General features: G+C 37.3%; 1 protein-coding gene and 2 long non-coding RNA genes across 4 annotated transcripts in view; 2 read left to right on the forward strand and 1 right to left on the reverse strand.

Moving 5' to 3' along the window:
• Positions 1-27,961: 27,961 nt before the first annotated feature.
• On the reverse strand, positions 27,962-192,998 carry LOC126947679 (uncharacterized). 2 transcript variants are annotated; one of them, XR_007723166.1, is made up of 4 exons: positions 192,938-192,998; positions 178,550-178,638; positions 30,687-30,796; positions 27,962-28,180 (listed from the first exon to the last, which is right to left on the reverse strand). It is a non-coding gene; the product is annotated as an uncharacterized LOC126947679 (long non-coding RNA). The 2 variants fall into 2 exon arrangements; XR_007723165.1 differs by lacking the exons at positions 27,962-28,180; positions 30,687-30,796 and adding exons at positions 124,279-124,492; positions 129,824-129,916.
• LOC126947678 (uncharacterized) lies at positions 169,414-234,629 on the forward strand. The gene is made up of 3 exons (XR_007723164.1): positions 169,414-169,563; positions 234,303-234,363; positions 234,497-234,629. It is a non-coding gene; the product is annotated as an uncharacterized LOC126947678 (long non-coding RNA).
• Positions 234,630-250,384: 15,755 nt separating this feature from the next.
• Positions 250,385-288,358, forward strand: part of GRM7 (glutamate metabotropic receptor 7) — a 912,442-nt gene continuing 874,468 nt past the window's right edge. The window contains exon 1 of the mRNA XM_050778591.1: positions 250,385-251,187. Within this exon, the coding sequence (XP_050634548.1) occupies positions 250,669-251,187 (519 nt within the window). The 5' untranslated portion in view covers positions 250,385-250,668. The remainder of the gene's footprint in view (positions 251,188-288,358) is intronic.

A 288,358-nucleotide genomic window follows, 5' to 3' on the forward strand; every position in this document is an offset into this window, starting at 1 on the left:
TCACAAGGAACATGTATCCTTTTTACATATAATACTGAAACCAAAAAATGACATTTACAGTGAGTCTTTGTAAACTGTACAAGTATAAAATTTACATTCAAAGCCTCTCACAGTTTGGCCCCTGCCGATATCTCCACCCTTAAAACTCACTTTGTTAGGGTGAAAGTGAGGCAATACGACCCCCAGTGTTAATTGCAACTTGCTTTTATGATTCTCTAACTTTGTTTTGACCAAAGTGACTTCCTTTTCCTTGAAAATCAAGTTAATGTGTAGTGTTCTCTCTGAATCCTGGCCTCCTTTAAAGACCATCATGTGTATTTTATCTTTCATCATATTTTCACATATCCAAGAGTTCTGCCTATCATCACCAAGAGCAAGATTTACTGAGCTTCACGGAGAGTGTGGCACCATTATAGTTTTTGACAAACCCACATGTAACTTCTAATATTACATCATTCACTGCAATTGCCTCATTGTCTTCTAAATGTTTTTATAAGAACAACTTTGTGTAACTAAATCTGGTGGAACCATGGATATGATGAGTCAGTTTTAATGGCTATTAGAAAAAAACAAGAAATCTCTTATGTTAAGAGTGATATTTGTTCACTGCTCTGGGATAAATTATCTTTTTGCACAGATGAATTGTCTACTTTGGACATTCATCTAGCTTTATATAGAATAACTTTAAAATAGTAATCTCAAAACACTGATGTCCTCTTTACCCGATAGTAGTTCCTGAGTGTTTGAGATGGCACATTTTTAATATATAGGTCTGCTGACAAATTTTATCACCTGATTTAATCTTTCTATGCCTCGTTTCTTCATGTAGTTATAATAACAGTACCTACCTGGTAGAGTTGGGAGACTAAATGAGATCATTATAATTTAAATAAGCTTAGAATGCTGCCTGGAACAGATTAGTAATATCTCAATTAATTCTCACTGGGAACTCATCTTGAGAGTTTGGTAAAAATGATTCAGGTGTAGCACTTATGACAGCACCTGACACATAGTAAGTACTCAGATATCATCGATGATGAGGATGATCGTGATGATAACGGTAATGTGATGATGATGGTGATGATAATTATGTAATTGATGGAGATAATTATTACTAAAACTAAAAAGGGAACGTTGAAGGTTTAGACAAGCAAGCACAACTGGCAGATGAAATCCATCCCCCTTTTGATCACTGATGCATAAGCTTTTGGATGGGGTTGTGTCATCCATAAGAAAGGAACACCTTTTATTATTTTTCAACCCAGAAGTTGCCCCTTTTGGTTACTTCTCTATTCAAAGGTAAACTTTTCCATTAAACTTACAAGAAGGTGTCATGTAAGTTAGTGGTCTCCTTAGAAATCACAATATATATAACTCATGCACACATGTTTAAGGAATAACTTAGAGAAATATCTCTTCTTTCTTTCTTGTCCCCATTTCTAAATTCTCCCTTACAACATTTCACAAAAGTATAGCGGCACCTCTTCTTCTCTTTTGCCTCAGGGCAACCTTGTATTTCAATGCCAACTGTAGGAGTTTTCTGTAAGGTATTTTCCCCTCCTGAATTTTGTTTTTTAAAGACTGAATATTCTGAAAAGATGATACTGTTGAAATTCAGAAAGCAATATCCCCAACATGAAAGCCTTAGAAGCAAAAGTTTTTCTCTGAACCTCTCCTGCCCTCCTTTCTCTTAGTCCCATTCTCCTTCTAGGCTGGCCATAGAAACTAGAATCCCTCTTCCCCAAGGTGGGTCACAGAAACCAGAAACACCTTTCCCCAAAGCCAACCATAAAACCTAAAAATTACTACACTATTTCTGTGTAGTAACTTCCTGTGCAAAAAAACTGGCCATAAAGAAATTATCTGACCTATGTTGTAGGGTGTAAGATTCCCCCAGTCCAGACAGAGTCTGGCCCCACACACAGAAGGAAGAAATGCATGCTCAGAGAGGCCAAAAAGAATCCAGACAGACAGGCCTCTAATAGACATTTAGTCTATTAGAATTAGATTATATCCTTTTTGTCCAATCATATTTCTACACAGCTGGCCATACTTGTTGAACCTAAGCTTAAAAAAAAAAAAAAAAAGAACAATTATTCTTGTATCTTTGGGTCTTCATTCTGAAGGCTCCCATGTACACATTCACAAATTTTCTATATCTTTTCTCCTATGAATCTGCTTTTTGTCAGTGATTTTAGATAAACCTTCAGAGGTGAAAGGGAAGTCTTCCTTTGACCCCAACAAGGCCAAGTTGAGCACTGATATTTAGGAAGGTACACATTGAAGAGGTGAAAGGATTTTGGAGGGAATGAGTTGTTTGGAGGTAGCTTTTTTTTTTTTTTTTTTTTTGAGACAGAGCCTCGCTCTGTTGCCAGGCTGGAGTAGAGTGGCTCACTGCAACCTCTGCCTCCTGGGTTCAAGCGATTCTCCCGAGGAGCTGGGACTACAGGCGCACGTCACCACGCCCAGCTAATTTTTGTATTATTAGTAGAGACGGAGTTTCACCATATTGGCCAGGCTGGTCTTAATCTCTTCTTGACCTCATGGTCCGCCTGCTTTGGCCTCCTGAAGTGCTGGGATTATAGGCATGAGCCACCGCACCAGGCCTTGTAGGTAGACTTTTAAAGGCTTTCAGGCTCAGTCTTTAGGCTTCATAGCATAAAAGCAAATAGCTCTTCCATGATTGGCTTGTATAATGAGTACGTCAATGGTAGTCACACCAGATTACACTATGGAGCCCTTTCTCTGTAATTGTCCTAAATTAGGAAGGAACTCTGGAACACAATACATCCAGTAATGACAAACGTAATTTTCCATCAGCCCAATAGGTTTTTAAGAATGAGACTTGGATTTAGTTTTATCACCTGAAAGCAAAATCATTGATAATTCTTGTATACTCTAAAACTACATTCACAGAGCTTACCCAGAGAAATCAGGTCCTTTTATCAGCTTTGTCCCTGTCATACTGAGATATAAACCTTAATCATCCAAGAGAGTTTAGTACTTAATAATTTGAGCTCCAAGGCCTGCCCTCATCTTATAGCCATTCTTTGGAGGAGGTACAAAAGGTTTTTGTCTAATCTTTATTAAAGGATAAGTCATAAAAAGTTCTGGAGGCAAAAACAGTGTGAGCTTCCCGGGGGCGGAGCAAGATGGCCGAATAGGAACAGCTCCAGTCTCCAACTCCCAGCGCGAGCGACACAGAAGACCGGTGATTTCTGCATTTTCAACTGAGGTACTGGGTTCATCTCACTGGGGAGTGCTGGACGATCGGTGCTGGTCAGCTGCTGCAGCCCGACCAGCGAGAGCTGAAGCAGGGCGAGGCATTGCCTCACCTGGGAAGCGCAAGGGGGAAGGGAATCCCTTTTCCTAGCCAGGGGAACTGAGACACACAACACCTGGAAAATCGGGTAACTCCCACCCCAATACTGCGCTTTAAGCAAACAGGCACACCAGGAGATCATATCCCACACCTGGCCGGGAGGGTCCCACACCCACGTAGCCTTCCTCATTGCTAGGACAGCAGTCTGCGATCTCCCGGCAAGGCAGCAGCGAGGCTGGGGGAGGGGCGCCCACCATTGCTGAGGCTTAAGTAGGTAAACAAAGCTGCTGGGAAGCTCGAACTGGGTGGAGCTCACAGCAGCTCAAGGAAACCTGCCTGTCTCTGTAGACTCCACCTCTGGGGACAGGGCAATAACAAACACAGCCGAAACCTCTGCAGACGCAAACGACTCTGTCTGACAGCTTTGAAGAGAGCAGTGGATCTCCCAACAAGGAGGTTGAGATCTGAGGAGGGACAGACTGCCTGCTCAAGTGGGTCCCTGACCCCTGAGTAGCCTAACTGGGAGACATCCCCCACTAGGGGCAGTCTGACACCCCACACCTCACAGGGTGGAGTACACCCCTGAGAGGAAGCTTCCAAAGCAAGAATCAGACAGGTACACTCGCTGTTCAGAAATATTCTATCTTCTGCAACCTCTGGTGCGGGATACCCAGGCATACAGGGTCTGGAGTGGACCTCAAGCAATCTCCAACAGACCTACAGCTGAGGGTCCTGACAGTTAGAAGGAAAACTATCAAACAGGAAGGACAACTACACCAAAACCCCATCAGTACATCACCATCATCAAAGACCAGAGGCAGATAAAACCACAAAGATGGGGAAAAAGCAGGGCAGAAAAGCTGGAAATTCAAAAAATAAGAGCGCATCTCCCCCTGCAAAGGAGTGCAGCTCATCGCCAGCAACGGATCAAAGCTGGACGGAGAATGACTTTGACGACATGAGAGAAGAAGGCTTCAGTCCATCAAATTTCTCAGAGCTAAAGGAGGAATTACGTACCCAGCGCAAAGAAACTAAAAATCTTGAAAAAAAAGTGAAAGAATTGATGGCTAGAGTAATTAATGCAGAGAAGGTCATAAACGAAATGAAAGAGATGAAAACCATGACACGAGAAATACATGACAAATGCACAAGCTTCAGTAACCGACTCGATCAACTGGAAGAAAGAGTATCTGCGAATGAGGATCAAATGAATGAAATGAAGCGAGAAGAGAAACCAAAAGAAAAAAGAAGAAAAAGAAATGAACAAAGCCTGCAAGAAGTATGGGATTATGTAAAAAGACCAAATCTACATCTGATTGGGGTGCCTGAAAGTGAGGGGGAAAATGGAACCAAGATGGAAAACACTCTTCAGGATATCATCCAGGAGAACTTCCCCAACCTAGTAGGGCAGGCCAACATTCAAATCCAGGAAATACAGAGAACGCCACAAAGATACTCCTCGAGAAGAGCAACTCCAAGACACATAATTGCCAGATTCACCAAAGTTGAAATGAAGGAAAAAATCTTAAGGGCAGCCAGAGAGAAAGGTCGGGTTACCCACAAAGGGAAGCCCATCAGACTAACAGCAGATCTCTCGGCAGAAACTCTCCAAGCCAGAAGAGAGTGGGGGCCATATTCAACATTCTTAAAGAAAAGAATTTTAAACCCAGAATTTCATATCCAGCCAAACTAAGTTTCATAAGTGAAGGAGAAATAAAATCCTTTACAGATAAGCAAATGCTTAGAGATTTTGTCACCACTAGGCCTGCCTTACAAGAGACCCTGAAGGAAGCACTAAACATGGAAAGGAACAACCGGTACCAGCCATTGCAAAAACATGCCAAAATGTAAAGACCATCGAGGCTAGGAAGAAACTGCATCAACTAACGAGCAAAATAACCAGTTAATATCATAATGGCAGGATCAAGTTCACACATAACAATCTTAACCTTAAATGTAAATGGACTAAATGCTCCAATTAAAAGACACAGACTGGCAAACTGGATCAAGAGTCAAGACCCATCAGTCTGCTGTATTCAGGAGACCCATCTCACACGCAGAGACACATATAGGCTCAAAATAAAGGGATGGAGGAAGATTTACCAAGCAAATGGAGAACAAAAAAAAGCGGGGGTTGCAATCCTAGTCTCTGATAAAACAGACTTTAAACCATCAAAGATCAAAAGAGACAAAGAAGGCCATTACATAATGGTAAAGGGATCAATTCAACGGGAAGAGCTAACTATCCTAAATATATATACACCCAATACAGGAGCACCCAGACTCATAAAGCAAGTCCTTAGAGACTTACAAAGAGACTTAGACTCCCATACAATAATACTGGGAGACTTCAACACCCCACTGTCAACATTAGACAGATCAACGAGACAGAAAGTTAACAAGGATATCCAGGAATTGAACTCATCTCTGCAGCAAGCAGACATAATAGACATCTATAGAACTCTCCACCCCAAATCAACAGAATATACATTCTTCTCAGCACCACATCGTACTTACTCCAAAATTGACCACGTAATTGGAAGTAAAGCACTCCTCAGCAAATGTACAAGAACAGAAATTATAACAAACTGTCTCTCAGACCACAGTGCAATCAAACTAGAACTCAGGACTAAGAAACTCAATCAAAACTGCTCAACTACATGGAAACTGAACAACCTGCTCCTGAATGACTACTGGGTACATAACGAAATGAAGGCAGAAATAAAGATGTTCTTTGAAACCAATGAGAACAAAGATACAACATACCAGAATCTCTGGGACACATTTAAAGCAGTGTGTAGAGGGAAATTTATAGCACTAAATGCCCACAAGAGAAAGCAGGAAAGATCTAAAATTGACACTCTAACATCGCAATTAAAAGAACTAGAGAAGCAAGAGCAAACACATTCGAAAGCTAGCAGAAGGCAAGAAATAACTAAGATCAGAGCAGAACTGAAGGAGATAGAGACACAAAAAACTCTCCAAAAAATCAATGAATCCAGGAGTTGGTTTTTTGAAAAGATCAACAAAATTGACAGACCACTAGCAAGACTAATAAAGAAGAAAAGAGAGAAGAATCAAATCGACGCAATTAAAAATGATAAAGGGGATATCACCACCGACCCCACAGAAATACAAACTACCATCAGAGAATACTATAAACACCTCTACGCAAATAAACTAGAAAATCTAGAGAAATGGATAATTTCCTGGACGCTTACACTCTTCCAAGACTAAACCAGGAAGAAGTTGAATCCCTGAATAGACCAATAGCAGGCTCTGAAATTGAGGCAATAATTAATAGCCTACCAACCAAAAAAAGTCCAGGACCAGATGGATTCACAGCTGAATTCTACCAGAGGTACAAGGAGGAGTTGGTACCATTCCTTCTGAAACTATTCCAATCAATAGAAAAAGAGGGAATCCTCCCTAACTCATTTTATGAGGCCAACATCATCCTGATACCAAAGCCTGGCAGAGACACAACAAAAAAAGAGAATTTTAGACCAATATCCCTGATGAACATCAATGCAAAAATCCTCAATAAAATACTGGCAAACCGGATTCAGCAACACATCAAAAAGCTTATCCACCATGATCAAGTGGGCTTCATCCCTGGGATGCAAGGCTGGTTCAACATTCGCAAATCAATAAACATAATCCAGCATATAAATAGAACCAAAGACAAGAACCACATGATTATCTCAATAGATGCAGAAAAGGCTTTTGACAAAATTCAACAGCCCTTCATGCTAAAAACGCTCAATAAATTCGGTATTGATGGAACGTACCTCAAAATAATAAGAGCTATTTATGACAAAACCACAGCCAATATCATACTGAATGGGCAAAAACTGGAAACATTCCCTTTGAAAACTGGCACAAGACAGGGATGCCCTCTCTCACCACTCCTATTCAACATAGTGTTGGAAGTTCTGGCTAGGGCAATTAGGCAAGAGAAAGAAATCAAGGGTATTCAGTTAGGAAAAGAAGAAGTCAAATTGTCCCTGTTTGCAGATGACATGATTGTATATTTAGAAAACCCCATTGTCTCAGCCCAAAATCTCCTTAAGCTGATAAGCAACTTCAGCAAAGTCTCAAGATACAAAATTAATGTGCAAAAATCACAAGCATTCTTATACACCAGTAACAGACAAACAGAGAGCCAAATCAGGAATGAACTTCCATTCACAATTGCTTCAAAGAGAATAAAATACCTAGGAATCCAACTTACAAGGGATGTAAAGGACCTCTTCAAGGAGAACTACAAACCACTGCTCAGTGAAATCAAAGAGGACACAAACAAATGGAAGAACATACCATGCTCATGGATAGGAAGAATCAATATTGTGAAAATGGCCATACTGCCCAAGGTAATTTATAGATTCAATGCCATCCCCATCAAGCTACCAATGAGTTTCTTCACAGAATTGGAAAAAACTGCTTTAAAGTTCATATGGAACCAAAAAAGAGCCCGCATCTCCAAGACAATCCTAAGTCAAAAGAACAAAGCTGGAGGCATCACGCTACCTGACTTCAAACTATACTACAAGGCTACAGTAACCAAAACAGCATGGTACTGGTACCAAAACAGAGATATAGACCAATGGAACAGAACAGAGTCCTCAGAAATAATACCACACATCTACAGCCATCTGATCTTTGACAAACCTGAGAGAAACAAGAAATGGGGAAAGGATTCCCTATTTAATAAATGGTGCTGGGAAAATTGGCTAGCCATAAGTAGAAAGCTGAAACTGGATCCTTTCCTTACTCCTTATACGAAAATTAATTCAAGATGGATTAGAGACTTCAATGTTAGACCTAATACCATAAAAATCCTAGAGGAAAACCTAGGTAGTACCATTCAGGACATAGGCATGGGCAAAGACTTCATGTCTAAAACACCAAAAGCAACGGCAGCAAAAGCCAAAATTGACAAATGGGATCTCATTAAACTAAAGAGCTTCTGCACAGCAAAAGAAACTACCATCAGAGTGAACAGGCAACCTACAGAATGGGAGAAAATTTTTGCAATCTACTTATCTGACAAAGGGCTAATCTCCAGAACCTACAAAGAACTCAAACAAATTTACAAGAAAAAAACAAACCACCCCATCAAAAAGTGGGCAAAGGATATGAACAGACATTTCTCAAAAGAAGACATTCATACAGCCAACAGACACATGAAAAAATGCTCATCATCACTGGCCATCAGAGAAATGCAAATCAAAACCACAATGAGATACCATCTCACACCAGTTAGAATGGCGATCATTAAAAAGTCAGGAAACAACAGGTGCTGGAGAGGATGTGGAGAAATAGGAACACCTTTACACTGTTGGTGGGATTGTAAACTAGTTCAACCATTATGGAAAACAGTATGGCGATTCCTCAAGGATCTAGAACTAGATGTAGCATATGACCCAGCCATCCCATTACTGGGTATATACCCAAAGGATTATAAATTATGCTGCTATAAAGACACATGCACACGTATGTTTATTGCAGCACTATTCACAATAGCAAAGACTTGGAATCAACCCAAATGTCCATCAGTGACAGATTGGATTAAGAAAATGTGGCACATATACACCATGGAATACTATGCAGCCATCAAAAAGATGAGTTTGTGTCCTTTGTAGAGACATGGATACAGCTGGAAACCATCATTCTTAGCAAATTATCACAAGAACAGAAAACCAAACACGGCATGTTCTCACTCATAGGTGGGAACTGAACAATGAGATCACTTGGACTCAGAAAGGGGAACATCACACACCGGGGCCTATCATGGGGAGGGGGGTGGGGGGAGGGATTGCACTGGGAGTTATACCTGATGTAAATGACGAGTTGATGGGTGCAGCACACCAACATGGCACAAGTATACATATGTAACAAACCTGCACGTTATGCACATGTACCCTACAACTTAAAGTATAATAATAATAAATAAATAAATAAATAAATTAAAAAAAAAAAAAAAAAAAAAAACACAGTGTGAGCTTCCCTGAGAATAAAGCAGAACAAACACCCTAAGTGGTAACCGAGAAGTCATTCGAAAAAGTGAACTATGTTTATTTTAACTAAAAATTCCAAATCCGGGGTAGAGCAGCAAATGAAACATCATCTTGTTGCCAGAGACTCCCAAATGTAGTACAAACTTCAGCTTTGTTACAAGAATGAATGTAAAAATATTCTTCCTTAATGGGAGCAGCAAACCAGAGGTGTTTAATCACCTCTTCCAAGTGTAAAATCATTGATAGTAAAACACCTCATCATCCTTATGGAGGTGAGAATCAATTATGTAAACATAAAGTCACCCTTGACAAACAGGCTCTTTGTTGATTTCATCAAGTGCCAGATTTTGGTCACCCTGTTTGCCTCTGAGTACCCACACTTCATTTCCATGAGTGTTCTAGGAAGACAGCATATGTCATTTGCCAACACACCAGGCAACATCTGCATAATAAAATGCAACCGCCATTGAAACTGGGCTAAAAACCAATTCATCTGGTGTTTAATGAGTAACGTTAGCACACTCTTAAAATACACTAGTAACAAGTTTAATTACTGTTCATTTTATTGTTGATGGCAGGTATCCAGAACCTAATTTCTGACTAAATTCATTTTAGTAAAAGCAAAAAATAATGAATGAAATAAATGAATGTAATTTCAAGTTTTTGCCAGAAGTTACACTTTTATTTTATTAACATGGCATTAACTCAGAAGAGAAACATCTTTCTTTTCCCAAATTACAATTTTATTTTAGGGAACCCTTTTCCTCCTACCCTGAATTTCAATCTAATATTGTCTTCAGATTAGCTTTTATTGTTTTACTTTAAAGTAATACTATTATATGCTTTTAAAGTTTTACTCCAAAAGGAAGAAAAATAAAAAATATTTGCAGTTTTAAAAAATTTATAAAATTTAGAGAAATGACTAACAGCATATTTTAAAACAGTTCTAGTCAAAATTTGATTTGTAGAGAGCTGTTGGTCTGAGAGCTGTCTGTTACCTGTGACTAATAAGTATACAAACCAAGGGGCAGCATTAGGAATTTTTGTAGCAACGTGATATTTTCATAGTATTTTTACTGTATTTTCCAAATATCGTCAGTCTGCTATGGCCCAGAGAGGAAAAACATTCTTTAATATACAAACATTGAATTTTAAAACACATAGGTCTTACTTTCTTAAATGGAGCATATGATAACTAGAAACATTGTCTTAAATAGTTTGTTTTTATTACATGATTAACTTTTTTCAGATTTTTTCCCAAAAAGAAGTATATGCCTATTAAATAGTCCAGATATTTCAAGTATCTTAAATTGGCCTTTGATTCTTTAATGGTATTTGAACATAACCTTTCTTACAAACTCATATTTGTGTGCTGCTTTGAGATTGTTCCTACTCTGTGCCAAGCATTGGACTAAGCATTTTTCATGTGACTAGTTCTTTTAATTACCACAATGATAAAATGATAGTATCGTGTGTTATCTCATGCCTTATAATCAGGATGAGGGCACAGTTTTCTGGTGAATAGTTGATGCATAGAATGAAATATGAATGAACATTTGCACAATGTATTTCAAGGAGCTAAGGCAGAAAAAGCTGGAATTTAGGTCTGGAAGATGGTAGGTAAAGAAATCCGAAAAATTTCTGTGGTTTGCATGGGCCAATCAAAGGAACCAAGAGAAACATTTTGTTGTAGAGAAAAGACTGGATATTTGAGTCATATAAATCTACATTTGAATAACCATTTCACCTCACACAAGCTATGTGACTTAATTCTGGTCACTTGAACATTCTTTCCCACAATTTCTTGATTTAAATGAGGTAATAATTGTGGAGGGTCATTTGTATTGGCTTTGTAACGCTCTTTCTGATGATTCCATGCATGCCTTTGTTACTTTTGAGCCTTCGCAGCCTCTACAGTGCATTTCGTGGCTCACTTGCAGCTACAGTTTTGGATGTGATTTTAGTTTTGCAGATCACATGTATTCCTTGGAGTCTCAGATTTGCAATTTGGAGTTCCATTTTACTCACAGAGATCCTGGCAAAGGTGGATCAATGGCCGAGCAATTTCCTTCCCACACCAGACACAGAAGTTACCTGGGCAGCCCAGGTGTGGCCCCAGCCTGGGTATGGAGTCTATTCCTTTACTTTTGTATGATAATAAGCTTTTCTTATTTAGGTGTTTATAACAGAAGAAAAAATTTAGTCTCTACAGATGAACCCTAAACAAGACAGCATTCAACTCTGACTCATAAGTTGCATTATTTTGGTAATTAAATGAGATAGTTACATATAAAATGTTTAGTCCAATGTTTAGCACAGAGTAAGAGCTAAGTATTAGCTTCTCCTTTTCCGCTTATGATAGTTTACTTGCCTAATGAAGTTTGATGTGAACTTGCCTGAAGATAGAAAAATTAAATCATTTTGATATACTCTTTAATTATGCTGGTGGCTACATATGACTTAATACAGAAAGACATAGAGATAGTGTGTTATAATGATAGAAACATAGAAGAGTGAATCATTTTTAGAGCAAAATGATCTAAATTTATCTAAGTTTAACTCTCAGAACTACTTATCATTTGCCCTTGAGCAATGCTTCCTGGGATTTATTTGTTTCATCTGTAATGAGAGATGGATTAGGTTATATTTAATGTTCAACAAGTCTTTAAATAAAATTCTGAGACTCAAATTCCAGCTTCATTTACTCCCAATTTACAGTAGTGATTTGAAACATGAGGAATGTCCACTTTAGATGATTCATTGTTGAAGGAGTGTGATGGCAAACTATGAAGCGATTTTCTTTTAAAAACGTGCCTAACACTTGTAGTAAAGTCATGAAAGGTGAATGAAACAATGTGTATATATATATATGTGTGTGTGTGTGTGTATATATATATTTTATCTTCTGGTCTTGTAGAAGTTTAAGGTCTTGGTAGATAACAGGAAGGATGCAAAAAGTAGTGTTTGTGTATTCTCTCTCTCTGTCAATGCTTTAAAGTGAGAATGGTACAGGTTGAGCATCCCTTTTCCAAAATGATTGGGGCAAGAAGTGTCTTGGATTTTAGATTTTTCAGATTTTGGAATATTTGTTTACATAATGAGATATCTTAGGGATGAGACTCAAGTCTAAATACAACATTTATTTACGTTTTGTTTACACTTTATACATATAACCTAGAGGTCATTTTATATAATATTTCAGTAGCTGGGAGGCATTGTGAAGAGCTTGCTGTTGGTGAGACTGGTCTGGACACACGGCATTTTATTACACTCTAGATGTGCTTGCCTGGGGAGATATGGGTACATATGAAAAAGATATATCACAGCTGAAGGGGCCTGGGATGGTCTTCTCTCCCTTAGAGACGCTGAATAAACTGTGAATTGTTCATCTGTAATTTGACTGCAACCCATCATCGCATGAGGTCAGATGTGGAATTTTCTATTTGTGACATCATGTTGACATTCAAAAAGTTTCAAACTTCTGAACATCAGATTAGGGAGACTCAGTCTATACATTGTATAACTTTGGGGGGACCAGAGGAATTGAACTTAGTTTAGTTTGTCATATCAGTGGGATTTTCTGTGGTGACAAGTTGTTGTTATTCTAAGAATATAAACCTTGATACACCTCTTTGTTGTTTTTGTATTTTTATTTTTACAATTATAAATCTTGAGTATAGTTAAAATTTAGAAATTTTTTTTCAAAGTACTGTGTAGAATCGAAAGGTATCTAAGATAATAGTCTTTCAAAGGTGCAGAAAGTAGATGCAATCTCTCCTGAGAAAAGCGGATTTCACAAAACTATAACAGAAAAAAAAAAAAAAACAGTTGGCTGAACTTACTATAAATACATATAGCTAAAAGGGGAAAAAGCAGAGAAAAGACAGTTATCTTCTGGTCTTGTAGAAGTTTAAGGTCTTTGTAAATATCAGGAAGGATGCAAAAGGTAATGTTTGTGTATTCTCTCTGTCAATGCTTTAACAATCTCTAGGGATACATCAGGGCTATTTAAATTGAGTTTTAAAAATATGACATGGGTTCATATTTGGGTTGACACTATTGACAAGTCCGTTTTCTGTTAATACAAGTGATAGTGGTAGCAATGTTTGCATCTGATCTATTTGACTGCAAGGAGGAAGATTTGAATAAAATTAATCCAAGGAAAAAAACTGTTTTATTATTGTTATTATTGACATATAAACTTTGATTGGAACTGTAAGCCTAAGCCTAGAGATAAACATTTTTCTCTCTCCATCATTGTTTCTCTGTGACCAGCCACCCTGTTTCTTATTCCAACCAATGAAAGTTGTCTCCTTTCCCTTATTTTCTACGTCTTCATTATTCAGCTTGCCCATTTGTACATTTAATCTTTTCTAGATTATCTTTGTCCCCTTTCTACATCACACATTTTCTCTCTAACTGGTATTTTAATCTTATATATAAAATAGGAATCTTGTCTCTGTGGGAGAAAGAAGAGCATGCTTCTTTTCTCTTAGAACAGCTCCTTTATTTGGGAGGACATGACTAATAAAACTGAGGAACTTGAGTTAAGGACTGCTGAGCATCCATCACTCATTCATATTCCCTCTTTGTCTTGTTCTCTTGCTCTTCCTGTTTCTTAATCATTTCAGTTTATAGAGAAAGAAACCTTGATTTTTAACACCAAGTTATTCTGGTTTTACTAGAATGACAGATTGTTCAATCTTCTTTTTTGATTTATGTGTATGTTTATCTACTACTTTAAGATTCATGAGGTTGTTATTTTTCAACTGGGGATGATTTTGGCCCCCCAGAGACATTTAACAATGTCTTCAAACATTTTTTATTGTCAGCACAGGGACATGGGTGCTACTGGCATGTAGAGAGTAGAGTCCAGAAATGCTGCGAAACGTCCTACAATGCACACAACAACCTCCACATTAAAAAATAATAATAATAAAAGAATTATAAGGCTCTAAATGTCAGTAGTACCAAAGTTGAGAATCTTTGCCATAAGGGAAGTGAAGGGTTTGAGATGAATTATTTTCTTTATACCCAGTAAGGTTTTGAGTTTTTGTTTCCTTTTCAAACTGTCTAATCTCTCAAATACACCCTTCCAGGTTCCCAGAACAAGGCATAATGGTGAAGCTGATTTTGGGGTCAGTCTCCACAAAACATAGAATTTTGCCAATATTTGGATTCAAGTTCCTTAGCCTTGTCCAAACAGGTGAATGGGAGAAAAATCATTATCTTTTCCTTACCCATTGCAAGTGTCATGGGTGACACCCCTATAAGACAAGACTGATTAACAAGAGAAAAGCATAACAAATTAATTTAACAAAGTTTTAGATGGCATGGGACCCTTGAGAAATGAAGACCCAGAGACCCTGGGAAAACTGTGTATTTTTATGCTTAGGGTCAATGAAGCATGGACAGTCATTCAGAAATGTGATTGGACAAAGAAAGGGGTATGATTTAATGGTAATAAACTGGGAGGAACTCAGCAAATCTTGTTTGTTCAGATTCTTCTTGTCCTTTCTGAACAGCACTTATTCTCCGCTAGGTATGGAGCAGGAAGCCCCTGGAATGAGGGTCTTATAATCTACATTCAGCTGAGGTAGGTCAGGGAATTCCTTTATGACCGTGCTTCACACCAGACAGCCAGGGGAAGGTCACAGGAAACTTCTTGCTTCTGTGTCTTTCTCAATTGCCCGAGGTGTCATATTTTGGATTATCATGTTCTGAGCCCTAACACAGATATGGTCCAGTACAGCATCAGCTGTGATGCATACAACATGGGCATGTTAACAATCATCTTTTTAAAAGGTGGTGAGGGGAATCATTTTTTTTTTTTTTTAGAAAGGGTTATCATTAGACAGAAGTCATAAAATATCTGTAGAACAAAAAAATTAAAATTACCTCAATATTTACTACCTTTTTGTTGATGAAAAAACACAAATGGGTCTTGCATCATATTTTTTTTATGATGACATTAATACACAATGGCTGAGCTCCTGGCTAAACTCCACCCTCAAGCCTGGAACCTTGGTCCTGTGTGAAAAAAACTGACCCTGATACTGAAGGGCTAGGCTCCTGGCTAAACTCCACTCTTAATCCTGGAACCTTGGCTCTCAGTGAAATCAGCTGACCCCATTTTTCCTCCCAAATGATTGGTTTTTGTCCCATCCTGCCCCCTATCCTGTGCCCATAAAAACCAGACCAACTGGCAGAAAAAAAAGAAGAAAAGAGCAACACAAGCGGCTGATCCAAGTGGTTGGGGACACAAGCTGCTGAGCATTGGGAATATAGGCTGCTGAACACTGGGGATACATGTGGCTGAGCACTGGAGACTAGGAATAGTTGTGTTTAACTTCAGACAGTGTGACTTCAGGGAAGGATGGCTTTTCTTCCTGCACCATCCCCTTTCCAATTCTCCATCCCACTGAGAGCCACTTTTGTCACCCAATAAAAACCTCCTTTCTTTTTTTTTTTTTTACATGATATTTTAAATTTATTTTGAAAGTGGTTATCTAGGATTTACTCATTTATTTGGATAATATGCACTCTTTTCTTATTGCCATTCTGAAAGAAAATTTGCATAGATAAAACTGTGTTAAAATAGCACAAACCCGTGAAACAAAAGCATTTAAATATTATTTTCCATCCTTAGATATAATCTAGTTAAGTATCAGTTAAATTGGTGTCCTTTTGTGCATTTATCATTTTATCACTCTTAATGCCTTTAAACCTGTTTTTATTAAAGTAAGCAGTTCAACCGAGTCATTAGGAGGGATTATATGCAAATGTAGTTATGTAGTGTTGTGTAATGTTGCTTGATGTTTAGGATGAAATCAATACTCTAAATTTAAGAAATTAAAAAAGAATGAACAGTCAATTGTACAATAGAAACAATATAAAATGTGTTGTATTTAAAGTATAAAATCACAAAGTTGAATAGTAAAAGCTGCTATAACTCAAAATTATGAAATGGACAACTATTTGTTACAAATACTACTTACACAAAAGAAATTCTAAAGAGATCTAAATTAGCCTGTTATTTGTTTGCTTACTTATTATTGAATAAATAAGAGCACTCTCTGTTTTCTTTTTTAAGTCTGACAAATTTTAAGGAAAATGTGAGAACTGGAAATATACTGTAAGTTTCATTGATATTCTTATAAAAGTGAACTTCAGGGCAGTTTTTTTGGGGAAGTTTGGTGGTGCTTAGATTAGACTGAACAAACCAAAAATGTTTTTCTATTGATGTGTCACTTAGCTGTAGCTCCTTACGAACTAATATGAAATGCTTGTAGCAAGTATTTGATCACAACTTCCTGAATTAAAAACCTCCTTTCAAACACTACCCTTCTGTGTGACCTGATTCTTCCTGGATACTGAACAAGAACTCAGGTGTCAAAAAGAGCAGGTGCTGGAGGCTGTCACCCTGACCCTTCACTAAGCTGTTAACACCTAGCTGTCCACGGACTAAAGAATGAGTGAAACGAACCACTAGTTCCTGCTCACAAATGAATTGAAGGTCAAGGGAACAACCCCATCTCAATACAACTCAAATTATTTTAGATATTCATTTCTCACATTTCTAAGAACTGTTCATTTTTATTAGCTTTGAGAAAAAGGAAAGACAAACAATGTAGTAAATGAATTGGTGACTTTCCTGTTCCTCAGGCACCCTGGAGGGCCATGACCCTTATTTCTAGAAACCTTCCTAAGCTTTTTTACAGAACGAATCTCAGAACAAGAGTACAAAGGCAAGGCAAGACATTCAGCTTAGATCCTAATATTCACTCAAAGAGGAGCAGGGAACTATCTTCCAGAGAGTAAGAAGGAGCTTCCAGTTCCTTCCAGTCCTGTAATGACTTTAATAGAACTGGTGTGTGTTGTTCCCAGACAGTTTACTGCATACTTGCCCCTGAGAATATAGTGATTAAAATGAATGATGAGTTGGAATTAAAATACTCTGCTGTTTGGTACTATTTGTTTGTTGGGAAACACTTGCTGACTTTAGCCTTCATTTAAATTCTAGCACAATTTAAAGCCCATGAGGTATGTGCAAGAGCCCAGAACATGACTTTGGAAAGGATTACTTCAGGTCCTTGCTTTCTCCCAGTCTTGGACTATGAAAATAGGGCAAGTCACTTAAGCATTTTGGGCTCTAATCTCAATGTCTTTATTTTGAAGAAAATACCTACTTTTCAGCATTGTGCTAAGGGTTTTTTTTTGTTTTTTTTTGTTTTGTTTTTTTTTTTTTTGAGACGGAGTCTTGCTCTGTCCCCCAGGCTGGAGTGCAGTGGCCAGATCTCAGCTCACTGCAAGCTCTGCTTCCCAGGTTTATGCCATTCTCCTGCCTCAGCCTCCCGTGTAGCTGGGACTACAGGCGCCCGCCACCTCGTCCGGCTAGTTTTTTGTATTTTTTAGTAGAGACGGGGTTTCACCGGGTTAGCCAGGATGGTCTTGATCTCCTGACCTCGTGATCCGCCCGTCTCGGCCTCCCAAAGTGCTGGGATTACCGGCTTGAGCCACCGCCCCCGGCCTTGTGCTAAGGTTTTAACAGTTTTTAACTGAGCTTCAATACTTTCTAGTTCTGTGAATGCGGTTTTGTTCTGTAACATTATCTGTCTAGAGCAGATCAGTGTTATATCTACTTATATCTTTAAAAGGACTCTCCGTTTATAAGGATGTCTCCCTCTCTCTGTACCAGGAAAACACAGATGATTCTGCATCGCCAAAGACTCTTATCAATGGGAAAGCATCAACTTAAATCTGCATAACAAACTTTACCTTTGTTTACTCTGTGTTTTATGATCATCTCTCCATAACCAGCCCTTCCCACACCCTTTTTTATTTCAGTGGACAACAGTATTTAAACCTGAATTCAAAGTTACCTTGAGATTTACTTATTTCTTTGGGTATCTCTTTTATCTACATGAAGTATATATATTACTAAATTTCTGTTTCTTTTTCTCTTGTTAATCTTTCTTTTGTTACAGTAATCTATCCCATCTAAACACTATAAAATGTAGAGGAAAAATTATTTTTTCCCCTAACTGCCTCAATTTTCTCATTTGAAAATTGGGGAAGATTGTAACTGCCTCACAAAGTTTTCTTGAGATGTAAATGAGTTAATGTCTGCAAAGCACTTACAATGGTGCCTGTCACAAACATGAGCTATCATTATTAATGCATGTTGAGCTTTCATCACAGTGCTTGACACCTGGCAATCATTCAGTCAATAGTAACTATTTTTATACAGAGTCAGGTATTATTATTAATAGAAACAAAGAAATATATGGATTTATGGCAAGGGAGAATCAGAAAAATGAGCTAGGAAGGTTTGATGTTGCCTAAACAAGCATATGCTTAGTGGTAATGGCTAGGCTTAGTGGGAAGCCATCAGTTAAGCAGGAAAAGAATGAAGAAGCATTTTCAGTAAACATGAGAGTCATGCTAGTAAATTAGATGGAGTTTTGGCTGGAGACACAACTTGAAAATAATTGAGCACTCCGTGAATATTTGTAAAGTAGACTTACCTTAATACTGTAAATGGCTCATATACATTTTCTGGCACAAATTTACACTCTATAGGTTTTCTGCACATTTGTGAATCCCCTTGCAGGGTTAAACCAAATGAACAGAATCCTTCCATCATGCTCATTTCTAATGCAACCTATATTGCTACCATAAGCAGCAAAATAAAATTCTTTGCATGCATCTGTACCTTACAAAGCAAGGAGAGAAGCATTTTGAGACAGAATGTTTAAATGATGAAATGGAGATCTTGAGATTACATAGTGGTTTTAATGACAGTGATGCCTCATGTTGAAACAAGATTCCTTTTTTCAAAATGTATTCTTGTAAATAATCTCCTAGGATCTGTACAACAAAATAAAACATAAGCGGAGTTAAATAAAATTTGTAGGAGACCATTGATTTGGACAAAGCTCTTAGACTAGGCACAACAGACCAAACCAAAATGGAATTACTCGTGCTCAACTTCCAAGTTACCAAGCTGAAACTAAGTTGTTTATCTGACCTTCCAAGAAATCAAGAGAGGAAGAAATAATAACCAAATTATCAAACAGGTCAGTTTTTAGCCAGCATGATAAGGGAGTCTCTTCTGCTTTAACCTTTACAAGGGAAGTGACTTTGAAATTACTAATCTGCTTTTTGTTCTCAGTTGCTGCTTTCTTCAGCCCCTTTCTGCCTATAAAGCTAATCTCTGCTCAGCTCACTCATTCTGTTTTATAGGATGAGGTGTTGCCCGACTGATTCCAGAATTGCAGATAAAAGACAATTAAGATTTTTAGACCGAATTTATTTTAATTTTTGTCTTTTAAGGGAAGGAATACACAAAACTGTTACTTCCTTATTACAAACTGGAAAGCTGAGGCTTCTCCATCAGATATACACAAGAGATGTTTATTTAGCCTAACCTGTAGTCAGTGATTCCAGGCTTCATTGTCATGTGGAATATCTTCTCTTGCTATCCATGTTAGCCTAAAGAACTCTCCTCGTGTAGACTTTAATCTGACTCCTTTAAAATAAGTCCCTGCTAACTTTTCTTGAATCAGATGCTGGAAGATCTAAGTAAACTAATCTACTTATTCTTCCCAGCTACCCCTAAAGCTAGCAGTACCTGTAGGCCTGAATCCTCTTTTCTTTAAATTAAGCTTCCTTCAGTAGGTCTGAATTTATCACAAATCCTATAAATTTTACCTTCTCAGAAAAAAAAAATGTAGTTTATCTAACTCCTTGAGGAAAAAAATGGAATAATTGACTAATAAATTCAACCAATATTGACTGATGACCAATAGTATTAGAATCTTTTTCGTGTTCTTATATTCAACCATGAGCAGGAAATAGAAGATCACAGATCTTAGGTAATTTGCATATGAGGGCAGGGAAGATAGGTGATAACCAAAAAATTAAACAATTTTAAATTTTACTAAGCAGTAAGTTTCTCAGAGACTTTACAAAACAACAACAACAACAAAAAAAAACAAGAATGTTCTGGAGTGCTATGTAATAATGTATTGAATGAGGCAAGAAGTTCTGGAGGAAATTGCCTTTGAATGATGAAAAAGAAGTCAAGCATTCAAAAATCTGGGACCAAAAGGGGCTAAGTAAAGGAAAAAGCAGGGCAAAGGTAAGACCCAGGGTAGTATATACAAAAGACAAGGGAATTCAGTAAGCATAGACTAAGTAGAACACAGGATTAAATGAGAAGTATCAGCGTGTGAGACAGAGACAGAGACAGAGGCAGAGACAGACATTATAGGGTCTAGTGAGGGATTTAGATTTTATTCTAAAGCCCAGTGATGTCTAATGGCTTTAAGTATGAAAGTATTTGATCTAATATACAATTTTTAATAGATTTCATTGGCTGCTTTATGGAGAATAGATTATAAGGAGGCAAGAGTGGAGGTTGGTAATTTGTGAGGAGTTATTCGAGAGAGAGAGAGGAGAGAGAGAGAAAAAAAGAGAGATCATAATTTAAATTTGTGTTAGAATAGTGAAGACTGAAAATAAACCAAATTAGAATAAATTATTCAATTGCCAGTACTCGATGATAGATTTTTTGTGTTACAATTGGGATCGGTGATGATTGAAAGAGAGGACTAGATGCTTCCTAGTTTTAGGATTTGAATAACTGGGTAGACCCTATTGTTCTTATCAGAAATGAGAAAAATAAAGGGTGAGAGAGGAGGAGGTCTTGGGGCTGGGGTAAGAATGAATAGTACTGTTTTTAAAAATTCATACTTGTAATTCACATAATATTTTAGTGTGTTTTTACTTACATTCAGTGCAGGCTGACTATAGTCTCCCTTAAACTTGGGACTTTATTTCTATTAGATCAGTCTCAGGTTATGGTTGTTTATTTAGTAGTCGTATGTAGAAAAACATTGTATTAAATAGAAAACTATTCATCCTCCTTGTGTTAGCCCTCCTGGCTCTTAGAGTCTAGCTCCATTTACTGTATTTAAGCCATTTTGCAACTCTTTGTAAATAGGTAACTGATAGGTACATAAATTCATTCCTGTTTAATAGTGATTTTAGTTAATTTCCTCCTTCCTATGGAAAACCACTTCTATTCTCATTTGTAACATTTCCCATCCAAACCTTTTTTATTCTACGTAATTTTTGCTTTTTTGACTTTTCCTTTGAATCTGTTACAACATCTCCCTGGTTTCCTAATATCGTATGAGTAAAATAAAATCTTCAATACATGTTCATTTTTATATCTGTGTAAGAATCATGATTTGAACTTTATTTGAAAATTATCTCTTAATACATATCTCACCAATGACTCATATTGCTCTCATGGTCAAATGACCCCCCATGCCTTTATTGAATGGATTGCTGTCAACTTGTGTCTTCTAAGTCCTGTGTTTATATAATGTGACTTTGACACATTTATTTCATGTAATGGCAATTTCCCTGAAAAATGTTGGACTTTCATATGAATCAGTTAGACTCAATTCTACCAATACAATTATAAAATCAAGAGTCAAATGACCAGGAGGCTGAGGCAGGAGAATAGCTTGAACCCAAGAGGCAGAGCTTGTGGTGGGCTGAGATCGTGTCATTGCACTTCAGCCTGGGCAACAAGAGCAAAACTCAGTCTCAAAACAAAACAAAACAAAACAAAAGTCAAATGACTCAGATTATACCTCAGCACCAGGAACATTACATCTTCCAGTGGTAGGGGTAATTTCTTAGTTGTTTTAACCATCAATCTTTGAGGTTCTGCAAGCCTTTTATTAAAATTCCAAATACTGCTGAACAAAATAATTACCCTGTCAATAATGAAAGACATCAATGAGTGTTTCCAACCAAATTCACATTTTTTCTCTATTCTCAGAAGTGAATACTGTAGTGGCTAAGATTCTGAGAGATTGCAACTCATTATTTTTTAGAGAAAACCTACTTAAAGCTATATTCTAAAACTATCTTTTAAAAATGATTAGCTTCTGACTCATAAATTGGAGTGGTTCCTGTTTTATCTTGTCAAGGAAGAAGGAAACAGACTTCATTGACAAGGAAAACATAAACATGGCATCTTTGGCAAAAGTGCTGTTTAAATATTTAGAAAATTATGATTCATAACTCAAGGTAATGATCTTATATCATTCCCAGACCCGTATTTGGGCAAACACTTTTCCTACTCATGTAACATTAATTGATAGTAAAGCATTGTAGGTGAGGGCACATTTTTCCACTATTCCCTGAGGGGTCAATAATTGATATGCAATTGAGAGTAGGCAGATTAACAGGAGAAAGGTATACAGATGCTCCTTACCTTATGATGGGTTCACATCTTGATGAACTCATCATCAGTTGAAAATGCATCTTAAGCCCTGATAAGCCCATCATAAAGTCGAGAAATTGTCAGTTGAACTATAGTATGCTGAGGACTGTCTGTACAAATTTATTACATACGTGGGGACATCACACAAAAGAAAAGTGAACACCCCAAAACCCAGGAAGATCCAGAAGGTTATGTACTCTTGTTGGGGTTCAGAAAATAATATTCCAAAGTGAAGTCTTAAGAAACAGCCTCAGAAGCAAAGTGTCTCTCTGAACTCTTTTTGCTACCCTGTCTCTTGCCTCTCATTCTCTCCTAGGCAAGCCATAGAAACCAGAACCCCCTTTCCTCAAAGCCAGACATAAAACCTAAAGTAATACTCTAATCTTCCCCTCCCCCCCCCACCATTCTGTGTAACAGGTGGTCATAAAGAAATTAAGAACCTCAATCCAGAGGGTTCCTACCCCATACCCAGGAAAAAAGAATACTGCACAGAGAGACCAAAAAAAAAAAAAAAAAAAAGGAACAGATAAGCCTTATTGGGTTTCCCCTCTCAGTGTATTAGCATTAGGTCATATCTTTTTTTGTCCAATCACAATTTTCTACAGAGCTCTTTAGACTTCATTGAACCTAAACATAAAAATGTGTAGTTTTCCCTGTGTATTTGGATCTTCATTCTGAAGGCTCCTTGTCACATAAAGCTATGATCAAATAAATTTGTTATGCTCTTCTTCTTTTAATCTTAGTTATAGGGATGTTGGCCATGATCATCATGATGGCAAGAAAAGGGATCAACCCCTTTCTGCACCCTACAATCTCTTCATTAGAGAGGGGTAAGAAGGGGATGTAGGCGAACTTAGGGAAGTGTAAATGATTTGGGGGAAAGATCAATCAGCCCTCAGAAGAATAAGTATTAGACTACAGCAAAGTCTGTCTGGGCATGATGTCAACCTCCAGTGTCCTCTCCTGTGATACAAGTTTAACCAGGTTAATGAGACTCCCGGGAAGGAGATTCATGATAGCTGAGTTCCTTTCAGAAGATCTGCTTTTACACAGATAAAGAAAGTAGAGAAAGCTCCTTCCTTCATTTGCTGTTCCCCAGGTCCCCTCAGTTTGAAATAATCAGCGTACAAAAGCAGCGTATTTTGGGCTAGCATTTGCTAAACTCCTCCAGTATTATTTTGTTCTGTAAGTTAGTAACATTTAGAATATTATGTCCTGAACATTAAATAAGAACAATTATTTTACAAAAATGAATTGTCCATTTTTTGTTATAATATTTTGATTTTAGACAAAGCTTGTAAAATTTTAACTGTTATTTTAATGTATTATAAATCAATTTTTGAAGAGATCATTTTGGAGAAATAATAGGCAAAAACAAACTTTCATTGCAAAATGAGAATCTAAACAAAAAAAATCAAAGATTTAATAATATATCTAAGGTAGTTATGATCTCTATGAGTATCACAAACATAAGTAGACTTATGAGATAGATTAATGATCACCAATTTTGTTCTGACATTATAATAAAGCAAACTTAAATGTTACACAGAACTTCTCAGATGTAAAATGCTTTCTTACTTAAACCTGCTTTTTCCAGAATAAATTGACATTTTTGGTATATTTTGGGCAATTTTTAAATAAAATATTTCCTTTGTCATTGAGAGACTATAGATCACTAGACTTGAGGAGTTCTGGGGACTATGGGCTTTGTGTTTCCTTATCTGTAAAAGAGAAAACTTTAGGTTTAGTTTCTGGAAATGTGGGACTGCCTCCTCTCCTCCTTATATTAGAAAACAGATTGTATTGACTTTATATTCCTTCCAAATAAGCACAAAACAGCCAGGTGTGGTGGCTCATGCCTGTAATCACAGCACTTTGGGAGGCTGGAACTGGAAGGATTGCTTGAGTTTAGGAGTCCCAGACCAGCCTGGCAGCATAGTGAGACCACAGAAAAATTCCACAGAAAAATTTTGAAAATTACCTGAACATGTGGCACATGCCTGTAATCCCAACTAATTGGGAAGCTGAGATGGGAGGATCACTTGACCCAGGGAGGTTGAGGCTGCCATGAGCTCTGATTGTGCCGTTGCACTAAGTGACAGAGTAAGACACTGTCTCAGAAAACAAAAACCACAAAGCAATAAATGGCGTTTTTCACACTTCTATAAGTTCTCTACTTGAGGATGAGATTCCTACAAGTCTACAAGTATTATCCACTTTAGCTTTAAGACCTAAATTGTTCCGACGACTGTGAGAAGACACATAGGCATGTATTTGCCTTGCAGAGGAGTCTTTGTATGTTTTCTAGGGACCATAACAAGGTCAAAAATGAAGTAATTTGACACCATTTCTAGTTTTTCCAGGACCCATGGTGATAAAGAATTACAACTGTCTTACTATATTTGGCACCTTAGGAGGCATAAATGAAGCTAACATTATTTCTAATGAAAGACGGTTTTCAAAGGATGTCTGCAAAAATTGCATGTTCTTTTATTTTGGTACTATATGTAAGAATTATCTTCTGGGAAAGTACACCCAGATAAAATCATGTACTTCTTCTTTAAGGGGGAAAAAATAATGTCTGGTCAATACCATTTGCTTCCCATGGAAAAAAAGTTAAATAATTGTATGTGAGTGTCTAGAGAGTCTTGACTCCATAACAACTATTATATAGAGAAGTTCTCTTAAATCAAAGATTGAACCAGGCAATGTTTAGTTTATGATTCTATTTCAAAAATTTTTACTACTTTTTTCTTTTACCTGTCCTGCAAAGTGAGGGTGTTATAAGTTAACTAAGTAATGTAACACAGATTTTATATTTAAAAGATTTAGGAAAAGAGAGTAATGAGTTTTTTCACTCTCTTCTCTCTTAGTTTGAGCACTAATCTCAGATTTCAGGAAAGTGTGTGGATAGTGAAGAGGAGAAGAGATTAAAGTGTACTTTGTTTCCCTGAAGGTCTCAGAGCTCCTTTGGAAGAAAGGTAGCTTAGATAGCCTAACATTTCGAGACAGGTAACATGGAAGGCAACCGATGTAAAATAAACTCCTTGGTATTAATGTCAAAATAGGATAGATGCGTGGTCTACGATATTTGCTATTTAGTATGTTCTTCTGCCTTGTGAAAAGAAAGGCCAAATCCGTATCTTGTCCGGTTTCCAGCAGATGGCCATAGGTCAATTACTGCTCACCTGAATTACAAATTTTTTGAAGTAATTCTTTTTCACTGATGTTATTTAGGGCATAAGTGGTTAGTTTGACAATTAGAACAAAAATATACTTAAAGAGGGTTTATAAATTTAAAAAAAAGATTGAGACTCTATAACCTAAATATAGAAAATACTTAATGAATATATCCAAAAGTAATTTTAGTCTTCACAGCAGTGAAACGGTCCAGCATTAATTTTAGGTTTTTAAATTAGACAAAGAGTTATAGCCAAAGAGTACTGAAGAAATTGCTTAATATCAGCTTTTCCTTTAAGATTGGTGTAGGTTTAATGAATTTAAGTTAGCATATAAGACAGAGACAAAAAAATTAAATTCAAAGTATATATACATCATCTTAAAATATCAACTGAATTGAGAGAAACTATGTTCTTTTTAATAGTTTTCCAAATGACAACTTCAGGAGATGTTGGAATAAGACAATGTATGACAGGCACAACTATTCCAGAATAACTTCCATCTAGAGACCTGTGTTGATCAAACCCAGACTTTTCAGTTTTTGTAACCTAACAGTTTACTAATTTTTTGAAGAGAGGGAAGTAGAAAGGCTCTTGTACCAATATTTATGAGATTTTTTAGAATTTCCCCTCCAACTGAACAGATACTGATGTTGAAAGCAAATTTATGCATTGTAGAAGTTTTTTGTTGTTTGTTTCTGAGCTAGGGCCTCACTATGTTTCCCAGGTTAGTCTGGGAACTCCTGGGCTCAAGTGATCCTCCTGCATTACCTCAGCCTCCCAAGTAGCTGGGATTACAGGCACACCATTATGCCCAGCTCACGTTTTTTATTTTATTTTTTCATCTTTAAAGAGAAGTCACAGTAGAACTTCACAATTATCTGAAGAAAAAAATCAGTATAATTTTTGGCATCCTTTTCAAATTTGACTTTAAAAAGCTGGTTAGTATCATTCTGAAATAAATTCTTTCCTTCTCTAGATTTTTTGAAAAATATTATATTATTAACTGCTAGGACTCAGAACATTATACCCCAATATATGGTGTCTTGGCATGCAGAGTACTTTGAACTGAAGGGTATTGGAAGGGCCTCAGAAGGAAGGCCCCTCTGACCTTCTCTCACTCTCCTTTCTCCAGCTCTCCTCTCTCCCACGGCGGCTCATAGAAATTAGAATTCTTTTCCCTCACAGCAAGCCATAAAACCTAAAAGGGTCATTCTGACCTACCTCCCCTGAAAATAGGTCAGAATACCCTTTTCTGATAGTTGTTCTTCCCTATATGGGGGGAAGGTATGCTAGACAGAAAGGTTGAGAAGAATGTGAAGAGACAGGCGTTGCTAAATTCTCTTCAGTTTATTATATCATTAGGTCATACTCTTTTCGTCAAATCACATTTCTCCACAACTATTGACTTCTTTCTTCAGACTTAGCATACAAATGCAAAATTTTCTCTGGATTTGGGACTGCATTTCTGAAGGCTCCCACATCATTAAAACTTTGTTAAATAAACACATTATGCATTTTTCTTGTTCACCTGTGTTTTGTTATAGTGGTGTCAGCTGTGACCCTTGCAATGGGTGAGAAAAAGACATTACGTTTTGCCACTACATAATAAGCAAACTAAATATTATCAGCTGGATTTTGTCACTATAATTCTATAAATGGACAAATGGTTATCAGCTAACCATGGTTATCTACTCAGATTTGGGAAAACTTATCTCTTCTAATTTCCACTATTGTGACAGGAGCAATTAATATTTAGATACTCTTTTATTGGTGGTGTTATATTGCAGGATATGAGGGGAAAATAAAGTTCAAATGTATTTATATGCTATACATAAAGGATGTTTTCATTAATTGTACATTCATATGTATTTATAAATAATAACTAATAATAGTAAATAATAATAGGGCATTGGGGGTTAGAAAAGAGTGTGATAACCGTGGAGCGATCTCCAAGTAATTTTTTCGTAAATAATATCACCTGAAGTAAGAGGAATGCTTTGTGTTAAAACCTGAAGCTCTGTGAATGTTTATTGATGATGACAGCATTTCTTATAATTTAGTAATTTGCTTTGTAAATTATGTACTTTAAAGTATTCTATGAACCAAAAATATCAGCTGTGTATTGTATCACTATTTTTTAAAGTTTTTCCACTTGTTTTCCTTTGGGTTATCGTTTTTCCAGGGGCAGAAACTATGACAAATTATCCAATTCCATAAAACCCAAGCTAGTCCACCATCCTCTATTCAGTCGAAGGCACAATTCAGCTATAAAGTGTTCTCATTGTATGTTTCATGTGGAGAAAGGAACCAATGTCATAAACGTGCTGCAGTTATTTTCTATTTCTTGTTTCTGCAGCAATAAAAGAAGAAAGAGAGTTAAACATTTATTTACTTGTCAAACTGGACAAAATTCTTCAAAAAGAAAAATTATGTACCACCTTAACCACTTTAGCAATTTGAACTTTCTAAGAGGAAAAATTTTAAATAAGATGCATTTCTTGTTAACTACTTTAATTTTTATTCAGTGGGTAACACTTTTCTTCCCCCTAGACATTTACCTCTCTCAAAATTAGGAGTTATTTTAAAACCACTTCACTGTGTTTTTTGAAACCTAGGTTCTCTAGGAGACTGTCTATTCTGTACTTAAAATATACAAATACTGTATATGGTTGGAGGTATTGAAATGAAGAGTATATGCTGTTTAAGTGCTTTTTAGTAAGTTCATGTTAAACCTTTAAGATGCCTTTACAATGAACATGTAAATGGATAATTCACTCGATAAGCCAGAAAAATAAAAGAATTATCTTTTGTTACATTTAGAAGGTATAACATGTTCATTTGAAACAATATCTACTAATCACACATTATTTGGAGAATAATGTACTGATTTTATGGTTTTTTTGAGACGGAGGCTCGTTCTGTCGCCCAGGCTGGAATGCAGTGGCACGATCTCGTTCACTGCAACCTCTGACTCCCAGGTTCAAGCAATTCTCCTGCTTCAGCCTCCTGAGTAGCTGGGATTACAGGCGCATGCCATCATGCTCAATTTTTTGTATTTTTAGTAGAGGTGGGGTTTCATCATGTTGGCCAGGCTGGTCTCGAACTCCTGACCTCAGATGATCCGCCTGCCTCGGCCTCCCAAAGTGCTGGGATTACAGGCATGAGCCACCGTGCCTGGCCTATGTACTGATTTTATAGGCAGAACAAAGAACAGGCACATTGTCTCCCTTTAAAGTATTTCATTTTATGATGTGGAGAATAACTACACAAAAAGAAAAAAGAACATTTGGACATGGGGTACAGTATCTTTCATAGCTAGCAATAGTGATGAGACTTTACAAAAAGGATTCTTCCACTTTAATGAGGCTCCTCGTGCATATAGGAGATATCCTTTTCTGTACAGAACTTGCATTTTCAGATATTTGAGCATTCTATAGAATGTGGACTACTGTTGTTATTAAATGTCTGGCTTTATTAATGAGATCATTTATTACTCGTTGCCTGTGCCACCTGCAAACCCATCTGTAACTAGGTTCAATATTGTTCTGATTAATTTTTCTTGACTATTTTCCTTTTCTTCTTTCTTTTTCCTGTTTAAACATGGAATGTCTGGAGCCATAGTTGTGGGAGTATCTGAATTCTAAATCAACATTTTCCAAAACATCATTTCCAAATTGACTTCAAGGTTGAATTGGCCATTGGCTGTTTTTTTGTTTTGTTTTGTGAATGTAGAATTTTAAATGCAAAACATCATGTGACAGTTTTCTTCTTTGAGGCCAAAAAAACCAAATCACTAAAATTTTCACAACAATAACGTCAATCTTCTATGTCAGGAGTAGGGAAACTATGGTCTGTGAGCCAAATCAAGATGATCAAGATCACAGCCTACTTCTGTTTTAATCTGTGATGTAGCAATATTTTTTGTATTTTATAGGGTTGTTTTTTTTTTTTTTGAAAAATAAAGAAAAGAGAAGAATATGTAATGGAGACCTTATGGCCCACAGAACCTTAAATACTCACTATCTGGCTCCTTTAGAAAAGTCTGGTAGACACCTGCTGTACTATGAAAGTATTTATACATACAAGCATACAAAGTGCTCCTCTTGTAACTCTAATCTCCAGCTCTTACATTTTTGCCTTGGGCTTGCAATCTATTAGTTCTCTCTTGTTTTCTAGCCCTCCCTTTTGAGTTCTTATACATAATCACATTCTTCTACAGTATAAATTAAGAGGTCTCTAAAATGACATGTGCCATGGGCACAATAGAGGAGCATGTTGGTGCTTGTGTATGTAATCAAGTGAATTTAAATGAGATTAATACCTGCCCTTCATTTTTCACTTTTCTATATTTGTTAACCTAATGATCTTTGTGATTTATTTCATTCATTCTAACCTGCAAATATTAATAAACTCTGTGTACAGTAAATAAGATACAGCTCCTGCCCTTATGTGTTTACAGTTTGATGAAGAATACAGAAAGTTAAGTAGGCATTACAATACACTCTCGTAACTACTACATACTACTATACAACTCTGTAGGTCAGAGTAGGGAAACAAAATCAAACAGTGAGTATTATGGAAGGCATTTAGAAGAACTGCATTTTGCATTCAGCTGGCTATTAACATGCAAATTTCTAGCTTCATGGAGCTTTACATAGAAACATTGCAATTAGTATCCCAATATTTTCAAGAAAAATTAAATAACTTTCTAACAGTTGTAGCCTGTTACTGCTTAGAAAATGAAAAAGAAAAAAATATGATGGCAGAACATGTATTTTCATAACAGCAAATCTTTAGACCTTTTGAGAAATCCCTTTAACTAGAAAGCAATTGTTCCATTTTAAAGTAAAGCTCACTGGCAGTGTCATTTTGAACTTCAAAGTGATGTCAGTTTCATCTCTTAGGGAGCAAATGGTCAGTCATGCAGGTCTTGTCAGCAGTAACAAGACATTTCAAACTGGGGACCCTGGAAATCAAAAAGTAGAATTTTATTTTAGTTTTTCAATAGGTACAACTTCATTAACTTTAAAATTAAAGGTAAACATTTGATCTCAGTTTGCTTACTCTAGCTGTCCAGTTCAGTAGCCATTAGTCACAGAGAGCTATTCGATGTAAATAAATTTAAATTAAATTTAATTTAAAACTCAATTTCTTAATCACAGAAGCCATATTTCAAATGCTCGGTAGCTGGATGTGGCTAGTGGCTACTATATTGAACAATGAAGATAAAGGAAATTTCCAACATCACAGAAAGTTCTATTAGAAAGCACTGACTGTTCCATTGATCACAGGAAAGTCACATCTATTAAGTTCCCCAAATAGCAGTTGTTTGTCATATACCCATTCAGACAACTTCTTTTTATAATTGCACTTCAAAGAATAAATTTTTGAACTTGAGTCATTGCCTTAGCTAGATATAAACTCTTCCAGAGTTTTATTCTTCAAGTAAGATCTACACCTTGCAAAGGCCTTGTAACCCTATTTACTTTTCATTATGTATTCAGACTTTAAAGGTCTTTAGGAAGCTAATGTAAGTATAGAAAAGTGCATGTAGTTCAATAAATAATCTCAAAATGAACATTCTCATGTAACCCTCATAAAGTCAATAAATAGAACATCACTTATTATCATTTTACTTACTAATTTTTTTAAGAGATTTTAAGTTCTTACCATTTTGTGTAATTAAATTAAAAGTTTCATAGAGTAAATTTGGGTTATTCATGAAATACCCAGTTTATAAATTATCAATTTTCACTTTTCTTATTTTTCTCTTTCACAATGCTGATAATTTTAGCCTATTTTTTTAATTACAGAAATTCACTCCTTCCCCTATCCATAGTTTGGTCATGTGGATAGAGTCAAGGAGGAAATAGTCAAAGGCCAAATAATCAAAATTGAAGTAACTATATGCTGTCGTTTGGTGGTTTCACTGTCACTTTTTATTGGCATCCAATATGCTGAAAATCTGAACCACACATCTACTAAATGATATGGCCATCCATATATTTTCTTTATTTCAATTCTACATCTTTGCTATTTAAGAATGCAAAATTTGATCAATATAACTTTCAATTTTGTCATAGTAAAACATATAAAAGCTATATTGTGTGTGATATTTAAAAAGTACATTTCATAGAGTTGACACCTACGACTTAAAGGTTAAAATATCTCTCTCCACTTACTCAATTACATACGTGTTCTACAGTTATAGTTTTGGACTTAGCAAGTCCTCACTTAACAAGGTATTAAATATATGTCACATAGATGACCTCGTGCAAATTCATTTAGCTTTTTCATGCATCAGTTATGTGTTTTGTTTTGTGCCTTAGGAATTCCAAGCTTGTATGTACCTTGGGAAAATGAAATAATGAATCTTTTTTTTTTTTATAGGAAAAGCAGAATACTTTTATTTCCTAAGAAATCCTATCTAAAATAAAATTTTACTCAGTAGTTTGAGGAGTAGGCCATCTTAATTATTAAGTGCTTAAAAGCAATGCTAGTATAATAATTTCAACTGAAAACTAATTCCAACTAATTTCCATAGGCATTCATCACAGTTTTACTTATTGCAGACAAAGGAACCTTCAATGAGGATTAATGGACTATTAGGATGAGCTCTGAGATATTTGAACTCTCGAAAATTGTATCCTAAGCTGTGGATGTGTATATATTTGAAATGCCCATACCTTTAGATTAATGTAGATTAATTTAATTATTTTTTGGATTTATCCTTTCTGTTCTATCCATGCTACCACTGCCCTAATTTAGATTCTCTCTATCTTTTACATGAACTGGTCTATAGGATCATGGCTTGACCCACAAAAGGCTGTCTCTTATAAAGCCGTTACAGAGTTCCAGCAGCTGCTGAAAATAAAAGTGGAGATAAACAGAAGCATTTGCTTTGAGATTTTGTCAATTCTCTCCAGTGATTCAAGTCTGAATTTTTTCACAGGTGAACATGTTTCTCTCTTGTCTACTCCAACTGGCCAAACTCATGACTTGCCACTCTTCACTTTAAACTCAGAGTGTTCTTGTCTTTGGAATATTCTTTCTTATCCCTTTTTAGATAACTATTCATACTCTGTAATTTCACTAAGACATTCTCTTCTTGTTTCCAAAAATTCTTCACAGGCTGGATAGTTGTGTTAATATTTTGTTTGCCTCTCTAATACCTGGGCACATAACTATCATTATAATTACCACAGTATGTGTGTAGCTTTAATGTGTGTGTGTGTGTGCATGTGTGTGCGTGTGTGTGTGTGTGTGAGAGAGAGAGAGAGAGAGAGAGACAGAGGTTTCACTTGACAGTGAACTTCTTGAGAGTAGGACCTATGTTACTGATTTTTCTATCCCTAGTATCAAGCACAAGGTCTGAGACACCAAAGGTGCTCAATAAATTCATGGCAAGTGAATGAATAAATGACTGAAGGAAGCATTTTTAGATCTGCTCATTTATTTAAAAGAATTCATTTCAATTCAAACTTGTTTTCACATACATACACATTAAAGGCCTGATAGTTCTATTAACATAATTCGATTACCGTGTTAACTTACTTGACACACTTTTTCGTGGTGCAAATGTGAAAATCATACAAATATATCAGGCTGGACTTGGTCACATCAGTATTTGAAGAGCTCAGAAAGATCATCCTTTTACAATTGAGGAATCGGAGGATTAAATTCAGTAGGTAGGCAGGAAGAAGCATGACATGGCACCACCCAGGCTTAGTAGTTCTGTATTCCTTGGGCAAATCTGTTTAACATATTTAATTCTCAAATTTTAAATCTTTAAGGTGAAATAATAATGACCAATTAATTTACAGAAAACCGCTTTCACCATTTTGATTTTTTTTTGTAACCTAACTTCCTCCAATGTATCTTTCTGATGTTTGAGAGAGGAAATGGGGAAGAAAAGGGAAGAAGGATAAAAGGAGGAGAAAATGAGAATGTAGACTACAAAAAATTTTTAAGATCTTAGTATTTATTTGAAAATGCAAAAGATCCTGGATAGGTAAACAGTCTTGACAGAATGACCAAACCTAGAGGCATCACACTACTTGACATCAAAATATTCCACAAAGTAAACAAGACAGCATGATACTGGCACAGAAACAGACACCTAGACCAATGGAACATGATAGAGAGCTCAAAAATAAATCCATGCATATACAGATAATTGATTTTTTATAAAGGTGCCAAGAACACATATTGGGAACAGGACAGTCTCTTTAACAAATGGTGCCGGGAAAAATTGGATATCCACATGCAGACTGATGAAACTAGATCCCTACCTACCACCATATACAAAAATCAATTCTAAATGAATTAAGGACCTACATGAAAGACCTCAAACTATGAAACTAGAAGAAAACATAAGGGAAACACTTCATGAAATTGAACTTGGCAAGGATTTTAAAAATAAGACCTCAAAGCACAGGCAACAAAAAGCAAAAATTAAAAATGAGATTACATCAAATTAAAAAGATTCTGCACAGCCAAAGAAACAATCAACAGAATGGAGACAGAATCTACAAAATGGATGAAAGTATTTTCAAAGTATGCAATGACAAGGGGTTAAAATCCAGACTATATAAGGAACTCAAACAAATTAGTACCAAAAAATAATAATAACTTGATTAAAAATGGGCAAAAGACCAAAATAGGCAACTATCAAAACCAGACACACAAATAGCCAACAGATACATTTTAAAAGGCAAAATATCACTAATTATCAGGGAAATGCGAATCAAACCAGAGAAGATATCACCCCATACTTGTTAGAATGGTTATTATCAAAAGAACAAAAACATAACAAGTACTAGCAAGAATGTGGAGAAAAGGGAACTCTTATGCACTGTTGGTGAGAATGTAAATTAGTACAGCCATTATAGAAAACAATATAAAGATTTTTAAGAAAAATAGAACTGTCATATGATCCAGCAATCTCAGTACTGGGTACATATTCAAAGGAAATGAAATCAGTATGTCAAAGAGATATCTGCACTTCATATTTATTGCAGCACTATTTACAATATCCAAGATATGCATCAATGTAAATACCCATCTACAGATGAATGAATAAAGAAAATGTGATATATATATGTAGAGAGAGACAGATAGATATAGATATATCAGACACACACACACACACACACACACAATAGAATGCTACTCAGCCATAAAACAGAATGTGATCTCTCTCTCTCTGCTCCCTCTCTCTCTGTCTCTCTCTCTCTCTCTCTCTCTCTCTCTCTCTCTGTGTGTGTGTGTCACACACACATACACACACACACAATGGAATGCTATTCAGGCATAAAACAGAATGAAATTCTGTAATTTGCAATAACATGGATACACCTGAAGAACATTACGTTAAGTGAAATAAGTCAGGCATAGAAAGACAAATACTGCATGATCTCAGTCATATGTAGAATCCAAAAAAGTTTATTTCATAGAAATAGAGAGTAGAATACTGGTTACCAGAGGCTGAGGTGAGCAGATGGGAGGGAGGACCTGAAGAGGTTGGTCAACTGTACAAAATTAGGGTTGAACAAAAAGAGTAAGTGCTGATGTTTAATTACAGAGTAGGGTGACTATAGCAAATAGCAATGTAATGTATATTTCAAGGTAGTTAGAAGATTTTTAACGTTATCACCACAAAGAAATGATGAATGTTTAAAGTGATGGATTTGGTGACTATACTGATTTGGTCATTATACAATATATATATTCACTGAAACATCATACTATAGCCCAGAAACATGTTTAATAATTATGTGCCAATTATAAATAAAACACAATTTTTTCAAAAATTTGCAAAAATCATATTATATTTATAGTTTTCTATTCCCTGATTTTCACTTTTTAAGTGTGACATTTAGTTATTGCATAGTATTCCTTCACATGGATGCACCATATTTATTTAATAGCTTTTCCATTTTTGTTCAGCAAAGAAGTTTCTGCTTTCACACAACTACATGTCATGTGGCCTTCAGCATGAATTGTTTCCTGTATTGGGAATCATTTCTTAACTGCCAATTCCCCAGAATGAAAAGTTTCTGAGATACATCTCCAAGACTCTGTATCTATCTGTATTGGCTTCAACAATATATTGACTACCCTTTCACCAACATAGGAACAATTATTGCATTTTAGAATAGACATCTTTAATGACAATGGAAATGATATTACCCCTGTTTATACACTAGTTGGACCTTCTTCTTATACTCATGGGAGTTTTTGAGAACTTGAGCATATATTGTTTCCCTCTTGAAGGGGGTCCTGTCAACTGTGGTGGCATTTCTGACATCTGAGAGGGAAACAGCTGTAATTGAAACAATAAAGCTAGTGGCTGAGGCAGATGCTCTTTGGAAATGCCTCATCTTCTTTTAGAACTCGAGTTGTGACAAGCAGGTACAGCAGACAAGTTTATGTTTATATGTAAAGTGATATGTGATTATCTTTCCCATACACTCAAAGTCTTATTTATTTCGACTACATTATACAGATGCTGCTATCTGCAGGGTATAGAGAATATGCTAAGTAATATGTCAACCTCGACACCTCAATAGATAGAACTTATTTGCTCATCATGTTAACATATTGGGCCACATTTTTCCAGAGTGTGAATTACTCCCACACAGGAAATTTCCACCTGAGAAGCATCATTAACTCCTTCATGGTACCAGCAATCTGGTTATCAAATTGCCTCTTTACTGAACTAAAATTCTACATTCAGAAAGGTAAGGAAGAGGTCTGTATTCCTTCTCCTTATTTTTGTGTAGGACTATTTCAGTAAAGAATGGCTAAGGGTGTGAATTCTAAGGAAGGATTCCTGGATTCAAATCCTTTCTCCACAAAGTATATAACTCCTCTATTTTTCAGTTTCCTCAGAGGTAAATAATACCTACCACATAGGTTTGTTGTGAGAATTAAATAAATGTATACATATTAAGTACTTAGATAGAACTTTAATACTAAATGTAAGCACTCAATATGTGTTAGCCGTTATATTGTTATATGTCCTATTATTGTCACTATGATTTTAATAATCTTCAAGAAAAATTGCACGTCCTACTTCCATGTTGTTGAGACCTGAGTGTACATGTAACACCTGGTACTCTCTGAGACAGTAAATAACTCTGGGAAAATACAGTTAGTGGACTAAAATTAAAGCCATTGTCCATTTAAAAAAATTATAAGTGAGTTGTACAGATAATCACAGTTCACATCATTGTTATTGTGTCCTTCAGTATGAACTCTTAGGAACATAAAGATTTAGGTCTCCATGTCCTGAGGTAGTAAATTGTTTAGGAAGAAAATAGCTACATTGATAGGTTCTGGTTTGCTTATTGGCATTCGGTTTGTGGGTCCAACAGCGGCACAAAGATTTCGAAAATCTGTATTCAAGACCAGCTCTGCCTCTTAGTAGGATGACCTTGGACTGCTCAGTGTCTCTGTTTTTCAGATCTTTATCAATTTTTGTAGGACTTGGTAGTCTCTGAGATGTCTATGAGAGCTAACATCTTACAATTAAGTCCGCAAGGACATTTTTCTTATGCTTTAAAGAATGAGTTCTCCTTTCAGTTCCTCAAGTAGACAAACCTTTATGGTATAATAAATTGACAGTAAAGTTATTCTGATTATACTTGCCATTGCAGAAATAATCCAATGATGTGTTTCAGGTAAGGTATAAATTGTCTGGATAAGACCCCACACCCGACTAAGTTAGATTAAGTTTCTGATATAATAAGCTAATAAACAAAATTATATCAAAAGTGAGCTGGTCACACAGAGAATTGGCAGCTGCAGCCAGTACCTGAATAGCTTTGATTGGTCACCTGTTTCTAAAGGGATTACTCAGTAGTGCCGCTGTCTGAGCAAAGCAGTTCTCTCCAGCTTTGAGAAACTCACTTCTTTGTAGAGTCAAACTCTTTTAAATTTAGTGTGTCCCTTTCTGTGACTTTATAATGTTTGACACTACCTTAGTCAGTTTGGGCTGCCATAACAGAATACTAAAGACTGGGAGGCTTTAGCAACACAATTGATTTTTCACAGTTTTGGCAGCTGAAAGCCCAAGATCAAGGGGCTATCTTGGTCATGTTCTTGGTAAAGATCCCTTTCCTGTTTACAGAGTGTATCTTCGTATGGTAGAGACAGGGAAAGGGGCAAGCTTTGTGTGTCTCTCCTTTAAAGGGTACTAATTCCCTCATGAGGGCTCTACCCACATGACCTAATTACCTGCCAAAGGTGGTGGGAGTCTTATTACATCAGGGGTTAGTTTTTTAACATATGAATGTGGGAGGTACACGAACACTCAGTCCATTGCAGGTACTTCATGGTTCTTGAAATGAACACAGTGTCAACAGGTCATATTTTCATCCAGGAGGAAAAGGCCAAACTGTTGCCCAGATGTCGCTGGTAAACAGTGCTTCCAGATTTGTAGTGTCCTGGTATGCCTATGTTTACCTTGAGAACCAAGACATGCTGATCTAATGGCAGACCCTTGCATCTCCCCATTCACCACTGCTTGTGAGGAAATACTAAAAGCTGTTTTATTTGTATCTGTACCTCTTGTTCAAGATAAAGCAGTATTTTGGTGGTCCATTGACACATTGATTATAGTGGAGCCATGTTTGACTCAGAAATTAGGATTTAAAGTCAGTAGTTACGGTGAAAACCATGTCTAGTAAAATTGCCCTTAGAAATCCATTAAGCTGGACATAAAGTGCATTGTAAATAGATTTGTGTATGCAATCTTCTGCAGTAAAATAGTATTTAAAAATAGTACAGTAGGCCAGGTGCGGTGGCTCATGCCTGTAATCCCAGAACTTTGGGAGGCCAAGGAGGGAGGATCACCTGAGGTCAGGAGTTTGAGCCAGCCTGGCCAACAAGGTGAAACCCATCTCCACTAAAAGTACAAAATTAGCTGGGTGTGGTGGTGCATGCCTGTGATCCTAGCTATTTGGGAGGCTGAGGCAGGAGAATCACTTGAACCTGGGAGGCGGAGGTTGTCCAGTATGGGCAACAAGAGTGAAACTCTGTCTCAAAAAATAAATAAAAAAAATAAAAAATAATAAAGATACTACAGTAGTGCCCTCATATTCTTGGCGGGATACATTCCGAGACCCCAAATGGATGCCTGAAACCATACATTTTACCAGACTGTACATATACTGTACCATGCTTTGTTTTTTTTTTTTTACCATGCATGCATACCTTACGATGAATTTCCAAATTAGGCACAGTGAGAGATTAACAACCACAATAATAAAGTAGAAAAATTAGAACAATCTACTGTAATACAAGTTATGTGAATGTGGTCTCTCTCTGTTTCTCTCTTTCTCAAAATATCTTAATATTTTTGGACTGCAGTTGACCACAGGTAAGTGATGCCATGAAAAAGCAAAACCACAATAAGAATGGACTACTGTATTTCTAAACTAGACTTAACACACTGCAAGATGCTCACACTGACAGAGTCTCCCAGAAACATACCCACTGTAGGCGCGGCTACTTCATGTCCCCCTGTTCACTGTTCATGACCCTTTGGGTTATATTCATTTCAGGAAAGGGAAGACAGAGTCACTCAAGACACTAATATTGTTTCTCTTCTTCTCTTTTTGATTCCCCAGATGTCTATATTTGGAATATTGTAAGCTAAATGCACAGTAATATGCCTCCTCTATAACTAAGGTTAGCAATATATCCATTGAGGGAAGAGATGAACTAAAAGACTTCTAAATGATAGGCTGCTGCAGGGAATCAGTTTAAATTACCTTTTCACGAGTCAAAGAACATTTATTAAATATCCATGTTATGGATTGAATGTTTGTGTCTCTCCCCACCGTTCATATAGTGGGAGCCCTAAACCCTAATGTGATGGGACTTAGAGGTGAGGCCTGAAGGGAATAATTAGGTTTAGATGAGGTAATGAGAGAGGTGTCTTCATAATGAGATTTGTGTCCTTACTAGAAGAGGAGGAGCTTGCTTTCTCTCTTCATGAGCACACCCTAGAAAAGTCATGTGAGGACACAGCCACCGCCAGAGGTAGCCATCTGCAAGCCAGGAAGCAGACACTCACCAGACACACAAGCTGCTGCCACCTTCATCTTGGACTTCAGAGCTTCCAGAACTGTGAGAAATAAATGTCTGTTGTTTAAGCTGCCCATAGTATTTTGTTATAGCAGCCTGAGCTGACTAAAATAACCTATTATCTGTTTGATCTAGATTTTTTAATCCAGGAAAAAAAATACCTTGCCTGTCTACATGCAAATGTAAATGGGATGCATAGTAGAGATGGCATTAGAAATCAGTGAATAAAAAATAGATGGGTAAATAAATAACCTGGAGTCCTTTGCTATGCATGTAGAACATATAAATAATTCTGTACATTTCAAGTACACAAAAATCAGTTCCATGTAGGTTAATACCTAATTATATAAAGCAAACATTAATTTCTAAAAAATAAAATATGTAACTTTTTATACACTCAGAATGGAGAATGGGTTTTTAAGTGAAAAATAAAATTACAGAACCTGAATAAAAGAGTTGATAAATTGGTCTACATTAACATTTTAAAATGTCATGTTCTACTGAGACCCTGTCTCTACCAAAACTTTAAAAGTTAGCCAGGAATCGTAGAACACATCTGTAGTCCTGGCTACTCAAAAGACTGAAAAGGGAAGGACTGCTTGAGCCAAGGCGTTTGAGGCTGCAGTGAGCTATGATCACATCACTGCACTCTGCCTGGGTGACAGAGAGAGTCTATCTCTAAAACAAACAAACAAATAAATAAATAAAAGTCCTGGTCAACCAAAAATACTATAAACAAAGGTAGTAAAGTTACTGACTGGGGGTAGATATTTGCGACATATATAAACAACCTAGGATCAGTATTTCAAATTTATAAAGAATTCCTACAAATTAACAGAGAAAATGACAATAACTAATAGAAACATAGACAAAAAATTCAAGCAGGCAATTTCCAGAAGAGAGCAGATTGGATTGACCAATCAAGAAGTTAACAAGATGCTCAACATTTCTAGAAATTGTTGAAATTTATGTAAAAACATTGAGATAATGTTTCACACCTATCAGACTGCTAAAACATTTTAAATTCTTAAAATAACATGTGTTGGCAAATATGCTTAGAAAGGGAAATTCTTAGACCCTATTGTCTGAATAGATTGCTAAAACCAATTTGCAGAGCAATTTTGTAGTATCTAGTAAATAAAAATATGCATATTTTCAACCTAGCCATTCTATTAACTATGATTCAAGAAAAACTCACTGGTATGTGAGCAAGGAAATACAAATAGACTTAATTATGGCGTTATTTGTATTAAAAATAATATACAAATATGCTTGTTAGAAGGTCTTTCTTTTACTTGTTCTTTCATATACTTACTTATTTGATTTACATAGTCTGCATACTTAATCACTTTAAGACCTCTAATATTATGTCTATTAAGTAGAACCAACAATTTTCTCCTATTACCACAGAAAAATATCACTTTACACCAACCCAGTACCTTATAAAACCAGTAGGCAGGCTGCAGGGGGTGGCAGTAGAGGAACAGCCTCTAGTTGATGGCTAGGTGTCAGCGGTCACTGCAGGAGAGAAATAAAAGGGCACTTTCAAGCTGGTACAATGGCTCACACCTGTAATCTCAGCTAGTCAGGAGGCTGAGGCAGGAGGATCACTTGAGCTCCGGAGTTTGAAACCAGTCTGGGCAACCTAGTGAGACCTAATCTCTACTAAAAAAAAAAAAAAAAAAAAAAAAAAAAAAAAAAAAAAAAATTAGCCAGGCGTAGTGTCACCTGTATTCCCAGCTACCTGGGAGGCTGAAGTGGGAAAAGCGCTTGAGCCTGGGAGTTTGAAGCTCCAGTGAGCCGTGATAGTATCCCTGCACTCCAGCCTGGATGACACAGTGAGACCCTGTCTCCCTGCCCCTAAAAATAAAGGAAAGAAATGGGAAAAAGAAAAGGGCACTTTCAGATAGGAAAGACTTGATTGGCTTTGTGGCATACTCACACAACAGAGCCCAAGAACACAGCTGAAGCAAATTATTTGGAACTACGTGTATCAACTTGGCTAAGTCTCAGATGCAACGTTAAGAGGAAATAAAGCATGTGGCATATCAAATAGAGTAACATTTATTGGGTCCTTATTCTGTGCTGAGCATAATGTAAATGTGGTGTATATATAAAGCTTAAAGAAACAGGCAAAATGTTGTTTTATATCCTTCAGAGAGAAATCATTTTGTAAAAGAATGAAACTATGCATAAGAATGATACACACAAAATTTAGGAGAGTAGGCCCTCAGGAAGGGAAGTTCAGTGGGGGAGAAATGTGATTGATTGTACAGTTCACAGAAAGCTTCAGCTCTATCTGTGAAGATCAAGTTCTTTAAGAAAAATTTGAAGCAAATATGGCAAACTGAAGCTATGTGGTGGGTATATGAATATACATTACTTTTTTCCCTAGATAACTTTTGGTATATTTGGAATATTCCAAATGGTTAGAAAATTTAAATTTGCCATTGCAGTTATTTTTGCAATGTATTAACTTAGCAGTTCTGTGCAATGTATAGCAACAACAGGATAGATATCCTATATTTAATATCTCCAATTACAACAACAGGTTATTGTAAAGTTTCACCTGGAATTCATTTCCATAAACTGTGCAGGAGCCACATAGCTAGGTTCGTGACTTTTATATTGATCAACCTTGCTTTGAATGTAATGCTAGAGGAAACACAATCAGAAAGGCTAAGTAAACTGAGAGGACTCAGATCATTTGTGGATTCACTGCATAGTTGCATTTTATATGTTTACAAGAAAAATAAAAACACTTAAGCTACACAATAGAAGTATTAAGAAATATGCTTAAACCTTCCCGTTCAATAAAAAGTTCTTTAAACAAACTTCATCAAGTTGCACACAGATTATAAAACCAATAAAGCTGAAGATACTGTCTTTATTTTCTTGAGTTTATTTAGGACAATTCAAACTCCTTGATACGATTTTCAAGTTTAAATGGATATAAGAAGAATCAATGAAGCATATGAAAAGAAATTTAATACATATCTTTTTAGGATTTCTGTTAATTAATTTTCTGCAATTCCATTTAGTTATCATTTTAATACTTAGAATGGGACACAAAGATTTTTTTCAAATGAGAAAACTTTCAGCTTTTATCAAATATTTATTCATCCAAACAACAGTACCTGCTCTGTGCCAGGCATAGTTCTAAGTGCTGAGGAAGAACAGTGAACAAAACAGACAAGAAAACTCTGCCCTCGAAGAATTTATAATCTAAAGGAAAGAGGAGGAGCTCACTTTCTTTAAATTTAGTCTCCATGTCCTTGGGAAAATGACCAAAAGGTAATTGGGAGTCTTTGTAGCTTTGGGAAGAAAGGGAAGAGCCATTGAATGGGCTCTCTTTATAATCTTAATGTAAGTCAAGAATTACAGAATGAAAACACAAACTGGCTTTTCCTGTTATACAAATGAAGATGTTTGTACTAAGTTTTTGCGTAATGACAGCCCCAAATGTTTGAAATGTAGGAGAAAAATAAAAAAGGTCGAGGCAGCTTTTCAGCTATACTAAGACTGCCTGTTTAACTCTTTCTCCTTGCCAAGTCTACTGAGCTTATGACTTGATTGACAGGTTCTCTTTTCCTCTTCTAAAAGGAATTCGAAGAAAATGTAAAGCACTCTTTTATTAAACTGACTCTTTAAGTTTTCATTAAGACCTTCTGTATCGAGCATTGTCCCAGGGTCTGTGTGTTCGCAAAGCACAGCCCCTGCCCTATGAAGGCTAGGGCTATCGGAGTTGACTGCCAATGCTAATTGTCACGCAGTGGGATAGGTGCTCTTACAGTGGTATAGACACAGTTCTGAGTAAGTGAGTCCTTTCTACCTGGGGTAGGTGAAGCTTTCTAGTGGAAGATATTTTTGTATTGGGCCTTCAAAATGAGTAGGAGGTGGCCAGATAATGAAATATGAGGTGACCAGTTCAAACAACCTGATGATTCCTATTAATCACCTAATGTATTCATTGCCACCATGTGCTATAACTTCTGCGTACCATTCATTCAGTTGTTCATTTGTTTATCCATTAATTTATACCATTAAGCTTCAAATCTCTATTACATAGTCGGCCATTTGCTAGGTATGGCATAAATGAGGAACCAAACTGATGACATGTTTACCTTCCTTTTGGATGTCAGCACCAACGGCTAGAATTAAAGTCTACATAAATATTCCAGTCCAAGCTTTTTAAATTACAAAATATTTGAGTTATTATATTTAAATAAAAAATGATTTGGCTTTGAACTAAAGTACTTATCATATTCTAAAGTGAACAAGAACAGTTGGAGGTTAGATGATGTATTGGATCATAGGACAGAAACTGATCAGAAAAACAAATAAAACAGAATTCTTTTGGTGCTTGATTTATCTACTTGCTTCCATGCTATCTAAATAATTAAATTAACAACAATTTGGGGGATATACAGGACACTTTTAGATATATTATCTTGTTTGGTGCTGACAGCATCCTGTGAAGTATGTAGAGTTTGTGTGTTTTCCAAAAACACGGGTAGAGTAGGTGACAGAACTCCACCTAGAGTCTAGCTTTCTTTCTACCATGCTTTAATGTACCTTAAGAAAGCTCTGTAATTCCTGGATGCCTCTCAACCTCTATTTTTTCTTATGATATATATTTTTATTACTTTTAAAATAACTTTTTCTTACTTAGCTTCCTTTAACTGACAGACAGGATTTTCCTTTTTCTCCAGTAAAATAAGTAAAACAGTGAGGTAGTGTAGCTACCAATATAAAAATGTTTATGCTTCCCAATATGGTCAATTTTGGCAACTCTGAATGCAGCCATTTTTTCCTAGAAACATAACTTCAATAAATTATGTTTAGTTGCAAATACAAAATTATATTTTCTTTATTAGGGCAAAAATATACTTGTTTGATATTTAAGAAAGTAAATACTGTAACAAAAGAAATAACTGATCATAAACTCAGACCTAATTGTAACTCCTGCAATCTCCTTGTCAGAACAACCATAAATTACAGAGAAGGGAGAGCAAAGATGCTAATCTTGTCAACATAAAAATGCCACAGATCTAAAAAACAATGATAGTAGCATATATCAGTATTTCAAGCAAAGCCTCTTGACTCTCTTACCAGCATAATCCAAGGATTGCCAGTGAGTTAATGTTAGATCTTTACCCTAAAGACAGCATCACACAAAGCACTTGTTTTCTTGTGATTGAAGAACAGTCAACTTATTGCAACTCACTTTTGTTGAGCATCTACTATATAAACCCACCAAACAAACAAACAGTATCACATCCATAAATCTCAGAGTTCTATGCAACCACCGTAGGGTATCGGTGTTTCCAATTTTGGGGGCAGTTGTCAGCAATCAACCCCCAACATACCAATTTTCAACATACCACTGAGGTAACAAGTCATTAGAAGCAAAAGAACTTAGATCAAAATAGATTATTAAAGGGCTTTGGAACTATTCATTTATTTATTTATTTTGAGACAGAGTCTCACTCTGTCGCCCAGGCTGGAGTGCAATGGTGCGATTTCAGCTCACTGCAACATCTGCCTCCTGGGTTCCAATGATTCTCCTGCCTCAGCCTCCCGAGTGGCTTGGATTACAGGCACCCGCCACCACACCCAGCTAATTTTTGCAGTTTTAGTAAAGATGGGTTTTCACCATATTGGCCAGGCTGGTCTTGAACTCCTGACCTCAGATGATCTGCGTGCCTCGGCCTCCCAAAGTGCTGGGATTACAGGCACGAGCCACTGCACTCAGCTGGAGATATTTTTAAAATTGATATATATTTGATATCTATTGAGATGCATAGGTCTTAGATATGTAGTTTATTCAATTTTGACAGATGCCAAAACACATGTAACCCACACCCCTATTGAGACACAGAACATCTCCATCCTCACAGAAAATTTCTTATGTCCCCTCACAGTCAATCCTACCCACCACAAGAGGACTCAGTTGTGGATCTGCTCTCTGTAACTATAGTTTTACTTTATTTTACTCTATTTATTTACTTTATTTAACTAGGATTTTACTTTATTTTATTTTTAATATCATAAATTTATAAGTAAACAACCTTCAATGCCTAGCCTCTTAGCATAGTGCTTTTCAGACTTCTCTGTGTCATTGCATGTGTAGATTCTTTTATTGCTGAGTTGTATTTCATTGTATAAATATCCGACAGTTTATCTACTCTCCTTTTGATGACCTGAGCTGTTTTCCTCTTGCATCAATTTTAGTCTGAAAATTTGTCTGCGAAATCTGCCATCCTTACATTCCCAGTTATGGTAGGCCAGCTAATGACAGTTCTTTGGGGCACCTCATTTTCCCACACTCCTTTTCGTAGAGCTGTTTACTTTCCTATGACCTATTCTCCGACACTCCCCATCCTCTCCATGGTATCCTCTTAATTGACCCTTCCTGAGAACTAACTCCCCGACTCAAAGCCCTGCTTTGTACTGACCAAATACTGGGTTTCCCTGGAGAACTATTTTTCCTTTGTAGCCCTTGCAATTGGGTATTTACTGTTCATTACACTACACTTGACATTCTTAGGGTTGGATGGTACAATTGGCATCTTCTTAACTCTTCAATGTCCCCTTTAGACTCATGCTAGATTATTTTCAGCCCTTATTTGTCACCTTATTTCCAAACACAATGGGACATCCTAACTTAGTTGTCAGCCAGCAACAGACGACTTCTGGGGCTTTCATTTTTTTTTTTTTTTTTTTTTTTTCCTGAAGTGTAAAATCTGTCTTCCTCTTTATTCAAAGGCCTGCCATCTTCTTTATAAACTCATGGTGCTTTCCTGTACAGGCTTCTCAGTTCCTTGACTAACGTAAGTGTTACCTTCTCTTTATTTTTAATACCCACTCACACCTCACTGCTATGATCGAACCATCAAGTAGAACAATCTCTAAGCCATGAATTCAGACAACTCACCATCTGTCCGCAGCGTTTTATTCTTCCAACTGTCTTTTGGTAGCTCCCCATAGCATACACAATCTCCCAAAGCTATCCAGCCCTTGACCACTGTGGCTTCTCTCTATTGCTCCCCTTCTGTTTTTTCTCTCTCCCTACCCAGCGTTCTCTCCAGGGCTCATCATTACCTTTGCCTATTCCTTTAGCCTCATTGGGATTCTGTTAAACTCAATTGGGTAAACCCTGGGCAGGGTCTAGTTTCCAGCTTTCTCTGGACCTTGCTCTGGAACCCTGAATGCTGCTGGAGAATATGATACAGCTGTGAAGATGATATTAGTAGTATTTTATCAGCTTCAGTGCAACTGACTTCTCACTACTGCCCTGCAAACTCTAGGTGCCTTCTTAGTTATTTGTTCCATTCTCTACAGTGGCTAATTAAAGCTCTCTCAAGTCTTCTCAGTTTTATCACCTATAAAAGGAGAATAATAAAGTACCTATTTCATGGAATTATTTGAGGCTATAATTAAGTAACTCAGATAAAGCTTCTAGAACAACATTACAAGATAGTATGGAACAACATTACAAGCATATATACTTCCTAATGACTTGATGCATTTACTTTATCATCAAATTTCAGTTCCTATGTCTTACCTATTTACCATCACAAGTGTCTTCACCTCTCATTTCACAACTAAATAGAAAGCAAAGCCTTCAAATTCTGACACCAACTTTGTAAATGTAGCCACAGGACCATGAATCTTTTTTTTTTTTTTTTTAAATAAAGGAAGTTTTGTCTCCTCTTTGACATAGCATTAGAACTTGGGTTTTGTTTGTTTGTTTGTTTGTTTTTTAAGAAATGCTGTTTATTCCCACTTCCTCAGAGGGAGGCCTATTCTGTTTTTCATGTTTTTTTCAACTTCATTTTCAACGTCTTTTTCAATCCTGACTGCATTTATCAGCATTTAAACACATTTAAACACTATTCTGTTTTAACTAAGCAACCAACTCACCAGCAGAGTTGCCCTGACATCGTAGCCCCTCCCACCAAATGATATTCTCTAATTTCCTTTCATTGTCACCTGCATTTTCCCACTTCCTTAGCAAATCTAGGCATTGAAATTTGACTTTGTATCTCTTTACCTCACTGAAATCTGTCTCACCAAGTAATTGTGTCTAAATCCTATTGCCATTTTCACTTTTTGTCTTAAAACTTTCAAAAGCCCTTGCATAGATGAGTCCTCTCCTCTTTATGAAGTACTTTTATTCCCCCATGAATTCCACAAAAAACACATTGCCCTATCCTTCTCCTACATCTCTGTCTATTTATCTTCTGTCTTCATTATGGGTACCTATTGCTTTGCTAAACATCAATGTTCCTATGTCATCTGTCCAGTAATTTCTTCCATTTTCAGGTTACATACACTCCTTCTGCTGTGTTGCTTTCAGTAACCATGTATATGTTCATTATCACCATGTCTACATATGCAAACTGCATTTCCCATCTGCCCTAAACTTACATTTTCCAAACACAATGGGACATCCTCACTTAGTGTTCCCATGAGAACTTCGAAATTGTCATATGCAAAACTGAATTTATGACCTCTCACTAAAACATGCTTTTAATCACATGTTCATCATTGGCACTAGTATACACTATTTAAAACAGTTTAACCAATTCAGCACTTTTGTTTGACAAGGGGTATGCCAAATATTGTAGTTTAGGTGACTTTGTTTTAGGGGAGCTAATAGTTTAGCTCCCTTAAAACAGTTTTTTCAAGCCAAACCTGGCCATTATTGTGGAATATTTCTTCTCCCTCTCTACACTTATTCACATCCTCCCAAATTCCATTGCCCCCCACATCATGTCTTCTTAATTCTTTCTTTGAAATCTCTCCAATCAGTCCATTTCTTCAATCGCTATTCTTGTTGCTATCCTTTTCAAAATCTTTGTCCTTCTTTCCAGGATCCTCACACAGAGTAGTGTCATTACAGACTCCTACTCAGCACTTGGGCAAAGAGAAATAATGGAGAGAGAAATTCTTGTTGGAGGACCTTAGAGTATTTATCAACCATATGTTAAGTCTTAGGCATAAAATAAATATTTTAAAATACCAGAACAGAAATATAATTGAACAATAAAGTAGTGCATTATTTCACTGTCACATTGTTATAAAGAACTACCTGAGACTGGGTAACTTATAAATAAAAGAGGTTTAATTGGCCCATGGTTCCCCAGCCTGTACAGGAAGCATGGCTAGGGGAAGCCTCAGGAAATTTACAATCATGGTGGAAGGTGAAGGAAAAGCCAGTGCAACTTCATATGGTGGAACAGGAGAAAGAGAGAGTGAAGGGGAAGTGCTACATACTTTTAAACAACCAGATCTCATGATAGCTTACTCAAGAGACAGCACTAAGGGGATGATGCTAAATTATTAGCGACTACCCCCATAATCCAATCACCTCCCATCAGGCCCCACCTCCAACACTCAGGATCACAATTCAACATGAGACTTGAATGAGGACACAGAGCCAAACTGTATCATTCCATCCCTCACCCCTCCCAAATTGCATGCCCTTCTCATGTTTCAAAACACAATCATGCCTTCCCAATAGTCTCCCAAAGTCTTAACTCATTCCAGCATTAACTGAAAAGTCCAAGTCCAAAGTCTCATCTGAGACAAGACAAGTCCCTTCTGCCTATAAGCCTGTAAAATAAAGCAAACAAGCTAGTTACTTCCAACATATGAGTAATGTACAGGGATTAGGTTAATAGACCCATTCCAAGAGAGAGAAATCTGCCAAAACCAAGGATCTATAGGCCCCATGCAAGTCCCAAAACTAGCAAGGTAGCCATTAAATCTTAAAGTTCCAAAATAATCTTCTTTGACTCCATGCTTCACATCCTGGCCACACTGATGCAAGGGGCGTGCTTCCAAGGCACTGGGCTGCTCTGCTCTTGTAGCCCTGCAGGGTATAGCCCCTACAGCTGCTTTCATAGGCTGGTATGGAGTGCAGCTTTTCCAGCCACACAGTGCAAGTTGCTGGTGGATCTACCATTGTGGGGTGTGGAGGATAGTGGCCCTTTTTTCACAGCTCCACTAGGAGGTGACCCAGTGGGGACTCTATGTGGCAGCTTCAACCCCACATTTTCCCTCCACACTGCCCTAGTAGAGGTTCTCCATGAAGGCTCCACCTGTGAAGCAGACTTCTCCCTAGACATGCAGGCAGTCCCATACATCCTCTGAAATCTAGGTGGAGGCTTTCAAGCCTCAACTCTTGCCTTTTTTGGACCCACAGGCCCAGCACCATGTGGAAGCCACCAAGGCTTAGGCTTGTACCTGCCAAAGAAATGGGCCGAACTGTACTTTTGTGTCTTTTAGCTACAGCTCAAGCTTGAGTGACTGGGATGCAGGGTGCCATGTCCCAAGGCTGCACAGAGCAGCAGGTCTCTAGGCCTAACCCACAAAACGACCTTTCCCTCTTAGATCTCTGATGTCTTGGGAAGGGCTGCTGCTTAGGTCTGAAATACCTTAGAGGCATTTTTTCCCATAGTCTTGGCTACTGACATTCGGCTCCTCTTTACTTATGCAAATTTCTGCAGCTGCATGAATTTCTCCCCAGAAAATGGAATTTTTTTTTTTCTACCACATGGTCAGCCTGCAAATTTTTCTAACTTTTATGCAGTGCTTCCCTTTTAAACATAAGTTCCAGTTTCAGGTAACCTTTTCATTCATTCATATGAGCATATGCTGTTAGAAGCAGCAAGGTCACATCTTTAATGTTTTGCTGCTTAGACATTTCTTCCACCAGATACCCCAGATCATCTCTCTCAAGTTCAAAGTTCCACAGGTCTCTATGGCAGGGGAAAAATGCTGCCAGTCTCTTTGCTAAAGCATAGCAAGAGTGGCCTTTACTCTAGTTCCCAATAAGTTCCTCATCTCCATCTGAAACCACCTCATCTTGAACTTCATTGTCCACATCACTATCTGCATTTTGGTCAAAACCACTTAACAAGTCTCTAGGAAGTTCCAGACCTTGGCTCTCATCTTCCTGTCTTCTTCTGAGCCCTCCAAACTGTTCCAACCTCTGCCCATTACCCAGTTCCAAAGTTGCTTTCACATTTTCAGATATTTTTGTAGCAGTGCCCCACTTCTCTAGTACTAATTTTCTGTATTATTTCATTTTCACTTTTTTATAAAAAACTACTTAAAACTGGGTAACTTGTAAATAAAAGAGATTTAATTAGCTCATGGTTCTGCAGGCTGTACAGGAAGCATGGCTGGGGGAAGCTTCAGGTAACTTACAGTCATGCTGAAAGGTGAAGAGGAAGCTGGCACATTTTCACATGGTCAAGCAGAAGGAAGAGAGAGAGAATGAAGGGGGAAATGCTACTCACTTTTAAACCACCAGATCCTGTGACAACTTCCTCGTGAGACAGCACTAAGGGGGTAGTGCTAAACCATTAGAAACTACCCCCATGATCCAATCACCTCCCACCAGGCCTCACCTCCAACACTCAGGATCAGAATTCAACATGAGATTTTGATGGGGACACAGAGCCAAACCATATCAATAACTTATTATGGAAAAAACTTCTCAGTAATACAATGTAATACATAAATTTTCCTTTTGCCAGCTAATTCTATACTAATCATCTAAACTGATTGCTATTTAATTACTCATTTCTGAATCATCTTGAATCCTGTCTCAGGCATCATCTCCCCTAAGAATATTATTTCACTGTTTGTAGGCTGTTTTGACAGAGATATATTTCTAGACTGTCTTTTCCAGCTACTGTTGTCTTATCTCTTTCTTTCTATCTTTCATTGTGTTGGCCTACCCACAAGCCCAAATTTGTACACTTAAAAATCTGCTTACCCTACTTAGTTTAAATTAAGGGGATTGCTTATTTGTCTTTTCAAGCCTACTGCATCAGATAATCTCATCTCTTTTCCTACTAATTGAGGCAGTGAAAATCTTTCAAGAGCCTTCAGACCTACTTCCCTAGAGAGGAACCCCAGCATTCTGGATTTGAAGATAAAGAAAAGTTAGCAAGGCCAACTGCAGTCATTGCTCTAAGGTGCATTCTCAATTCCAGCGTTACAAGTGTTCAAGTTTCTGTTTTTACCATAGGCCCCCTCTTCCTGTTACTCATTGTTTCATTTGGGTTTGGATTTGGGGATCCAAATCTAAATTAGATTTGATCCAATCTAAATATCACTCCTTCTACTCTCCATGTTCTTAACCAATTAGGGCTTGTGGGAAGGTAGGCAATGGGATAGAACTACAATGGAATTAGAGAGCAAGAGAGAGAGAGGGAGAATTCCCAGATGGGATTCATGGATGCCATATCTTCAATGGTTTACATCAATTTAATATACATTTGCCTGAACAATAACTGCATGTCGAGCACTGTACTATGTACTGGAGATACAATGAAGAAGAATTTAATAAAGAAGAACACAGGTATACATTCCTTAGTTTTATGGAGCTAATACACAGTATTTAACTCTAAAAGGAAGGGCAGATAAGTAGCATAAAATGAACTTTACAATCAGCTATATTCAAAATTGAATTCTGATTTCATAAATTATTGACTATGGTAAGATACATTTGGTTGCTTATTTTCTTAATTGTTTATAATGAGAGATAGCCAAATAACATTTTAAAGCATTTTTTTAGAGTCAGAACAGTATAGTAGGAAGAACATTTTTATGTATTGTCTCAATTTTAAATGATTATAATTTCTTATTTTATTTTTTTCAAAAAAAGCAATTAAAATGTTTTAATATAATGGGTCTACACTACATAATAAATATTTTAAAGACTTAAAATAAATTCAGAATGATGAAATTTTTCTGCATTAATGAAATATACACAATTTACACTTCAGGCAAAATTAGGATTACGAATCAAAAGACTTCAGTGCTAATTCAAGCCCAGGAACTACTTGTTTCTTGCTTCTAGGAAAGTTATTAATTTTCCACGGCTCTCTTTCCTTGTCTGCATTCTAGAAGAATTTATAGTACTTCGATGAAGATTACTCAAGATCATGAAGGTAGAGAACCAAGCCCTGATACACCCTAGCTATTTAGTAACTTTCAGTTTCTTCCTTCTTCTATCTTGTGACCCATTGCACTACTTAGTCCTCTCTACTCTTGTGACAATAAGCACTGGACTCCTTTGGATTTATAGGGAGGTTTGTTAGAGCATAGAGATGTGACACTTAGAAACCATGCTTCCAGGGGAAACAGAATCTCTTGACACCTTCTATTTACATTTGCATATGACTTATGTTTACATATCCACAGCTTCTTTGATCAGAAAATATAAGCTTTGCCTAGATTATCTGTAAATCATATTCAAAACCATTCATGCCAAGTCTTTGCAGAATGTGGAGAGTATGATTTCATAACCAAACTATTTGAAATTCTAAATCAAAGAAGATATTTCTAACATGCAAATTGCTGACATTTCCCAATATATTTGTAAGATACCAGTACAGCCAGAGGGAATTTGTCTATAAATGTTCCACATAATGTTCAAATAATGAATTCCTTGTATTAAGCTACTCTAAAACATAACTACTTTACTAGTTGTAGGATCCCAAGGTTTTGCCTAACAGTTTGGATCCTCAATATGGAGAGAGAAATGAATCAATTTCAGTTGGCATTATTCATGATGCTCACCTAGTTCATAATTCAAACTCCATTGAGAATGGAGCTTACAGTTTCAGATATAATAGAACTTTATCTTAAAGAATTTCACAGATTAAAAAATAAAGATACATGCTTGTTTATACTATCCCTACCAGTCTTTTAAAATGATAGTTATTGAATATTTTTATATTCCAGACATTGATCTAGAGTCAATTACATAATGAGTCCTCCCAATAATCCTGATTTTGAAGCTGGGGAAATTTTCACCTGACAAGTTGATTGGCCCAAGGTCAAATGTGTATAAAATTGCACAAAGAAGATAAAAATCCTAGATTCTAAGTTTTTTGCCCACCATATCATGTTAGTAAGTAATGATAACAGTATCCCCCTTAAGGTAAGTAAGCTCTAGAGGCCAGATGAAGTGTAAAAATTTCAGTTTAACAAAACTATGTAGAGCTTACAATAGTCTCCTCCCTCCCCTCTCCAGAAGTTCGTTCACTGATTAATGCTAAGAAATTCTTTCAACACCTCTTATGTGCCAGGCAGACAAAGCATGGACCTGAGACACAGGTAAGCAGCTCAACATCTGATCTTCAGTATTTTTATCTTTCTTGCCAAAATCAGCAATGTGTCTCACTGGTGAACAGAAAAGGTCCAATCATTAATCATGTAGTATTAGTAAAAATAAGAAGACTACCTCTTGCTCTTTTAAATAACATCTTTATTAACTTTAGAGGGTTACCTTAAGAATGTTTTCTCTTGTGGTAAAAAACATTTACAATTAGCAATTACTTCATCCTCTCTACACTATCTTAATTGTTAAATTTAAATTAAACTAAATTTACCATGAAACTTTCAAAATAATTTTACAGTGATCCCATTTTTATCTGATTATCTCTTTGTGTTTCTCTCTCATCACTTATTTATTTTATCTTTATTACTCTGTCTCCACCACCCATTCATTTTTTCATTCATTTCTCCATTGGAACTGCAATATACAAAAAGACTTATTTGCCTATTTGCATAAGCAAGATCTAAAATGATATAGACAAATGTTAATAAGCTGTCATGTGGTGAAATTTAGTTTTTGCCTTTCTCTAACTTTTTGGGATTGTTACATATTGCCTAAATTTTTAACCAATATGATTTTTTATTTTAGCATTTTTATCAAAAAAAAACCTCTTTTTAAAAATTGAGTGATTTCAAACTATATGGATAAATATTTTCAAGATTGAAAATATCAATTCAAAATTACGAACTTTCCTTAATTAATAAAATATACATTATATATATTTCATACATAATATGAAAAAATACCTCTGAAACCTGAGTGGATTATAAACTGGGTTAGATGTAGATAAAATAAGTAGAAAATTCACAATATAACTCACTCCAAATAATACAAGAGTTTTACAATTCTACAGCTGAGTTGATATATTGTAAGTTACAGTAAGCAAATGTATTCCAGTAGTGGACTGAAATAATATTTTACTAAATTAGAAACTGGACTAGTACTTTGTTAATAACCCAGACTTTTGCTTATGGGAGAAATACTAAAAAAATTCAGAACACATTTTTCTTCAATTCTGAGTAATGTTGATTGCATAGATATCAAAATAGCTCTTGTCAAGTTGAAAGTAATGTCTACATATTTCTTCTTTATTTTCACCATTATTGAGCATTTACTAAGGGCTATGCACTTTATTTCATACTTTATAAGAATTCTTCCATGTATTCTTTAATCAACTCTGTAAAATAAACAGTAGTATATTCTCATTTTCAGATGAGTACACACGTTTTCAAGGGTGGTAGGTAATCGTTTCAAGGTTATATAAACCTGCAAGTTGAAAAGAGTAGTTGGAAGTTAATGTTTGCCCCAGCTCCAAACTCTTCCCCTTTCAAAAAAACAAATGGTAATATTATCCTTAGACTCCATATTGCTTAAATCTTACATGTCAACTAGGCTAGGCTGTGGTGCCTAGTTGCTTAGTCAAACACTAGTTTAGATTTTGTTGTGAAGGTATTCTGTGTATGTGGTTAACGTATATAATTAGTTGTCTTTAAGTAAAACATTGTGACACAAGAGGAGTGCTGGCTAATTGCCTTTCATTGGCTGCCAGAAAGGATCCACTGGCCATAGGGACTGGTGCCCACTCCTGAAGCCAATCTTGCTCTGTCACTTCCCTATATGAATAAAATGTTGTTCTGTTCAGTGTTTGACTAAGTTGTGGCTTCCTTGGTGACTCTGATAACAAGATGCAGTGGGCAGAAGTGCTCAAACATCCACTCCTGGTAACAAGCAAGAGATGCCACTTACTTAATAACTACTACCTAAAAGTCTCACACTTTGGTAAAGAACAATTTAAATCAATCCTCTTCCCTGTTCTTTCACTTGGATGTACTCATTAAGTGGTTACCTGGTCTCTTCCTGATAACTCCAGAGACAAAGACTTCATGAGAAATTGCATTCCATTTTATTTATTGCTTTAATTGTGAGAATGCTCTTTCTTCGATTGAGCTAATGTCTATTTCTCTACCCATCAGTCTTAGATCAGCCATGTCTATTAAAACTGAAAAGTCTAATCTCTCATTCACAAAAGTTTCCTTTCAACACTTCTATCTTTTCGACCTCATCTTCTCATATGTTATGACATCTTTTTGAATTCCCGTGCACATGCACTACAGCCTTCATTATGAATAGATAAGAAACAAAGAAGAAAAGTAACTTCTTTATCAAAGAGAAATTATTTTAGAAGGTAAAGTTAAAGAATTTGTTTTTTGTTTTCTTTCTGGAAGAGACTCTCATTATTGCTTTAGGTAATGTAATTTTTAAGATTATTAAAGAGATTAAAAATTATTAAAGAGATTTAAGACTGTTGGAGAGATTAAAATAATAAATATAAAAGTATACTTATGTTAAGATTAGAGGTAACATGGACCAGCAGGAAGTATGATGCCATTTGTAACGCTGGAATAAATGTAATACCTTTGCTGTAATGAGTGAATATGGCAGAACTTAGTGCTCAGCTCTTGCCACATTGTCTAGTAAAGAGATGATACTCAGTAAACGTTCTGGATAAACACAGATGGCCCAAGAGACTCATCAGATGACTTTGATTTTATTTAGTGAAGAATTTTGTAGTTTCGTAATTTCCCTGCGTGAAATACTCTTAAACAAACTTATCTTCTTAAACAAAAAACAGGAAGCCTAAAGTAAACCCAACTTGATAATTAAATTACATATAAATATATATGATTTCGAGTACAGATTTTCTCATGGTGAATGAAAAAAATCAGTTGAAGTAATCATTACTTAAGAGTTCTTATAGTCTTGGTGGAAGGAAGGAAGAAAAGAATGAGGAAAGAAAAGAACAGAAGGAAGACAAGATTAAAAACAACCTCTTCTTGTTGCTCAGACCTACATCTACAAAAATTTTGAACTACAAAATAAATAACAGTTAAAATTCAAGAACATTCTTTCTCAAAATTTGAAATCAGAAGCTTCATATCAATGGAGGCTAGGAAGTGGATACAGATGAAGTTGCATGGTTTTAAGTTCTGATCAATATCTCATGGGGCCATTTTTTTATGATTCAGGTATAGTTTGGATATTTGCTCAGACAAAATCTCATGTTGAAATGTAATCCCCAGTGTTGGTGGTGGAGCCTTGTGGGAGGTGATTGGATCATGGAGGTGGGTTTCTCATAAATGATTTAGCACTATCCCCTTGATGATATCCTTGCCGTAGTGAGTGACTTCTCATAAGATCTGACTGTTTAAAAGTGTGTGACACCTCACCCTGTACCTTTCTCCTGCTTTTGTCATGTATGCCTGCTCCCTCTTTGCCTTCCACTGCAATTGGAAGCTTCCTGAGGTCTCCTCAGAAGCAGATGCTGCTATACTTTCTGTACAGCCTGCAGAACCATGAGTCCATTAAGCCTCTTATAGAATATCCAGTCTCAAGTATTTCTTTATAGCAATGCAAGAACAGCCTAATACAGAAAATTGGTGTCAAGGAGTGGGGCATTCCTATAAAGGTACCTGAAAATGTGGAGGCAGCTTTGGAACTCAGTAACAGGCAGAGGTTGGAAGAGTTTGGAGGGCTGAGAAGAAGACAGGAATATGAAGGAACGTTTGGAACTTCTTAGAGACTGGTTGAATGGTTGTGAACAAAATTTATTGAGAACTGGAGCAAAGGTCACACATGTGCCTTAGCAGAGTTTGGTTGCATTGTGCCCCTACTATAGGGACCTGTGGAGGTTTGAGCCTCAGAGTGACAAGTTAGGGCATCTGGTGAAAGACATTTATAAGCAGTAAAGCATTCAAGATGTGGGTTGCCTGCTTCTAGCAACCTATGCTCAGATATAGGAGCAAAGAAATGACTTAAAGTTGGAATTTATGTTTACAAGGAAAGCATAGCATAAATGTTTAGAAAATTTGCAGGCTGGCCATGTGGTAGAAATTAAAAGCCCATTTTTCAGAAGAAGTTAGGCAGGGTGCTGAGCAGCCATTTGCTAGAGAAATTTGTAGAACTAAAAGGAAGGCAAGTGCTGATAGCCAAGACAGTAGGAAAAAGGCCTCAAAGGCATTTCAGACATCTTCAAGGAAGCCTCTCCCATCACAGGCCAGGAGGCCTAGGAGGGAAGAATGATTTCATGGGCCATACCCAGGATACCATTGCCCTATGGATCCTTGGAACCCTGCTCCCCATCCGGCCACTCTGGCTCCAGTCTCAGCTTAAAGGGACCTGGGTACAACTTGGGCTGCCACTCTCGAGGGTGCAAGCCATAAGCCTTGGTGTCTTTCATGTGGTTTTAAGCCTGTGGGTGCAAGAGTTGAGGTTTGGGAGCCTCTGCCTAGATTTCAGAGGATGTATGGAAAAGTCTGGATGTCCAGGCAGAAGGGTGCTGCAGAGTTGGATCCCTGGCAGAGAAACTCTATTAGGGCCATGTGGGAAGGAAATGTGGGGTTGGAGCCCCACACAGTCTCTGCAAGGGCACTTCTTAGTGGAGCTGTGAGAAAGGGACGACAAACCTCCACATTCCAGAAAGGTAAAGCCACTGGCAACTTACAACCTGCACATGGAAAAGTCACAAGCATGCAACCCCAACCTGTGAGAGCAGCTATGGGGCCTGAACACTGCAAAACCACAGAGGTGGAGCTGCCCAAGGCCTCGGGAGTTTACCCTTCACAGCCGTGTTCTCTGGATATGGGACATGGAGTCAAAGGAGATCATTCTGGAGCTTTAAGATTTAATGACTGCCCTGCTGGGTTTCGAACTTGCATGAGACCTGTGGCCCATTTCCTTTGGCTGATTCCTGCCTTTTGGAATGGCAGTGTTTACCTAATGCCTATACTTCCATTGGATCTTGGAAATAAACAACTTGCTTTGATTTTACAGGCTCATAGGTAGGAGATGAGTCTCAGAAAAGACTTCGGTCTTGGACTCGAGACTTTTGAATTAATGCTGGAATGAATTAAGACTTTGTGGGGACTATCAGGCAGGGATGATTGTATTTTGAATATGAGAAGGACATGAGATTTGGGGGGAACCAGGGATGGAATAATATGGTTTAGTTACTTGCCACACCCAAATTTCATGTTGAAGCATAATCCTCAATGTTGGAGATGGATCCTGGTGGGAGGTAGTTGAATCATGGGGATAGATTTTTCATGAATGATTTCACATCATTCCCTTGGTGCTGTCCTCACCATAGTGAGTGACTTCTCACAAGATCTGACTGTTTAAGTGTGACACCTCGCTCCCCTCACTTCCTCCTGCTTTTGCTATGTAATGTGCCTGCTCCCTCTTCGCCTTCTGCCATGATTGGAAGCATCCTGAGACCTCCTCAAAAGCAGATGGCACTGCACTTCTTGCACAGCCTGCAGAACCATTAACCAATGACATCTCTTTTCTTATAAATTACCTAGTCTCAGGTATTTCTTTACAGCAATGCAATAATGGCCTAATATAAATTCCAAATGCCCTTGTTAAGATATGTGATTAAAAGAAATAGAGTTTTATAACTTGAACCACAACCTAATTTTTTTGTCTTGCTTTTACTCTAATTATCTGGGCCAAATGAAAACTTGCTTTGTTGATCTATTTGCTGACTAGTAAGATACAGATATTGACTTGATGCATAGCATTTTGCCAGAGGATAGAGGATGCTAATCATTTACCCTGCCTTCCCTTTGGGTCCTAACCAATTGTGATATCAACATAAGAGGACTTGAAAAATATAGCTGGTACCTGTGGCTAAAGCAAGGCTTTCTATACACACCTTCTGAGTTGAAAGCACTTAGAGCCTCAGAGAACAAGTCTCTGTACTATCTTGTACATTCACAGGTTGAGAGACTACACTTGTTTTTAAGGCCGTCTGTACCATGGACTCCCTACCTCCTATGGAGCACAAGTCTCTCCAAATTAAGGATGAGATTGGCTCTTTTGGTTTCGTTTAGGCACATTCACGTCTTGACACACCACTTGTTAAATTCTTATGCACATGTAATAAAGTCCTGGCTTAGAAGTGAAATGCAAACCCTCATCATAACTTTATTCTTAGAATTTGTCTATGTTGTAGACAGAGAAAAGATAGTATTCTTATTAGCAAAACCTGTTTCCACTGAAGATAGTTTTTCAAATCTGATCAATGTCAAAGGATTTTCAGAAAGGTTCTCATTTTGAGAGAAACTTAACGGGTCTTCCAAATGGGAAAGTCAGCAGAAGATTAGAAGGTTTTGATGTCACGGCTCAAGTAGCTTAAGGCAAGCATCTCAAAGTGAGAAACTAATTAGGATAGGACAAAGTAAATAGTATAATAATTTACAATTGGTGGTCCCAGCAAGGTGAGAGTCTTGAAGTGAGTTTGACAAATGAGATGTTTGCCTACATGAGCAATCTAATGTTCTCATAGGAGAACTGTTTGCCCAAATGAGAAAACTGTTTGTTCAGATATATTGGTTTGTAGGAATTTAGTGAAGCAAACAGGGAAGCTATGTATTGGTTTATAGTCTTATCTTTCTGAGAAAGATTTCCCTGGAAAAGGTGGTTAAGTCATGTTGACAGAGATGGCTTCAGTTCTCAGTCCTGTTAGTTAAGTTCTGTGGATACAGATGGTCCCAAATCTCACACCTCTGTAATTTCTCTCTTACTGCTCCCCAATCCAAACGAACATTTATTTTTCTACTGGGAGATGACTCTTTTATTTATAACAAGTTTCTTATCTTCCATTTTGTTGTTATACTTACTTTACTTACTTGTCAGATATAGCTTTACTTAGATTGTGTTGTCTTAGTGAATATGAATAATGATTTTTTGTTTAAATCCCCTTTGGTTTAGATGTCTAACCTATTGAGAGGGTTCCTCAGGATTTTCTACTTTATTTAAACTTGGCTATTTATTTTGCTTCTCTGTAAATGCCTTGTCTTGGGGCCATCCCAATATTTCTAATCTACACTTTATTACAACAAATGCTTCTTAAGCATCTATTTTATGACAAGTATTGTGTAAAGTCAGATGTTCTTAACCTTGAATTTCATTTGAATCACTTTGAGAGCTTTAAAATAAAATAATGGGGAGTTTTAAAAAGTACTGATACTCAGGCCAGCACTTAAACTTTTGTTTAATTGACCTGGGGCATGGTCTAGGAATTAGAAATCTTTTCAGTCTCTTCAGGCGATTTTAATTTTTCAACCGGGATTTTAGTGAAGTCAGTGATGAACAAGACACCTGTGGTTTCAGGGAGCTTAGTGGAGGGGAAAAAAACACATTACACCAATACAATAATACTTGTTAGAATAAAATTGTGGTTATGTGCTACAAAGTAAAATTTCAGCTTGCCGTGAGAGCTCATAGCATAGTTACCTAACCTCTGTGTTAGGGATGTCAGAGGAGGATGCCCTGGGAAAGAGACATGTAGGGTAAGACTTGAAGGATGAGCAGAAATTAACCAGAAAATACAAGAAAAGAAGAAACAAGGTGAACAGCATGCTTTGGGACTGGGAAGGTCTTGACGAGTTAAAGGGTGAGAGAGAAGACTAGTGTAAGTAGAGTTTCGTGAATAAGTAGCTGGTTGTAGTATAAAACTCATGGTGGAGTTAGCAGTGGCTAAATCATTCAGGGCTTCCAGGGAAGAGGAAGGTTTTTGTTTTGTTTTGTTGTTTTTTCTTCATCATAAGGGTAATGGGAAACTATGAGATAATTCATCCAAATGTATTTTATAAAGTTTACACTAGCAGGAAACCGCAGATGGGATTAATTTAAGGGAGGGGCAATGGACCAGGATGGGCTGTGGAAACTAGGATCAGAGGCTATTGCAGACCAGGTCGGAAATAAGTTTGGACAGGAGTGTAAAAGTGGTGATGGAAACAAATTGAAAGATATGAAATATTCTTTGGTGATATCCTCAACAGAACTTTTCAATTAGTTGAATATGGCTATCTGTTAATAATTGAACTGATAGGGCCAACACTGAATTCTACCAGCACTCTCATTCTTTAATTATATTATCTTAGTTTATTTAGAAACTCCTGAGCCAGCAGAATTTGTCACACACATTACAGCCTGGCCTAGGTTCATTTAAAGTTCTTGAGTATTCCAGATATTCCAGGGAGTTAGTTGTTAAGTCAATAAATATGTTTTCGGGGGAAAAATATTAAGAAATTTAAACTTCTTATAAATGTTCTGATAAAATTTAAAACGTGGACTTTTTTTTAATGACAGTACCTTGAAAGTGTTTCTTTTCCAACATCAAAAGTGAGCTGACCAATATGAGCTTGCTAGCATGCTCTGCCCAAGTTATCCAGCACAAGAGTGTTTAGGTTAATAAAGGCCATTTTACTCCAGATTACCCTCCGTAGTTGAATCATTTTATTTTTGAGAAGAAAGTATAGTTAAAATATCATTCTTATAAATTGGCAGTAAGTATAAAATTTGGTCTTTTTTTCCTGCTGTACTAAATGTTCATAGGTCTGTAGCGAACAAGATAATATTTACTAAAACACAAATTAATATTTAGCAGAGAAACAACTTAGACTCACTCTGGACTCCCATAAAGTTGATTACTTAGACATTTAAATATATTTATTTAATACTGTAATATTATATACTTTTCCTAAAGCAAATTTTAAGACATAATATTTGGAAATCTAGTAGAGGTTGTCAAAGCTACATCTGTTGGCCAATACCAATTACTTTTATAAAATTGTATTATTTCCTGCTTAAACATTTTATTAACTATATTATGGCCCAAGATTTCTGACAGCATGTCAAGGTGCTTTATCTTCTAAGAGAAATTTCAGTTAGACTTGCAATTGCTAACTCAGAAGCAGACTTTAAATGCAGGCAATAATAAGCATAATGATGGATACATGTCATTGTACATTTGACACAACCCATAGAATAGATACCACCAAGAATGAACCCTAATGAAAACTGTAGATTCTGGGTGATAATGACTTGCCAATGTATGTTCAAGAGCTGCATCTGATGTACCATTCTGGTAAGGGATGTTGATAGTAGGAAAGGATGTGCAAATGTGGGGTCTAGGAGTATATGGGAACCTTCTGTATACTCTGTTCAATTTTCCTGTGAACCTCAAACTGCTCTAAAAAATAAAGTCTATTAAAAATGCAAGAAAGAGTACAATTCTTAACTTTATTGAAAACTTTGCTAATGAGGTAGAAGCTAGGACTTGAAAAAACATAAAAAAATTGCAGTGTTCCCCTCAAGAACTCACAGGCCAACCCTGGCACTATCCTCTGGTTTTGAAACCCTGATGTACCTGGGTGGGAGTGATACTCATAGCCCATCTCAAATTGTTTATTTCTGTCCTGGTGCTAGATTTATGTTAAGAAGTCTACAAATTTTGTTTTGGCTCATTCACAGGTACATTATACAAATTATACAATAGAACTATTTATGCCCATGGAGAGGTTGGCATGGAGTGTGTGTGTGTACAAAAAGGGGGGAAGTGGGGAGAAAGAGAGAGATTTTTTAGATATTAAGAGAGAATGCACTGAAGATTCAGACAATTTTCATTTCACATCTTAGCTCTGCTGTTTTCTGTCCTTCTTCTTCAATAAAAATTAGTTAACTTCTCTCAGACCCTTTTTTATCTATAAAATTGTGTTAATATTAGGTGAGTGTAAAATTATTTGCAATTTTTGCATTGTTGGAATTTGCCTTTTGATATTGGAATACAACCTTAAATAAATGTGGTTATGTTATACATCATTTTAATGGGCATCTCTTACTTTATGTTGTTTTGCTAATGAGTTATTACTTGCTGTTAATTTTAGGCTATGGAAATGGTATTAGATAAAAAGCAAATTCTAGCAATTTTCTTATTCTAGCTCAAAATGGGTTGTAAAGCAGCAAAGACAACTTGCAACATCAACAATGCATTTGGCCCAGGAACTGCTAATGAACATACAGTGCAGTAGTGGTTCAAGAAGTTTTGCAAAGGAGACCAGAGCCTTGAAGATGAGGAGCGTAGTGACCGGCCACTGGAAGTTGACAACGACCAATTGAGAACAGTTGTCAAAGCTGATCCTCTCACAACTATGGGAGATGTTGCCGAAGAACTCAAAGGTGACCATTTTATGGTCATTCAGCATTTGAGGCAAATTGGAAAGGTGAAAAAGCTCGATAAGTGGGCTCCTCATGAGCTGAGTGAAAATCAAAAAAATCGTCGTTCTGAAGTATCATCTTCTCTTATTCTACGCAACAACAACAAACCATTTCTCTCTTGGATTGCGACGTGGGACAAAAATTGGATTTTATATGACCAGCTCAGTGGTCGGACTGAGAAGAAGCTCCAAAGCACTTCCCAAAGCCAAACTTGCACCAAAAGCAGGGCATGGTCACTGTTTGGTTGTCTGCTGCCAGTCTGATCCACTACAGCTTTCTGAATCCCGGGCAAACCATTACATCTGAGAAGTATGCTCAGGAAACTGATGAGATACACTGAAAACTGCAGTGCCTGCAGCCGGTATGGGTCAACAGAAAGGGCCCATATCTTCTCCATGACAATGCCTGACCACACATAACACAACCAGTGCTTCCAAAGTTGAATGAATTGGGCTACAAAGTTTGGCCTCATCCACCATAGTTACCTGACCCCTCACCAACCAACTACCACTCCTTCAAGCATCTCCATAACTTTTTGCAGAAAAAATGCTTCCACAACCAGCAAGATGCAGAAAATGTTTTCCAAGAGTTTGTCACATTCCAAAGCAAAAATTTTTACACTACGGCGATAAACATTTATTGTTGGCAAAAATGTGTGTTGATTGTAATGATCCCTATTTTGATTAATAGAGATGTGTTTGAGCCTAGTTATAATGATTTAAAATTCACAGCCTGAAAGCGCAATTACTTTTGCACCACCGTAACATTACTTATTCTCAGGCTGGCGGTGAAAATTAAATAACAAAATACTCATATTTGACCCAGTACAGTGGGTCACAGAATCAGTGCCACTTACCATTTGACCTTTGACAAGTCTCTCAACTGCTTGGGGACTCCAGTTCTTTATTTGAAAAGATGGGAGTTTCACAGAATTATGGTTTGATCCCTCCGAGCTGTAAAATGTCATGATTCTTTTAAGTGCTAACTGGACCTTAAGGGAAATAATCCACTGACCTCTTTTCTCATTAATACCATTTTGTGAACAACAAGACTAAATATTCACTGCACTGGAGAAATGAAAACATTATGATTTTACAGGCAGGGTTTTATTCTATCTCTCAAAATCTGGCAGATGGTGAAATACTTGGAACATAGAGAAAGCAGCTTCTATTACATTTCCTGTGTGCTCATAGAGGGAGAGCATATTCCACTGTTACCCAGATAATTGTGTAGGTGTGTAGCTGCCAAAATCCTAAAACCAGACATGGCCCATGACTAGGACTGCAGATAAATTTTACTATGCCACCGGATGCAGTGGCTCACGCCTGTAATCCTAGCACTTTGGGAGGCTAGGGTGGGCAGTTCACAAGGTCGGGAGATGGAGACCATCCTGGCCAACATGATAAAACCCCATCTCTACCAAAAATACAAAAATTAGCTGGGCATAGTGGCACACGCCTGTAGTACCAGCTACTCGGGAGGCTGAGGCAAGAGAATCACTTGAACCAGGGAGGTGGAGGTTGCAGTGAGCCAAGATCATGCCACTGCACTGCAGTCTGGCGACAGAGTGAGACTCCGTCTCAAAAAAAAAAAAAAAAATTACTATGCCCAGGTAAACTTCTAATCCATATAAACAACGATTTTTATTTAGTATAAATATTTTCTAAATATTACATTGGACCATGTACTAAAACATTATTCTTTGCTTATCAGAAATTCAAATATAACTGGGAATTCTATATTTTTATTTACTAAATATGTCAACCTTACAACAACAAAGTTCATATAGCTTTTTTTTTTTTTCATATAGCTGTTAAAAAATGTACAACTGGCCGGGCGCGGTGGCTCACGCCTGTAATCCCAGCACTTTGGGAGGCCTAGACGGGCGGATAACGAGGTCAGGAGATCAAGACCAGCCTGGCTAACACGGTGAAACCCCGTCTCTACCAAAAAAATACAAAAAACTAGCCTGGCGAGGTGGCGGGCGCCTGTAGTCCCAACTACTCAGGAGGCTGAGGCAGGAGAATGGCGTAGACCTGGGAGGCGGAGCTTGCAGTGAGCTGAGATCCGGCCACTGCACTCCAGCCTGGGCGACAGAGCGAGACTCCGTCTCAAAAAAAAAAAAAAAAAAAAAAGTACAACTACCCTCCAATCTACCCTCTCCTCTGTGTTTTCATTGCCACTTGGTTAAGGTGGGATCATCTCTAAGGCTCTTTCCACTATGCTGAAGAACATTAACTTCTAGTGTATTTTCTACTGATGAATGGGACTTCATATCCATTTATTCACTGCCATTCCTTTACACAAACTCTGGGTCTCCAAGTGATGCTGGTTGACCTACTTGGAGGGTAAAGCCCATGACCATGGCCAGAAAACTCAACTATCAAACTTAAATAAGACTCCAACTCACCATCAATATGGAGATTAGTTTCATCTTTGTATTATTCCAAGGTTAACACCAACCAGGTTAATGGGGTCAGAATTGCATTTGTTGGGCCAGAGCATGAAGTGGTGTTTAGATGAAAAGACAATTGTTAAAATCCACAAAGAGAGCTAATGATAATGAGATGCTTAGTGGTGTGATGGAGGAGAGACAGCTGTAACACTCTCTTAATGGAAGTTCAAATGATTTTTGGTGAACTTTCTCTAACTCTTTTGCTCTTGCATTATGTATGATTTATCACATCTAAAGCTCTGAGCCCAATGGATAAGCCTGGATTTTAAGATATACTTTCAGGCACTCTTTAATCAGTTCTGAGTTTTTGTTATATGTGAGCTCTCTTTCCTCTTGAAAGTAAACATAGGTAGTATTTAGAAAGTACACAGAGAAATGATAGTAGTGGAAGATAACAGTGAAACTGACAAATTCTAATTGTTGAGCAATTATCAGATTCTTTGTAAATTATTGTGTTGGTGAGAGGAAATACCCAAAGCCAAACAAGGTGATATTCTTTAGGACTTATGGAATTTACCTTATTGTGGCTGTCTTCTCCATAAAATGGTACAACTTGTCACTCATTCTCCTTCACCATTACCCCACCCTATATATGTCTTATTCTGACTGTGTGTCTTTCAGGAAACCAGCATCCCATGGTGTTTAAGTACTCCAGAATTAGAGGTGGACTGAACTCATGGCTCTGCGCACTGCTACTTATGATCTTCATGACCTTTAGAATTCACTTAAATTCTCTGACTCTCAATTTCTCCTTTGATACACACATGCATAGAATACATAAAGTCTGTACTTTAAAATTGTAATGAAGCCTAAGTCGGTTAGTTCATGTCCAGTTGTAAGCACACAGTAATTATCCAATATCTTGAAAGAAAATAATTCTTAGTATTGATTTTAATGGAAAATATAAACTCATACTGGTATTAGGGAAAGTGGGTAAATTTTGCTATAATCTTTTAGAGAGAAAAACTGCCCAATTATGACTCAAAACCACAAGCAATAACAGAAAAGACTGACAAGTTATACTACAAAACCACAATAACCTTTGCTTAGCAAAGGACAGAATTATCAAAGTAAAAATAAAAAAAAAATTAAAACCTGAAAAACTAGAAAAAATTATTCTGGTCATAGAATAGCTGTAGCCACAAACTGCTTTCTCCTACCCCTCAGGTGTTCTTCTCCTCCCCTTTCTGTCTGCCTGGTCCTGAGCATTGTATCCTTGTCCTTCTTGAAGTCACTTGAGTCTACCCCTGTTTCCATATTTGTCTAAATGTTACCAAGATTCGCTGTCCTTAGAAATAACCCCAAATTGGGAAGTACTTTATAAACAGCATACACTTCACACTTGGATTAATAATTTTCCATGAATATGACCAATCTACGTCAGCACTTCTAATTATCAGGGATTGTGAATCTTTAATTTTGACCCAACCTGGTCTAAAAATAAGAAAGCAGTGTGAAAGAGAGAGACAAACCTTTAATACTTCTTCCAAAAGCCATAAGAATCCTTATATCTCCAGAAGTAAAATTCCCTCAAACAAAAATCTTGACCCAATTATCTCTCAGGTTGGGTCCTAACAACTGTTTCCTTGATCTTGATGGTTTGTTCTCTCCCTGCCTCAGGGGATAACGTGGATTGAAGGGCTCAGCTTAAACGTAACTAAACAGCACTTGTAACCATCTCACTTTAACATTTTTTTCCTGTTTTTATTTGTGCTTCAGACCTTCACCTGCTTTCAAATTTCAGCATTCCTGTTTCTTAAAATAATCATATGCTGACTTTGTCCTCAAGACATAGCACATAATCTTCACCATATCATGTAGAATTATTGGTTGCCCAAACACTAAATGAAGATTCAGAGAATGAAGAATATGGTTTCTCAAGCACAGTATCAGCCTGTCAAATCTCTTACAATGTGCTTAGGGAAGGATACAGGGAAGATACAGTTATTAACCAACTATTTGGTCAACATAGTAGGCAAATAAAAATATTTTAACGTGTGAAAAACTTTGCGAGAATATGTTATATTGTCCAATTTTCCAATTTAATAAAATTCACAGAGATTAATATATTTAATTATGTAACTCAAACGTGCTTTGAGTTCTTACTATGCCAGACACTCTTCTAGGTGATGGGGTGACACCGGAGAATTAGATCAATCCCACCTTCTCCTACCTCTGCAGAGTTTATAACCTGGCAAAGAATGGTATAATAAACACAATGTTTACATATATATTAATATCACATAGGCTGTCCAAGACAATATGGACTAAGGAAAATAAAATTTAGAGCGATATGAGGGAGTTGCAGTACTAAACATGGTGGTCAGGGCTTCCTTCCACGAAACTGTGAGATGGAAGCAAATGCCCGAAGGTGAGGGAGTGAGCCCTGTAACTGTCTGAGGATGACTGTTACAGACAGTCCATTAGCACATTTTGGCATAGCTGGAGAGGCATAGGCAATGAGAAGGACATTGAGAAAAGACTTAAAGAAGGGAAATAGCAAAAGCAGGGGTAGCAGTTAGAAATCAATTAAGAAAATTCCCCATATTACATAACAAGAAGGTTGGAAAATTGGAATTCAAATTATGGTTTTTCTGACTCCAAAATTCCAGCTCTTGGCCCAAGCTTGCATCATAAATTCACTGTTGCTTTTTTGTGCTAAAGATTTTTTTGTGGCACAAGGTTTGTAGTGGATGAGCTGGGGGAAGGATAGAAATAACTTTGTTACTCACACTAAATCTGCCTCCCTTTTCCCATATTTGTCTGCTGCCCTCTCCTTTCTGAGGTTTGATTGGAAGAGGGAGCTATAGGAATCTCTTGAGTTGCTTTCAGAGGATATAAAATGATTCCACAAATAAAATATTGAATTCAATTATTGTGGTAGTTTTCCACTTCAATCTGTGTTTTAGACAGCCGTCAAAAATTTTCCCACCTTATTATGAAATAATTTAAGGAGAAATGTGAAGGCAGGTCAAAAGAGAAGCATGGGACCATTGACTTCAGCTGAACATCTCTAATTGTGACTTTAATTGTAATGGAGATTTGACTGAATTCTAATATTGCTTAGAGGTGGGAATTTCTAATATGATACATTCAATAGAGGAATTCTTATAATGCATTGGTGCTTAGGACAATGTGTGGTTTTAAAAATCTTTGTTATGTGCCCATAAACTATACATTGAGAATCAATTCTAAAAGATCAGTCCTGAAGACATAATAAATGACCTGTGAAGTTTGTCCATGAACTCTACGAAATTCTGTGTATGTGTATACTCACTATTTGGGGAATAAGACCTATAGATTCCTTTAGTTTATTTACCTCAAATAAAGTAAGACCAAGACCAGTGTGTTTCCTTAAGACTCACTACTCTGTGAAACAATGATATTTTAGATTTGTGAGTACTTCGCAGTTTACAACACACATACACACACACACATATCTATTTAACCTCAGTATTCAAAGAACCCTTAGCGTTGGTTGTCTAAACAACATCCCATGCTAAGTTTTTTGGAATGGAGTAAATTATAAATAATATTTTTAAAAATGTGTGAAAAGTTGGCTACTTAGAAAAACATTGTTGTGACCACAATGTTTATATTAGTCTACATGATTAGGTTTCCTGGTGTATAAATAGACACACTCAAACTTGTTTAAGCAATGAAGAGAACTGGTTCAGATAACTGAAAAGTACAGAGATAAAGTTGCTTTTAGGTGTGGTTTGATCCAGAAGTTAATTGTGGTTCCCAGGTGCCAGTTCTCTCAGCTCTGCCACCTCAGTGTGTCAGTTTTGTCCCAAGTTGGTGTCTCTTGTGGAAGCAAATGGTCATAACAATTGCATGTATCTTGTTCCTTGCAAAGTGAAGAGGAAGTGAAACTCTTGGATGCAGCATTGACTGGCCAGTCCTGGGACCATCCCACTGGGCTAGTGCATTGGTTCACATGTCAACTACTGAACCCAGTTTTTGAGAACAGAGGACACAGAGTGTGCTCATTGGCCTCAGCATGGTCACATACTCTTCTGGAAGAGCTGAGAGTAGAGTCGCATTCCCTGGGGCCACATGGACAGCAAAATGAAAAATTAGTGGTCTTAGAAAAGGGAAAAAATTATGAACACTGGGAAAGTGGAAAGATGACTTCTACACTGAGGCAGATGAAAAATACAGCGTCAATAGCAAACACTGGAGGAGAATATCTTGATATAAGCAGCATTAAGGCTATTTAAAAGGAGGAAACAGAAGCCCAGAGAGTTGGAATAGCAGCCTATAGGCACACAAGCAGTAAGTGGAGGAACTGGGACTCAAAGCCAGAACTTCTAACCACAAATCTATTGTTCTTTCTATCATACACTGTTATTTCCACAGAGAACCAAGTGCGTAGAGCTCATAAACTGCAAAACAAATTTGGCTGGGCCTGTGGGAATAAACTGCTGCGTAATATATGACTTAGACCAATGACAGCTGTGAATTTCAGTTTCATTTCCAGATACAGAGAGAGTTCGCAGAATGGTGTGGTTTTCACTTGCTGGGCACAGTAATGCTCTTCACTTCTCAGAGACTTTTCAGCTAAGACTGTCAAAGGTCTCTGTAAAGATGAAACATACTCTGCTCCATAATTGAGGAGCCAGAGGCAAAGGGTAGTGAATTAGCCAAGCTACCACTAGCGCAGTCTAGATGGCCTTGATCTCCACTGAGCAGTTGATGGTTGTTTTCTACTATAAATAAGTACATGCACACAGGATCCTGAGAGTCACAGACAAAGTCACCAAGGGTGACCCAGAGAACCTGTGATTATCTTTTCTGTGGCCAGAGAGAGAAAATGGAAAAGTTCAGTAGCAAAGTAAATTTTTGCTAGCATGGTAGTGTTGAAAAATGCCCATGACTCAAGTCAGCAGATTAAGTTCTGCTCCTGGCTCAGTAAGAATATAACCTTGGCCATATTAGTATTCCTCTCAGTTTAAGAGGAGGAATCTGGACTAGATCACCAGAGACTTCCCCGACCCCCAGCCCAGCTTTGAGAGTTTGTGTGCTTTGTTTTCGGTCTTTACTCTTTTTTTTCATTTTTTAATTTATTTTTATTTTTTGATATGGAGTGTCACTTTGTCGCCCAGGCTGGAGTGCAGAGGCGGGATCTCAGCTCACTGCAACCTCCGCCTCCTGGGTTCACGCCATTCTCCTGCCTCAGACTTCCGAGTAGCTGGGACTACAGGTGCCCGCCACCATACCTGGCTAATTTTTTATATTTTTAGTAGAGACGGGGTTCCTGCATGCTAGCCAGGATGGTCTCGATTTCCTGACCTCATGATCTGCCCGCCTCGGCCTCCCAAAGTGCTGCGATTAAAATGCAAAGTCTGGTTCAGCAGGCGAAAGGTGGAGCTTGAGGCTCTGCATTTCTAATAAACTCCTGATAGATACCAAAGCTGCCCATGCCTAGCCATATTTTAGACACTAGGAGTAGAAAGGGTTTAGAATTCAGCGTATGTTTCCAGCAAAATACAGCCAGAGGAAAAAGACAGGTGGAGAGAAAAAGGAATGGGGAAAGTGTGACTCTACTGATTTTTTAAAATATGGTATTTACAAATCAAGGTTAAGTTGAGACTTACAGATTTAAAAACAAAACTATCCTTTATAAAAGCATACATTCAAACAAAAACATCAATAGGATTTACTTAAATGAATTATTGATATCCTCACAGCAGTTTGTTGTTTTAGCTGATGAGGAGAAGCACAGTGGCTAGTTCTCCTTTGATTGGCACAACTCCTTTCGAGAAATATGAGAAAGGTTCTAAAGGCCCCCTGCACATGATACAGTAAAGCACAGGGTGGGGTGGGGGAGGGTTCAAGGATTTATTTCCTCAGTGGTCCAGGGCTGTCCTGCCAGCTAGAGATGTACTGGACTGTCTGCCAGGATCCCTGATTCCTAATTCAGGGCTGTTGCTATTAATGGCACTACTCATCAAACTAAGTCACCTCCTCTATGACCTACATCCTTTTTTGCCAACTTTTTGTGTTAATGGAATCACTCTATCTCTGCAATGAAATGCAAATCATTATTCTTCAAATAACAGTCATGGTGATCCTGAAGCTCTTTGTGTAGGCTTCCTTCATTTATCTTTCCCTATAATTTCAGTAATGAGCATAAAAGGATATAGGCAAAAACAGTATGTTCAGAAATGCCAACATAAAACCCAGCAGTGACTCATTTCACAAGCTATCTTTTATTTTCCCTGTTCTCATTCCCTGGGTCATTGATGAACAAAGTTGTCAGCCTTGCTTCATATGTTACCTCTTGCACGGATTCAGCAATAATAATTGGAACTCAAAATAAATGTGTGTCCAAGAATGAATGATCTACCCTTTATTCACCAGATGATTCAAGATTTCCAGTTTCTCCGTTGTCATTTTTATACTGCACATGCTCTTTTTTCTCTGCAATGCTTTCTTGACCTCTTTCAGGTTGAAAAGAAGCAGATAAAAGAGGCAGCCAATTAGGAGCTGGGAGGCATGTGCTGTGTGGGGCTCCTTCACTCTGGAGCAGCACAGGTGCGTTACGTTATGTATTGGTTGATAAACTCACCTTTGTCCCCCTGATTTGGAAGTGCCCTGGGAAGAAAATCATACTATTGGCCATTTTCAACTATACTATTCCAAGTCTATTGGATTCCTGGTGAATATTTTTTTGGTCATTAAAAACCATTACTTTTATAAGTTATAGGAAGATATTTTGGTAGTTCTCAAATCCAGCTGAACTCCTTAAGCACAGGTACATTGTTTAGCCCAACCTTTAACAATACATAATCATATCAGTAATGATAGCAACTAACATTTATTGAGACTTTATAATATTCAATTGCATGGTTATAAATATTTATTTCCACTAGTATTCTTGGGGAACCGATAAAGCAATATTCTTCTTCTTTTCCTCCTCCTCCTTCTTATTATTATTCCTTGTCTGTAGATTTTTTAAAAATGGTCTCAGGAAGATTACACACCATCTCAAGTCATGCATTTATCAGTTACAGAGCCAAGATTGAAACAGCTCCAGAATCTGTGCCTTACCTCCTTTATTTGGGCTTCTTTGATATAAGCCTAGTGCGGCTGTTCTATTCAACATCCCTCCTCATTACAAGGTGTCAACAAAAGTAGAGGTCCTGATTGTCCTGTTCCAAATCAGTCCTGTTCCCTGATTGTCCTGTTCCCTACCAATACTAAGAATAATGCCCACATCTGGCAAGGACTTACTTTCTAATTGGAGAGAGAGAGGAAAGCAGGGAGATGAAGAGAAGGGGAGGGGAAGGGAGGAAGAAGGGAAGTAAGAAAACATTGTGAAGCCTCTACTGGCATGTTAAATTATTTGCTAGTCTTGATGTGAACATTCCAGATCCCAGGAAGCCACAGAAGGGAGGACAGAAAAAAACATGATAATGATGTTTGTGGAAAAGTAAAATCAATCTGGTGATACTGTAGGCAAAACACCTTGCAATATTAGCTTTAATGCAAAATAACATTCTATGAAATATTTATTTAAAATCTGTTACCTTAATTGGGAAGGTATTTCAGAATGCTTCATAAGCTTCATATATATATATATATATATATATATATATATATATATAAAATAGTAGTAAGACATTTTAATTAATTGATTTTTAAAAACAGTAGGTAAATGAGTTTATATTCTCAGTTGCAATGCTTCTTTTAAAAATATAATTAAGTTGAAAACTAAATATATTTTCTGTGACATAATGACAATACATTTACTATATTATATTCTTTACAATTATTATTACATTCAACAAATTTATTATTTTATTTCTTTTTTCTGTTTTTATCTTCTTTCTTTCTCCTTCTCTCCCTCTTTCTCTTTCTTTCTTATTATAAGCACTTCCAATGTCAACACAAAAGAAACAGAAGAAAATATTACTGCACATGATACTCAACAATCCATATTATATTTGACTGTTAAAATCAATTCTCACCTCTCTCTTTCTCTTCCCCCTCATCTCTGAAATTCCAAAAACCTATCTGGGAAAAAAAATGATTTGAATTTATAGGCACCCAAAGTAAAGGTCAGAGAGCCTGCCTAAAATGATCCAGGGGCTTGGAGAGTAGAAACAAGATAAAAGATGAACACTGATATATGAAACCATTCCTTTCCTTATGCCATTACAATGTAATATTTTAGGGTCAGGCATGGAAGCTCACGCCTGTAATCCCAGCACTTTGAGAGGCCAAAGCAGGCCAATTGCTTGAGGTCAGGAGTTTGAGAGCAGCCTGACCAACATGGTGAAACCCTGTCTCTACTGAAAACATAAAAATTAGCCGAGCATGGTGGTGCATGCCTGTAGTCCCAGCTACGCAGGAGGCTGAAGCAGGAGAATTGCTTGAGCCTGGGAGGCAAAGGCTGCAGTGAGCCAAGATCACGCTATTGCATCTATTGCATGCCAGCCTGGGCGGCAGAGGGAGATTCTGTCTCAAAAAAAAAAAAAAAAAAAAAAAAAAAGTCTTTTATGCTTGTAAATTCACCAGAGAGGGTGACATTAGCTTAACTTCCTTCATCTGGGAATATGATTTCCAGCTATGTTTTCGTGACAAACTTGCATCACAGCAAACATACCAGATACCCCAAAGGTTTAGATGTAATGGCATTTCATTATATGATTAATGTGTTCCATCCTGAATTTTTAATTCCTCTCTCTCAAAAAAACATTGGGGTATACTCTACCCTACATGGCTCCCTTCTGAACCATTTTAACATAATTTTAGAGAATATTACTCATCACTTCTTCATTAACATGAATTTGTCATCTCTTTTGATTACCACAACTAAGCTAGAGTTGTCACCAATAAGCATACAACTGAATCAAAATTATAAAAGCCCCCAAAAACCATATGCATTAGACTATAAATCTGAGTTAAGCTTTTCAGTTGTAAGCCACACACAATGTCAGCATGAAATAGTTTTATATATATACACACACACACACACACACACACACACATAAAGAACTAGGTTTAGCTGGTGACTCTGAGCTTGGAAGACACCTAGTCCTGATAACTGAGGATAAACAGAGTACTAGTTTGTATTAGTATTCAACTGAATTTTTCATTGTTCAATAGACATTGACTGTTCTGGGTGCTGGAAATCCAGTAGTTAACAGAAAAAATTTTTTATCTACATCAAGTCATATTAATGTGGTAGCATACATTGTCTGAGAAGAATTTATACATAAATATGTAAATGATATATATATACATGTGTGCATATGCTGTGTATGTGTGATCAGAAAGAAACTTTTGCACTTACGTGCACACAAACACACCCAAACCATCTTCAGCTAAAAATTTTTGTGCCTTCGGAGGATTTTTGGAGTAAGAATCTTAGCAGAAGTACAGTTTCCAAAACAAAGTCCAGAACATAGTTTTTATTTCTCCCATTTATCATCTAGGCAAAAGAATAGTAAGGTTTTGGGCAAAGGGATGGAAAGGAAGATTTGATGATATTGTGCGAATGAACATGCTTCAAAGAAAACTAACTCGAAGGCTTTATTTGTTTCTTATTGCCACTGTAACTAATTACCACAAATGTAGTCACTTAAAAACTAAAAAATTTTATTCACTTATGGTTCTGGAGTTCAGGAGTTACAAAATCAACATGTCAACAGGGCTGCATTCTTTCTGGAGGCTCCAGGGGAAAATCTATTTCCTTGCCTTTCCAGCTTCTAGAAGCTGCTTGCATTTTTTGGCTTGTGGTCCCTCCCTTACGTAATACAGACCTCTGCTTCTTTGTCATCTCTCTCTGACTCTGACCCTCCTATAAAAACTCTTTTATAAGGCCCCTTGGAAATATGTTGATCCCAGACTTTAATCCAGGATAATCTTATCTCAAGGTCCTTACTTTAAGTACATATTTTGGGGGACTCATTATTCTGTCTAGCATAGAGACTGATGTATTGGATGAAATATTCAGGTTCTGACTTGCATATTTACTGCAAGTTTGTAGGACAAATTTGGATACTACCCCAGAAGTCTCAAGTACCCTAAAAGCTAAAAAAAAAAATCATTATTTGAATCACCCTTTGCTTGAGTAGCTGTGGATGACTTTGCAATCAGGGAATAAATTATTTGTTTCATCATGAGCAGAGAGGCCATCAACATTCATGAATTAAAGTCAACAGATGCATGGGGTTCCTTTGCATTTGTCAACAGGCATCTTATCTCCATTTATAAATAAACATATATATGTACATTGCATTAATATACATAAATATATATATACACACACACACATATTTTTCTTTCAAAAACTTCTTTATGCAGTCCTTTCAGGTAGTTCTCACAAATAAAATTAGGTTGCTTAGATGTGGCCATTTAAAACATATTGGAACTACCAGCAATATAGGAATTAGTTGTATAATTTATGTCACATTAAATTGTTACACAACTTCGTGTACTTTCTTCTTTTGTCTGAATTTATTGCCTCACTCATCTGGGAGAATAAAATGCATACAGAGTCGCACAGTGACAAAGGCAAACTGCTTTTTGTAAAGAACTTAAAGATTCTTCATTGTGGATTTAATTATAAGACTGCCTTTTTGTCTTGACATCTCTAAAATATGATGGAAGTGAGTGGGAAAAACTGATGCTATATGGTTTTTCCTATCCGACTTGAATGTTACGTTTACTGACATCTGATTTTAAATACTCAGAGGAGTTTTCAGACTAAAAAAGTGTTTTTGAATAACATATTATGGACTTTAGGTTAGGACAAGATGATATAGAGCCATTTTTTTCCTCCCACAAATTAAAATTTCTAAATTTCATAAATTAAGTTTCTAAATACAGCTATAAGCCCAGGAAATAGAACAAGAGGTCTATTTCAGTCCATTCAGGCTCTTATATCAAAAAATACCATAGACAAGATAGCTTATAAACAGTAAACCTTTCTTTTATCACAGTTCTGGAGGCTGGGAAGTCCAAGATCAAATCTACTGGCAGATTTTGTGCAGGCGAGTCCCACATCTATGTACATAGACAGCTGTCTTCTCCCTGTGAACTTACATGGGAGAAGGGGTGTGAGAACTCTCTGGAGCCTCTTCTATTAAAGCACTAACTCCATTTGTGAGAGCTCTGCCACCTAAAAAGCCCAACCTCCTAATATCATCACCTTGGGAATTAGGTTTCAGCATATGAATTTTTGGGTTACACGAACATTCAGACCATCGCAAGGCAATCAGGGAAATCTCTGAAAGGTGTTAAGACAGTGTACTGGTCAGGGACCCAGGACTGGAGGATCAGCACAGCCAAAGGGTGTCTTATGGTCCCCAACCAACAGAGAAAGGGGACTCAGAGCCAGCATTTCCTGATCCCCGACCTAACAATAAAAAGTAACCTCGTTAGGCCCATTCCTTCTCACGTAGACCCAGAACCCCACAGGAAACACAAAACTGGCAGAGCTGGCAAGGCAATCAACCTGGAAGCCCACAAACAATGGACAACCAAAGAAACACTCTTCCCACCACTGGGCCAGAGATGACTCCTCCACAGAGAGATAGTGAAGCTGCCAGTAACACTTGCAAGAGAGACCACAGCAAACAAATGGGTTTGAGAAGCCTCCTTGTCACCATGGTCTTGAGACTTCCCTTCCCAGAGACACCAGGAGGGGAAGGGGCACAGGTATAGGGATCCCACCTCTGCATGTGACAGTTCCCAGAATTGCTCTCCAGGTCCCCTCAGGCAGGGGAATCCTGCCACAGCAAGCTCCTCACAATGATGCCCCTTGTAGACTTAAGACTTTCTACCCACACTAGGATACCCCCATGTGGGAGACAGAACTGCAAGGAGGAACTCAGACATGGAAGCCGTCCTGACCCAGAAGGTCTTTTTGTGTACATATGGGCCTGATACTCCCTTCCTCTATGCAGAGCAGAGCACTAGGGCTGCCAGGGTTAGGGGCCAGCAATAAATGAGCATCCAGAGAGGGAACCTGGGTGTCCTTTCCTCCACCTGGAGACACCCAGCAGCCCCACCTGAGTAATCTTTTAGTTTCCTATTGAGGCAGCATCAGCAAGAACCAGTGAGAGCCCCACAAGCATCAGACCAAACAAACAAGCCAAAATAATAGCACAAAGGATGCAAAAATTAAACTACCAAGGAACTGCAGACCACAGAGTAGACTAAACCATGTCTAAGATACAACTGAAAATCACCTATCATACAAGGAACTAAGAAAATTACAATTTAAATGAGAAAGGACAGTCAACTGACAGCCACCGGCACTTGAATGAATCAGATGTTGAAATTATAGTTGAATAGATGAGGATTTTGAAACAGCTATCTCAAAACAATCAATTACGAATTCTTTTGAATAAATTTAAAAAATAGAAAATCTCACCAAAAACATAGAAATTATTAAAAAGGAATAAAATAAATATACTAAAGGGAAAAGAACAATATTTGAAATTAAAAAAAAAAAACTCATTGTAGGCTTAATAGTGTTGTTGAGATGACAGAGGATAGAATAAAAGAACATAGGACAAATCAATATAATTCACCCAATTTGAAAAGTGGAGAGAAATAGAAAAAAAGAGCAGCTGAAATGTAGATGGAAGAAGGAGGAAAAAGAAGAGGAAGAGAACAGATCCTCGGGACTTGAGGGAACATAACTAAAGGTTCAGCATTCATGTTACCACAGCCCCCCAAAAGAGAAAAATGACAAAGGGTCTGAAAGAGCACTCAAAGTAATAATAGCTGAAAACTTCTTGACTTTGGCAAAAAATACAAACCTTCATGAAAGAAATAACCCAAAGTGGTTAAATGCAGAGAAATTAATGCCAAACACATCATAAATAAACTTCTGAAAATCACACACAAGGAAAACCTTTTGAAAGCAGCAAGAGAGAAATGAAATATTATCTACAGGACAATACCAATTCTAATGTCAATGGGTTTTTCATCTGAAATCATGGAGAGAAGAAGAAAGTGGTACATTTTTCAAATACAAAATGAAAAGAACTCTCAACCATGAATTAGTTCCCTTTACCCTCCCTACTTTTAAATACAATGGTCTAGTGTAAGACGGTATTGTTATTTTTGCTTTGATTATCTTATATAATTACTAAAACTCATAAGTAAAATATAGTCTATTGTATATACCTACATTTATGCTCTGTTTTTCCTTTTTCCTTTCTGATGCCTCAAAATTCTTTGTTTTATCATTTATGTTCAAAGAATTATTATTTTTATTTATTTTTTAATCTAACCTTTAAAGCTCATTTATCTCAAATCAAGAATCTAAGCTGCTACTTCAAGAAAATTGTAAATGAAGAGCAAAATAAATCCCATGTAAGAAGATAGAAAATAAATATAGGAACAGGTTGTTTAGAAACTTAAAGTAAGAAAAAAATAGAAAAATATCAATGAAACAAAAAGCTAGTTCCAGAAAAATTAATAGAATTGACAAACCTGTAGCAAGACTGACAAAAATAAAAAGAGAGAAAAAATTGAATTGCCAATATCAGGAATGAAAAAGAGGATATTACTACAGATCCTACAGCAATTAAAATGATAAAGGAATAATACCAACAACTTTATGCCCCAAAATTTAATAACTTACAAGAAATGGACCAATTGCTGAAAAACCACAAACTGCCCAAACTCAACCAAGATAAAATAGATAATTTAAATAGTCATATGTCAATTAAAGAAATTTAAGTGCAACCAGACTACTACTGAAAAAGTAAACTCTGGGTCTAGATGCTTAGACTAGAGAATTCTGCCAAGGGTTTAAAGGATAAATAATAGCCAGTCTACATAATACTCCAGAAAATAGAAGAGGAGGGCACACACTCAGCTTATTTTATGAGGCTAGTTTTTCCTGATAGCAAGACAAAAGATAGCACAAACAAAACAGAACAAAAAAACTACAGACCAGTACCTCTTATAAATGTAGATGTGAACATCCACACCAAAATATTAGCAAACTGAGTCTGATGATGTATAAAAGGAATTCTATGCCATGATCAAATGAGATCTGTTTCAGGTATGGAATACTGGCTCACCATTCAAAAATCAATCAATATGTAGAGAGCTACTGGCATATGGCAAATAACTATTGTACCCTGTTGAAACTCCAGGAGGGAAGTCATGTATACTTTAAAAACGTTAAATATTGTAATTCAACTTGGTGGATAGGTACTTAATAGTCATTGCAACTCCAGACAATTAAGGTCATCTATATCAAAATAGAGATTACTTCTAATATCTTGCTGAAGTTGCATGTGGTTATGTTCAAAAACGAATGACAGATAATATCCAAAGATTTTACCAAGAGGCTTTTGATATAAATAAGAAAGGGGTGAAACTGTTACACTTAATCTGCCTGGGGCTGGCTTTTAACATTTCTGTATATCACTATGAGATCCTTAATAACTCAGAGCTTTCCCGCACCTTGACTAATATAACTTTTGATGAGCCCATCACAGAATTTGATACACTGAATAAAGGCTTATTTTTTGTTTTTGTTTTGTTTTGGTTTGGTTTGGTTTTTGAGACCGAACTTCGCTCTTGTTTCCCAGGCTGGAGTACAATGGTGCAATCTCGGCTCACTGCAACCTCCATCTCCCGGGTTCAAGTAATTCTCCTGCCTCAGCCTCCCGAGTACCTGGGATTACAGGCATGCGTCACCATCCCTGGCTAATTTGTTTTCAATTTTTTTTTTTTTTTTTTTTTTTTTAGTAGAGATGGGGTTTCTACATGTTGGTCAGACTGGTCTCAAACTCCCAACCTCAGGTGATCCACCCACCACGACCTCCCAAAGTGCTGGGATTACAGGCATGAGCTACTGCGCCCGGCCCTACACCGAATAAAGATTTATACAAAGACAGAATCCTTATCATGAAGTTGCTTAGAAACAACCTAAACTTATGGACATCAGACAGCGCAGGGAGGAACGTGATGTGGTGTAAGGGGCAGAAAACTAAATGCCTACAGGTGTCATCCTTCTCCTCCTAACACAACCCTTTTACACTCTCCATGCCTTATGTAACTTGGATTTCCTGTAGCAACAACAACAATAAATCCCATTCCATATGGAATCAATTGTTTATAGTCTTCTCACACTGTAGTTCTGGGAAAACTTTGTTGCTTCATTTGTGTTTGTTTTGGTTTGCCTGGAGTTCAAAGAAGAATTCAAATCTTCATTTCACATAAATAGAAGTAATTTCCAAATACTTATGTAGAAGTCTAAAATGTATGTAGTATTTAAACAATCTGAATCCTTTCTGCAAGTGGCGGTTTATTGTATTACTATGAAGATATGAATATATACTTAATTACAATTGAGTGTTCTTACATAACTTTTTAATTTCTACATTCCCTCCCTATTGTTTTACAGGAGTTTTCTTTCAATAAACAACACTTTCATGCTTTTAATGCATTTCTTTTTTAATAGGTAAACAGATGAATTAGGCTGAATGAAAAAGTATTTAATATTTCTAAACTATAGAAATATTATTTCTATAATAATATGTTTATATATTTATATAGGTCATCTATATTTGTGAGTACAGGAAGTTTCCCTATTCACTCTTCGTTTACTGTATATAAGTTGACAGCTTTCCTTCCTAATAAAAATTTATACTCTTGCCGCAAAAAGAAAGAAAAAGAAAGATCAGTCAATGTAAGTACACCATATAACAAATTAAGATTAAAAATCACATAATCCTATTAGTTGATGCAGAAAAAGCATTTAACCAAATTCAACACTAATTTATATTAAGGACACTCAGCCTGTTAGGAATAGAGGGGAACTACTTCAATTTAATAATGAACAACTATAAAACATCTACAGCTAACATCATACTTTAGTGGCAAAAGACTTAATGCTTTTCCCCTAAGATTGGGAACAACGCAATGATGTTCACTTTCTCTGCTCTTATTCCATATAGTACTGGAGATTTACCTATTGCAGTTAAGGCATACAGATTAGAAAGGGAAAAATAAAAATGTCTCTGTAGATATCATGATTATCTATATAGAAAATGTATTCCCCCTTAAATGTATACAAAGAAAAAAGAAAAAAAGCACAGTAAAATACTGTAAAATGTTATCCTGACACATAAACATTCACAATCATTAGATAATAAGCAATAATAAAATAAAATAAACCTTTAAAACTTAACCAATCTTGAGGGTCCTCTCTTTGGCTCTTCTCATTTGCTTGCTCTGATAAATCAAGTTGATGTGGTATCAGTTGCCTCATGGAGAGGGCAGAAGGCATAAGACTGAATTCTGCCATAAATTATGTAAAGGAGATTGGATGCAGGCCCTTCCCCACTGGAGCCTTGAGATGAGACCATAGCTCCAGCCAACTCCATGACTGTAGCCCTCTGACAGATCCTAGGTCAAAAGATCCTGCTGAACCACATCCGTACACTTGACCTACACAAGCCATGAGATAATAAATGTTGTGGGTTCAAGTCACCACTTTTTGGGATGATTTGTTATGCAGCAATAGGTATCTAATACAATCTCTATCTTTACATTATTCAAGAAGCCATTAAAGAAGCAATCCATGGCAAAACTAGTTATTTTCTTAAAATAGTAGGAAGAAGAAAAGCTTTTTGAATGAATCACCTCTCATCCTCTCTGGAAGCTGGAAGCATCAAGAGTCTCAATAAGCATTTATGATGAGTGGCATGAATATGTGAGCAAATACCCGATAAACTGGCCAGGAGTGTGTGTGTGTGTGTGTGTGTGTGTGTGTGTGTTTTAATGCGATTAATCTTTCTTTCATGGAATTTCAGTCAGATAGTGGGTGCAGCCCATGGAGCAAGGCAGGGCTTTGTCTCACCTGGGAAGCTCAAGGGGTTGGGGAATTCTCTTTCCTAGCAAAGGGAAGCCATGACAGATGGTACCTGGAAAATCAGGACACTCCCACCCTAATACTGCGCTTTTCCAATGGCCTTAGCAAATGGCACAGTGGGAGATTATATCACACACCTGGTTCAGGCAGTCCCATGCCCACAGAGCCTCACTCACTGCTAGCACAGCAGTCTGAGATCGAACTGAGGCAGCAAACAAGGCTGGAGGAGGGGCGTCCACCACTGCTGAGTCTTGAGTAGGTAAACAGAGCAGCTGGGAAGCTCGAACTGGGTGGAGCCCTCTGCAGCTCAAGGAGGCCTGCCTGCCTCTGTAGACCCACCTCTGAGGGCAGGGCATAGCTGAATAAAAGGCAGCAGAATCTTCTGCAGACTTAAATATCCCTGTCAGACAGCTTTGAAGAGAGTAGTGGTTCTCCCAGCATGGAGTTTGAGATATGAGAACAGACAGACTGCCTCCTCAAGTGGGTCCCTGACCCCCGTGTAGCCTAACTGGGCGACTGACACCTGGGCAACTGACACCTCATATGGCTGCGTGCCCCTCTGAGACAAAGCTTCCAGAGGAAGGATGAGGCAGCAACATTTGCCATTCTGCATCCTCTGCTGGTGATACCCAGGCAAACAGGGTCTGGAGTGGACCTCCAGCAAACTCCAACAGACCTGCAGCTGAGCGTCCTGACTGTTAGAAGGAAAACTAACAAACAAAAAGGACATCCACACCAAAACCCCATCTGAACATCACCATCAACAAAGACCGAAGGTAGATAAAACCACAAAGATGGGGAGAAACAAGAGCAGAAAAGCTGAAAATTCTGAAAATCAGAGCGTCTCTTCTCCTCCAAAGGGACGCAGCTCCTCTCCAGCAATGGAACAAAGTTGGATGGAGAATGACTGTGACAAGTTGACAGAAGTAGACTTCAGAAGGTCAGTAATAACAAACTTCTCTGAGCTAAAGGAGGATGTTCTAACCCATCTCAGGGAGGGTAAAAACCTTGAAGGAAGGTTAGATGAATGGATAATGAGAATAAACAGAGTAGAGAAGACCTTAAATGACCTGATGGAGCTGAAAACCATGGCACAAAAACTACATGATGCATGCACAAGCTTCAGTAGTCGATTTGATCAAGTGGAAGAAACAGTGTCAGTGATTGAAGATCAAATGAATGAAATGAAACGAGAAGAGAAGTTTACAGAAAAAAGAGTAAAAAGAAACGAACAAAACCTCCGAGAAATATGGGAGTATGTGAAAAGACCAAATCTACATCTTATGGGTGTACCTGAAAGTGATGGGGAGAATGGAACCAAATTGGAAAACACTCTTCAGGATATTATCCAGGAGAACTTACCCAATCTAGCTAGGCAGGCCAACATTCAAATTCAGGAAACACAGAGAATGCCACAAAGATACTCCTTGAGAAGAGCAACTCCAAGACACATAATTGTCAGATTCTCCAAAGTTGAAATAAGGAAAAAATGTTAAGGGCAGCCAGAGAGAAAGGTCAGGTTACCCACAAATGGAAGCCCATGAGACTAACAGCGAATCTCTTGGCAGAAACCCTACAAGCCAGTAGAGAGTGGGGACCAATAAGCAACATTCTTAAAGAAAAGAATTTCCAACCCAGAATTTCCTATCCAGCCAAACTAAGCTTCATAAGTGAAGGAGAAATAAAATCCTTTACAGACAAACAAATGCTGAGAAATTTTGTCACCACCTGGCCTGCCTTACAAGAGCTCCCGAAGGAAGCACTAAACATGGAAAGGAACAACTGGTACCAGCCACTGCAAAAACATGCCAAATTGTAAAGATCATCGATGCTAGGAAGAAACTGCATCAACTAATGAGCAAAATAACCAACTAACATCATAATGAGAGGATCAAATTCACACATAACAATATTAACCTTAAATGTAAATGGGCTAAATGCTCCAATTAAAAGACACAGACTGGCAAATTAGATAAAGAGACAAGACCCATCAGTCTGCTATATTCAGAAGTCCCATTTCATGTGCAGAGACACACATAGGCTCAAAATAATGGGATGGAAGAAGATATACCAAGCAAATGGAAAACAAAAAAAGCAGGGGTTGCAATCTTAGTCTCTGATAAAACAGACTTTAAACCATCAAAGATCAAAAGAGACAAAGAAGGCCATTACATAATGGTAAAGGGATCAATTCAACAAGTAGAACTAACTATCCTAAATATATATACGCCCAATACTGGAGTAACCAGAATCATAAAGCAAGTCCTTAGAGACCTACAAAGAGACTTAGACTCCCTCACAATAATAATGGGAGACTTTAATACCCCACTGTCAGCATTAGACAGATCAACAAGACAGAAAGTTCACAAGGATATCCAGGAATTGAACTCAGCTCTGCACCAAGCGGACCTAATAGACATCTACAGAACTCTCCACCCCATATCAACAGAATATATATTATTCTCAGCACCACATCACACTTATTCCAAAATTGACCATATGGTTGGAAGTAAAGCACTCCTCAGCAAATGTAAAAGAACAGAAATTATAACAAACTGTTTCTCAGACCACAGTGCAACCAACTAGAACTCAGGATTAAGAAACTCACTCAAAACCACTCAACTACATAGAAGCTGAACAACCTGCTCCTGAATGACTACTGGATACATAATGAAATGAAGGCAGAAATAAAGATGTTCTTTGAAACCAATGAGAACAAAGACACGCATACCAGAATCTCAGGGACACATTTAAAGCAGTGTGTAGAGGGAAATTTATAGCACTAAATGCCCACAAGAGAAAGCTGGAAAGATCTAAAATTGACACCCTAACATCACAATTAAAAGAACTAGAGAAGCAAGAGCAAACACTTTCAAAAGCTAGCAGAAGGCAAGAAATAACTAAGATCAGAGCAGAACTGCAGGAGATAGAGATGCAAAAAACCCTTCAAAAAAATCAGTGAATCCAGGAGCTGATTTTTTGAAAAGATCAACAAAATTGATAGACTGCTAGCAAGACCAATAAAGAAGAAAAAAGAGAAGAATCAAATAGACGCAATAAAAAATGATAAAGGGGATATAACCACCGATCCCACAGATACAAACTACCATCAGAGAATACTGTTAACATCTCTACGCAAATAAACTAGAAAATCTAGAAGAAATGGATAAATTCCTTTACACATACACCCTCCCAAGACTAAACCAAGAAGAAGTTGAATCCCTGAATAGACCAACAACAGGTTCTGAAATTGAGGCAATAATTAATAGTCTACCAACCAAAAAATGTCCAGGACCAGACAGATTCACAGATGAATTCTACCAGAGGTACAAAGAGGAGCTGGTAACATTCCTTCCAAAACTATTCCAATCAACAGAAAAAGAGGGAATCCTTCCTAATTCATTTTATGAGACCAACACCATCCTGATGAACATTGATGCAAAAATCCTCACTCAAATACTGGCAAACTGAATCCAGCCGCACATCAAAAAGCTTATCCACCACAATCAAGTTGGCTTCATCCCTGGGATGCAAGGTTGGTTCAAGATATGCAAATCAATGAACATAATCCATCACATAAACAGATCCAATGACAAAAAACACATGATAGATGCAGAAAAGGCCTTTGACAAAATTCAACAGCCCTTCACGCTAAAAACTCTCAACAAACTAGGTGTTGATGGAATGTATCTCAAAATAATAAGAGCTATTTATGACAAACCCACAGCCAAGATCATATGGAAAGGGAAAAACCTGGAAGCATTCCCTTTGAAAACTGGCACAAGACAGGGATGCCCTCTCTCACCACTCCTATTCAACATAGTGTTGGAAGTTCTGGCCAGGGTAGTCAGGCAAGAGAAAAAAAGTAAAGTGTATTCAGTTAGGAAAAGAGGAAGTCAAATTTTCCCTGTTTGCAGATGAGATGATTGTATATTGAGAAAACCCCGTCGTCTCAGCCCAAAATCTCCTTAAGCTGATAAGCAACTTCAGCAAAGTCTCAGGATACAAAATCAATGTGCAAAAATCACAAGCATCCCTATACATCAATAACAGACAAACAGAGAACCAAATCATGAGTGAACTCCCATTCACAATTGCTTCAAATAGAATAAAATATCTAAGAATCCAACTTACAAGGGATATGAAGGACCTCTTTAAGGAGAACTACAAACCACTGCTCAATGAAATAAAAGAGGACACAAACAAATGGAAGAACATTCCATGCTCATGGATATGAAGAATCAATATCGTGAAAATGGCCATACTGCCCAAGGTAATTTATAGATTCAATGCCATCCCCATCAAGCTACCAATTACTTTCTTCACAGAATTGGAAAAAACTACTTTAAAGTACATATGGAACCAAAAAAGAGCTCACATTGCCAAGACGATCCTAAGCCAAAAGACCAAAGCTGGAGGCATCACGCTACCTGACTTCAAACCATACTACAAGGCTACAGTAACCAAACAGCATGGTACTGGTACCAAAACAGAGATATAGACCAGTGGAACAGAACAGAGCCCTCAGAAATAATAGCACACATCTACGACCATCTGATCTTTGACAAACCTGACAAAAACATGAAATGGGGAAAGGATTCCCTGTTTAACAAATGGTGCTGGGAAAACTGGCTAGCCATATGCAGAAAGCTGAAACTGGATCTGCTCCTTACACCTTATGCAAAAATTAACTCAAGATGGATTAAAGACTTAAATGTTCGACTTAAAACCATATAAACCCTAGAAGAAAGCCTAGGCAATACCATTCAGGCCATCGGCATGGGCAAGGACTTCATGACTAAAACACCAAAAGCAATGGCAACAAAAGTTAAAACTGAAAAATGGGATCTAATTAAACTAAAGAGCTTCTGCACAGCAAAAGAATCTACCATCAGAGTGAACAGGCAGCCTACAGAATGGGAGAAAATTTTTACAATCTACCCATCTGACAAAGGGCTAATATCCGGAATCTACAAAGAACTCAAACAAATTTACAAGAAAAAATCAAACATCCCCATCAAAAAGTGGGCAAAGGATATGAACAGACACTTCTCAAAAGAAGACATTTATGCAGGCAACAGACACATGAAAAAAATGCTCATCATCACTGGCCATCAGAGAAATGTAAATCAAAACCACAATGAGATACCATCTCACACCAGTTAGAATGGCAATCACTAAAAAGTCAGGAAACAACAGATGCTGGAGAGGATGTGGAGAAATAGGAATGCTGTTACACTGTTGGTGGGACTGTAAACTAGTTCAGCCATTGTGGAAGACAGTGTGGTGATTCCTCAAGAATCTAGAACTAGAAATACCACTTGACCCAGCCATCCAATTACTGGGCATATACCCAAAGGATTATAAATCATGCTGCTATAAAGACACATGCACACATATGTTTATTGTGGTACTATTCACAATAGCAAAGACTTGGAACCAACCCGGATGTCCATCAGTGATAGACTGGATTAAGAAAATGTGGCACATATACACCATGGAATACTATGCAACCATGAAAAAGGATGAGTTCATGTCCTTTGTAGGGACACGGATGAAGCTGGAAACCATCATTCTGAGCAAACTATCACAAGGACAAAAAACCAAACACCACATGTTCTCACTCATAGGTGGGGATTGAGCAATGAGAACACTTGGACACAGGGTGGGGAACATCACACACTGGGGCCTGTCATCAGGTGGGGGGAGGGGGAAGGGATAGCATTAGAAGATACACCTAATGTAAGTGACGAGTTAACGGGTGCAGCACACCAATGTGGCACATGTATACATATGTAACAAAGCTGCACGTTGTGCACATGTACCATGTAACTTAAGGTATAATAATAAAAAAAAAGAAACAGTTACTATAGGTGTAATACCCTTTACCATCTTGAGGTACAAAATAAAATATCATTTTTAAATGTCTAAATTACCATGATTCTGAATGCTCATAGATCATTATTTCTTTCCCAGAAACCTCAAAGAAATAAGTCTGAGAGCTACAAGGGATCACTCTATTCAGTGGAGTCCATATTGGTATCTACTTTCTTCCTGAATTTTTTAAAAATAATAATATTCTTTAAAAATTCCCTGTTCTCTGTTGTTTCGGTAGCACTTAGACCAATTAGACCATCTGGTCTCCTTTGACAATAATAATGTCTGCTGCTTCAGCAAAAAAACCCAGATTGCAAATACAGAGATGGAGATTTTGAATCTGACTGAAATGCTAATCATAATTTGAGTATGCCAATGACAAGAAATATGCAAGCAATCCAAGAGGGCCATTGGTTGGTCTTCTTCCCTCATCTATTCTTTGAGTTTCTCTAAAACCCAAGGAAGTCCCCAGCCTCTCACATCTCCCATGTTTGGTGTAATACTTATGGCCTTATGTCACTAGATGCCATAATTAAAATTTGAAGCTGAAAGAAGAGTGCCTAAGGGGGACAACTTGTTTCTTAGACCATCTAAAGGCTATGCACACAAACAGTATGAAACAATTGCTAACTGGGTTTAGTAATACGAAGGATCCCCTATAGCTGAAGCTTAAACTTTGCCCACTAAACTTGGCCATTGGCCAAGTGGATCAAGGTTGAGAGCAATCTGAAGAGTGACTCTGGAGAACATAAGTTAAAACATACTTTTATCCAGACTTGATGGCTGGGTTCGCAAGAGTCTGAAATATTCACACAGTTGTATCAACTATTCAACTATTCACTGCCTACTTACAGGAAGCATAGAAAAATGAATAGAAAATTGACAATATTGGCCAAAATGACATTGAAATTATCTACCAATTTGTTTATACCTTGTCACAAATAAATAAGACTGTTGTCTCTCAACTCTGTTAGCAACCTAAAAAGTTTGAGAACATTTTCTAAGTTTACTAATTTACTTTCAGTGCATTGTCTCTACATCGTAGGACCCAAGGCCTTGTCTGAAGAAGCATTTCCATAAAAGGTGTTATGTCACACAAATAAAAATGGTGTATCAATGATATGAGATTCCCTGCAACTTAAAGCCAGTTAAATTAGTGTAGGCATTTTGTCAACGAAATTGAACTAATGAAAATGAAACCATACACAATGTAATTTAATTGAAAATTATTTTTAAAAACAGTTTATGTTAGTTTTCCCTAATGTAGTGTTACCATTTTCATCATATTTACCTTAATGGCATAATTATATATAAATTGTTTGGAGAATCCTGTGAGCTCTTAAAAATGTGTATTATGAGTCAGTAAAAGATATTCATCCTCAAACCAACGGTCTGGTGAATCATACTCAACTTCCTGGTCTATACAATATTTTCTAAATTGACTTTTGTCTCTATTTTAACACCAAATTACCATATTAATATTATATAATTACCATTAATACTGTAACATAATATTAAGGTATAATTTATGAGAAACTTTCTCTCACTATTACAAATCTACAGTTTAACCTTAGAACCATCCATTTCTTCCATTCCAGAGAGCCAGGATAAAATACAGGTACCTTTGAAATGATACTGAATGGTAAAATCACCATTCTAGTCATCATGGAGGGAGAAAGGAGATAGAAAAGTTACCTAATTTCCCTTTTAATTCTCTTCTTCATCGTGCCTATTTTATGAACTTGAACAAGGAAGTTGCCACAACATCTGTGAGCCAGAGAATTATGCCCGAATGTTATTTCCAGATTGCTTCCTGTATTCACAAAGTTATAAATCTTTAATTTTTGTATATTCTTCTCACACCCTTCTCTGCGAACATACTTATTTTCCCCATTTTTTAACTGGCTAAGTTCTATCTGCCCATCATTAAAAGCAAAGCCACCTATAACAACTTCCTTAGATTTAAGTAACTGTTAAATTCCTGTGTATTTTTGTGCCTTCTATTGATTAGGTTTTGTTAAAATAATGCTGCATAACAAACCTTTCCAATAATAATTTGATACAATAATTTATTACTGTTTATGTGCCTCCAGGTTGTTGGGGTGTCAGCTGGTCTAAATAACTCTCATCTTCCTACTGCAGGTCTATAGGTCAGCTGATAATGGCTTTGCTACTCTACCCCCACACCCTGAGGACTAATCTATTAATAGCATGTACTTCTTATAATGATGACTGAGGCACAAAAGAGCAGGTAGAAACTTACGAGACCTTCTAAAGCCTGTTCTCAGAACTGCCATACTGTTGTTGCTGCCTCTGGCCAAAGCAGGTCATGAGGTACAAAGTTAAGAGCCGAAAGCCACATGGCCCTAAGATGAAGAAAGGCTGTGGATTCAGGAACAGATGAATATTAGGAGCCAGCAACACGATCTACCACTTGGCTCTCTTAAGCAGTATCATTGTTTACCTATGTGATAATTACCTGTATACCTATTTTTCTCTGCTATGTTAGCACCCATTTACATTGACTGTTTTATTTCCATGGTACCTTTCACTTGGTAAGTTTTCAACACTGGAAAAATATGCAAGCTAACTAACTTTATTCCCTCTACACATTGCCAATTACATATAAGCTTATATGACCTGGTCTTTCTATAAAGGCAATTATGCAGGAGCCTGAATTCCATGCAAGTACTGTTCTTCTACCTCACTTTACTATTGGGAATCATTGTGTAGTTTTCACCACAATTAAAATGTAACAAGTCCCATGAAGGTATTTAGTCTGAATTAATGGGTTCTCGGCACTGGGCTTCTGGATTTCTTTTTTTAAAAAAATTTATTTAGTTATGACTAATGTTACATACACTTTAAGCCAGTTACTGTATATCCACGAGTTTTGGTGATGGGAGAATAATAAGACAGCTGCCACTCTAGAACCTACTCAAAGGAACTTGTATATAACAATACTCAAACTTTCTATCTCATCAACACTATCCAGTCTCAAGAACCAAGGTCAAAATGACTTTTCCATTTGCATACACCTGACCTTTAGCTCCCTTATGCCTTGATAAGTTGATTATGATTCTATGTCTACAGTAATTTATAATTACTTAAGTGAACCATTAGAGAAGTGTCTGGGTAAAATCTCCACTAATGAGATTTTCACTGGCTTTTTAAATACTTATCCAGCAAAAGAGGAAAAAGAATTATTTATGGATGTTCAGGTCAGGATTTTTTTTATTATATTTTTTAATAGAACATCATATTATCTTTCACTTGCCTAATATTTTATCTATAGAACACTTATAAATGTTGTCAAATTTGGATGACAATGCTAATGTGTTGGAAAATTTACAATTAACAAGGAAGTAAATAGAGCACTAAGTTTTAAGGAAAAAATAGACCATTCTCTGTACTAAATGATTTGATGTAACTGAGATAATTTTTAAAATTAAGCCGTTGTCTCAATCCACTAAAATCAGGGTCCCATCTCTACTGCTCTGTCTCTTTAGCTCTGGAAGTCTCAATGTGGCTCCATCACCACCTCTGTCACCCTATAACCTGCAAGTACTGGGAGATCTGCAGAAAGGATACTGGCATGACATAGAAGTCAGAAATGGCATTACATTAAAACTTCTGCAGTTTCCTTGAAATTCTACTCTCGTCAGGATACACACTCCCATAGCCATTCCACTACTATGCACTTGCCTATGACCTCTGTGCACTGCCCTGCCAGTGCATTCTCACCCATGGCCTCTACACTCCAGCACACTCTCCTGCGGCTCCCCATCACCTCACTGGAGCACTTTGACTGGCAATCCCCACCAAAATGTTGTTAGTAGTGTACTGAGGACACCTCAATCACCCCAGCGCAGCAGGAACTTGACCTGAAGGGGCCAGAGAACAAACCTGTGAACCTGGTCCCAAACCTCCAAGTTTAGACCATGAAGTCCAGGAATGCTGAGCTGAGCCCTGGCCCATGAAAGCACCCACAAATGAACTAAACCAACTAAACACAACTTTTGCCACAGTCAAACCCTCAAAAGTTTCAAAAAATGTAAAGGCAAAAAGCACCATCCAAAGGAGAACAACTTCAAAAATTAAAGGAACATCAGCTAACGCAGATGAGAAAAAACACAGCAAAAGAATTCTGACAACTGTGAAAGTAAAAGTGTCTACTTACCTCCAAATGATCACACTAGCTCCCCAGTAATGATTCTTAACCAAACTGAAATGACTGAAATGACAGACAAACTATTCAGAATAAGGATAGCAAGAAAACTCAGTGAGATGCAGAAGAAAGTTAAAACCTAATTCTAGGAAAACAGTAAAATGATCCATGAGTAGAAAGATAACATAGCAATTTTAAGAAAGAACAATACTGAAATTTTGTAAAAGAAAAATTTACTACATGAATTTTATAACACGACTGGAAGCATTAATAACAGAATAGACAAAGCTGAGGAAAGAATCTCAGAGCTCAAAGACCACTCCTTTGAATCAATGCAGGTAAACAAATACTATAAATACTAAAAAAAAAATTTAAAAATTGACAAAACCTCCAAGAAATATGGGATTAAATAAAGAGAACAAACTTATGATTCATTGGCATTCTTGAAAAAGACAGATAGCAAGAAACTTGGAAAATATATTTGAGGATATTGTCCATGAAAATTTCCCTAACCTTGCTAGAGAGGTTGACAGTAAATCCAGAAAATTAGAGAACCCCTGTGAGATATTATACAACATGACCGTTACTAAGAAACATAGACATCAGATTTTCCAAGGTCAGTGCAAAAGAAAACCTCTTAAAGGCAGCTAGAGAGAAGGGACAGGTCACTTACAAAGGGAAACCCATCAGGCTAACAGCAGACCTTTTACCAGAGACCTTATAAGGCAGAAGAGATTGGGGCCCTATAGTAAGTATCCATAAGGAACAGAAATTCTAACCAAGAATTTCATATCAGGCCAAACTAAGCTTCGTAAGTTAAGGAGAAATAAAATCCTTTTCAGACAAGCAAATGCTAAAGGAATTTGTTACTATCAGACCTGCCTTATAAGAGGCACTTAATGGAGTACTAAATGTGAAAATGAAAGATTGATACCTGCCACCACAAAACAACATGTAAGTACATAGCCCACTGACACTATAAAGCAACTATACAGTCAAGTCTACATAACAACCAGCTAACAACACAATGACAATCAAATTCTCCCATATCAATATTGATCTTGAATGTAAATGAGCTAAATGCCCCTCAAAAAACAAAGAGCAACAAGTTGGATAAAGAAGCAAAACGTAACCATATGCTGTCTTCAAGAGACCAGTCTCACATGCAACCACACCCATAGGCTCAAAGTAAGGGGATGGAGAAAGATCTATCAAGTAACCAGAAAACAAAAAAGAGCAGGGGTTGATGTTCTTATTTTAGATTAAAAAAAAATACTTTAAACCAATAGTGATCAAAAAGAACAAAGAAGGACATAATATAATGATAAAGGGTTCAATTATACAAAAAGACTGAACTATCATAAATACATATGTGCCCAACATTGGAGCAAAGAAATTCACAAAACAAGTTCTTAGAGACCTATGAAGAAACATACGTAACCATACAGTAATAGTGGGAGACATCAACATCCCACTGACAGTTTTAGAGAGATAAGGCAGAAAACTAACAAAGATATTTGGGACAAAAATGCAATACTTGACCAAAGGGATCTAACAGAGAGCTACAGAATACTCCACCCAAGAACAACACAATATGCATTATTTTCATCTACACATAGCACATACTCCAAGATGGAGCACGTGCTCAACTATAAAGCTATTCTCAACAAATTCAAAACAACTGAAATCATTAATCACACTGTCAGACTACAGTGCAATAAAAATTGAAATCAATATGAAGAAGATCTCTCTAAACCATACATTTACAAGAAAATGAAACAATTTTCTTGCTTCTGCTCCTGAATGACTTTTGGGTAAAAAATAAAATTAAGGCAAGAATAAAAAAGATTCTTTGAAACTAATGAAAACAAAGGTACAACATACCAGAATCTCTGGGACACAGCTAAAGCAGTATTAAAAGGAAAGTTTATTGCACTAAAAATCTACATCAAGAAGAAAGATCTCAAATTAAGAACTTATCACACCTAGAGGAACTAGAAAGGTAAGAACAAACTAATCCCAAAGGTAGCAGAAGAAAAGAAATAACAAAAATCTGAGCTGAACTGAATTACATGGAGAGACAATAGCCATAAAAAGGACAAATAAAAACAAAAGTTTGTTCTTCAAAACAATAATGAAGATTGATAGACCAGTAGCTAGGTTAATTAAAAAAAAAAAAAAAGAAGATCCAAATAGATACAATCAGAAATAACAAAGATGACATTACCATCAACCCCACAGAAAAACAACAACAACAAAAAAAACAAAAACAAAACTCGAGACTACTACAAACACCTCCATGCACACAAACAAGAAAACGTACAAGAACTGGATAAATTCTTGGAAAAATATAATCTCCCAAGATTAAATAAGGAAGAATTAAAATCTTGAACTGACTAATAACAAGTTTCAAAATTGAATCAGTAGTAAAGAAAAAAAACCTGCCAACCAGAAAAAGCCGTGTACCAGATCAATACACAACCAAATTCTATCAGACATACAAAAAACAGATGGTAGCAATCCTACTTAAATTGTTTCAACAAATCAAGAGACTTCTCCCTAACTCACTCTATGAGGCCAGCATCATTCTGATACCAAAACCAGGCACATACATAATAATAAAGAAAACTTCAGGCCAATATCCTTGATGAACATAGATGCAAAAATTCTCAAAATAATAGCAAACCAAATCCAGCAACACACCCAAAAGCTAATCCACCACAATCAAGTAGGCTTTATTCCTGGGATCCAAGGTTGGTTCAACATATGCAAATCAATAAATGTGATTCATCGCATAAGCAAAACTGAAAACTAAAACCAAATGATCATCTGAATAGATGCAGAAAGGCTTTTGATAAAATTCAACATCCCTTTATGTTAAAAACCCTCAACAACTAGGCATAGGAGGAACATACCTCAAAATAACAAGAGCCATCTGTGACAAACCCACAGCCAACACCAGACTGAATAAGCAAAAGCTAGAAGCTTTCCCCTTGAGAACCGGAACACGACAACGATGCTCATGCTTACCATTCCTGTTCAACATAGTACTGGAAGTCCTAGCTAAAGCAATCAGGCAAGAGAAAGGAACAAAAGGCATCCAAATGGGAAGAGAGAAAGTCAAACTATCTCTCTTTATAGACAACATAATTCTATGCCTAGAAATCCCCACAATCTCTACCCAAAAGCTGCTCGAATTGATAAACAATTTCAGTGAAGTTTTAGGATACAAAATTAACATTAAAAAATCAGCAGCATTTCTATACAGCAGTAACATCCAAGCTGACAGCCAAATCAAGAACATAATAGCATTCACAATAGCCACAAAAAGAATAAAATACCTAGGAATACAGCTTACCAGGGAGGTGAAAGATCTCTACAATGAGAATTACAAAACACTGCTGATAGAAATCAGAGACAACACAAACAAATGGCAAAACACTCCACGCTCATGTAGGAAGAATCAATATTGTTAAAATGGCCATACTGCCCAAAGCAATTTACAGATTCAATGCTATTTCTATCAATCTACCAAAATTATTTTTTACATAATTAGAGTAAACGATTCTAAAGTTAATAGACCAATAAAGAGCCTGAATAGCCAAAGTAATCCTAAGGAAAAAGAACAAAGCCAGAGACATCAATTGTCCAACTTTAAAGTATACTACAAGGCTATCGTAACCAAAACTACATGATACTGGTACAACACAGAAACACAGACCAATGGAACAAGTTAGAGAACCCAAAAATAAAGCTGTACGCCTGCAACCATCTGATCTTCATCAGAGTCACAAATAATAGGCAATGGGAAAAGGATTCCCTATTCAATAAATGGTGCTGGAATAACTGGCTAACCATGCAGAAGAATGAAACAGAACCCCTTTCTTTTACCATATACAAAAATCATCTCAAGATTGATTAAAGACTTAAATGAAAGACTTGAAACTATAAAAATCCTCAAGGAAAACTGGAAAATACCATTCTGGATACAGGCCTTGACAAAGATTACATGATGAAGGCTCAAAGAGCAAGTGCAACAAAAACGAAAAAGACAAGTGAGACTTAATTAAACTAAAGAATTCTTGTACAACAATAGAAACTATCAACAGTGTAAACAGATCATCTACAGAATGGAAGAAAATATTCACAAACTGTATCTGACCAAGGTCTAATATCCAGAATCTATAAGTAACTTAACAAGCAAAAAAACAAACAACCTCATTGAAAAATGGACCAAGGACAGGTTTCAAAAGAAGACGTGTCAGATGTGGTGACTCATGCCTGTAATCCCAGTACTTTGGGAGGCCGAGGTAGGTGGATCATGAAGTTAGGAGTTCAAGACCAGCCTGGTCAACATGGTGAAACCCCATCTCTACTAAAAATACAAAAATTAGCCAGGCATGGTGGGGCGCACCTATAATCCCAGCTACTCAGGAGGCTGAGGCAGGAGAATCACTTGCACCCGGGAGGCAGAGGTTTCAGTGGGGTAAGTTCACGCCATTGCACTGCAGCATGGGCAACAGAGCAAGACTCCATCTCAAAAAAAAAAAAAAAAAAAAAAAAAAAGAAGAAGACATGAAGACATGCATGTGGCCAAAATGATGAACATAGGAAAAAATGTTGAGCATCACTAATCATTAGAGAAATGCAAAGCAAAACCACAATGAGATAACATCTCACAGCAGTCAGAATGGCTATTACTAAGAAGTCAAAAAAACGAAAACTAAAGATGTTGGCAAGGTTGTAGAGAAAAGGAAATGCTTATACACTGCTAGAGGGAATGTACATTAATTCAGCCACTGTGGAAAGCAGTGTAGAGATTTCTCAAAGAACTTAAAACAGAACTATTATTTGACTCATTACTGTGTATATACCCAAAGGAATATAAATCGTTTTACCAAAAAGACCACATATATGCGTATGCTCATCGCAGCACTATTCACAATATCAAAGACAGTGAATATACCTAGATAACCATCAGCAGTGGACTGGTTAAAGAAAATGTAGTGTATATAAATCAAGGAATACTACACAGCCATAACAAAATAAAATAATGTGCTTTGCAACAACATGAATGTAGCTGAAAGCCATTATCCTAAGTGAATCAATGCAGGAACAGAAAACCAAATACGACATGTTCTCACTTATAAATAGGAGCTAAAGATTGAGTGCACACGCACACAAATATGGGAAATTTGACACCATGCCCAACTTGAGAAGAGAAGGTGGGAAGAGGGTGAGTTTCAAGAAAACTACCTATAAAGCACTGTGCTCACTACCTGGGTGATGAAATAATTCATACACCAAACCCCAGTGACACACAATCTACCCATGGAACAAACCTGCACATGTACCCAGTAAAACTAAAACAAAAGTTGAAAGAGAAATAAAATAAGATCATCAGAAAAAGGAAATAAAATAATAATATAAAATTAATTAAAATATATTAAAAATTAACTTTGTCAACAAAATGTTTGCTGGTCTAATGACCAAACAATGAGAATTGTATGAGGCTAAATAAATATAAACAACACAAAACATCTCTAGTGTTGAATTTTGATTTTTTTTAATTTTAGTGTTAGAATAGTCTATACCTGTGGATTCAGATATACATCTAAAAGTACTTGAGAAAAAAAAGCATAGTTCTTTAAATTATATTCTTTTTTATATTCTATAGTTGTTTATATTATATTCTTTTTTCTTTCTTATAAATCTACTTGCAAAAAATGTATTACTCTCCCCAACTTACCATATATTAGACCCAATGTCATTAAGACAAGTTGTTGAATTGAAATAAACTTTATAGACATTGCAGGTATAGTTCCTTAAGTAGAATGTCACTGTGTACACACACTATACGTAGAAAGGAATATGATCAATGATAAATTTTCTTGTGATTTTACTTTCTTCCAAATCAAAGATATCTAGATAAATTCTCTAAATATTTTAGGACTAGAAGGAAAGATTCATAAAGGATTGGTTAATTGGCTAAGATAATGTTCTCAAATAGAGTTTTGTACTATCTTTGAGGACACTTTTTCCTTTGGAAATTTGTTGCGGTGCAATCATCTTGATAAAATAAGCAGTTTGGACTTCTATTTGGTCTTCAGCACTAAGATTTTAGTGTAATACACTCTCCAAACCACTACAACTCAATGGCAGGAGCTGTGCCTTTCTCTTCTTTGTATTCCAGACGTGCAGCAGTGCTTGGAATAGGAAAGGAACCAAAATGACATCTAAGAGCGAGTCCAACAGCTTCTTGCTATTTTCCAATGTATTTGACGGCTGTTTGTCATTTCATCCTACTGCCCATTCTATCAGATGTTCTTGTTTTCTACCTAAAACCTTCCTTCGCTGCCAGGTAACTTTTAATCATGGTCCCAATTTAGTCAGGTCTGCTACAGCACATGCCCAGGAAAGATGATGGATCTTCATTAATTTAAGTGAATCGTAGGTAAAATTCATTTTGCTTATCATTGATTGGTTTGGGAATAAATATCTGACTATGCCTTGAACAATGAGCTGTGAAACAGATTGAACGTCGGCAGTGAGGGCATTGTGTCTGGGAAAGGTTTTCTGCGAAGAAAAAAAGCCACAAAAGTAAAACATTTTATTTTTCACTGAGCATTGCCATGTTTGTATGTTATACGTGGAACTGAGGCATCTAAAAGCCACAATCTCACATACTGAGGGTGGCACAGCAGAAATGTTGCAGAACTTTGAATCTTTGCCAATTTCAAGCCGTCTAAATAGTCACTTACACAGCTGAACTCTCTGAATTTTCTTAAAAATGCCTTATGATTTAATCTATTTAAATTTGAATTTTCTCTTTCTTACAGCCTAACTGAATCTAACTACAAAATAAAGGTATTTTAAAAATCTCTTTATTCTTCAGGCTTATATGACATTGGGCTTGCCTGTTTCTTGTAATTATTTAGCTGTAGTTTCCTTTTGTGTGTCTAATGGTTTGTTTCTGTGTATCTTAGGCTTTTCCTAAGGTTTTCTTCTTGGTCCCCTTTTTATCTGCCGGCTGTCTTAGCACTTCCACTCACCTTGCAGCTTGACTTACCAACTCTGTCTTCGTAACTACAAAATCTTTTCTAAAGTTTTGACTTCTCTACTTAGCTTCAGGCTCAAACTTCTTCTTTGTAAGACACTTTTACTCTGGATTCTTAATAGGTTTCCTCAAACTCATTAGTTCATGTAAAACCTCATAACCTTGCCAACCCCATGCTGTCTTCTCTTGTCTTAGAGTGTAGTCTCTTGAGTGCCTTGGTTCAAAAGCTTCCAGTCATCTTTGTTCTCTTCTTTCTCTGTCCAGGTAATGAGCCACCAAATCCTGATGTTTTATGTCTGAACTGTCTTCTTAATCTGCCTCTTTTCATTGAAGAAAATGGCTAGCACATCAAATGGGTTTGCAGATTTAGAAAGTATTTGGGGTAGAAGTGTGATGTAGCCTGAGACGTGTTTAATTTTCTTGCTTTTGAAATTCATCTCTAATTCTTCTGATTCCCTTTAAGACCCACTATAAGTATTCTGAAGTTTCTCTGTAAGGTGCCTAGATTTGAATTACCTTTGTTTTGTGTGTGTGTGTGCTTGGAATTTGTTGTACATCCTGAATCATAGAATGCATATATTTCTTCAAATTCACATTATTCTTTTCTTCCCACGTATTATTTATTTATTTATTTACTTATTTACTTATTTATTTTTATTTCAATAGCTTTAGGAGTACAAGTGATTTGGGGTTATATGGGTGAATTATATGGCGGTGAAGTTCATGGATGAATTGTGCGGTTGTGAAGTTCATGGATGAATCATACGGTGGTGAAGTTCATAGATGAATCGTACAGTGGTGAAGTTCATGGATGAATTGTATGGTGGTAAAGTCTGGGCTTTTAGTGTACCTGACACCCAAATAGCATACTTTGTAACCAATAGGTAATTTTTTATTCTTCCTCCCTCTTCCCCCTCTCAATTTTTGAGTCTGCAATGTCCATTTTTACCACTCCATATGCCTCTGTGTACCCATAGATTAGCTCCCACTTATAAGTGAGAACACTTGGTATTTGGGTTTTTGTTCCTGAATTACTTCACTCAGAGTAATGGCTTCCAGTTCCATTCAAGTTGCTGCAAAAGACATTATTTCATTCTTTTTATATGGCTGGGTAGAATTTCACGGTATAGGTATATACCACATTTTCTTTATCTACTCATCAGTTGATGGGCGCTTAGGTTGATTCTATATCTTCACAATTGTGAATTATGCTGTGATAAACATATGTTTGCTGATGTCTTTTTGATATAATGAGTTCTTTTCCTTTGGGTAAATACCGGGTAGTGGTATTGCTGAATTGAATGGTAGATCTACTTTTAGTTCTTTGAGAAATCTCCATACCGTTTTCCAAAGAGGTTGTACTAATTTACATGCCTACTAGCAGCATATAAGCACTCCCTTTTCACATCTGAACTAACATCTACTGTGTTTTGACTTTTTAATAATGGCCATTCTGGGTCAGTTAAAGTAGTATCTCATCTCTCACTATATACAAAAATTAACTCAAGATAGATTAAGATTTAAGTCCAAGGCCCTAAACCATAGAAATTCTAGAAGAAAACTTAGGAAAAACTCTTTTGGCCATTGGCCTAGGCAAAGAATTTATGAATAAGACCCCAAAAGCAAATGGAACATAAACAAAAACAAACGAATGGGACCTGTGTAAGCCAAAAAGCTTCTGTACAGCAAAAGAAATAATCAACAGAGTATACAGGTAACCTACAGGATGGGAGAAAAGATTTGCAAACTCTACTTCTGACAAAAGACTAATATCTAGGATCTACAAGTAACTCAAACAAATCAGCAAGAAAAAAAAAGAAAAACAAATAATCCCATTAAAACAATATGAACAGATATTTATCTCAAACTCCTGACCTCAGGTGATCCACTTGACTCAGCCTCCCAGAGTGTTGGGATTACAGGCATGAGCCACCACACCTGGCTAGAAAATATTTATCTAAAGAAGATGCACAAATGGCCATATTTAATATTTGCTCTTCAAATTCTGCCTACCCTTCATTCTTTCTGTTATTTCCTTTTGGGACAATACAGCATATGAATTGTTTTTTTCATTTCTACATACTACTGTATGAGTCTTCACTTAATTTTTTTTTCACAATTGTATTTTATCTAACTGAACTAAATTCATAAAAACCTACCACAAATGGAAATGTGGTGTCAGGAACCAAAATAGCAGTACTTGTACCAGTTTCTGATCAAAGTATTTATACATATTAACACAAATTTTGCCCTCAAAATAACCCTTTCTACTGTTATTATTATCATCCCTACTTTAGAAATAGAATACATGTGACACAGAGGAAAGAAATGGCTTGTTTTCAGTCATCCAGCTAGTAAGTGAATGAATGAGAAATTGAAAATAGGCTTCAGAATTATTCTGAAGCACCACATGCAACAGTAATACATTGCACTATCCCATGTGTTACCTTTTCAAAGTTTTCAGATAATTCTTTGTGAACTAAAAGAAGTAAGTTATTAACCAGAATCCAATTTTATTCAATTCAAAAAATATAAATTGAATGCAGGCAGCTAGCTAATGATCAGCTTTGAAGAGAGCTGACAGCTAGCTATGATCTTCCTTCTAATAAAAAAAATTAAAAGTCTGCATCTAAATGAGAAAAAGAAATATCCCTAGTGTACACACACACACACACACTCACACATACACATATATTTTTGACAGAGTTTTCTGAAGTTTTGTGCTGTAGTGTTATCAATAGCCAAGAACACAGAAAGACAGGTGCCTACTATCTACCAGTTGTATGATACAACTCAATCAAATAAATAATACATTTTAATCTTTGCATTTGAAATGCAAACATCATTGTGAAGTACAGCCTTAGTGTATTTTTGAATTTATTAAAAACCTAGGCATTCTGAATCTAGAGATCATAACATGATGCCACATTACACTTTGAAAATGCAAAATCATTTTCCTCCAGGTGGAAGATATAATGGGAGTTCTACTTGACCTTTATATAATTTTTAGAAGATGGAGCGCTTCAACTTCTTCCACTCATGATAAGAGAGGTGGTAAGCTGACAGAAACAATTTCCTTTTATTTACTGGCCATTGCAGTTGTAAAATACTGCAGACATGAGCCTAACGTAAATCAGTTCTCCTCGGATGAATATGCCTTAAGAGAGGCTTTCTGCCAAGGTTTCTTCACCTTGGCCATATCTCTCTGGAGTACTCTTGATCTCTCTCTGACAGCCCTTCTGAATTTATTTTGTGTTTAATTCCAAATAATCCTCAATCAGAAGACAAAAATGGAGGCTCGATGCTTTAGGGCTGAAAGGAACTTCAGAATTCATATCAGTTCTATCATCTGTATCAGAAGTCTTTCTGCTATAAGCAACAGAAAACATTGCTCAAACTTGCTTAAGCAGAAAAGAAATTGATTATCTCAGTAAAGTAATAGTTCAAATATATGTCATCCTTCAGGTGAGGCTTGATCTAGTGGTTCAAAAAGCTCATGAAAGCCAGCATCACTTTCCCTTAGTCTACTCTTTTGTTTATAGTATGTGCCTCATTTTTGAAGTCTTTATGGCTCCCGTCATGAGAAGATGGCATGCACTGATTAACTTTAGCCACACAGAATCCATTCTTTTATTGGGCAGTACAACCAATACTACCCAGACCATATGGTTTCTCTGCAAATGGAAATTCACAATGCTAAAAGAAGTGGGAAAATGGATGCTGGGGAAGAAGCCAAAAGATACCCAAATCATCAACCCCATTATTTTACAGATGAGAAAGATGTTTCAGAGCTACAAGATGGAAGGAGACCATCTGTTCTAAAACTACATTTATGTGACCAGAAGGAAATGTTAATTTTATTAAGCCAATGAGATGTCAAGGTTTATTTCTAACATTGGGAAAATGGAAAGTTTGCTCAGTCATCTTTTCAGTCTTCAGTTTGAGTTTCATTAACCTAGAATACACATCCCAGATCTTGCTCTCAGAGAACACATGCTTTAACTCTTAATCGCTTTGGTGTTTAGTCTCCTGAGTGATTGCTTGAGGTTTCTACTTAGCAAAACAGGGACAATGAGGAATGTGTACCGTGATGAAAGAAACCCTTCATTGATAAATTAGGTAGCACATGCACATGTAGAGTTACAGATGCATTTCTTACTGGCTTGGCCACATCACTTCTTACTCCTTGAAGTCATACAAGAAAAGCTTTTCTTTTCTTTTCTTTTCTTTTCTTTTTTTTTAAGTAGGGCATCAGTGGAATGGCATGCCTTTTGAGACAGGGAACACACCCTCATGGGAAGTGCTCAAGCAACATATGAAGCTGTTGACTGCTTTGTATAAGATTCATTTACACAATATTTATTGAGGTCCACTCTATGTCAGGCTATCTTCTGAGTATTTTATATATGTGAACAAAATGGACAGAAAGTCTTGCCCTCTTTGTATGTGTATTCTAATGATACAGAAAGAAAATAAACAAATAAGTAAAATATACATCAAATAGTATGTACCATGGGGCAAATAAAGCAGGAGAAGGAGATGAGGAACATGGTATGGGATGAATGTTTGCCTTGGCTAAGAGCCTGAATGAGATAAATTTTCAGATAAATGTCTGATTCAGTTGTACAATTATTTAATTCTAGGACATAGTCTTACTTGTAATGGAAATTTAGGCCAATAAAATGAAACGTTAAACACAGAATTGTCTCTAGGTAACCTGGCTTCTTATGAACACTCCTGAATAACTTTCTCCCTCTCACTCGTCAAGTTCTTGTTTGGGTGCCACTATCTGTATTAGGCCTATGTTGGCCAGTTCATTTGTAAACCTGACATTTGCTCACTCATTCTTCATTCCACTTCCCAGCTCCACTTTTATTCCATAGTTTCCACAGTGATTATTACTTCTTAGCACCTTATCTAATCTATCTATCTATAATATATACTTAATTACATATAATTATAATTACATGTATGATCTCATTATATTATATATAAATTACAGTATTATATATAATATATAATATAATAATGAGGATATATATAATATATACAATTATATCATATATAGATACATAATTATTATATGATTAATTATATATAATATAATTATGATATATAATTGGGTATTTTATTATATTATATATTTATATATTAATATAATATTAATATAATACAATATAATGTGTAATAAAATACCCATTATACATTATATATAGTATAATAAAATATATATTATATTATATATAGACAGAAAATACCCATTATACATTATATACATATAGTATAACAGGTATTTTATTACACATTAATAATATAATACATATATACATATGATGTATAATGGATATTTTATATATACATATATAATGTTTAATTGATATTTTCTGTCTGTTCATATAAGAATTTAAGTTTCATAAGACAGGCTATTTGCCCCCTTTTAATTGTATATCCCCAGCACCTAGAAGAATTCTTAACACGTACAAGGCAGTCAGTAAATATTTGTGGAAGGGAGACAGGCAGGGAGTGACAGAGAAGCAGTATAGTATACTAGGCAAGAGCACACATTTTGGAGATAAGACAGGCTTGGGTCAGGTCAACTCATAGTCAAGTAATACCTTTTTGAGCCTTAATTTATACACTATAAAATGAATGTCAGTAATATTGTTTTCTTGGGGAAAAAAGCATTGTAGGAATGACATAAAATAGTATAATATATAAAGGGCTTCTCCTATTCCTTAACCTAAATAAATAAGAGGTACTCCTGTTACTCTTGGTCATATTGTGTTAGTGCTATTATTTCTTCATCCAGCAGATATTATTAATTAGCTGTCTAATAATGTACCAGGCACATTGCAAGGCAAATGCTGAAATCAGCAAATTGCTGGATCTTCTCCTCTGGCCCTATAGTACCGGAGCTCCATTCTCTATTCCAGAGTTTTGTTTCCAGGCATAGAATCTTCCAAATAGTGAATCTTAAATCTAGTGATATATTTCAAGGCCTCAGAGGATTTTTAAATATACATAGATCCGTAGGGATGGAGAGGTTCACGTGGCAATTCTTATGGAGCGGGTCTGGAAGAGAGAAGTGTGAAGGTGCATTTTTAGCAGTTTAAGAATGACCATATTCCTTTTTACTAAAATAACTACATTTTATAATAAAGTTTTAGAAAACACTACTCTGAAATATTATGGTTGTTCAAAGATGGTACCAGTAAGATATATCTTCACTCCAGCAGTGAATTTTTTAGACCAAATGCATGTTTAAAAGAAGAAATCAGTCTTTAAGAAGATAAGTAGAGGTAGCTCAGGGAGATTTTTTAAAGTGATTATGGAGTGTGGAGAAACACTCTAAACCTCTCAAATAATATTTGATAAAAGATCACCTTCTTCTGTCTAGCTGGGAGTTAACTATTGATGCCCTTTTCTATTTTGAGGGTCTTTTCCTTTAGATTAAAAGGAAAGAATCTCCAGTCCCTGTGAACTTGTGCAAAGAGGTTGAAAAAGAGCAAGCCTCCCTGTTATGCCAAGTGGGAATCTTTCATCCTTAGGCAATTTGGCTCCAGGGCTGCAGAACCCTTCTGGCCCTTCTGGAAAGGTACTGAGAGCAGCAGAACTGAAAGGCACGTCTTTACTTTTCATTTCCTAGACTTGGCACAACTCAGCCTTGGGGCAAAACACATCATAGTCAACTCAGAGATTTTGGCCCTGCCTTTGGTGTCTTCTGAAATTCAGTGTCAGAAGAGATTGAACAGGACTGTTCTACCATTATCTAGGAAAACTACCTGGAAGGAAATATCAGCCGAGAATGTATTTTTTATTTTAAGAAAAAATTCTCTCTCTCTCTCTCTCTCTCTTTCACTCTCTCTCTCTCTCTTTCACTCTCTCTACCTATAGATGCAAATGTTAAAGATGGGTTTTATCTGATGAGGGGAGATAGTAGTTGGACATTCAGATTCCTCAAAAGCAGGAAGGAGGTAATTCATTGACAGAAGAAGCACCTATGTCTAGAAAACAAAAAATTATCTACCGATCCCCTGTGTGTAAAGGAGAATGGGAAGAAACACCAGAGACAAGTATTAAGTTCCCAAGGGGCTAAAGAGATAGAAGACTTTAAAAAGGTAAATGAAGACAATGTAGGTGATGAAGAAATTAGGGAGATTGACCTGAAATGAGATTATAAGTCTAGGAGAAATCCCATACTGATAGGCAAAAAAAAAAAAAAAGAGTTTCTGAAACCGAAATCTGGCTAACATTTAGAAGAGAAAAACCAAATGCGAAAAAGACAAAGAAAAATCTAATAATCATCATTGTGTGCAAAGAATTTAATAATGATAAAGAAACTAGATGCCAGATTGCAAAATGGCACATACTCTAGGAGGTTACCGTACTGTGGAGCTCCAATAATAGTGTCCTGCTCTATATCCAGAGACAAAATTACAGACCTACCATCTGTTTTAGCAGCCACAAGGATTCATTTGGACATTCCAATTTACACCCTACCACACATTTTCAAGACAAGAGCCTGTGGCTCTCATTTGTTCCTCTAGCCCACATCAAGTTTTTACATGAGAATGGAACTCAGTCTAAGGTCATTTGCACTGGCTGGGCTAACCAGTAGGAGATACTGCATCATGTCATAAAGATAATGGCATTTTAGAAGGGGCATGGCAAGTGATTATGCGTGATGGGTCTTGAACCATAAGGGCATTGCCTTTGAGAAGTAGATAAATGTCTAGAAAGGAAACTAAAAGCACTGAATTTGGCATTTTACTTGTTGCATGGGTTTAGACCAATGGTTCTCAACTGATGGGGTACTTTTGCTCCACAGAGAACATTTAACAATGTGTAGAGGTCTTTTCATTGTCACAGCTTGCGGGGGGAAAGAGGGTCACTACTGTCATGTGATGGTAGAGGCCAGGGATGCAGCTAAACATCCTACAGTGCACATGATGGCTCCTCAACAACAAAGACTTATGTGCCCCAAAATATCAACAGCGTCAAGGTGAAGAATCCTGCTTTAGACAAATAATTCCATTTCTTTGTCTTTTTTGTCCTCTCCTTATGAGAGAATAATATCTTACATGGTTGATGTAAAGAATCAATAAGATGAATCAATACATACAAGTGCCTGAAAAGTGGCAGGTAGTTACTGAATTTTGAATATGATATATATATGTGTGTGTGTGTGTGTGTGTGTGTGTATATATATATATATATATAGAGAGAGAGAGAGAGAGAGATAGGGTCTTACTCTATTGCCCAGGCCAGAGTGCAATGGCATGATTATGGCTTACTGCACCCTTGACCTCCCGGGCTCAAGTGATTCTCCTGCATCAGTCCCCCAAGTAGCTGGGACTACAGGCATGAGCCATCATACACAGCTAAGTCTTTTGAATTTTAGTAGAGATGAGGTCTCTACTAGGTTACCCAGGCTGGTCTCAAACTCCTGGGGTCAAGTGATCTGCCCACCTTGGTCTCCCAAATTGCCAGGATTACAGGCATGAGCCACCATGCCAGGCTTGAATATGAATACATGAATATTTAAAACTATGATTGTCAAATTTTAATGTGATTCTAAGTCTATGAAGCAGTTTGGAATAGGATTTTGAGTGTAAGGAGCTTCACATTTTAAATGACATCAAACTACATCAGGTAGAAAAAGGAGTAAACTTATGTATTTTATATAAGTAAATAAGTATTTCTTACTCTGTAGCAGCATGGACTAAAACTTTTTATATGAAATATTCATCTTTCTCTCACCACCTCCAAAAATATTCCTCAAAAAATGTGTATGGACAATTTAATGTAAATCAACTTACGTCATTAACAAACATCACCTTGTCTTTAACATGCTAATATGTGCTGCAGATGACAGAGGATACAGTATTTTCTAAAGGGTATTTGATTATGGTAGCCCTCTTTTTCAATATGTCTTTTAACATCTCACATTAAACTAAATTATTTGAACATAGTTTGGGAAATGCTGAGGAAAGGAGAGGAAGAAACGGAAGGAAAGAAAAGCAGAGGGAAAGAAATATATTCATATCATCCCCAGACAGGTGTGCAGGAAAGCAGCCTGTGGCATGGCAAGAGTGACGCTGTTTTGAAAAGAAACCATGATGACGACAGACATTTCACTTCTGCATATCAAGCTGTTCTTCAGCAGGGTCTTAAAACAATGCCTACAGCATAAATCACCCCTCAGAAAGATGCTGCTTATCCAACTTCCTCAGTAACAAGCAAGCCTGAGATGTGACCAGTTTTATAGGTTTTACCCTAAAAACTTCTACAGAAATGAAAATTTTCTGGAGGGCTGGAGCTGAGATCTACAATCTCCAGTCCACCCAAGACATTCCTTTGGTTTGTAAGCCCCTCTTGAATATTTTCTTTCTGAGAAACTGGATTTGTTAGCTTCTTTCTTTGGTCTCTCAGCTGCCTCTCAGTCTTCGGGGGTAGGTTTTTATATACCTGCTCACCATGAAACAAGGTGAAATGACCAGGTGCAAATGAAATGCTATACCTCCAATCATTAAGGCATAAACACATGCCATCAAGAGTGGGGAAAGCCACTATCTGGAATAGGAAACAACGAAGAAAGAGAGAGCAAGCCAGAAATTTGATCAGGAAGACCCGAGGGAGATAAACACACTTAAGTTGCCCTCACCTTGACTGTATTGAACTAATCAAATGAAATACAGTGCTGAGAATTGGATTTGGAAACACAACGAAAATTACTCATCACAGCTATGATACTCTTTTTCTAAGCTTCATGTACACATTCAACCAAGCTGCTCTTTCTGGTCATATTCTGGAGTCTTTTTCAAAGCCATGAGTCAGAGAATCTGGAGAAATTGTAGTAAAGGTACAACTTGTCTGCTCTGTTCAGTGGTTCTCAAACTTGGCTTCACATTTGCTATAGAATGGAAGTTTATGTCCTCCTCAAATTCATATGTTGATGTCTAATCACCACTATGATGGTATTTGAATGTGGGTCCTTAGGGAGGAGATTGGGTCGTGAGTAAAGCCCTCATGAATGGGATTAGTGCCCTCATAAAGAGAGAGAGAGAGCTCACTTCCTCTTTCTCTCCTCTCAGCCAGGTGAAGATAGAACAAGAAAACAAACCAAGAATCTCCCCTCCCCAGCTACCAGCTCTGCCAGCAACTTGATCTGAGACTTCCCAGCCTCCATAATGGTGAGAAATAAATGTTTAAGCCACCCAGTTTGTGATATATTTGTTTAAGCAGCCCAAACTATGACATCATTGAAATCACCTGGGGATCTTTTAAAAACTACTGAAGCTATTTTCTCTACCCCACCACCACCATCAGAAATTCTAACTTAATTATTCTGAGGGCAGACTGGACATTAGGACGGTTATATAACCGCAAATGATTCTATGGGGAAGCAACCTAGTAAATGTCTAATCTAGAATGCATGAAAGTCAGAAAGCAAAAGGAAAAGATCTCTCTCTCTCTCTCTCTCTCTCTCTCTGTCTCCCTCTCTCTCTCTGTTTCTCTCTGCTTTCTTGCCCTTGCTTTTTGAATTTTTTCTTTGCGAGTCATGTTAAGAAACTATGAGGACATCCAATAAAATAATGGCTAACATTAACTAAATACCTACTGTTTCTCAACACTTAAACTGTGCTTTATCTTTATCAGTCAATTTAATTCCTGTAACAACTCTTGAGGCAGGTGTTGTGAGACTCCATGTGAGGATACATTACCTGGGCAAAAAGGTTAACTAAGCCAGTTTACTCAGTAAGAAACACACCAGTCTTCTCGATCCTGCTCACACAAAAACTAAAGTTGGACACATCTGAACCTGAACTTGGCAGAAAAGTCTAGTGGTTCCTAATGCTAGATGAACACTAGAATATCATGGTAAGCTTCCAGAAAGCACCATTGCTACATTTTAGTGGTGTATACTTGATACTAAGCACTTGTCAAAACCCACATAATTTACAGCTCAAATGCTGAACTTTAATGTATGTAAATTTGAAAAATCAATTAAGGAGGTCAGAGGGTTGTAAGATGGAATGTAGACTGTGACTAGGGAATCTAACTGTATTACAAAAGTATGCATAACCCTACTGAAGGAGGCAGAGAAACAAGGTGCTAATCTAAGTTTTTTGGAATTGAGTACACTGAGACTGAAGGCAACAGGAAGTGTGCATAAGCACTGCATTCTAACTGGTGAAGTTACTTCCTACAAAAGCACAGTCTAACACTTCTGGAACCACTGTACTTGTATATAGAGTTGAACAAGTGTTTAAATAGATGCTGAACGGTGCCAGATTTCTCACTGTTGGAGTGGGAGGTTATAGATGGGCAAGGGGAAGAAAGTACAATGGTCCACGTAGTAATGGATCCAAGTAGGAAACATCAGTATGAATTCAGGTTAATTTTAATGTAGATATGTATGTGAGGTTAATAGTGCCAATGTATATTTTCTTTTTTAAAACTATTTTTAATTTTTAATTTTTTTTATTTTACTTTAAGTTCTGGGATACATGTGCAGAATGCGCAGGTTTGTTACATAAGTATACATGTGTCATGGTGGTTTGCTGCACCCATTAACCCATCATCTAGGTGTTAAGCCCTACATGCCTTAGGCATTTGTTCTAATGCTCTCCCTTCCCTTGTCCCCTACCCCCTGATAGGCCCCAGTGTGTGGTGTGCCCCTCCCTGTGTCCATGTGTTCTCATTGTTCAACTCCCACTTATGAGTGAGAATATGCAGTGTTTGTCTGTCTGTTCCTGTGTTAGTTTGCTGAGAATGACAGCTTCTAGCTTTTATCCATGTCCCTGCAAAGGACATGCACTCAATCTTTTTTATGGCTGCATAGTATTCCATGGTGTGTATATGCCACTTTTTTTTTTTTTAATCTAGTCTATCATTGATGGGCATTTGGGTTGGTTCCAAATCTTTTCTATCATAAATAGTGCTGCAATAAACATACAATATATTTTCTAGTTCTGTCTACTGACAAGTCTTAGAAGCACCACTAACACCCCAGAAGCAGTGAGCACACTAAGTGCCCAGATAGTGGTTTCCAGTTCCATTCTCCAATAAAAGGAACCTGGGCTTCTTGGAGAAACGGCTGCTTCTAAGGTTGGGGCAGGGAATACACAAGATGTGCCTGGCTGGTGTTTAAAAAACAAAATGATGGAAGCATATAGAGGGGACACAAAAGCCAACAAAAATAGTTCTCAATGGTCAAAGCTGAAACAATTTGAGCAGCAAAATAAATAGCTTAATACTGGAGTATAGTCCAAGGTATAAAGTCAATATTTTTGAGCCCATGTGGATATAAATCAATGATTGAATACGTACATAAATAAGTGGGGAGAATAGACAAGTCTCCCAATTAGAATAATTCCAAATAATTTATGTAAGTATTTCCCCCTCGAGGAGTTGGAATATCACTACTCTTCCCTTAATTGTGAGTTGCATATAATAACTTGCTTCTAGAAAGTGCTGGATACAAAAGAAGAAAGGGCACCTTACAGTGAAGAAATCTGACAAACACCACCTCAGCTAAGTAGGTGATCAAGGTCAACATCGACAATAATGTCATGTACATGTCATTTATTCCTGATGTGATGTGATAAGAATGGCACTTTTTCTCTGCAGTCTTCCTCCTAAAAACCTGTAACCTCAATCTAATCATGAGAAAGGACATCAGGCAAGTCCCAATTAAGGGATATTTTACATAGTACGTGAGCAACACTCCTCAAAACTGTCAAGGTCATCAAAAACAAAGAAGTATGAAAAACTGTTACGGCCAAGAGGAACTTAAGGAAACATAATAATTAAAGGTAATGTGGTATGTGGGATGAGATCCTAGAACAGAAAAAGGACATTAAAAAAAAACTAAAAACATCTGAATCAAGTATGGGCTTTAGTTAATAACAATATATGACTTTTGAATTATTAACTGTAAAAAACAAAAAACTATTAATATTAGATGGTAATAATAGGGGAAATTGGGTATGGGGTATATAAGAATTCTCCGAACTTTGAAACTTTTTGTAAAGGTATATAATTCTAAAATTAGAACTTCTGTGAAAAACAAGCAAAGAAAATAAAACAGAACACCTATCTACCGGAACACCTTCAGAGACTCAGATTTAATTTGTCTGGGGTGAGCAGAGCTTGAGTGCTTGGTAGGTTTTAAAAGAGCCCCAGGCATTTTTAATAAATATCTAATGAGAATTGATATCCATCCAGTTTGCTAATCCCATGGCACAACTTCTGTTTTATGTTTTTTTTTTTTTTTTTGAAAAAAAAATCCCTTTTCAGGCCAGAGAGCTGTACTCTTCCCTATAGCTTATTACTACCTATAATCAGCAAAACTATTTTCATTTTGTATGAAAGTTCTGGAGAAGCTGAGCTGAAGAGCATTGAGAAAACTCTTGGAAGACATTACTAAATTTAATAGAATGTCTTGATGTGAATTAAAAACCACAAAAAATCTTGCCCGGCCCGGTGGCTCACGCCCTTAATCCCAGCACTTTGGGAGGCCAAGGCGGGCGGTTAACAAGGTCAGGAGATTAAGACCATCCTGGCTAACACGGTAAAGCCGTGTCTCTACTAAAAATACAAAAAATAAACCAGACGTGGTAGTGGGCGCCTGTAGTCCTAGCTACTCAGGAGGCTGAGGCAGGAGACAGGAGAATGGCATGAACCAGGGAGGCGGAGCTTGCAGTGAGCCGATATCGTGCCTCTGCCCTCCAGCCTGGGCGACAGAACTAGATTCGGTCTCAAAACAAACAAACAAACAAAAAATCATGTAGTCCCGTTATCAACTGACCCTCAAAGGACCTCGCTTGACCCTGATGGTTTTTTTTTTTCCCACTGCCTGGTGCCTTTCACACTAATGTAAGGAGACCAGGTTTGGCAAAACAGTGCAGAAATTCCATTCATTGATCAAGTAATGGAGAAGGGGAGCTAATGCTCAAAGTACCTTCTCCCTGGAATTAAACGGGGATTTTTAAGGGCTTTTAGGCAGGTAGGTGGAGACAGGGGTGGGGATTCCTTGAAAAAAGTTTATTCTTCCAGGAGGGGTTAAGTATGTGCAGTCTTGCATTTTTCTTTTGCATTGGCACTTTTTGCACCCAGCAAGGTACATTTCTCTTCATTGGATGGAAATGCTGGTTATGAGAATGAGGCAAGAAATCAGGTCAGGTCTTGCACTGAGGCAGAAGTTCAGGTGAAGGCAGCATTTCTGGGCTTAGCTTGTCCTGTGGGTGGTTCCTGGTTATTGGCATCTGACTGTTGTTTCTGTAAGCAAGTATAGCTGCAAGCATAAATTAGTTTCAGGGGTTTTGTGCCTTCCTGAGAGAATTTAAGTTATGCTGTGGTAACAGGTGACAGTCCCTTAAATTTGAAAAACAAACAAAAAGACTTAAAAGTTATTAGCTGCAACTATGATTCAGAAGGATAATTCAATCCCCAAAGTTATGGTGCTTCAAAGGTGGCAACTGAAATAAAAATGACTGCCTGTTTTTTTACACAAGTTACTTGTGGCCAACAGTTTTTTCTATGCAGATGTGGGGTTCTCATTTCACAGCAGATCCATATTACAGGCAGCAACAAAAATGACAGAATCATAAACCTTTGAGGTTATCCAGTCTAGTGGTTTTCCTCTGTGCCATGTATTTCTTAGGAGGCTTCCTTAATGTTTAGGGGAAGATAGAGTGGGATGAGTTCCATGAATCCACTCTGCTTCAATCACAGATGCAATTTAACCAATTGTGTGCGTGTGTGTGTGTGTGTGTGTGTGTGTGTGTCTGTCTGTCTGTATGCATGTATTAGTCTGTTCTTACGCTGCTAATAAAGACATACCAGAGATTGGGTAATTTATAAAGAAAAAGTGGTTTAAATTAACTCAATCTACATGGCTTGGGAAGCCTCACAAGCATCATGGAAGGCAAAGGAAGAATAATGTCACATTTTACATGGCGGCAGGCAAGAGGGCTTGTGTAGGGAAACTCCAATTTATAAAGCCATCAGATCTCGTGACACTTGTTCACTACCAAGAGAACAGTGTGGGGGTAACCACCCCCACGATTCGGTTATCTCCACCTGGCCTCACCCTTGACACATGGGGATCATTACAACTCAAAGTGAGATTTGGGTGGGGACACAGTCAAACCATATCAATGCATGAGTGCGTGTGTGTTTCAACATAAGATTACATGTAAATAAAGATTTCTAATGCTAAGAAAAGCATTTAATCCACCAAACTAGTTCAGTTTCCTCAATTTACAGAGGAGATTCCTGAGGCTCCAAAGGGGAAGCGTGTGTCGTTCTGATGCCCAGTTCTGTGTACTATGTACAAGTAATGATATCTCACCTTGATCTCAAAATGAATGTCAATGATGGTAGCAAATTTAAACTTTTAAAGGTCTTGTATTTTTCTAATAAACAGGTGAAACCTGTTTATGAGCTAAAAACCATTCACATACTATCAATAAATTTTGTTATTTATGTCCTCCCTTCCACCTCAAATGTCAGATCATGTACCTTGGAATTTGTTTTGAAGAACAAGTTTTATTATTTTTCATTGGCTTTGGATGCCTGTTTCAATTAGATGTTGAACCCAATTGAAATAATACAAACCTACATGTCAATCTTCCATATCCAACTATGCTGATTCCGGCAGTGAAACATGCTCTGTTTTCCCAACGATGCTTAGTTTAGCAATTGGAATGTTTTGCCAAATGTGGGTTATGCTCTTCTCTATAAGGGTGTGAGTTATGTTCTTCTCTACTAGGGAAAGTCTTTTTACCCACACTCTTTTTTTAAAGATACTCAGACCAGGTCCAAACCAATTGGTTTTCTCTTTGGAGTAGCAAAATTGTCGGAATATATTGCAGAAAACTCTGAGCAAATGGCACGTTAGAAAGATTACCCATTCTACACAATAAAGCTTGAAGCAAATCAACTCCAATGAGATGAGTCAACTCCTTATACTCAAGGGTTCCCTTGGCAATAACTTTTGACAAACCTACCAATGTGCAAAGAGCTTTACCTGTCAGGTGGGTATGTGTTGAAAAGCTTTAGTGCTTGAAAAACCCTCAACTACACAAACACGACCGTGCTTTTTATTATTGCCAGTTTCTTTATATGGCTGAGGAGAGAAAACACTACTGTGTTTTTTTAAAACCTATAATAAGATAGAACTAGCAGATAGTTATGGCCCTCAGGTGACTTAACTATGTAACGCTTTCAAAAGTTCTCAAGACTAAATTACCTTTAGTCTTTGACTTAGCATTTTACGAGCTAATACTAGAACATCTACTTAGACATTATTAAAAACCCTTGAGAGAACCGAAATCATATTTCTGGAAATTTTTAAAAGAATTTAAAATGTCTACAAAGAGAAATACTGGGCACTGTAAGTACATTTTGTTGAATATAACATTTAATTTTACTCAACAGGAGTTGAATTTTAGCTTAGAAGTAAAAATTAGTGAGAGAGTGGAGAGAAATAGCAAGGCTTTACTGATTAGGAATTAAGTAGCCACATACATGGATTTTCTACTAACCGAAACACACATTTATACATTATATTTTGTAAACATGAATAATTTTAAGTACATATACATACTTTCCTGTACAATTACATCATTAGTATGATTAGCCATTTGCTTTTTGAGCCTTCACAGTGTCTGGGTTCAAATTCCAGCTCTGTAACATGCTAACTCTGTGACCTTGGGCAAGCTATTTAACATCTCTGAGCCTTGGAGTCCTCATATATAAAATGAAAATAATTATAGTATATATCCCATTAATTTGTTGCAAGGATTAGAATAAAATCGCCCATGCAAATCACTTAGGTCGTGGTATCGAATATAAAAGAAACACTTGGTAAATATTAGATATTTTTGGTGTTGCTGTTTTTTTGGTAATGATTTAGTATACAGCCCTCTCTTATCCTGGCCAAAGTGTCAGCAATTTCTTTTCTTGCATTTTTCATTATCCCCTGACTCACCTTCCTTCCCCAAATCCTTTCAGTCTCTGCTTATCATCTGTCATGGATTGGAAAACTAGATAAAACAGTTTACAGGGTATAACAAACTTTGGAGGGGTTAATCGACTCTAAGTAAAAGAGTTAAGCCTGTGGCTGTAACATAGGAATTAAGGGTAAGTCTTTTGGATAGGAGTCTATTTTTATATTTAGAGTTTGGGAATTTGTTATTATAGCAGTTTTTGGAAATCTAGTTTATTGGTAAATGTGGTAAAAGTATATGCCTACAACTATATTATTTATCATTATGTATAGCCTATAAATTTTGTTATGGCAATACCAAGGTTTTCATTTTCTTTTAAGATATAATTACTTAATTATAGCTTTAAGACAATGGAAATAAAAGAATTATCATTTTTATACGTCTAAAGAATATTACAAACAGAGTTTATTTTTCTTGACAAATCAATATTCCAACTGCTTTTAAAATGACTTGACAAAAGAGAAGAAAGGCTTTCCACTAATCTCACCATTTTAACACATACATTATTTCCAGTTTTGTGCATTCCCTTCTAATTCTTATGCATAAGCAAGCAAACTCATATCATTCTGATCAAAGAACACAATTTTTAAAAGACTAAGGACATTATGCTTTTCTCAGTATGGGTCTGAAACCCTTTAACCTGGACATAATAGATCTGAAAGTAAATAATTCCTCTCAACCATGAACTCAATACTTAACCAACAAGGAAACAAAAGACGTCTCATTTCCAGTAGATTTATTAGTCAGTTTCAGACAGTGAAAAAAGAGGAAGAAGTAAGAAAGACAAATAGTTCAAATGAAATCCTCTTCAGACTCTTTCCTTCTCAACCATTCTACTTAAGTACATTTTAATCAGATACTGGTGCCTACTATTGAATTAAAGACCACAAAATCATTTTTTCCTTGAAGTTTATTTGCATCACACAGTAGCCAAACAGGAAAATAAATTAAGATTCTGAAAAATGATAATAATCAATTAGCCCATATACACACGTGGATTGGAACACTAGAAATTTAAATTATGTCGATAATTTCTTTTTTAAATTTTAAGGCATTTTCCTATGGTCTGCTAACAAGTTTTTGGTTATTTTCATAGTTTTATTGTATCTTATTTATTTGTGATAATAGTTTATTTTCACTGAGTTGGGAATAGGTTTGGCTTGAGTGATTATGTTCAATAATGTTATTTCTAAAAACTGGGTGTTTTAGACTGACAAAATCCTGAACTAGAAATTCTCATATGTGTGTATAATGGAAAGACGATGGAGCATACTACCGTTTTCGTTTAGGTATGTGAGAAGACTCGTTTCTCTTTGAATCCTGGTGTTTTCCTAATTGTTCATTATCAAATGAAAAAGAGAGAAAATAACTACATTAAAACCATCAATAATTTAGAGAGTTCTTAAGAAAAGTGTCCATCCTTTTATAATCATTCATGTCTAAAAAGAAAACCATAAAAAATTTTACAAATTGTTTCATCTATTTTGGGATTTTCATTTGCTTTTGGTATACCCATATGGTTGTACTAGTTGAGTGGCTAATATAAATCAGTATGATCTGTATTTGAACAAATTGCTAACATTCCTACCATGAGAGTTCCATGAGCCCTATAGTGACCATGAAGGGTTTGGGCCTGAGAAATGCTTGCTTTTATGTTAGGGGTCTGGGAAACACATGTCAGCGTTTGCTCCTAGCCTTCCCTGTTAGTTTCTTGCATTCCCGTTTCTCCCCGTTGGCTTTAATTTTTCTGACTTTGGCGTTGCTACATGATCTTGACCATCTTAATTCTTGATGGGGCCTTTATTTGGTAGTTTTACCTTTCCATTTTTGACCCTGAATTGGTACCAAGTCAACCAGTAATCACTGTTCAGAGAAAAAAGCTGCAACCCCTCCCTCTAGCAGATTTCTTCTTTAAATTGTCCGTAAATCTATTTGCTTCATTGGATAATAAATGGTTTAAAATCTACTTGTATCCCTGAAGCTTGTATCAATGACTCTCTGGCCCAGCTAAAAATGACTCTCTGGTTCACCACAATAAATCCATTAAGCAGGCATATTTCAGGTCACAAGGTTCTGATAAAGTGAGTCCATGATGAAAATGTAATTAGACCTGAATTGTTCAGACTCCCGAACCATCCATAAATATGAAAGAGCTGCTTTTCACAGCTCCCTGTCCTCTACCTTTCCATATTGAAATTGACAACTGCTATACAATCTGCAAATGAAAGAACCTGTATTTGATAACATTTATTCTTTGGGGCTTTGAGAGAAAAAAAGGACTCCATGAAGCAGCACTTTTGGTTTGGCACTTACATAGGCTAGTTTGATTCTTATTTCCAGGTCACTCTGCATAATCTCATCTCAACCTTGACTTGGGAATTACTAAAGGAATCAAACTACAAGGCTGTTATTCTTCTCATATGTTATTGTGGAAATAGTGGTTGACAGTACTGATATCAGTCCAGCTAACTCATGATTTATTTGCCTCCTGTGGAAAGCAGTAATGCAATAAAACCTTAGTAATAAAGATACTGCTGCATTTTATTCTGTTGTAGCTATTTAGTCATTGCTTGTGTTTTCCCTCTAAGTTCTCTGCCTACACTTCCCTGTTTTCTTCATGACAAGACCATTTTACAACCATTTATTTATTGTATGTATGCCTCTACTAGTTAGATGACAGAGTCTCATCCAATGATAAGAAAGACAAAAGACATGGGTAAAATCCACAGAATAAATGAAATCACTGTTGCACAATATAAATGAATTGTGTTCATTGAGTGTTAGTGACCTGGTAGGTAGGAGGAACACAGAGGAAGTCGCAACGTGAAATAATCCAATGAAAAACTGACATCCCAGTCATTTTTGTGGCTGAGTAGTATTCCATTGTGTATATATACATTTTCTTTACTCATTTATCTGCTGATGGACATCCAGGCTATTTCCATATCTTAGCTGTTGTGAATAGGGATGCAATAAACATGGGGGTGCAAGTATCCCTTTGATATACTAATTTCCTTTTCTTTGGATAAATACCCAGTAAAGGGATTGCTGGATAGTATGATAGTTTCATTTATAGTTTTTAAAGAAACCTCCATACTGTTTTTCATCATGGCTGTACTAATTTACATGCCCATCAACCGTTATAAGGAATCATTTTCCTCTGCATCCTCACCAGCATTTGCTATTTTTTTGTCTTTTTGACAATAGCCATTCTCATTCAACATGGATGAGCCTGGAGGATATTATGTTAAACAAAGTTGAGTCAGAAACAGAAAGATAAATATTACATGTTCTCACTTATATACAAAAGTTAAGAAGGAAATTTTGAGCTCATGGAAGTAGAATTGTGGGTATTAGAGGCTGGGAAAGGCATGAAGAAAGGAAGACAGGGAGAGGTTGGTTCACAGATAGAAAGTTACCGCTTGGTTGGAGGAATGAGTTCTGGTGTTCTGCAGTACTGTAGCACAGATGTGGTTAACTATAATTTATTGTATATTTTCAAAAAGCTAGAAAAGGGGATTTTGAATGTTCACAATACGAATAAATGGTAATTGGTTGAGGTGATAAGTATGCTAATTACCCTGATTTGCTCATTATTCCTTATTTACATGTATCCAAATATTACTTCATATCCCCCAAATACGTATAATTATTACATGTCAACTGAAAATAAAAGGAAAAACAAAACTGACATAGCCAACTACCAGCACAGGTGGTAGGAAAGCAAACCATGGAGGCTGGCTTTGGAGAATGGACTTGTATTTAGATTGAGCCATGACAACATTGCAGGGGAACCTGGACTCTCAGAACACGGTGTCAAGATAGGATTTTAGGCATGAAATAAAATAAGAAAAAATGTCACGTAGAAGGCTGATTATAAAAATAGACACCATTATTTCTGCCTTCCTGTATCTATGCTGTGTTCAGTGCGAGTCTTCACTTCTCTCATTGAGAAATGGAGCATTTTTTTCCATCTATTAAGTCTGTGCTGGCCTCATGGCTTGTGGCTTGCTTCAGCCAACAGAGTATCACCGAAGTGATATTGGGCTGGTTCCAAGCCTAAACATCAAAAGAGCTTGCCTGCTTCCTCCTGCTCTGTTCAAGCCCTTCCTGCTGCCAGGTGAACAAGCTCAAGGAATTTTGCTGGAGAGCAAGGGACTCTGTGGGACAAGGGTAGTCATACTTTCTGAAGTTGTCCAGCCCATCCTTAGCTGATCACATATCCATGACTAAATCTAACCAAGACCAGCAGGACTTCTTATTCCAAATTGCCAATCGATAGAATTGTATACTTAATAAATGATACTGATTTGGGCCACTAAATGTGGAGAATGTTTATTACGTGTCAATAGCCAACAGCTACAACTCCATTTACTGGAATAGGGGTTGTTCAGAATTTAGATTCGGTGTTAGAAGGCTAGATCCTAACCACTGGAAGAAGAGTCCATTCAATGTCAGCTAGGAAACCAAATTAATACTGAACAATAAGATTTTAGTTCAGTAGTCCATTTATTTTTCCAGAGTATCAGGCTAGTCCAAGAACTTAGACTTAACAGCCATAGCTCTAGACTCCAGAGTGTGGAAGAAATTATGGAGATTGCTACTTTAAGAAGTATTTTGAGAAAACCAAGTCAAATTAAACTATCTTTATTTATTAAACACTATGTACTAATAAGGAAAGGTGATGAAAAAGAAGTGAAATGGTGGTTCTTTTCTTCAAGATTTTAAATACTAGGTAAGGATTTTGCTAATAAAAGATTGTTATAAAACAAAAGATAAAAAGTGTTGGCAAGAATATGAAAAAATTGGAATTCTTTTACATAGTTCTTGGGAATGTAAAATTGTTATAGCCACTGTGGAAAATGCTATGGAGGTTCCTAAAAAAAAAACTGAACAATAGAATTACCATAAGATCTAACAATCCAACTTTTGGATACATAATCAGAGTGAAATCAGGATCTCGAAGAGGTATCTATAATTCCCATATTTATTGAAGCATTATTCACAATAGCCAAAATGTAAAAACAACTTAAATGACCATTGACATACGAATGAATAAAGAGAATATTGTATGTACATACAATGGAATATTATTGAACCTTAAAAATAAGGAAATCCTGTCATATGCAGCAACATGCATGAACCTGAAGGACATTTTGCTAAGAAAATAAGCCAGGCACACAAAGATAAATATTGCATAATTTCAATTATATGAGATATCTAAAATAGTAAAACTCATAGAAACAGACAACAGAAGAAGAAGGATTACCAGGGCCTGGGGACAGGGTAAGTGGGAGGTTGCTGTTTGATGCATGTGTAGTTTCAGTTATGCAGGATGAGTAAATTGTAGCGATCCCTATAGTTGACAATGCTGTATTGTGAACTTAAAAATTTTGTTAAGAGGATGGATTTCCTGTTAAGTGCACTTACCAAAAAAAAAAAAAAAAAAAAAAAAAAAAAAAGCAAAAGATGATCAATGTAAACACATGGTTTTCAGCTCCTTTTCCCCACATTGACATAGATTTATAGCCAGCCCTTTTCATCCATTGGTTCTGCCTTTGTGGATTCAGCCAATTGGGGATCAAAAAATATTAGGAAAAAGGCAATAATAATAACATTACAACAATGAAAAAGAATGCAAATACAGTATAGCTATTTACATAACATTTATATTGTATTAGGTATTGTATTAATCTGTTCTCACACTGCTATAAAGAAATACCTGAGACTGGGTACTTTATGAAGAAAAGAGGTTTAATTGGCTCACCATTCTGCAGGCTGCACAGGAAACATGGCTGGGGAGGCCTCAGGAAACTTAAAATCATAGTGGAAGGTGAATGGGAGGCAAGCATGCCTTACATGGGCAGAACCGGAGGAAGAGAGAGGGGAGGGTCCACACACTTTCAAACAACCAGATCCTACGAAAACCCACTCACTATCATGAGAACAGCAACCGAGGGTAATCTGCCCCCATGATCTAATCACCTCCCACTAGGTCCCACCTCCAGCATTGGGGATTAAATTTCAACATGAGATTTGAGTGAGAGGACAAATCCAAATCATATTAGGTGTTATAAGTAATCTAGAGATAATTTAAAGTGTATAGGAAAGGTTATTTAACCTTTGCATAGTATTTGCATATAACCTTTGGATATAAGTTTATATCCATTTTATATCAGGAACTTGAGCATCCTTAGACTTTGATAACTTTGGAGATCCTAGAACCAATTCCCCATGGATACAAAGGGACAACTGTGTAAGAGTTAAAAGTTGGACCTAATTCAGCATAAAATTTCAGAACAGAAAATAATCATAAAGATTGTATAGTACAATTCTGTTATTTTGTAAATGTCAAAAACAGCTCTGCTGAAGTCCTATAAATATTACACGGCAGAATTTCCTCTAACATTTACTTATTTCTCTTCATCTGGTCTTTTGTCTACATAATCTAATGAGTTTTTTCAAAAGTTAAATTAGTAGAGAATATTTGCCTCTAGGCCAAAGTAAAAACAGATATGGATTTACAAAAATTACCTACTTTAAATTTTCTTGCCTTTCTTCCTCAGGCACTATCATTATTGCTATTCTGATAGCATATTCCATTGCTAAGATATTTTTCTCTTACAATATTTTTAAGATCCTCATTATTGCCTAATTAGTAAGGAAACCATGACTTAGGTTAGTCTTGGGAAGAATGAACTAGGTAGAAGTGGCATCACAATTTTTATTTTCAACCTAAAGAAGAGAAAGCTAATAGAGCAATTTATAATGTTCCTCCAGATCCTGAAGCGTTCACACATCAGCATTGGGAACCGTTGATTTCCTATTTTTTATGTGTGTACAGAAACACAGTCTTAGGCACAATGAGGACATGAGAAATAAAGGATTTACTCCATGCTCTCTGGTAACTTGCAAGTGAGTTAGCTATGAAATAAAGAAATAAACACAGGGAAAAGGTTATATTATGGCATGTGTATATGGAAAAAAAGTTGTAACACAGCATGCATATTTCTATATGGATAGTCTAAAATGCTTTATACAAACAAAAAAATGCAATAAAATTTCAAAGAACATGTGATTGATAACGCCTACAGTTCTGCTAGAAAAGAATAGAATTAAGCTTCAAGAACAGGGAAGAATTATGATGAAGGAATGAGAAATAGAATGCCTTTCCAGTTGAAGGGAAAAGTGCATGCAAAATTTCATCTGTCATTGCTGAATATTCAATGAGACAGTAGGGATATCTGCTTGATTTAAATAGCATAAGAAATTGAGTCAAATTAGCAATAACCAACAAGATTATGAGACTATTTCTATGCCAGCATGAAGATGAGAACATTAGTCTATAAACAAACCTAACTTGTAGTCAGTAAACAAACTTAACCTGACCAAATGAATACTTTAAATCAAATTAATGCAGTCATTGACAAACTAATCCTTTCTCACCGCTTTTAACACACCTCAAGCTTCACTGATAGTTCAGCCACTAACTCTGATAAATGATGGCATTGTTCGTACTACCCTCATCAAACCTAATCAGTCTAGGTATACTAACCCCATAGGAGAGTCATGATTCTAAAGGTAATGGGCATATAGTGTCTGTAGTCTAGCCATTGCATTGCCCAGGGTGGACCATTATACTTGCCACAAGAGGGAGACTATCCTTATTTCCAAAAGGCCCCTGGTAAAATAGCCTTAATTTGGCTAAATTCTCATCTTTGTCAGCCTAGCAAAGCAGGGATCTCATTGTAGACATTTTGAATCTTTCATTGGCACTTTTATATATTATACTAATCAGTTATTTTTTCTTTACGTTTTAGTATGTAGCATGGTTATGGAACAAAGGAGAGACTCACAAACTGTTGAAAGAATAAATTAATGAATGAATTCTGTTCATGAGTTTTCATAAAGTAGCTCTGAGTAGTAACAGTGGATCAAACTTGGGCTTCTTGGTGCAGGCATGATGTAGATTACTACTTCTGTATTGTCCTGGGAACTCAGCACATTCCTGCACAGATGATAGGAGCTCATCTGATACTTGTCAAGTAACTATGCTCAGTGATCACGGAATGTTAGAATGAAAGAAACATGCGATTCTGGTCTTTTCCTTAAAAGTTTCAAAAATAATATTACACACAGGAGCATTGTTCCACATCTAATTTATCTGAGTAAATCCCTATATACTACATCAATAGTGAAGACATTGTCTGGTTTATCACAGATATTTATCTTCTAACAATCTTTGTCTTGACTCTTAGAGACTCTCTGCATTAACTCATAAAAGCATAGACACAACTTGCTGGAAAAATGCAGTTTTTTATTATGGGAAAGCCAAAGAAGTCCAGTATTTTGTTTATTGTTGGCTATCTCCTCTAACAATCTCTTTACTCTGTGCTCTGCACTTCTTATTGCTCTCTCTAGAATCATGATTCAAATGTTCTAGGTGATTTAAAGTCACTAGTGACTCTCAGTCTCTGAGACTGCTTGGGGCAGCCATCATCGTGTGACATTATGTCTTAATATTATGTCCTACAAACCTGAAGCCCCAGCCTACAACAAGTAACAATGGCATGCTGGGTTCACTATTCACTTGGCTGTTAATATTGATTTGATCTGAGAAGAGCTTTCAAATGATACAAACAAAGCCTTTCCTGGGAACCCTTCATGTCTGAATTATCACCACTGCTTACTTTCTGTCAGATTTTTGAAGGCCACCTAGCAAGTATGATCTTAGACTGAGGGGCAGTACAGTAAATACAGTGGCTGGCTCAAGAGTTAGATTGTTGTTACAACTTGACTGCAAATTATACCAGTTGTGTGATCTTGAACAAATTCTTCAAACTTTCATTTATTTTTCTCGATAATAGGCACAATAATAACACCAGGCAAACAGAGTTCTGGTGAAGATCAAATCAAGTGTCTTATATATATTAAGCATTAACTAAATGTCAGCCACTTCTGTGTGTATAATCTAATCTTCAGTTAGAATTATTATGGCTTTAAAGTCAAAGAGGGCCAGATATGGTGGCTCACACCTGCATTCCCAGTAGGAGTTTTAGACTCCCAAAGGAGGCCAAAAAGGAATAGTTTGAGACAAGGAGTTTAAGACCAGCCTGGGCTCAACAAAGTGAGACCCCATCTCTACAAGAATTTTTAAAAGTAGCTGAGCACGGTGGCATATACTGTAGTCCCAGCTACTCAAGAGGCTGGGGTGGGAGTGTTCCTTGAGCCAAGAAGGTCAAGGCTGCAATGAGAAATGATGGCACCACTGCACTCTAGCCTGGGTGACAGAGCAAGACCCTGTCTCTAAAATGAATAAATAAATAAATTAATTAATAATAAAGTCAGAGAGATCCAGGTTAGAATCCTGTTGCTACTTTCAAACTTTATGAGCATCTGTTTTTGCCCTGATAAGCAAAGTCAGAGGTCAGTGCACACTGACTTTGCATAATGTTACCACCTCTGAATTAGTGTCACATACATTGCATGGTGCTAGTACAGTGAATGTTTTAGCTAGGCCACTGGGTGTGCAAGTAGTGGATATTTATATTCAGCATCTATTCAGGTTGATCACTGCCTATCTCGTACTGATTATTTCATAATTTGAATATCATACCAGGATATTAGTATCAAAGTACACGTTTGTTGCTTTTGTTGTCATATAGTTAGAAACAGATATTCAAGAAATTTTCGGGAAAGTAAAACAATATTCCCATCTACGGGAAACTTCAGAAGCTGCAACAATTCTAAGAACCAGCTTTTATCCCTCAAGACACACATGGATTCTGTCAAGGGAGTACCCATATCTCCTTGACACTACCTGCTTATCAGGCTGCCCCATATTTTTTCATTCTCTTTTAATTTCCTTTTCTGGCCAGGGGTATTTTCTGTTCCCTCTTCTTCCCTTGTGCTCTTTTCTTACTATTAATTGTTCTAATTTCTTTATGTTTTTGAGTTCAAATTCTTAAGAAGATCAGATCTGCCAACTTCATATTTTTAGACACTGCTACTCTGTAGATAGCTCATCTTTTATTATATGTTCACCACAGCTCTGTAGCCTAGACCAGGAAATGGCTGCATTACAAGGTACAAAACATGCTCCCCGCCCCCTGACCCCTGACCAGCTCCCCGACACGAGGAAGATGAGCAGCGCAGTTTCCTCTAAAATCTGCTTGGCTGGGGCAAGCATGATGATATCTGTAGGTAAAAGGTAAGGTGCAAGGATGCCACAACTCTCGTTTGTTTGACGTTTCACTATTTTATTTATGGAATCAGTTCTGTTGAATAGAATGATTGCTCATTATTTTTGAGGCTTGGATATTGGAACTTAGAAAATAAATTGAATTGGTCACTGTGTAAATGGTGCAGTCAAAGGAAGTGTCTGTTTAGGCCACTTCATTTAAAACATTGTTAAATTTAATTAAGGACAACATTGGTTCAAGAATGTACCTTCTAAGACGCAGCAGTATAGTATCAATTCTGTTCATGGTGTGTTGAACAAAGCAAAATAGATTAAATACACAAACAAATAATATAATATACAATTAGTTGCCACAGTTTTGAGCTGCATACGTATATTTCCTGATAAACAATGTTTTCAACTGTACAGAAAGAGTTAGCTGTAGTTTTGTAGCATGTTTACAAAATGATTTCTCTTTGACCATTGAAAAAAAAAGCTGCTATTGGCCAGGCACGGTGGCTCACACCTGTAATCCCAGCACTTTGGGAGGCCAAGGCGGGTGGATCACCTGAGGTCAGGAGTTCGAGACCAGCCTGGCCAACATGGTGAAACCCTGTCTCTACTAAAAATACAACAATTAGCTGGGTATGTGTCTTATGCTGTAGTTCCAGCTACTAGGGAAGCTGAGGCATGAGAATCGCTTGAATCCGGGAGGCGGAGGTTGCGGTGAACCGAAATTGTGCCATTGAACTCCAGCCTGGGTGACAGGGCAAGACTCTGTCAAAAAACAAAAAAAAGAAATAAAGAAGAAAAGAAGAAAAAAGAAATGCTCTTTACCATATGCTAAAACACTGTGAAAAAAATTAGTAGTTTTTAATACTTAAGAATGGATGCTAACAAAGAAATATTGCTTAAACCATGGAAAGGTTGAGAATAAATTATTTCATTCCTGTTTAGTTCTTTGGGCAAGGCATACTAATTTGTTAACAATTTACCTCTTCATCTTTCTTAGCTTTGAATAAACTCCAGTCCCCAAGAAAGAATGAGAATCACCAGAATATGAAACTTCCCTGTTTGACTTCCCAACATTCATCAATGCACCAAGATAGCCTCTTGCTGTGAGGTTAACAAATGAATAAATAACTCCATATTTTTCCAGTTTGTGAAGTTAACAACATGTAGATTTTTTTTGCATATTTAAAAATCTACAACTAAATCTTAATGCCCCTGAAGCAGATGGAAGAAAATAATAGGCTTCCATTAACTGTGTCAAATTGTATAGGTCTTGGCCATCACTGGTCCTGTTGTGATGAATTTATTTTGCCCTTGGATATAATTTAATTTTCAATTATTCTAATTATAGTACTTCAGAACATCAATATTTGAGATGAGCTTCTCTAGTGTCAAGGACTGATTCTAGTTGTGTAAACCCTGAATATCTGAGACAGATCTCAATTATTTTAGAAAGTTTATTTTGCTAAGGTTGAGGATGTGTGCCTGTAACACAGCCTCAGGAGGTCCTGATGACATGTGCTCAAGGTTGTCAGAGCACAGCTTGACTTTATACATTTTAGAGAGACATGAGATATCAACTGACATGTGTAAGATGAACATTGCTTCCATCTGGAAAGGCGGGACAACTTCAAACGAGAAGGGGGCTTCCAGGTCGTAGGTAGATAAGAGACAAATGGTTGCATTCTTTTGAGTTTCTGATTAGCCTTTCCAAAGGAGGCAATCAGAGTGAGCAGAGGGGTGACTCTGAACAAAACGGGAGGCTGGTTTTCCCTAAGCAGTTCCCAGCTTAACTTTTCCCTTTAGCTGAGGGATTTGGGGGCCCCAAGATTTATTTTTCTTTCACAGTTGTATCAGACTCCACAGGCAGCCTTGGAAACCATCACAGTTGAGGGTAGGTAACACCCATGTATTGCATAATTTTGTGCTCCACACTCTTATCTACAAAATTATGAATCTTATTACATATATTAATTTTGAGAAAAACTAAAAATGAAACAAAGTAGTTTCAAACTAGTATTGCTTTTACATCTTAAAAATAAAGTTTTATGTACTCTCCTTACCTCATCATAAATAGCTTGCCTTATTTAATATGCACTTGGCATTTTATCTGTTTTATTTCCATTTTGGGATATGTTAATTTTTTAATTTGTTACCTAAACAAAAAATAATACACAAATTATTCTTAGTCTTTACATATGTACTCGTTGAAAGATGAGATATATAAGTGCTGGTAAGTGCTTCAAGTAAGGAAGACATCTGGCCTATGTCGTGGGGATCGCATAATCACTGTGGTGACAGTTTCAGAGAGTAGCGTGTGTAGGGGTTTGAGGAGTTAGCAAAGACGAGAAGCATGAAGCACAGCCAAAAGGTTTTTTTCAGACACGAGATATATCTGAAGTTTGAAATAGAGTGAAGACCCATAAATGGGGAAGAAGTGAGGATTCTAAGTGTCTGAGCAGAAAACAGCATAAATTGTTGAGGATTTGGATAGTGTGCCAAAAGACAGATAAAGATTGCAGATAGCTGCAAGATCCCAGCCTCAGGGGATCTGAAGCCATAAGCATTAAGCATTTAGTCCTGCATCTATGTGTGTGTGTTACAGGACATGACAAATGATTAAAAAAAAAAGAAAAAAGAAAAAAAAAAAAACACCCTAGATAAATTCTTAGTTCTGTCCTGTCTGGTGTCTGGTGCTAGGAGATCAAAGGAGAAGATTGTGAGTTGAGCTTGACTTTGAAGCCAATAGGACTTGTACAGTGTGACAAATATACCATAAGGGGAGTCCCAGTTGAGTCATACTTGTTGGTGATCCCTATTCCTTGAGCATGAACAGAACCTGAGACTTGCTTCTAACCCATGGAATATGGCAAAAATGATGGAATATCACTCCCTTGAGGTATAAGTTATATATACATGTAGTAGATATAGATATATATAGATGATACAGATGCAAATATAGATTCAGATATAAATATCGACATAGATATAGATCTATGAATGTGGGCAGACAAGAATGATATGAGAGACCCTGCCTTGCTGGCCCTGAAGAAGTGAGCTGTCATGCTGTGAGGTGGGCTACAAAGGGGCCACATGATAGGGGACTATGGGAACCTGCAGGAGCTAAGAGTGGCTCCCAGCTAACAACCCGCAAGAAAGCAGAGCCTCAGCTCTGCAGCTGCAAGTAACTGAATTCTGCCATCTCTTATGTGAGCTTGGAACAGGACCCTGAGCTCCAAAAAGAAACACCACCCAGCTGACATCTTGATTATAGCCTTGTGAGACCTTTCAAAGGACTCAGCTAAGCCATGTCTGGACTTCTGACCCATGAAAACTGTGAGATCGTAAATGTGTGTTGTTGTAAGCCACTACATGTGTGGTAATTCACTATGTAGCAATAGAAAAATAATAAGATGGCTAGAGAAAAAGATGAGTATATTCTGGATACTCTAGATGTGTAGAACCACATGAGCTAAAGTACAGAGAATAAGACTGACATTCTTATTTGGACTTCTGCTCTGTGGTTCCATACATCTGTAGTATCCAGAATACGCTCATCTTTAATACTCCATATTGTATATTGATCCATATATTGAATGCTCTGTCACCCAGGCTGGAGTGCAGTGGCGCAATTTCGGTTCACTGCAACCTCCACCTCCCGGGTTCAAGCCATTCTCCTGTTTCAGACTCCCAAGTAGCTGTCATTACAGGCACCATGCCTGGCTGATTTTTGTATTTTTGGTAGAGACAGGGTTTTTCCAGGCTGATCTTGAACTCCTGACTTCAAGTGATTCACCCACCTCAGCCTCCCAAAGTGCTGGGATTACAAGCATGAGGCACCACGTCCGCCCTTTGAACAAGTATTTCCTGAGTGCCTACTATGTGTGAAAACTTGACCAGGAAACCAAAGGGGGAACTGAAATTAGGAGAGCTTAAGTAACGTGCGCAAGTTTAAAAAAAAAATTATGTAAGAAGACAAGAATGCTGTAGGGGAAAATGGAGTCATGTTTGTGTGACACCCCAACCAGTAGGGTCTCTGAGTAAGTACTTAATCTTTATCTTTGAATACATCTTGTTTTTCTTGTTTCCTTTGCACTATAGTTTAAATTGTGTGTTAAGTCATCCTGAAAGCACTTATTTTCCTTGTGTCCAGGGATGCTTTAGGATAATATAGGAGTAATTAACTTAAATTATCTTTCTAAAACAAAAGTATCCTTTTTCTCTACTGAGTTTCCCAGAGTGTATAAAAGAACACTGAACACGGAAAAAGAAAATGAATCCTGAAGAAAAATAGATGCAGGAGCTGAATCACTGTTTTGATTTATAATAGAAACATCTAAGTCTGTAAAATATTGAGAACTTTGAACTTTGATCTCACTAAATTTAAGCTGTTAAATTGTTATTCTTTTCTGGGAATTCCTAAAAACTTCCTTGTATTACAATTACTGCGTCTGAAATTTTGTTCACTTGTAATTTTTGATTTTTTTTCTATGGTGTTAGAAGTAGAAAAGATATTTGTTCAATGCAGTATTTTAACAAATGAAGGTATATTTCAAAATAAAATAAAACTTCTTCTGCAGTGGATCTTGCTGATGCTCTACTAAATCTCCTCCAATCCCCTTTTCTCCTTGGCTGCATCCTTCTCCTGGCTTGTGTTTGCTTTTGCTTCTCTGTTGCACCTGCATTTCTCTTAGGAAGCCTGCCTCAACTGCTGGAATCTCTTTACCACCTACTGCAGCATTCTTAGGAGTTTCCTTCCTGCCCAGGTTGGCCCCTTTCTCCAGCAGAGGCTCTTAGTCAAAGAATACTTGCGAGTCCAACTTCCTTGCATGGAGGTGAACAACTCTGAGATTAATTTATGCTCTCGAGGTCCCCTGCAGGAATAGACAGGAAAACTCTGGGAAGACATCGCCTGAAACCACACCCTTGTTGAGTTTCTTCCACTTTTCTCTTTTCTGCTTCCCTGTGTCTTACTGGTTCCCTTTGGGGCGCTTCTGGAATAAACAGTTTCTGTAATAAATCCCAATCTCAGTCTGCTTCTAGGGAATCAACCTAAGACAGACACCTTCTTACCTGTTTGCTGAAGTGTCATCTTGGTTATCAATCCAGAACTGCCAAAATATTTGATACAAAATGAGATATTTCAAAATGCACAGGTGTCCTAGATTTTTGTCATTTTAATGACTTTTTCTGGATAAAAAGTAGCTTGTATTAATTGTTGAGTTTAGAAAATGCACAAAAATGAAGTAAATTACATTATGTATAGTTTCTATTTATACCTTGGTAAATTTTTCCAAAAACTACCCCTACCCCTACCTCCAATCAAGACTACATCTTTGAGTATATATGCAAATTTTGTCTAATTAAAATTATAACTCTAATTAACATATAGAATTACATTCCGCTTTGTTGTACACAGGTGGTTTAGTTATTTAATTTTTTTTAATAAATGTCAAACCCTTTCACACTGTAAATTATTTTTAAAAGAACAAAAACAATGAAAGAAACAAAGTCAGGGTTAGAGCAGAAATTTCGCCTCTCCATTTTCTTTTCTCAAACATAACCACTTTTCAAGATTGGTGCAGATTATTCTAGATTTTATACACATACAAAAAGACATTTACACACACATACACACAGACATTCATAAAAATGTACATATACAATGCACATTTTTACTCTTATTTATAATGAAACTTTTTTATACTACATATGTATTTCTTACAATTAGCTTTCTTCAGTCTAGGAAATTGATGAACTCTTTCCACAGTAGAGCTTGGAGATTGGCCTCAATTTTTGTAAGTAATACATGAATGCTGTTTTTCCTGATAAACAAGACTTCGCTTTCTGTTCTTATGCATGTCTGTATGCATAGGTAGGGACATTTCTTCTATGTGCTGAAATCCTAGAAAGGCACCTAACGATTAGTAAGAAATGTTTAAATCAATACATACTGAGCACATTCAGAAAATATTAGCCTCTCCTGAATGTAAATCCTTAATTTCTCACAAATACCCCCTCCCCAATATCCCTCCTTCTTTCTCAAAATGTCTTGGTATAAATGGGTATGTGTGGCTTATCCATCCTCTATCAAAATGTTAGTAGTTAATACCAAATTGCCCCATATTAGTACAAGTTGTACTAATATATAGTCCAGTCAACATTTTATATGACCTTTTTATTATTATTATTATTATTAGCCTTTATACTTATAAATAATTCTCCTGTCTGTCTTTAATTTTAAGCTGTTTATTGTGTTACTTGCCATAGACAAATTTAACTTTTTTTCATTAAACAATTCCAATATTTAATTTCTTTATTACTTCTGATTTTTATTTTATTTCTGGAGAGGTACACGTTCTCCAAATTAACATTTATTTTCATCTAGTATTTTAAGATGTTTTTTCTACCTTCTGGTCATGTATTTATTTGGAATAAATGTGTGTCAAATGAATACATTATGTTAGGGAAGATATGCCAGGTAAGAATCAAATACTATTTTTCACCACAAATTAGTAACCTATTGTAGCTATCCACTCCAATGAATGGTCCATCCACTACCTGTTGATTTTGAAATGTAACTTTTTCACATAAGGATATTCATATGTGAATATAAATAGATGAATAGATAGATAGATAGATGTGATGACTATATGGATACCTAACTGTTTATATCCATCTATTCATGTATGTGCATTTTGGGGCTCTACTGCTTCACTGATCCATCATTTTCACTTCAGAACTATACTGATATAATTGCTGTAGCTTCATGGCACGTTTCCACATGTAGTAGAGCAAGATCTCAGTCATTATTCTGCTATTTCAAGGATGTTAAACTAACCTCATGCAAGAAAAACCTTCCTCTTTCTCTTGCTTTATGAAGATCTCTTGACAACATCTATATTTTCTACCTTGATAATTTCCTTCTAAAAGAAAAATACATTTGGATATGTTTTGTAAACTCTAGTAGTCATACAAATGTAAATTGTGCATGCCTTGTAGGTAGTAGTGTCTCTCCTATAATTCTCACTCATCTTAGGTACAGGAGGGAAAAATGTCACTTTTAACTATTGCCTGTACCTATTTGCCTTCTACAACCTCATTTTCAGGTTATTCACAGAACTTGGGGATAGGTAGTTAAAAAAATAAAACTTAACCCAATAACTAGTCAAGGACTTTTAAAAATGGTTTAGATTTTTTAAATATAATTTCCTACTCTCTCTCAGAGATTGCTCTACCTCAAATATCTCTGCTTATCTGCTAAAGATGGTATCTGGGTAGAAGGGGAGTAGGTGTTTATACTTCTTCTTGTGATTCCTCCCTTACCCTGACCTCCAAAGCAATGTCCTTTGACCACCTTGGGGCAGTTAGCCCTGCTGGCATTTAGGACTGTGGACAGCATTGTTTTTGTTTGTTTTTTTCTTTTTTTAGACAAGGTCTCACTATGCATCCCAGGCTGGCCTTGAACTCCTGTGCTCAAGCAATCCTCCTGCTTTGGCCTCCCAAAGTGCTGGGATTACAGGTTTGAGTCACTATGCCCAGCCATGGTCAGCATCTTTTGTCTGGGTGTAGTCAAGGCCATGTAATACTTTTTGACTTTCTCAGCTTTATTTGAGCTCTTGCTGATGCTATACACTCTCTGATTGTCTGACTGGGAATTTAGCTCATAGCCCTTGGAGCAGAACCCCTAAGGAAAGCCTCTCTGCCCACTATGCCAACCAAGTGTTTAGCTGCTTTGGATATGCCTTTGCCTCATCAGACCCAAGGGCAACCAAGGAAACTAAATCTCTGCCTGACCTCTGCTTTCATGTGACTGCCCTCCCTCTGAGTGTGAGTGCAACCTACACGGAAGTCTCCTTCCAGATGAATAAATGGGTGGCAAGGCAAGAGTCACTCTCCTCCATGATTTCGTAAACTGTCAAATGTGCTTCTCCAAGCAGGACAGCCATGTTTGTTTCCCTCATGAGCTTCTCTTCTCTGATCTTGTCTTCTTTGTACCACCCCAGTGGGTAGATAAAATTATTTGTTTTCTTTTTACTGCCCTCCTATCTTATGCTCCTTCTACTTTATCTCACCCATCTTTAATGGGTAACAGCAATATCTCCCTGAATATTATTTAAATTGTATATTACGTGAACAGCAACCCCTGGAGAAAACCATTGCACACAATGTAGATGATGCCTCCTGTGTCTGTGCAACTTGGAAATCTTGATCTCCTCAATACAATGAGGGGATTTAACAATGAGTCCAACTGCATCAGTTAAAAGAAAAGAAAGAGTAATTTAGCCAGCGTCTTAGAAGGACAATAGCCTGGTTTTCAAGACTACTGTCCTACTGAATTCTGAACGTCAATATCATAGTGTCTTCCTTCTGGCAAAAAAAAAAAAAAGAGAGAGAGAGAAAAGATGAGGAATAAGATGAAAGCCAGGTGCTATAAAATGTCTAAGAGGAAACATTAAGCTACATTTATGCTTTATCCTTTTATCTTTAGTCACCTTCTCCCCTTTCTGCATCCTTTCTCATAGCTGCTGATGTTAACCACAAATAAAGACAGTATCTGACTAATTAAGATCAATTCACATTTCTGCAGCCAGGAGAGGTTAAGGAGTGGCAGAAAAGGAAGTGAAGTTCTTTGAAAGTTACTGAATAACAGACATTGTGCTTATAACTTTCCATATTTTAGCTTGGTTAACATTTGTAAGATTCATCTCTGTTTCACAGATGAAGAAACTGAGGCTCAGAAGAGTTTAGAAATTCTTCCAGATCATACATACAAAGACAGACTTGAAACCCCACTATGAGGAAGTGCAAAGCTATTATTCCTCATTCTAAGAACTTTGTACTACCAAAACAGTTTTAAAAGGTGGCCCTTGACTTGTTAAAGGGTTATGTGAATTAATCAGAGGTGCCTATGGGATAAATGTCACGCTGCTCTATGGTGCAATGTCAGTAAGCTTTTGGCCATTTCAGCACCTGTGGGCTTTGCCATCATAATTTCAAGGTTAGGCATAAAAGTAAGTCACACTCTGTTTTACAAGAATACATTTCTGCTGGTTTCTTAACTGTATTTTACTGCTGCCAAATCACCATACCTTCTCCTCATCTCCTTCTCATCATATGTACATAATACCATTGTTGAAATTCCATGATGTTCATGCTCTCATTTTTGAAAAATTTAACCTTGGTCTAGACATTAGTTATTTCCAGGAAAAATGTGACATGCATTTTAGGAATACCTAGATAGATTTAGGGATGATGTATTGCACATTCACCCTCATTTACTATTCAGCTTTGCTTGCTATTTAATTCTCCTGTCACTACCAAATACTTTAGGGGACTAGGACTATGCTATCTTTGTGATCATTTCACATTTTATGTCAATCCTCCTGCCCTTATGTATCATGCCTCATGTTTTTATTACATCTTATCAGACCCGATCTTGTCATAGAATGTTTCATTTTCTGCTATAACTAAGATTTACTGTGCCTAAGGGTTCTCAAATTTTAGAGCCTATTTCATTTTAATTTTGTGTCATTTTTTGAAATGAATTCCATAATATATTTGTAGCTTTGACTTGCCTCAAATTGAGGTTTGCAATTAATTTGCTTTTGAAACTGAGCCCACCTTATCTAATACCAAGTAAACGGTTATTTGAACAGAAAATTGGAATATCTTATTTGTGTCCTAAAAGCAAAATCTTTGTTGTCAAAGGGAGAAATAAATCTCAAGTGCCAAAGGAAACAATGTTTTGATGTCAACTGGGGTCGTGTTCCTCAAACACAATAGAAACTCAACTTTTGTTTGAATTAATTCTTTCCAGTTTTCTATAGGACTAGCTTCCTTATTGGTCTCTAAATTCCTCTGAGTCAGAAGAGCGATTCCCCTGAAGTGAGGAACTGATAAAATGACACTATTTATTGATTTAATAGATATATATTTTAGGTATGTTTTTAAGGCCCTTGTGGAAATAATTGCCAGTGAAGGTGCTGTTTTTAACTAACATAAGGAGACATAAGAGTCTCCGGCTTTAAAACAGTGGTGAACTTTAAAAGGAGACAAACCTTGAGGAGAAACCATCATATTCACAATAGACCTTTTCCTTTTTGACCTCAAAACTATATTTCTAGGAATAATTAGAGAAACACCAAAACATGTACTAAAAAGTAGGATTATTGGGGTCTTATATAGCAAATATACTAGAAACAATGAAAATATCTAATGACAGCAAACTGGTAAAATATGGATTTCCCATAGAAAGCTCTGCAGTCCGTAAAAAATTATGAATTTGATGATAGGTAATAATCTGGAAAAAGGTACGCAAAATTCAAGTAAAAATATCCAACTTAAAAAAAAAAAAGTGAAACTATTAAAAATTTTTAGGCCGAAAGTGATGGCTCATGCCTGTAATCCCAGCACTTTGGGAGGCTAAGGCGGGTGGATCACTTGAGGTCAGGAATCCAAGACCAGTCTGACAAAAATGGTGAAATCTTGTCTCTAAAAATACAAAAATTAGCCAGGTGTGGCAGCGTATGCCTGTAGTCCCAGCTACTCAGGACGCTGAGGCAGGAGGATCACTTGAACCTGGGAGACAGAGGTTGCTGTGAAACCAGATTGCACCACTGCACTCCAGCCTGGGTGACAGAACAAGACTCAGTTTCAAAAAAAAAAAAAAACAAAAAAAACTTTGTTTAACTAAATTTACGATATCAGTTTAAAAATATATATATGTATGTAACCTCCTGACAGATTATTCCTACCCACTGCACAAATAAAAACCACAGCATTGCAGTAAAGAAAGAGTTCAATTGACATGAGGCTAGCCATGCCATGTGGGAGAAAGTTACTACTCAAATTAATCTCATTGAAGTCTTGTAGGGTAGAGGTTTTTCAAAGGCAGTTTTGGGGTAATGGTGGGGTGGCTAGGAAATGGGTGCTTGCTGCTGACTGGTTGGAGTAGAAATGAAATGATAAAGGGTCTAAGCTGTCCTTTTGTGCACAGTTGATTCCGGGTGAAGTTACAGGAGCAGTGAAACCATCAGTTGGTGGGTCTAGGTGGATCCATCGGTGTCAGACATACGAAAACCCTGAAAAGATATCTCAAAAGGCCAATCTACAATAGTGATGTTATCTGCAAGACTAACTAAGGAAGGTGCATATCTTGTGACCAGTCTACGTTTTATCAAATTCAGGCTCCTCTCCTCCTGCTACCCTAGTGGCCTCTCATTAATTAGCTTTACAAAGGTAAAGATGGTTGATTTTGGGGGAAGGGCTATTATCATTTAGCCTATAGCCTAAATGTCTTCCAAAGTTAGCTTGGCCTAAATCCAAGGATAATTAAGGCAGTTTGAAAGCTAAAGGCAAGGAGGGGGTTGGCTAGATCAGATCTCCCTAATGCCTAACTGCCATAATGTTTTTACTTACATAATTTTTGCAAAGGTGGTTTCATGTATTTTGATGCAGAGAAAAAAGACGAAAAAAATTACCCCATAATGACAGTAAGGGTGTACAATAGTTGGTGGAATTAAGGGAAAATTTTATATATATTTTATAACATCTTGGTCAATGTAATTTTTTTCTTCATCTTTTTTTAATGAGAAGAGATTTTACCAAAATTAAGGGTGACTCTTTTCACTAGAATAGACTTAATTCTTGGTTAACAACAAAGATAAAAGACAGAAAACAAAAGGTTGTGACCACCAAAGATTCATTATGTTGTACATTTGCTTTCTGTTTAAAATAATATTGGTTTCATCTCCCCGTGAGATCTCTTGGTTTATTTTATTTTATTTTTTCTCACACATCCAATCAGATCTGAACCTCCGTTTCCCCAGAGAGTCATGTTGTGTTGACCAATCATCTGTATCAGAGAGGAAAAGAATCTGGGACTTTTGAACAGTCATTGTGCAGGCTACAGATGGGTAGTAGCTACATGAAATTCTTAGTCTATTTATGGCAGCTGACACAGGCAGGTTCGTCTTTGTACCTTAGCCACACTACTAATAGTAAAGTGGCATCATCTGTGAACCTAGAGTTTTCAGAGAACTCTTGAAAGCATTATTCTTAATTGCATGTATCGCATCAAGTGAAATTGACATGAAGAAAAGTATGCACAATTATTGATGCAACTTCCCTCAGCAATGTTGTGTGTTGTAAGCTGTTAATATTACTTTTCAGATCCAATCTCCCACCCCATGGGGACTCTGCAGTGGCTCCACTGTACCTGCAAGGACTCACAGTCCATCACTGGCAAACCTTCCGTTAACCTCTGTTGAGTTTGGCCAGTAAGATACCAATCCTCACTACATTGGTAACTTTAAATGGCATCTGCCAGCCACATTGGCTTCTCAACTGTAGACACAAAGTAGGTAGACATTTAAATTTACACCCTCAGACCACAACTGGGTTGTTAGCTGGCTTCTTATATTTTTCTGATTGCTTCCTGCTTTCGGAGATAACAGATTTATATCTTCTCTGTTATCCTGCTTTGACTCACTTCAGTAGAGAAATAGTCATCTTATCTTACTTCCAACTTCAGTGTCACTTCCTCCACTTCTGCCTCATTGTCCCTTCACCAGATGTGCCAGGGCACCTGCCCACCCTCCTATAATGATGATGGACTTCGCCTTGCAGCTAGGTAAGGGCAACATTAAATACAGTACTCCTATTCCATTTTGCTCATTCATGGACTTTCCTGGTGTCTCATTCTTGTACAACCAATGATGCCTTTTAATCTAATCAACATGAAAAACAGTTCTTGTATTTAAAATTAAATTCCGTGCTAGGCCCCACAACCCCTTTCAACTAATATCTTATTTCATTCTTTTGTTTATAATAAAGTTTTTGAAAATGTCTGTACCTGCTTTCTCTATTTTCTCACCTCACCCCTCCTTTGCTTCCCAATCCCCTCCAGATAATTTTGGCCTTCCCCACTCTACTGAAACCATTTTGACATGGTTAAGGAGTGCAATATTTTAAGAGAATTGGAAAAAGTATGATGCGGAAACTTTAGTCTTAAATAGAAGTTTATCCGGTGGTCTAGTAGAGCAACCCTCTTCTTTTCTCATCACTGGGATAAGAAAGTCAAGATACTTTAAAATTTATATTTTATTTGACTTAATAAAGGCAAAATAAAAATGAGTAGCTGGTACTCATTTGTTTAATTCCTTGAGTTTGGTGGTAACAATTCAAAGAGGACTATAGTATATAAAGATTACCAGAATTTAAAGTGTCCTATCACATTGACAATTTATAAGCAGAGATTTCTAGTCTGAACCTTATTAATAATTTGTGCAATTTGTTTTTTAACTTTGGAATTGTTTAATTTTAAATTATAGTAATATTCTATTTTATAAAATTTATATATTGCAAATAAGGTGTTTTAATTTTATACAGATTAAGAGATTCTATAAGGTGAGAAATATTTCTTTGATCAAGAAATATTTTCATATACTGTTTTTAGAGTTTTTAGACTTGGTATTGTTTTAAAGTTTTTACTTTCTCCTAAATTTTGTGGATATATTTTTAATATTTTATTTAGCGTTAGTATAAAATTTACTACTTCAAGTGTTGAGTATGAGCTTTGTTTTTTCTTTTTCTTTCTTCCTCTTCTTCTTTCTCTTCATCTTCCTTCTCTTCTTTTTCTCCCCCTTCTCCTTCTCCTCCTTCTTTTATTAGTGGAGGCAGCCAGGCTTGGAACATCAGCTAGCCTTTGCAGCTTGAGTAGCAGAGGCTGTAGCCAGAGCATGATATGGGACTCCTGCAGTTATTACTCAAATTTACTGCTTTTACAGAGTAATGTGGTCCAGTATGACCTTTATCCAAATTTTACGTAACTCTCTATTCAAAATGTTTTAGAAATTAGCAGCACTGAAGCAATATCCTGAAGCAACCTGGGTGTGTTTGTGTGTGTATTCATACTGAAAGCTTATTTCCCTATTAAATTTTTTTAGATTTTCAAATCCACTTATTGATTTGATTTTTCCAGCAGTATCAAATTGCTTCTTTTAATAATTGACTTGATGCATAAAGATCACATATTGAGATACCTAGAATAAGTCTCAGAATTAAATTCACATTGTAATTCTTATTAGATATGCAGTCATGGACAAGTCACTGAACATTAATTTGTTTATTAATGTATCTGGGATAATTGTATATTCGTTATATGTTTAAACATGACAACATTCAGTCAGGTGCGTTGGCTCATGCCTGTAATCCCAGCACTTTGGGAGGCCGAGACAGGCGGATCATGAGGTCAGGAGATGGAGACCATCCTAGTTAACATGGCGAAACCCCATCTCTACTAAAAATACAAAAAATTAGCCGGGCGTGGTGGCGGGTCCCTGTAGTTCCAGCTACTCGGGAGACTGAGGCAGGAGAATGGCAAGGAGGTGGAGCTTACAGTGAGCTGAGATCGCACTACTGCACTCCAGCCTGGCGGCAGAACGAGACTCCGTCTCAAAAATAATTAATAAATAAAATAAAATAAAAATAAATAAATAAATAAATAAACAAGATAACATTCAATTAATGGGTTTGTTTTGGCTGTTAATAGTTTAAGAAGAAAGTGCTCTTAGAAGTTGTTTAAAGCTCCTCTGAATAAGTAATACAGTATGTGCTCACAGCTGTCCCTACTAATTTTGACATTTCATTTCCTACTCATTGATAGTTATCCATGTTTTTTTCTTAGTTTTAAGATGGCTCCATTTGTGAATGTATTACAAACAGAAATACATTTTTATTTGAAATATCAAGGGTTATAATTTAATAACACCTTTATTACATCACTAATAATTTATTTTTACCATCTATGATTGCCAACTTAAAGTTTGGCCAGAAATCTTGGGTGTAAAACTCATTTAAGTTGATTGCAATTTATGTGTGTATGAATATTATTAAAAACTTATGTATGAGACCAGGTGCGGTGGCTCATGCCTATAATCCCAGCACTTTTGGAGGCCGAGGCAGGCGGATCACCTGAGCTCAGGAGTTTGAGACCAGCTTGACCAATGTGGAAAAACCCCATCTCTACTAAAAATACAAAAAAAATTAGCCATGCTTGGTGGCGGAGCCTGTAATCCCAGCTACTCGGGAGGCTGAGGCAGGAGAATTGCTTGAACCTGGGAAGCAGAGGTTGCAGTGAGCCGTTATCACCCCATTGCACTCCAGCCTCAGCAACAAGAGCAAAACTCCATCTAAAAAAAAAAAAAATATATATGAGTTCCAATTAATACTGTTTTCCCCTTTGTGTAGTATCATGGAAGCTTCTTTTTTTTTTTTTCCCACCACTACACCCAGCTAATTTTGTTTGTATTTTCAGTAGAGACAGGGTTTCACCGTGTTAGCCAGGATGGTCTCGATCCCCTGACCTCGTGATCCATCTGTCTTGGCCTCCCAAATTGTTGGGTTTACAGGCATGAGCCACCGTGCCTGGCCCATGGAAGCTTTGACTTATTTCATTTATTTTTGGCACTGGTAATATTTGGAGAGTGAAGGCCTTTTTGAAATTGACACTTTGTCACATTACCACTATTTCCCTATATTTTTGAAGTCACTTATTTGATGACCACAAATTTTACAGGGTCCACCTTGAATTTCCTGCATTTTCAAAATTTCTTACAGCCCTAATTCTTTTTATTCCTTATTAGTATACAGATTTTGATTAAGTATTGGTTATTTCCATTGTATTATTTCCATTGTATAAGCTAGGTAACACACAAGCTTCTAACCAATTCAATAACACAATAGGAAAATTATATTTTCTTATTTGCTTTTGACAGCATGAGTACCTGCTGATATTTTTAAATTATTTGAATTTATTATTCTTTTATCCTTTTCTTCTCTCTTTTTATGAGCAATCACACTTCCTTGTTTTTGCTATGTATAATCTATTCACCTATGCTATACACTGTCACGTATACTATTCCACATAAAATCATAGTGTACCATAATACACACTAGGAGACGTGCGACAATTTTACTTCAATTTTAGAAACAATAATTTTCCATAATGCAACTGAATTTTACTTAAGCCAGGTATCACAGTGTAACTAATAAATAACTACTATACTATAACATTTCAGGAAAAAATTCATGTGTGTAAACATCCTCAGGTAGAATACACATGGGAGTGGTCTAATAGCTAAACCACATAGTCTTCTAAACATCGTCTCTGCTGTAATTACTAAGATTTACTTTTACACTATATATACCCAGACGATTTACTTTAAGCTATCATAAAAGAAGTCAATGACGACAGGTATAAGGGAAAAAGAGAGCCTTCAGACAGTGTTTGCAGCAGTGTACATTGGTAAAATATTTTTTACAAACAATTAGGAAAGACATAACAGATCCTTAAACCTTTTCAACATTTTGGCTTAGTGATTTTACTTCTGGAAAAATAGATATAATTACATTTACATTTTTTTCATGTAAAAAAAATTAAACGGCAGGTTCTCCTCAAGTCTGGTAGTTACGGGAGGTAACAACTGTAGCATATTATCTCCTGGCTTCAAGAGTGGGCCCGTGTCATACCAGACATGAAACTCCACCTTCGTTGACTATGCCAGTTGGTCCAGGGGCTGACCACACAACCCACCGCAAAGATCCAAAGGGTTTTTCATTCTGAAATCAGCACAGGAAATTTCTTTCTGCCCTTTGCAATTTCTGCCTTGTTCTTTAGATGGGAACCGACGGTTATAGCCACATGGGAATCATGAGAACTGACAGCCTGAGAGGCTAAATCTAAAAGCCAGCCAGAAGCAGGGAAAAAAGGGAACAGTGATGAGACAGAAACAACAAGACAAGGACAGAAACGGAAAGAGGCTGGATGGTGTTTTGTCTCTGAATCCAGCTCTACCGTGTTCTTTCCCTGGTGTATTATATTAACCAATACATTCTCATTTTTGTAAAAGCCAGTATAAGTTGGACTCAGGTTTTCTTGCAAGTATAGTATCTTGACAAATGTGAGCTTTATAAAGACCTACGTAATAATACTAAAATATTTTATTATAGAACACTAAGTACAAAAATCATGATACCACATTTTATGTAGAACACTATTGCAGATGACCTGAAAGAGAAAGCAAACCAAAAAGAAATGATATACATAATACGTAAAAAAGAAGAAAAACATGGAAATATAAAAATAGTTATTTTTGGATGGTAGGATTAAAGGAATTCATTTTTTAATTTTTTTCTGATTTTCTTTTGTTTCATATTTTAATATAAAAACTTATAAGTAGAAACAAAACAAAACTTTTTAAGTTATAATTTTCATTATAACAAGGAGATTTCTTTTTTCTAAAATAATGGTTCTGAAACTTGGTACAGAAAATAATCATCTAGAGCATACCAAATTCCTAGGCTCCATCCCAGCCTACAGAGTCAGAAATCCTAAAGTGGGGTCAAAGGATTTTCATTTCTTCCAAGGTTCTGAAGAACCTCTGGAACTAGAACCAAGATGGTACGATATGATGGGTGGGAGTGTTGGATTGGGTATTTAACAGACCTGGATTTGAACTCCAGTTCTGCCATTAGTAGCTGGATTATTTTCAAGGGTCTTTTGATTTCCTCTAAGCCTTGCCTTTCTTAACTCTAAAATGAGGCTAAATTGATTTGATCATGATACATTGTATACATGTATCAAAATATCACTGTGTACCCCATCAATATGTGCAATTACGTGTCTACTAAAAAAGGAAAAAATAAATAAAATGAGGCTAATTATTTTAATTGCAAGGGTGGATGAGACACTGTTTATACAGCCGGTAGTATGATGTCCAGGCACAGCGTAAACACTCAAGCATAATAATATGTTATTTAAAAATAAAAAATAGATGAAACAAATTTAAAAATAGTAAATGTCATCATCATTATTATTAACCTTCCATGATGATGATGAAAATGGATAGGAACAAGGTTTTAATTACCCCAAGTTGATTTATATACCATTTTGAGTTTCGTGCCATTGTTTGGGGGAAAATCGCCTGTCATCTTCTACACTACAGGGTATACTTCCAAATGTCATAATTATCTGTCATAAAATATTTCCAATTTTTCTTCAAATTTCAGTAGAAAGGGATTGAATTTTAAGAGTCATCACTGCAGTACTGCTCTCAGAAACAAAAGCAAGCAAACAAACAAAAATCACTATGAGTGTTTTGTAAAGGGAGAAAGGCACTAAGAGATTATTAAAGTTGAATTACCAGGGCCATTTACTCTCATTCCCAGTGCCTGTGTCACACATAACCCCTGAAGAAGGAAAATAGCAATACTTAGTGAGGTGGCTAAAGGGAATTTCCAGCCAGGGAGTTCAACAGACAACCTGAAATCTGGCTGACCTTTTAACTCAGAGGTAATTACAGTGGATTTGGGGGCCTAACCTTAGTTTGCAATATTTTTTTAACTGAAATTATATTTTATGCAGGCCAAGCCAAACACTTGAAGGGCAGAGGGCAAGACGTAATTAAACTACTACCTTATTTATGTTAACTATTCTTTCTTATTTCAAGGGGACAAAGATATGGGTCTGTTTTGCTTGTTGTTGTTTTTATTGTTGTTTTTGTTTCTTGATGCCGCTGTACTACCAGCAGCTAAAGCAGTAGAAGGCTTAGAGTAGGCTTGCACTAAATGTGCTGGACATTGGATAGAAGCATCAGTACCATCATGTATGCAATGGCAGATTTCAGATAATACCATCCTTATCTATCTACAACTGAGCAGAAAACAGAGACTAAAAAAACAAACCAACAGATACATACAATCCTCAATCACAAAAATCACAAATGGTGAAGATGGGGTGCTGTGTGAAGAAAGGATCTGCCTGGTGTGCAGGAAGGTACTAAAGAGAAACACTGCAGCAGCCAAGGGCAGCACAACCTGGCAAGGACCAAGCTCCAAAACTCAGGAGCATGCCAAGGGGCCACACCTTGTCTGTTACAAAAGATCAGTACACACAGCTAGGACAGAGCTTCCTGGTTTGGTACCACAGAACTCTAAAGACTGGAGGGGTGCAGCGAATGGAATTAGGTGACACATGACATTTTTGCCAGGAGTAAGTCATCTGTGAGTCAAGGTCTAGAAGAAAGATTCAGAGTTGTTAGATGACCTGCAGCCATAAATCTCTAAAAGTTAGGGATAAACAGAAGGCTAAATCAATCCCTTCCACACACATACACCTCCCTGTGTCGTGAAGAACTCTACTCTGAGGCAGAGAAACATTTTGCAGCTCTGTTCTCTCTCCATCATAAAGCCCAGAAAATAGCTGGTCCAGGAAGGGCTCACCTAATTCAAAGTGAACAATATTTCAAAAGGATGCACAATATAGGCATGCACAGCATAATCATGTTTCTTTCAGCTATGGGCCACATATACAACAGTGGTCCCATAACATTATAATACTGTATTATACTGTATTTTTATCATACATTTTCTATATTTATATATGCTTAGATACACAAATCCTTACCATTGTGTTACAGTTGACTACAGTATTTTTTACAGTAGCATGCTATACAAGTTTGCAACCTGGGAGCAATAGCCTGTCCCATACAGCCCAGGTGTATAATAAGCTCCACCATCTAGGTCTGTATAAGCACACTCTATGATGTTTGCACAATGACAAAATCACCTATCAATGCATTTCTCAGAATGTATCCCCGTCATTAAGCGATACATGACTGCATCTGTGTAAATATAAGAAAAGAGGAGGACTAGAACCAGAAAAACAAAAGTCAGAGACTACAGACTACACATCAGAAAAATATTACCAAGGGCCAAAGAATCTTGCATCCAAATGCATTTTAATGGATTTAAGTAATTTTAAAAAACAATCTTAAATTTTTAAAAAATAGTTTCTAAATTTAAAGAAATCAAAATTCTCAGAGATGTGGGCCAGGTAAGACATTAGAAATATGTTTCAGTGGAAACAAATGAAAATTAAATTGGCAGACAGAGCCCACTAAAGCAGTGAAAGACAAAAATACAATCATAGTATAAGTGAAGACAATATTAGAAAAAGCAAAAACAAGTAACTTCAGGGACTGTTTAAAACACAATAAAAATATGGAGCACAGGACATATTAAATAAAATTAAAACATACACTAGAAACTAATAATGAATTAAGTAGGATTAGAGGAAAAAAATGAATAGATACTGAAAATAGGCAAAGGAGTTTCAACATGCATCTAGCATCCTTGAATTACAAAAAAATTCCTACCAAGGCAAAGACTAAAAACATGTTAATAAAAAAATTCAAAAATACATTCTAAAAATAAGATTCAAAACCACAGTGTGCCTCATGAAAAGACAATAAGGTATGGTTAAAACTGAAATGCCAAAAAACTGTTGGAATAAACAAATTCAATAAAGTTGCAGGATACAAAATGCTATTTTCTATAAAGTTGTGTAAATTTGCAGGATACAAATTTCTATTAGTATTTTTATACACTAATAGCAACTACATAAAAAAGAAATCAATGAAACAATCTCATTTACAATAGCTACAGAATGTAAATACTTAGGAGTAAATTTAACCATGGAGGTGAAAGAAGTCTACACTGACGTCTGTAAAACATTGATCAAAGAAACTAAAGAAGACACAAGCAAATGGAAAGATATTCTATGCTCATGGGTTAAAATAACATTGTTTAAGTGTCCATACTATCAAAAGCTATCTACAGATTCAATGCAATCCTTATCAAAATACCAATGACATTCTTCACAGATATAGTAAAACAAATCCTAAAATTGACATGGAGTTATAAAAGACCCCAAATAGCCAAAGCAATCTTGAACATAAAGAACAAAGCTAGAAGCATCACATTATCTGAATTCAAAATATACATTAAAGCTATGGTAAACAAAACAGCATGGTACTGGCATAAAAGACAAATAGACCAAAGGAACAAAATAGAGAGCACAGAAACAAATCTAGAAGCCAACTGATTTTTGACAAAGTTGCCAAGAACACACATGGAAAGGACAGTCTCTTCAATAGAAAAGAGGATATCTACATGTAGAAGAACAAAGCTAGATTCCTATCTCTCACGGTATACAAAACTCAGCTCTAAATGGATTCAAGACGGAAATGTAAGCTTCAAAACAATGAAACTACCTGAAGTAAACCTAGGGTAGATGCTTCATCATATTGGCCTGGGCAATTTGGAAAGTACCTTGAAAGTATAAGCAACAAAAGCAAAAATAGACAGATGAGATTACATCAAACAACTTCTGCATAGCAAAGCAAACAGGCAACAGAGTAAAAAGACGACCACAGGATGGAAGAAAATATCTTCAAACTATGCGTCAAGAAGTTAATAACCAGAATAGATAGGGAACTAAAACAACCCAATAACAAAAGAAAAATAATTATATTTAAAAATGGGCAAAAGGCTTGAATAGCTTGGCTTGGTGGCTCATGCCTGTAATCCCAACACTTTAAGAGGCTGAGCTCGCTTGAGGTCAGGAGTTTGGGACCAGCCTGTCCAACACGATGAAACCCAGTACCTTCTAAAAATACAAATCAGCTGAGCACAGTGGTGCATGCTTGTAATCCCAGCTACTTGGAAGGCTGAGGCAGGAGAATCACTTAAACCCAGGAGGTGGAGGTTGCAGTGAGCCCAGATTGTGCCACTGAACTCCAGCTTGGGTGACAGACAGATTCTGTCAAAAAAAAAACAAAAAACAAAAACAAACAAGCAACCTGAATAGACGTTTCTCAAAAGAAGACATACAAATGGCCAATAAGTATGTGAAAAAATGTTCAATATCATAAATCATTAGCAAAAGCAAAACCAGAATGAGATACCACCTCACACTTGTTAGAATGGCTATTACTAAAAAGACAATAAACAATAACAAATGCTGGTGCAGATGTGAAGAAAGTGAAACTCTTATATGCTGTTAGTGGGAATGTAAATTAGTACAGCCACTAAGGAAAATAATATGGAGAGTCCTCAAAAAAATTAAAAATAGAACTATCATGTGATCCAGTAATCCTGTTACTAGGTATACAGCCAAAGAGAATAGAATCAGCATCTTAAAGAGATTATTTGTTTTCCCATGTTCATTGCAGCAGTATTCACAATGGTCAACAAATGGTATCAATCTAAGTGTTCATTAAAGGGTGAATGGATAAAATGAATGTGGCATATATACACAATGGATACTATAATATTTGGCCAATAAAAGTAATGAAATTCTCTCATTTGCAGTAACATGAATGAAACTGGACAACGTTATGCTAAGTGAAATAAGCCAGACACAGAAAGACAAATACCAAGTGATCTCACTTACGTGCAGAATCTAAAGAAGTAAGTCTCATAGTAGTAAAGAGTAGAATAATAGTTACCAAAGGCTGGGGAAGGGAGAGAGAAGGGGGAATAGGGAGAGAATGGTCAATGTGTACAAATTTATGGGTAGATAGTTGGAATATGTTCTGGTGTTCTATTGCACAGTACGATGACTATGATTAACAATATTGTGGCTGGGTGTGGTGGCTCACACCTGTAATCCCAGCACTTTGGGAGGGTGAGGCAAGTGGATCACCTGAGGTCAGGAGTTTGAGACCAGCCTGGCAAACATGGCGAAACCCCGTCTCTACTAAAAATACAAAAAAATTAGCTGGGCATGGTGGTGGGCGCCTGTAGTTTCAGCTACTTGGGAGTCAGAGGTTGCGGTGAGCTGAGATTACACCACTGCACTCCAGCTAGGCAACAGAGTGAGACTTTGTCTCGAAAAATAGATAGATAGATAGATAGATAGATAGATAGATAGATAGATAGACAGACAGACAGATTACTCTATATCTCTATATTTCAAAATAGGTAGAAGAGAGGATTTTGAATTCTCTCACCACAAAAAAATGACAAGGTATGAGGTGATGGGTATGCTAAATACCTTGATTTGAATTTTCCATAATATATACATCCCACTGTACCTCATACATATGTACAATTATTATCTGTCAATAAAAACACAATTTAAAAATTACCAAAATACAACCCAGTAAAGTTATGATTTTTAAAAATATAATTGAACATCCAGCCAGAAAGATCAAAAATCTATACGAGAAATATATCAGGCTGGCCTTAGCATTCACAACAATATACATCATCAGAAATCAGTGGAGAGATAAATGCACAGTCCTCCAGGAAATAAAGTGTGAGCAAAAATGTTTCACACACCTAGACAAATTGCTGAAATAGAAAGGCAACAGCAGGCATTTTTGATCATGCAAGCACTAGGAGAATATATTTCCTGTAAAGCCAACTTGAAGAAATTGTTAAAAAAAATAAATCTCAGTCAAACACCTGTTGAATAGAAACACTGTACCAAAAGGACAAAGGTGAACCTAAACTCCATTTGACTTTAAAAGTAACGAAAAAGGAACTCTTGGAATCACAGCTTCATTAGTACAATGTGAATGCAATGACAACAAACAAACAATATAACTAATAAAAGTTGGCAAGAAATTAGGCAGTTGTGTAAAAATACTGATTATTTCATCTTTTATAATCAGAAGTCTAAAAGCCTCACTTATAGCTGACAGTTCAAACAACTGAGGTTTGGGTATAACTTAAGGTGTGAAGTAAGTACAAGCAGAGCTAATAGTAGTATCTACTAAGCCATGTTGGAGAAAATGAGTTAGAGATGTATCAATACAAAATTGTTCTAGTGTCCACAAAATAGGAGATAAATACACTAAATCATGTTATAGATATAGAATCAAATACTAAAATGACCCAAAACAGAAACAAAAGTTTCCAGAATGGAAGTAAGTTACTCAACCCACACACAAAAAAGCAAACAAATATATACAACACAGAAAAAGTAAAGCAATAAAAGAGAAAACAGCATAAAATATGACATCAGAATGAATAGAAATACAATATTATAATGTTTCACTGAGGTTAGGAAGAAAACAAGAATGTTCACTATTACAAATATAAGTGTGGCATAAAAACGGGAAAGAGGGGAATAATGCTATCATTATTTGCCAAAGATATGACATACTTGAAAAATGCAAGAAAATCATCTTGACATCTTATAACAAGAGAATACAGTGACATGATTGGGAACAAAATTAATCAACAACAAAAATTAATGGCCTTGCTATAGACAAAAAACTAAATTTTCAAGTGACAGAAGAGACTCAATTTTAAATAGAAAGAGAAACATAGAATACCTATGAATGAACTAAAATATTTAAAGACATATTTATTGAAGAAACTGTAGAAGGTTATTAAGACAACTAAAAAGTGCTTGCATAGAAGGAAAATCATATTGATCTGGGATAGGTAAACTCTATACAATGAAGATTTCAACTCATCCTAAATTACTCTACGAACTTAATTCGATTCCGATAAAATAAGGAACAATTTTGAAAGGATAATTTTCTCTCTGGAATTAGGAATTTAGATTCTAAAGATATGGAAAACTAGTTATAGCCAGTATCTCCAAAAGAGGAGAACAAAGAGGTGAGAATATGCTCTCCAAATCATACTACAGATATTATCAAACTAATTAAATGGCAAATACAGTGTTGGAACAGAATAGAGTCCAGAAATAGACCCAAATTACACAGGGAATTCATTATATATCAAAAATGAAACATATCAAGGAAAAAAAGGATAGGTTATTTGATAAATCTCATGGAGAAAACTGGATAAAACATAAAAAGATATAAATGGAAATAATGAAAACACGAATGTTCTTGGGGAAAGCATGGAGGCTTTTTTTGAAGATGCAGACCTTTCTTAGTGTTGGTCAAATCGTAGAAACCATGCCAAGAATGTATAAGTTCAACTGCATAAGCATTTGGAATAGGAAAAAAAACAAACAGTGTCAAAAGACAACACAACAAACTAGAAAAAGATATTTCCAACCAGTACTTTAAGTGCGACCACTATTCATTTTTACTATATAAAGAACTTTTTATGTATCAGAAAACAAACCAACAGAAAAAAAATAGGCGTAGAATAAACAAAGCTTACAGACAAATAATAAACTAAAATTTGTCTTTTAAATATTTGAAAAGGTACTAAGCTCTGCTTATATATAGATACACAGACACACTCACACAAACACACACACATGTATAAACTACACTGAGACATCACTTTTTGTTTATCAATGAAGACATAGAGGGGAAAAAACTCTCTTTTATTGTTGTGACAGTTTAAATTGCAAAACTTCTGCAAAGGTCAGCTTGATTACAAATTTGATAACACGTCAAAATTTAAAATGTAGCTACGTTTTAATTTAGCAGATTTATTGTTAGGTGTTTTTTTCTTCAGGTATTCTAGAATTTAATAGGTATAAACAAAGACATATATACAAGAACAGTCACTGAAAAATTGTAATACTTAAAACACTTCAAATGTTCAATAATAGAAAACTGAATTCAATATTATAACACAGTTTGATTATGTAACTATTTGTGCATTGGTATTTGTTGGGACTATATCTGGAAGAATTCACACAAAATGGGTAATAGTGCTAGCCTATAGAGAAGGAAAGAGGAAAACAAACAAGTGGAAAGTCTTACTTTCCCTATATGTTCATTCATAATTTTTGATGGCATATCATGTACACATATTATCCATTTAAAAAAGAAGACAAAATAATAATGCAAATGAAAGGATTGTAGTAAGTACTTCCTAAATGCAGTTTATACTGACTTAAAGTTAGTATGAAATATTGGCTCAAAAGTGTCCTTTTCATTATTTTGTATGTTAGAATAGTTTAATTTTTTAGAGGCTGATATATATATTGAATTGTTTGACTGCAAAGAAGCTTCCACAATACTTAGATTAAATCCGAAAGTAATCAGTTCTTCTACCATTAACTTGCTGCTCTGTTTAAGCTAAGATACTGGATCAAGATGATTTTTTTTCCTAAACTGCAGTTATCAAATCCCATTTCCCCCCATAGACTTACCTATTTATATTTGAAGCACAACTGTTGAACTCTGTCCATTTGCATAGATCAGTTAATAAAACTTCCAAATATTTAATTTGTACCCAAGATGTATCTAACCCAGAAGCATTGGTCTAGTTTGATTTAATTGGATACTCTCTTTATTTTGAGAACAGTCTGAATATTTACTACAAAGATTGTAGTTTCCCTTAACATTTCATCATGGACATTTTCATTCACTCAACAAATATTGACCTAAGCTCTCTGGGTTTATGTGATGATGGGGATATTTGTATAAAAGATAGTGAGAATTATATATAAATATCATGTTCTGTAGTGCCTTGTAAGCCTCTGATATTTTGCTATAATGTAAGATATGTATTTACATTCACATTCAACTTGCATTTATTGGATAGCAGACTGGGATATAAAAACAAATCAGCCATGGCTGCTGATGATCCAGCAGGGTGAAGAGATATATGAACAGTTCATTACAGTTCGATGAGCCAAATAAATTTATAGAAAGACTCACATGAGCAAAGGAAGAACACATAACCCAACTCAGTCAGGAGAGTGGGAAGAGCGTACTGGAGACAGTGACTCTGTGTCTGAAGAGATGGTTGAATTTAACTAAGGCAAACACAGTGAATATGGCTTGGTGATGGAGTGCTATTTCAGAGTCCAGGAATCTAAAACTTACTAACTCCATGATGCTGGGCAAGTTACTTTACTTCTCTGTTTAAAATGGTGATAATAATGGTCCACACCTGTCAAAATTGATTGGGGATTACATGAAATGATTAGAGCAGTACCTAGAGTTTAGTAAGCAGTTTATAAAAACAAGTTGCTATTGGGTTTTTGTTTGTTTTTGTTGTTGCTGTTATTTTGTTGTTGTTTTTATTTTAAGTTCCAGGGTAGGTGTGCAGGATGCGCAGGTTTGTTACATGGGAAAATGTGTGCCATGGTGGTTTGCTGTACCTATCAACCTATCGCCTAGGTATAAAGTCCAGCGTGCATTAGCTAGTTTTCCTAATGCTCTCCCTCCTGACACTCCACCCCCTAACAGGCCCCAGTGTGTGTTGTTCCCCTCAATTGTCTATGTGCTCTCATTGTTCAGCTCTCAATTATAAGTGAGAACATGTCGTTTTTTGTTTTCTGTTCCTGTGTTAGTTTGCTAAGGATAATGGCTTCCAGCTCCATCCATGTCCATGCAAAGGACATGATGTCATTCCTTTATGTCACTGCATACTATTCCATGGTGTATATGTGCCACATTTTCTTTATCTAGTCTATCATTGATGGAAGATATGCTGTTGCTTTTATTATCAAGTACGGTAGAGTGGGAGAAGGGATGTAGAGTCCTACAAACAAGAGAGGGACATGAAGGACACAGAAGCAGAAGAAACAGCCTTGCACAGGGTGCAGTTCAAGCCGGAGAATGGCAAGAGATGAATGTGGAGAAGTATGCAGGGCCTAGAGCACAGTGGCTGCGAATGCCCTCCTTAGGCACTTGGCAGTCATCCTGACTTGAGGATATTCTCTTCAAGGGAAGGATATGCTCAGACTTGGCTGGCTGAGCTGTAACTCTGGAAGTTTGCAGTGGATAAGACTAGGGTCACAAAGTCATAGATCAGTTTAGCTGGAAACGATGAAGTTTGAACTAGAAGAACAATGCTGGAGAATAGGGTGGAAGCAAGCAAAGGAATATCTAGTGGGGAAATATTATCAAGTCAAAGTGGATAATTTGTTGTATTTTGTGGAAAGATGGGGGAAGCCATGGGTCACATGGAATCCAGCTTAAAAGGCGATTTTTACCATTATCCCCAAAGGAGAGAACAGGGATAGCAGGGAGAAAAGAAGATGAGCACGCAACAGCTTAGTGCCATTATTCACAGCCCCTTTCCCCAGTTTTTTAAATCCAGAACTTCTCCTTGAACAGCTAAGCCTTTCAACTTGCGAAAGTTTCAGCTCAGTTGAGCAGCCTGAAGAATAAGGAAGCAAGAGTCTCTACTGACAAATTATGCCTTCTCTCCGTCGATGTAAATGCTCCCTTAAATCACCTTTGAATTTCTCCTCTATTCCTGAGGAACTGGTTGGGAGTTGAAGCAGGCTATAATAATTTAATCTCTACATAAATTCATAGAATAGAAGTGACAGGACAAAGTTTCACACCACTATATTCTGAACGTTCACATCTCATTTCTGGATGCCACTGAATCTTTATCCATTAGAAGAACAGAACATTCTTAAAAATGCCGTAATTTTTTTCTTATTTGATTTGCTGTGGCATTCTGAAGAGATTTGGGACATTTTCCATCTCTGTTTTTACACATTTGTATTCCATATAGATGCTTTCAAGGTCTCAGTTGCTGAATCCGCATTGTTGAGATGAAATCATGAGCCTTTTGATTTAATGTAAGAGCTTCATTATTCTCAGCTGTGTCGTTTGGTATCTCTGCTGCCTAAAAATGCCATCAGGATTCATCAAAAAATAAACAAAACTCTTAAAATTTACCTCTGTAAACAATAGGAAGAGTAGCCGGAAGGGTACGAGGAAATCTAAATAGGATGCAAAATATATGCAGGGATTTTGATACACTTTATTCTTCTGAACACTTCGTCTCATGCCGCCATTTAAACATTTTCTAACCAATTCAAAGAACAACCCCCTTTTTCCTTCCCATAGAAAAAGAGTTTAGATTAAGGATATTAGCATCATTTTCTCTTTTAGTTTGTGTTTACTTTGTATTTTACAAAGTTGAAATGGATGCTTATTCTTACACTATTCCTGTTATTCTTTATGTACTCTCTACAGATAGATCCAATTTAGTATCTCACAGAAGGTGGGGCAAGCATCATGTACATAAAACTGTACCAGCGAAATCATGCTTTGCAGTAGAAAAATATTACCATTCTTATAACATGATTTTATCTACTAAAGTGCCTCAGTGCTAAAAAAAAAAAAAAAAAAAAAAAAAGTAGCCTGGGAGGTTACCTAAGACTTATGTTTTCCAAAAGGGGAACATGTAGCACTGCTGATAAATGAATATGGTTTTGAGTATAACACTAAGGTGGAATTAATTACCTAGAAACACATAATAATAAGAAAAATTTTCTTGTTTCAATTCTTTCAGTACTTCTAATTACTTAAAAGAGGAGGGAGAGGATCAGGAAAAATAACTAATGGGTACTAAGCTTAATACCTGGGTCATGAAATCATCTGTACAAGAAACCCCTATGACACAAGTTTGCCTGTGTAACAAACTTGCATGTGTACCCCTGAATTTAAAATAAAAGTTTTTTTTAAAAAAGGCAGTTGTGTGCTGGGTTGCCTCTTAGATGCTTACAAGAGCAGGCTGTTTGCATCTCCTCCCATCTGTATCCAGTGATGCTACCTCAATAGCTTGAAATTATCCATGGTGGAAAGATCTACACACAGAAATCAGAAATTTCTACAAGTCAGCCTCTTCGTCTCAGATAGCTGTTAAACGTGGACCAGCACATCATTGTTGGGAGGGGATAGTGTTGGTCTAGTCCTACCATTCAGGTCTTCAGCACTTCTGTAATTCACGCTCACCTCTTTTTAAATAATGAACCTGCAGTTTCCAGACTTTTGTGTGAGGTGGACTTTCCTAGTACCATTTTCCTTTCATTGACATCACTTTGGAAGTTATCTTTAATATGCCAGGTATATTGGTTTTGCTTTTATAGTAATGATATAGTGTCTTTCTTCAAATATATGAATTTAAATCAAGTAAGAAAGATGAGCTCAATTTTTTAAAAAGTGATTACGTAGACAATACATTAAAAAGGCAAAATAAAGGAAGTGTTACTGGTAAACTCAAAGATTAGGACACATTGTTCTGGGCCGTTTTCCAGTATTTATTGCTATACAGTTTAATGGGTCATAGTTCTCAGCCACAATTTCTACCCTCGTTATCTAGCCTCGGGGAGTAAGTCTGGGGTATCAAAGAAATATGCATGCTTTTCCTCTCCCTGTATCTTTCATTCTTTTTTACCTCAGTGCAACTTTCTGTGAAAACTAAAATGAGGATTTCCCTGTGGTTGAGTCTGGACCTCTCTTGAATGGTTCTGTTTCAACCTTTTCAGTGAATTCTATAGTTGTCTGCCTTAAATGTAAAACTCCTGCTGGTTCCTTTGTTAGGTGCCTGGATGTCTTCCCAGGGCTCCTACTGTGAGGGCTGGGGAAAGGATTGATGGCTGAGAAGGGAAGAAATGTGGGAGACTCTGTAACTTCAGAGCTTTTATTTGTGGTTTGTTTTCCTATTTGTTTTTGTGAAAAGGCAAGCACCTAGCATGAGGCTGGAGACGAGACTGTGCAAGTATATTATCACTCTAATGCTGACTTTGATTGCCTCCTTTTGACCACTTTATTGATATCTAAGATATATAAACAAGACCAACTCCTTCCCATAACTCAAATCAACAACTGATTTATATTGCACTGTATAGTCTCTTACTCACAGAAGCATCAGTCGTCTGAAGGAAATGTGCCACTTAATCCCTTTTCTGACTGTCATTCTCTTCAAAGGCCGTACTTCTGGGAAGATATAAAGGTGAAAATATAAGAAGATGTGGGATATAGTTTGAAAATTTGTCAGCGTTCAATATTTAGAAGTCAGAAATTAGTTATCTCTCCTTTCTGGAGACTCTTTGCTTCGGCATTCAATCTACTAGACAAGCTGAGAATGGAGACATAAAATAATTTTAGAGCAGTTGAAATAGAGGATAAGATTAAACCATTGTTTGAGTGATTTCTAGAGAGCAATAAGTTTTGCTCAAACATTTCATCTTGATTTCCATTTGCTCTTTCTATAAAAATAAATCTAGATCGACAGGAGCTGAGTCACCACTCAGACATGACATTTTACATTGTCTTTCAAATACAATCCTATTATGGTGACAATTACGCACATGAAAAATGTGCCTATTGCCTTTTGTCTATGTTTAGCAGCCAGTTGTGGTGTGCGTGCATGTGAATAAGCGTCGATGTGTGCATGTGCATATGCGTTACAATAAGATAAACTCCATTTGCTATTCTATTCTAATACCTCTGCTGAGCCTCTGTTTTGAACAAGAAAAAGTTAGATTAAGAAATAAGTATTTTACGATAGACACTTTATAAAATTAATACAGTATAGAAAAATTCTAAGTAGTCCTAATATTCAGATACCCAATATTTTTTCTGATACCTTATTAAAAATATATATGCTTGGATGAGGATTTGATTTGAAAATAAAAGGAATGGGGACAGAGAGAGGAAGAGAGAGAAAGAGAGAGAGAGAACAAGAATTAACTCTTTGTATGTTTCTGGGATCTTTAAATGTTATGTCTAATTCTATATAATTGGAATTGTCTTGTATAATAAAGCATATGAGAGAATGTTAATAAGTTATTAATTCCTTCTTTCATAAAAGGGAACGATGCGACCCAGAAGAGGAAGTGACTGGCTCAAGGTCACTCAGTTCTTTAGAGGCATCAGACTAGAATCGAGTTTCCTTCTTTCCTTGTCCTGTGGACATTTTGCTACTCTTTTATGTAAAACAAATATTTAAAGTGATTGTAAACCTCAGATCATATATGTTACTTAGTTGTGAACAGAACATATTCACTACGAATATTTATTTACTAAGGTGAAAATTTATTCTTTTTCACTTTACAAACCTTTACACAAATGAATGCAAACTCAGAACATATTTTGAAAGTTGCTTGTGCTGACTTAGAGACATTCAAATGAATTTATACACTAGGGTCACCAGTCTTGCCTTTTAATTTATGAAATTTGTGACAAGTATGGACTTGAAGGGGAAATTGGGGATTTTAGGCCCACATCTTGCATCTGTACATCTTTGAGAAGTACACAGAGAAGGACTGAAGATGAGTAGGTCTGAATGGGATCCCAGCCCACACACCGCTTCTTCATGCAGGTAGCTCTTTCTTAAGTTCAGGAATAACTCCCTTGGAACACCTATTCCGACCAGACCAACATGTTCAGGGAGGTTTGATGATCATTTCCTGGGTTCCCATAGTATCTATCCTTTGTCTAAATCTGACATATTGTGTTGAGCCAGACTATAAATTCCTTGAGGATACCTCTGTATCTACTATACCTCCACACCTCTGGACACAAGCCGAAGCTCAAGCAGTGTTAAAGAAATGACCGTATCTAAGCAACTTACCCCAGTATAAAACGTCCCCATTCCCTACTATCATTTTGGCATTACCAAGTAGTGACATATATACATCCTAACCTGAATGCATAAAGTCCATTCCTTAATTGAAGGGTAGACTTTTAAACGGCCTTAGTTTCAAATCTTTGTTTAAATTTGTATGATGGATATTACTTGTGCCTGGCTCCATGGGGTAAAAGTCAAAACCTCAAACCAGCAAGAGACCCAGGTTCTAGTCTCACAAACATGTGTTTGGTCATCCAGGATCAGTTGCTGATACTCTCAGAGCTTCAGCGCCTTCACAGGTCAATAATAGGAACATTTGTTATTTGCCTAATGGCACTGGTGCAAAATATAATATGAGTATTTTATTAATAGCAGTTCACATATATTAAGCTTTTCCTATGTTCCAGGCACTGTGTTAGTTCCTTTACAAGTATCAGTTTATTTGATCCTCATCACAAATCATATTCCCAAGTTCAATAGGCCCAGGATTCATATCCAGGCTAAATCTGATTTTGAATCCAGGTCTCACACTCCTAAATTATTGTCTCATACTATTTGTCCTCAAATGAGATAAAATATGCAAGTATTTTGAGACATAGCAAAATGACTTAGAATTATAAGGCAATGATGGTATAGAATGGATCCATAGACTGAATCTTTAATTAAACAAGAAAAAATTGACATAGATAAATTCACAAAAGACATTGTCCCCATGGAAGGAGGGGAAAACGTGGTCCAGGGATATATTTGAAGGAGGTGGAGTGGGGAGGTGTGATTGGCTAACAGAGTTGGAATCACATCTGTTATTACTTCCCTTGCTTTATTTACAGCAGGTAGTCTTCTCAACCTAGAATTCCAATCTCAACTTCCCATTCTTCCACTCTCCCTACACCCACCTTCCACTACCTTCTCTAATCTGGTCAGAAATCTTCTAGTCCTTTCGTGTACAGCCAGATCACCACCTCCTTGCGATTTCTTTTTAGGTTTTTGCCTTACTCCCTTAGAAATGAATCACTTCTTTTCTGCTCTCACAACCTCTTTTACTTCTATTTCAGGGTTTCTTAAATTTGGTAATCTTGTCATTTTGGTCCAGATAATTCTTTTGTGTTTGGGAGCTGTCTTGTACATTGTAGGATGTCTGGCAGCATCTCTGGCCTCTGCTTTTTAAATGCATGACTTACTCCCCCAGTCATGACAATCAAAAATGTCTCTGGACATTGCCAAAAGTCCCCTCCAGGGCAAAATCACCTCAGTTGAAAGCTTTTGATTTTTTAGCCATTGTAACTACATGATCCAGTTTTTAAAGGGCGCCCCATACCTGAGCAAACTGTTCCAGTGTTCACTTTGAAAAATATTCTTACTATTAATATATAACGCAGTGTTTCTCAAACTTTTATGAGCTTTAGAGAAACCTGGGAGCTTATTAAACATAGATAGCTGGCTCCCAAGCCACTTTTCCCCAAGTCTCTGATTCCACTACTCTGGGTGGGGGTGTAATAGTGCCTTGCTAACACATTTTTTTTCTTTGTTTTTTTTTTTTCCCAGCTTCACAAACTTTGTTTAATAAACGTCATAATCTCACAAAGTAAAATGCTATTGAATATAACTAATGTTTGCATCATATAAGTAACATGTATCTGGTATAACTACCACATGTATTCACTTATTTATTTAGATATATCAATATGTATAATGCTATAATGCAGCGTTACTATCTATGTAGATTCATCAGTGATTTTTTGTTTGTTTTGTTTTGTTTTTGTTTTTTGAGACGGAATCTCGCTCTGTAGCCCAGGCTGGAGTGCAGTGGCGCGATCTCGGCTCACTGCAAGCTCCGCCTCCTGGGTTCATGCCATTCTCCTGCCTCAGCCTCCCGAGTAGCTGGGACTACAGGCGTGAGCCACCGCTAACACTACGACGGGCTAATTTTTTGTATTTTTAGTAGAGATGGGGTTTCACCATGTTAGAGGATGGTCTCCATCTCCTGGCCTCGTAACCCACCTGCCTCGGCCTCCCAAAGTGCTGGGATTACAGGCGTGAGCCTCCGCCCGGCCCATCAGTGACTTTTCTATTTCCCCCACAAGTTCTTGTCCGCTCTGTTGATTAGTACGTAATCACGATGAAATATCTGCAAGTGCAAGTTTCCCCTCATCTATCTTCATCAACGCTTTTTTTCTGATGGGGAACAACTTGCATATATACAGAAATTTAGCTTGGTTTAATATTACCAATGCTGAATATTCTCATCCACGCATGTGAGATACCCATGCAACTTTCCAAAATTATTTTATATGCTTCTGTGTTTTTTCTAGAATTTATGTTTTCATTTTTAACTTTTATAATTTCAACTTCTACTTTAGATTCAGGGGGTATATGTACAGGTTTGTTACATGGATGTATGGCATGATGCTGTGGTTTGGGATACAAATGATCCCATCACCCAAGTGGTGAACATAGCACCCAATAGGTAGTTTTTCAGCCCTTGTCCTGCTCCCCCTCTACCTTCTTTAGTAGTCCCCAGTGTCTATTGTTACCATCTTTATGTTCATGAAACATATTTCTTAAAATGTTGATGCTGCTGATCTGGGAGCACACTTGGAGAATCGTGGTCAATACCACAGTTCAGCAGTTCTGCCCCCAGCTTTAGCTGGTTAGATGCCTGTTAGGCTGGACCGTACTTTCCTATTTCTTCTGTCCCCAATTCTGTGTTTAGCATGTCATATGATCTCATTGAGTTGAACGAATATATAAATAAATCTGAAAGTGCTTTGAAAAGGCTAAAAAGATTTACAGATATAAAATGCCATTAGTAAGGTAATGGGATTTGCAAAATTTGGGTGTCGGGTAGAGACAGTTCTGTTTCCGAGGCATTTTGACAAGAGCTCTAAATGAAATGCCTGCAGTGAATTTGAATACACTGTGATTCAACTAAAGGGTTACTGTAAATTTTTCTGTTGTCATGGCATATCAAAGAAGTTGATGGATAAAGGGACATACTAATGAGAGTCTAAGTGACAATACGAAATGAAATCTATGGTCTCTAAGCGAGTTCTTTTCGAAAACATTGGGAAGGCATTTATTCCTATCATTGCTGATTATCAGGACCACTAAGCTTTTTTAAGAGGTGGATGAACTTGTACAGATCCTGCCTTTTTGACCATTTATGTATGTAAATATCGGGAAGAAAGGTGATGAGAGATCATTGTAAAATGATATTTTCTCAGTGTAAAAAGTGAGAAAATACGTATCTTGATTCTTGTAATAAAGTATAAAGTAATCTTTGATAAGTCTGTGCTGAAAAGGATGATGCGTGATTCCACACATGCTAAGCATGCCTTCATTTAAACAGACTCAGAATGTTCCCCAGAGGGCTCCACCAGCCAGGGGAAAATAAATAAAATAAACAGCCACATCCCAAATAGGAGTTATATGTATGTCGTAAATTCTGCCTTAGCAACAATAGCATTTGGCTCAAAGGATTACACTAGAATCTCTCAGCATCTCAGCTGTACAGGGAGGAAATGCACGTAGAAACTCAATACCTGAGCATAAAGCAATTGGAAGTTTAAAGAAAAAGCACACCATGAAGACTGGTTACTGCAAGCTCTTATAGTCCCATATAAGCAAGAAACTATTCCATTTGAACAGCCCTTTTATAAAAAAACAGCAAAACTCTTTTTCTATTACTTTACTTTTTAATGCATCACTTCTATCATGTGAGAATGTTTGGCAGCTCTAAACTCAAGAGCTCTAGAAAAAGATAATACTAGTAATAATAATTTAGGTTATAAAAAGCAGTAACATTGCACTTGAAATGTATAACTTCACATTAAAAAGAAAATAAGTTTTCTAACCTTAATTTTGCACATAAAATATCTGTCTATGGTTAAATGTTCCTCAAAACCTTTTCCAGATTGTTAAAGAAGTCATCACGCTATAACTTGAGCTATTTAATCTCATTTTCTCTTTATGTGGCAGCCACTAGCTGTTCCTACTTTCTCATTACCAGACCTTTCACAATCATTGCCAGAAAGCATATCCATTTCACTGCTCTGTTGTAATTTTGTTACTTCTTCCTTTATTATACTGCTTGATCTCATTCTTATTCTTGTAGAATTCAGATAGTTAATCTGTATCTTTTAGGTAGCCTGTTAACCTACAGATGACATTTTTCTCCCAACTCCATCTATACTTCAATGCCTATGCATTTAGGCCCCCAAATGCCATGTCTTGCTCACTAAAAATCCTATACTTGTCACTTCTACAATAATTTAATCCTAAAGTATCCTAATTAATGGATTTTCTATATTTTCTCACATATTTTTCAAAAGCCAAGTCTCAAATTGTAAGTTCCTGGCATGAAAAGATATTAAAAACCTAGCATTAACTGAATTTAAAAAGTCCATAAGCCGTTAAAGGATTATGGAGCATGTTACCTTATTTTTATTAAAAGAAAAGAAAGGAATACGTGCACAGAAACACAACACTAAAGAAATATATCGGCCAGGCGCGATGGCTCACACCTGTAATCCCAGCACTTTCGGAGGCAGAGACAGGCGGATAACCTGAGGTCAGGAGGTCGAGACCAACCTGGCCATCATGGGGAAACCCCGTCTCTACTAAAAATATAAAAATTAGCCAGGCGTATGGCAAACACCTGTTGTCCCAGCTACTCAGGAGACTGAGACAGAAGAACTTGAACCCTAGGAGGCAGAGGTTGCAGTGAGCCGAGATAATGCCACTACACTCTGACCTGGACGACAGAGCAAGACTCTGCCTCAAAAAAAAAAAAAAAAAAAAAAAATTCATTCACTGATTATCTCTTAGAAGTGAGATTTTAGAGAATTTTCAATTTTTATGTACCTTATTGCTATACTTTTTCTCTACTTGTCAGTGCGCACTAGTTTTATTATAAGACTTCCTTCTATTGACAAAAAAAAGTGCTTTAACAGTAAATCCATATATGTCATATGTATTTAATGGTTGTAAACATTTAGCACAGATCATGTGTAAGACAGAGTAACAGAAGAAAATGAAATACACGATTCAAAACTTAAGGTGCTTGGGATTAATCTAGACAATGCAATAAATAATTCAAAACGACATTAAACCCTACTTGTTTGTTTACTTTAAAAAATCAAGTGTTTTATACTCAGTATCAGGAACTCTTCTTGGCATGGAGACCTCGCGTGAACCCCATCAACTATTTTTCAGCCAACATCCTAGTGGAAGAGAAAAACTGCCTGCCAACAAATAAGCAAGTAACCCAGCAATGATAAGTGCAATGGAGGAACATGATGAAGAGTAAGAGGAGAGACGGTGACAGACAAGTGATATTCAAGTTAGGGTTTTCATGGTGTGTCCAGAATTGGTGGGTTCTTGGTCTCGCTGACTTCAAGAATGAAGCCGCTGACCCTGGCAGTGTGTGTCACAGTTCAACAAGGCAGCAGAGATGCAAAGAGTTAGCAGTAGCAAGACTAATTGTAAAACAGCAAAACAACAAAGCTTCCACAGCACAGACAGGAACCTGACTGGTTGCGCAGTCCGCTTTTATTCTCTTATCTGGCCCCACCCACATCCTGTTGATTGGTCTATTTTACAGAGAGCTGATTGGTCCGTTTTACAGAGAGCTGATTGGTCCATTTTGACAGAGCGCTGATCCAATCCCTGAGCTAGACACAGAGTGCTGATTGGTGCATTTACAATCCTCTAGCTAGACATAAAAGTTCTCTAAGTCCCCACTAGATTAGCTAGACACAGAGCACTGAGTGGTGCCTTTACATTCCTTTAGCTAGACACAGAGTGCTAGACAGAAAAGTTCTCCAAGTCCCCACTAAGTTACCTAGATACAGATTACTGATTGGTGTATTTACAAAGCTTGAGCTAGACACAGAATGTTGATTGGTGCATTTACAATCCTTTAGCTAGACTCAGTGTGCTAGACAGAAAAGTTCTCCAAGTCCCCACTAGGTTAGCTAGATACAGAGTACTGATTGGTGTATTTACAAACCTTAAGCTAAACACAGAGTACTGACTGGTGTATTTACAAACCCTGAGCTACACACAGAATGCTGATTGGTGCGTTTACAATCCTTTAGCGAGACACAGTGTGCTAGACAGAAAAGTTCTCCAAGTCCCCAGGAGACCAGCTGGCTTCACCTAGTAGATCCCACACAGGGGATGTAGGAGTGCACCTGCACTCCTCAGCCCTTGGGCAGTCGATAGGATCAGGCGCCACGGAGCAGGGGGCGGCACCTGTCCGGAATGCTCAGGCCCCGCGGGAGCCCACCACGGAGGGGGACTCAGACAGCGGGGGCTCGGACGTGGTGGGCTGCAGGTCCCGAGCCCTGCCCCGCCGGGAGGCAGCTGAGGCCCGGCAAGAATTCGAGCGCAGCTCTGCCAGGCCAGCACTGCTGGGGGACGTGGCGCAACCTGGCCCGGGTGCTGGCCCCGGTGCTAAGCCCCTCACTGCCCCGGGGCGGCGGTACCGGCCAGGGCTGCTCAGAGTGCAGAGCCCGCCCAGCCCACGCCCACCCGGAACTCGCGCTGGTGCGCTAGCGCCCCGGTTGCCGCCCGCACCTCTTCCTCCGCACCTCCCCGCAAGCAGAGGGAGCCAGCTCCGGCCTCAGCCAGCCCAGAGACGGGCTCCCACAGTGCCGTGGCTGGCTGAAGGGCCCTTCAAGCGCTGCCAGAGTGGACGCTGAGGCCGAGGAGGCACCGAGAGCGAGGGCTACTAGCACGTTGTCACCTCTCAATGGGAGGATTCTCCAAGAAGGTGAGATTTTTGCAGAGGGGTATGTGACGTGAGAGAGCAGCCAGGTGGTGCGTCAGGGAACAGCAGAGGAAGACACCAGTGCAAAGGCCCTGAGGCTGAACATGTGAGTGGCATTCAAAGTACCCCAGAACCCGTGTGGCTGCAGGACAGACAAAAATCAAGAGGTGATGTGGTGGGAAATGATGTCAGAGAGATGAAGTGAAGTGGGAGACACATCATGTAGGGCCATATGGGTCCAGGGAAGAATTTTGAATCTTATAACAATTATTACCAGACTCTATAGGAAGGTTTAGGGAAACAGAATGAAATGAAATCTTATTATAAAAGAATCATTATTCTGGCTCTCCTACAAAGAGTATTGTTGGAGAATAAGAAGTGAGAAAGGTTACCCGATTGTTGAGAGATGATAGTTTAGGTAAGTATTTGGTAAACTGTGGCACGTGAGCAAAATCTAGCTCATTACTTGAGAGCTTAGAATGATTTTTTACATTTTGTAATGGTTCCCCTATAAATGGTTATAGAAGTACCTACATATTAGTTTTGATGTAGCCTCTTGGCTGGCAAAGCTTAAACTGTTTACTGTCTAACTTTTAAAGAAAAATTCTGTCAACCTCTGGCCTAGGCAATGATGTTAGACCTTAGGCCCCTGCTGTTTAATCATTTATTATTCCTTCATGCAACTTTTTATTCTGGAGAAGAAAGAGAGAGAAATGATGATTGCCAGTCGGAGTGAAGGACAAAACAAGAAAAAGAAACATATAGTTGGATTCAGGATATATTTTAAAGGCCAAGTGACAAGATTTGCTTAGGGATCAGACACAGTATGTGAAAAAGAGGAGTCAAAAATGACTCCAGGAGTTTTTGTCTGAGCAACTGAGTGGATGATGGAGCCCATTACTGAGCTGGTGATGAATGGGAAGGAAAAAGTTGGGCCAGGGTAGGGGGAAATGAGGTATATGTTATTTTGGACATGTTAATTTCAGGATTCCTAGTAGATTTCCAAATAGAGATGTCTAACGAATGTGAAAAATGTGTTGTCGATAACATGTAATAAAGAATTTGAGAAGATGGCTATGGGTTTAGGGTCTGGTATAGGGTGAGGTTTTCATATGAATTATACTAGTAATCATAACAAAGATGATAATATTAATTATCATAATAATGTCCCAATCTATTTTAAGCACTGTGTGAGGTAGCTGTCAGACACCAGCAAGCACCCAGCAGACCTCCACCACAAGGAGCATAACTGAGGAAGGGCCCCAGCTGCCTCGCTCTGCGATCTGTTACCCTCTTTGCACTAGGGCCAGGTCTCTCACGGACAACTCCCAGTGGAGGTGGGATCATGGCAGGGATTCCAAGGCAGGAAGGACTCCTCTGATGGTTGATTATTGCTCCAGGACTCCCCTTCTGCCTTGCTGAAACTTCTTTATATTGCATGGCAATTCAGGACACTTGTATCCAATCTTCCTTTCCTCCTCGCTTTCCTTGGAGTCAGGCTTGCTTCCTGATAGCTCTGCTCTTCTAGACTTCCGTAAGTCCCTTCCATTGTCCTTCACATGGACATTTCCCCTAGGTAAACTCTTGCAAGTTTAATCCCATTTTCATATCCACTTCAGATACCCAAATGAAACACAGCAGCTGAACTACAAGGTCTCACTAAATCCCACTTAAGACCATTAAAGCATCTCTCTAAAAATAGGCGTTTTGTTGTTCCTATATCACAAATCAGGAAACTAAGGATTGGAAATGTTAAGTGGTTATCATAGTTTTCAGCCTTTATTTAACAAGTTATTTTTAAATGCCTACTATTGTCAAAATCAGGTGATAGGACTGAATCAAGACTTAAACTATGTGACTTTCTAACTCTAAAGTGTGTGTGTCAACCAATACATTACAGTAGTGGTTCTCAACCTGAGTGGTTCTCAATTTTTTCAGAGAATATTTACTTAATAATGTCTGGAGACAATGCCGGATGTTATAACGGGTTGGAGCATGCTACTGGCATCTACTGGGTAGAGATGAAGGATGCTGCTAAATATCCTGCAAAGCAAAACAAAACCCCAACAACCAGGGAGTATCCAGCATCAAGTATCAGTAGTGCAGAGGCCAGGAAACACCGCATTACAGCAATAGAATTTCACTGAACTAGAAAAGGAGGCAGATTCCCAGATATAAATAAGTAACAGAAGAATCAGGACCATCAGGTATAAAAGTAAAAATAAATAAATATGGTCTCCAAGGGAGAGGAAGGGAAGATTCAGATATTCCTAAATAAGAAAAGAGTCAAAATCATTGCAATACATATTTATTAAATGCCTACTGTGGGGAAAAAAAAAAAAAAAAAAAAAAAAAAAAAAAAAAAAAAAAAAAGCTCTCAAAATCTGAAAGGCCAAGGAGAATGGAAGCCAGGAAAAAGAGCTGGTTTGTACTAATGTTACAAAAAACTGACTTTTTCTGAACAAATACAATTTCAGCATTACCTAAAAAATTGAAAACAGAAATAAAAGGCATGCATGTATGCAATATACACAGACACACATGCACATGTACACACATATATTGTATGTGCTTAGTTATATTCCAGGCATCTATGCCTAGCAGTTTTGCCACATCTATGTTATTTCTGCCCTCACTTTAAATTTCAGAAAACTGAGGCTTAGATCTAAAAAGTAGTTGAATTCCATTAGAACCTAGAGCCAGAACCCAGAACCCTGTGCTCTAAAGCTCTATTCTAGAATGCCTGTGAGCAATGGAAATAAGTGAATTGTTTAGTAAAAACAGTCTTCAAATTTTAAGAGAGTTGATACCAATAATTTGGTACACAATCCTAGGAAGCTTTTGTATGTGAATGCAGAGTTGAATGAACACAAACAAACAGAAAACTCCCAGCAATTTTACTTCTTTTGGCAGGTATGTGTGTTGTATTGTATATGTATATTACATATAAATAATAATATGCTATGATTTGAGACATGGTGCGAAGTATGGGAAAAGTAACATTATGCCAACAAAATTTACTTTGTGGTGACCCGAAGAGATCTGTACTGGGGAGTACAGATTGACAATTATTCTCATTTCCATTTGCAGATATCAATTGGTTAACAATTTCACATTTAGTCTATTACTTTTGCAAATAGATGCTTTTTTTTTATTGAATCAATGCTAAAAGTTTTCATGAACATCACTTTCTACAGAAGATAGTTTCCCTAGAGGGTTCTAAAACTCTACTTTTTAGAACAATAAACAATGGCTTTGTCATTTCTTATAGTAGTGTTGATATAGTATTTCCATTGGAGAGTGAACATCATAGTCACCAATACAAAAATTTGCAAGAAGTTTCCTAGAGAACTCATAAACCATTTGACAAAAATCAGTGTCAAGTCAGGAGAGAAATATTCTGGTCATTTCTTTTTAGGTGTGTTTCCTTTATTATACTAGATACTTAATTCCCTTGCATGAGTTTTTTTGGATGGTATGCAATTGGATTCCCATCCACATCCCTTGGAAGATATATTGCTTAGGACGATGCAGTTTAGACATATGTTATAATATTTTTTCAGATTACATTTTTTGTTCCAGAGAAGTAAAGAAATGAAGACCAGCAGGCTACATACAAGACAGAAAAGATCTGATGAAAATTCTACTATGGACTATTTATTTAGAAATAGATTGGCTGGATAATGCTAATACTTATCACCGTGGCTAAAATTTATTAAACCCTCTCTCTGCTATGCATTTCAACATACATCCCTAAGAGATTGGTACTAAATTTTCCATTTTAAATATACAGAAAAAGATAATGATAAGGTTAAGTAACCTGTTCAGCTAGTAAGTGGCAGAGCTAGATTACAAACCCAGGTGATCTTATTCCAGATCGGAAGATCTGGACGAAAAGAATTGGAAACGAGTCTGTCCTTTGTCTACTGCAACTCTCACTGAATATCATATGGGGATGATAAGTTAATAAACAAGTAGGCGAAATTATACTTATGTTGTGAACCATGTGTAATTAAGGATTCAGTAGACTGGACTGTCGCTTACATGATTAGAAATTTGAGGGGACAATTAGGTTTACTCCCTTGGGACTAAGGATCTTCCATTATAAAACAGAATGGACTAGATTATGTAATCTCTAAAGTACTTTGTCACTTGCTCAAAACTACTCCAAAGGACTCTGGAGGCCAAGGTGGGAGGATTACTTGAGGCCAGGAGTTGGAAACCATGTCTCTAAAAACATTAGCTGGGCATGGTGGCTCGTGCATGTAGCCCCAGATTATGTAAACTCCAAAGTTCTTTCTTGCTAGCTCACAAAATATTTTAAAGGACTCAGGAGGCTGAGGCAGAAGGATTGCCTGAGCCCAGGGTTCAAGGCTTCAGTGAGCTATGATTGTGCCACTGCATTCCAGCCTAGGCATCAGAGCAAGGCCCTATCTCTGGAAAAAACAAACAAACAAAACATGCCAGAGCAAAATGTCTTAGTGTTCAATCATTCTTTACACCTGTTTTATTTATTTTTAATTTTTATTTTTTGTGGGTACATCGTAAGTTTTTATGCTTATGGGGTATATGGGATATTTCAATAAAGGCATATGATGTGTAATAATCACATCAGGGTAAATGGGGTATCTGTTACCTCAAGCATTTATCATTTGTGTTTCAAACAATCCAGTTATACTCTTGTAGTTATTTTTAAATGTACAATTACATTATTCTTTATGCCTGTTTAAGATGCATTCTGAATGCATAGGACTAAAGTCATTCTTTGATACAGCAGTGTGAAACAGGAACTATAAAGAGTTGCTCTGATAGATGGAATGTCCTTCTGTGTTCTCTGTTTAGAAGCACAGGAATAAAAATTTGGAATCTCTTCTGTTTGGATCTCACATGGTAGACCCAATGCCAAAAGGATAAGTTAAATATTACTTAGTAAGGGGCAAAGACAATATAGAAAATTTATTCTAGTACAAACAGTCTTTACTTCTCTTTCATGAAGTGGGCAAAGAGATGAGCGTCACAGAACATGAATGGGTACAGCTACAGCAAAAGGTCAGATTTATCTGTGAGAGAATCTTCCATGTGTTGGGCACCAGTGGAGCCACATTTTTATAAATGGAACCATGCAAATTTAAAATAGTGAGCAACTTAAATATATCAAAATACTCTCACTTTATATATACCATTTGAATTTTAAAAATTCTCTCAAGCAAAAATATAGTTAGAATTTTAGAATTTTATCGTTTGAAAACTGGTGAGTCATGTCCACTGGAAGCGAGCTGGCTTTACCTTTCACGTGGTGAACCCACTATAGCCGGTCAAAAGAAATAAGCAGCAAAATTATGGAGATGGCAAAAAGATCAGTGGTTGCCAAGGGTTTGGGGGAGGAAGGGATGAATAGGTGGAGCACTGAGGATTTTTAGGGCAATGAAATTACTCAGTATAATACTACAACAGTGAATTTATGTCATTATACATTTGTCCAAACTCATAGAATGAATAACGCCAAGGGTGAACCCTAATATAAACTATGGACTCTGGTGATAATGATGTTATCAACGTAGGTTTATTAATTGTAACAAAGGCACCACTCTGGGCGGTGGGTGGGGGAGGGGGTGTTGATAGTGGGGGAGAGTATGCATGTGTACCAGCAGAGTATATATGGGAAATCTCTGTACCTTTATCTCAATTTTACTCTGAACCTAAAATTGTTCTAAAAAATAGTCTTAAAAAATACCCATCTTGTTGCCCCATGATTGGTTCTGATTTGTTTGACATTGCCCGACCACATCCCCCTTTCATAAAGTAACAGTCTTATGTCTCATTTAATCAACAGGAGCCTCTGACCATGTCTAGGCATTTAATCTCCTTTAAACAACAGGAGCCTCTGACCATGTCTAGGCATTTTGCTATAAATATAACATGACATTGTTTCCATGTAACAGTAAAAATATTAGAGTCTGTAAAGAAAAATGTGTTTGAACTTGTATATGATGTCATGAAGTTTAAGTGTGTGGATACTAACAGGCAGAACTGTTTCTTTTGAGGCTTCAATGAAATCTTATTTAGCTTTCAAATAAGTACCTCAAAAGCCAAAAATCTTGCAGATGAAAAATGAGCTACGATGTGGATTATTTTTTAGTCATAATAGTGAAGAAGCGTGTTCATGATCACATAAAAGTGTTGGTAAGAAAGAAATTCTGTAACAAAATTAATATATAGTTCAGTCTATCAGAAACTATTCTTTGAAGGATGTCATTTATCAAAGTACAGATGCTGCTCTAAAAACTACATTGGCCTTTAAACATCACTAATTAAAAAGGAAGTAGAGCTTTAATTTGCCATTTTTTTATCTTCAATACTATTGACATCAAAAAAATCATTCAGAATGCTCATAAAAATTGCTTTCCATGTTTCTTATGACTAAAAAGATTTTTTTTTCAGAAATGAATTAATCCTCATTCCCTGACACATTTGCCAGCGTTCTGAGATGAAAAGGAAAAAACATTATTATGCACCCTTCCTGAGAGAGCAGTAGAGGCAAGAGCTGAGTCCAAAATTATTCATTTCTGCTTCAAATCTTTCTTGAAATCTTTTCTGTGGCTGTGATGTGCAAGAAATAGGTGGAGAATTTTTATCTCCACCCCCTCAAGTAACATAAATCATCTGCTCCCCCTTTTACAAACATGAAAGAGGAAAACTGTCCATGATGATTTGCAGAGAGTAGGTGTGTGTGAGATCTGCTATTTCCATGGCTGGTTCAGAAGCTGATGTCACGATTACTTCCTACACAGCAATATGGGAAACCACATTAGCAGCAGGAATCCCAGTTGGCGGAATTGCCAATTGTACCTGATAAATAGACAGTTATTTGGAGGAGGAATCCTCTGGACACCTTAGAGAAGTCAATGTTTCACTTAGAAATTAGAAGCTCCTGGAATGGGATGATGTATTTCAAAATCTTTAAGTACAGTGTGGTACAACAATAAATGTTGATTTTTATAATGTTTGTCATCATCATTATTACATTACTATAGCTGTATGCAAGTCTTTCAATAGACACATATATGTTTGTCCAAAAGCAAGGGTTTTGGTGATCAGGAATGAAACTTAATATAAAAATTAAATTTAATTGAACTTTTTAGAAATTGCCCTGAGAAAACCTGGGGTGGGAAATAAGGAGTTGAAACTAGACTGGAAGATAATCTTGGATTCCGAGGGGATCCAAGGTGATTGGGAGCATGACTTTGGCAGGAAGTCATTTTAACATTATGGCATTGAGACATAAATGCCCACCTGAAATAGCTGATAATATGGGGACTGAAGTACTCGTGTTAGTGTGACAGCAGCAGGGTCACTGGATTGAACAACTCCAGGGGGCACCATTCATCCATTCCTTTATTCCAGGAAGTGTTTTGGAATACAGAGTATTACACAGAAGCAGCAATTTGGAAAGACCATCGTGAGAGATTCTTTATACAAACAGAACCCTGGTCTATAAAGACACACATTGAGGTCAGTGTCACCCTGTCCATGCTCTCATCACACTTCTGTGTAGATGTCTTCTCCCTTTTTGTATTGTGTTAAGACATCAGAATGCATCTTCCAAGGTGCTAAGCTCTCTCTACCCCTGCAGAGGCTTATTGTTTCTCCTGAGAAACTTGGCTGGTTATTGTGATGCAGCCAATTGATCTGTTGTAATAATAAATGCCCACTAAATTCAATTGCCAGGTTATCATTTATGTGTTTCAGTTCCTGCTCCGTGGTTCTGTTGGAGGTCCAGAACTGAGCAAGACCTGAACTTGGTAGTTACCCATGTTCCAAATCTAGTGTCTTTCAAACTTTGTCTTGACTGAACATTCCTTTGTTCAAAGAAATACTTACAGAGATGTCCAGTAAATGAAATAGAGAAGCTGTGAATGCTGACTTTGGAAGGCTTTCCTGCTCATTGTCAACACCCACCTGTTGACTTCACTTGTTCCATAGCAGCCACTGTGGGAATTCCATTGACTGTCTAGAGCTCTTCCATACCCAGTGCTAATAACACTACTTAAAATCTGTTTCATTGTCTTTAACTGAATTTCTGGGGGTCTATTATCAACATTACTTGGAAATGTTCCCTTCTCCACTCTAGAAATTAGCTGTGTTTCTAACTGGTAATTTAAAACTAGCACTCCATCTCCATCAACTTGGAAAATTAAATAAATTATATAAAAAAATAAAACTAGCACTGCAATATTTATCTGTACTTATAGAACTGTATTATTCAGGAGTGGAGTCCTTTGGTTGCAGAAAACCCAACTCATTCTGACCTAAAGGCATTCTGTTGACTTACAGGTAGCTGTACATTGAAAGGCTTAGAGGTAGTACTGGATTCAAGCACGGTTTCCCTTCAGAGGGAAGAGAATATGCAAGATTCGATTTCTGTTTCTCACTCTTTTCCTGTTATTCACCCTCAATTTATCTTTATTTATGGGCAGGCTTTCTTCATGTGATAGTCCCTGAGAAGTCTTTCCTGTGATTTTCTTTCCAAGTAACACCAACAGAATTTTTGGAACTATGATTCATTCAACCAGTTGTTTTTTAATTAATAGACTTTATTTTTAGAGCCCTTTTAGGTTTTTTGAAAAATTGAGCAGTGAATACTGACAGCTCCCAAAGATTCTCAACCCCTCCATACACAGTTTTCCCTATTAACATCTTGCACTGATGTGGTACATTTGTTACAACTGATGAACCAGTATTGATATAGCATGATAAACTAAAGTCCATAGTTTATATTAGAGCTCACCTTCTGTGTTGTAGAGTTTGTATGTGTTTTGACAAATATGTAATATCATTTATTCACCATTACAGTATCATACAGAATATTGTTCCAAAATTTCTGTGCTCCACCTGTTCAGCATTTCCTCCCTCCTGCCAAAGTCCTGGCCACTAGTGATGTTTTTACTGTCTCTCGAGTTTTCCTTTTCCCTGAATGTCATATAGTTGGAATCATGCAGTGTGTCATCTTCACAGATTGGCTTCTTTCACCTAGCAATAGGTACTTAAAGTTCCTTTCCGTATGGCTTGAGGGCTTGCTTGCTTGTTTTTATCACTGTTATTACACTGGTATTATTTTATTGCATGGATATACCAGTTTGTTTTTTCATTCACCTATTGAAGGATATCCTGAATGCTTCCAAGTTTGGGCAATTATGAATAAAGTCACTGGAAATGCGTGTGTGCAGGTTTGTGTGGACATACGTTTTCAAATCGTTTGGAGAAGTACCAACAAGAGTAATTGTTGGATCATATGGTAATTCTATGTTTAGCTTCTTAAGGATCTGCAAGACTGTCGCCAAAAATGGCCATACCTTTTTTCATTTCTATGTAAATGAATGAGTTGCTGTTACTTCACATCCTGGCCAGCACTTGTCCTTGTCAGTGTTTGGGATTGTACCGTTCTAATAAGTGTGTAGTGGCATCTCATTGTTGTTTTAATTTGCAATACCCTATTGAGACTGGACTAGTTTTAGTTGGTGTCCATTCTTGAATCAAGCTCTGTAGTCTAGGGGATGGAATATAGTGATCAGTCAGGTATGCATCTTGGGCTTTTTATTTAAGCCCAGGCAACAAGGATAGTTTGTGATTTACAGATAACAAATTCACAACTGAAAAGTGATTCACAGTTAAAAAAGACAATTGGATGCCATACTGATAATACATCAGCAATTCACAAGATAAATACATAAACAAAACCTTCTGACAAAATGTAAATATCAGAGTGTTCATAATTTACATCATTCTCAGGTGAAAAACACATGATATCTTTCAAGGGTCAAGGAAAGAGGTGGTGTACGTATGAAGTATGGAAGTTGCAACAAGTGGCAGGGGGAAGGCTGGGCTCAATTTCAACAGTTTTTAAAAAAGTAGAATAAAACCCATTTGTTTTCAATATTCTTCATTGTACATATTGATTCATGAGTATGTATAACTTCTTTCTGTATAAAACATATCACACAGTGTAAATGAAATAAACAATCCACTAGAGGTCTTTTACAATTTAAATTAAGCTATTATTTAATGTAATTACTAGTCTGAACGTTTTGAAGTTTTTCAAAATAAGAACTATCGAGGTTGTTTATTCTACAAGATAGTTCATTGCACAATTATGAATAATCAGCAACAACTCTGTGAGTTGATGATCATAGGGTATATTTTAGTTGAGAACATATTTTTGGCAAGGAATACACAATGCCTATTAATTAAATCAAAGAGATTTTATATATGCTGATTCAATAAATGTTCTTTTCAAATGAATACGTTGGCCAAGTAATAGGTGGTCACTCTAAATGCAATTGGTAAATTTGAATCTTACAGCAGGAAAGGAGGTATGGGTTAAATGTTCGTAAATATAGGCACAAATTAGTGATGTTACTTGGGGAGAGAAGAAGAGAGTTGGCGTAAACATTTCACAGTTTTATAACAGTATTTGTCCAATGATTGATTTAATCTTGTGATTGATCATTAGCAAAAGTGTAAACCATATGGCAACTGACATTTATAAATGTGCTTTTATCAGTCAGTTTTATCCATTGAGAACAGCAATTTAAAGATTCAACACTTTGTAAGTATATTAACACAGTATTCTGGAGAATGTATTGAGTAATAGTGTTGGAAAGATTCTGTGTAGAATCTTTATAGAATCATTAAAGAATAGTATTGGAAAAGAATTTTAACTGGTGATAGACAATATTTACTTCATTCAAAAGCCTGTGTTTATTTCATCCAAAGTTCTGATAATGTCAGAAGTTAGTGATTTCTGGAAATGCACTGGAAATATGTAGAAAATAAGAATAATTTACTTCATTCTTAGAGGATATGAGTTTTAAATACCATGTGAAAAAATAGATCTGAGCTAAATCGAATGGCCACGAAGTGAATGGGTTTGCTAAAGAGAGGAAAATCCTAAATATTTATACAAATTTCATCAATCTCTGCCTTTGTTTTCTAATTTCTATACATTAGAAAACAAAGGCAGAGATTGATGAGATTTGTATATATATTTAGTTTTCTAATGTATTACATTTATAGAATTTTAGAAAGTAACTTATTTAGCCACCAATCCCACTAAAACTAGCAATAGTAGCTATAGGTTTAATCAGTCGGCCTTTGTGTTTAAAATGAGGCAAATTATTTTTGCCACCAAAGCGGCAAATATGAGACAAAGCACGACGTTCTCTGATTATAAATTGGAGAACTTGGTTAGAAGTTAATTCCTATTTATCAGATGACTTAGGATATCATTTAACTATGATTTAAGCTATCATTTAACTGTCAACCTTTAATAATGTGATGACAAAGTGCACTTTCACTTTGATAACAATTGCTGTTGTCATAATCATCTTCATCATCCACATTTGATTTCCATGATGCTTTAAAATAGTCAAGTGTCACACTACCCAAGAGAAGTGTATCAAATATGGTGCCATATTTTGGTCAAAAATTGTTTCTGGGTCTGAATTTACAGAAGGAGAAATAAGAGAAGAATTTGGATTGAAATAAATAGTTTTATAGAGGTAATCTATTAAACATGTATTAATATACCAGAATAGTTCATGTGGATCATTATGTTTTCTGGTAGATAGAGCACTTGAATGAAGGTATAAAAATATGGCTTAGTCATTAAATAATTTCCCAAAACCTACTTAATCACTCTGGGACTTGTCTCAGCCATAGAACTAAGAGAACAAAGTCAGACTTAAGTCAACACAAGATACTTAACTTACGTAGCTACCGTCTTTAAAAACATCTTTGAACTGTCTTAATGGAATATCACTTCACATTTTTCTGACATCTTTAACACTGTTTTGGTTTCCAAAACAGTTGCCCACTCTCTACCCAACTCTTTCCACTCAACCTTGGGTTATGTAGCTTCCTGGCTTTTCATTCTTTATCTAGAATAAGATCAGAATTTTTTCCCGGGTGACTTATTTTAGTGGATTCCAACTGTGAAAACAACCAAACACATATGAAAGGACGTAGCAGATTTCATCTGAATATTCCTTTAGAATTTTGCCAATCATAAATGTTTGTAGAAAAGAGTGCTCTTAAAACTCTCTGTTAATATTTGCCCAAATTTGTTTATTCAGTTTTGTCCAGAAAGGAGGGAGTTGGTTATTTGAAGTGCAAATATAGGACTCAATATTTCATTTATTCAGAAGGGGGCACACTTGTGCTTTTAATAGCAGATGTATTCAGATTTGCTGGTATACAAAATTTATACATAAACTTGCCACAGATGACAGAACTACTTCTCATTACCATGGTTTTTTAAAAGGCTTAATGCTTCTTAAACAAGAAGAGTGACAGAATTCAATATGCAGGTTTCTTTTTAAAGAAGGTTTTGTTTTGTTTTGTTTTGTTTTGTTTTGTTTTGTTTTGTTTTTTTAAAGTTCCAGAGTCCTTTTAGGTTAAAAACTCTGCAATTTGTTCTAATAATTTTTCAGTGTGTTTGAAACATGTCTATGATCATGGAAATAACATGTTTTTGACAGCTTCTAATACATTTTAGTTTGACCTCTGACGTTCAGCAATTTGATAGCCTTAAAAACATTTTCTCTGCTGGTTTTCATTAATAATGTGACATAATTTGTATGCCAAGATAACACTGACCCATTTGGAGAATAAAGACTTATGCAATAAGGTATCTTTCTACCAGTGGACTTAATTGTTCTTAGCCATAATTGTTTCTCCCAGGGACACAAGATTGTCTTTGCATGTTTGTCTAAGGAATTTACTCTAAAACCTTTGAAAATCATAGCCAGCTTCTACTACTTTGGCCTCAGTGCTATCATGCTCTAGACAATTCAAGTATTTGGTCAAAAATGATAAAACCCAAATGATTTAAAATATACGGTAATAACTGTGATAAATACAGAGGATACGAGAAGATAGAATACATATACAATTAAATTTGCTTTGAGGTATTGTTAAAAGCTTATATGGGTTGTAACCTGTCTGAAAATATATAGACAATGGGGGATATCTTTACTATATAAAGCACTTTTACAAATGATAACAAATATTTAAGATAATTCAGTAGAAAATATGCAAAGGTAAAAGATGGTCATTTGACAATTTCCAATATGGATGAATGGGAAATTACCATTATACTATATTCAGTGTATACAGGAAAACAATCCTAGTCTATATGGTTGAAGTAGTTCATATTTTTGTCCCTGTTCAACACTCATGTTGAATTGTAATTCCCAATTTTGGAGATGGAGCCTGGTGGGAGGTGGTTGGATCATAGGGGTGGATTTCTCATGAAGAGTTTAGCACCATCCCCTTGGTGCTGTTCTCATGATGATTAGTTCTCCTAAGACCTGTTTGTTTAAAAGTGTGTGGCACTGCCCCCGCCATTCTCTCTCACTCTGGCTCCCATTCTCACCATGTGATGAGCCTGCTCCCCATTTGCGTTCTGCCATGATTAGAAACTTCCTGAGATCTCCCCAGAAGCAGATGCTGCTATGCTTCTGATACATCCTGCAAAACTGTGAGCCAATTAAACTTCTTCACTTATAATTTACCCAGTGTCTTACAGTTTCTTTAGAGCAATGCAAGGAAGTCCTAATACATATTTTCAGTCTTCTGCCTTCACAATGTTTTCAAGAGAGCAATGTTGATACAGATGTTAATTGATATTTCATTTTCAGATGATAATCATGCAATATGTATCACTGATTTCAGTATACCCTTTGACTAAACATTCAACATCTTTCTTAAGGAAACGATCTGAGAAAGAGATAACTGTACAAAGATGTTTCTTGCCATGATGCTTAACGTAGTGAGCAGTTGGTAACCACATAAGCATCAAGGAAAAATAATTAGTTAAATGTTTTAAATGTGCTGTGGTAAAATCCTTTAAATGAGTACTTCATAACTATTAATACCACAAAGAGAGCCTACACCTATTGATTTTTTAAGTCTAAGTATGTTGGTAAATTGAAAAAGTAGGTTAACAGGGAGATTATGGAGTAATTCCAATTTTGTGAGGGAACCATCCTTCTACCCTCTACATCCATGAGATAAATTATTTAGCGTGCACATATAAATAAGAACATGAAATATTTGTCTCTCTTTGCCTTGCTAATTTCACTTAACATAATGTCCTCCAGTTCCACCCATGTTCTTGCAAATGACAGGATTTTATTATTTACGGCAGAATAATATTACAATGTGTATATAGACCACATTTTCGTTATCCATTCATCCACTGATGAACACTTAGGTTGATTCCATGTCTTCACTATTGTGACTAGTGCTACAGTGAACATGGGAGTGCTGATATTTCTTTGATGTACTGATTTTTCTTTCTTTTGGGTATATATCTCCTTTATTTGGGATCATATGATAGTTTTATTTTTAGTTTTTTGAGAAACCTCTATATTCTTTTCCATAGTGACTATACTAAGTTATATTCCCATCCACAGTGTGCAAGCATTCCTCTTTCTCTGCACCCTTACTGGAATCCATTATTTTTTGTCTTGTTGATAAAAGACATTTTAACTGGGGTGAGATGATACCTCATTGTGGTTTTGAATTGCAATTTTTAGATGATTATTGATGTTGGCAATTTGTATGTCTTCTTTTGAGAAATGTCTATTGAGATCTTTAGCCCATCTTTAAATCAGATTATTTGTTGACTTTTTTTTTTTTTTCTATTGAGATGTTTGAATTTTTTATATATTCTGGCTATTAACCCCTTCTCAGTTGAATAGTTTGCAAATATTTTCTCCCACCCTGTTGGTTGCATCTTTGCTTTGCTATGTGCTAACTAGCTTTTGTTGCATTACATTGGCCAAGCAAGTCACAAAACTAGTCCAAATACAACAGTCACGATGGCTCACACCTGTTATCCCAGCACTTTGGGAGGCCAAGGCAGGTGGACCACCTGAGGTCAGGAGTTGGAGACCAGCCTGGCCAACATGGGGAATACTAAAATATCCACCTCTACTAAAAATACAAAAAAGTATCCAGGCATGGTGGCAGGCGCCTGTAATCCCGGCTTCTCTGGAGGCTGAGGCAGGAGAATCGCTTGAACCCGGGAGGCGGAGGATGTAGTAAGCCAAGATCACGCCACTGCACTCCAGCCTGGGCAAAAAGAGTGAGACTGTGTCTCAAAAACAAAACAAAAAGCTGTCAACAAAGGGATCTCACTTCTTGATGGAAGAAACTGCAATGTTACATTGCAGAGGGCAAAGGAAGGAGTAAAGAATAGGGGTCCTTTTTGTAGTCTGCTCCTCTAGTAAAAAGCTAAATTCTGAGAAAACAGACTAAATATAGAAACACAAATTGTGAATCCAATGCAAAGAAAAAGTTGATTAAGTCATGAGTGAGTATCAAAAAAAAAGACTAAGGTTTTCAAGTTCTTGAGGCATACATGTGAGATTCCTATCTGAAGTCCTTCATTTTCTAACTACGGAAACTTAAATAATGCATCAATATGAATAAAAATACCTTGTGTCCTTTAAAATGTGGGTAATGCCTATGATTCCCTTCTTTGTTGTTGTGAGAATAAAGCAGGATTACTTTTTTAAAAGTTCTTTACAGAGGCTTCCCATTGCAGGTACTTCATGAGTGTCTAGAGTAATTCACTAACTTTATTAGGTAAACCCTGCTGTAGTTATTAGTGAATCACATTGTACAAACTAATGAACTAGAAAATAGAATCAAATAATCAATACAGTGGAAATAAGACTGAAGTTGAAGATATCTAGCCGGGATCATGGATTCTAGGTCTGTGTAACCTTAGGCAAGTCACAGTATTTCTCTAGACCTGTGTCGTTTCTAAGAAAATGATGCTTCTTCTTGGAGCTGAAATGTCATTCTGCTCTAAGAAAATTACAACCAAGAATGTTCCTTTCTCATTTTCATTTTCCAAATTGTATTTCTGCTTGCAAAATATTGTATTCTTGTATCAGAGAGTTTTAGGGCAAACGAAGATGATCAAGTGAATATTTGAGTGTTTGGGAAAGGAGTGGACCAGGGTGAGGAGACCCGAAATTATCACCCCAGTTGTTAAGTAGCTGAGAAGGACTCCAACATTATGAATATTTCTGGTTATCAGGCCTGTCTGAAGTTATTCCAAATAATTTTTGTTTTCAGTTACAGCGATGTGTGACTAATTGTTAGTGTGCATTCTTAATGAGCATATATCACATTTAAAAATAAAATATTACTTAAAAATGCTACAAATAAAATTACACAACTTTGAAGCTGAGTTCTATTAAGTAGCTGATTGTGTGAGTTATATAAGAATATGAGATATAACCTAATGTACTAATGCACCTTCTAGTATCTATCCTGCTCTGCTCTGGTTAGCACCAGTGGCTCCAAATGACAAGAAAGTGTCATGACATCAAACAGTAGGGCAGAATTCCACCAAAGAATACTGAACACTTTTATTAGGAAAATAGGAAAAGGAAGAAAAAAAGAAAATAGTGGCAGTTTCTTTGGACAAAATCTGGGTAAAAATTACTACCCTCAGGGTAGAAATTTTCTTAAATTGGGAAATCATACCTCGAGCTGAGAGCTTGGCGTATTTGTTCACAAACCTATTAACTTCTCTATAGCTTCCCATTAAACATCACAAGTAGTTTATTCCCATATCATCTGGGCAGTGGGCCAGATTTTGCCTTGAATTTCTCATTCCTATATTTTCTTTGACTGTTTTACTGATCTTCATGAACTTTCTTTTTTCTTGTTTTTTTTTTTTTGAGATGGAGTCTCACTCTGTCGCCAATGCTGGAGTGCAGTGGTGCGATCTCAGCTCACTGCAACCTCCATCTCCCAGGTTGAAGTGATTCTCCTGCCTCAACCTCCCAAGTAGCTGAGATTACAGGTGCATACCACTGTGCCCAGCTAATTTTTGTATTTTCAGTAGAGACACCTTGAAACTATAAGTGAAGAGGTCACCTCAAAATATACAGAGTCAAAAACAGGCTTCTGAGGAGGTAAATGTGTTTTAAATAAGGAAATCTGCATTGTAACTTCAAAAATGTCATTCATTCAGAAGGTAAATCAACAGGAAAATAGACCTTGAACAAGACTCTTTTTCATGTCTATTTGAATAAGAATGCTATTGAATTTGCGGTGCTAATAAAATAGTTTAAAACTTATAGCATTATTTTCTGTATCCAAATAAGTGAAAATATTTTTTTAATATAATTTGGTATGGTTTATACTGAGTTAGCTTTGAGGATGCTAACACTCTCTAATACTTTTCCCCCAAATGTTGATATATTTGTATTTATTCTATATGAAACATTCAAATAGTGTTTTAAAATGATATCCATAGTGTCATCCAAAAACCTACCACAAAATGTTTTAGTCTTTATTATAATTTCAATTATGTGGAAGTTAAACATATGTGACTATAACACTTTTTTTAGATTGTGGTTTACAAAAAAAAAAAAAATCATTCCCCTGTTGAATAATTCAATAGGTTTATATTGGCAAAATCCATGTTCTGGTCACTTGGGTCCAGCCCCCATTAAGCCTGTAGTCCAGTAGAAGAAGAGTTCAGTAAACTCTTAAAACTGAAAACTTAACATGCAGTGTAATAGTCCTATGCTGGGGTCAACATAGTGTATTACAATTGCATATTGCAGAGTCCTCTTATTTGAACTCAGAGGGTCGGAGAATTTCCAGGGAAGGTAACATGGAAGGTAATATCTGACAAATCAGTAAAAATCAGCCAAAGAGGTGGAACAGAATACTTCATCTCAGTAAGCATTATATACAAATGTATAGAGGTAATAACAAGAGTTGGCATTCTTTAAAGAAGTAAGAGTTCAATGAAACTAGAAGTTAGAATTCCTGAAAAGATGACACGGAGATTGGGAATAATAAATCTGGAGTGGTAAGCCGGGGTGTCATCATGGAAGTTCCTTTTTATCAAGTTAAAGAATTTGACCTTTCTTCTAAGAAGATTGGAATTCTACAGAAATGTTTTAAATAAGAAAGCAGCCTAGTTAGGTTCACATTTCAAAAAAATCATTTCAGTACAAATAGAGGATGATAGACAAATGAGAGCAGCAAAGACAGAGGCTGAGAAACTCATTTGGAGTCAGCTATAGTGGTTCCAGGTGACAGATACTATTGGCCTCAACTAGAATACCTGTAAGCGGGGATGGAGACAAGTAGCTGGAATCATCATATTTTTAGAAGATTAAATTGAGAGTGCTTCAGATTGGATGTAAAGGAGGGTGAGGATCAAGGGTTAAGGAAGCTAACTAGATTCGTGAGATCTGTAACAGTGATGGTTGATTCCTCAACTGAACTAGGAAACATACACTAAATATGGCAAGTGAAAGTAATGAGATCATTTGGTGGCATAGTAAGGTTTTCCTTCTGTAAGACTTCAAGTGAGATGGCTAGCAGAAATTTATGCATATGGATTATGAACAAAGTCCTTTTCAGGAACAAGATCTGAGCTAGAGATACAAACTTTGAGGTTGTCAGCAAGCAGATGGTAATTAAACATATGGGAGTAGATAATCTTACTCAGGGATGATATATAAAGGAATGATTCTCAAACTTTGGGGTCAGATTAATTACCCAGGAAACCCAATAAAATTCAAAATTCTGGGTACCAACTCCAGAGTGTTTCATTGAGTAGGTGTAGAATGTAGTTCCCAAATCTGCCTTGTTGAAAACCAGAGCCTCACCCAATGGTTCTGGTAGAGATGATGTTGTGACACCACTCTGAAATATAATGAGAAGAGGATCTTGCATAGTGTCCTGAGTAGTATCGGAACATAAGCGATGGACAAAGAAAAAGGAACCCAGAAAGAAGACTGCAAAAAAGCAAGCAGAGGTATTGAAGGAAAACCAGGAGAATAAAACATTACAAATTCTGTAAGAAAATAGTGGGTACAAGAGTGGTGAACAGGGTCAGAGTGCTGAGAGAGAAAGTAAAGATAAAGGCTAAAAACACCCACTGGATGTAACAAAAAGGAGGTCATCACAAAGTTGGCAAGAACAATTTTGGTAGAATTATGTGGGCTGAAGCCAGATTGCAGTGGGCTGAGGGTTGAATATGAGATGAGGATAAAGAGACAAGAAGCAGAGGCAAAATGTTATAAAAGAAGTTGGGACTAGAAGGGCAGGAAGTCACTGCAGCAGAATGTGGACTGAAGGGTGAGATGTTTTTAGTAGAGAAACGACTCGAGTGAATGTGCTATCTCATACCTGAAGCGCTCCATCCTTAATTTCATTTTAAAGTTTTTGTAAACAGATTCATTGAAGTATAATCTACATATTATAAAATTCATCTGTTTAAAGTATACAATTCAATTTTTTTTTTTTTTTTTTTTTTTTGAGACGGAGTCTCACTTTGTCACCCAGGCTGGAGGGCAGTGGTGCCGTCTTGGCTCACTGCAACCTCCGTCTCCCGAGTTCAAGCAATTCTCCTGCCTCAGCCTCCCAAGTAGCTGGGATTACAGGCATGTGCCACCACGTCTGGCTAATTTTTTGGTATTTGTAGTAGAGATGGGGTTTCACTATATTGACCAGGCTGGTCTCAAACTCCTGAGTTTGTGGTCCACCCACCTTGACCTCCCAAAGTGCTGGGATTACAGTGCCACGCCTGGCAATTCGATGATTTTTAATAAAATTACAGAGCATACAAGCATTGCCACAATGTAGTATTAAAGCATTTTCATTGCTCCATATTCCATACACCCATTTACTGTTAATCCACATTCCTACATTCTGCCCCAGGCAAATACACATGCATTGTGTGTCTCTACAGATTTACCTATTCTATACATTTCATAGAAGCCATACAACATGTGGGTTCTTTTGTGTCAGAGTTCGTTTGCTTAGTGTATTGTTGGAGAGGTTCCCTCCTGTTGTAACATATATCAGTGCTTTATTACTTTTATATTGCTGCCTTATATTCCATTTTATGGATAGAGCACATTTTATATATCCATACTTCAATAGATGGACATCTGGATAACTTCCCCTTTTTGACCATCATTCGTGAATGATACTGCTATGAATAGTCACATGAAAATCTTTAAGCATAGGTTTTCATTGCTCCAGGATAGTTATCTAGGAGTCTGATTGCTGGGTTGTATGTTAAGTTTGGGTTGAACTTTCTCAGAAATGGTCCAACTTCTTTCCAACGTGGCTGCAACATTTTACATTCACGCTCTTTCATCTCTGCCCTAATAAGCACATATTCACTTGCCTTTATAACTGCATTCATTTAATTATCCTGAAGGAAACAGAACTGTGCCCTTTTGGATATTGGGGAGCAAAGTAAGGTGCTGCTTTGGGTTCTGTACATTATGGTTAGGCCAGAAATGATGGAAATATGAATTAGCACCAGTCTGCCCCCTAGTGGTGGTCTAGACTGCTGTGCTGTCAACCTAAATCCATGGGGCCAAACTTCCGAGCAATCTACTCTTTCCTTCACACCCTCTGTCACCCTACCTCCATCTTTTCTTGCAAAGACTAAACAGTGGATATGCTCAAACAAATTTAGAAAGTGTATAGTGTGGTGCAGTGGTTCACAAGTATCAGTCTACTAGTCATATCTACCAGAGATATGGACACCTACTCTCATGTGTTTAAGCATCACCTGCTGGGGGACTTGAGCAAAGTTACTGAACTTCATGTAGTAAGCTCAGTTGTTTCTGTAACTCTACAATGAGGATTATGATAACACCAGGCTTAGTTATACTGCAATGATTCAATGAAATTTCATAGGTAAAACACCTAACACAGTTAAACCTAGAGTTAGCATTCAAGAAAAAGTAAGTGTTCCTATTTTACGATAGTAAAAGTGGTCACAAGAGTAGTCAAATGCTACAATGACATTCTATTTATAAAATCGTTTTTTTTTTACCTGTTCTCATTTGCTTATATCTTGTGTTTATGCTCTCTATTTAAAAGTAAAACATCTTTGAATTTAGAACTACTGTTGACTGAATTTATTTGACAGTCTACAGTGTACTGTAGACAATTTATTTGATATTGATAAAAATCACAAAATAACAATGATACTGCCCTTCATTATTTTATAGTAACAATATATCAAGAGATTTGCTAAAGTCTTCTTGTATGTAAAATTTAATGCAGAAAACATTTTTATAAGGTAGGTAAAGATCTCAGATAGTCTGTGTTGGAGAAAATATTTCAGCCACATCTTTCTCGCTGCACCCATGTTCACTACCTGTTGTGCGGCCAGTGCCCATGGAAATGACAATATCAATTACAGCTGGTTGATAATTGAGACGTATATAGGCTAGAATGAGCTTTTGTTGCTCTTTTGTCAAAGAGAAAAAGTAAGACCAGAAATGGCCTGAATTTGATGATTACTGCAGTCTGCAATTCAGCGATTCAAGATAGTTGCCCTCTCCTTCCCAATCCACCCTAACACCTGCTTACTTTTCCCCATTGATAGCTAAAGTTTGCTCCCCGAAATAGCCAAAGGTTAATTGGAAATTTTATCCTTGTAAAGTAAGTGCATAGGCCTTCTTTTGTTTTTCTCTTAACAGTGCTGCAGACTGTTTAGAATTTATTCTCTGATGGCAGTTGTTAAGTTACCTCTTTTAATGGCTGTTTTATAACTTTAAAAGGAAAATTGTTTCCAGGGAAGAGAGCATGCCTCCAATACAGAAATCAGGTATTTAGGGGGATGAACCATCTAATAAAACACTTTGGACAGCCCATCATAGTGTTCAGACACACAGTTCTAGAAGAGAAATAAGAAAGCATTTCTTTGGCCAAATGTGATCTGAACCATCCTGGGTTTTGCCTCACATGCTGTGAGAGACATTTATTCTCTTGACTATTCAATTATTTTGCCAGGGAGATGTGGGAATTAAAGTAGCAGCAATCATGATAACATGTATGTTAAGCCTCAAAATACTTGCACTGAACAGACAGAGTTGCCAGTTGTATTTTCAACTTGGGTTTACATATGGAAAATATTATTACTATTTCCTTCAATGTCATCCATTTTTAATGGCTCCTATTCCATCCAAATTTTAAGCTGTAAATATAGTCTAGTATTTGAAAAGAAAATCTCAGTAGTCCTAATGCCAGAGGCTGTAAGTAGTTTGTTTGCCAGCAAAATTTGTCTTTAGTTTACATGTATCTAGATGCTTGATTATATGTCCCCAAATCCAGTCATAATTTAGCCCAGAATTTTCGACTAACAGAACCTAAGTGTAGATATATTTGTTTGTCTCATACATTTTAAAAAAAGGAATCTGTGAGCAAGCCTTTAAATATCAAGAGATTCCACAATCTGTATTTGGGATTCTCTTCATAAATAAAAGATTTTAAAATGCTTTCTTATCCCTGAGTAGGACACTGGACAAATAATGCATACTTACACTCTACTATTTGATATTTGTCCAAGACCTCCCAAACACCTTTGGTTTTTGCTTAATATTAGTCGATATTTAATCTACTGAAATATTTTAGTCCGTCTTTTTTTTCCCCCTGTAGAAAATTGACTCTAAATTTAAAGCAGCCTTTCTAATGCAATCTGAGCCAAAAGGTATAATTCACTTTAACGTAATCTGAGGGCAAGCTTAGAAGTGTGTAGGTAGTAGGGCAAACATTTATTTAATTTCCTATACTACTATAGAAACGATAATAACTAACAAACATTAAATACTTATTCTATGTCAGGTGCTGAGGTTTACGTACATTATCTCGTGTAATTCTCACAACAGGCCATAAAGTAGGTGCTAAATGCTATTATTAGTTTAACAGCAATAACAAAAAAAATTCTAAACCTCAGAGCAGTTATGTACATTGCCTATGGTAAGGGACTGAGCTAGGACTATCTTCTCTCTAAAACTCACTTCCTCATCACTCACTCTCTTACTCTGTCTTACCTTGACATTACATTCTAAAGTATTTTTAAAAATATATTTAGGTTCAGCACACGCCGGTTATTCCAGCACTTTGAGGGGCCAAGGCAGGTGGATCCCTTGAGGCCAGGAGTTCAAGACCAGTCTGGCCAACATGGCGAAACCCCATCTCAACTAAAAATGCAAGAATTAGCTGGGTGTGGTAGTGCACGCCTGTAATCTCAGCTACTCAGGAGACTGAGGCTGGAGAATCACTTGAACCCGGGAGGCAGAGGATACGGTGAGCTGAGATCGCACCATTGCTTTTCAGCCTGGGCGACAGAGGGAGACACTGTTTACAAATAAATAAATAAATAAATAAATAAATGTTTATTTTAAATATAAGTAATTAAAAACATAAAGCTACCTAAAAATGCATATTTATATAAATAAATATTCATCTTCATACTTAATAAAATGCTCACGGAACTCTGTGCTCCTCATCACACCTTTTGGGTCACAGAGGGTCCTCTTTTTATGAATGGCCCATCAAAGCGGTCAGTGTTAGGTAGCATTCTTTCCCAGTATTTTCCTTTTTTTTTTTTTTTTTGCTACTGTAAATGAATTATGTATGAACCCTCAAGTAATTAGCAAAGACGTTGTTGTTCAGCTGAATTTTAAACTAATTAATCTGACCTAATTCCTGTCAAAAATAATTAGGATAAAATATGTCCTCCCTAAGCAACTCTTTGAAGCTGAGACGCTAAAGCACAGTACCTCCTGTGTATGCACTGCTCTAAAATTGAGAGGGCCATTTATTTAAGTTTTAAAGGAAATGCTAAAATGCTACCTTGTGAATTGCCACCTGGGCATCATCTCCTCCTCCTTGGTTTCTATATTCAAATAAAGAAAAGAAGTTGAACTAGCAATGGGACTGTAACATGAGTGGTCTCAATGAGCCCTTCACATCACGTGGTTTGCAATTAAAACATCCAAACTGGTTAATTTCTCCTCTTCCAAAAGGCTTCCTGCTGAATATGTGTGCCGTGTGCCCCGTGCCCCGTTTCTCAGCCCCTTCACTCCTTTTTTTTTTTTTTTTTTTTTTTTTTGAGACACAGTCTTGCTCTTGTCCCTTAGGCCAGAGTGCAGTGGTATGATCTCAGCTCACTGCAACCTCCACCTCCCCAGTTCAAGCAATTCTCTTGTCTCAGCCTCCTGAGTATCTGGAACTACAGGTGCTTGCCACCATGCCAGGCTAATTTTTTTTTTTTTTTTTTTTTTTTTTTTGTATTTTTAGTAAGGACGGGGTTTCACCATATCAACCAGGCTGGTCTCGAACTCCTGACCTCAGGTGATCTGCCTGCTTCAACCTTCCAAAGTGCTGGGATTACTGGCAGGAGCCACCACACCTGGCCCACTTTTCTTAATATAAAATTGATTAAGCTGTCTTCTGTCTCCCCATCCCCTACCTGCCCCAAATAACATTTTAAAATATCCTTAGTGATATAATGAATTGGGAAAGTGTCTCATGTAATAACTAAGTCCTAAGCTATATATTTCTAGAAAAAATAATTTAGGAAAAGCAAATAAGCAAGCTTTACCCATAGCTGCAGCTGGTCAACAAGTTGAGATGATCATGGGTTGCAGCAACTGTGGAGGTTTGTATATGCTGGTGTTTGCCCAAAGCCTTCACTACTGCCCTGTCATTCTATAGCAGCCTCTTCTGCGTGCCCCCTAACCTTGCTCTCGAACATATTACGGAGCTCTTGGGAGAGGAGCGCATTGTGGAGTATATCTGTCACATCCCCAAGCAGTTCAGAGTTAATAATTTCCTTATTAAACCTATGAACCCTCCATGTTTTCTAGTCCTCCCTCCCCAACCCCCTTCCAAGTTAGTTTCTAGGCAACCAATAAGCGCTGAATTACATTAAGCTCTTTATTTCAAGGCTGCAGTTCAGAATTTTGCTGCATATTTGTTGGCTCATTTATAGAGACCGCAGCATAAAATTCATTAATTCTGTCTGATCTGCAGTACATTAGTGATTTGGTTAGAACCACATCACCTGTACCTGTTTATCATGTTTAAATCACTCAGTGCCATGATGTTCTTCTTTATGTAGCTTATGCCAAAGATATTGTGAGCTCTAATTTGAAATCACAGAAGCAAGAATTTCCACAATTCCCAGTTCTTGGTTATCTTTCAGCACCTTGAGATAGTCTTTTATGAAATTAGAAATTTCAAAATCTCCTTTTTTGAATGACCGAAATGTCTAACAGCTGACTATTAGTAAGAAAGATCAGAAATGTAAGGTTCAGGAATAGCCTGAAATGCAGTAAGCATTTGCAAAAGGGAGGATATTGTTTGCTTTAACAAACTGAAATTTTGGTGTGAAAGAGAAGCAAGCCCTTGGAAATATTCCTTTGTTGGTATGAGTCAAGGAATTGAGGTTGTAATTTCAAATTTTACCAAGGACAGTGTGAGAATGAAGATTAATCTTCCGGCAGAGCTGTTCTGTGTTTTGAATGTTGAATGGTTTGAGATATTCTCTCGAAAACTCTGAGCAAGCACTCTCTCTTTCTATGTGACATTTATAAACAGATCTGGTAAGTCTCTAAGTGTATAATATATTAAGGTCCTCACAATTGATCAAAAATATGAATTAAATATTTGTTCGCTCTGTAGTTTCTTAAAACACAAAGCAGTAATCTACACTGGCCACACTAAAATGGTGACTTTGAGAAGACAAAGTAAAATCCTTTTAAAACTCGAATCTAATCTCTTTCCTTTCACCTGCTTATAATGTAGCTGAGGCAGGTGTGTGTGGTGTATAGAGCTGTAGAAATAAACTAATTGAATAGTCTTGTGGCATAGAGAGCCAGCTGTCCACCAGAGTTGCATGGTAGAAAAACCTTCTAGGAGACCCTACTCTCAAGAAGAAGTGGCCCAGATTAGACAGGGACTGCATCTCCCAGAGGACTTTGCATCTAGAGTTGCCACTTACTGGATTTGCTTCATAAAATATGAGCAGAAGGGAGGTATGCCATTTCCAGGCGTGGCCTACAAGATCTTCTGTATGATCTCCCATGTGACTGCCTCTCTCTCTCTTTTTTTTTTTTTTATTTTACATTCTTTTATATCAATAGTTTTTGGAGTACAGTTTTTGGAGGCATGGAAAAGTTCTTTAGTGGTGATTTCTGAGATTTTAGTGCACCCATCCTCTGAGCAGTATACTCCCATATGTCTCTTTCTTCCCCCTCTGCCCATTGGATATCAGTAACCTCTCAAGCTGGGGAAAAGTGAGAAGTTTTGTCAAAGCCCCCATCACCAGCGACTGCATGGAGTATCACCTGTCTAGATCCCTGACAATAAAACTATTGTTTATCACTGAGAATTTGGGTATATCTGTTTCAACAGCTCGTTTTACCTTGACTTCTACACGTGCCATGCGTGAGTCACAAGACAGGATGACTTCAATCAGTAGAACCACAAATATTCTTGACTGCTTACTATGTGCCTTGCAATGCAGATTCCAAAGATTCTATGGTAACCAGACAAGAATGGCATCTTAAAGTAGCAGGAAAAAAATAGACACACTTCAAACTATTGCAATCAATCTGTTAATTATATACATGTAATGAAATGCAAAATAGAAATTTAGTACCTATAGAGCATATAATACAGTAAGATTTAAACTGCTCTGGGGTTGAAAAATATTTTCATTCATTAATACTTAATATTATTATTTCCGAATGTTAGTTTGGATGAAAATAAATCTGGATTTCATGTTAATAGAGAGCTGAGTCCAGAGTAGACTAGTAGAATCAGTAGGTTAAATTATTTCTTCCTTTCCTCCCCCAACACCCAGGAATCAGGATGCAACTATAAACCATTTCTTAAATAGTTTTTTTTTTTTTCCTTTGGAAAAAGGAGGCTGGGTGCAGTGGCTCACATCTGTAATCCCAGCACTTGGGGAGGCCGAGGCCGGTAAATCATTTGAGGTTAGGAGTTCGAGACTAGCCTGGCCAACATGGTGAAACCTCATCTCTATGAAAAATAGAAAACTTAGTTGGGCATGGTGGTGCATGCCTGTAATCCCAGCTAATCTGGAGGCTGAGGCAGGAGTCACTTGAACCCAGGAAGTGGAGGTTGCAGTGAGCCAAGATTGTGCCACTGCACTCCAGTCTGTGCAACAGAGTGAGACTCCATCTCAAAAAAAAAAAAAAAAAAGAAAAGAAAAGGAAAGCACTTAGGAAACATTTCACTTAATCCTTTCATAGAGGAGGAGGAGAAATGTATTTTCCGAGCTTATAATGCCTTCCATTTTAATATATGGAACATTTAGTGTGGGCCAGGAACTATGCTAGTTACTATTTTTTATTGTAAAATGTAATAGACATATAGATTAGTACACCATGAAATATAGGTCAGTGATTTGTCCCCTGAAAAACAGAACACTCATGTAATGTACCTAAATCAAAATCTGATAATCGCCTGCTCCTGAGAATCACTAAACAGCCTAGCCCAATTCCAGCTACCTTTCTCCCCACCTACTACCTTTCCTTTTATGGTCATGGCTACTATCTCCCTTTATAGTTTTACTACATTACCATGTATCCAAAAATACTGGGCTTTATTATTTTTTGAAGTTTAAATACATTGAATCTTAATACTATATATTCTTGTATGTCTGTCTTCCTTAACTCTACATTTGTGGTTTTCATTCATGCTCTTGTTTGTAGCATTCCTTGGGTCTTTCACATTCTATCCTATAAACATATCACAATGTATTTCATTGTATGGACATTATACAATGTATCTAGTTTAGTATGAAATATATATAGTTGTTTGTTATGAATAGCAGGATTCTACATAATCTTACACCAGCTTCTTGACACACAGGTGCATGCATGTACTTCCAGTTCCTAATTTTCAGACTTTGGTATTATGTTATAGCAGGCACCCATGCCTCTGTACCATTCTCCAAAGTTATTTTCTTATTTTAAAAAGTTGGGAATGGAGGGCTGGTATAAAGTAATAGTCAGATATACTACACTGGCCGTCTGGTTACAGTACCACAGACGTTTAGTTCAATATTTAATGGGCGAAGCTGAGTTCCATCCAGTATCATTGAAACAAATGACTGGAGAAAACAGATGATCGGTATCCTTTTTGGAATGCCATTACTCATTTTTTTATTTGTTTAACCATTTTTAACATGGGGAAGATGAGTGTGTTCTTGCTTTCAAGTTTGATTTTACTATTTTTAATGAATTTTTTTCTGACTTTTTGGTCAAGCCAAGTTTTTTCCACATCATAGCATAAGCTGTTCCCTTTGCCTGGAATGTTCTTATTTTAAAGCCTTGCATGATTAGCTAGTTTCTTATTATGATAGTTTTAACTTAACGCAGAAGTCTCTCTTGAGTATCTTACCTACCCCAAGTCACTCTTTATTACATTGCCCTTTATATTTGCTATTAGAGAATTTATCACTACATGTAGCTATCCTGTTTATGTTTTATTCCTTTTAAATGTTTCCTGGGATCTCCTTTTCTTGCCTTCCAGAAATATAAGGACCAGCAATCTCATCTCTCTTTTTTTTTTTTTTTTTTTTTTTTTTGAGCAAGCTCTCTCCAGTGTCTGGAACGAAACATGGTTCATAATAGGTGTTCAACAAATGACTAATGAAAATGGAAGAAACAAAGGAAGGAAGGAGGGAGGAAAGTAAGAATGGAAAAAGGGAGGAAGGAAGAACAGAAGGGATATTCACGTAGGCCAAGGAATAAAGAGGCTATCCACTTGATACAATAATTTTGTAATTCTGTACGACAGGTAATAAATGAAAGAAAATCTGTGCACTCAACTCTCATAAGGTGACTGCAAGCAATTCAAAATGTGCCAAACCATTAAAGGTTAGAAACAGGCAGGGGACCCAGTGTTTCCACACAGCGATGTAGACTGAAAGCAACAAGGGAAAGCAAGGAGCAGGGAGAATGTGCGACCATCATTCCAATTTTCTCTATATCTCCGTGCCAAGCTGTATATACATGAATTGCTAACTGCATGACTAATGTGAATCTCAAAGAAAGAATCTGAGTCAAAAGCAACCTCGGGGTTACTAGCCATGGAAACAGGAGGGAGAGTGTGGTTATTAAACACTGTTGTCAAAGAACAAAGAAGGGCCAAAAAAAGAAGAAACTCAGTAAGCAATGGTTCAGTATTCTGTCACATTCATTTGAAGGAAATTGGGTGACGTCCAAAGTTTTAATGTGTGAGCAAAGTGACTGAATAACCCTGGGAGAACTTGTCATCTTGGCAGGCTCTGCAAAATAGCTTATATGTATAACTATTGTAATAACAGACACAAAGCGTTGATATTTACAAGGGTCTGTAAGAATGTGTAGTAAGATATGTCTAGGAGTGGTCCCCAGAAAATCCCAGAGCGGTAAGAGTCATAAACTAGGTACAAATTCCAAGAGTTGACCAAAGCATTAGCAATAAAATAAATATATTTTTGACACACGAAGAGAAGAGAGGCAAGGACTCCTGCAGGTAGATTCAATAGGAATGTAATATAATACTTGTGGTTATGGACAGTGAAAATGTTTAAATATCTACAGCGTCAAATTGACATGTATTAACCCTTGAATTGATAATGGGTTCTACTCATTTAGGTTGTTTCCTTCACCCTCCAAAGATGGTAACTTTAAGTTTACTGTGTTAGCTGGAACAGAAAGTGACTCATTTTACAGACAACTTGACAAGAATATAAAGTTAGGAAAGGATGGTATGAACTGTGTCCTATAAATACCAAATTCCTTTTCTAAAGTCATTGCTGAGGAAATAGTAAAATAGAACAACCCAGGAAGTCCAGGAAAATTACATGGGAGAGTAGTCAATAGATTGCAAAGGGGGAAAATATGAGCATTTCTGAGCAAAACAACAACAACAACAAAGTGACTTTGATGTGATGACTATGACACCTAAATGGAGCATAGAATCTAGGACAGAGAGCCGCCTCTCATTTGTGAGAGCTCAGAGAGTGAGAGTTGTGCTGAGTAATTTTGCTTGGCAATGAACTTAATACCTTCTTCTTCTTCCCCCAATTAAAAAAACTGCAAAATTAGACGAGGTAACAGAGGTAGATTATCGCCCTTCTAAAGCCAACTTAACATTCCAAGCATTTATATACCAAATTGCAAGCACTCTGATATATGAGAAGTGGAGTCCATTTTGCTACCTTGCAAAAGGAGCTTCAGCTTCCCATTTCTCTTGCTTTATGGTTCATATGATGAGAACGACCCAGATGGGTTATCCCTGACAAACAAAGAGACCCAAAAGAGTGATACTGACAGCCCAACCCTGAACCACATCTGCCCTAAGAGCTGGCAAGTCCTGTGGGCCTTGAGGATGTTCCGTTTGCCCATTCATCTCGAAGAACAAAAGTGTGACTCTTTCAACTGGGTTCCTCTCAAGAATCCAGAGCGTATGATCTATTTAACTGAAGTAGCACAGGAAATCCCCAACGCTAAAAAAAGAAGAGCTAGTCTCAGTGCAACCCTATAAAACTTTTATTATTTTCTAGTCTAGGGATCAAGGCAACATTGAATGAAAATTCGCAGTTCCTGCTTCACTTAGAGGTAGTTCAAGTCAGGGAATCACAGAATTTCACAGCCAAAAGAGATATTCCTGTATATCTACTGCAACGTCCTCATGTTCCTGATGAGAATATCATGATCCAGGGAGGAGAGGTGACTTACACAATTTGTTGCTTCATGCATTTATGTAACAAGCATTTATTGAGCATCAACAATGTACTGCCATGCTGTGCATTTCATTAGGGAGTACAGATAAAATAGTGCCTGAGGCTTAACTCTTGCCCTTAGGAACTTGCCATCAATTTGACAGTTCAGATGAGTAAACTGAGAATGGCACTACTAGGCATTGCCAGAGCACAAAAGAGGACAGTTTGCACAGTGGTGAAGAATGCAGGCTGTGGATTGAGGTGCTGTGCGTTCAAACACAGCACCACTGTTTGCATGTTGTGTGACCTTGGGCAATTGATTTCACTTCACTATGCTCCAATTTCCTTTTTATAAAATGTTGAGAACATTAGCATCTATTCCATAGGGTTCTTTGATGAGAAAATACATACCTAGTAAAGTATTTAGGAATTTATAACTGATTAATAAATGCAGTAGTAGTGGCAGTGTTATTGTTACTATTATTACTAAAATCAATACTTGGAAGTAAAACAAAAAGCTTCCCAGCATTGGAATGAATAGGCCATGAATATGTTAAAGTTGAAGAAGTACGTTCTGGCAAAAGGAATTAGGTTATTTTCTGATGTTCTGGCCCTGGTTTTCTGGACCTAGTTTTCTGGACTGTATTTCTGACTTTTTGTGGCTTTTTGAATGCCCAGCTTTTATCTTGGGTCATAATTGCACTGTGCACACAACTCTAGAGGGTGCTTCTCATGGTCATAAGATTTGATCTCATGTGTAGTCCTAGATTTTTATCTCATGCGTTCCAGCAAATGGCTGTGAAGTTCATAAGGAAGGAGCTAATGCACACAAAGGTCTTGTTTCAGCGGAATGTCTGGCTTCCTGAGATATTTATTCCAACTAATTCACACATGATGAACTACGTGAAAACATGATGTCTTCCACTGTAGACTGTAGGTGCTGCACATTTTGGACTGCTCAGTTATCTGTTACTGAGTAGCCACTCCAAAATCTGGTGCCTGAAAAGACAATTATCATTGAGTCGGCAATTTGGGCAGGGCTCAGTAGTGACTTGTCTCTACTCTGTGCAACGTTGGCTAGGGCAGCTTGACTAGGACCTGGGGAGTCACTTTCGAGATGGTTCACTTACATGGCTGGAGCTGGCAAGTTGGAGATGGCTGTTGGTAGTGAACTAGTTAAAGATGTGAGGTCTCATTTCCTGCCAGCTCTTTATTTGGGCTTCCTTATAGCATGGCTACATTACGACAGTCAGGTAGCTTACACAGTAGCATAGGGCTCCTAAATGAGTGTCCCAAAAGAACCAAGCAAAAAACTCTGTGGTCTTTTTGACCTACTTTTAGGAATCGAACAGCATTGGCATTGTCATAGTGGTAAGCCATAGTCATAAGATTGAGGGGAAAATAACACAGACCCTCATCTGTCTATAGGAAAGTGTCAAAGTCACATTATGAGAAAAATACGTGAGTGTTTTTTGAAAAATATATCCTGCCAAAAATGCCATTTTTATCCTGCCCACCTATCCAGCACAGTGTTTAACACAGTATTGCTCCTTAATAAATATTTGCTCATTAAATACATATAGCATATGAAAATAAATAAATCAGTGTTACAGTATTATTGCTGTAGTTTCTATTTTTTTACATTGACATTGAGTTTTGGTATCAACCTCGCCCCCTGGTTTGAAATTTTACTCTTCAATATGAGGATTTAATTTTGTACGTCCACAGTTGATCCTGGAGTCTTAAGCTTCTTTGGCGACTAAAGAAAAGATTACAAAGAAAGATTGGTCGTGCCTTTGAGAGTAGTAATATTAATAAATGGAGGTGGGATTTGACTGTAAAGACTTATCAAGTCATCAAAGAATATTCTAAAAGAGAAAGATAGCTCTGAAAGAGGAAAATAATTGATAATGAACTTGGTTGGGATGAAGGGAATAAGATGATGACAAGCAATCTGGCAGCTTCTGGGGGAGCAGCAGCCAAAAGAAGCATCAGCAGAGCTATGTTTAATTAATGAACAGTAGCAGAAGAGGGTGCTCTAAAAAGATTAGAGATAGCAATTGAGGCTATGCCTCCTGGGAGGTATTGGATGACTGAAGTACTTCTGTGTGTGATGTGATTAAAATAATCAATGAGAATGTTGAACATCAAATCATGAATTTAAAAGATTTAGTGTTCCCATCAAAAGCTATAGCAAACATCAAACGATAATTTCTGATTAATCTTGGAGTATGTGGAAGACCACCAATATAATGGCCGCTTTCAAATGTCATGAAGTGTCTTATCCTTTGTCCACTGCAACCTGATGTATTATTGCCCATTGAGATTTTAGCTCTGTGTCCTTATTGTCAAACATATTCAGACCCGAAAATTGTAACTTGAACTTGTAATTTAGGATAAATTACAGATTGTAACTTTTTCCCCTATGTCATCCATAATTCTATTTATTTTTAATGGAAGCAAAGAAGACTGTTTGTCCAATCTTGTTAGTAAGTAGAAACTCCGCAGACTTCAGAAGAGCAACAGAAAAGAGTGCAGTTGTTCACACCACTCCTATTTCACTAATAGCATTTCTTGGACTTTTCCAGAAGAGCTTACATTTTGCTAATTTTGGTTGAAGTCAAGAAAAAAGAAATGTGCTTCTTTAAATCACTTCTTATCACCCTTCTATAAATTTTTGTTGTAGGAGAAAGAGTAATCACATATACCAGGATTTAGCTATCATGCTTCTGAGTGTCCCAAATTAACATGAGGGCAGTATCATTCCCATATCTTCTGACTAAACCATTCTGCCTGCCGTCACAATACTACAATGAAAACATCATGTACCTGAATGGGTTTGAGGAAAAACATGCTATTGTTATGTGATGAAATTTATGTTTACTAAATATTAATGGTATAGGGTTTGTACAGACACCACAGTTTTATCCCTGGATTTAAAAATGACTTCTGGCTCCATCACCCAGGCTGGAGTGCAGTGGCATGATCTTGGCTCACTGCAATCTCTGCCTTTCAGACTCAAGCCATCCTCCTACCTCAACCTCCCCAGTAGCTGGGACTACAGGTGTGCACAACCACACTCAGCTAATTTATGTGTTTTTTTTTTTGTAGAGACAAAGTTTCACCATGTTGCCCAGGCTTGTCCTAAACTCGTGAGCTTGGCCTCACAAAGTGCTGGGATCACAGGCGTAACCCACCACACTGGACTACATAGACAATTCTTCATTTAGCTTCAGATTTACCATGAGGGCTTTAAAATATTATATGCATATATTAAGAGGCTAAATGGTCAAAGACATTGTCTACTTTAAACCATGCTTCTTGAGCTGATGTTTTCTAAGTAGAAAGTTAATTTATGTTTTATTGTTTATAAGCTGGAATTAAAAAGTAAATATATACTTTCATTGGTATAACTCAACCTTTAGATTAACTTATCGGAAGCAAGCTGGACATGAGCCATTCGATATTGATACCATTGACGCAGTGGTGGTGATTCCAGATATGGCAAACTATTATAACAGACCAAAAGTATTGCATAAAGATATATCAACTACCTCTTCAGAGTGATGGCCATGATTTTGGGAATGACCACTAAGTATGTTGTTGGTTTGTGAAGGTGGGAGATAAAATTCAGATGCCGCTGCAGTTACACAGTGAGACACTGACCCAGAAACCTAAAGTAGTTTTTCTTTATGCCCACTAGCTCATCACTCTCCACTACCACCTTTTCATAGTCCCAATCAGCCTCCATAATTAGATATTTATATGTGTATTAATATTATTTTTTCCTTTTTGTGAGACAGATTCTTGCCATGTCGCCCAGGCTGGAGTGCAGTGGAGCAATCTCGGCTCACTGCAACCTCCACCTCCCGGGTTCAGGTGATTCTCCTGCCTCAGCCTCCCAAGTAGTTGGGATTACAGCATGCGCGACCACACCCAGCTAATTTTTTGTATCTTCAGTAGAGATGGGGTTTCACCATGTTGGCCAGGCTGGTCTTGAAGTTCTGACCTTGTGATCCGCCCACCTCGGCCTCCCAAAGTCCTGGGTTACAGTCATGAGCCACCGCAGTCCGGCCTGTGTGTTAATATTATTAAGTATGAGAGGTCCCTGATAGAAAGCCCATGAGTAATTTGTGTTCTCTCTGTATCACCAGGAAGTACTACAGGGTTTTGCTTATAGGTAGGTGCTTTGCTAGTTTTTACTGAAGGGTTAAAACCGCCATGTTGGGAAAAAGATTTCTCATTTAAACCCAATGAGAGCAATGCTGGGATCATTCCTGTCTTACTGCTATAAAAGAATACCCGAGGCTGGGTAATTAAGAAATAAAAGAGGTGTATTTGGTTCACAGTTCTGCAGGCTGTACAAGAAGCATGGCACCAGCTTCTGCATCTTGTGAGGGCCTCAAGCTGCTTCCACTCATGGTGGAAGGAGAAGGGGAGCTAGCATGCACAGAGATCACTTGGCCAGAGAGGGAGCAAGAGAACGAGAGGTGGGAGGTGCCAAGCTCTTTTTTAACAACCAGTTCTCACAGGAATTAATAGAACGAGAACTCACTCACTGCCCCTTCCCCACAAGGAGGGCATTAGTCTATTCATGACGGGCCTTCTACCCCCCGGCCCCAAACAGCTTCCATGAGGCCCCAACTCCAACATTAGGATCAAATTTTGCCAGGAGATGTGAAAGTGTCAGATACCCAAACCACAGCAGTTCCCAAGCATAGAATCGGGGCCTCCAGCTGATTCTCAGGTCACCAGCATTGTCTTCTCCCTGGCAACAGAGTCACAGGAGTTGAATTCGGAATGTCTTTTCTTTTTCACATTTTCTTTTCACGTGCTCCTTTAGGCATCCTTAATATCTCAAAGTGGCATCCATGCTCTAAAGCCCTCAAGAGAGTCAAGTCATGTAGAGGAAACATATGAGTGAAATCTAGCAAAAAATAATAATAAATATGATGTAGCAAACCATCTCATCTTTCAGTTAGTGGCATCTCCCTCCAGGGTGAAGAGTAAATGTTGACTAGACCATGTTGTCAGTCCAAAAGAAGGAAAATGGCTTTATCTGTTCAGAGGCTTTATTGTTTTCTCTTCGGAGGCTTCTGACTGAACAAGATTAGCTGCACCATTTCTTGGTTGTGAGTTTCTGTTTGTTCTCCTGTGCATGTCCTACAGCATCTGGCATGGCAGTTTGCCCACAGAAGACCCTCAGCAATATCTGTTGACTTGAACTGAGTCACTCTATTTAGCTATTTGGAGGCAAATGTGGTAGAAGTGGAAGAGAGAGAAAAAAAAAAGTAGTAATGTGGTTGGACCATTGCACTGTTCAAATTTGAGGATTTAGTATGGGCAGTGGCACTTCTGAGCTGTGTGATCTTAATTCAGTTGCTTATACTCTCAAAATTTTAGTTTCTCCCTTTATAAAATAATGTCATATTTAATAAAATGATATAATTTTTGCAAAGGTTTTGGCAGAATACCCATGGAGTGTGTGAGCATATATGCATACTCCCCTACAAATAATAAATGAATGTTTATTAACAAATGCAAAGTAAAACTTAACCCTCCACAATAATCTCCTAAACCCTCATAAAACCAACATAATCATAGTATACAAACTCCCCCATGATTGTAGCATAAAAAAGCAGAAGATGAGACTTGGTTTGTATCAAGTCACAGAAGGTTTACCAATGACATTAAGAGAAGGATCAAAATAAGAGGTTTTTGCTTCCTCTAATTTATTCTTTCTTTTCTGAAATAGCATTGTGGAAATACATTAGCATATTTGGTACCTCTTGGGACTTTTTAAAAGGGTGCTTTAAAAATATCTTCTTTGCAATATCCATAACATGAGGAAGGTGAGACTCTCACAAGCTTAACGGGAGAAATAGATCAGAAACTTTTTTTTTTCTAAATAAAGAACTTATTTTCATGGTGCCTGGTCTCTCTGACCTAAATTGCAGTAATTCAGTATGTGTGAAATTACCTTTTCTAGGACGAGAAGATCATAGCAAAAAAAAAAAAAAAAAAGGAGACAAAAAATGGTGAAAGAAAGAGAAAAGAATATACAATATAGGCAAGAGTTCAGGCTGTCTGATAAAGAGCTTGAGAATAATAAGAAACTAAGTAGTTATAACAAAGCAAACTCAGAAATGGAAACTGCTAATAAGAAGGACTAGCAATTATCTCCACTGAGCAGCCTTGTTTAGGGGAGGTCAGAAGGTCTTTCAAGAACTAAAATAAAAAGGTATTGAGGCCAAAGTGTGGCATCTGAGTTCTCTATTTCTAGGGCTTATTTTTATTAAACTTTGTATCACTTTCAAGTTCATGGTGATGGCAGAGCAGATTTATTTCTGTAATTAAATGGATTGTTATTTACCAGCAGATATGAAACTGGCATAAAAAGACACATGATCAGTAATGTAGTTCAGACTTTATGAATTATTAGTAAAGGCTGATGAATGAGATTGTTACTCCTCTCCATAGAAGTTTGCAAATTGTGTTTTAGGTCTGAACACTTGCAGCAGATCAGCAAAAGCCAGTTACCAGCAATTCGTGACCATCCATAGTTCTTTCTCCCCCACTCCTTTGCTTCAGGATCAGTCATAAAAATATCACAAAATAGAAGCTTTTCATAGTGCTGTGGTCTGCACTTGAACAATGTGAGTTACAGTCATAATATTATCGCTGGCAGGTGTTATATTGTGGGTTGGATTTTGTAAACTGGGATTTGATGTGTGGGAGCATCAGCTTGGGGCTGGAGCTTCACATGTTTTAAGGGTGGGTGGTGTATGCACAGACAGGTTCTACATGAGTCAGCCTGATACAGAGTTAGCATTTTTACATGGTTGAGGAAACTTCTGGAGGATAATAATGACTTAACTCTGAGTCTCAAGGACCTTGAAATTATTAAATCTTAAAGGATCTGTAATAGAGAGAAAGAATATTATAAAAAATGATGCAGTTTTTGTGGCAGGAAAGGGGGAACAAAGTAGGAATGTCTTGTCCGGTATCCACAATAAATCTCTGCTGAGCTTTTTCAATTCACGATAAACCTTTTAAGTTCATATGTTTAAATAATTCCACCCATAAAATCTACCTAAGTTGACCAAATTGAGTTTGTGGATGAATCATAAAAGAACATACAATTTTAAGTTTGAAAAGTTTAATGAACCTCTATCAGATTTTGCATAGAAGGAATATCAAATGTCTCTTTCCCTTTCTAGTGTTAGCCATAAACTAGTGGGAGTCAACCTTTTGAGCTTTGCAAAGAAGAGTGAAGACGGCCGGGCGCGGTGGCTCAAGCCTGTAATCCCAGCACTTTGGGAGGCCGAGACGGGCGGATCACGAGGTCAGCAGATCGAGACCATCCTGGCTAACACGGTGAAACCCCGTCTCTACTAAAAAATACAAAAAACTAGCCGGGCGCGGTGGCGGGCGCCTGTAGTCCCAGCTACTCGGGAGGCTGAGGCAGGAGAATGGCGTGAACCCGGGAGGCGGAGCTTGCAGTGAGCTGAGATCCGGCCACTGCATTCCAGCCTGGGTGACAGAGCGAGACTCCGTCTCAAAAAAAAAAAAAAAAAAAAGAAGAGTGAAGACAAGAACAGACCTACTGGTAACATAGTCCATTTGCTAATATAGTTCAGTCAAGATGGGTATGGTTCTGCTATGTTAAAAAATACCCCACTGGCTGATCATGGTGGTTCACACCTGTAATCCCAGCACTTTGGGAGGTTGTGGCAGGCAGATTGCTTGAGCTCGAGACCAGCCTGGGCAGTAGAGCGAGACCTCATCTCTACTAAAAAAAAAAAAAAAAAAAAAATCACCTGGGCATGGTGGCACACATCCATAGTCCCAGGGACTCAAGTCCCTGTATTTCCAGCTACCCCCAGCTGAGATGAGAGAATTGGTTGACCCCAGGAGATCGAGCCTGCAGTAGACCAAGACTGAGGCTCAATAAGCTGTGATCACACTACTGCACTCCAGCCTGGGTGACACAGCAAGACCCTGTCTCAAAAAGAAAAGATATCCCCCTCAGTGGTTCAAAGCAACAGTGGACTTTCTCCTTTTTTTTTTTTTTTTTTTTTTTGTTTTGTTTGTTTGTTTCCTTGAGATGGAGTCTCACTCTGTCACAAAGGTTGAAGTGCAGTGGCACGATCTCAGCTCACTGCAACCTCCACCTCCCAGGTTCAAGCAATTCTCCTGACTCAGCCTCCCAAATAGCTGGGACTACAGACCTGCACCACTACACCTGGCTAGTTTTTGTATTTTTATTAGAGACAGGGTTTAGCCATGTTGGCCAGGCTGGTCTTGAACTCCTGGCCTCAAGCGATCCACCTCGGCCTCCCAATGCGCATGGATTATAGATGTGAGCCATTGTGGCTGACTGACAATAGACTTTCTTATGCCATGTATCTATCTTGGGTCTGCAGGAGTCTCTTCTTTCCATTGCCTTCAGTCAGTGACACAAGTTGATGGACTTTCCACTATGTGGAATGTCTCTGTCACTTTTGGTAGATGTAAGAAAATGTGATGAATTGTGCCTCAGCTCGTGAAGACCACATCTCACATATTATAGGTCTAAGCAAGTCACCTGCAGGCCCAACTTCAAGTCCAATCCTACCATAGGATCAGAATGAGGAAAACCAGAAATACTTGATAAGTAGCCACAATAACTGCCACATCCTAAGAGCCATCTTTTCTTATGTGTTATTCTATTTTGCACTGCTGTAAAAGAACACCCGAGACTGGGTAACTTATAAAGAAAAGAGGTTTATTTGGCTCATAGTTCTGCAGGCTGTACAAGTATGGCAGCAACATCTGTTCAGCTTCTGGTGAGGGTTCAGGAATCTTTTACTCATGGTGGAAGTTGATGACAGGAGCAGGTGTGTTACATGGTGAGAAAGGAAGCAAGAGAGAGGAGGGAGGTCCCATACTCTTTTTTAATGACCACATCTTGTGTGAACTCATGACCATGGGGAGGACACAAACCCATTCATGGAGGTTCTGCCCCCGTGACCCCAACACCTCCCACCAGGCTCTGCCTTCAACACTGAGGATCACATTTCAGTATGAGATTTGGAGGAGGGGGCAAACCTCCAAACCACATCACCCTGATGAACACTGTTCTTCTAAAAATGTGCACTTTGCTCTTATACATCCCCCACCCCTCTTTCTCTCTCACAACTTAAAATTATCCCAACAAACATCTCTGGATTGGATGAAGGCTGTAGTTTCAGAAACACTGAGTTTGACTGCTAGAGGGATCTTAGAGAATATTTGATCCATCCTCTCACTTTACACATAAAATAGATTAGGGAAATGTGACCTGGCTATGTTAAATTACTTCCTAATTGCACAAACTGAGTTAACGTCAAAGGTGAACGCTGATTCTCAATCAGCATCTTTTCTGTTACATGATAGAGTGTCCTTTGGAATACTATAGCAATAATTGCAGTTTTTGAAGAACTTCGGTTGGAATTTCAATAATTTTCTACATACAAAGCAAAATACTTACAACTTTTGTTTTTGATAATGTGCTGGATATGTCTATATTCTTAACACTTACAAACCCTCTTTGATGTAAGTTCATAGGTTTGGGACACTTGAATTTCACTAACAATTATATTCCCAGTATCAAAACTAATATCTGGCACATAGAAGGTGTCAAATTAATATTTGTTAGGTTTCTTCACCTCTTCTTTGCATATTCATTTATCCACTTTTGCTAGTGAGTTTAAGAGAGTTCTGTTTTATTCATTTCTGCAGAATCAGTGTTTAGCAAAATGCCTAGGTGATAGCACTTAGTTAATTTTGGGGATGAGTGCATACATAAAAGGAATAGTAAGCTATCATTAGTTTTAACTAATTGTGAAGTCTACAAGGGAAATTTGAATTACTAGACAGGCTGAACTATAATACATTTTTCAAAGAAATCTGATTTCATTTAAATTCATATAAATGAAAGAAAGCTAGCAATGTCAGTCAAAGATTCTCCTTCTTGAAATGTATACCTTACATGTAGAAATTATAAATTAAGTGGCTCATTTGTGAAATGAAGTGAAATTCTCATAGATCATTCAATAAATCTGTTTTTTTTTCTTAGTATCATTAGGAAGTTTTAAAAGACCTGCCATCAGTCCCCTTTTAGATATGTTTAAACAATTTAGAACACTTAGCTAGGCTGACCATGAGCTAGCAAGTACGCAGGTGGACTTGATTTGATTTTATTGTAATTATCTTATTAACATTTATCTTTAAGCTGTTGATTTATATGTGCTTAAATGTGGTATAGTTAAATATCATGATTCTCTTTTCAGCATGTCTTATTTTCAAAGTGCATAAACTGCTCATTTCTTTTTCAGCAAAACATTCAACCTGCAAATCAAAGAGCTCAGGTATTGACCAATATACAAAAGATTAAAATATAGCAAAAGTGCAAACCCCAAGGCAAAAACTCCCTTCAGATGATTCTCCTCTAGCCCCCACCTCATTTTCCTTAGTGTTCTTTTGACATCCAGCAGATTAATGGAAAACCTCTGATTGTGTTCCCTGACCAGACTCATCCCTCTAGGGATGTGTTGGTTTACTTTTATAGCGTACTGTTATAGCGTACTGAGATTTGTGTGTATGTGGTGGGGCTGGGGAGAGGAACGGATTATTTTGTACTTTTTATTTCCCAGTTGAAGAAGGTTAAAAATCAAAAGAGGTGATCTAAAAGGCACAATGAGTTTGGCTTCCATGGGACTGCCTGGAGCAAATAGCACTGTTAGCATCAATAACCGAAATGTGACAAGCTCCTCATCCACTTCCTTCGGAGAAGCAGACCTCAGCGTTCTGACATATTCAGGAACAGCTGTCTCTACATTGTATTAAAGAGAAATGAATATTTTTACTAACTATTACATGACAATCCCTGAAAGACCATCTGTATTAGACACTACATGAACAAACTTCATGAAAGCATTTAAATGTTTTTTCTGTTTCCTCTATCTTATCTCTTGTCTCCATAAACAGTCCTTTTTCTCTTTCTCAGTGGACTTTGCAGTCAGTCAAGCTGATTTCTGCTTTTTTATCCTTTGATCTCTCTCCTCTTCCAAGACACACACACAAACACCAAGACACACACATATACATACAAGCACATACACACACACTTTGTCTGTACTTATTTTTAAAAAGTGTCTTTCTTGCTTTCTTCAGTAAGGATTCTCATCTATTCAGAAATGTAAAATGGTAAGTTCTTGTAGAGGGCAAGAGAGATTGTCTATAGCATAGCATGATATTTTTCTTGTTGCTCATATAGGAACTGGTACCCTGTCCTGTGTCAAATTTTGTCCCATGCTTGAATTAACATATTCAGTCATTTAGTCAACAAATATTTATTGAATGACTACAATGTGCCTGACATTTTGCAAAAGATGAGCCCAATATTTAATAATGATTCACAAAGTCATGATTTGTTTGACCAGAAAACACTCTTGTCATTATCAGTAAAGATTTCTTGCATGGTGATTGCCACGAAGCATTATCACAGGTAGTATTGGGAGGAGGAGGGAATGTTTATGACATTAAGAAAAGACAGCTAGCTCTCTTGGACCTCTGCAATTAATAGAAGAAATACTAGCATCATAAAAATAAAGCTTCAAGGTCTGCCTTTGTAACTGGGCACTTATATACTTATTCCCGGCCTGAGAGTAATATATTACAGATTCAAGGGTGTCTGAACAGTAAATAAACGAAAACATCACACTACAGAGAAGTAACAGCAAGTGAGAGTTGGAATGGATCTAGAAGTTATAAGGTTCAAAATTCTCATTTCATGTATGATAAAACTAAAGAGCACGCAGAGTAAAGACAATTTTCCAAATCTTGGTGGGTCTTTCCCACTTCAGAGCATGCAATCATGGCTTCTCTTTGTTGGTGTAAGAGTTGGTTTTGGTAGTGAGGGTTTGGTGAGTCAGGTCTTGCTGAGTTGGACATGACGTTTGAATACACAGTTAAAGAATTCATCTAATAATATGCAGCTGCAACTGCAAATGACTGTGGTGGGGATATATAAAAAAGTAGAATTAATGAACCAAGATAGAGTAATTCTGTCCCTCATTCAATAATTGATATACAAAAAGACATTTTCTTATGTGAAACTTAAAATAGTACGACCAAACGGCTCCCCTAGCTACCATTAAGTGAAAAAAATGGCTATCAGCAGAATCCAGAATATTTTCAGGTTAACTAGGCCCTCTAACTTCTCTTTTGAATTTGGTTTCCTCATTTTAATTATCTGATACTCAGACCTGAAAGCTGCTTTGGTCTGAATTACTTAAATAATTGAGGAAAAGGATGGGTTTCCTTAGCCTGAATTACCTAAATAATCTACATTGGCTGGAACCATCTGATAAATGCCAACCCCGAACTCCCCTTTCCCTGGTGCAGATGTGGCCTCAGAAAATTAATATGAACACTATTTTAAATTTTAGATGAAGAGCATCATGTCCATATGAATGTCCTTTAGATGCAGAAGAAAAGAATTCTGTGTATGAGTAAAATGAGATTATTCAAAGTAATCAATGGCTAATTTGAAGGGAAAGAGAAAAGGAGGCATAATTTCTGGGTTCTTTGTGCATTTGATCATTTTGTTAAGTATTCCAGTTGAGAATGGTACCTTCTCAAACTGCCTCAAGCTACAGAGAAGAAAATGTCATTGGCCCATATTTGGGCTGTACACAGAAGGGTCTCTCATGTGAATGACATTTTCTACTGAGGATCTTGTTTCATGTCTTAGCAGACATTGGTTCACTTTCCTCAGGGGAATAGATACATCTAGATCCTTCCCCTTAGAAGTTGGCTTTATATCTAAAGCCTATAGCTTTTTGTGGTCTCATACGGTATTGTCTCCACAAAATAAATACAAAGGCATAGATAGATGGATAGATTAGATAGATAGATGATGACAGACAGACAGACAGACAGATAGATAGATAGATAGATAGATAGATAGATAGATAGATAGATAGATAGTCTACAAATTTTTGTAGTAAAGAATGGAAAGCCTATGTACAAGCCATGGGAGATTGTTTGCAAATTCAAATTCAAAAAAGAAAAGAAAAAAGACTGCTTAGTTTGCCCTTTTCTACCACCTTGCCTTTAATGTGGTGGATAATATTTTTTTGAGACAGAGTTTCGCTCTGTTGCCCAGGCTGGAGTGCAGCAGTGCTATCTCAGCTCACTGCAATGTCCGCCTCCCGTGCTCAAGCTATTCTCCTGCCTCAGCCTGCTGAGTAGCTGGGATTACAGGTGCATGCCACCACGCCCAGCTAATTTTTTTTGTTTTTAGTAGAGACAGGATTTCACCATGTTGGCCAGGTTAGTCTAGAACTCCTAAGCTCAAGTATTCTGCCCGCCTCAGCTTCCCAAAGTGTTGGGATTACAGGCATGAGTCACCATACCTGGCCAGGTTAACTAATATTTCTAAAATGAAAAAGAGCACCTGCTTTCAACAAATATATATGTAATATAAATATATAATTACCAATATTATATATAGTTTGTACATTATATATACTTAAAGATATATCCCTCTTACAAAAAGAAAATTCCTATGAAATAAACTGTATAGGGCACTCATGTCACTTAGGGTCCATCATAAATTTGCTTCTCTGCTTCATAAAATATGACTTTGGTGTCTAAATAAGCAGGTTCCTAGGCTCCAGCCAGTCTTACCAAGTAGGAATTACTGGGGATAAGTCTTGGCAATTTGCATTCATAAAAACACAATGATTGTTAGGCACACTTAAGTATGAAATCTAAAGATATTTTTTTCTTATTTCTGCTCTGCCAAGTGTCTTAGACAAGTCATACAAACTTTCTGTGTCCTGTGATTTGATGAATAAAATAAGTTGCTCTTAGAAATGGAGACTCAGTCTGAATTTAAATCTGACAATTGCTAGCTGTGAGCCTTTGAGAAGAGCATGTGAACAAATTTAGCCATGTTTGCATCATTTATAAAATGGAAATATTAATGCCTGTTTAGCTTAACACACATATGTTACGAAGATAAAATTAGATAATAGAAGTGAGTAAAATTTGTAAACCCTAAGAACAATAGAATTGAGAACATTTTTGTTTGCTGAAAAATAGAAGATAAAGACTTCCCAGGTGTGATATGAAGGCAAATACAATTATTTAGAAAATGTTTTGAAATTTTTTTAAGTTACGTGTTTCTAAAAAGAGAATATGTCTTGGGTGAATTACTTTTAATCTTTTTAAGGTGTATTATTTTACATCTGAAAATGGTAATTTATAAAGAGGTTCAGAATGCTCAAATGACAAATATTATAAATATTCTATGTCTCCCTTATAATTGTATCCATAATTACTAAGGGCATAATAGAAAAAATAAACTAGTCATCTGTTAACAACACTGAGGTTTTTATGCAGAGTGAAATGAGGGACAACCTAATGTTATTATAATTAACATTATCGCCTGTGCCAGTTAAATGATGAATCTATTTGCACATTATTCTACCCTTTTCCTGCCTGAGCCTGGCACAGGGCTGTGGGATTATAGCTCCATTTTTCAGAATGAGATCCAAGCCAGCAACTAATTCTAATGTTCTCTGGAAATAAAAATGATTTTCCTTTTTACTGTCCTAGGGATAACACCTGATAAGGTAAATATTCCTCTAAGTGTATTGTTTATACCATGAACTTGAGTCTTGATTCACAAAAGATCTTTTCTCTCAAAGTTACTGCCTGTGCAACAGAATTCCAAAGATGAGCTGGGAAAGCTCAGAAGATACAAATTGACATGTTTGCTACCTTGACATTCTCCATAGGGCCTCTAATCCTGTACCTGTCACCGATGCAAATGGTGAAGGATCTCAGGGCAAGAAGAAAATTTAGGATAAGAGAAATCTCAGGTCGTAGCTCAGAATTCATATGAGATACTAACTGTGGTTGGGGAATGAAATGGCATTAGGAATGTAAAAGTTATTACTACACATTTGTCTCTTACTTTGTGTTCAAAAAATAATTAGTTTATTTATCTTTCCCTGAATTCCTTTTAATTTTGCTCTCAATCCCATGCCTTCTTTTTAAATTTTTCATTTATTTATTTATTTATTTTCTCAGCTTTATAGAAGTGTAGTTGACAAAAATTATATACATTCAAGATGTACAGCATAATTATGTGATATACATTGTGGTTATTTGATATATGTATACATTGCAAAATGATTATCACAATCAAATTGATTAGCACTTCCATCACCACACAGTCACTGTGTGTATGTCTGTTCATGTGTGTGTGTGTTTGTGTGTGTAGTGGTCATTTTAGATTTATTCTCTTCACAAACTTAAGTAAACAACACAGTATTATTAGTCATTGTTTACTTTTTACATTGTATTCCCTCTTAAATGCTCTGTGCCCTCCTTATAAAAAAAAAAAAATGTCCTGCATTGTTGCTACAAGGATGTATTTACTTGGGAAACTCAGTGACTTTCATTAGCTGTAGATGTAAATGACTTCTGGCAAATCCTCTTTGTAGGGAAGAACTTTCAGGGTATTTAGCAGGTGAAGGGACATGACAACCTTACTTAGAAAGATGACTTGAGAAGAAATACAAACAAAATCATCTAGGCAACTTTTCTGAAGAAAGAGACGATTTTGGAAGGTTATCCACAAGTGATTGTGAGGTCACTAACTCAAATGCAGTTGGATTTACATTTTTTGATCCAACACTGTCATTGCCTTTGGCTCACCCCATGCAGAAGTATCACCCCAATGATATTGTCCAAGTTAATTTATCCTATAAAAAATTAGGATAGCTGCCCATTTCTGGTGAACAGTGAGTTTTCCACTTCCTAATGGGAAACCATCCACAGAGAACTGGCTGCTCAATTCAACAAATGAAAGGGAACACACTAATTTCTTAGCTCATCCCAGGATATAAGACAAAATCATGAATCAAAGATCAGTGTAGTGCTTGATTCAGCCACCAAATGCCACTATATTCTCAGTGTCATACAGTGATGACACTTGGATTTCTGCCCATGAAACTCCAGCCAAGAGATAATTGCTCATACTCATGCCTAGGCATGAAGTACACACTGGTTTCCTGCTGGAAATCATACTCAGAAAGCGAGTTAACAGTTCTGATCTTCCCAATCTTGGGGTTCTGATGTAGCTTTGATTTTTATTTTCGTTTGACTGTGAACATTTTTCACTCCTTATGTCTTTGGAATTAGAATCTATGACATAATTTATTAGGAGCCATCTATAGAGATACCTATAGACTGTTTGGTAGACAAGAACAATGCATGCAAACGACAGGCACACCACTGGGCCGCAGTATGCTGTTTTCTCTGTTTCTTTTTAATTTATTGCTACTAGGACTTTTGAAAAATACACTATTAACTGCATGTCTGAAATAAAATTAACTTGGCTGGACTTGCCCTAACAACAATTTTGGAAAAGTTTATCTTATGTTGAAAAATAGTTTAAGCAAAACACACTTGAAGGAAAAGGGGGAGGGAGAAAATCTCTAAAAATTAAATGTCTTCATTAGTAGAAGTTACAGATAGCTCATTCATCTTTTAGTATGTTATAATCTGACTTTATAAAATGAAAAAAAAAATAGTCTAGTGAGAGGTTACCAAGCTCCAGTGGTTATTAAGTATAAACACAATTAATGCATGCAAAAGAATTTTAAAATACATTATGTTTTATAATTGTTTATAATAGTAACAAAATAAAGATGGCATAATACTTGGATGTTTCAACTTTTACTAATTGTAATATTTCATAGTGCTTGGAGTTATTCTGTTGCTGTTGCTGTTTTCCTAATAAAAGGTTGAAATCTCTAATTTATTTCCTTAAGTGCCAAATTTTGCAAAAAGGTCGATGAACCCATCATAGTTCCCCCATGAGAAACTTATGTATTCCTCAGAAATGAATTTCACTTAAAACTTTCTGGTTATAAACACAGTTATTTCTGACTGTTCTTGAAAATAATTTTATAAACGGAGCTTTACAAAAGTGAGATTTAGAAAAATGAAAACAGGCAGGGTGCAGTGGCTCACACCTGTAATCCCAGCACTTTGGGAGGCCGAGGCGGGCAGATCACAAGGTCAGGAGATCGAGACCATCTTGTACAACATGGTGAAACCCAGTCTCTACTAAAATACTAAAAGTTAGCTGGGTGTGGTGGCACGTGCCTGTAATCTCAGCTACTTGGGAGGCTGAGGCAGGAGAGTCGCTTGGACCCGGGAGGCGGAGGTTGCGGTGAGCTGAGATCATGCTACTGCACTCCACCCTGGTGACAGAGCAAGACTCCATCTAAAAACAAACAAACAAAAAACAACAACAAAAAACAGGGTAAAATTAACAGAACGTAAAATAGATTGGCTAATTTATCCATAAGAGAATGGGAGAGTGGGTCATCGATTTGAAAGTTATAACAAATGAGATAAATATGGAAATTATATTTAAAACTACAATGAGAAAACAGTTTCTAGAACCCATGGCCTGTGGCTATGATGGACCACAATTAGGAGGATAGCAGCATAGATCTGAGAGGTAGACTGGGTTCACTGTCCTGAAGTAATTCTGTTGAACTGTGTGTGCTCACAGTCTTGCACCTCAGAAAGATCTTGTTCCTACTGAAGAGAACAGAACTGGCTAGAAAAAAAATGCACTGTACATTTTACAACGTGTACGATGGGCATCTTCGCATTTTTATGAAGCTGATGATAAGAATGGCTTCAAGTGAGACATCAAGTGGAGATGGGTTTGTGATAGGCGAGATTTTTTGAGTTCAGAAGGCAATTATCATTACAGAATCCTACAAATGTAACAAAGAACCCATTACTTTTTGTCCTATCTGAACATTTCATATTTCAAAATGAACAGCTCTAACAGTTTTGCAATTACAGCAAGGCGTTATCATGACTCTTATGTCCTGGCTATTTACCAAGGCTCCAACTTCATCCAAGGTCACTTTCTGCCTTGCCTACAGTGCTGCGACTACCCTGGTCTTGTTTTAGTTCTTCTTTACTCCAAGCTCTTTTCCTACATCTAGTCTCACATTTTTCTTCAGATAAAAACATCAATTGCTCTCCTCTCCTCTCCTCTCCTCTCCCTCTCCTCTCTTCTCCTCTCCTCTTCCCTTTCCTTTTCCCTTTCCCTTTTCCTTTTCCCTTTCCTTTCCTTTCCTTTCCCCTCCCTCCCTCCCTCCCCCTTCCTTCCTTCCTTCCCTCCCTCCTTCCTTCCTTCCTTCCTTCCTTCCTTCCTTCCTTCCTTCCTTCCTTCCTTCCTTCCCTCTTACTCTCCTTTTCTTTTTTTCCTGCTTTCTTTCTTTTTTGCTCTCTTTCTTTCCCTCTTGCAATTAGTCCTTTCTCACCTCCAGGTCCCACCCATCATGTCACCTCCCTGCCTTCCTCATTGAAAATAGTTTTCCCATCATACCCTCTAGTATTATCTGCCTCAATATCCCGTTTTTTCCCTAAGTCCTGTTTAAATGAGAAGTTAGATTTGTATATATTTATTTTGTACTTTTCATCTCTTTCTTTCATTAGAATGTAGTTGCTATGAGAAGCAGAATTATAACCATTTGTTCAAGGTTGAATTATCAGTATATAGTAGAAATTGAATACTACTAATGATTTTTGGGGAAAGACAACCATTGAATTGAATGGCTGTAATGAGAACCAAGTCAATACAACATGCTACATCTCTGTGCTATTCTAGTGACCTCATAGGAGACCATGGCTACCTAGGAAGTGTAGTGCTAGTGAAAAAGCAAACCTTTATTTTCCCATTAGGTCAGGGAATAAAAAGCATTTGGAAAACAAAACAACCGAACTGCAACTAGAGAATGTTCTATTAACTACTAGAAAGTATAATAGAAGAAAGTTAGAAAGATTGATAATAATATAAAAGAGTGGAGGACATAAAAATAATTTAGCAAAATTAACTTCATTGAAAGAACTTTACTCCTCTTGGATTTTTCTGGAATTAATCTGTAATTCTTACGCCAAATAGGATGTAACTGACTCGGGGTTGCGTATCTTTTAGGAAACATCCATGTCTGATTGGCATGAAGGTTATGAGGAGAACGTGATCACAGCCAAGGTATTCTTCTTAACAAGGTGCATCTTCACAGATTCTAAGTTTGTTTTATATTCACTGCTACATTTCTCTGGCAATATAAGAGGATTTTTTCAAAAAAACAATGATCAATTTAAGGAAAAAAAAAAAACAAAAATTTGGGAGCTTGGACACGAAAGATTCTATTCCTCTAATATCAGAATATGAGAAAACAGTTTGCTTTCTTTGCTTGCAGATAATGAAAAAATAAATTTGGGGAGGAAAAAAAGTAAAATTGGTTTTTTGGTACTATGATGATAGAACTGTTGATTTGCTAAATATTTGATTCTTTAAAATATGCCTTAGTGCTCTCAAAAAGGTGGAGTCTGGTTTATTAGGGACATGTTATGCATTTCACAAGAAAACAGAACTTTTCAATAAAACATCTCTCTATATCAGATGGCATTGTTCTTATTAAATGTACTGGCCCAATGTATCAGCCATGAGCTTTAAAAAATGAGAAAATGAAGGCCGGGAGCGGTGACTCACACCTGTAATTCCAGCACTTTAGGAGGCTGAGACAGGCGGATCATTTGAGGTCAAGAGTTCAAGATCAGCCTGGCCAACATGGTGAAACCCAGCCTCTTCTGAAAATACAAAAATTAGCCAGGCGTGGTGGTGAACGCCTGTAGTCCCAGCTACTTGGAAGGCCGAGGCAGGATAATGGCTTGAACCTGGGAGACGGAGGTAGCAGTGAGCTGAGACCATGCCAGTGCACTCCAGCCTGGGCAACAGAGTAAGACTTTTGTCCTTAAATAAATAAATACATAAATAGAAAATAAAGACATTTTGAGGGTGCACATTAGAGAGTTTTTATTTTTCAGAACTGCCCATAGATAATTTTAATAGGTAAAACCAAGGCAAGTACTACACATATTTGTTCACTACAATTTCTACAGAATCAATGGAATGCATATTGCTTTCTCTATGAACAGGTCAACATGATTTTCCTCTCCAATACCTTCATTTCCTTTTCTTAGTTTGTATACGTATTTGAATGTGTGCGTATGTGTATGTGTAAAAAAATGATGTATACACTCCCACTCATACTGGAAACAATAGAATACAGATTCCTTATTTCTCTATCAGTGAATCTCAGAAAAACTTAAATTTCCTATAAACTTATTGTAGGGGAGAATGGATTTATAGGAACCCATCTCAAAGGGTGTTCCATCATTCCCCTTCCCAATGCAGGTCTACTTGAGGTGCATAGAGATACCTATCTATCTCTACTGATTTGGGAAAATGGCCCCCACTCTACCCGCTCTGCTCTTTCTTGTTTCAGATAAATTCCAGATGACTCACAACTCAACTGAACTCTGAGCTGTGGTTTCACATCTTGCCTTATATGTTGCTGAATCTTGAGGCTCGTGGATTTATCACTCATGGAGTATTCATAGTATAGAGGTTCTCTTTCCCCAGTAACTTGGCTCCATTGTTACTTCAGAACTTCTGAGTCTCAGAAATGCCACCCTTCAGGCCCTAACATAGACCATCCATGTTAAGGCATCCATACCAAGTCTACCTATTCCCTCACCATAATGGCTCCAGCCTCTCCACAAGTTTGGCCCTCATGCCTCAGCTCTTTCTCTGGAGGGATCTCAGTACTTCTGGACCCCTCTTCCACTCTGTGTGGGCTTGATGCTGTCTCATGTCTACTCTCTTCTGAGACATACCAATCTGATCTCTCTGTCCCCAGCTGGGAATGTTTGTTAGCAATTCCTTTTCAGAGGGAAGAACTTTCAGGGTATTTAGCAGATAAAAGGCAGCACAAGATGATTTTTAAAAGCAGACCTCAGAAACAACCAAATAAAACTTTCTAAGTACATTTTTAGCAAGGACGGAATTTTAAAAAAATTATCTATAAGTGATTGAAAGGCCACTAACTAAAGCATACCTGATATGTATTTTTTGATCCAACATTGGCATTTATCTTACTAGGTACAAAATTCTTTGGAATATTGAGATTCTGATATTGCTGTTGACATAGTCAGAATATGAAGATTGTTTTTGCCAGTGGGGAAAAACAAGTCACTTTGAAGTCAACTTGAAACTGAACAGTGATTGCATTATTCTGGGCTGAATGTACCGTATTTTTACCTGGGGTGATAAATTTCATGGCCAAGTTGTCATGGTAGAATGAGTAAAAAGAAAGAAATGGACTTACCAGGAAGAAGAGGTACCCGGGGGAAGTATTTTTAAAATAGATTTTTGGTATCATATATCACACTTAAATTGGATAGCATGGAAGTATTCTATTCAACATGATTAGTCTAATCAATTAATAAGAAAAATCATTTAAGTCATATAACTCATGAAATGTTTTATAAAGATACACTATCTAAGCTGTCATTCATTTTCCAATATTTTGAAGTAGGACTAAATTTATTTTAATGAGTTTGCTGATTAAAGAGCTATGTTCTTTTCTTTGCGTAAACTATACTCACAATGTGTTGTCATTTATTTCCCCATTTTTTTTTTAAGTGAAATGAGATCTCAGACATATTTGTGAAACAATGCAAGATTACAGTCCTCAGAGGTCTTATATTCTCACCCCCAGTCTTTTTTATTTTTCTCTTTCTGCACATAATTCAATAATATTTTTTGTAACTTGTCTTTATTAGTATATTTCGAAACCATTAAACATAGTTTTCATAGGAACTGCTCTCTTCCCATGCTCATATTCCATTAGATTATATAAATAATGAAGGAAGTAATAAAAAAGTACACTTGGAAAAAAACAGATCTGGGAAGAAAAACAATTCTTGGTAAGTATGGAGCTTATCTGGGGGTAGCATAAATGTGAGAATACTAGAATATAATTAAGTAGCCTTGGGCATTCTTCAGATGATGAACATAGTTTTATGTTTTGTAATGTAAATTATAATTCTTAGTTAATCCAATGGGTTATTTTAGTAGGGACCAGTTAAAAGAGATTCTACTGTATTTACACACTTATTTTTTGGCATGGTAATAACTATCATGAATATATCACATATTTCCTTCCTGTTTTCCTTCAGTTTAACTAGATTCAACAGCTTTTGGAGCACCTTCTCGTGGGCATGTACTCTACTACATATTGAGAATATGATGTTGAATAAGGTCTGGTCCCTGAATGCAAAAAGGGTCCAAAAAGGGATAACAAACACTTTTTTTCTATGTTTAGAATTCCATAAAGACAAAAATTTTAAATATATGGCTTCAACTATTAGAAATATTTCCCCATCTCACTTACTTTTATATCTTTTTTCCAGTATTTTATGTAATATTTTCTGCATAATTTAGACCAAGTTTTAAAAACATAAAAATTGCTGGAAAAAATGTGTGCCCTTATCACTGATTGTCAGTCTATATCAGTTACAATTTTTTCTTATTGTTCTTCACTCCAGTGTGAAGAGTTAAGTTGAAATCTCTCTCAATCCCCTGAGATTTCTGATTCATATACGTGGCTCTGAAATACCGTGATAACTTTACACCAGCAGGGCGTCCAATGCTATTACAGATGGTTTTCACTTATGAACTACTATATGCAACATGCCTTATTCATAAACTCTCCATTAACATGGATAATGAGTAGGTAGGTGACATTATTTGATCTTACAGCATTTCTGATCAATATTAGGCCAGTATTATTTTCTGACTTTCCTTAATTTTTTCAAAATATATGACAAACAAAAAATGAAATAATTATTTAGTGCTTAAAATGGTCCAAATATTTTTTTTAAACAAGACTGTATTCTTAAGTCTTTGCAACTAGGACAAATTTTATTTGAAGTTTCAAAATTATAAAATCTTTTAGTATTGTACATTTCTTCAGTGGTTCCTTTAACAATAAATTTATGATGTTTTTCAGTCACTTTTTAAGCTCTTTTTAGTTTCAATTAAGACTTGGTAGAACATATTTTTTAACTCATATATGGAGAATGTAAACTTTAAATAGAAATGTAAATCACTTTCTTTAGAATTTTTTTCTACTTTAGCATGTTTTATTCATCTTAAAATGTCTACCCCAATGCCTGACACTAATTTGGCACTCAAAACAATTTATTAAATGTATATATTTGTACTGAAATACCATAACTTCATAGGCAAAGCTTCTCTTGTTTTAAATAATTTTTAACATTTTTTCCATTTTTTAAAAAAGATAATGGAAAAATTTTTAAAAAGAAATGTAATGCTAATAGTGAGCACAGCAATTATCTAGTCCACCTTCTCCAATTTTCAGATGAAACTGAGAGCTGAATAAATTAAGTGATTTGACCAATGGCAAATTAATCTGACTTCAAACTCTTAGATGAATTACTAACCCATGTAGCTTATTTGGTTCTAAATTTTGATTTAACCAACAAGTATTAGAACTGTGCAATTATAAAGGCACTATAATAAGTGCTGCTCTAAAAAAAAAAAAAAAAAAAATAGAAGAGGCCAGGCACAGTTGCTCATGCCTATAATCCCACTATAATCCCAGCACTTCGGGAGGCCGACGCAGGTAGATTGCTTGAACCCAGGAGTTTGAGACCAGCCTGGGCAACATGGTGAAATCCTGGTTCTACAAAAAATACAAACAGAGTAGCCAGGCATGGTGGTGCGTGCCTGTAGTCCCAGCTACTCAAGAGGCAGAGAGGGGAGGATTGCTTAAGCCCAAGAGTTAACGCCTGCAGTGAGCAGTGATTATGGCACTACACTCCAGCCTGGGTGACAGAGAGAAGAAGGAGGAGGAGGAGGAGAAGGAGGATGAGAAGAGGGAGAGGGAGGGGAGGGGGAGAGGGAAGGGAGGAGGAGGGGAGGGGAAGGGAGGAGGAGGGGTGAGGGAGAGAAAGTTTCCTACCCAGGAAAAGTTTGTGAACTCTGAGTAGTATTTGGGAACTACTAAAATTTGATTTTCAAGATCAAGACTGGGGTCTGGGCTGGAAATACTGGTTTAAGAGTCATTAGCATCCAATCATTATAACTAAAAAGCATGTAGTGAATGAAATCACACAAGGAAAGGGGATAAAACAAAATAAATAATAGAACTAAGGAGAGAGTCCTGATGGAAACATGCTCTAGGTGGACACAGGTATAAGTTCACTGTCTTTCATAAAAGAATACTGAAAACTAGGTAATTTATAAAGAAAAGAGATTTATTCTTACAATTATGGAGGCTAAGCCCAGGTTGAAGGCTGGATCTGTGAAAGCCTTCTTACTGGTGGAGACTCTCTAAGGAGTCCTGGGATGATGCAGGCTATCAGGTGAGTGGACTTGGCAGGCTCACACACCAGCTCACATCTCTTCTTCTTCTTATAAAGCTACTAGTTCCCCTCCCATGACAACCCATTAAGCCATTACTATATGAAAGGATTAATCAATTCATGAGGGCAGAGTCCTCATGGTCCAGTTACTTTTCATAATCCCATCTCTCAATACTTGCACATGGGGATTAAGTTTCAACAGGTTTAAAGGGGACATTCAAATCATAGCAAGACATATAGGATGAAAATCAAGAAATATATATTTTTAAAATCTTGATGGGGGACACAAGATAATCAAGTAATGAGTAATGGATGGTTTTATATACACTACAGAGATCCAGTTAGAGTAGAGAATTAAAAGACATTATTTAAATAAAAAATTCAGAATCACTGGAGATTCTTGCAAAAGTGCTTTTGCTACTAAGGGAGTAGCATATTGAAGATTCAAAGTGCAGATTCAAAAGATATTGAAAAAAATAGAAGAGAAGGAAGATAAAAATCAATGATCAATATTTTCCAGTTTTTCCTGCTACCTTCACAGGTGTTAATAGCTATTACTTGAAAAAATATACAGAAAAAGGTTGGGACATAGCACCACGGTGAAATAACTTGGGAAGACAATTTAACGTTATTTTTACTGCAAGACTTCTCAGAAAATTTGTTTGGCAAATGGGAACAAAATATATCCACAAGAGTGTGTATTTGGTCATCTAGATTTTATTAAATGAACATATTTGGGGATTAATATTCTACAATAGTTACTTGGGAAATTTTGTTTTAAAAGTTTCAGAAACCCAAGGTATTTGACACTACACAGGAAGAAAGGAAAGGAAGGAAAAGAGAAGAGAAGGAGACCAGCACAGTGGCTAACACCTGTAATCCCAGCACTTTGGGAGGCCTCAGTGAGTGGATCTCTTAAGCTCTTGACGTCAGGAGATTGAGACTAGCCTGGTCAACATGGTGAAACCCCATCTTTGCTAAAAATGCAAAAATTAGCTGGGTGTGGTGGCAAATGTCTGTAATGCTGAGATTGCACCACTGCATTTCAGGTTAGGTGACAGAGCAAGACTCTGTCTCAAAACAGGAAAGACAGAGAGAAAGAAAGAGAAGAAAGAAAGAGAAAGAGAAGAAAGAGAAAGGAAAGAAAGAAAGAAAAGAAAGAAAGGAAAGAAACAAAGAAAAAGAAGGAAAAGAAAGAAAGAAAATTTGATAGCTTGAAGAAAAACTTTGTATGAGTTGAGGCATGAATTCTTTCTAGCACTGAATAGGTTTAACTAGATTTGAAGTATTAACATTTCAATTATTTTGTAGGGGAGGAAAACAAATATTTTCCTTATACACTTCTAGGATCTCAGTTGATGCCTATAAGGAAAGACAGATTAGCAAAAAACAAAAAACAAAAACAAAACAAAACAAAACAAAAAAACCACTGTTTTAAAAATTTTGAAATGGAGTCTCGTTCTGTGTCCCAGGCTGAAGTGCAGAAGTACAATCTCAGCTCATTGTAATCTTTGCCTCCCGCGCTCAAGCAATCCTCTTACCTCAGCCTCCCAAGTATCTGAGATAACAGATACGCACCACCACACCCAACTAATTTTTGTGTATTTTGTAGAGATGGGGTTTCACCATGTTGCTCAGTCTGGTCTCGAACTCCTGGGATCAAGTGACCACCCAGCTCGGCCTCCCAAAGTGCTGGAATTACAGGCGTGCAACACCATACCTGGTGCATTTGCTTACTGTAAGTTTAATGTGACATGGGCTACTCTATAATGAAATGAAGATCCCAAATTAAAAATGGTTAAACCCGACTCTCTTTATACTAGGTTTGATGAAGAGACAAAGTTATGAAAAAATATGGTAGGATTAGGGAGTGTGAGATAAGAGTAGTAAACTGGGGTTAACTTATCAAGGCTTGTTCATTTAGATACCTCTCAGCCTCTCTCTCTTCGTCTTCAGAGATAAGGATACTGCTTTCTCCCAGGTATAGGAAGGGCACCTCTCATACAAAAGTCTTATGATTTCTTCAGGGAAAAGTCAGAGTCATTCCTGAACTTACTCTTTCTCAAATTCTTTCGGCTTAAAACATTCAGTATATCAAGGTGCCATATTTTGGGGTGGTATGTTCTGAACCCTATGATTTCTCCATCTGCAACTTTTCCCCAAAAGTTTTACAGCCCAGAAACTGAGTTGGCAGATTGTCCCATATGTCACTGAACCAGCCTGTCAGTCCTGGGATTAGAATCCTCTGCTTAAAGAGTTGTGTCTTATTTCTGGACTCAGTAGTATTGGCGGAAGTAGGATGCCTACCTAAGTTAAACCTCTATGAGGTGTAAGCAATAAGGTATTTAAGTAGGGGTATTTCTATGAAAACACAAATTAAAAAAGGTTAATTGTTAAAACAAGCTATAAATTCAGTTTTTGAATCCAGAGTGCAATTAAAAATTTTCTAGATATTGAGTTGAAAGTATCCTGAGATGGTGGAGTGACAGTAACAGTGGACATCCAACACATTTCTTGGTTTGCAGTTTGAATGCCTCTAGTGATGGCACTGTGTCTTAGTCTGTTTGTGTTGCTATAAAAGAATACCTGAAGCTGGATAATTTATAAAGAAAGAAGGCTTATTTGGCTCACAGTTCTGTAGGCTGTAGAAGCAGCATGGCACCAGCATCTGCTTTTAGTGAAGGCTTCAGGGAACTTCCACCCATGGTGGAAGGCAAAGGTCAGCAGGCATGTCACGTGACAAAGGAGAAGAAAAAGAGGGGAAGAAGGTGCCATGCTCTTTTAAATCATCAGTTCTCATGGGAACAAATAGAACAAGGGTTCACTCATTACCACAAGAACAGCAGCAAACCATCCATGAGGGATCTGCCCACGTGATGCTAACACCTTCCATTAAGCCCCACCTCCAACACTGTGGATGAAATTTCAACGTGAGATTTGGAGGGTAGAAATCTCCAAACTGTACCGCACCAATATGTTTATTCTCAGAGCAAAGTATGGAAGTGCCCAGTTTCAGCTTGCAAGGCTTTTTTAGGTATTCCAAATAAGCATGTGAGCAATCAGGTTTTAGCTTTCTGTGGTGCCAAATCAGGGGGGGTAAAAGAATCATGTAAAATGTTACAGTTGTAACCACATTTTCAAGGAAGCTAAAATAATTGATCAGGCTCCATCCAGTTTACAGTGGATAACAAAACTTCAAATGCAATGAACAGTGGGAATGGAATTGTATAATTCAGATGATGTGATATAGTTTGCCATTGAAACATAATTTTTGTCTCTCTAGTCACCTCCATTTCTATCAAAGATAATCAAAGTAGGACCAATTTGTTTGCAAACTAAGTCTTCTCTCATTACACGTGGCCTGTTATTTACATATGTACAGAAAAAAACAGTAATTTACTATGTGAGTTTTTTTTAGCTTGCTTTGCTGTAATTTTTTATAAGAAATCTCAGATTGGACTTTTAAAAGCCTCTTGAGGCTATGAGGACAAGCCGGGAACAGGGCATTAGACTCTTCCTACAATACCTATTGGTTTGAGTGAATCCCTGTTTTCTTGAGGTTTCCAACATAATCTGAGATTCTTGGAACCGGCAGAAAGTGAGCTCCTTTACTCACCCATAAGGCTGTGAATCCTGTAACTAGGTATCATGCCAGTTTTTCCAAGGGATTTTATAAGCATTGGCTCAATAAAATCAGCCTTAGTTCCTTAAAACTCTCTGGTCATATCTGATTCTTCTGATCCTGTCCATAACATTCCAGTCAAAGCCTTGGTAATATAACCAATGTTGACAATTACGTCCTGTTACAAGGAGAACAGATTCTTATTAAACTTAACGCAAATAATTGTATTGCTACAAAAATAAGAATACTCAATAGTAGTTTTTTATTCATGAAGGGATCAGTATGGATAAAGGGAAAATATTTCATTTTTTTTATAAAGGCATAATTTATCAAATAGCTGTAAGCTGTAGATGGCTTAAGAGGAAAGGGAAGAAGAGTTCCTTAAATCTAGAAAACAAAACATTTGAGAACCACAATGTTTTTAACAAAAGGGCCGTAAAAATCATAAGCCCTTTTTTTCCAGTTAATTTAGTCCCATGTAACCCATAATTGCATTACCAAATAAGAAGTGATTATAAACCTTCATGTTATATTTACATAGACATGTTATTAATACACGGATCACAAATTGTATGAAAGTCCTAGAAATGTGTCAGTGTCCTCACTTTGTAATTTAAAATATCAAATAAATATAACTAAATATTTAGTAACTAATTATTAAACATATAGTAACTATATAATTTAACATATCTAATAAATCTACTTAAACATTTCTCTCTTTACAAGTTCAGAAATTATTTGATATTTTCTAGGGGCTCTCTGGAAAATCTCAAAGCTAGTTTGATGTCAAAAAGACTATATTTAGCATTTGATTTTGAGAAATTTGTCAAATATGTTTAAATATTTGAACACTTGATTTAGTAGAATCCCAGATTACTGTGAAACAATAGTTATCCATTTGACCAAAGTGTTAACTATTTTAAAGGCAAATACAGAAAGTAATATACTTGCCAAAAAACAAACAAAACCCCAACTCTTACTTTATTTTTTAATATTGAGACTGAGCTTTTTGAAGTAATCAAGGTCTGTTAAGCATAACATGAAGCATGGGAAAATTTTTTTTGATTAAACAGGATTTTTGTTTCTTAGGCACATTACTTAATAGGTAAACAAAAATATTTTTTAAATTATTCAAGAAATCTTTATCCTTTTAACAGAAAAAGTTAAACTTTACCTTTGCATAGGTATTCTATTGATTTAAAAGCTAATTTTAAAACTTTATACGAAATTCATTTAAGTCTTAGCCCGCTTAATTAACTACATGAGATAAGATATCTTTTATGCAAGCCTTTTACAACTTTCTATTCAGGATTTGTCTCTACTTAATTCTGGAAAAACTAGTCACCTTACTTTTGAATAAAATTACTCTATTTTTTTCTTAACAATAACTCATCTTTTATATCTTATATATGTTCTTGTATCCATATCTTGTATGTTTCTTTGTTAAAAATATATCCTGTGTTTGTTGCATACAAAGTTTTTCCTTTATTATTTTTAGTAGTTTTATTTTATATATTGATTATAATTTTTAGCCATTGGTATCCTTTTTTTAACTGAAAAAACCAGGAAGTAGACAACTGTGAATTGTCTCCCAAATACTAGCAATCTATAGCAGATATCAAATTTTATGAATATATTATCTCCTATTTCTTAGAGGAATATGCTTCCTCATAGTACAATTCCTCACATTTATTAACAGACCCAAATATATTTAACTTCTTTATACCATTTTAAACCAGGATGCCAAAAGTAATGTCTTAGTACTTTATTTGAGAACTGACTCAGACATTTAATTAATATCTATTATTTAATTTAGCTTAGTGTAACTTTAAGAATGCAGGTTACCAAAAAGATTTTGGACGCTATTTTTTTAGGCAGACTTATTATAACACCAACCAATGCTAGTCATCATCTCAAGTTCTTTTCTTGTTAACTATTTTAACCTTATTTGACTGGTAAACCCAAGTAGAATAAAAATGTATTATACTTAATGTTGATAACTCAGAAGACATAGCTGTTTTTATTACACTAACAATATTAAACTAACCTAATTTATTAAAGATTTGCTCAAGCCACATGAACCTGAAAAGCATTTGGGTTAGTTTTTATATTTCTGAGACTTTTAGGAATACTAGATGTGTAGTCCTGATAAGTAAGCAACAAGGAAGAGGTCCCAGATGGAGTTGAAAAATTGTTCTGAGAAATGGCTAATCACATGCAACCCACTGGTGTGACATCCTATTCCCAAATACCCCATTCTGCACACAGCCCCAGCAGCAAGACCTTATCCGCATACTTTATCTGCACAAAGCCCCTCCAGTACAACCTATCTAGTACTTCCTTACAGTCCCTGCCTCTTGGCAGACAGCCCTTTCTCTGCTGTGCTGCCCATTGCACCCTTACAATGTATCTCACGTCTTTTCTAATAAATCTGCCTTTCTTTACCCACGACTGTCTTGGTAAATTATTTTACTGCCCACGACACCAGTCCCTGCCAGATGCACCTGTGACAATTTATATAAGTGCATTTATCTCAAAGTCAATTTGAATATAATTTCTTTTGAGAATTTTATAAATTACTATGGTAGAAATTAATTTCTAAAATTAATTTTCAACCATTCAAGGGTAGAAAGTAGTATATATACATAACATACATACACACATAAATATACAAACAGATGCCAGTAGAGATTTTAAATATACAGACAGATGCCAATAGAGATTTTAAATATACAGACAGATGCCAATAGAGATTTTACAGCTTTCATTCTAAATTTTAGCTATTAATGAGGTAGAAATGCAGAAACACAAAATTTGCTTATTTATATAAGAGTTGATTCTCATCTTTGTATTATTACATTTCTAGCAGATGGAGCAAATAAGTCAAGATTACTTGCTCAATGGAAGCTAAAGCTTTTTTTTTTTTTTACCAATATTTGTGAAAAAGACTTTTAAGAATTTCATATGAATCTTACGGAAGCTGTGGACTACATTTGGGGTGAGGGACTTGAAACTGCTACTTGAAAACATCAAGTGGCAGTTTATTTCCAAAATGTCTCCCTTCTTTCTCCATTTGAGTTGAATGCAAGAGTTATCTTCTTGGAAGTTTGCATTTCCAAAGAGATGGTAAGATTTGTGTCTCCAAGTGAAACAGAAATGATGTAGGTTTTCTCCAAGAAGGAATTAAGAAACATGTTTGCTTATTATAGTGTCAGAAATCTAGGGTAATTATAAGATTTTTTCCCCCCATTGAGTAAATTTTTATGATTGAGGTCCAAAATACATTGGCAAAGTAATTTGAATGGGAAGGCCTAGAGCTGAAAAGGTTTGGTTATAGAGTCTCATGAAATAAGTGGACTTTATAAGGGACTGTAAAACAGCCTTGCTGGGTTCCTTGGGGCCTTTTTCAAAGCTATTTGCTGGCTATCCGTTGTAACCTATGTCTGAGCCTGTCTGAATGCCTTTTGCAATTCATAACTTTTGTTCTAAGTCTGAGCTCTACCTCCTAATCTTTTTAAGGGAGTTTTTTGGCGTTTTCGTGTGTTTTTCTTAGACCAGTCAAGAAATTGTTTCTTTTTCATTTTTCCTTTCTTTCAACTTGATGTTTCTATAGATACTTAAGGGACATTTGTTTAGAATGAGAGCCCTCAAGAAAGAAAAATCCTTTGGATGTAAAAGTCCAAATCTTCAAAGTATACCTATTCCAATTGTGAATCAAATTCAAGCCCAATAAACCCTTTAAAGAATGTTTACCTTTGACCAACTTTGTCAAAGTTCCAGACCTCTCCTCTTCTCTCTTCTCTTCTCCTCTCTTCTCTTCTCTTCTCTTCTCTTCTCTTCTCTTCTCTTCTCTTCTCTTCTCTTCTCTTCTCTTCTCTTCTCCTCTTCTCTTTTTTTGAATTTTGCTTTGTCTCGCCCAGACTGGAGTGCAGTGGTGTGATCTCTGCTCACTGCATCCTCTGCCTCCTGGGTTCAAGTGATTCTGTGTCAGCCTCCCAAGTAGCTTGGACCACAGGCATGTGCCCCCACACCCAGCTAATTTTGTGTTTTTAGTAGAGATAGGGTTTCACTATGTTGGCCAGGCTCTTCTTGAACTCCTGACCTCAGGTGATCCTCCTGCCTCCACCTCCCAAAGTGCTGGGATTATAGGCGTGAGCCACTGAACCTAGGCAAGTTTCCAGATTTCAGCTGCAGCTTCTGGACTGAGAAAGATGTCCTGGACAATGGTATCTTATCCTTATTACCAGAAACTGTAGGAAGAAAAATATTTTCCTTCAAACCTTCTTGGTTCTCCTCTGGGGACTGTAACAAAAGATGTATTAATGAAAAAAAGGCATACAAATTTATTTAATATAGGTTTTATGTAACACTGGAGCTTCAAAAAGAAATGATGACCCAAATAAACAGCTAAACCTGAGTGTTTTTATACTAGGTTTGAAAAGCAAAGTAGTAAAACGACCTTTTCACAAATTATATCAGTGAGAAAATTATGGCAGTGGGGGAGATCTGATCTGGTCAATCCTCATCTTGCCTTTGGTCTTCAAGATACCTTTAATTATTTCTGAGATTAAGCCAAGCAAACTAATGAGAGACATCTAGTTTGTAGTTTAAATGATAATAGCCCTTCCCCAAAACTTAACTGCCTTTGTAAAGCTAATGAGAGACCTCCAGGCTAGGTGAATAGAGGAGCCTCAATTCCACTGAGGGGTAGACATAAACAATTGCCAGTCATTATTTTGTAGGTCACAAGATAGGCAATTTCCCTAATTACTCAAGCAGATAACATTACTATTGTAGAACCTAAGATTGGCCTTTTGAAACATCTTTTCAGGTTTTTGTTTGTTTTTTGCAAATCCTTCTACCAGTGGCTCCACCTGGACCCTGGACCTGCCAACTGCTCCTGAGTGGCCCAATCCAGAAGCCACTCAATGCACAAGAAGACCACTTCCCACCTGCACCCCTGCCCCTTCCCCCCAGCTACCTTTGAAACCTAGCCTCCAAATGATTGGAGAGGCTGATTTGAGTAACAATAAAACTCCAGCCTTCCATTTGGTCTGCTCAATGTGTGTAAAATTCTTTCTCTGTTGGAATTCTCCTGCCTTGGTAAATTGGCTCTATCTGGGCAATGGGCAATGAAAAACTCTTTGGGCAGTTACAGTAGAAAGCCATGAAAAAATGTGGTTGGACAAAGTGGTGGAAGCCATGAGTAGTGAGTTAGGGCAACATCCTCTGTCTTAAGGAGGGCACTTCTCAAATGAGGGTCTTCCAACTTCCTCCATGGGAAGGTGTAAAGGTCCTTACTGCACCTCTTGTTTCTCAAATTCCTTCAGCTTAAAACATTCAATATGCCAAAGCACCATATTTTGGGTGTAGCATGTTGTGAACTCTATCACTTTTAATTCAGTCTAAATAAAGCACTTCTGAAGCCATACATACAGTCAAATGCTGCCAGGGCCATGCCACAGAATTTCTATTGATTTTCATTTTCCTCACCAAGACATCAAGGAAAGATGCAACAAAGGGAAAATCTAACAGGCACCCTTAAGTCAGATGTAATTGCTAAGGCTGATTAAGAGAAGAGAAAACATGGACAAAAAAAAACTTAGTAAATACTCTTGCTGGTCTTACACTGTTGCTCATTTTCTGGCATTCCAGAATCTCTGTTGCAGATTTTTGTGCAAACATTGTTAAAAGGATCCATTGGTTAACAAAGAAAATTTTGTTTTGTAATTTTAATTTTATTATTTTAGAATTTAGAAGGATTTTGTTTTATTTGCCAAATACATTTTTTCCTGTATCAAGTGATTACTGTTGGGAAATATCTTCCATCTCTTTTCCCTGTCTCTGGAACATGGTTTTCTCTGTGGCTTGGCATATTAGAACTGTCCCTTTTAGGCAAATCTTGAATAAGCCTTCTTCTCAAACAATTTGACAGAAGCAAAATGGTGCTCTCACCTAAAATCTCACTGTACTATATTGGCATTGTGCATGAGACTATAGGTCTTAGAATAATTTCTGAAGAAGCCCTTATGTATTTATCTCAGAAATGTAACCATATTATGGTATCTAAGACCATTTAGTTATTTTATTAGGTAAGACTTAGTTCTAAATAGAGAGCAAAGCATTATTGATAGAGACAGGAGGCAGGAAAATTCTGGGCAGAAGAGGGCAGGTCCCTGGTGAAGACCCCATGCTCAAGCCTGGAGCCACAGCCCAAAGGGAGAACAGGCATTCCTGTTTTCCTACTAGAACGTTGCCTTTTCTAAAACCGCCCATGCCCACCCCCCCCCCAAATCTTGTAACCATAAAATCTCCAGGCTCCGTCAGCAGAGAAAAAGAGGCAGAGAAGAGGAGAAGCAGCTAGACGTTAGAAACTACAGTTTGACGTCAGAGACAAGCAGCTTGATTTCAGAGGGATGGCTTGATGGTGTTGCTTTGGAGAGGAGTCCAGCCAAGGACAGCTGGATGCTAGGGGAAGATCACCTTGCTGCTTCATTCCCTCTCCAGCTACTCTTCCCGCTGAGAGTCACTTTCATCAGCAATAAAATCCTCCACATTAACAACCCTTCGTTTCTTTTGTGTGACCTTATTTTTCTTGGACACCCAATAAGAGCTCGGGTGTCACGGACATGGACACTAAAGGCTGTTATCCGGACCCTCTGTCCTCATTGGTGGAGAACCACCACCTCACTTGAAAAGCCAGAGGGCCCGCTGAGTTGTTTAGCACCTAAGCCATTGTGGATGGCAGAACTAAAAGAGCATTTTAACATATGCCCTCTGGGGCTTTGAGGATTGTGGGTATTCCCTGCTAGACACTGCCACAGGGCTTACATGGAATTTTTGCTCCTGCCGGTGCCTAAAAGCACTTGCCCTGGATCCTGCACCCCCTCACCTGCATGCTCTCTCCTGCAAGGGGTTGAGCGCAATGGGGCAATGGGTTCAAGTGAGTGGAGTTTGCCCCTGCTGGCACCAAAGCAGTCAGCTAGCCCCATTGCCGGCACTCCACTTCCCATCCACTAAGGGTTCAGGGGAAATTTCCTGCTTCATTATAAAAATGGAACCTACAATGAATGAATTTTGCTTTATTCATCAAACACTAGAACTCAAAGAAAAATAGAAGTCAATGAATTCGGTGATTAACAAAATGAATTCAGAAGAATCTCCCTTTTGGTGCCATTGCTGGGAAAGAGAGACAAGCTGAATCAGTAGGGGTCCTGGCTTCTTGAATTTTTTTTTTTTTTTTCACCATTGTGTTTCTGTAGGTTTCTTTTCCCATTTTGTTCTTCTTTATTACATGAAAAAGTACTTAAAATAACGATTTAATCTAAATATTTTATTTTAAACAAGTGAAAACCATGTTTCTAAGGGAGTAAATTATTTTACCAAGTCATAACTCTAATACAAGATATAATTGGAACTAGTACCAGGGTTTCTTGAATTTTAGTGCACCATGTTTTTTATTTCACTTTTCTATTCTGTTGAAGATCTAAGAGCTCAACTGGAATGCTGTAATAGAACATGAAGGCTTGACAAAAATAGAAAAAATGAAAGAAATGAGCTATAAGGAAGGTTGAGATCATTAATGGTTATTATTTTCTACTGCATTTTGCCTTCATGTAATTATTCATCCACCTATTTGAGTATATTGTGCATATTGAATGAAGTGATAGAGATGTGATAATTTTGTTCATAATCCCTGGACAGTTATTAATCTAGACCAGGGTTTGTCAAACTCAGCACCAATAAAATTTGGGGCTGAATAATTTTTTGTTGTTGCTGTCCTTTGCTTTATAAGATGTTTAGCACCATCTCAGCCCTCAACCCACTAGAAAACAGGAAAGATATCAGTCATGACAATCAAAAATGTCTCCAGATAATGCCAGCTATCCTTGGGGGGGTGACATCATCTTAGCTGAGAATCACTAATCTTGATAATGTAAGATATAAATTAGAATTGAGAGACCTAACTGAAGGTATCTGACCATATGATAATTTTCATTTATGGCCATTTGTTCCAGGGTTTAAGCAATACAGTGAGCTATTTTAGGAATTCTAAGGATTATAATTGGGACTGTAAGAAGTGAGGAAAGTGTGAGATCATAGTTTAATGCAAAGAGGTAAAGCAGGCTGAATGTGAGTTGACTATATGCCTAGTGGGTGTGGTGAGTCAAGAAAAATGTTTAATACTGTAATTTAATAGAACTCAGCTCTTGCTAACTTCTATATGTGACCCTAGAAATGTTGGGCAGAAAATAATTTTTTTTTTTTTTTTTTTTTTTTTTTTTTGAGACGGAGTCTCGCTCTGCCGCCCAGGCTGGAGTGCAGTGGCCGGATCTCAGCTCACTGCAAGCTCCGCCTCCCGGGTTCACGCCATTCTCCTGCCTCAGCCTCCCGAGTAGTTGGGACTACAGGCGCCCGCCACCGCGCCTGGCTAGTTTTTTGTATTTTTTAGTAGAGACGGGGTTTCACCGTGTTAGCCAGGATGGTCTCGATCTCCTGACCTCGTGATCCGCCCGTCTCGGCCTCCCAAAGTGCTGGGATTACAGGCTTGAGCCACCGCGCCCGGCCAATAATTAAATATTTATCTTTGATGGTTTGGCAAGACATGTTTTATAGTGAAAAATGGAAAACGTCATGAAGAAAAGACTATTGTACAGAACGCTGTAGCATTCTATGTAGCTTCTGTCTCAAATCTATTCTTTTCCTACCTAAAACCAAAGAAATTCATGAGTTTCCCATAGTTATAATAAAAATGTTATTTGGCTTATTTATTTATTTTTAGTCACATTTTACTTTATATTGAGTAAACACCTGCTATTTTCAGTGTGGAATTGCTCCTCTATCGTGAGCATAGTTCTGGTGAGTGTCTCAACCACAATGGCTGATCATTGCCTGAAAGAAAACATGACTCAGTTTTGCCCAGTCAGATTATGTTTATGATATTTTTAATATTTGTTCTATGGACATTGGCATAGAGATCTCTATTACTTTGTATTTTAACCTTTAAGGATTCTGTAAGGCAGTTGGTACTATGCTTGTCTGTCTTGCGTGCAGGTGCAGAGAGCCTGGCCACACAGCAAGAAGGAATAAAGTAAACAAGCAAAGAAATGCAAAGGTAAGAGGACTCTGAAAGAAAAAAAGTCTCATGACTTTTTCAAGCACCTAGATCTAGCCATATCTGAAGCTGGATTTTTCCCTTGGCTATCTGGTAACATGAGTCAACAACATTCCATTTTTGTTTCATCTAGTTTGCACTAGGTTTCCATCACTTGCAGAGGAAAGAGATCTGCTGATTAAAGTGAATATTCTCATTGAGCAAGTGTGGACAAGAAATGAGAAATGCAAAGAGACAGCAAAGTGACAGATACACAGATAAAAGACAAACAGGTATAACAAGGAGGGGTAGAAAGCCCCTTGAATTTTAATGCAGGAATAAGGAACAAATAAAGAGGGAGTGTATAGGTTACCTTGCAAACTTTTTCTTCAAGGACAAACAAGGCATCAGAGAAAAATGACCTCATAGCAGATTGAAATAGAGACGATAATGGAGGAGGAAAATGTCCAGAATCAAACCGAAGACTTTGTCCTTCTGTTCACCTACTGTTTGCACATTCTTTTTTTTTTTTTTTGAGATGGAGTCTTGCTCTGTCACCAGGCTGGAGTGCAGTGACGCCATCTCGGCTCACTGCAACCTCTGCCTCCTGGGTTCAAGCGATTCTCCTGCCTCAGCCTCCTGAGTAGCTGAGACTACAGGCACACGCCACCACGCCCAGCTAATTTTTGTATTTTTAGTAGAGACAGGGTTTCACCATGTTGACCAGGATGGTCTCGATTTGCTGACCTCGTGATCCGCCCGCCTCGGCCTCCCGAAGTGCTTGGCATTACCGGCATGAGTCACCGTGCCCGGCCCAACTCTATCTAATTCTCTTAACCTCTTAGTTTTACTTACTTCTGAATTGACTTCCTCCTCAGGAAATGTCTCTTCATACTGTGGCAAAGAAGACTATTGTCAGCCTGGGGTTAACATCATTACCAGTCATGAATCCAATCACAAGCATTATCTCTCTTCCCTACATGAGTCTGACTGACTCTACTATAGTCTTAGATCTATTTCTGAACCAATAATTTTATCTAAGAGGATGTGCTTCAGTCACATCCATGTGCTACATCTGCATCTAGGTGCTGGAACTCAGACTGTCAGATCCAGCAAGATCAGAAGAAGTAAGACGGGGAGAGTTACTCCAAGGAAAAAAGGCCATGTAACCAATATTATTTACTATTATTATTTTTTGTCTTAATTAGCATTATTGCAAATGTCCTTCAATCTCCTAACAAATACTGGGTGGAACATGTATGTTGTTGGTGACATCTATGCTAACTATTAAAGAGTAAGTGTTGGTATGACCACTGTTGGGTTAGGATGAAAATCAAGAGGATACATTAGTGTAGAATTCTGTGTAACTATGTAGGTACATTTTAACAAAATGTACTAAGGTCTAGATATGCATAAATGTCATCTATGATTTATTGAGCATTTATTATGTGCCAGTAATTGTGTTAACTAAACACTTTAATTATCTTATGTAATCCTCCCAAACTTTGTAAGGAAAGTATTACTGTCCTTCCCAAATTGGAAATAATGTTCAGTAAAGTAATTTATAAAAACAAGCAAGTGGCAGAGACTGGACTGAAACACAGGAAGTGTAAAACCAAAACTTGAATATTTAATATGCTTTTCACTTAGGGGGACCTATACTTTATCTTCCTATCCGTAAATGGTTATTAACAGCATCCACTTTAAAACATGTCTGGGTTTGGACAATAAATTATATGATCACCCTAATACTGCCTCCTCCATATACATATATGAATTTCCATATGTTTTACATATGTCTTATTCAAGTCAATTTTAATAAACTTTCTTTTTTTTTACTTTAAGAGAAGAGCTTAAGATTTATGGAGAAGTTGCAAAGATAGCACTGAGTTCCAATATATCCCACATTTAGATTTTTCTATTATTAACATTTTTATTAATGAATCATAATTAATGAACTAATATTGATACATTATTGTTAACTAAATTTTATATTTTATTCAAATTTTCTTGATTTTTCCCTAAGGAAATCAAAATCCTACCCAAACTATAACATTCCATTTAGTCGTCATGTCTCAGACTCCTCTTGACTGTGACAAATTATCAGGCTTTCCTTGTTTCTGGTGACATGAGCTCTTTTTATTTTTACTATTCTTTTTGAGACAGAATCTCACTCTGTCACCCAGGCTGGAGTAAAGTGGTGCGGTGGTAGAATTTTGGCTCACTGCTACCTCCACCTTCCAGGTTCAAGCTAGCCTCCTGCCTCAGCCCCTCAAATAGCTGGAATTACAGACGTGCACCAGCACGCCCCCAGCTAATTTTTGCATTTTTAGTAGAGATAGTGTTATGCCATGTTGCCCAGGCTGGTCTCAAACTCCTGGCCTCATTTGATCCACCTGCCTCGACCTCCCAAAGTGCTGAGGTTATAGGCGTAAGCCACTGCACCCAGCTGACATGGGCTCTTTTGAGAAGTACTGATCAGGTATTTTATAGAGCGTCCCTCAATTTGTATTTCACTGATGTTTTTTCTCATAATTAAAATAGCATTATGGTCTTGTAGGGGGAAGACCACAGAAGTAATGTGCCAATTTTATCACATTATATCAAGGATATGTACTATTGACCTGGTTTACCACTGTTGATGTTAACTTTAGTCACCTGATTGAGGTAAGTAGTATTTGACATGTTTCTCCACTGTTACTGTTTTAAAATGGTTACTAACCTATTCAAAGTGTAGTTTATATGAAGAAAATGCATACATTTTAAGTGTATGAAGACATTACTTTCGACAGATGGATTTACCCACGTAGCCACTATCCCAGTCAAAACGTAGAACATGTCTATCAACCCTCTAAAGTTGTTTTAACTCCCCTTAATTCAATCTTTTGATTTCATGAAGTATCTAAAGAACCCTTTTAGTTATAATTGAGTCATAAGTGCCCAAACTCTGTCAGGCATATCACACATTTTGAGTTGCTCTGGAAATAAGTATTCTGGTTAACTACCTGATTCTGTTGGGTTACTTTCAACAGATTTATTGTTTCTCCATCTATTTTTCCTGCTTGGATTAACTAGGAAACTAGGAAATTAACCATCTCAGGGACTTCAAACTTTGTCCCATGTGTAAAAACTTGAGGATGGGCCAGGTGCAGTGACTTATGCCTCTAATCCCAGCACTGTGGGAGGCTTAGGTGAGAGGGTTGCTTGAGGTCAGGCATTCGAGTCCAGCATGGGCAACATAGACAGACACCATCTCTACAAAAAATTAAAAGAAATAAAAAAAGAAAAGAAAAATCAATTGATGATAAACAAAAGTTTAACTCTACTCAAAAAAAAAAAAAAAAAAAAAAAATTAACCAAAGATGTTACAGGGACCAATAGCTTACCTCATAACTTCTGAGTGTGTGGCAAGATGTGAAGAAGCTGGCATGACTTTGGCAAACATGGCATAAAGCAAGCGATTTGGGATAGAATTATGGAATGTTACCTTTTAAAGAGTAAGGAAAGAGAATCGAATGATATTTTATATTCAAAGATTTCTGAGGTGTGCTCTTTACTTCAGCCACTCAAGTAGGAGCAAGACATACATGATCCTAACTTCCTAAGTAAGACTTTATCAATGTTGGAAAGAGATTTCTAAGCAGTTTTTATCAATGCCTTGTTGCAAGTTGTAGTTATAACATTAATCACTGTTAGATTTATGGGAAAATAATGTGTTTTACAAGAAGCAACACGAATACAAGTATAAAAGTTCATGAGGAGACATTATACAAGTTTATATTTTATCAATAGTTATAGAAGCATTGCATGTAATTAGAGCAGAAAGAGATGTTAAAACTCAGAAAAGTCCCTTTAGTTTATAGATGAGAGAAATGTATAAGACTACAAGATTTTTTAACCTTTCGTATAAATTTTATTGAGGTATTATTTAGATAAACAAAAATGCACTTGTTAAGAATATAGGTTGATGAGTTTATAAATATATAAAGTAAACATAAAACTATATATCATTAACAACTACCACAAACAAGGTACAGAATAATTCCTATAGAGGTATCTTATATCCTTATTTACTCATTCCACTTCTTAACCCCAGACCTGGGCTGATCAGCTATTATTTAACATTAACTTTGACTTTTATAATATTTCATATAAAAGGTGTCATATGGCATATACTCCTTTTTGTCTGTGTTCTTTTACTTGCTATAACATTTTTGAGATTTACCTATATTGTGTGAATCAATAGTTTGTTCCTTTCTTGTAGCTGAGTAATATGCCATTGTCAGGATATAACACAACATATTTATACTGTTGATGGCCATTTCGTTGTTTCCATTTTGTGGCTATTTTGAATAACATTACTATAAGCATTCAAATAGAAACCTGTGTGGACACACATTTTTATGTCCTTGAGTAAAAGCAAAAATGTTGAGTTGTATAGCAAGTGTATGTTTAACCTTATAAGAAACTGATAAAAGGTTTTCTGAAGCGGTAATACCCTTTTACATTCTGACTAGTAGTATATAAAACTACCATTGCTTCCAAGTTCTGGCCAACTCTTGGAATGCTGAGTCTTTTTTTTCTAGATTTTGGCTGTTCTAACTGGTAGCGATATCTCTTCATGGTTTTAATGTGCATATCCCTGATAACTAATGATGTTGAACATCTCTTTGTGTGCCTATTATTATCTGCAAAGTAAACATATACATTCTTTTTCTCTGCATGTGTGCCTGTGTGTTATAGAACTTAACTGTACACAATAATGAACAAATATATGTTTTGTGAAATGTTCTCTGTTCCTGCTCTCCGCTCTTCTATTTTTTTCTAAGAGTCTTGAGGATGGGCCAGGTGCAATAACTTACACCTGTAATGCCAGCACTGTGGGAGGCCCAGGTGGGAGGATTGCTTGAGGTCAGGCATTCAAGTCCAGGATTGATATTTTTTCCTTAAATGTTTGATGAAATTTATCCAGACCTGAAATTTTCTTTGTGGAACCAATATATATATATTTATAATTTTACTTATTTTAAACAGATTTTTTAGATCTCTTTCACTTATCATAAGCCCATCCATTTAAACAGTACAATTTAATTTTTACTAATGTTACCAAGTTGTGAAACCATCACCATAGTTCGTTTTAGAACATTTTCCTTTCCCTCATAAGATCTCTCATGCTCATTTACAGTTAATTCTAATTCCCACCATCAGCCTCAGGCAACAGTGGGAAAAGGTTTGCCGCTTTAATGTACTTTATGATTACAAACAGTGGGTTTGTAATTAAGAGACGTAAACATTTTCAGATTTGGTTTTTTTGGTGGCAGTTTTAATAAATTATGCCTTTTAATAAATTTGCTCATTTCATTTAGTTATCCATTTTTTGAACATAAAATTGCTTATAACATTTTCTTATTTATTTAGAGACAGAGTCTCGCTGTCACCCAGGCTGGTGTGTGGTGTTGTAATCTCAGCTCACTGCAACCTCCACCTCCCAGGTTCAAGTGAACCTCCCGCCTCAGCCCACCAAATAGTTGGGACTGCAGGCATGCACCACTATGCCTGGCTAATTTTCGTATTTTTAGTAGAGATGGGGTTTTTCCATGTTGCCCAGGCTGGTGTCGAACTCCTGGCTTCATTTGATCTGCTCTCCTCGGCCCCAGCAAAGCGCTGAGATTACAGGCATGAGCCACCACACCTGCCTTCTTATGTTTTTAATGAGTATAGGGTCTAGAGTGATGTTCACTCATTTTATATCAGTCATTTCTCTCTTCTCTCTTTTCTTAATATGTCCAGCTATACATTGTCACTTTTACTAGTCTTTTCAAATAACAGCTTTGGTATTATTGATTTTTTTCTCTATTTTTACATGTTTTCTCTGATTGAGTTATGCTTTTTATTATTTATTTTTTCTACTTTGGGTTAAATTCATTATATTTTTCTAGTTCTTAATGCACAGGTTAGATAATCAAATTTAAATTTGTTTTTCTAATATAAGGATTTAAGCTTTCAATATCTTCCAAAGACCTGTATTAGGCTACACACTATAAATTTCAACAGGTTGCTTTTGTTGTCAGTCATTTAAAATATTTTCTAGTATTTTTTAATAAAGTTTTTGTTTAGACTGTAGGTAATTTGAAAGTGTACTGTTTGATGTATAAATGCAAGGTGATTTTCAGACATTTTGTTATTTTTAATTTAATGTCCTCGTTGTCAAAATGAGTTCAATATATTTTAATGTATTCAGACTTATTTTATGGAATACTATGAAGTCGATTTTGATCAGTGTTCCACGTATCTTCAAGTTCTTTGATGTTTTCTTTTGCAATGTGCAACTGTTGTTACATATAGGCAATGAATTTCAGATATTTTATTTCCTATATTGTATTTTTCAGCTCTAGACATTGCAATTGGTTCTTTTTTATGTTTTCCACTTTTCTCCTCATTATGCTCGTTTTCCTAAAATTCTTGAGAATATTTACATTAGCTGTTTATATTAGTTTTAGTGGCTTAAAACAATAGTCATTTATCTTACCATTCTGTAGGCTGAACTACAGAGTGAAATCTCTCTCACGCTTCGAATTTCTCTGACTTCCTCTTTTGCAACCAACCAAAGAAAAGCCTCTACATTTAAAGGATTCATGTGATTAGGTTAGGCTCATCTGGATAATCTCTCTATCTAAATCAACTGATTAATAACCTTAATTATGTCTGTACAAGCCCTATCATCATGTAATATAATAGAACCATTGGGGTTATTTTAGTATTCTGTCTGCCTTGCTGTTTTATTGTATTTGTCTGCTGATTCAAAAATATATAATTCCAAAATTTGTTTTTATTCTTCTCCTGCATTTTACATGCCTTATAATTTTCACTGGATTCTTCTGCCCAATGTAAATGTAACAGGGTTGTGTCAGTATTACACTGTCTACCTTTAAAAATTGTTATATTTTGTTTTAGCAGGCTTAAGTTACTTGCAGATCAGCGTGAAGCTTTCCAGACTTGTTTCTAAGATGTTTTAGGGCGGGTGTTTAGCCCTGCTATTAAAGTGTAATCTTTCTAGAGTCTCTACTAAATGCTCTGAGAGTTCAACAAGGGCTCTGCAAATGTCTCCTGGTCAACAAGGGTCAGAGCACAAATGTCTCCTGCCAATGCATGAGCTCTGATGCAGTTCCCAAAAAGTTGTTGTTTTCCTGGTGTCCCAGATCCTCATCCTATGTTTTCACAGTTTAGTGTTCAGATAAACTTCAAGGGAACCTCATACAGGTTTCTGGTCCTCTTTTTGTGTGTAGCCTTCATCTTGTGTGTGTAGCCTTCATCAAGATGCAGGTGATAGCCTCCTTAACCTCTCTGAACTCTGATCTCTATCTCCTCAAATGTATCAATCTGTCATGGTCAGCTTGGGTCTGAATAGTGGCATGAAGCAGAAAGTCATGACATTCATAGAGCTCTCCTAATTTGTTCCCCTTCTTTGGGAATCATGGTCTGGAGCTGCTAATTACCCACTGGCTTAAACAAGTTCTTTCATATGTTCTGTCTGATTTTCTAATGATTGGGAGTAAGTGAGAGGGAAAGCCTGGGACCAATTAGTTCATCATGAGGAAGCAGAAGTTCTCAATCGAGATTGATTGGCTGAATGAATGTGCACAAGAGCTTACCTTCTACCATCTCCCACAGAAATGAGGCTAGATCCCAATTTTTGTGGTTTATAAGTACCCTTTTTTTTTTTTTTTTTTTTTTTTGTGTGTGTGGGGTATCTGAGGGACTGAACAATCAAAGTTGTAAAATAAAGAACTGGTATGGCTAAGATACTAGCATCAACTTGTCTTACACAATTTCTATGTAGAAAGGATAATGAGAAATGGGCCAAAATCACAAAGAATCAATACTTGTAAGGAACATATATGAATAACTACAGAGATATTGTTTGACTCTTAAATGAGGTGAATATTAAACAATATAGTAGATGGTCTCATAAGACATATTAAAACATATTAAGACATTTCCCAGAGGGAATCGCCCAATATTTTGAACATTTTAGAAATAGATCTATAATATCCAAATTGACTACCCTGAAAGACACAAAACTTACTTGGATGGCCAAGTTTTGGTATTGTGAAAACAATGTTATTGTACTCAGTTAATATTTATTGAATCAAGTAATAGCCAGAAAGGAAAACATACCATCAACTCCCTTCAAGTAAGGCACTGAACTTGAGCTTGTTTCAGGTAGGCTTTGAACTTGGCAGTTTCAGGGTTTTAGGGGTGGTTGACAGTAGCATCTCAATAAGCTACAGCAGGATGTCACACAGAGAGAGGGTCCTAACAAAGCAAAGAAGCTTGTCCAGGACCTTAAGATACAGTAGAGGTATTCATAGCCATATGCAGGCCTAGAAGACAGAGAACAGACATTCTCTGCCTCTTATATGGACCATGCATATGATGGTGGGAAGAGGAAAAAAAAAAAAAACAAAAACAGCAATTGAACAAGTGGGTGCCAGTGGTTCACTAGACATGCTGTGAAGGTGTCTTCCCAAAGAGTAAAAATTCAGGAACCCCCCCTGCTGATATAAATCAGTATCTACTAATAAACAGACAAGCAATAGAGTACAGTAGTTAAAAGCACGTCTGGGGAACACAGACGCAAGTGTGCTATGCTTCCGTACCCACAAGCTAGGAAGCATAGTGACTGAAACACAGACCTTGGAGATAGATTTTCTGGGTTCAAATCTGAGCTCTGGCACTTACTATATTTATGAGATTGGCAAGATTTTTAGTAACTTTGCAGCTCAATTTCTTTATCTGAAAAATAGAGGTAATTATAAAAGTACTTACCTTATGTATTTGAGGAATTAAATAAATCCCTAATTTACTATGAGGATTAAATATATCAGCATGTGTACATCATTGGAACAGTACCTGGATCAATGAAAGTACCAGAAAAGTGTTATTTACTATCAGTATTTCTGTTTAAATTAGGATAATATCAATAATAGCAAACACTTTCATAGATTCATTGCAGAGATTAAATGATGCATTGCATATAAACTGCCCATTTCAGTACCTAATACAGAGTAGGTCTTCAATAAACAGAATAAGCCTCACACATTAGTCAGAGTTGATTCAAGAAATACATGAGGTTCAACCAGCATATTCAAATGCCTCCATTTCCCATAGATAAGCAGGTCTTTAGAATGCAAGGGCTGTGTGGTTTGATTCTTACAATAAAGCAAACTGTACTACTTTACAATTACTACCAGCTTTAAATAGGCAAAATATCATATCCTATATATCTAACACACACATATAAAAATCTACACTATTGCTGCCCCTCTCCTCCCCTCCCCTCCTCTCCTCTCCTCTTCTTTTATTTTGGCAGGGTCTGGCTCTTTCTCCCAGGTGAGAGTGCAGTGGCACAATCATGGCTCACTGCAACCTCTGCCTCCAGGGCTCAAGCCCTCCTCCTACTTCAGCATCTTGAGTAGCTGGGACTAAAGATACATGCCACTACATCTGGCTAATTTCGTATTGTTTTGTAGTATTGCTACATTTCTTATCATGAGATGAACATAAATTGTATTTTTAAGACAATTTAAAGGTCCATCAGTTATACTCAATCCTTTTTAAGTTTTAATTTTACTTCCCACTCAACTGGTCATTTAAAACCAGTATAGTGTGGAGTTTGATAGTATATCCACAAGGTCTGGAGTCAAATCAAGAACTGACTCCAGGGCTACTATGCTTTTATGTCATAGAGTTCTAAACTTTCCATAGTTCATTCTCAGAGGAGTATAAGAATCAGTAGCTACGAATTAATAGCTGCTTATCTTGAAACAGTAACCATCGAAATTAGTACCCTCAATTTTGAGAGACTGGAGTCAAACTAGCTTAAGCAAAGCATAAAATATATTGGGTGACAAAAGGAAATGTTTGAAGGCAAGTACAGTTAGAGACATTACTGGATCCACTGTCTTGGGAGACTTTGTCAGAGCTTTTCTTTTCATATCGTGGATTTGCTTCCTTGTGTGGGTTGATTTATTTTTATTTTTATTTTTTTTGAGATGGAGTCTCACTCCATTGCCCACGCTGGAGTGCAGTGGCACAATCTTGGCTCATTGCAACCTCTGCCTCCCTGGTTCAAACGATTCTCCTGCCTCAGTCTCCCAAGTAGCTGGGATTACAGGCATGCGCCATGACACCCAGCTAATTATTGCATTTTTAGTAGAGATGAGGTTTCACCATATTGGCCAGGCTGGTCTCAAACTCTTGACCTTAAGTGATCCACCCGACTCAGTCTCCCAAAGTGCTTGGATTACAGGCGTGAGCCACTGTGCCCCGCCGTGTAGGTTGTTTTTATTCTCAGACAAACTTTCTTCATGTTGTGGAAACAACACTTGCTAGAAGCACCAGGTCTCTGTCTTCATATACATTTAGCTAGGAGAAGAACATCTGACTTCCAGTATTCGTACATAACATTTCAAGTTCTTTACCTATCTTTGGACTCATCAGCTCCACCAGGGGAAGAAAGAGCTCAGTTCAGCCAACCCTAGATGTGTGCCCATATCTGAATTTGGGTAGATGGAGCATTAGGATCCATCTCAACTCCTAAAAAAGGAGAAGGGTGCTTTCCCAAAGGAATGGCTGATGATGTTACCAAAAGGAGGGAAGGGATATTCATGCTCTACACACCTAAGAGGCACTGTAGGAAGATTGAAAGAATTATAGGGGTAGGGTGAGGTACAAGACCTTCTAGACAGGCCTTGTCCAGCAATTTTAAAGCAGAGAACAGTTTTTGCCTATTAAGTCAAAGCCATTTTGTTCTCTGAGTCACAGCTCTGGAAGGAACAATTGGTTTTTTTAAATTGTAGTACAAAATATGATGGAGAGAGATTTGTACCTGGAGAATCACTTACTGTATGAATGACTTGCCCCAAAGCTGTTGTTTCATATACCTACCCAAATGGCAGGACAAAACAGTCCTCCCTATGTACTGAGAGAAAATAAATGAGTGGAAACATTGAGACCTGAGAAGAAAGAAAACTGGGGAATGAAGTTTCCTTTGGCCCTTAGGTGAGACTCTCCTTGTGGCTTCCCAGATACTACATCCAAAGGCCAATGAGATCTGAGGGATGTAACAAGTAAGGTCTTTCTGAATTGAGTGCAATTGATGAGACAGAGCACTCATAGAGCATCTGGAGTCTGGACTTAAGATATGTAAGCTTCAAGGCAACAAGATGGTAAGGAAGAGAAACTAAAGAGGCAGTAACAAATGGCAGCATATTGATTAAACTATACTTTTTACTTTCCTGGGCCTCGATTTTCAGATCTATGAAATAACAATAATAATGATGATATATATCAAATGAGATTATCTTGAGAATTGATATATATTGTGCCTGGTACCTAGTAAACGTGAAAAATATAAGCTCTTGGTAATATTCATTATTCATATAAAATGTACATTAATATAAATGTATTCATATACTATTAATAATAATATAAATACTTTTAGTAACACTTAGCATGCATTTGGCTGCAAGTAACAGAAAACGCAACTAATACTTTCCTATGCAATGAGCGGATTTCTTGGCTTATATAACTGGAAATCAAAAGAGGAAGCATTGGGGATAATTTGATCTAGTGGTGCCGGGACTCTGTGTATTGAACTCATCTTCAGGCAGCTAGTGAAAGAATTACAATAATCCTGGGTCTCATATCTACACACAATCATGCCAGACACAAGAAATGCTTTCAGAAACCCCCATCAAACCTTTCCCTAGGTGTCACTGCCTTGAATTCCTAAATGAACTACTAGAAAGGAAGATAGGATTACCAGTAGGGATCAATTTCAATCCACCCATTGAAAACTCTCTGGAGTGAATTTTTCTGTACAATACCAAGGTTTCTTAACAAAATGGGATCAGAAAATGGATGAACGGATGCTAGTTAAGTGACAAAAGGTGTCTATTACAAATAGATACAGCAAAAAAGTGTAACAGACGAAAATGGAATATTCTCTCTCTCTCTCTCTCCAAGATAAAGTGAACACCCATTCAAAAGTACAATAAAATGTGAAATTGTGTTTTGAAAAGTTACAGATGAAGAACTATATAAAGGATAGAAGAATAGCCAAAGTGCATTCGTGGCCATAGCAGAAGTAGCAGTGGTTAAGGAAGACACACTTGTAGATTACAAATTGGATTTAAATAAATATAGTGGGAACTGGAAGTGCAAATATTATTTCCTGCAGAAGATGTTGAAGAGTAGAACATCTTCTGGCAGCAGAACAACAAATAAAATAAGTAAAATTAAGATATTCAAGAAAACAAACAAATATAAAGTAAGACTGAGACCTTAAGTTTAGTTAGTTACTTTTCATTAACACCTCAGTGAGGACAGATTGATTACTAAATAGAACCAAGCCTGTGAATACATTTTACAGCTTACAATCTTTGTACCTAAAACTAGGTTCTCCTCCAATTAAATCAGACATTAGAACACTGGCCCAATTTTACATAAACCTGTCTTACACAGAGATTTTCTGTCTGTATAATCTCAGAAAACCAAACAAAACAAATACTGTGTTCATTATCAAGTGCCAGATCCTTTGCCACGGTTAAAGGTATAAAGGTGAATTATAAATCATATGTACTAGATATGTAGTGATTTTGCAAGCTCAGCATCACTTTCCAGTTTCTCTGGTAGCGGACTTCTCTTTCCATGTAGTAAGTGGTGCTGGTGCCTGGCTAGAAAAATAGGTCTATGCTTCTGAGCTCCTCTAACCAGCCTATGGGCATGGCCACAATTATTAATTTCTAAATGAGCATTTGACTCAGGAAGGACCAATCAAAGCTTTACCTGAGAGTTAAGTTCTTTAAAGTTAGAATAGTTTAGTCCTGTACATTTTTTAAAAAACAAAATTACTTCACAATTTACTAATTATCTTTTAAGTTCTAGAAACTGTCTATAGCGACTGAGAGGAAAATGATTTATCTGTCAGCATTCCTGCCCTGCCCACTTTAAGTTTTGGTCACTGTCAAATAAAGGCAGTGGAGAATGGCAAAACCAGTTCTGAATCATTCAACACCTGAGTGCTTCTTAGGCACAAAACATCATTTGAAACATGGTCCTGGATAAAAAGATAAATAATATCCAGCCCTTACCCTCAAGGATCTTACAACTTGGCAAGGGAAATATGACATGCACACAGATGACGGCAATAAAGGAAAGATAATGATTACTGCCAGATGTTTGGGGAGAAGGAGCAGAGCAAAGAGAAAATGCAGAATAAGGCAGCATTCAACAGTCAGCCAAGAAATATTTATTGAGCAATCATTGGATGGGAAATGAAAATGGAAGCACAGGGCACGAACCGAGACATGTGCAGGTGAAAAATCAAGTGACATTACTTGTTACTCCAACTCTCCAAATATTTTTGTCAACAAGTTTGTAATAAATAGCCTGAACTTAAAAATGAAATAAGGATATAGTAGTCTCTGTCAAAGACAACCTGAGGTGCTAATGCTTAAACACTAGGATCGTAGTATGTGTGTTCCTAAGTATGCCTCTCTATTACTTTATTTATATCTTCTTCCAAATGAGTTGATGCTGCTCTAACAGAGTATCTGTTCAGCTATTTCACCTTTTCGGTCTTGTGTACTAGAACAGGTGAATTAGAAGAGGATTCTTTTGTCTTCAAACAGAAAGAAAGTGCTATATAATTTAAAAAGTCCAGAGGCAATTCTTCAAGCATGCTTGGATCCAGGAATGCAAATGTTTTAATTAAGCCTCAATCTCTCTCTCGTTCTTTATTTATCTATATCTCTATCTCTATGTATTTGTCTCTCTTACTTTGGGGTTCAAATATCTCCCTGTTCTTGTGGAAGTCCCTGGCACAGCTTTAGGCTTATATTCTCATAGCTCCACAACTTGCAGGAAGGAACAGGGGCCATCGTGGCATTCGGTAATTCAACTTGTGCATTTGTGTAGCAAGGCATTGAGTCTGAAGGTGATTCACAGGCACATTGTGCACAGAGTAGATTTGTATATTAATTACAGCACTGTTTTCTGGAAGGTGACAGAAAATATCTTCTTCTGACAAACTCAGAATAGCACGACAATTTTCCAAAAGAGAAACAAAGTATTTTGTGGAAGGGGCCCCTTTTTATCTGACTTATACAGAGATTGCCTGTGTGATAGTGGTAACCCTATGTCTCCATCCTGGCTGCCCCAGCAAAAGTCCAGGGATTATCCCTGAATGGCTCTGGTTGGACTTTCTGCCCATCCTGGAACAGCACTACAGCCAGAAGGATCTGATGTTCTGATTAGCCAAGACTTGATCGCAGGCAGTGGGATCAGTTCTCCTGAAACCATAAACATTGAAACAAGCAAGAGGGGCATATCCAAAAAAAAAAAAAAAATTGATGGGATGTCCCTGACAGGAAATAACAACAACAACAACAAAAACCCTCTATATCAGGAAACCTTTGTAGTGTTCTTTGGATATACAAAAACTGGTGTGCACATAATACAATAGAAAATATTGGCCTAAAAAGAGCACCATGGCCAAAGGGACATGACCTATTTTAACAGATGATTTGAGAGTTAAAAGATAACTTGGAGGGCATCCAATTCAATCTCATCATTTTCCAGATGGGGAAACTAAAACCCAGACAGAGGAACAGAAGTGCTGAGAGCACACAAGTATTTGGTGGCAGAGACAACCAACTAGGTGCCTTTTGACTTTTTTTTTCCCCCTACAATGATAGGTTTCTTCATTACATCATCAACAAAAACAAAAAGTATAGTCTTGTTTCTGGTTTTCTCTCCACCCTCAAATCTGTATAATATGATTTTGCTGCACTCCAACAGAAAGCCTCAGGAAGAGTTGGTTTAACCTCCTTAAGTTCACTCCCATCCCCAAGGACAGACATTCGCTTTCCTTGAATTGGAAGTAGAGCCACTTGTTGCTTTAATGGGCCAAACGTGGTCTGGACCTGCAGGAGGAGACACCGTTCATAAAGAGGTTCTCAATTGCACTGCAACCTGTTCTGGCATCCTGACTTTGCCCCCTAACCCCAGCCAGAGAAAGAGAAAGGCATTCCCAATCAATGGGGACACTTCTGCCTGCCCCCTCTTTTTTCTTCCTGCCATCACCTCTTTCCTGCTGTTTCTTACTGGCAAAAACTATCACCAGGTGCACCAGATGCATCTCTGGAAATAGGTAGGAGGGAGACTTACACCTGTCAGTGCTAGAGAAGAAAGTGCTGTCTGCGGAGTTCTCAGTTGTTACATCTCCGCAGCGAAGTAAAGAGAAGGGATGCGTCCGAGGTTTTTGACACAGACGTGCTGGGGAAACGCGTCAGTTCACGGAGCTCTTACTCTAGTGACTACTGAAGACCAAGGATGCGCTCCTATGCCTAGCGTCTCCTCTTGACTTCTGTTTCCCTTCAGCCAAGCTCAGCGCCTGGCCCTGGAGACCCCTTTGGGTAAAGCGTCTTTAAGTCATGAATCAGGCTCCTGTGTGCATGTGTGGCTTTCTTAGCAAGAACTAGCACAGGCGGCTCAGGAGTAGAGTCTAGCTAGGGTCTTCCCGCGCCCCTCCCTCACTGGTTTCTCTGCCTCTCCCTCGTGTTCTCCCAGGTCTAAGAGCCTAGGCTCCGGACCTAGGGTTTGGGAGCAGTCAGCACGACGTCCTCGCCCCATCCCGCGGCTGATGACACCCGTGCCCAGAACGTGGGTGTGGGTAGGGAGGCTTCCACAGTGAGTTGGGGGCGAGGGCTAGGCTCTTGCTTGCTCCCCGCAATCCCTAGATTCCCTGGGGACCACGAAACTCCCATTCTGAGGAAACCTCCCCCGATTCCCCAGCCGCCCACCCATTTCCCCCCCTTACCTCAGCACGCAGCCCCTCCCTGCGTGATGATGCAAACCAGTGGGGAGGGCTGGCGCTGGGAAGGGTAGGGAGAGAAGGAGAGCCAGCGAGGGAGGGAGGGAGTGGGAGGAGGAGGAGAGGGAGCCGAACGACCATTTAAAGCGATAGCAATCCCTGCCCTCTCCCCAGTGCTGGGCTGTTGGAGAGAGCGAGCGGCAAGCCGGTGAGCGCGAGCGCGGCGCGCCGGCCGGCTAACCCGAGAGCGCGAGGCGCCCCAGGCTGGCAGGCACCGCGGGACCCCTCACCCACTCTGGTCGCCCCTCCCCGGATTCCCCCACCCTCCGTGCCTGCAGGAGCCCCTGGGCTTTCCCGGAGGAGCTCGCCCTGAGGGGCCCGGACCTCGGCGAGCCCACCACCGTCCCTTCCAGCGCTGCCGCCGCCACCGCAGCAGCCGGAGCAGCATGGTCCAGCTGAGGAAGCTGCTCCGCGTCCTGACTTTGATGAAGTTCCCCTGCTGCGTGCTGGAGGTGCTCCTGTGCGCGCTGGCGGCGGCGGCGCGCGGCCAGGAGATGTACGCCCCGCACTCAATCCGGATCGAGGGGGACGTCACCCTCGGGGGGCTGTTCCCAGTGCACGCCAAGGGTCCCAGCGGAATGCCCTGCGGTGACATCAAGAGGGAGAACGGGATCCACAGGCTGGAAGCGATGCTTTACGCCCTGGACCAGATCAACAGTGATCCCAACCTACTGCCCAACGTGACGCTGGGCGCGCGGATCCTGGACACTTGTTCCAGGGACACTTACGCGCTCGAACAGTCGCTCACTTTCGTCCAGGCGCTCATCCAGAAGGACACCTCCGACGTGCGCTGCACCAACGGCGAACCCCCGGTTTTCGTCAAGCCGGAGAAAGTAGTTGGAGTGATTGGGGCTTCGGGGAGTTCGGTCTCCATCATGGTAGCCAACATCCTGAGGCTCTTCCAGGTAGGGGGGCGCTCCCTCCGGGGCGGAGCACACCGTAGCTACCTGAGCCCTTAACCCTAAAAGCTGGCTTGGACTCCGGTGGTTCCGGTCAGGTCAGCCTTCGCTCATTTCCACCCTGGAGATCCTGCCGAATCCCTCCCACCCCGCCCGAGGAGATACCTTCCCTGCTTGGTTTATTCCCTTCCATCTCTCCCCTGTCCACGCTCCACTCCATGGGGCTTGACATCCTGGATTTATGGCCCCATTTACAAGAAGCAATCTGCGAAAAACAAGGCGATGATTTAAATGGGTTTGCATTAGGGTGAAATATGGTCCGAAAACAGGCTCGTAAAAGTGCCGGGCTCCTAGGAGAGCTGGTTAGGCGAATGGAATAGGAAAGATGAGACGATGCCTCGAAACCGGGCATTTCCCAACTCCCCAGCTTCCCACCCCCAAGCCAGCCTGCCAACCTGCACTCCCTTGGAAAATTTGTAGACAACCTTAAGGAGGCACTTCTTAAATCGAGGGCTCGGTCTTAACCTAGATATGGATGTTAAGTCCCCATCTCCCTCGGGTCGATTTCCCGACCTGTAGCCAGCCTCCGCAAGAGCCCAGGGCGCGAGGTACTGGGACCTTCCTCAGGTGGAGAGATGCTGCCTGCAGACGTGACCCCCAGTTGGTTTGCTCCAGGCAATATTTTGCACCGTCTAAATTACATTTGCGATCCTGCCACTGGCCGGAGCTGGGCGATCAGCTTTCCACTCCTGCCACTTCAGACCTCAGCCCAGGGATGAGCTCATGCTAACTGCGAAACAAAATCGCTCTCCCTGCCTCCTCCCTCCTCCCCCCCATCACCCACTATCTCCCTGACGCAGACCCCAAGCCAAATCCTCGGCTTGGAGGACGATTCCCGGAGCGAGGCATGAAGGCGCCCGTTGGGAGGCAGAGGGGTGCGTGGAGCAGGGCTCCGTGGTCCTCCTGCTCCGGTGCCCGGAGGGAGACAGAGAAAAAATGGGAGGAAGGCGGATCCGGGGCCGCTGAGCGGTGGGTTCTACCGCAGTGTTCTCTCGCCTCCTGCTCCAGCAGTCTCTGCCCCATGGCTCCTGAGCTGCATTGGGTAGGAATTAGTGGCTTTGGGGTTTGGAAATTGAGTTTCAGGGTCTCTGATTGTAGGTTCCCTCCTGTCTGTCTTTCCCTATATGTGCATCACTCTCTCTTTCTGTCTCTGTCTCCTTGCTGGTTTTTTTTTTTTTTTTTTTTTCTCTCTCTCTCTATTTTTTCTCTCCCTTTCAACCTCTGCCTCCTTTCCTCCTCTGTCTTCACTCCCAAGTTCTTGGTTCATCTCAGTATTAAAATGACCCTTTCCCAATGCATAGCGGCTCTCTATCTGGCTAGTGGTACCCAAACCCAGCTAATCTCTTCGGCAGATGTACATGCCGATCCTGGCACCTTTATGCTCCTCATATCTAGAGAACTGGCCCCTCTCAAGTGCTTACCCTAAAGGTGTTGGGCTTCAGAAGGGGACTCTGTGAGACCCAGGCTGTCACCACATCACCTCCAGGAGTGTGAAGTTTGCATTCAGGAAAGAGGAGTGCCCATCCAAGGCTGCAGCTTGCATAGCCCCTCTGACACTTCCAGAGTGCCATCATGGAAATCCTTGGAGGCTTGCAAACCCAAAAGTGCTCTGGGGCTAGCCATCACTCTGAGTTCCTTGCTTTTGGGAAGAACCTGGCTTGTAGCTGAAACCCAGAGTGCTTCCTTCATCGTTGAGCTTAAAGCTAGACAAGTTGCAGTAGCAGTGCAGGTGGGAGAGGATGTCAGAGACATTACCTGAGAACCACTGGGAGCTGGGGGAGGTGACAGTGTTTTCCCTGTTAGCCCCTGGGATTAAAGGCACAAAATATTTTGTGTTTAGCATTGTAAAATTATTTTGCCTGTTTGTTCACTCACCTGGGCAGTACTGCAGATGAGCCTGTCTCTGTCTGAAAAAAGAGTGAAATGTTAAAGTCAAGAAAGGGATTACAGACTAGGCTAAGGGACTGTGTTTCCTGAAAAAGATTCCAGGGGGAGCTGATTCCTCCTCTGGTGTGTGAACCTGAGGCAACTTGCTAGGGGTTAAAAAGTTGGCGGGGGAGGCGGAGGGCTGGTCTTACATTATTTTCTCCATTCCCTGAGCTGAGGAGGAAGGAACCCAATGTTAGCGTTAGCATTATGGCTTGGGAGTAAAACCATTCGGAGAAAATACTGTCATTTGCCTCTAATTTGTAAATTGCAGCTATTCATGTTGGATTGAATAGCTGAGGGAGAAAGAGCCCCTGGTTTTCACCTGCACTTATTGAGAAGAGGCTGGTAGTCTGAGGAATGCACCAACTTGTAGCTTGGGATGCGTGCAAGCTAGATAAAACAGTTGATTTGTATGTGTCCTGGTTAATCACTGCCCATGTTGGAATATGTATTTCATATACCAACAATCTCTTCCAGTAACCCTTTTTGCGTGTGATCTTAGAAGCTCCTGTCGTGTAATTCCAGTCCCCAGTTTTCTAGTTTCTATAAGCCTGCAAAATGGGTAAGAGAGAATAATGATACACATACCCATTGTTCAAAGCACACTTAGAGGGAGAGAAAAAGGACATAGTGAATCTCCTGTGAGATCGCAAGGTTCAGTTCAATTAAGATTGTCCTATTTAAAAGAAACTCCTCCAAATGATTGAATTCCTAGCTTTCCGGTGGTTTGAGTTTTCTTTTTTCCTCTGGTCCCTGCAGATTGCTGTAGGGACCATGCCAAACTGATCACTTGAGATATACATTTATAGTGAGATAAGCCTGTAGGCTAGGAGAGGGAATACTTAGGGACTTAAATGGGAGGTGCTGAGCACTGCAGAGAAGGAGCGAGAAATGAAATGGTCATAGATGTAACAAATGCTGCTGCCCCCAGCAAAGTCAGGAATAAAGTTCCTTCCTGAAAATTTGGACCTGGGCAAGAATGGACTACTCAAATGTAAATGGTGTCTCTGACTTCGAATTTTCATTTGACTGCTGGGGTACCAGATTGAAGATATGAGCTTAGCAAGTCCTCTTTCTCTCCTCTCTTTACACACTGAGTGGGTTAGTAAATGACATGTCTGAGGACGGGAATCACATCCAGTGGGTCTTCAAATCAATCCAGGAATTTGAGGCTAATGAAATTAGTGTGTGGCCAGGGCTCTGCCAACTAGAATTAAATCACTGCAACTGCCCTGCAATGCATTTTCAGCCTCAAAGAAACATCAGGGAGGAATTTCTGGAGATTTGTTCCTAAGCTTGTGCAAAATAATACTTTTCTAATGCTAAGAAAGATTAAAGATAAATTAATATTGACTATAAGTAACATATTTTTAAAAAATCATCACAGAGTTGGGATGGCTTAAAGTGGAGAGGTTATATAATATGGTGACCAATAGATAAATCTCCTCTGACCACTGTTTTATGGGCAATAAGTAAGATATATTATAGCAGAAAGTAATGGGAACACTTTTATTCAAGGCTTCTCTGTTATTGACTTGAGAGCAAACACTCCCAGAGTATAAATTACTCTTGCTACATCCTAACTCTGAATGAATAATATTTCATGTGTAGTGACATGGCCTATGCTGTAGACTTGGAATTGAATGGCATCTGATTCAGGCAGGTGGATTTTTTTTTCTCCCAAAGCAAGTAGCTGGAAAAAGTGGTCAACTCTACCCTTGTTGGAGCATAACGCAAATCTAAGTCTGTGGACCTTATACCATAAATGAAATGCTTTAGTAAATGTGTCAATGTTTTCCTTCTGTTAATTGAAATTTGAATGTAATATCAAACTTTTGGGATAATATTTTATACATAAATACCTAGATTTTTTTTTTCATTTTCTCTCTCTCCATCTTATGTAATCCTATCGCGCTGAGCACATAGGGTGGTGTGGTATTACTACAGTGGTGAAATTTATTAAAAAAACAACTTTAACCTACGCTTTTTTATAATTTCCTAAGTATAGGTGTCACTGCCGTTTGAAATAGTCTCTATAACAATCTCTGCCTCCACATTTACTGTGTTTTAGGAAATTTACCTAACAGATGGTGAGTGGGAAACTTTTAAAGGGGCATTTTTTAAAAGAGCAGAGGGAAGGAATGAAGACATGCACATATTATATTTGAAGACATCTCCACGTGTATTTCGTGTATACACACCCATGCAATTAAGATGTCTTTGGGCATTCTTCTCTTTAAGAATACTTGAAACAGTAAATACATTTGCTTCAACTTCATGAACATTTGGAGATTAACAAATGACAAGTGCTGTATTTCTTACATATATACAGGTTATATCATAGGTTTAAAAGACCATACTTGGATTATACGGTGTGTTTTAGTCTCAATCCTGCCGTTAACTGGCTAAGTTACCCTAAATAAATCTCTTACTTTTTCTAGGCCTCATTTTCCTTATCTGATTTTTTTTTTCTTTAAAAATGTGGTTTCTAAAAGTCTGTAATCTTTTTTGTTTAGCTTGGAAAAAAACTTTCTCTTGTCAAAACTGTCTTTGCATTTCCAGCTCCCACTTTTGGTGAGTTTGTAGGAACTTTTAAAATATATTTTCATACAGCTGTCTTGGTCATTACTAGTCAAGTTAATTTCTATATTCAGACTGCTTCTATATTATTTTACAATTAACTTCTCAATAATATATATCAAGGCTGCTGGTAGGGAAAATGATCTCTCAGGTCAGCTTACTGCATGTTCATAAGACACAAGGCAGGGAGTGAGAACTGTGGAATTTACAGTAGCAGCAAGCTACAGCTTTTGTATCTCCATGTAGTATTCTCATTCATCTTGGAAAAATATCAGACCTTTCTCTCCCCAAACTGAGAAATAATGACATCCCGCCTATCTTCCTGGTCCCAGGGATGAAGTACGTGGCCCAGGTCAAGCAAAGCAGGTGATTGGTTCCTTTGTCATCATTTGACCTCATCCAGGCCAATTAGAATCTTCCCCAAGATGTTTCTCTCAGAGATGAACGAGAATATTATCTCCTCTCTCTGGAATTTTTAAGCTGGGGAGATGTGATTCTGGGGCTCCCAGTGGCCATCCAACACAAGGAGCAACTTTCTGTAGCGTATAGTCAAGGAGACGTGAGTAGGGCTGAGTGGTGGGAGAGAGGGGGAGCCCTGATGATATTCTGGAACTCCTACATTCAACTATATCCAAATCTAGATGTGTCTGTGAGTTTCTAGGACGTGTTATTCTTTGAAATACATTTCTTTTTACTATTTTGAGTTTGATTTTAGCCATGTGCAGTTGAAAGCATTATAGCAAAAACAGCTGATTTTCTACATTAATGTAAGGTTCACTGACTGGCATTCATTGAGTGAAAAATCTTGCTGTAGATAACACTTTCTTTACTTTAAACATAATTCTTTTAGCTCAGCTTTGGGACATTCAAAACTCGATGTCCTTCTCTTCCCAACATTTACTGTAATTGCTTTCAGCCTTTGTGATCACATCTTCCCTATCTTGATGCAGTTGAGAGAGAAGGCGGACACTTCTTATGTAAACTGCAGGATATATAGGCCTCCTATTTGAAAGCTTTGGACCCATACTTGGTTCCTTTCATTAAAGCAAATCTTTTGTTGATATCCCCAGGGCACAGAAACATTTTCATAGTATAATGGAATACAAAGTACATTAAACTCCTGGGTCACTCTACAGTAAGCAACAAGCCTAACTCTGCTTCTTGTTCCTTTTTACATTAAGTAGACAATTAAAAACAGCTGCAAACATTTCCCAACCACTAAAATGCATATATGATCTCTATGTAAAATGATATTTATGCAACATATAGTCAGTCTGGTTAATTAATGGACCTTTTGTGAATTGACATAGTCAATATATATGTTTTCTGCAATTAAAAAATCAAAACAATAAAATCTATGTACGGGTAAATATCTGTCTGAAAGAGTGTTGAGTCAACCTTCTTCATATTATATTTCCATGTTTGAAAAGTAACCTGCTTTCAACTATATTTACGACTAAATGTTTTTTGAATCACATTATTAGATTATAAAGTCAAAAATCAAATATATGAAATTTCAATGATATAGGATATATATCACATTTTATGCAAACAGACTTTCTAATCTTTTTTCAATAAAAGTAGTAGTAACCATAATAATAATTTGAGTCCTTACTATGAGCCACTGTGCCATGTGCTAAAAGTACTTCATTTCATTTAGTTCTCACAGTAGTCCTGCAATGTACATATTCTTATCCCTGTTGTTCAGCTAAGAAAAGTTATTTTCGTAGCCTGAAGTCACATAGCTGGTAAGTGGCAAAGTCTGGATTCAAACTTAATTTTGTCTGACAACAAACCACTATGTATACTGCTCAATTGTTGCACAAATGCATAAATGCTTAAAGTAATTGCAGATATTCCTATCCTGAATTTATAGTGGTTTAAAGACATCACAGTTGCTGATTGCTTAACCGTATCTATTTACAGAAATATATGTTTTATTTTAATCCTAAAACAAGATTAACTTTGTAGGCCCATAGAAACTTGAGCACACAAACCCTTACCTCCAAATAAAAAAATGCTTGTTCTCCATTATGTAACAAGTAGCCCCGTAGGCAGGAAATAAATATACAGTAGACTTTTCATTCAAATAAATGAGAAAAGATGTTTCATCTTGTCTTGATTCAGTACCCACCATTACAGATCATGATGGCTCTTTCTAAACTTTATTTCATTCACTCCACTCTTTCTACAAACCTCAAGTGAGGAAATCCATCATTCAGATATATGTGCAGAGTGAGAGGACTGTATTAATACAATTGCTAAAAGTCAGCTTGATAGAGCACAGGAAATACATCCTAATAAATGCAACGTTAATGTTTGTGTGGCCCGTGGAGGGAAGGGTAGGAGAGTTTTCAGTTTAATGGGTTATTTTGCCTCTTGCTGTAAAAGAGCTGAAGCTTAATAGTTTTATAATTGGTCATTTGCAGAATTCTCCATCTTTGGGTGTTGTGCTTTTGTCATTCCATGGCTGCTGACTCTTTCTTTTATTCTTGATGGAAAGTAGCAAGAAAGTCACTTAAAGGGCTCAGTGTAGTCTTCTGCATTATTGTGTAAATAAAAATATTTCCATTTTTAAAGTGCTCTTTAGTTCATGGTTTAAACTTGACTATGTTCTGAAGGTGCTAGCTCATGCAGACATGGGGGAAGGTTTCCCAGGAGAAAACACACACTCTATCAAAGGAATTATCAGAGTTTCCATGTAGGGGTTAAGAATCAAATTCTGAAGTAAGACAGGCCCGGATTGAAATCCATAGCCTCCACTTACTGCCTGTCTGACGTTGATCAAAAAAGTACCACATCTTTCACCAATTTTCTTACCTTTGGAATGGGTATAAGAAAAATGTACCTGTCTGATAGAGTAATTGCAAGGATTGCATGAAATATGCATGGAAATATTTTAGCACTGAGATTAGCATGTTTAATAAATTTACAAGCTATGTTAAAGTTACTAGATGGACATCAAGTGTCAATATTGCTTAAATAATCATTATTGCTAATTTTGAATTTTGCTGTTAAATTACCAAAATAGTTATGCTGTATTACACTCTTCTCTGTTTCTTCTGCTAAATTGAAAATTTACATATATATATAATTTACATCTATATATATATAGAGAGAGAGAAAGAGCAAAAAAGAACAGTGAGAGAGATAGAGAGTGAGAGATACACACACACACACACACACAGAACATTTTAGTGACATTGCTCAGAGGAGTTAAAATTTTTATAGAACTAATTAAAGGAAATAACGAATTCCATGGACTTCACAGAAAGGCTAAGAGCAGTGGAAGTCTGGCAGCCTCAAGCTTGAATTCCATTGCGGACCCTTTCTATCTGCAGAGCTTTGGGAAAGTTACTTACACTTACAAGCTTTACTCCTTCTTTCCTTATCTTTATTTTTTTTAGAAATATTTATTAAGCACCTTCCATGTGCACTTTTCTAAGTGCTTGGACACCTCAGTAAAAAAGTGAAAGCTTTCTCTGTCTCTCCTTTCCTCTTTTTTTTTTCCTTCTCCCTCTCTTCTCTCCCTTTTCCCCCCCTTCCTCCCTCCTCTCTGTCTCAGCTTACACTGTCATGTGTGAAAACAGATGGATGTTATAAATACATCCTATAGATGTTACAAGTTGGTGAACATTATGGGATAAGGAAAAGAGTGTGGAACTTGCTGAAGATTGTTGGGTTGGTAGTGCTAGGGGCTGTAAATGTGACCTCTACTTTTAAGTACGGTAATAGGGTAGATTTGATGAGGTGACAATTGAGCAAAGACTTGAAGTGAGGGAGTTGGCACAGTGTATTTAGGGGAAGACCACTCCCTGGGAGTAGGAATGACCAGTGCCAAAACTCCAAGGCAAAAAATGGGCCTGGCATGTTTGAGGAATATTGTGGAAGCCATTGTGGCTGAGTAGAGTCAAGGAGGAAGAAGGGACAGCAGGAGGTCTTGAGGTCACAGATGTGATGGGGCTAGTTCACGCAGGGCTGTCGCAGGCATTTTGTCATTGACTCTGTAGGCAGCTAGTGGTAGGATTTTAGCAGAGGTATGAGATGAACTATCTCTTGTTTGAAAAGGATAACCCTCTGTGGTATTGACGGTAAGGGCAAAGAGTAGAATCACAGAGAACAGAGAGGAGGCATTTCCAGGTAGGATCGATGGTTTGGTGGCTTGAGCTTCTAAGAAGGAGTACATTTTGAAGGTTGAAACAGGATTTCCAGGCAGACAGAATGTGGGCTGTGAAAGAAAGAATGAGATCGAGACCCCTTAACCCAAGATTTTGGGCCTGGGCAACTGGAAAGGTGAAATTATTATCATCTGAAATTGAAAAGATTGAGGTGGAACAGGGTTAGGGGTTAAGGATGAGTTTTGGAGACAGAAGTTTCCAGAAGTCTGCAGGTCTGAAGAAAGATCTGAACTAGAGCTACATTGTGTAAAATGGAGATATTATGAATAATGATCAGAAAGGGTTATTTTAAAGATTAAATGAGGAAATGGAATTAGCACTGTAGGTTCTAAAAACACTGAGCAATTAGTGAAAAATAATTATCTGAAATGAAAAGAAATTCCTGTAGTTTGTTTCTGCAGTAAAGCTGAACAAAACGATATCTTATTATTTTAATAATATTTGTGACACAATTATTCTGGTCACACACCATAACTATAAACATTTAGAAGAAACATTTCAGTTTCCTATGTTTCTCCCTCATGTTGTAATTGCAACCATATTTTGTAAGGTTTAAGTTAGTTGTGATAGGGTGGCTCTTTAATGAGAATCAATTCTGAACTACTTAGTTAATGCAATAATACACTATTATTATTATTTTATGCTCTTCATTAAACTTAGTTGAAAATTTGTCATCACTGATACACATGATGAAATTTAGGTAGTTACACAGGTATTTAAGAAAAAAATAAGGGGCTTATCTTAAAATGTGCATATGCATACTTACTTTCAACAATTTCTCCAGGTATTTCATGTATTTCCTTGAATTTTTTTTTTTTTTTTTTTTTTTTTTTTTTGTTCTCACTGCAAGCTCCGCCTCCCGGGTTTACGCCATTCTCCTGCCTCAGCCTCCCGAGTAGCTGGGACTACAGGCGCCCGCCACCTCGCCCGGCTAGTTTTTTGTATTTTTTAGTAGAGACGGGGTTTCACCATGTTAGCCAGGATGGTCTCGATCTCCTGACCTCGTGATCCGCCCGTCTCGGCCTCCCAAAGTGCTGGGATTACAGGCTTGAGCCACCGCGCCCGGCCTCCTTGAATTTTTAAATTAAAAATATGATGGGGAAATTTTATCTCATAGATTGTAAGCTCCCTTTAGTTATTTGAAAACCATTAAACAGCTTTTGTGGCTTAACCAAAATTCTGTTCCCTTTTCCTTTGGTTACCAGATATTGGTCTAAGCATGTACTTACAATAAAAATGCATGACCATGTTGTCTCGACACATCTATAATTTTATTTTAACACTATCATTATGTAAGCTATATTTTAATTGTAATTATAACACATTTTATATCAACACACATCCATTTCTAGTGTTCAGGGGGAAAGCAGCGTGTAGTAAATTTTATCAAAATATAGCTTCTGAAGAACGGAACAGAGGGTAATTGTGTAATTCTGTATTTACCATAATTAAGTTCAGTAGAGTTGGCATAATAAAATTAAGACTAAAAAAACAAATCCCCAAACCATTGAGGCACCATAGCTCCCACTCCTCCACCCCTTTCCATATCAGAGAACCCAGACTTAGCATCTTTCTGTATAGAAATCAAGAAAAAACAGGCAGGTAAATGAATGATAGGCATGAGAAGAGTGGAACTATAGAAAGAGACATGGAAATGAAATGTTACTTTTGGATTTGGGAGGCGTGAAAGACCCACTAGTTTGTATGTCTACTGGGACCACACTTTCTGAAACAGTTGAGCTAAAGGTAAAAAATGCTGTCCTGCCATCCTTATGAGGAGGGACATACTTAGATGCTAATCATTGCACCCTGTTTCATTGAGAAGATTATCACAAAAACTCTATTATATGAGGCAAAGTACATTGTTTTGAAATGATGCCATTTCCTCAACTTCCACTCTCCAAGCTTGCATGCTCACATTCTCTCTCTCTCTCTCTCTCTCTCATTCTCAATCTTGCTCTTTGTCTGCCTTGATCTCACTCTCTCTCTGTTTCATGGATTATTTAAGTCTGGAGTGCCAGAATGGCTTATGGGAAAAGATCGTTGTAATTTTTTAAAAAATTATACTTTAAATGCTGGGATACATGTGCAGAATGTTCAGGTTTGTTACAAAGGTATACACGTGCCATGGTGGTTTGCCGCATCCATCAGCTCTTCATCTACATTAGGTATTTCTCCTAATGCTATCCCTCCCCTAGGCCCCCCACCCCCTAACAGGCCCCAGTGTGTGATGTTCCCCTCCCTGTGTCCCTATGTTCTTATTGTTCAACTCCCACTTATGAGTGAGAACATGTGGTGTTTGGTTTCCTGTTCCTGTGTTAGTTTGCTGAGAATGATGGTTTCCAACTTCATCCATGTCCCTGCAAAGGACATGAACTCATCCTTTTTTATGGCTATATAGTGTTCTATGGTGTATATGTGGCACATTTTCTTTATCCAGTCTATCATTGATGGGCATTTGGGTTGTTGCAAGTCTTTGCTATTGTAAACAGTGCTGCAATAAACATATGTGTGCATGTGTCTTTACAGTAGAATGATTTATAATCCTTTGTGTATATACCCAGTAATGGGATTGCTGGGTCAGATGGTATTTCTGCTTCTAGATCCTTGAGGAATCACCTTGCTGTCTTCCACAATGGTTGAACTAATTTATACTCCCACCAACATTTTTTTGAGATGACGGAGTCTTGCTGCGTCATACCCTAGAGTGCAGTGGTGCAATCTCAGCTCACTGCAACCTCCACTTCCCAGGTTCAAGCGATTCTCCCACCTCGGTCTCCTGAGTAGCTGGGATTACAGGCACCCACCACCAGGCCTGGCTAATTTTTTGTATTTTTAGTGGAGATGGGATTTCACCATATTGGCCAGGCTGGTCCCGAACTCCCAACCTCAGGTGATGCATCGGTCTTGGCCTCCCAAAGTGCTGGGATTACAGGCTTGAGCCACCGTGACTGGCCGGTAATATAACTATATATACAATATAGCATAGTGGTTAAGAGTGCAGGTGCTGAACATAGTTCAAATTCCTGCTTTCCACTTGCTAACCATGTGAGCTTGAGCAATTTACCTGATTATCAGGACCTCACTATCCCCAATAGTGAAATAATGATAACAATAGATTCGTCCGCATAGGCCTGTTTTCAGTGTTAAATGAGGTTCTTCATGTCAAGCGCTTAATACAATGCCTACAGCACAGTGAGTTCTGTTATTTATTATTAATAGTATTAGTGTCAGTATTTTTGGCATGTCAGGTACTGTCTTTCCTAGCCTTATTCCATTATCCCCTAACTCCCATTCCTGTCATGCACCCTGTACAAGGGCAGGGTTGTCACAGAGCTTTTGCCTATGGTAGTACCTGACCCCTAGTCATCTCTGAGGTTGGTCCAGTCCCTGGCATTTGTTGCTGCCCATTGAAACAATTCCTGTTTGGAGAAGGGAAGTTGGATGTTAAGGCAAAGCAGGGTGAAAGAGAGATTATTTTATCTCTTGTTCACCTAGGGGATTGAGTGAAATAGTCACACATCAGAAGGAAAATCAGGCAATGGCAAAATGCTTAATTACATAGTTTAGTAATTGAGACCAAGCTGGACAGACTGAATTTTAACTCCTTTCCAGCACATACTGACAGGGAAACTTAGGTGTTTATTGTAACCTCTCTAAGCTTGTGTCTACCTTTGAAAGAAAGAAATAAAGATATTAGGACATACTGCATACTGTTGTTGTGAACAATGAATAAGTCCTTCTAAAGTACTAGGCACATGCAAGTGCTCAATAAATGTGAGCTGCCATAACTGCTTATAATAACTCATATTATTAGTAAGTAGTTGAACAACTCTGAGATCCTTCCTTTTCTTAAATTGCACATGAACTTTTGGACAACCTGTTTACATTTGTCAAGTGTCACTTATATGAAAAGCCTCAGGAGCCCAGAAGTCTTTAATCTGTCCTCCCAGTCAGAGCTAGCTCTGGGCAGGCCACATCAATACCAACACTACCACCATCATCATTGCCATCATCATTGACCAACTGGTCATATTCAGTACTTTCTGTGTGCCAGATACCAAGCGTGTCCCTATAAATGGATTACGTCATTTTCTTCTCCCACTCAGGTAGGAAAAATTCTTATCATTTTACTGATAGAGACACTGAGGTGTTAAAAGGATAAGCAACTTGACCCTTAGTGAGAGAGACGGAGCTGGGATATTCAAGCCTTTGTCTCTCTGACTTCATGAACCCTTAAATGTTATTATATTACATCCTGGTAAGAAAATCTTCTTTCAGCCAATCCTATAAGAGTAGAGAAGATTCTTGATCTCCATATCTTTCTATTTCCTGTGACACCCTAGCCTCAGTACTAGGACGTAGTGAAGGGAACTCTTCAAAGAGCATTCAAGGAAAACTTACTCCTTTCAGCCTTTCCTGAGTCAACTAATATTTTATTTCCTTCTTAAGAATCCCCACATGTTCCTTTTTGTTAGTTACCTTGACCTTTTAGCATTCTTACATTCTGCACGTGACTCATCCACTCTATTTAAAGTTAATTTATTTGAGGTCAAGTGTGGGTCCTTACTCATCCTGAAGTACAATTATCCTCTATAGCATCTAACTCTATGCTTTTCATCTTGCAGGACTTCTGCAAATATTTATCTCAGTTTTGTTGAATTGTGCTCATCAACAGTACATTAAAAGTTATGCAGAAAATGCTTTCTCAAAAGGGAAACATTGTAACTAAAATTGTAACTGTTTTTTAAAATAGGATTATCACAGAGGTCTTGGTGCTGCATTTTTTTTTAAGATTGAGTATTTCATATTACCTTATTTTAACATGTACTGATGAGCCTGATGATGTGGTTTGGCTGTATCCCCACCACCCAAATCTCACCTTGAATTATAATCCCCATGTGCCGAGGGCGGGGCCAGGTAGAGGTAAATTGAATCATGGGGATGGTTTCCCCATACTGTTCTCATGGTAGAGAATAAGTCCCAGGAGATCTGATGCTTTTATAAACGAGAGTTTCTCTGCACAAGCTCTCTTGCCTGCTGTCATGTAAGGTGTGGCTTTGCTCTTCATTCGCCTTCTGCCATGATTGTGAGGTCTCCCCAGCCATGTGGAACTGTGAGTCCATTAAACCTCTTTTCTTTATAAATTACCCAGTCTTGGGTATGTCTTTATTAGCAGTGTGAGAACAGATCAATCACCTGAGATTTTTTTATCAAGCCTACAAATTTTCACCTGCTTATAACTTAGCTTATTGATTATGTCGTTGACTTATCCATTTACAAAAATATTATTTGATCATGCCAGGGGTGAATTAGGGTGGAGGGGTACATCTTAGAACCATAACTTGGTTTTCTAGAAGAGTAACATGAAGAACTGGAGTTCTCTCATATTTCTGCAGAACTTATTAATTGCTAAATTTTTATAATTTTCTTCATTCAGGAATTACAAAACTATCTTAAAAGGGTTTAATCTCAATTTGTTCATCTTTCTCTACTCAGTCTTGATGGAAAGCTAGTAGGATGAATGGAAGAAAGTTATGGCATGGCCGGGCGTGGTGGCTCACGCATGTAACCACAGCACTTTGGGAGGCCAAGGCAGGCGGATCACCTGAGGTCAGGAGTTCAAAACCAGCCTGACCAACATGGTGAAACCCTGTCTCTACTAAAAATACAAAAATTATCTGGCTGTGGTGGTGGTTACCTGTAATCGCAGCTACTTAGGAAGCTGAAACACAAGAATTACTTGAACCCAGGAGGTGGAGGTTGCAGTGAGCTGAGATCGCTCCACTGCACTCCAGTCTGGGTGACAGAGCGAGGCTCCATATCAAAAAAAAAAAAAGAGTTATTATGGCATGAATCAAGGGCCACTGAGTAGGAGTCAGGGCTTTGGGCTTTCCTGCTTGTTTGTTTCTCCCCTGTTAATATTAGCTAATGCCTTGAGTGCTTGTTAGCTGCAAGACACTTTGCTGGCCATGGCAAATGGATTGTTTCATCCAAGTTTTTTGAGAGTCATACAGTGAAAATGCATGTTATTATGACCCCCACACTGCACACATGGAGCAGAGTCTTTGAAATGTATATATACTCATGTTAAAATATGATGATGGTGGAACTTGAACTCAGGTCCATGTGACGTACAAGTCAGAGGTCTTTACTAGTAAATTTTCTTTTTCTTTCTTTTTTTTTTTTTTTTTTTTTGAGAAGGAGTCTCGCTCTATCGCCCAGGCTGGAATGCAGTGGCACCATCTCAGCTCACTGCAACCTCTGCCTCCCGGGTTCAAGCAATTCTCCTGCCTCAGCCTCTGGAGAAGCTGGAATTACAGGCACCCATCACCACGCCCAGCTAATTTTTGTACTTTTAATGGAGACAGAGTTTCGCCATGTTGGCCAGGCTGATCTCAAACTCCTGACCTCAGGTGATCCACCAGCTTCAGCCTTCCCAAGTGCTGAGATTACAGGCCTGAGGCACTCACCCCGGCCTACCACTAAATTAAAGTTGTGTAATCCTATGAAGGTAACACAATTTTAGGTAGCTTCTATAATTTCCTCAGCTCTTTTTGTAATTAAGTCTTTGTCTGATTGCAAGCTTACAGGAGGTGAGGAGTGTGCGGAGGAATTTCAGCCACTTGAATGGAATTTTCCACAATATGGGTGAGGGCTGTTTTATGACATTAATAAATAAATCCATTTATTCAAAATATATTGAGTATCTATTCTACCCACTTCTCAGGTGCTGCTGATGTGACTGTTCCAATGACCATACTTTAAAAACGCATTGCTTACAGAAAATACCTTCAGTATGGGATGTGTGTTTCATGAAAGATGAGTTTACAGAGACCCATAGGAGTACAAAGGGCCTCTACCCTAAATTGGCCAAAGGTAATCTAAAAACTAGCTAGATTTTTATTGAACCAAGCAAGATTATAAGAACTTTAATTGAATTACCTCATTTAATATTTTCAATAAGATATGTAAGTCCTACTTAATGTCCCCAATTTACAGATAAATTTATTTACCAAAGTCATATAACCAGTAGGTAGTAGATTAAAAATTCAAATCTAGAAAGTCTGATTCCAGAGCCCACACACTTTTTAATACTTATATTATTTTCAATTGACAAATTATAATTGTATTACATTTATAGAATACAGTGTGATGTTTTTGATACATGAACACAGTGGAGTGATTAGATCTAGCGAATCACACTTACTTGACATTGTTTTGTGGCGATACATTTGAAATTTATTGTCTTAGTTGTTTTGAAAGATATAACACAGTACACACTTACCCGTTCTGTTTTATTTATTTTGCTTAATCATTCTGCTTATATACAGGGGTAAAATGTTGTCAGCCACGGCTTTCTGGAGGAACTGACATCTGAGTGTAATTAGAAAGATGAGTGGACATAAAAGTTTTACCATTTTTTAAAAAAGATGTTGTGAATAGTATCAGGACTTCTAAAAGAGCCAGACCTCGCCACACAGTTACCTCAAGCAAGTCTGACAATTAATAGTCTAGAATAGGAGGATAACTATTAGATGCTAGGAAGAATTCTGGAAAACTGAGGTTAGAATTCAGTATCTATTTGTAATGAGTTTGGCTGAAATAATAGAACCTGAATAAGAGTTACTTACCTAACTCTGTTTCCTCATGTAACAGTTTGGAGATTGTTTTTGTGTTAATTCAGCCCCTAAGTGGTGTCCATAAGGGACTAGGTTCTTTTATCTTCCTGTCCTGTCACCTCTGGTGTGTCACTGTGTTGCAAAATAGTTGCAAGATGGCTACTGAATCTGCAGCTGCATTCACAATGTTTAACACAGAAGAAAGAACATTTAAAAGGGGATCAGCATCTAAATCCTGGAGCAAAGAAGTATTTACCAAAACTCATCATCAGACTTTCACTTAGATCTCATTAGCTGGGGCTTTAAACTGGACACCTTAGTTTTGAGGATGTTAGGGATTTGGCAATCAGGGTTTTGATAGCAGGAAATGAGGGGAGCGTGGGTTATTAATCAGATGGCTCACAGAGTCTGCGCAGACTTCCTTCCCAGTCTCCCCGACAAATAACCCCAAATTCTACTTTATTTTATGCATTTTACTTTGAAGAATAGTGGGGAAAAATTACTTATCTGTAAATAGCCTCCTACAAAGGGTACAATTATATAATTATACAACCCCCTAGAGAGCCTCTTTCTTCTAAAAACTCTTTGAAAAATGTTCAAGGTTGAGGATATTTTGATCTTAATTTAGTAACTTGCAGTTGATTATCCTGGAATGACATTCTCTTTCTCTGCAGATGTCCTGGCGGGCTTTAGAAAATTCTGGAAGAAGTGGACAGAGAATTCTTATGGTTTACATATAAACAATATGAATCTTTTGGAAGAAAAATTCATTTAGGGACCAAAATGCCCTTTATGTCTGATTTTTTTTTTTCCTCTCACCAAATTTTCACAAATTTTCTTTTCCGAAATGCCTTTGGGCAAATCTGTTTGATATCATCCCATCCACTTCTCCTGTCTGAATTCCTTATTACTAAGAATTCCTCAGCATTCCATCTCTCATTCCTCTTTGTCAAAAGCATTTCTCAGTGTCTTTATTCCTTCTCATCTCATATTTGGACTCATCTCTCAAACTGAAAAAGGAGATTGCTATGGTTTCTCCAGAAGCTTGGAGAACTTCCCTTTGCAAAAAAAGGTAGAGTTGTTAATTAACTTGAAAGGTAAGCAATGTGTGTAATGCTTCTAATAATTTATTAAAAGTTTATTATATTTGGTATAAGTTATTATAATTTATTTTAAGTTTGTATCTCAGTTACTCTGTAGTTCAGTTTGGACTTCGCTGGCTTGGCAGTCACTTTTCTGCTCAGTGATTCAAGAGCCTACCATTTCCATTATGTGCCTATACATTGTCTCAAAAGGGATAGGAGAGAGGAAATTGCAAGCTCAATTATAAACTCATTATTCCTCAAATATACGTTCTTTTTTTCTTTTAATTTTTATTTTTAGTTCTGGGGTACATGTGCAGAATGTGCAGGTTTGTTACATGGGTAAACATGTGCCATAGTGGTTTGCTGCACCTATTAACCCATCACATAGGTATCAAGCCCAGCATGCATTAGCTATGTTTCCTAATGTTCTCCCTTTCCCCACTCCACCCCCTGACAGTCCCCAGTGTGCGTTGTTTCCCTCCCTGTGTCCATGTGTTCTCATTGTTCAGCTCCCGTATATAAGTGAGAACATGTGGTGTTTGGTTCTGTTTCTGCATTAGTTTGCTGAGGATAATGTCTTCCAGTTTTATCCACATCCCTGCAAAGGACATTATGTCATTCATTTTATGGCTGCATAGTATTCCATGGTTTGTATGTACCACATTTTCTTTATCCAGTCTATTATTGATGGGTATTTGGTCTAATACTCAGAATCTACAAGGAACTCAAACAAATTTACAAGAAAAAATAAAAAAAAAAAAACCAACCTCATTAAAGATGGGCAAAGGACATGAACAGATACTTCTCAAAAGAAGACATTCATGCAGCCAGCAAGCATGAAAAGAAAAAAAAAAAACTCAACATCACTGATCATTAGAGAAATGCAAATCAAATATTCATTCTTATAAAATTTCTGGTAGCACTCTGTGGGCCAGTAAGCAGTAATGTGGCAACACTCAGATGCATGGAGATGGGGAATACTATCCTAGACCTTATTGCAACACCTCTACAATCTGGAGTGGTTAAAAATTTTTAGTCGGCCGGGCGCGTTGGCTCAAGCCTGTAATCCCAGCACTTTGGGAGGCCGAGACGGGCGGATCACGAGGTCAGGAGATCGAGACCATACTGGCTAACCCAGTGAAACCCCGTCTCTACTAAAAAATACAAAAAACTAGCCGCATGTGGTGGCGGGCACCTGTAGTCCCAGCTACTCGGGAGGCTGAGGCAGGAGCCTGCAGTGAGCTGAGTCTGGCCACTGCACTCCAGCCTGGGAGACAGAGTGAGACTCCATCTCAAAAAAAAAAAAAATTTTTTTTAGTCAATAGGTGGCCATTTCTGCCACAATTATCGATTAGTCTAAGACAATTGAATTGTGTGTGTGTGTGTGTGTGTGTGTATTAGTATGAGCTGAAACTTGTGGAAGTACCCGTTAAAAATATATATAAATCCAATTGTCATTCACTGTTATCTTTCCTGGTCGCAGATGAGTTCTGTTTTCCTTCATCCTCTACCTCCCATCCACCTTAGTATCACTGTGGTAAAAAATGAAAGAAATTATTCTAAGATCTCCAATTCTTTGAAAGGTATAGCATACCCAGACCATAACAGTTTTACTCTGTACAACTTTTACCAATTCCAAATGATTATTTGTGGAAAATTAATGCAGAAAAAAAGACTGATTTTCTTTTGCACAAACACTGTGAGCCATGGTGCAGGGTAATTGGAAAATTTGGGAAATCTAAAGCTTCTTGTTGAAAATTAAAATACTTTTAATTATAAAAGTAGCATAAACTCATTGTGGAAACTACAAAAATTAGAAAGGCATAAAGAAAAAAATGTAAGCCAGGCATGGTAGCATTAGCCTGTAGTCCCAGCTACTCCAGAGCCTAAGGCTGGATGTATGCTTGAGCCCACAAGTTCCAGACTGCAGTGGGCTATAGTTGCACCACTGCCCTCCAGCCTGGGCAACACAGCAAGACCCTATTTCCAAAAAAAATAAAAAGTATAAATAACTTAAAATCTCATTATCCCATTTCCAATAAATGATCTTCATAACATTCCTGAGATATTTTTGTTTGTGGGGGTTCACACAGACACAATGCAAGCAAATACATATGACTTTTAATTATTAGGTCAAACGATAAAAATGTTTTGTATCATTTTTTCCTTATTAGTATATAATGAGCATGATTCCATGTCATTTAATAAGGCTATATCACAAATTTCAATAGTTCAGCAGCATTTCATTCTTAATGTAACCAGTTTTCTACCACTCAAAATTTAGGTTTGCCTCTCTCTTTTCTTTGGTACTTCAGAAACATGAGAAAAACATCTTTTTTTCATGTGCCTTCCTGCGTTTATTCATTTTCTTAGAATGAATTTTTAGAAATTGAATGGACACTTTTCAGTTTGGATACATATTGACATATGAGCTTACAGAAGAGTTGCACTACCCTACCTTTCTATCAGCAATTTAACATCATGTGTAGATTCTCACACCCTCTCCAGTACCAGCATTAGCCATTTATTTCATTTGTGCCACTCTGATGAGTAAAACATGAGACCTACATGATTCTAACTATATTTCTTTGGCTAATAAGAGTAAGATTAAACTTATTTTAATATATGTATTGGCTGTTTATATTTCTTCTTTTGTGACTTTATGACCTTTATCCATTTATTCACATTGATTTACAATAACTTTTTATATATTATAATGTTTGTTATTTTGTTACAGTTTTCAATGTAATTTTTTAATTTATAAATTGTAGTCTTATGTTTATAGAAATTCTTTAATATTGTCCAGTTTATTCAAACACACTTTAATAGTGCAGATACAGGGAGAAATCATCAGTCACTCTTTTACATTTTATAATCAATTTTTTTCCTTTGCCAGTATGTGAATATAACTCCCTATTTTATATTATGGTTCAAAATGATTTATTCCCTCTGAAAGGGATTATAGCCTCTATGAAGCTGTAAAGCCAGATTTTATAGGGCACATAGGGCGTATAGGAAAAATGAAAGGCCATAAATCACACTCCATTGATGATTGCCTTATTTATAAAGATGGCATTTTAGGTTGTATACTTGTCATCAGATAAGCATAATTAATTTTGTTAGTATTAGCAAGAACAGCCTAGGAAAGCTTCGAGGTAAGAAGTGAGTGGTTATGGGAGCAAGAAATAGCCTCTGTCTCATCCAAAACAGCAAGGACTTTAAACCATGAGGATCCTGCTTATAGAATCTTGATCCAGGCAGCCCAGCCAACATGTGTTGTCAAGTAGGGCAAGTAGATTTGAGAAGTCTGAAAAGTTATCCTTGGTCTCCTTTGGAAATGAGCAGAAAAGTACTGTGTAGGGCAGAGATGATCAACACAAGGTCTGGAGACTTGGAGCTCCCCCTGTAGCCCTTAAAGTCAGTGTGAGACGAAAATGCCAATGTAAGTTATATTGATGACAGTATCAGTGAGATGACATTTAGTCCTCTAAAATTCCAACATGTTTTTGCAGTTTGCTATCCATTGGTAAATGGGCAAAGCCATTTGACAGATCTATTCAGTACAGTGAATGAATCTGGCACTCACATTTGGAAAAAATGAAATTATATCCGTTTGTCAAGAACAGTGGCCACTTGTTCTGTTTTATTTCTCCAGGTAGAACTAGATGACATTGCAGGCACTGAAATGTTATCATATTTGATCCCTGGAGCTGTCCAAAAATGGAAGAAGCTGCCTCATCAGGTAGTTAATTCCTTGTCATTGGGAGTATTAAGTAGGTTTGTATGATCAGCAAGTTAAAGAACTATTTATCATCTCTAAAATATTGTACTCACTGGTGCATTGAGGTTAGTATAAAGAATTCCTCACAATGTATTAGGACAGTTTTAAATATTTTTATTTGGTTAGACATAGTCTTTTAGTTATAAATACATCATCATTTTGACCATTTAAATATACCTTTTCTCTTGTAACCTAGCTGTATAGTCTTCGGTAAGTCACTAAACTGCCTTGTACACATTTTTCTTTTCTTCTTTGTTTTTTTTTCCAAGACAGAGTCTTGCTCTGTCACCCAGGCTGGAGTGCAGTGTCACGATCTCGGCTCACTGCAACACTCGCCTTTGGGGTTCAAGCAATTCTGCTGCCTCAGCCTTCTGAGTAGCTGGGATTACAGATACCTGCCACCACACCTGGCTAATTTTTGTATTTTTAGTAGAGACGGGGTTTCATCATGTTATCTAGGCTGGTGTCAAACTCCTGACCTCGTGATCCACCCACCTCAGCCTCCCAAAGTGCTGGGATTACAGGCGTGAGCCACCATGCCCTTTGTGTGAGTAGAAATAACACATGCCTTTGAGGACTATACAATGATAAGTGGTGATGTTCTTGAACTCCTCCAATACTCTACATATATACCTTATTTCTATCCCTGGACAATTTGCATTAATGGAATAAAGCATTCTTAGTATAATAAGTCTGAGTAGATGAGAATTTAAGTGAAGATTCTATACACACCTGATGCAGGACAGGCAAATCCCCAAATTGAGGCTTAGCTCAAGAGGGTTCTTAGCTTCACCCAGGAAAGAATTTCAAAGGCAACTTTGAAATATATAATTTGAAATTTAAATTTTTAAATTTTTAAATTTAATTTAATTTTAAATTTTTAAATTTTTAAATTTTAATTTATATATTTTGAAATATATAATTTGAAATATATAATTTCAAAGGCAACTTTTATTGAAGCAGTAGCCTACAGCAGCTGCAGAGGTACTGCTTCTTGCAGAGCAGGGCTGCCCCATAGGCAGTGTGCCCAGCTTAGGTACCTTAGAAGCAGTTCTGCAGTCATACTTAGACCCACTTTGAATTATATGCAAATTAAGGGGCAACTTATGCAGACATTTCTAGGATGAAGGTGGTAACTTCTGGGTTGTCCAGGTTGTTGCCATGAAAAAGGGCAGTAATTTGTGGGTATTGCCATGGCAATGATAAACCAAGATGGCATACTGGTGGGAGTGTCTTACACAGAGGTGTTTCCACCCTGACCTGTTTTAGCTAGTCCTTCATTTGGTCAGGTATCCAAGCCCCACCCCCAAAACCTAGTCCTGCCTTCTACCTCGCACCCAGAAATATGGATCGATTCCCATGCCCAGTGCAAATGTAGGAAAAGCATTATTTTCTTATTATAAAGGAGGTATTATGAAGACCAACCAACTTAGAATTTCTGTGTCGGAAATTGAGAGACCTCATTTCCTGCTGTGTTTACCCCACAAATGCCCACAGGGGCTCTGAAGTTATATAGCAGCAACCCCTATCTTATATCCTTGTCATTAGAAGTAGACTATGGCACACAACTAGTAACTAATAGTAGTTATAGTTAAAAGAAATATCACTTATTGAAGGTCTCCAATCTATTAAGTATTTTATAATTATTAACACATTGAGGGATGCTATATTTTGTTTTCAAGTTAGTTTGAGTTTCTTTCCGGCTTTATTGACATATAATTGACAGTTAAAATTTGTATATATTCAACATGTACCACAAGATGATTTGATATATGTATACATTGTGGAATGTTTACCACAAACTAAGTAATTAGCACATCTATTGCCACACATAGTTACCATTGTGTGTGTGTGTGTGTGTGTGTGTGTGTGTGTGTGTGTATATGGTGAGGACACTAAGATTTTCTGTCTTGGCAAATTTCAAGTAAACAGTGCTGTATTATTAACTATAGTCACCATGTTGTACATTCGATCTGAAGGGTACTACATTGTTATAGTTAAGAGGGTAGTCCCACATGTTGTCACCATAAGTGAGAGTTAAACAATGAGAACACATGGACACAGGGAGGGGAGTATCACACACCCACACACCGGGGCCTATTCGGGAGTGAGGGGCTGGGGTAGGGATAGCATTAGGAGAAATACCTAATATAAATGGCGAGTTGATAGGTGCAGAAAACCAACATGGCACATGTAACAAACTTGCACATTATGCACATATACCCTAGAACTTAAAGTATAATCATAATTTAAAAAAGAGTGGAGTTTCTCAAGCTCAATAATTCTGGGTTGGAATCTCACCTCTATTATGTCTTAATTGAGTGACTTTAGGTCCATTGTTTATGCTTCATATTCCTCATGATTTTTTTTCTGTAAAAAAAATACTAATGAATTATTGTCTGATATATAGAATATTTGTTGAATCAACACATGCTTAGCTGAGATGGTAAATGTGATGTTTAGCACTGTGTTACATATATCATGACTCTGTTAATTCTTGCACTCATTTAAGTGGTCAGTAACAACAATAAGAAGAATAATACACAGTTTAGTAAAGTGCTTAGGATGTGCTAAGCACTTTGTATGTATAATCTCATTTAATCTATACTACACTATTTTATATAGATATTATCTTCCAAATTCTTTTTCAGAGGACATTGAGGATCAGCAAGATTGAGTACTTTGCTTAACATATGAACTCAGGTCAGAATTACTCCAAACATATTTTTTAATTACAAAATGTCTATAATTCTACCTCTGAATTTGTTGTTGTTTTTAACTTCCAAACATCTGATTTGAAATTCCTTTATATATTTGGGGAACTTTTCACTTTATGGGTCTTGATAAGGGACAGTGCCTTTCTCCCACTGTGTAAACTGAAAACACCAGACACGTGTATATGTAAACAATGTAAAGTAAACTTGACTTTTTTTATCAGTCTTCCTTACAACTGGAAGACAGTCAGATGACCTAGGATTGGCCAATTACACTCACGTCCTAGATTTTGAATTAGAGACGAATGATATGAGGAAGGAAGGACCTCGGAGAAGCCCTTCCAGGAGTAATAGAGGAGGCAGCAGTGCCTGGGTCAGCATCCCGTATCCTGCTCCTGTGGGGTCAGCGAGGCAGGCCTGCACATACACTTCAATTTTACATGATTCTATAATTTTGATAGTGTGCCCTTGGGTCCGGTTCTTTCGTCTGCTTCCGGTTACTGAAACTTAATCAATAACCTTTCAAAAATTATTTTCTGCTCAAATCAGCTATATCTGGCTCCTATTGCTTGCAAATAAGCACTTTCTTGATATCCACCTACATATCCAGGAAGGTATAATATATTCCTGTCAGGGACAAGAGTAGGAAAACTTCCTGAGCATCTGAGAGTGGGGAAAAAGAAGGAAGAATTGAAGCCAATTCTGCTTGTTTTAGAATTGTATTTGTAGCTACCCGTTTTACATATCACACGCTAAGCTTCACCTCTCTTTACCCAATTACAGACACATGAGGAGTAAACTCTGTGTTGGCAACCCAGCAGCCCTCTGTGCTGGGCCACAGGCATCCCAGGATGTGAAAGACTTCACTCAGTGTCTTTGTCACTTGAGGCTACATCATTCTTCTTTTTGGAGATCAGCTTCTGTTGTGTGGGACAAAACTATGCTAAACTGGAACTCAAATGGAAAGATGCAAAAATTAGCTACAGAACAAAGCATAAAGACTTATATTTTCTGTCATCTGACAGTGTTAGAATCTGGCATATAAGTCTTTGAAGAGAAAGGTGTGCCTGGCCCAGGGACGAAGTTGAGATTTCATGTGGTAATGTGTCCTCTTTCTGGCATGACCTTGACGATGATGATAATGATGATGATGATGACAATAGCATCAGTAACATTTATTGATGTTTCCTAGATGAAAGGCATATCATCTTAATAACATTTAATCTCCACTATGACCAAATGAAGTAAGCATTATCATTATTCCAATATCTTCGAGGGACCAAAAATTAAGGAATTTATTCTAGCTCACAACTGAGTGGTAGAACAGCAATGACTGGACACTGGATCAGCCTGAATTATATTGTATGAGCAGAGCCATTTACCTAATTCTGGCATATTGTAACTCAGAAGCCCTGGGGTTATTGCAGAGCAGCTGAGTGTGGTTGAACTAAGATGTCTTAATAGATAATATTAATATAAAGTAAATTACTTTAAAGTATCTTGGCATATATTGCACTACACTCTCGTATTTGTCATTGGTTCTATTGATAACTGTTGAGAAACTCATAACGTGAATCCTAATTCAGCCTCTAACTCATCTCTTATATAACATTTGACCTGATTGAGGCAATTATCTTTGTGTTGTTTTCTTTCCTCCAGACATAAACTGAGCATCCAAAACATGCCCACCATCCTGTAAATATATGCCTTTAGTTATATAGGTGCTGAATAAGATTGAGAAAGAGAAAAAGACACACAAATACACCTCTTAGCATTTGAAATACAATCATCAATTTTTGTGCCTTTTTTTTTTTTTTTTTTTTTTTTGAGACGGAGTCTCCCTGTGTCGCCCAGGCTGGAGTGCAGTGGCTGGATCTCAGCTCACGGCAAGCTCCGCCTCCCGGGTTTTTACGCCATTCTCCTGCCTCAACCTCCCGAGTAGCTGGGACTACAGGCGCCCACCACCTCGCCCGGCTAGTTTTTTGTATTTTTTAGTAGAGACGGGGTTTCACCGTGTTAGCCAGGATGGTCTCGAACTCCTGACCTCGTGATCCGCCCGTCTCGGCCTCCCAAAGTGCTGGGATTACAGGTTTAAGCCACCGCGCCTGGCAATTTTTGTGCCTTTTATATTGTCAATTCCTTTTAACATTTACTAACACCCACCCAATTTATATTTTTAATAAAGCAATTTCATCAACAAACATTTTACATTTGATTGTTAGTTATACTCTGATATTCTAACAATAGCACTAATAATTATAAGCTGTTGAAAAGTTCATTAGACCCTACATTTTTTATCCCCACATCCTGAAAATGAGGTGGGAAATAAGGTAGAGAGTAGAAAATCTGCATATGTTTTTCTTCGGATGATATGAGATGCTAACCTAATATCACTCCTTTAGCATTTTCTATCAAATTGTTCATTCTTTCCTGGGGGCACCTGAACAGCTTCCATTAAGGTAAATGGCAGTCTTGAGTGCAAACCTAGAAGAGGACAAATGGAACACTTTTAGACAATAGGTCAAATTTTCTTCAAAAGTTCAACCACTATACGTTCCATGGTGAAAATATTTCTATGTAAAGATGAAACCTCTCAGATTTGGGGAAATTTCAACAGCAGAGAGTGATCCTGAGTACACCTAGTTCATTTGTCTCTGCTTTCCCCCCTTGTTACATTGAGATTAAAATCTGTAGCAGAATTACATATTAAGCAGTCTAGGAAATTGATAATGACATTTGGTCTGAATCTCTAAAGTAAATTTTAGATGAAGATGCTATGAAATTCACATAAGAAAAAATAATCAGAAATATTTTTATATTATCAAATGTACTGCAATAATGAAAGCAAATCCTATTTCTAGCTAATAAAACACGATTCTTTAGGTGGTATTATATTGTGGCAGAAAAGGGATTTATGTCATCTATTGTTTCTAGCCTAAAAATACTAGAATGGGAACAAATGAGCCAAATTAATTGCAGTATATACATTGTAACTGTAATATATACATACACCTCTATAGGTGTATGTGTATATATATCTGTGTATATTTGTATATACAAATATGTACACATATACATTGCATATACACATATACACATGTCTAAGTAAAATTTCAACTTGCATCCTCAGAGCAGAGTTTGAAGAGAAGATAGGATGTAAACTGGGTAGGCTTTCAGCAACTTTACTTGATTCTGACTTTAGGATAAAATCAAGCATTTCAACTGGTCAATCTGACCTTGATGGAAAAACATTCATCTGAATGGAACAGTATAATTAAACATGCACTTTTATCACTCTTGGTCTAGCAGGGAAGGGAAAGAAAGGCATTGCTGGAGTGTGGGGGCCTCCCCATAGAAGCTGTGGCCTTAAGTTGAGAGATGCAGCCATCCATCCCTCAGCAACTTGGCAGGGAGGAAACCAATCATGTAGAGATGCCCTGGCTGTATTATTCCAGTGCCTGGAAGGTGTTGAAACATCTGTTTTCTTTAAGGGATGGAAAGGTATCTCAAGTGAAATCTAAGTGTAATAAACAGAGGCCAGTGCTCTTTTTTGGGACATTGCTTTGGTCCTATAACAAGCAGCAATCTCATAATCTGTTTAAGATTGTCTTTATCCAAGAGAGTTCTTAGCAATAGGAGTAGAAAAGAAAGGCCTCTCTTTCTGGATTCCTGCTCTTTTCCTATGAACCACAGAAGGTGCCAATAGTTGAACCAGGTCACAGCTATCCACAGCGGGAGACAGGATGATTATTAACACTCAATCTACTGGAAAGTAAATAGAAGTCTAAAGAAAGACTCCAAAGATTTCTATGCCTTATATACTTGATACACCAAAAGTGTCACCTCAGTAGATCCCTTCCCCAAAAATGCCAGTGTGTTTTTGCCAGTGTGTGACAGAATCTTAGGGGTGAAATCAAGGAAAAGAATGGAAAGCTGCCTTAAAATTCTAGGTCTTTGAACAGGGAGCAAACAATAGGTTGTCAGTAATCTTAGCAACCACACTTGTAATAATGACCATCAGAACAACTGCTCTTTTCTGCCATACAGTAAACACATTACAAAACTTATTTTTTTCCTCAACTTTACAACTCGAATTCTATTATTATTTTCATTTTACAAATTAGGAAAGTGAAGCTCAAAGATACTGTCATTTGGCCAAGGTCACACAGCTAGAAGAGATAAGTCTGAACCCTTTCTGTTGGATACCAAAGACCACAATTTTAGTCCTTCAGAATCTACCTTAGAGCATTTGAGTAAATTAATTTTAAAAAGTCTTCCTAATCAGATTGATCAGGCCATTATATTAGGTTAAGCAAAGTGGGAAAATGGCATAAGAATATTTGAATTGTAAATACAAGAATTTGCTTGCATCTAAGTTATCCAAATAATATTTAGCTGATAGCTTCATGATTACAACAACTGAGTGGAAATGAACATGTTTTGCTGTTTGGAATAAAATTGCCCATTGAGTAAAAATATATATTTATTCCTAGCCCAATATGACATGAGGCGCAGACGACATTGAGATGCCATCTAGTAGTACTCTTATGTAGTTCATTATGTCAGCCCAGCCAATAATTTTAAAATGTTTTGAGTCTATAATGAATGCACCCATAAAGCATATTTCTAATCAATGCAAATAATATTTTCCTATGCTAAACCCGAGTTAAATTATAACATGCAGCATGAGATTAATGGGCCATTTTTTCTTCATCAGTTTGTTAAATTACTTAAGTTTGGAAGCCATTCCGAAGGATGTGAATTGGAGCTGCGCTGAGCCGTTGCATTGAGGTTCTGCTTTTTTAATGAAAGTATTCCCATGCCTGCCCTTTACTTCTAGCTTCTTAGGAAGGAAGGGAAAGTTTCTTCTGGTAAAAAGTAACATGTTTATGGGCTGGATCAGATAGTATGAATGGAAGAATTGTGTGTCTTCTATGTCAAGCCTGTTTTGGCATATAAAATAATTTTTACCTACCATTTCATAAAACGAACATATGATTTTCAGGTGAAGTCTTAGGTCATTTGACTCCTGGATCACTTTCATGACTAGATTTTGCTTGAGATAAATTGTAACTCAATATATTAACTGCCATTCAGTCTGCCTAGTTGATATGCGTCATCTAAAATGCAAGTACCTGCAGGGCAAGCATGGCACCTGCGTCATCAATGTGGCCTGATTTTGAGCTCAACGTCTAGCATTTAGGAGATGTTCAATAAGTAGTAGGGAGGTTTGCTTTCCACTTTAGAGAGGGGCAGAGTATTCACTCACCCTTGTAGCTGGTGAACACTGGATACAAGAATCTTGCTACATTATTTTTCATTTCCCTTTGTGTGCAGGCTGAAGGGTTTTTTTTTCCCTCCTTAAAATGCCTGTCTCCACTTGTTTTCCTAGAAAATAACTCTTCTTTCTTGAATTCTTAGTCCCATTATTGACTGCTTGCGATTGCATTTATTACCTCCTCACAAAGAATTTATTTCCTCTTCAACTGCGCTCCACCGATTGTGTGTGCATGTAAATGTATGTATGTGCTCTATTACAACAGCTATCATATTGTATCATGGTTATTTGTTTGCCTAAGTGTTTGGATGATCAGAAAGAATTCTTGAGTGCGGTGTATTTCTGTTTGACAGTTATCCTGAGCAAATTACTCCAACACATAGTCGTTGCTCCTAGGACACTGGCTGAATTGAATTACATTTTATTGCCTACATATAGACAATAATATCTCATTGTTCTTTTGACTTCCAGCTGGGAAATCAGCTGGAAATGAGCCCTAAAAGTTTTGTTCCTTATACTGTTGAGCGGCTTCTTTAGTTATTGTGTATGGGAAGCAGTACTGCTTGTTCTACTAGTTCTCAAAGTGTAGTACCCAGACCAGCACCTCAGCCTCACCAGGGAATTACAAATTCTTGGGCCTCGCCCTAGACGGAAAGAGTCAGGGACTCTGGGATTGAGCCCCAATGTCTGTGTTTTAACAAATGCTTCAGGTGACTTCAATGCCTACTCAAGTTTAAGAATCGCCAGTTTAGATCTAAAGCTTAAGCTTTAAGCTTGGAGCAGACCTGACCCTTAAACTCCACTCAGCCCCTAGAGTGACCTTGAGCAAGTTACTTCTGGTACCTTCTCACCATCTTTGTGCCTTGCTTAGCTTATAGGGATAATTACATTAGATTAGTGCATTCAGGAGAGTACCTGAAACATAGTACGTGTTCAGCAAATGCTAGCTGTTACCATTATCATCATTCAGAATGTATTAACTCATCCTGAAGACACATTTCACATAAAGGTAATAATGTCATTTGTAAAATTAGCAGCTTAGAAGAAATATATTAAGAAGTTCATCAAACAAGATTTTGGCAGGAAGTCTGTAGTACCCTGAAAAGGACAATTTGAGCAGGATGTAGGGAAACAGAGATAGTGTAGCATTAGTGGGTCAGTAAAAGCTTGGCCACTTTTTATCACTCTTGGACTAGCAGGGAAGGAGAAGAAAGGCATTACTGGAGAGTGGGGGCCTCCCCATAGAGGCTGTGGCCTTAAGTTGAGAGATGCAGCCATCCATCCCTCAGCAACTTGGCAGGCAGGAAACCAAAGGAATAAACACCCTGATCTCACTCTTCTTTCACCTTTTCTCTAATCTCCCATGGGTGTTCTCCATTAGTGAACCCAATGAGAAGCTAGAAGGCAAGGACATCCATCAAGTTAGGCCATGTGAGAGACATCCAGGGCAAAAGATGGATGGAGAAAGAATTTGGAAGGGCTGATAAGATATATATTGTCAGCTGTAAAATCACTTGTCATTCTCGTGGGATGGCCATTATAGAAGCATAGAGAGACCAGTAGTTAGTGCTTATTTGGTAGACACAGAAAGCTTCAGGGTAGAACTGGCATTTGAATTGGGCATCAAAGGGAGATTTGGATTTTAATGATGACTATGAAATAGGGATTGGTGAGAGACCGAGGACGAAAGAGTGTCATTCCAATTAGAGATAAAGCAATGGCACAAAGACAAAGAAAAGGCAGGGCAGAGTACGTGGTAGAAACAGTGAATGTTCTGTGTGTGACTGAGCAGAAATGGAGCAGGCAGAGGCTGGAAGTTAAGATAAAGTCAATATTTGAATAACATCAGAGTTCCCTCCTTTAACCTCAATTTCCACCTTCTCCTCTCTTCACCAAGACTAGGAAAATAGAAGTGAACTTAAATTGGGGGCCAAGGATGGCAGAGTCAAGAAAAAGATACCCTCAAAAAATAGGTTGGCTGAGGTTATCTATTTTGGCTATTTTTTTTTTTGGAGGGGTACCAGGTGTGGTGGTACCAACTTCCCAGCTACTCTGGAGGTAAAGGCAGGAAGATCACTTGGGCCCAGGAGCTATGATTGCACCTCTGCACTACAGGGCAGCAGTATGAGATTCTATCTCAAAACAAAACAAAAATGAAGAAAGAAAAGAAAAGAGAGCACTGGAGCACTGATAAGATCTTGGTGAAACTGGGTGCATGACCAGTGGTATTGCCACAGTAGAGTATGGGCAAGTGGTTGTGACAAATTCAGGCTGGGTTCTTGACTCTTGACTTCCGTCAATTTACTTAAATGCTCTAGGCTTCCATATCACAATCAGTAAAATAGGGACAAACTCAATTTTCCTCAAGTGTTGCTGTGAGGATCTAATAAGAAATAGAGGTAAGAGTAGAGTCCAGTATGAAGTCAGAAAACACATGAGCTAAGGTGATGATCATAATAAGAATAACAGCTATCATCCATTGAATGCTTGTTATATCTGTGATACTGTGCTAGTTCTTTTACATATCTTTTCTCACTTAGTTTTATCTATTTCTATAGGCAAGACACAACTGATGACTCATTAATGAGGAAAGTATCAAAGTGAAAATGTACTAGGAAATTAATTCTTAATGAATCTCTCAGCTTTTTATTACAGGGCATGTAAAATATCTGACACAGAGCTGGGCATAAAATACTCAGTTGGACAACTTTTGATAAAATATTAACTTAATAAATAGGCAGAAATAGGTTGAAGGTTTTTGGAGGGCATGTGATAATAATAACATTAGTGTGATGTCTTTTGGAAGTGCTAAGTTCTCTAGAGGTCAAAAGGAGAACCAGGAAAAGGTGAAAAGTTTTGTCTGAAAGTTATGGGGAAACCAGGTTGTTAAGATAACAAAATGGGAAGTCGTAAAAGGTCAAGTTACTCATAGGCCTTCTTAAAATAGATCCATGAGAAATGTTTCCAGTGATTGGATGCCAGAGAAAAAGAAAATCTCTGGCTTCATAAACCGTAATTTATTTTAAACAAACTGACTAATGATACAAATAAAGACAGGATGATGGACTTTTGAGAGTTTCATTGACCATACTAAGACTGAAAAGCCTAAACATCAAGATGTTCATACTTTTAATCAACTTTGGAGGTGAGCAAAGAGAGCATCTGGAAAGTTATGGTGCTTTTTATCCAAGGTCACACATTTAATTAGAGGTGTGTGTGACACACACCCATTTCTAAAATTCTCAAATCGGTATCTTTACAGAAGTCAACTTACTTCCAGGAAAAAGGCAAAACAAAATAATTGGAGCAATAATGGATACAGATAGAAGAGCTAATTCAAGAATGCCAAAATAGAGGTTGAAAAGTAAGGCAATTATTGGTTAAGATAATCTGAAAGTCTACTAGAAGGGGAATATTGTTAGAGATGGCAATTTGGAAACAATGTGTCCTCAAAAGTAAAAGATCAAATTACAAGCAGTTTGGGGACCTTTAAGAGAGATTTTATAGATTAAACAACAACAACAGTTTAAGAATGAAACACGGGACTGACGTGTGAACAGCAGCCTGGAAAGTGTTGCAGAAAAGTCACATCACTCTAAAGTTCTCTTTCTGTATATTTGGACTGATTGGAGGGCATGAAATCAGTTGTTTTAAAAGCATGAGAATTTCCAACCGTCTGGCAAATAATACAGGCTATTCTTTGCACAGACATTAATTTATGCACTTAGACACCACTTAAAACTAAAATTGAACAAAGTACATAATCTTGATATTATTATATAAAAAAAGGAAAGATAACCTTTGCCCTGAATAGGCAGGATAAAGATGAGGGCATAGATATTCAGAAGGAGAGTATTCTTGAAAAAAATTATATTAATATCTGTTAGCTACATCAGATTTGAAATGTGATGATATAAAGAAAGAGAAGTCTACTATTGATTTTTAAAAGGTAATGTGTTCGCTGAAAGAGAGAAGCAGCTTATAGAGAGACTGAAAGTGTTCTTTTAAGGATATATTTGAATGTCATTTCAAAAAATAAACACATTTCCCATAACAATGCAGTGAGGTTAAAAGAATAGTGCAGGTGAAAGCTTTTTGGCCCAAATAAGTTCCATCAAGGCTAGGTATTATTGTTTAACACACCACGACCCAGCCCTGCAAGCGCCAGGCTGTGGCTATTTTTACAAGATCCAGTGCAACATTCACAGTATTTCTGGCATTAGAACCTGGCAAAGATCATTTTGTTTACATTTTTGTGATGCCTGCTCTACTCAGATCGAATAACCCCTCATTTAAAAAGCTGGAAAATAGTTTTCTTCATTTAGTAAAACTAAAGTTTATTCTCCAGGTTGAGTTTTCCTAAGTCTTAGAGCTCTAAAATTAATGATGGGATGTATATTACATTTACATTTGTTTTTATTTAGGAGTTAGCCAGGGGTGACAATGTAATTAAATAAGAGTTAATGACAGATGCTAAAATATGAATAATTAACAGACAAGTTATTTTAATCATACATATTAGACAACAAGATCCATCTGAGAAGTACAAATATTAATAGGTATAACTCGGTTGTTTAAAGAGAATTTTTCTTCCTACTAGTTTAGCAATAAGATGTATGTAGGCTGGGCACAATGGCTCACGCCTGTAATCCCAGCACTCTGGGAGGCCGAGGTGGGCGGATCATGAGGTCAAGAGATCAAGACCATCCTGGCCAACATGGTGAAACCCCATCTCTACTAAAAGTACAAAAATTAGCTGGGTGTGGTGGTGCACACCTGTAGTCCCAGCTACTCAGGAGGCTGAGGCAGGAGAATCGCTTCAACCTGGTAGGTGGAGGTTGCAGTGAGTCGAGATTGCACCACTGCACTTCAGCCTGGTGAAAGAGCAAGACTCAGTCTAAAAAAAAAAAGAAAAAGGGCCGGGCGCGGTGGCTCAAGCCTGTAATCCCAGCACTTTGGGAGGCCGAGACGGGCGGATCACGAGGTCACAAAATCAAGACCATCCTAGCTAACATGGTGAAACCCCGTCTCTACTAAAAAAATACAAAAAACTAGCCGGGCGAGGTGGCGGGCGCCTGTAGTCCCAGCTACTCCGGAGGCTGAGGCAGGAGAATGGCGTGAACTCGGGAGGCGGAGCTTGCAGTGAGCTGAGATCCGGCCACTGCACTCCAGCCTGGGTGCCAGAGCGAGACTCCGTCTCAAAAAAAAAAAAAAAAAAAGAAAAAGAAAAAAAAGAAGATATATGTAGAATAATTTGAAGAGAGAAATCTTTTTGTTTTTGTTTCTTTGTTTTGTTTTGTAATATATGTGAAGTATTTTATGAGGCTTTTGGTAATATACCAAAATTAATGAGTTTTTAATTTTGTGTTAACTAGTATTTTTGTTATTTTTAAATTTTTATTTTAGCTTTGATCTTTTTTGCTTCCATTTATCTTTTTATTTAGGAATAATATATTTTTCTAAGCTTTGTAATATCAGTGAAGGCCTCTTAAGTTTCTATTTGTTGAACTTTCCTTAGACTATACATTTGTGTGTGTTTTTAATTTTCTACATGTTTCATAAGAACTTGTCTAAGAACTTTTTTTTATTTGCCCTGTGGAGATAAAATGTATGGGAATTTCCTTGAGCTTAAACTGAGAAAAACAAAAAACTAATTTTTATATGAAACGACAAAGACTTTATTACGAAGTGAGTTAATGTTATATGTACATTTGAAATAATTTATTCACTTCAACCAGACCACCCTGTTCTTAACCTAACCTCCAGATTATTGTTTACCATGAAGCACATACTTCCAATACATGGCATTGCCTTGTTATTACTTCAAGTCCACGGGAATTTGTTTTGTCTTTTGGTAAAAAAGCATTAGCTTTTTGCACAATTTAAAAAAATGACAGTTATCCAAATTGCAAGCTGGAAGATTGTGTATGAATACAGAAAATGAAAAATTTTAGGCAACCGTAATGTCTGGGTTAAAACTTTTTATCATTTGGAGAAAGAATTTGGAACCCAAAGTCCAAATTTGTAGATTTTTTTATGTTATTGAAGTATATACCTCCATTTTATAGATAAAAATTTGAGTTACAGAAAATCTAAGTTAAATAAGTTTAATATTTAGAACTAACAGTCAACTTGCCCCAGACACCTGAATGAACTTGTTCTATAAACTCTTAGATTACTATTGTGTCATGTAGTCTATTAATTACAAATGCTTCTAAGATTTAGTCTTTCAACAACTTTTATGAGAAAATAAACATATATTATTTCTGAAAGCAAAACATGATTGTCTAGCCAGATCTGCAGACTATTAAGATAATTTGGAGTGTCATTTAAGCAGCATCTACCTGTTTATTCTTGACCTTCAGTTTGACTTGCTCAAGAGTTGTTAAGACTGTAGTAAGGTATAGTATGTACCTGTGAGTTTATTAAACAACACCCTCACAAACACACTCCTACACACACACACACACACACACACACACCCCTACTCTAGAGCCTAGAATTTTAAGGGTTAGAACTTTTTATGTGTTTTGGATACAGATGGACTATTATTTACTTGGCATGCTAACTAAATGATTCTAAAACAATTAAAAAACCAGTCTCTATCTTAAAAGCTGATTTCTATTTGCTTTCTTTGCATGGGTGACATGAGAACAATGATGATATATTTAATCAGTATTGCAGCAGTTTAAATTGAGAGGTTATATATTACGCATTTCTCCTGTGTTCTGCAATCATGTTAAACATTTTTATAAAGCTTTTAAGTCTTAACATATTGTGTATCTTTCGTTTGTTTTTAGGATACTTAGCCAAATTGGATTACGTACCATATACCTTAGTTAATGTACCCTAAAAACAATGTATATGATCCCTCTATTCCCAATATTTTATAGGTTTTTTTCTTTTTTTTGGTCTTCACATTCCTCTGCCAGCTTAATTCCTTTTTTCTCTGCTATGTAGTGTTATTGCATTCTTTGAGTCATTTGACATGCAATCTCCCAACTCATCTTTAATAGTTATTTTGTATAGATTTTTGAAAAACTAACTGGATTGTTTTGTGATTACTAATTTGTACCAAATAGTATTGACTACAAATCACATCCTAGGTCTTAATTTTTCATGACATAATTATAGTTTTAAGATATATCTCTGTTGCTCCATATGAATTTAATTTATTGCTTCTGGCACCATCTCACATTTTCACATAAGTTAATACCAAGTTTTACTTATCCATTACCCTAATGATGAGAACGTAGGCTATTCTCAACACTTCATTTCCATTATAAAGCAATAATCAACTCTTTTTACATGTCCCCTTGAGGAACAGGGCATAGTTTCTCTCTAGTTTATACTCAGATATAGAATGGCTAAGGTAGAAGTTGTATACGTACTTTAATTCACAGATTATTCCCCAGAATAGCTTCACCATTTATCTCTCACCAGCAGTTTCTCTTTAACTGTATCCTTAACCAGCGAATAATATTAGTTCACGTTTTAACCTTTGGAAATCTGGCATATAGAAATTCACAGGTAATTTTTGTTTTAATTCCACATTTTTGTGATTCTAATGAGATTGAGTCTTTATATACAATATTGCCATTTGTGTTTTCCCATCTATGAACTGCTCATCCATGACCTGTGCCCATTTTTCTAATAAATGTTCTGTGTTTTCAATTAGATTTGTAGGTGTTCATTTATGTTCAGATATAAATACATTATTGATTTTTAGATATTGTATATATCGTCTACAGGTCATGTCTTTTTAAATCTGACTTTGGCTCCATTTGTTGTACATAAATCCATAATTTTAATGTAGCCAAATTCATCCATTTTGCTTATACATGTTTTTCTTTGTTTTTTAAAAATCTATTTTATTCCTTACTCTGAAGTCACAAAGATGTTCTTTTGTAGTTTTTTATTCTCTCTAAATTTTGTCTTTGACATTTAGAT

The sequence above is a fragment of the Macaca thibetana genome, chromosome 2 (genome assembly GCF_024542745.1).
Source record: "Macaca thibetana thibetana isolate TM-01 chromosome 2, ASM2454274v1, whole genome shotgun sequence".
NCBI classification, from domain to species: Eukaryota; Metazoa; Chordata; class Mammalia; order Primates; family Cercopithecidae; genus Macaca; species Macaca thibetana.